Consider the following 288,358-nt stretch of genomic DNA (forward strand, 5'->3'; position numbering starts at 1 on the left):
CGTGATTCCCTGGATTCTAGCCACACTCCTGCTCATGGCTTTGCACACACACCAAGCATGTTCTCACCTTGGGTCCCCTGCACTGACTGCACCCTCTGCCTGAACGGTCCTCTCACTGCTCTTCAATGGTCAGCTCCTTGAGCGTCAGATCTCAGCTCAAATGACACCACCTCACTGAAGCCTTCCCTGACCACCCATCTAAAATAGGCCCTCCCCATCCCAACCACACCACTACTCTCCATCCTTGCATTTGGTTGTTCCCTTAAGAGTATTTTGTCCCTTTGATTCTCTCTCTTCCAATTCAAATATTAATTCCAGGAAGACAAAAATAATGTCTTTTTCACTCCTGTATCCCCAGGCTTAACTCACAGCCTGACATCCAGTGGCCATTCAATAAATATACAATAATTGAATTAATGATTTTTTTTTCTTTGCATGTGTTGGGTCTTTGTTGCTGCACATGGGCTTCTCATTGCGGTGGCTTCTCTTGTTGCGGAGCACGTGCTGTAGGCACGCAGGCTTCAGTAGTTGCAGCACACAAGCTCAGTAGTTTTGACTCACACGCTGTAGCTCGAAGGCTCAATAGGTGTGGTGCATGGGCTTAGTTGCTCCGCAGCATGTGGGATCTTCCCAGACCAGGGATCGAACCCATGTCCCCTGCATTGGCAGGCGGATTCTCAACCATTGCGCCACCAGGGGATTCCCTGCATGAATGACTGAAGCAAACTGCATAAACCTCAATTTACCCTAACGTTTGAAAAGTGTCTGGAGATGTTTCCTTTGGCTGCCCTTAAACCCCTTGCTCTGCAGATCCAAGTTCTGCTTTTCTGGCAGGCCGTCCCCAGTTTAATCAGAGGGCATCTGCTCTTGGCCAAGCTCCAACTTCACAACTGGAATCTTCCCTGTAACCACCTACCGGGGTGGGAAGGGCAGCCAGAGCAGCCCAGGCAGGTGTAGGGGTGCTGGATATGGCCTGAGCCGAGAAAGGACGTAACCTTGGAGCAGGGGCAAGGAGCTAGGAGCTGGAGACCTGCCATCCGATCAGACAGCACCTGAGGGGAGGAATGTCAGATTTATTTGGCTTCGGGAAGGACCGGGACCAAAATCAATACTGAGCCTTGGGGCTGTATTTCTGCTTGTCATTGGCTTACACACAACTACAATAACTCCTTGTTTTAACATAGTTCTTATTTCCAAAGAGCCCCACATGTTTTATTTTCAGTTTAATGGATCCTCAGACATGTGCTGTTGGTATTCTGAAGCAGACATAACCATCACCATTTTATACTGGGGACAGGGGCGCCCAGAAAGGTTAGAAGAATTGCTGAAAGAGAGAAAGATGGATCTCGCAGTGGAAACTTCTAGGTGTAGCCCCCACTTCATGACACTATGCTGGCTAGAATGAGAAGCACCCGTTGGACTCCATCTGATAAAAGAGGTGCCTATGATACGTACATTGTCATCAATCCAGATTTATTTTTAGCTGCAAACTCATATTGCTACATGGCATCTCCATTTGGCACCTGTCTCGCTGGCATTTTGAACTCATTGTGTCCAAAACTGAATGCTTAAGCTGCATCCTCCAGCCAAACCTGCTCCCCTTCCCACAACCCCGCCTCGGGAAAGCGACCACCACTAGCCCGAACGCTAGCGTCATTCTGACCTCCTTCTCAGCTACCCCCTTTAATGAATCACCCATCTGTCAAGTCTAGCTTTGCAGTATTTCCAGTTCCACCCACTCCTCTCCATTGCTGTACTTCTACAGTCCACTTTCCCACCACGTCTCACCGCCACTCCACAGGGCCCCTTACAAGGATCTCGGCCTCTCAGTTGGCCAGGTGTAATTCATTCTCCATACAGGCGCCAGAGTGGTCCTATCTCAGTATAAATGTGATCCCTTCTCTCTCTTCACTGACTTCCCTGTGCTCTCAGGGTGAAGATCAGGCACCCCACTGTAACTACCCATGCACCTGCTAAGCCTGGATGCTGCCAGCCCCCTCCATCCCACACGTCCCTCGCCCTCCCCTTCTGATCACCTGCACCCTGCCCCCTCCATCTGAGGGCCTTTTTGTTGGGGGCTTGCTACAGCCTGGATGCTCTCCTCCCTGCCTGCCTTTTCCTAGCCAGGATCCACTCACCCTTCAGGTCACAGCTTCACTCCAAGTCGTCAGGAAAGGCTCCCCTGACCCCAACAACCTCATGGCACTCATCACAGCTGTATAATGTCCATCTCCCACCAGACACTCAGGGCACAAGGGCAGGGTCCAGCTGTGCGTCTGTCTTATTTGCTGCTGAACCCATAGTGCTTAAAAAAGCATCTGGTACATGACAGGTACACAATAAATGTTGTGTGAATCAGTGAATGCTCACGGCTTAGTGAATTTACTTCCTTTTCTTCTTGGAAGCAAAGAAGCTCCCAAGTTTATGTTGATATCTTAACCCCCAAACACTCCGTGGATGGAAGGTGGTGACAGTGGGGGATGACTTGAGCTCTCCACTCACAGGCTGTTCTGCTGATTTGAGGGTGATGCTGGAAACTCTCCTGGCCCCAAGAAGAGAACAATGAAATAGATGCATTTCTTGACACCACTGAAAACAGCTCACCCAGCAGGGCCTGTAACTTTTATGAACATGTCGACTTCACCTATTGATTATATATATTCAGCAGAGCCAGGCTCACTCCATCTCCCCGCATCCCCCATCGCCATCGCCATCCCCCACATACACACATACCTTCTTGTTTTCTTCCCCCCATGCAGAGCCATGGCAGGTGGGCGACCTAGCTTGGGAGGAATTGATTTTAAGCAAATGAATACCTCACAAATAAATGAAAATAACTGGCAGAAAAGCCTAATGGCCAAGTAACTACCCAGGGACAGAGCAGAGGGGGTTGAAGTCCTGACCACAGAGAGAAAATCATGAGGGTGACAATACCAGTAACGTTTGCTAATGTGCAAGGAGCACTTATGATGTATCCGATACCGCAGTCCTGTGTGTTATCTAATGTAATCCTCACGACAACCCCCTAGGAAGCAGGCATCAAGATAAGCCCCATTTCACAGATGGAAACACTGAGTCCCAGAGTTATATTATTGCCCATTCAGTATCCCTTGGTGAAGAAATGGAAGAGCCAGGATTTAAACTGGCTGCTACCTGATGTCAAAAGTCCCACTATGACCCACCACAGCCCTCACCTCACAGCTGCCCTCTCCTTCACTGCATCCTGTTTCCTTCACCTCCCACGATAAATTTCACACCACTGAAAAGGTACCTTTTGATGCACATGTGCTGTTACTAGTTCATTTATACACAGTATATGTTGTCGTCATGAAGTTTAGTGTCTGTTCCCATGGAATGTAGGGTCCAGTCGGCAAGATTTAAACGGAAAATCATACTAATTATTTACGACTGTGATCGTATATGCTTCAAAAGGCACCGGCAACTGTGACTCATTGAATATGGTACCAAAAAACTTAATATGACACAGGGTCATATTAAGTGTAAAATAGTATTTGGCTGGCAGGGGCCACATGTCTGGTCCTCACCCAGGAATACGGAGGCGCTCTCTGCCTCTAATAGTGATGGCTGCTTACAAGATGCCTGGTGAAACAAGGTGAGGTGGTGTCTTGACCCACCTCTATGGTCCTCCAGGCAGAGTCTAATGAGGTGGCCAGGGATCATGGGAGAGAGACTTCCAGGGACTGATGCATTTGTGAAAAGTCTCTGGGGGTGGGAAGGGAGGGCCTGGGTTACTCTGGGGAAGGCAACCTCAGAGTCTTCATTTACTCATTCAACAATCAGCTGTGGAGAAGGCCCTTTATGCCAGGCTAGATGATGCTGGGGACACAACAGGGGGATAGGACAGATACAGCCCCTGCCCTCATGGAGCTCCCTCTAGCAGGGAGAGCCTCAGCAGCTGTTTGCAGCACTGGAAGCAAATGTGCCTGGCCCCGCTGGAAAGAGCTCTTCTTTGTTTGATTCCTCTGTGCTCCTGCAGGTTCCCAAAAAGCTAGGACATCCTTCTGCCTGGAACGGTCTCCCAATTCTCCAACAGTTAAAACGATCCTTGGAGTCAGCTGCATCCCATTTCAGAGAATTTAACAGAGCACACATCTTAGAATCAATAGAATAGTGGAATGCCTTACCTCAGCGGGGTATCAAGAAGATTAAAGTATTTCATATTTTTGATGTGCTTAGAACAGTTCCTTACACATAATAAATGCCATGTAAGTGCTTGTTTGTTAAATTAAAAGTTCCTCACCCAACCCTGTGAAACAAATGCCACAGTTCTCCCACTTTGTGGTTAAGGACTCTGAGGTCGGGAGAGGTTGAATGACTTGCTCAAGATTATGAGGGATCTGAACCCAGGCATTCTGGCTCCTGAGTCCATGTCTACACCTCGATGTGGGGCTGCCTCACCCTCTTCCCCGTACACTATGTTCTGTGACGGAAAATATGAAGATACCTGCTCTCTGTTGACTGAAGAACACACCCTCGGAGACTTGAAGACAATTTTCTTTTCCTCTCCCAGAAAAGCTATCCAAGCTCCTTTTCCTTTTCCCACTCTCATTTTTATGTTCATTTCAAGAAGAGAACTGCACCCCTGGGGTTGGCATCAGCCTCCACACTATACTACAAAGATTCAAAATAGGCCAGCACGGGCCTCCTTCCCTCTCAGGGTCAACGCCAGGTCTCTGCCTTTAGAAGGGCTGCCGTTTTGGGATGATGTAGGTTCACACCTTTGGGAGATGGAGGCTGGGGAATGCCGGGCCCATGGAGAGTTTGTGCCTCCAGAGAGCAAGGCTCCTGAAAGAGGCCCCAACTCAGCAATGATCCCAAGACTGAGAACAGAACGGGGTTCCTCGTGAAAGCAGCTCTCCAACTGGGATGGAAACAAGAGAGCAAACTTGGAGCTGGAGAAGCCACACAGAGCCAGGTGAGCCAGAGCCACAGAGCCACAATGAGCCAGCCTGGCTTGCCAGCCCCCAGAAATGCCCAGGCATTGACAGTCTTATTGAATGGAACATGAACTAACTCAAAAGGATTTCTAAAACCGCCCAGCAAACTAGCTTGAACCAAAAAGAACCCTGTAAATACTTCCTACCACAGCTTCCAAAATGGAATACAGATGGGTCACCAAGTCCTATACACTAAACTGAACCAGCTTAAACCCCCCAAGAATGAACAACTCTAAGAAGGCATCATCTAAAGGCAAGAGAGTCTCGGAGACCTGGGCAGCTCGATAAGAAGACCCAAATCTTCATCACTGTGCTACCTGCCTGGAGCAGAGGCTCTGGGGACCTTGGTTCAAACATCAGCTCAGCCTCTTACTAGCTATGGACTCTCAGACTAGTCAATTAACCCCTCTAGACCAATTTGCTTGCTTGTAAAACAGAGATAATAATGTTGTGCCTTCTTTACAGGGCTATGGGGAGGATTAAGAGGTATGTAAAACTCCCAGTGCCTAGTGTCTGCACAAGAGAAGCACTATAAATATGATGCAGGAGTGTCACTGCCATTCCCATAAGATGCTTAACAACTTACCCAGCAATGTCTTATTAAAGTTTCACATATGAGGCTCACATAAGCAGGTCAGTCACCCCTTTAAAAACTGAGAAACTTAAACTCAGGGAAGAAATTTTAATCACTTACACACTCCTCTCCACTAGCTGTTTCTTAAAGTCAAAGTGTTAGCAAGAATTTGCCTGACTACACACATATTCGTATATAATTTACAGATGCCTACAACTATGAAAGACATACTCGGGCAATTTGCAAGTTAAATCTGTATCATCTCATTCAAGGCATGAAGTGAAAAGGGAGCTATCAAGTCAGGGAGGACTATAGACAAGACAGGGGGGTCCCCAGTTCTCCCCAGATCTGCAGTGGGAGAACACTAAATTCAGGAAGTTAACATCTGCCCAACAAAGGAATATTATGCACGTCATTAAAATGATGGCTATAAAATCTGTGAAGCGATATGGAGAAAGAGTGGAAAAAGTCAAGTTACAGAATTGGATGTACAGAATGATTTCAGCAGGAAGGAGGGAAGAGTGAAAGAAAACACACCGGGACTGGCAGTGACTATGTTAGGGGTGAACTGTGCATAATGTCCTTTTCCTTCTTCCAAAGATATCTCAGCATGGAAGTGTAACATAAACAGTATAACCTTCGTGAAGAACATATACTCTGGAGTTAGAGAGACTGGGATTTGGATCTCAGCTCCATCACTTAATGCCTGTGTGATTTCCATAACTTTTTCACTCTCTGGGAGCTTCAGTTTCCTTATCTGTAAGAGGGGGGTAATGGGGCTTCCCTGGTGGCGCAGTGGTTAAGAATCTGCCTGCCAATGCAGGGGACACAGGTTCAATCCCTGGTCCGGGGAGATCCCACCTGCTGCGGAGCAACTAAGCCTGTGTGCCACACTACTGAGCCTGCACTCTAGAGCCCGCGAGCCACAACTACTGAAGCCTGCATGCCTAGAGCCCGTGCTCTGCAACAAGAGAAGCCATCGCGGTGAGAAGCCTGCACACAGCAACAAAGACCCAACGCAGCCATAAATAAATAAATGTATATATTTTTTTAAAAAGATGGGGGGTAATGATAGCACATACCCATCATGATTTTGAGATGATAATACCATATATATATATATTATATATACAGTGTTTGCACCACACCTGACATGTATTAAGTTCTCGATTACTATTAAATGAGCAGGCATAAGAAGTGGAGCCTCTTTCCTCCTTGTCAGTGGGGATTGGCCAATAGTGGCTGCTATTCTGTCAGTTCTTCTCAGTCCTCACTTCTGATGAAGGTGGTAGAGAGAATTAGGTTGGGAGTTGTGAGGCCCAATTCATGCCATATTTTCCTGGCTGTCCCTAGGGCTCCATTTCTCCTCTCTAAAATGAGGGGAGAGGGCCACAGCGCCTCTACCCCAGCGTTCCTCTTTGAGGAAGTGTGAGGTGCCCTTGACATTAACAATTGAAAGCTCCATATACTTTGAATCAATTAAAAGAGTCAAACAAATCAGTGAGGGAAAGAATACACATCAATGGCAAAACAGGCAAAGGCCTTGAGCAGGCAATTCACCAAGAAACACAATGTCAAACTATATACCAGTCAACTGCCTCATAACCAAAAAAGTACATTAAAATAATGTCACCTATCAAATTTGTACATTTTTAAAACTCATTATTCTCTAGTTGGCAGATATGGGGAAAAGTCACCTTCCTATACCGTTTGTGGGCTCATAAACTGGCACAATCCTCCTGGAGGCCAAGTTCATGATATTTACATTAAAAGCCATAAAATACTTGTGACCTTGGACTTCACAACTTCGCCCATAACAATTTAACCTAATAAGATAATTAAGAATGTTTACAAAGATTTATCAACAATATTATTCTCCTCAGCATTATTTATAATAGTGAAAACTTGGAAACAATATTAATGTCTAGAAACAGGACTAGTTAAATAAACTACACTTATATAATAGAACATTATGTGACCATTAAAAGTCATGTTTTTGGGGAATATCTAACAGCCTGGAACATATGACGTTATTGAATAAAAATAACCAATCAGTATTACCTGAGGGTGGTTCTCTAGAATCAGAGCCTGAGACAAGGATTCTTGAGAAAGTGATTTGTTGAGAGCATGCTGTGGGGAGAAGGGAGCAAAGGGAATGAGAGATTGCAGGGGAAGAGAGCCAGGCATGGGTGTGGTCCCTCAGGAGCTCTGGAACAGACTTGTACCCCCTTGTTGGTACCCCTTGTGAAGCTGGTCTTTTGCGTCCCCACAGCATTAGCTGCTAACCACAGGCAGCAGGGTGGTGATGAGGGTGTATAACTTCCCCAGATACCTCTGCCAAGGGCACATCTCCTGAGAAGGGGCACCACTCCTGTCCATTTGTTCTTCATGTGAAGATCACCCCATCCACCCAGAGTTTCTTCAAGATTCTGACAGGTTACACTCTCTGGGAAATCAAGTGGGGACAAGTATTTAGCTGCTGCTGCACATGATACTGAAGTCATGGCTGACCCTTGTCCTTTCCTTCCCCTTGGCGAGCACTTCTGCTAGCCTAGGTGACCTGCCTGGTGGAGCAACCCAGGTCCTTATCCCTGAGGAGTCCGAGCCCCTGATGACCATGCTCTTACCAGGCTATGGCTGCTGTACGTAACCACCTACAGTTACAATGGACTATGAAAGTACCAAGGGGCAACAGAGGATCATGTGATGTAAAACATTTCTTCTCACCACTGTCACAGAGCAGCAATCCTACCTCCTCATGAGGATGAGGACCAATCACTCCTTTCTGTGTTTGCTGGTCTTCTGGTGTGAGACCAGAAATCCAAAGTGACGAGGCAACAGCCATAGCTTAAGTTTAGTGGAACAGTTACTATGTACCTTGGTGGAAGCATCTCCCTTCTGAGACCCAGGATCTCTACATGGATAGACTGAAGTTGCAAACAGGAAGCACAAATTCTCTGGGTGGGTCAGAGAGAGAGAAGAAGAGCAGGGATGCTCCTTTTTACACCCCTTGATTCTCAGACCTATGTCATCTGTCTACTGGGGACATAGCACCATATAATGGCCATTGGTTTAAGATGTATACTCAGTCTAAAGGATGTTGCCCCAACCTTGCAGGTGTCACCTCTAAATTGATACCTCAGCAACATCTTTAAGAGGCCATTCCAATCCTCAGTCAGGCCAGCAGCTTCCAGATGGTGCAATATATCAAAGGATCAGTGGATCTCATGGTTATGTGCTCACTGCCATACCTCCTTTGCCATAAAATGGGTCCCTGGTCCAAGGCAATGTTGTATGGTATCCCGTGTCAGTACATTAACAATGATTTGATTCTTATATTTGTCGGTGGTGCTGGCTGAGACACTGCAGGCAGAAAAGTTAAACCTGAACTCAGAATGTGTCAGTCCCAGTCAGAATGAAATGTTGCCCACCCCAAGCTGGAAGAGGTCTGATATGTAAAGGATTCAGCCATGATTTCTGGTTTTCGCAGGTCAAACATTCAGCTATGGCAGTAGCTAAATCAACCTTAGGGAAAGAAAACCCATGTTGTTGAGATTATGAATAGCCTTCATCTTCGCCACCAATGCCACTCCATACATCAGCCCATTGTGCAAGTAACATCAATATATGTACATGGGGCTTCCCTGGCGGCGCAGTGGTTGAGAGTCCGCCTGCCGATGCAGGGGACACGGGTTCGTGCCCCGGTGTGGGAGGATCCCACATGTCGCGGAGCGGCTGGGCCCGTGAGCCATGGCCGCTGAGCCTGCGCGTCTGGAGCCTGTGCTCCGCAACGGGAGAGGCCACAGCTGTGAGAGGCCCGCGTACCCCCAAAAAAAAAATATATATATATATATATGTACATGTGTGGGTTAGTACTCATACATATATTTCCTAGTCCTGTCTACTGAGAGGGTTAGATCAATCACACCTCAGTAGCAATGAGCAGACCTAGTGCCAGGTCTTGGTTTCTAAACACTATTCTCGGGACCTCCCTGGTGGTCCAGTGGTTAAGACTCCTCGCTTCCACTGCAGGGGGCAAGGGTTTGATCCCTGATCGGGGGAACTAAGATCGCTGCATGCCCCATGCAGTGTGGCCAAAAATAAAATAAAATAAAATAAACGCTATTCTCTAATAAAAGAAACTAGGGCTCCTTATGAAGTGGTCGATAGTAGGGCTACTGCAGGGAAAATAAAAGATGAGCTTGGAACGTGTTGTAGTGCGAGAAAGTAAGAAAGTGCTCGAAAAGATGTGGGCTTGTCCAAAGAACAGAGTACAACCTGAAGGGGCTCTTAATGGCCAAAGCTGGGAAATTTGGGGAAAAAATTAACGACAGTACTCAATGTAACCCCTAGAATAAAATAAATATCCATGAGTCCATACTGATATGAGTGAATGAAGAAAGGAAAAAAATGGAGAGGGAGGGAGGGAGGGAGAAAGGACAGCTTTCTTGCAGTAGATTCCAATTAATAAAGGCAGAAAAAAGAGGGAAGGAGAAAATCATCATTACTCAAACACTACAGTAATAATTTTTGTAGACAATATCTACCAATTTGTGGTAAAAGTAGTGGGTGAAAGTTTGAAGAGAACTAGGATGTGAGTAGTTTCAAAGTATCTTCCTCTAGATACTAAGTAAAAAAGGAAGATAGTAACTTTACAGCGGAGAAACCTAGGGGAAACCACCTTAACCAAGCGATGAAAGTCAGCATCACCAGTAATAAGACATTTTGACATTATGAACCTCTTGATTTGGTGCACGAGAAGGACATAACTAATTTCTTTGGTATTCTTGCCCCCAAAAGGCATACATACCCTCATTCCAAACAGGAAAAAACAAACCAAATTGAGGGATATTCCATACAATAATGATCAGTACTTTTCAGAAATGTCAAGATCATGGAAAAAAAAAAATTTTAACTGAAGAATTGTCAAGACTAAAGATAAACAATAAATAAATGTGCGATTCTGGAACACAAAAAGGACATTGGTGGAAAACTGGTAAAATTCAAATAAAGTGTAAAGTTTGGTTGAGTATTGTACCAATGTTCCTTTCCTGGTTTTGTGTTATGGTTATACGTGCTGTTAACGTTAGGGTGAACTGGGTAAAGGACATAAGGGCACTTTCTATACTAATTTCACAGCAATCCTTTATGTCCCAAATTAATTCAAAATGAAAAAGTTAAAAAAAATAAAATAAAATACACTTCACATTTTATAAACCAAGGAAAAAGGAAAAGAAAGTGTAGGCCCAGGTAATGCAAATTCTTTTTAGTGTTACCAGAGCCCAAGTAAAACAAACAACTCAGGTAGAAAAAATAAAAATTATGTTTACTCCCTAACCAAACAGAAACTCTACTAAGAGTCTCCACATGCTGTGTTCTTCCATTAGCATGGATCATTGGAAACTGATTACCTTTAGAAATGATGCCCAGTTTCTCTCTCTAGGTACAACACAAGATAAATTCCCAGGGCAGTGGCCCCTGTTATTGAATCCAGCACTAATTAAGTTAATGTATCCTACCTTGTGTGTAGAGGTGTAATTCAGGTGGTACAAATCCTTTATTGAACTCAAATTCAATAGTCATGTACAAATCCCCTATTTGTGCTATGTACAAAGGTTGTAGGAAAATTATAAAAGGTGATACATTATCATTATATTCCTATGACAGTCGGGTGTTGTCATTGACACAAGCCATTCATGGGGTACCCTTTCATTTGCACAGAGGGAAATGTTCAGTTGAGTAAACATCAGCGCACAATCAATGGAGCAGAGGCCTGCAGCTTTTGCCAGCCCAGTATTTTTTTCTCTTTCTTCTGTTAAATTTACCCTGATTTACCTTTGAGGAACTACCTCCTCCCTTCTTGTAGCCCATATAATTCAGGAGGGCAGGTGTCACACCCCAGTTCCAGACATGGGCCCAGGACCCTAGCCTGGCCAACAAGGTTCCCTTCTAGAGCTTTTGTTGGAACTGTTAGGAAAGAGAAGGACTCCTCCTTTCCAGGTGGTACTAAGATGATAGGGGGTAAACCCAGAGTCAGGGGTGCCCATCATGCTGGTATCTTGGAAGAGATGCTGAATGAGGCCAACGGGGGGAAAGCAGAGCTAAGAGAGATGGTGACCAACCAGGTACATTTGTCATGTTTCTTTTCTTTCTTTCTTTCTCCCTTTCTCTTTCTTCCTTTCTTTCCTTGTTTTTTTCTTTCTGTAAGCCAGCTTTAGTTTGGTTTCTAATACTTACAGAGTAAATAATTAAAAAGAAAGATTTCCAGGCCAAAAAAATATTATTTATTTGAAACCTCAGCACCCAGATCTATCTCTGAATTCACTCACTCTGTTATATTATAGCATTATAAGCAATCCTATCTTTCTAATTCTTTTAATTATCCTCTCCTTCACTTTCCTGGTCTTCCCTCTCACCTCACACCTCAACAACACTTATGAATCTCACTTCACCTCAGAGCAATCAAGCATCCCGCCTGCCCATTTCCCCAAGGGTCACACGTTTGAAATCTCTGTAACTCAGACTTTGAATTTTCTCTCTCCTCAGAGCAATCAAGCATCTCGCCTGCCCATTTCTCCAAGGGTCACACATTTGAAATCTCTGTAACTCAGACTTTGAATTTTCTCTAAGCTCTAAAATAAATAGTAAAAAGGAGAGAGACAGAGAGAGGAAGGAAGGGAGTGAAGGGAGGGAGGGAGGGAGGGAGGAAGGAAGGAAGGAAGGAAGGAAGGGACGGAGGGAGGGAGATGGGGAAAAGAGTAAGACTTGCATGGTCATCCTGGGGTTAAACGTGGAAGTTTATTCTAACAGGAGAGGCAGCCAGACTGGAAGTTGCCACGGCCTGTGTTTTCATGGCAGCCACTAACCAGTTCAGAAGTCTTGGACAAGACACCTAAAGGCATAGGCTCCAGGTCTTAGGCCATGAAAGGAAGGGTTACACTAGATGGGAGAGGGCGCTTTTTCCACCAATATGCTTTTCATCAAGTCAGATCATCCTCCAGACGGGAAGTTGCAGGGAGGAAAATAATCTTCTAGCGTACCAAGAAACTAGACAAACTTTTACTTCCTGAGTCCCGATGTTCTTATTAAGCCTTAGCATTTTACCCACCTTCCCCCATTAGCCAGCCTCCAAAAGGGCAGAGACCATCTGCTCGCAAGCAAAGAATAGCAACATTGGTAGCAAACGCTTTCTGCATACCTACTATGTGCCAGGCACTACACTAGACACGCTTCTAACTGTATCTCCAATCCTCGCAGCATCCCTTTGAGATAGGCCATTTTAGTCTCCTTTTTTAAACAGGAAAACTGAAGTTCAAAGAGGTTAAATAACTTGACTGAGATCCCACAGCAAGGAAATGTCAGCACCATTGGTCAAATCAGGGTCCGTCTCACCACAGAGCCTCTCCCTTTCCTCTACATCTTGCTCTATATCAGCTTCCAGTCTGAGCAGAAGAGCCACAGGCAGGATGGTGTGTGTGAAGCTGGTGTCTTTGGAGGTGGGCTGGGAGAGCTGGGTCTGCCAAACGGAGAGAGGACCCGACAACCCCCTCCACACCTTCACCCGGCGCTTTAGATTAGCAACGATGAAGAAAAGGTGCAACTTTCCAATGCATATCAAGGGGCAAATCACAACACTATAATGAAGAAAAAAAATCTGGAACCATCACCTGGGAAATGGCTAAGCCAAGTGCCATAGATCACGAGGACAGAGACCCTGTAGCCCTAAAAAATGATATTTGCTATTGTGTACATGAAACAAGATCAAGGGAAAAGAAAAAGAAAAGCAGGAACCAAAAGAATAAAAACATCAGTTAAATAAAATAACTTTTTTTGGTCATATAGTATGTGCGGATATAGTGACTGGCACATTACTTGGATTATCTCACCAAATCCTCAACTGTAACGCTATGAAGTAGGTATTATTATTCCTCCCCACTTTTCAGATGAGGAAACTGAGGCTCAGGTTAAGTACAGTGCCCAAAGTAATTAAACTGGGACTCATTTTAGAAGCTAGGGAAACTTTACTCCAGAGCCTTCTCTTTTAAGTGTTTATCACTGCTATATGAAAACACAGATATGAACATGTATTCAAGAACAATGGATAGGAATGCCCACGTATGCCCAGCACTTTTAGTGTTCTGAGATACAGAATTAACAAAACAGAGAAGGTTGCAGATCTCCTGGAGCTGAGATTCTGGGGGAGGCAGAAGACAGACAAATGTGAGGATGGAGTCATGGACTCTGAAGAAATTGTAGAGCGAGTAGGAGGATGGGGAGTGATGGGGAGGGTGCTAGATTAAAGGTTTGAATAGGGTCATCCAGAAAGGCCTTTTTGAGAAGGTGACATTGGAGCAGAGAAAGAAAAGGAGGGACCAAGCCATGCAGCTGGAGTCGGGGTCAGTGGGGAAGGGGAGGGTGCTCCATGGGAAAGAAGCATTAAGTGTGAAGGCGCTGAGGAAGGATTTACACACGCACCCAAAGAACAGCAAGAATGTCAGTGTGGCTACAGGAAGAAGGGGTGATGGGAGGTGAGCTCAGAAGGAGGCCAAGATCCTGAAGGACTTCTCGGGCCATTGTAAGGCCTTTGAATTTTATGAAACAGGAACCACTTCAGGAGGGTTATGAGCAAGGAGTGACATGATCTGATTAGGTGGGCCTAAAAGGGGCACAGTGTAAGACTGAATTTCAATCTCAAAATATCTAAAGGCTGTGAGGTCTTTTAAGGGCATCTCATCCATCTATAAATGGGCAAACTGGTCCCAAAGGTGACTGACCTAAGGTCAAATCACAACATGTGTGAAAGGGCCGATTCCTTTGACGACCTGTACAACTTTGGGCAAAGGAAAAGGAATCTCAGTGTTTGAAATCAAAAGAAATAAGGGACTTAGGACCCCTCAGGCATAAGGTCACTGGGGGCCCCCGAATCTCAGTGTTCTTATGTGTAAAATGGGAATAACGGTTACCTCACAGAGTTTCTTTTAAGAAGATGAGACACGTACACTCATCTAGGTGTGGTTATAGATTACTGACTACACTGCACTGTGGTCACCCAACTGAGAAAGCTTAGCAGGTTCCCAGTTGTCTATAGAATAGAAGCTAAATGACTGTCATCCAGATTGCCTCCTAAATATCAGCACTTAGGTAACCCAACCCTTCCTTGCCTATTCCCTTGCAAGTTGTATCAACCCCTAGGTCTCTCTACCACATGTCCCTGTTTCATTTTCTTGATAGCACAAATCCCTGGTTTTCTTATTTATTCCCCTGTCCTGCTCACTGCTATATCCCAAGTACTGGAAACCATATTTGTTACACAGTGCTGTCCTCTACAGGTGTTGACTGAATTGGCTTGAGATTAAAGACCTTGGACAAGACCTTCTTGAGAATGAAGTGATTCCTAAAGGACATTGTGACATCCCCTTTCCTACCTGGAATGGCTTGAAGACTGTCTTGCCAGTGGACAGAGAGTTGGAGCAGGACACCTCTTCAGGCCCTTTCTACTTTTTAGAATTGTTTTGCCTCCCCCTATGTCTCTTTGCCCCTGGAAAGTCTGTCGTTTGTGAGAAGAGACAATGAGCCAGCAGCATCTTCTACTTCCCTGTGAAGTAGAAGATACATGTGAAACCCATGCAAAATTGTACAATCTGGTCACGCAGTTGAAACTCAACTCTTGGAAGAGAAGGAGGAAGAGAGCTTTTTATACTCAGGAGCTAAGACTAAAATATGTAAAGAAAAATAACAAAGCTGGCGGTAAGTATTGGCAGCTTCCCTGACAGCAAAATTCAAAATAAATCAGGCAATTCTTGAAACTAGAGCTAGACTTCAGGAAATTAGGGTTTGTGTTCAAGTGGGCACATTACAATTTCATAAAAATTGTCTTAGCTCTTTCTCTGATGTGGAATTGGGACGATAATGATGTGTTTAATGTTACTGATTATGTTGCTGGGCAAATCGGGGACCATGGAATAATTGGAGAAGCAGAGACTGAAAGGTATTTGGAAAGAAATAAACCAGAGGCTAAGACTTGTGTCTTCAGCTCACAGCTTGGGCCAGACCTTCACACCATCCCCCCACCACACTCCTACTTCTACTTTGGCTCCTTTAAGTCAAATTCAACCGAAAGGGACAGAAGATCCTAAGTCCATTCTTAACAGGGATTGTTCTGTTTTCAAATAGACGGTGTCAAAGGGGAAAAAAACCCTGCTGTGTGACAAACCTCATAATGGGTAAAAGCAGCAGGGAAGCCCTTTCTCTGCGAGCAAAGGGTCACTGTGCCTTCCAAACCAAGATTATTCCAAGTCAAAAAAAAAAAATAAAAATGTTTAACAAGAGAATTTACGATTCATCTCCTAGCAAGGAGACTCCATTAGTTTAGGTCCAAAAATGCCTTGCCTTAAAAATACCCAACATAAAGAAAATCGGGTCCTATGGATTGAAAATAAGCCCAAAGTCAACCCTCTCTCATTTCACACAAAAGGAAACAGAGGCTTCAAGACATTGAACACCATGCCCAAGGGGACTTTCCAGAGTCCAAACAAGATCTCAGTTCTCTTTACTCCCAAGTAGGGTAAGCAACCATCCTGGTTTGCCTAGAACTGTACTCATTTTAATATTGCAAGTCCCTCATCTGACTTCCAGTTTCTGGTTGGCACGTAAGGAGTTTGGAGTCTTCACTCCTATCCTAACAACAAGTAAAAAGCTGAACAAGCTGAAAAATCAACAACTTTTCTTAGATCCATCAGAGAAGAGAGGTCACAGGGCAAACCACTGCCCCCCAAATTGGGGAAACACACAAGCAGTTACAGAAAATTATAACTTACTAGAGGAGAAACCCACAAGCAGAAACCAGTACTAGGATAGGAAAACCTGAACTATAACTGATAAATTACTGAAGGTTCATCATGGACAAGTCTGAGAGTTAAAAATACTGGCAGGGCCCAGTCACAGGGAGGTCCTGACATTTGTGAGATTTCCCTCCAGGTAAGTCACAGTGAGGATAGAAGAGAAATTCCCTCATGCTTCAAGCAGGAGGAGGGGGAAGTAGCCATTTTGAAATACACCAGAGCATTGTGCTCTTTCGGACAAGGCCTACCCACAAGAGAAACTATTTTACTGGGGTTTTATCAGAGCCCAACTGACCTGGGGGAGGGAAACACCCAATTCCAACCTGCTCTAGCCTTCCACATGGAAGAGGGGAAATAACCATCCTGTCTCACACAAGGGGGAAAAAATTCCAAGAAACATTGTGACATTCACAGTTCAGGGACACACGTTCACTAAAAGATTGGGACCTAATCCTATGACCATAGAATACTTCTCTTCCCCTATACCTCACCACCATACCACTGAAGGACTATTTATCACAGTTCCTTTTACCCAGTACATCATGTCTGGCTATCAAGAAAAAATTGCAAGGCATACTAAAATGCAAATAAAACACAGTTTTAAGAGGTTGAACAAGCACTAGAACCAAAGTCAGATATGGCAGGAATGCTGAAATTATCAGGCCAAGAATTTTTTTAAACTATGATGTATATGCTAAGGACTCTACTGGAAAAAGTAAACAACATACAGGAACAGATGGATAATATAAACAGAAAGGTGGTAATTCCAAGAATCCAAAAGAAATGTTAGAGATCAAAAACACTGTAACAAAAACAGAGAATTCCTTTCATGGGTTACTAGTAGACTGGATAAGGCTTAGGAAAGAATCTTTGAGCTTGAGGATATGTCAATAGAAACTTCTAAAACTGAAAAAGTCAAAAGAATAAAAGACTGAAAAAAATGGAACAGAATATCCAAGAGCTGTAGGACAGCTACAAAAGGTATAGCAGACATGTAATGGGTAATACCAAAAGGAAAAGAAACAGAGAAATGAAGAGAAGTCATATATCAAGCAATATAGATTGGTAAGTTGCCTCAAATTAATGTCAGATGCCAAACCACAAATCCAGGAAACTCAGAGACAACCAAGCAGAATAAATGCCAAAAAAAACTACACCTAAGTATATCACATTCAAACTGAAAAAAAATCTTGAAAGAATCCAGAGGAAAAATCACCTTACCTATAGAGGAACAAGGATAAGAATTAAATGTGACTTCTCCTCAAAAACCGTTCAAACAAGAAGAGAATGGAGTGAAATATTTAGTGTTGAGAGGGGAAAAAAAACACCAACCTAGAATTCTGTATCCTACAAAATTATCCTTCAAAAGTAAAGGTAAAAGACTTTCTCAAATAAACAAAAATGGAGAGAATTCATTACTATTAGATCTGCCTTGCAGAAAATGTTAAAAAGAAATTCTTGAAAGAGAAGGAAAATGATACAGGCCAAAAATTCTTAACTACATGAAGAAAGGAAGAGTATTGGAGAAAGAATACAAAATTGTAAAATTCAAAACTTTTATTTTTCTCATGCTTTATTGATCTAACAGATAGCAGCTAGGATGAGTTCTGCTTGTGCCTTACTCAGAAATGGGGGCGAAGTGTCTCTGTAATGATCACAGAGGTTAATGGGGAAATATGTCTAAAAGTTATAGTTGAGGAGAAATCTTCTGAAATGGGTCTCCTACGTAAAGCAAGACATACCTATTAACAATGCCCATAAGTCAAATATTTGAAAGTGGATTTCTTAAATCACAGGTCAAAATGAATTACTTCAGTACTTCTGTTCTTAGGCTGTAAGCCAGCCTCTCAGAAGACAGCATCTAAAATAAGTCCTTTCACCTCCACACACAAGGATTTACGGATATTCTGGCATACACATCACTGAACTATTGGGGGCGGGAGGTAAACTTGCCTTCTAAAATACATATTTTAAGACTTTTAGAGAAATCACATTTTATCTGTTAAGAAACTTACTCCACTCCCCTGAGGGCCCGCAGACCTTAAGGGCTGTGCAGGTTGTAATTGTCATGTGGGGAGGTGGAGAAAGGGGACTGGAGGAAGAGAAGAATGGGCACAAGGACTCCTTGCCGGGAAAAGACTGGTATAAGGAGTGAAGGTCACTTCTCTCCCAGGTTTGTTCCACACACCTGCTTTCCTTTGAAGCTAATGCACCTTGCTGGGCCACAGGGTTGGGGGCCTTTTAGACGGCAGTGATGAAGGGGCCCAAATGTCACTAAAATGAGAGGTTGGCCCTTTCCTAAAGAACATTCCCTGATTCTTTGTTTCATTCCAGGAGGCATGCTGAGTGTTCCCAGAACCCCTAAAATGAGGTAATTCCACAGATAAGAGCAGCTTCTCAAACGTCAAAGTGCATTCAAATTACCTGGGAGCTTATAAAATGCAGGTTCTGATTCAGTGGGTCAGGGTGGGGTCTGAGAGTCTGCAGTCCTAACAAGCTCCCAGGTGTTGGCAATGCTGCTGGTCTGAGGAGTAACAAGGACTTAACGGTCTCATCCCATGGGCTCGAAATTCATCCTTCACAGACAAACTGGATCCCACACAATTTTCCATAGTTGGAGCCTTATTCCTTGAGATTTAGAAACTTCATCTCATGGTTTAGATACCTTCCATACACTGACAGTTCCCAAAATCATACCTCCAGTCTAGATGTCTCCCCTCAGTTCCAGATTTGTAAATACCACTGCCTAATATCTCCATATAAATGTCCAATAGACACTTCAGACTTACGTGTCAAAAACTAAACTCCGGATCTACCCCCACCAAAAAATATTAAAGCAGCTAATCAAACAAACAAAAAGCTTCTTCACCACCAGCCTTCCTTAGCCCAGAGGAAAACGATCCTGTCCTTTCAACTCTTCACATGAAGAACTTGAAGTCATCCTGACTCCTTATTCTCTCACACCCACACCCCATCTGTCAACAAATCTTTTTGGCTGTTTACCATTTCTCCTGGTAACCACTATGGCCTAAACCATTATCATCTCCTGCCTGGGTTGCTGCAGTAGCCATCTAACCAGTCTCCCTGCTTCTGCCCATGCCCCCTGTAGTGGGTTGAATGTCCCTCCCATCCCCCAAAAGATATGTCTGTGTCCCAATCCCCAGAACCTGGGAATGTGACCTTATGTGACAAAGGGGTCTTTGAAGATATAATTGCGTGAAGGTCTCTAGATGAGATCATGCTGGATTATCTAGGTATGCCCTAAATCCAAAGACAAATGTCCTTGTAAGAGTAATACAGAGGAAGATTTGAGAGACAGAGAAGAGACGGCCATGTGAAGACAGAGGCAGAGACTGGAATCATGCAACCAGAAGCCAAGGAAGACCTGGACCCACCAGAAGCCAGAAGAGGCAAAGAACAGATACTGCCCTGGAACCCTAGGGAAGTGCAGCCGGCCAACACCTTGATTTCAGATCTCCGGCCTGCAGAACTGTGAGAAAATATGTTCCTGTTGTTTTAAGGCACCAGATGTGTAGTAATTTGTTGTAGCAGACACAGGAAACTAATATATCCCCCTATAGTCTGATCTCAACGAGCAGCCAGAGGATCCATTTAAATCACAGATCAGATTTGATCACTCCTGTGCTCATGAGGGGAGTTCTACAGTGGCTTCCCATGTCCCTCATGATCTTCTGGATCCCCAGAGGCTCTGCTCCCCACCTCTCCCACCTCATTACTCCTCTGACACCCTCCCCTCTGCTCTCCCTCCTGCCCCTCCACTCCTCGCTCTACGTTGAATGCACCAGGGACACTCCCACAACAGCGCCCTCTGCAGAGATCTGGATGGCCATTCCTTCCCTTCCTTCTACACTTTGATTCAATTTCACACTCTCAATGAGGCCTACCTGACCATTGTTTTTAAGATTGTAAGCCCCAGCTCCCAAATACCCTTACTCTGCTCAGCTTTTTCTTTTTCTATAGCACTTGTCACCTCCTAACATATAATTTCTATATTTATCATGTTTACTATTTATTATCTGTCTCCTCCAAAAAACTATAAGCTCCAGGGTGGCAGCAATTTTTACGCCTTTGTTCATTGATATATCATAAGTGCCTTAAATAGTGCTTGGCCATAGTAGCTTCTGAAAAGAGAAAGGAAGAGAGGAAGGAAGGAAGAAGGAAGGAAAGAAGGAAGAAAGGAAGGAATGAGGGAGGGAGGGAGGGGAGAAAAAGAAAGAAGGAAAAGAAAATAAAGGAAAGAAAGAAAAAGAAAGGAGACGAAAGGAAAAGAAAAGAAAAGGAAGAGAAAGAAGGAAAGAAAGAGGGAGGGAGGAAGGGAAGAAAGAAAAACTTTCCTAATATCATAGTAGAGCTGATATTCAAACCCAAGGCTGCCTGGCTCTAAGGCCTTTATTTTTAATCCATGCCACCACCCTAGATTCTTGCTACAATACTACCCTTAAAGTACCTGCCTTTGGACATCCTTGTAGGTTAAACCTCCTAAGAAGAAGCTCTCTTGGAACTCCCATTATAAACACACGTGGAGAGAATCCAGGGCAGACTTAGCTTAGCCACAGCAGAAACTAAGGAGCAGAGTGAGATGTGGACCCTCTGCACAAGGAGAGGGGGCAGTGCAGGGAAGAGCAGAGGTGAGACATGTTTGAAATATGTCAGGAAATAAACCCAGAAGTAATATAAGTAATGCCACAAGGCAATAAGTCAGACACTTCTAAAACGGGAAAGGGATCAAGGGCCACCTGAGTCCAAACACCCACCGATGTTTAACTCGCCTCTACATCAATCCCACCAAGAAGGTGACTCAACTCTTCAATTAATACCTTAAATTTAACTTTTCTTCCTTTTATTGTATAAAAATAAGTGTCCACCATCAAATCCTCCAAATTAGACCTTCTTTCATAGACCAGAAGCCAGCACATATTTTTTTTGGAAAGGACCAGATAGTAAATAGACTTTGTGGACCATATGTTCTCTTTGGGAACTATTCAACTCTGCTATTGGAGCACAAAAGCAGCCACAGACAATACATAAAGGAATGGGTATAGCTGTTTCAAATAAAGCTTTATTTACAAAGGCAGCCAGCAGACCTTAAGTTTGTCAATCACAGCATTAGACCACCCAGAATAAGTCAAGTCTGTCTTTCACAGGTCAGTCCTACAGATATTCAATAACCCCTCTATTCTCTGGATCAAAAAAGTCCAATTTCTTCCTTTCTCGCTGGTATGGTCTCCAGCTGCTCCATTGGAACCCTCCTCTAACACCCATTTGTCTGTGTAGTTCTCAGTGGGGGTCCTACACTGAATAGGATGCCCCAGCAGGACCAGGCTGCACTAGAGAGGGCCCATCAGCTCCTTCACTCCAGCCATCATGCCTCTAATAACATTGCCACAGGTCACGTGCTTCCCCGCATCCCACATCCCACTGTTGATTCAGAACGCACTCACCATCGGCTAAAACCCCGAATTATACCCACTCGGGCCAAGTCCCTCCCCTGGCCATGTTTGTGCCCTTGGTATTTTAGGCCTGACCTTTGCCCCCTTAGCTGTTACCTCATCAGATTTCAGACTTTGGCTCCACCCAGTCAAGATCTGTCTGACTCCTACATCTGTCACTGAGTATATTGATCACCCTCCCATCTATGCCATCTACAAATTGATGAGCAGACCCTCTCTATCTTCACCCAAGCCCTTGATAAGAAATCTCTAGGAGGACATGGCCACTTGCCCCTACATTCTCTGGCACTCTCCTCACGTTCAAGAATGACCCATGACCCTCTCCTCACGTTCAAGAATTCACTAGAACAACTCACAGGACTCAGGAAAATGCTTAACTTACTATTAGCGGTTTGTTATAAAGGGTACAATTCAGGAACAGCCAAACGGAAGAGATACGTAGGGCAAGGGATGGGGAAAGGGCACAGAGCTTCCACGCCCTCTCCAGGCGTACCACTCTCCAGCACTGCAGTGTATTCACCAACCCAGAAGCTCTCTGAACATTGTTGTTCAGGAGTTTTTATGAAGGTTTATTAAGTAAGCAGAATTAAGTCATTGGCCATTAGTTATTGAAGTCAACCTCCAGCCACTCTTCCTGCTCAGGGGCTGACCGGAAAGTTCCAGCCCTTGAATCGCTGGTTCTTCTGGCTACCAGCCCCATCCTGAAGTCCACCAACTAGCTAGTCACCTCACTAGCATAAACTTAAGTATGGTTGACAGGGGCTCGTTATAAATAACAAAAGACACTCCTATCACTCAGGAAAATCCAAGGGTTTTAAGAGCTCTGTGATGGAACCAGGCACAAAGACCAGTTATATTGTTTATTTTATCACAAGTACACATCATTGACATCCATTTTTAAAATTTTAAACATCACATCTACTTGGGTCCCAAGGGAAAAGCAACTCAGAAGAAATGTTGGTCTCTCCCTTGTCAGTATCAATCTAGAATCATCTAGTGTTTCATGCTGTAACAGGGAATCAGACTTGCAAAATCAGAGGGAGCAGAAAGAGCCAGAAATACAAAATTCTTTATTGTAGCCCTAAGAAATGAGGCTGGAAATTCATCAGACCTGAGTCGAGACTGATGGTGGCTTTTTCTTCTATTTGAATAGAGACAGGCTTGGAGTATGTATGTGTGAGTATGTGTGCTTCCAGCCAGTTACCCAAATAGAATTTGGTATTCCTGAGTTTTATATTTGTCTGTTTAAGGATGCTCAGACATAAATGGATCTTTAATTACAGGGTCTAAATATAACCCCATTTCCTTGCACACAACCCCACCTTTCACCGGATACATTCATTTGCTCCTACTAACATTAGCTCTTTCTGAGCTTTCAGAGAAAAGCCTAGGGTGACTCAGGGAAGGAGCTTCTTATGTGCAAAGGAAAGACCCCTCCTCAACAAGGAAGCCCTCCCTCTCTTCTGTGAGTCTTCCCCTTTCTAGGAGAAGGGAGGGTGAGAGGAGCCAGCGCTGCCCAGTTGCAGCCTGACCTGTCCATCTGTTATTTGTGAATATCAGTGGTTTTTTTCAGGCTGAGAAGCTTTGCCTTAGTTGGAGGTTGTTACTAAGTGCAAAAAGGCTCCATTCCACAGCCCTGCATGGGAAGTGTTGAGACCCAGGCTGGAAGTCGGTGTCTCTGGGCAAAGTAGGACCACCCTGATCCCTGTCCCCAGGAAAATCTCTCAGCCACTGGCTTCCCAAAACCTGCTGGGTGCGCTGAAGCTTACTCTCTGCAGCATTGACATCCACCAGCTACTCTGATTCCCTGTCTGAATGTAGAGTTGATTCTGGGTTGGTGGGGAGGCAGTAAAGGCAGAGGAATTGTGGGGCAGGAGCTGTGTCTTAGGCAGAAGAACCTGGCTGTGTGTGTCTATTAGATTTGCCTCACCGAGCCTCTTCCTGGAAAGAGCCCAAGGCATCCCCTCCTCCCACCTGCACTCCCTGAGCACACAGCCACATCCAGCTCCCCACCACACACTTCTACAAGCTTTGAACCCTTCCTTGGCAACCCTGGGTTCTTCTTCTTCCTTTTCTTCTCCGGATGAGCTCAGATACCCCAAGGGAGTGAGGTGAGGCCAGATTCCAATGTATTTCTTTGTGCTCCAAACCTGAGACTTGTTCATTCCCTGGAACTGAGAGCTCTAATAGCCTGCACGCCACGGCAACCACTCCACACTGCAGCCGAGGCAATGTGCGTTTCAAAAGTAAGAGAGAGTACATTGCGGAGGAAATATTTTATGCAAATTAACCAAGCTTAACATGTTGATAAAGGCCTTTTTTTCAAAAAAATCAAGGAATCCAGTACTCCACTGCAAGTTTAACACAAAAGAAAATTTCAAAAGCCTGAATTTTTTAAGTAGGTGACAGCAAGAGACATTAACCACCCGTAAGATGGAACAGAAGGCAAAGTGCATGACTCTATTAGTTCAAAACAATATTTATGTGAGCTTATGGATTAAGGTGTTTCAATAATTTAAACAATTCTCTCCCTTCTTTTGAGTGGGCTCATCGCTAAGTCAAAACATATTTGCAGTGGGATCAATGCTACATTTGCACATGAGCTTGAAACCTGCTCTCAAACACAGAAGGAGGAGGAGAACTAAGATTCCTCCAGTGTGAACTGGGCCATTTGGAAGGTGGGCCAAGCCCTGTGCTAGGCACTTCACATGTGTTAGCCCCTTGCAACAAGCGTGCTCTGAATTCCCTCAGAGAGAATGACAAAGGGCCCAGGAAAAGCCACAAGCCGATCATTCTGGGTAAAGACACTTCCCTTTGGAAAGAAAATGGCTGAAAAGAATTCATGTCTTTCTCACTTGCTCCCTGGACACCTGCATAAGATAGTGCTTCAAAGCTGAAAAAGGTGGGTTGAAGACAAAATTTTTTAGAAGCCTACTAATACTGCCACTCATCCCAAATTCAGGCTTCCCAGAAGCCCCGAGCCCACGTCCTCACAATTCCCAGCTAAACAGTTTAGAGGAAGAGGCAGGCTTCAGCATCAGTCAACGTTCTGAGTCTCTTCACCTACTAAGAAGTGATTCCCAACAGAGGTTCCCAAACCTGGGGTCTTAAAATTATTACAGAGGGATCCACATGCACGCCAAATTTGTCTGTAGACAGAATGCATGCTTCACGCTTAGGTGCACTGTTTCTCAAATGTGTGTCACTGCTGTGGTGATTAATACAATGCAGATTCAGATTTCAAAGTATCTGAATGTGTAGGTTTTGGTCATTATATCGGGTTGGTCAAAAAGTTTGTTCAGGTTTTTCCATAACATCTTATGGAAAAACCAGAACGAACTTTTTGGCCAGCCCAATATATTCTCCATCAATAGACTCTAAAAGTATAATCACTATCCTGTAGGGGTCCACAGTGTTTTTTACCTTAAAAAGACTTCCTAAATGCAATAAACTTGGAAACTGGTGACCTCAAAATGGCTGGAACAGCTGTCACCAAACTCACATGCATTACTATGTAGGAAGAAAACCACAGGCCTGTGCTACAGCCTCAGTGACTCTTGTTTAGAAAGAAATCTTACGAAGCTTGATTACCTATTTTTCCAGAGATAAAATTTATGAATTAGTAATGTGGGAAAACATAAAGGACACTCAAAACACTCAATTGATCTGACTATAGAACTTTAAAAAATTCCTGTGAGTCAAAAATTCTCTATAAAAATTTAAATCACCAACTGGGAAAATAAATATAAGCAAAAGGTTTAATAACCTTAACATTTTATATATATATATATATATATATATATATACACACACACACACACACACACACACACTCACACACACACACATATATACGTCTTAATGTATAAGACACCAGAGAGCCCCAAAGTAATAAAGGACATGAATAAAATGCATAGAAGTACAAATGACCAATAAACACTTTTTAAAATTCAAACTCACCAGAAATCAAACATGTACAAAATTAAACAATTAGATATCTCTTCTCACCTATCCAACTGGTCAGACATACTTAAAAATAATACCTAATAATGTCAAGAACCTAATGAGAAAGACATTTACATACTTTTAGTTGCAATATAAACTGGTACTGTGTTCTAGAAAGAAATTTGGCCATGTGTAACAAGACCTTCTTTAAAAAATAGCTTCATCAAGGTATAATCAACATACAATAAACTACAAATGTTTGAAGTGTACTACTGATAAAATCTGGCATACATGTATGCCTGCGAAATCATCACCACAATCAAGATAGCAAACATATGCATCACCCACCAGAAGGTTCCTTGTGTCCCTTTGTAAACCCTCCTTACCACTTCTTCCTGCCCCCCATTCCCAGTCAACCATTGAAATGCTTTCTGTCTACACTAGATTCGTTTTTACTTTTTAGAATTTTATGTAAATGGAATCATATAGAATGTGCGCTTTTTTGGTTGGCTTCTTTTACTCAGCATAGTAATTTTAAGATGCATCCACCAGAAAAGGGAATCCTCCTACTCTGCTGGTGGGAATGTAAATTGGAGCAGCCACTGTGGAGAACAGCATGGAGATTCCTTAATAAACTAAAAATAGACTTACCATATGATCCAGCAGTCCCAGACCTGGGCATATATTCGGAAAAGATGAAAACGCTAACTCAAAAAAGATACATGTACCCCAATGTTCATAACACCACTATTTACAATAGCCAAGACATGGAAGCAACCTAAATGCCCATCGACAGATGAATGGATAATGAAGATGTGGTGTATATATATATATATATATATATATATATATATATACAATGGAATATTACTCAGCCACAAAAAAGAATGAAATAATGCTATTTGCAGCAACATGGATGGACCTAGAGATTACCATACTTAGTGAAGTAAGTCAGACAGAGAAAGACAAATATCATATGATATCACTTATATGTGGCATCTAAAAAAATGATACACATGAACTTATTTACAAAACAGAAAGAGACTCACAGACATAGAAAACAAATTTATGGTTACAAAAGGAGATATTGGGGGAAGGATAAATTGGGAATTTGGGATCAACAGATACATATTGCTATATATAAAATAGATAAACAACAAGGACCTACTGTATAGCACAAGGTGCTATATTCGATATCTTGTAATAGCCTATAATGGAAAAGAATCTGAAAAAGAATATATATATATACACACATACATGTATAACAGAATCACTTTGCTGTACACCCGAAACATTGTAAATCAACTATACTTCAATTAAAAAAAAGATTCATCCATGTTGTTGCAGGTAGAAATAGTTTATTTCTTTTTATTGCTAAGCAGTATTCCATTGTATGGATATTTCACAATTTGTTTATCTATTTTCCAATTGAAGGGATTTGCGATATTTCCAGATTTGGGCTACTGTAAATAAAGCTGCTATTGACATTCATAGACAAGTCTTTGTATGGACATATATTTCCTTTTTTCTTGAGTAAAAACCTAGGAGTGGAATGGCTGGGTCACATGGTGGGTGCATATTTAAATTTTTAAGAAACTGACAACCTATTTTCTAAACAGGTTGTACAATTTTATTTATTTTTTTGAATTTTATTTTATTTTTTATACAGCAGGTTCTTATTAGTTATCTATTTTATACATATTAGTGTATACATGTCAATCCCAATCTCCCAGTTCATCCCAGCACCACCACCCCCCAACCCTGCTTTCCTCCCTTGGTGTCCATATGTTTGTTCTCTACATCTGTGTCTCTATTTCTGCCTTGCAAACCGGTTCATCTGTACCATTTTTCTAGATTCCACATATATGCGTTAACATGTGATTTTTGTTTTTCTCTTTCTGACTTACTTCACTCTGTATGACAGTCTCTAGGTCCATCCATATCTCTACAAATGACCCAATTTCATTCCTTCTTATGGCTGAGTAATATTCCATTGTATATATGCACCACATGTTTAAAGAGGTTGTACAATTTTACATTCTCACAAGCAACATAAGAGTTCCAGTTCCTCCATCACCAACAACTGGTATTGTCCGTGAAAGACATGTGGCCATATGTATCAAGAGCTTTAAAACAACAACTCTACTATCTGATCTAGTAATCTCACAAGACCCGCAGGCTGTATGTCCAGCCCCCGATTTGTTGGGAGTTGCCCACAGTGTAAACAGAATCAGTGGATTTCAGAGCTGACGGTCCACTGCTGCCTAGTAGGTCTTTTGGAGCTCAAGTCTCACGTGGCTGGTTGGGATATGAATACACCTTCTCAGCAGAGGGCTTCCAGACATTTCTACCCACCGGGTCACATTCCAGGGGAACACACACACACACACACACACACACACACACACACCCCTGAGGAAGACTGTGAGGTGATAAAGCCCCAAGAGATAGGTCTGCATCCGTGGGCCAGAAAGACTGGGAGGCTCCCCAGCAATGAGCTTTTGCTGCCAGGACACAGCTCTGAAGTGCAGATTTTTGCTTAGAGAGAAAGCATTTCACAAAGGATTCACTGATACTAAGAAACAGGAATAAAGTTATCAGTTGAGTCCCCAAACTCTTGAATTGAGTTTCCTTGAATTCAACATTCAGAGTGCTCCTTTCACTATAAAAAAAAAAAATCCCCTGACCTCTCCAGCCTGCAGATGGAGATGAAGGCACATTGACCTCAAAAACTCAGATTCCCTACTCTTACCCCACACACTTACGAAAGCCCTTCAGTTCTTGGAGATCCTCCATCACCAAACAGTCCCCGAGAAGTGTCCCGTATAGGCTCATAGGCCCATCTATCACCTGCAGCCACTGTGCGGGACCCGTCACATCCCTCCTCTGCCTATCTATGTCCTCCCCATGAGCTGCAACAAAAGACAGCCTTACCCTTGTTGCTTCTGACGGCGCCCATCAGAACTCACCAATCGAGGCTTCCCTGGTGGTGCAGTGGTTAAGAATCCACCTGCCGATGCAGGGGACACGGGTTCGAGCCCTGGTCCAGGAAGATCCCACATGCCGTGGAGCAACTAAGCCCATGCGCCACAACTACTGAGCCTGCGCTCTAGAGCCCGCAAGCCACAACTACTGAGCCCACGTGCCACAACTACTGAAGCCTGAGCGCCTAGAGCCCGTGCTCCACAACAAGAGAAGCCACCACAATGAGAAGCCCATGCACCACAATGAACAGTAGCCCCCTCTCACCGCAACTAGAGAAAGCCAGCGTGCAGCAAATGAAGACCCAACACAGCCAAAAATAAATTTTAAAAAAAAGTTATTAAAAAAAACCTCACAGATCCATGCCAACATCCGTGCCAGATGTGCTCTCTCCTGACACCCCCAGAGCCTACAGAGCCACCCGCCTTCCATAACCATGTGGGAGAATACCCCCTCCCTGACCATGAGTCTCTGTATCCTGTGGGCACCAGAGCATCCTCCAGCACCGCCATGGCTTATGGGGTCCTTTGTGAAAACAGCAACTTCAGCTTCCAACCCTAAGCCCTCTTGCCATCAAATTTAGGGACTGGGCTGAGACCAGACCCCAGAGCATCCTCTCCACCACACTTGTCCTCTCCTCACTCTGCTCCAGGTGCTCTGGCCGCTAGAAGTCAGCTCTCATCCTTTAGGCAAAATCCAAAAAGATGCATAAATTGTAACTCCTTGAAATAAAGAACTAAAGGGGTCCAAGACCTATATTTCCTGCTGGGTATTTTCAGTCATATGGTCCATCTCTCCTCAGGTTCAGTATGGGTAAACTGAACCCTTCCTGCAAGCATAACCTCTTCCCTACCACTACCCCCTTTCTGTGTCTGTTAGCAAAATTTTCATTCTCCCCAGAGGGAACCAGACTCTCAGAGTTCTCTTGACTCCTGTCTCTCAACTCCACCCCCAGTCACCAAGTCCTAATGTGTCTTTCCTGCTTGCTTCTCTCTTTCTCCAGCCCCAGCTCTGCCAACCTCATGCCCAGACAATGAGACAGTCCCTCACTGGTTTCCAGCCTTCCTCTCTCTCTCTCCCTCTGGTCCACAGCTGGACCACAGCTCAGTGAGAGCAAAGCTGCTAAAGCACCTCTCTGGTCACAGCCCATTCCACATGCCCACTGCAATGCTGGGGTAGACAGTCACCCATGAACAGAGAAGAGTCATGCTCTATTACCCCATGAGCATCAGCAGTAGTGTCCATTTACTGTACACCTGAGCCAGGCACTTTGAATACTTTATTTTACCCATCTTCACACAACTCTGTAAGATAGGAGGTATTGCTCCATTTTACAGATAAGAAAAATGAGGTTCATACACTTAAATTACTTTTCCTCCAAAATAGAGGTTCTAAACCTATTTGAGGTCTCAAAAACCTGTGAGAATCTAACAAAAGCTATGGACCCCCTCGCCCAGAAAAATATATGTGCTTAAGAATTATACTAGAACTATATTGCATATGTATATGTATAATATACTATATATTATATATCATGCATATATGCATGCAATGCAAAGTCCTGCATACTGTTTCAAGGGATTAGCAGATACCATGAAGGAATCCATATGCCTCCTATTGGTGTATCCCAGGTGAAGAATCCCAACTTAACAATGTCTTTCACCATCCCCAGAAGTGGGCATGTAGAATTTTAAGCTAATGGTCTTGAATGGTTAGGTTTTTTTTTTATCTTTATTTTTTAGCACATTCTACTCCCCTGGAATGAGGCTAAGGCACCCAGCTCGTAACTCTAAGGAAAGACAAGAGGGTAAGCCATTACACCCCAATTCCCCTCGAAAAGCCAATTCCTAAATGTGTTTCCCTAAATGTGTGAGAGGCATTTCCCCTGGGCAGCCAGCGTGGCTTTGGAAGAGATGAGCAGAGCAGAGGTGTAACTGAATGGAAGGTAACCCACAGGGTTAAGAAACCAAGCACTTTCCTTCAAGAAGATCAGAATTTAATCTGATTGGTGTCAGAAATACTTCCTTGTGGCACCAAGATTTTAACTCATGACACCAAAAACACAGTGAATGTCCAGCTTTATAATCGCTAAAATGCCCTTGGCCAGCCCCAGGTTAATAGGCTGTCATTCCGAACACAGGTTTAGCCAGAAACAAACCACAGCAATGACAAAACAAAACCTCTTCCTCTCCTTCTCACTCTCCTCTCCATCCATCCAAAATTTATTAGTCACCTATTGGATGCTTGTGGATTCAGAAATGTCCCTGCTTTCAAAGAGCTCACAGCCTACAGCGAGAGACAGATGATTAAATGGATAATTATAGTGTCGTCTGAGTGTGGATAAACGTACATCACAAGGGACAGGTTAAATTAATCATGAAATAGCCATACACTAGAGTCCTATGTAGCCATTAAAAAGAATGATGCAGGGGCTTTCCTGGTGGTGCAGTGGTTAAGAATCCGCCTGCCAATGCAGGAGACACGGGCTCGAATCCTGGTCCAGGAAGATCCCACATGCCGTGGAGCAACTAAGCCCATGCGCCACAACTACTGAGCCTGCACTCTCAACTAGAGAAAGCCTGCACGCAGCAACGAAGACCCAACGCAGCCAAAAATAAATAAATTTATTAAAAAATAAAAAAAAGAATGATGCAGCACCATATTTATTGATAGGGAAAGATCTCAGTATATTAAATGGAGGAGAAAAAGCAGATTGCAAAACAGTATTTTGCTCTCTGTAAAATTATATTTTACACACACGCCAATATTGAAAGGATGTTCACCAAACTACCAGTTAGCTCTGGGTGGTATGTTTTCAAGTGATTTTTACTTTATCCTTCATGCTTTTCCGTTATATTTATACAATGTAAATTTTTCAAAAGGAAACATCTTTTATGGTAAAAATGAGAGGCACTCACGGCAGAAAATCCAACGTGCTAAATTCAGGAATGGAGATACTCCCACACACAGACACACACGCACCCGTACACACCCAACTCACTTGGAGTGCAAGATTCTCTGCACCTGTACACACCCAACTCACTTGGAGTGCAAGATTCTCTAAGGATATGTGAAAGGTGAATGACTGTGTCTAGAGTTTTCTTCCATTTTTCGTTAGCTAGCTAGCTATATGGACCAGAGTTTTCAAAGCTAAAGATTTTGAACTGGGAGATTGGGATTGACATATATAACTAATAAGAACCTGCTGTATAAAAAAAATTAAATTAATTTTTTTTAAAAAAAGCTAAAGATTTTGGAAAATAAGAAATGATACTAAATGGCCTGCAGCATTCACTACCAATAATGGCAACAATTTCCCCATTCCGCAAAAGTGAGCTTCCCTTGACTAACTGAGCAGCTTTCATTTGATTCTACAAGAGTAACAAACCCCACCTCCACTATTCTGGCCAGCCCCTCATGCACTCCAGCCCTCTGGAGTATGTTTACAAAGCACCCAGCAAATCCACTCAGCCCAGATCCTCTGCCTCGGATCCGCCTTTCCTGCTCTCACACCCAAGCAAGGTTGGGGGTTTAGGGTCATTGATTCACTTAACACATACTGAGCCTCCCCTGTGTGCTCGGCTTCCGTTAGGAACTGAGGTGTAGAGATGAACAAGACAGGTATTGTCTCCATCCTCATGGTCAGGACCTGGTGGGAGAGGGGGCTGAAACAAAGGTGACTCTGGAGTCAAACTCCCTGTGTTTAAGTCGTGGGATCCCACTGACCAGCTGGGTCACCTGGGGATGTGGCTTAACCTTTCTGGGCTTCAGCTTCCCTGTCTGTTAAAGGGGTGTAATAAACCCCATTGAGTTGCGAGGGGATTAAATGAGGTGAAATGCTTGGAGCCTGACATGAAGCAGCCCCAGGTGAAGGTTAATTACCATGGTCACAAGCGCTTGCACACGTAGTGGGCTGTGTAAATGAAGAGAACGCAGAGAACAGAGCTGAGGAGCTAGCAGCAGGGTCGCTGCCCACCTTTCCAGAGAAAAGTGGTTCGATAGGAAAAAGGGAAAATGTCATCAGATGTGGCACCATCACTCTCTTTCATTAAAATCGTTTCCATTGAGGATGCACAGCATTGCTGCAATTTCCAGACCACATAGTTCAACTTGGGCAATACTGAAAGGAAGGAGACGGCAGAATGTTAATATCTCTCATTCTGGGAAAATATATAGTAGGAGCCCCACCATGCCGACCTTTTCAACACAGAATATTTTGATTAACTGGCCATCCTGTTCCTCCCCTGCAGGTCTAAAAGGCTATCAGCAGAGAGCAGGTGACTGGTCAGTCAATCACATTTTTGGTTCGCTGAAAAGGTTAAGAGACTGCAATAAAGCACAGTGTCTGGAGGGGGAGAGGAAGCACATCTGTAGTCGTGAAAGGGGGATGTAAGAAGGTGGAGCTTCCCCACCTTGGCTCCTGGTCCTGAGCCAGGCTCAGCCCTTCTGCTGACCAGTTAATTCCAAGCACCAACATCTGCCCTGAATACTTCAAGATAATTAGCACCACATGTTATCAACAGGAAGCTGGTACCCACGGGCACTTGAGATAATTGTTTCCACACTGGCATATCCCTGCCTACCATGAAAGGTCACTGCAGCCGATATATTCCCACCACCCCCATCCCTCTCGTTCAATGAAAAAAGCTGTCCCTTGTCACTGCAGTTCTGTCAGTTCTTTGGTGCTGGGCTCAGAGCACCCATACAAAGGCTTCTCAGAGGGAAGCATGCTCCAGGAGTTTGCAATGATTACTTCCTGCGACCTCTGACATCGCAACTGTGGCAAACCCCTCATACAGGCAGTAGCTGAGAAACATAGCCTGGTTTGGTGTGTCTGGGACCTGATATGCTCAGAAGAAAAAATACAATTGCATTAGATGATTGTGACCAAGACTCTCAGGACCCCCAACAAAGTTCAGGGAAGCGTCTTCAGGAGACCAAGGAAAAGTAGAAATCTCAGTGCCCTGGCCAACCCTGCACACGAGCTCCAGCCACACAACTGAGCCATAGTCTCCTTGCTCTAGAACTACAACCGTTCTCCTGTTCTCTTCTCCCTGACCTCACCCCTGCTGGCACATCCACCTCCAGGTCTCCCTTTAGCCAACGCTGCCCGCCAAGCCTTCCCTGAAGCTGCTGGAAGAGGTCAGGTCCTCCCACAGCCCTCAGTCTCACCAGCCTTGTTTCACCCCAACCTACCCGCTTCCCCACCAAAGGAGAGCCCAGTGGAGCAGGGATCCCAACGGCCTTGCTCATCCCCTCTACCTCCCGTGTCCCGAACAACACTCAATAAATTTTTACTCAGTAAACTTTGAACACACAGAGGGCATTGCTATTTGCTAGCTGATGCTCTGCTGCTTTGCACTCCAAGTAACATGAAATTCAGGAGAATATTAGTCCCCAGGGAGGCACAATCAACAAAATTCTTGATTCCAGAGCAAACGGGAGCAAGAAGACCTTAACTGTGAAGTGAGTCACCAGTCGGAGGCCCCAGCACAAAGTTTCCCAGCAGGCAGCTGCATCCTTCCCAGGGAAACATTCTGACTGCATGGAAGGATGACTGCACCCACAGGTCAAGGCACCAGACACAGCAGCGAGAAACTCAGAACGGCCCCAGGCAGCCGTCGTGTATTTGTTATTCTGTGTGCCCAGCCCACAGAGGCCCCCTGCACCTGGGGCGGGATCCGGAGCTCGCCTTGTGCTGACACCCCCTTCCCGGCACAGCCGAGCAATAGCTGCACCAAGTCACGGGGTGAGAGAAGCTTTCGTACCTCCCCCCCAACCCCACCCCACTCCATCAGACCGTCACAAGCCCTCACCCCCAGAGCTCTGGCCACACTGGCTTCTCCCCACCTCTAGGAAGTGCCCACACCTGGCTCAGGGCCTATTGGCCTGGCTGGTGCCTCTGCAACCTTCACAGCTCCCGCAGCCACAAAGATGGGTAAAGCCCCGGAGGGCACCACAGTCCTCTCCTGCGCTCACTTTCTCCTGTTGTCATTTTACATCCAGCGTGTGCTTACTTGATTAATGCCGTTTTCCCTCACTAGACCGTCAACATCCTGAGGGCAGGGGCAAGCCTAGGTCTGCTTCCACTCGCCATTTTGTCCCCTGTGCCTGGCACTCGGGTGGCGCACAATGGAAGTCTGCAGAGTGAGGAAATGATCGGCTGACCTAGGTGTGCCTTACCTAAACTGAGTCGTAAGGAAATGATACCACGTGCTCAATAAACAACGGTTTGAGCAACAGAGTGCTCTCACCTCACAATACACGTCAGCATGTTATTTTTAAAACTCTGAGGGGTCCTGCAAGAAAGAAACTCATTCAACTTTAATCCAATGTTTCCCAATGTACCTGAGTGTGAAATCCTTTTCTCATTCCTTTCAATATCCTAGAGAGAACAGTGTGCCATAGAATACCAGTTTGGGAAACACTATCCTGGGTAACGTTTCTGTTTTTAAATATCCTATTTAAACAAACTGGGGAACCTGCAATTTTTCAAGAATGCTCTGAGCCATCACAGTGGGGTGTGAAGGATCTTCTGTTCCCAGGCTCTGACTCCTACCTGCCCCATCCCTGCCCTTCCGTCCATGGTCTGTGCCAGGTTCGAAAAAAAACATGCTGATAGATGTAGACAGAATGCCCCAGGCTCACTTCCCTTGGGTTTAAATCAGGACTAAGAACCAGGCTGGAACCTGCACAGACCTGGAACACTGTCCTTTTCAAGTTCATGATTCCTTCATATCACATGCTGGCCACACAAAATAAGAACCGCAGTTGGCATTTACACTTTTCAAATCACATTACTGATGTTGTCCTTTTTGTCTCACAAGAAACCCAGTAGGTAATTCAGATATAATTTTCCTTATTTGAAAGAATAGAGGCACTGAGACCCATGCGGTGTGAGTGACTTGCTCAAAGTCACTCAGCCCCAGCAGTTACAGAGCATGAACTAAAGGACAGATCCTATGCCTCTCTGGCCGAGGCTCTTCCCTCTACAAGACGAGGTCACTCTTTCAAACTAAGACTCTTCCAGAAGAGACAGCTTCTGGCCCAAACAGGTCTGCTAGCAGAGAGAATTCCCTTACACAAGGAGACAACCCCAGCTCACCATGGGCCGGGAGAGCCCAACACATCAACGGAAGAGGCTGCAAACAGGTAACCTCTGAGCTGAATCTAGTGGGTTTTGTTCAGTCTAAATAGTGGTGTTGTTTCTTAGCTGCCTGCATTCTAAAATCAACTCCGGAGGCCTGGCCACCTGGGGACTGCATTCCTGTGGCCAGCATCAGTGGCACAGTACTCTCTGTCGTTCTGGACAGGCACGACCCCTCCAGCTCATCCCAGGGCCCCCAGCCTGTATCACTCATTTATTTACCCTCTGGGCATTGTGGGCACTGAAGTTTGACCTCCTGCTTTGTAGATGATGGTCCTTCCCAAGACCACAAGACTCAGAGGTGGGGGCAGAATGGAGGGACACGGGGACAGCGAAAGAAAGAGGGAGAAAGCACCGAGAAGGACATCTTCTGAGGTCTGGAAGAACAACCTCTGCCAAAAACTAAAAGCAAGTTTCTGCAACAAAGAAAAAGCGGACATAAATTCCCTTCACCCAGCAGCCAAACGTTTTAATATTTGTGCCTAGACTTTCCTGGGTGATTTTAATTCACATGTGAGCTTTCCCTATAGAAAGTAGAAAGGAAGACAGAGGGTACAGAATGTGAAAAATACTCAAAGTGCCATCATTTAAATGTAATTGAATCCATTACAAAACACTGTGTCCAGCAAAGCCATTGCCTTGAGAGGTGTTTCGTCAGCTCTATGTACCACTCAAAAGCCATCGAAAGCTATGAAAAGCACCTGCTGTCTCAGTGAACTCCAGATTCATTTGCTCTGGGGTTGGATTCTAATGTGGCCCCTTTGCAGCAGGAGCAGAGCTGGGAGCGACAGCTGAGGAACTTCTCAGGCATGTGACAGGCGAACTTATCACATTACATTTCAAAGCCACACACTATATTAAACAGAAGCAATTCCATCCCGGGCAGCAGCATCTCAGTCCCAACTTTATCAGGTCTGGCTGGCACCGGGAGGAGAATACTGATGCAGAACTCGCCAATCACACTTTTGCAAGTCCTTCAGAGTTCAATAGTTCAAGTTGGCTCTTTCTTCCAGTAAATTCACCTCACTCCGGCTGTGGAGTTGGTCGGCTGGGCATTGCACGGGTATGGGAAATAATTTCTCCCCAAAGCGAACTCTCAAGTCAGCCTGCCTTCCAGGTTCAGGTTCACCATTGTCTCCTCCAGGGAGCCCTCCACCATCTCTTCAACCTTCCCCACTCTCACTTTCCTCCCAACTGCTGGAGTCTTTGGTCTTTTTAACACTTGGTCTGCTTCCTTGAATTATTAATTATCTTTTCTACATGTGGATCTTTGTGACTGGCAGCTAAACAGGCTGGTCCCTCACGGCAGAATAGGGCCTCCTACTTCTCTTTGTAAAAACCTGGATAGATGCCGGAATGGCCACTCTTATGCAGAAGGCATTCTGGACATGAGATTTAGGGGCTCCAAGGGTGGCAAATAAACAGCAGAAGCGCAGGCCTGGAGGACCATGTGGCTGGGAGGATGGGCATCTCAGTGGCCAAGGGCCAGGGCTTTCCCAACCCTTTGGCTGCCCAAGACCTGGCACCCTGGCACTCCCCAGAGGAGAGGCAGGACCCAGGAATGACCGAGGCTGAGTTTCTACCACCTGGTAGGATGAGGACTGAGATTTACAGAAATGAAACATGTTACACATCTGAGTTTGTGACCAGAGAGTCCCACTGGCCTCAAATCTAATTGAGCGAATGACAGAGACACGAGAAATGAAGTGTAGGTTTTCATCCTCAGTGCAGTGGAGGGAGGGATTGAGAACGTGTGGGAGGAAGTTGCAGCACAGGCTCTAGGAGCAGAGCATAGGGCACGAGTGTGCCCCAAGTCTGGGACCAGCGGAATAGGTTTGCTTATGGAACCACAGTGCCTATTTGTATATAATTTCTCTACTGGTCTCAACAGGTACCCAGAACCCTATTTTCTGTCCCCCGGGAGAAACCATTAAAGGCCACCTGGAGGTCCCCAAGGAAGTAGGGCACCTTCTGAGCAGAGAGTTCTGATCTCAGGGAAGACACCGGGGTGCAAAATCGTGCCATGTCACACTGCAAGTGGCTGTCCCGCCACAAAAGCTGCAGTTTCCCCAAACCCCCTTCACCAGCAAGAAGCATGCCTGGCACATGGTTGAATGAAGAATGAATGTCCACAGATAACAAATGCTGGAGACGGTGTGGAGAAAAGGAAACCCTCATACACTTTCAGTGGGAATGTAAATTGGTGCAGCCACTATGGAAAACAATATGGAGGTTCCTTTAAAAACTAAAAATAAAGCTATCATATGATCCAGCAATTCCACTCCTGGGCTTATATTCGGAAAAACCAAAAACACTAGTTGGAAAAGATACATGTAGCCCAATGTTCACAGCAGCACTATTTACAATAGCCAAGACATGGAAGCAACCTAGGTGTCCATCAACAGTTGAATGGATAAAGAAGAAAGGAAGCATAGCACAGGGAGATCAACTCGGTGCTTTGTGGCCATCTGGGGGGGATGATAGGGAGGGTGGGAGGGAGACGCAGTGGGAGGAGATATGGGGATATATGTATATGTATAGCTGATTCACTTTGTTATAAAGCAGAAACTAACACACCATTGTAAAGCAATTATACCCCAATAAAGATGTTAAAAAAAAAAAAGAATGCCATAAAGAGACTGATAAGTTAGCCAATGTATTCAAGGGGTAATTTTTAGATTTTTCATGTAATCAGCAATTCTGTGTGCTTCCCAGTTTGGATGTATTTTGACCTGTTAACTGAACTGAAAATATGTTTATATCTATACACTATAAGTAGTCTCAGATATATGTTTTGTGTTTATTCCATTAAGAAAATATGTTCAAAAATCTAGCACGTATACTCTTACCACTTGGAGAGAATAAAAATTTGCCTAAGTATTCTTTTCTGTATGATCAAAAATTGCTAGATGATTATAATAATAAGAATTATAAAAATAATAATTTCCACAATTTATTAAATACTACCTGTATTCCCAATACGATGCTAACTATTTTACCTAATTTATGTATTACTTAATAAATCATTTTGGTTTAATTATCAAAAACAAAAAGATGTGGTGTATATACATACACAATGGAATACTACTCAGCCATAAAAAAGAGTGAAGTTCTGTCATTTGCAGCAGTATGGATGAACTTGGAGGGTATTATGCTAAGTAAAATAAGTCAGACAAAGACAAATGCTCTATGATATCACGTATGTGGAATCTAAAAAATAAAACAAACAAATGAACATAAAATAGAAACAGACTCAGACATAGAAAACAAACTAGTGGTTACCAGTGGGGAGAGGGAAGCGGAGGGGGGCAAGATAGGGGTAGAGGATTAAAAGGTACAAATTACTATGTATACAATAAATAAGCTACAGGGAATATTGCCAATATTTTATAATTACTATAGATGAAATATAACCTTGAAAAATTATGAATCACACTATTGTACATATAAAACATATAATATTGTAAATCAACTATACCTCAATAAACATATGTATATAATTTCCCCATAACATGCAAATAAATAGGAAAATTCACAAAGAACAACAATAAAAAACAATGAATGAATGAGTCAATCCATCAGTGAGGCCTACCTGTTCCTCTCATCCACTGAAGAAGTATTCAATCTGCACCCGTTGCCACTTGCCACACACCCTGCAACTGCTCTGCCACAAGACATACAGCAGGATCCAGGGAGACATGGACAGACACAGCTCCCCCCTTCATGAGGTTTGCCCTCTAGATGGGGGAGAAGACCACCCAAAACTGACAAATGAACCATTTCAGGTAGGGATCCGGGCAAATAAAGAGAAGTAAAGCAAGAAAGAATTTTAAAATGTTGGAAGAGCAACCGTCTAGATGGTCACCTGCAGGAAGGGTGACATTTGAGCAGAGACTTTGTGAAGATCCGGGATGAGTGTTCCAAGCAGGGGCAAGAGCAGACACAAAAGGCCTAAGGCAGGAGTGAGTCCAGCAGGAAGAGAGGGAAGGCCAGTCGCGGAAGCAGGAGCGTGGGAGGAGGGGCTGCACCGCGGCCCTGTTTATCATGCACACCTGCTCTGGGAACAGAACCACCTGCTACTCATCTTTCTACCGGCAGTGCCAGCCCCGGAAGGAAATGTGAGGGCAAGGCTCCTACTCCTGCCCTGAGCCTCCAGCACCACTAAGACCCCACAAATCCTGTTCAGAGAGAAGACCTAGAGAGCACCCATCCTTCAACGAGATAAAATGGAGTACTTTCCGACCCAGAACTTTCTGAACATCCCCTTTGGGCCCAACATTTATGTTTGACGCCAGCTCAAAGGAAATTTTGTCTCAAAGCGTCAGTTACCTCTGTTCTGCTATTTCTACATCTGGGGAAACAGTGCCTCAGTTTAAAGAAGATTCCAGAGGCTTCTCTCTCCCCTATCCGGATCACTGAAGGGACGCTGAGCTCCCCAGATGGAAACATCAAGGGTGGACAGACGGTCCTTGATCGGCCCTATGACTGGGCCAAGCAGGGGCAGTTTGCACCTACGCTAGAGACCACGGACCTGCCCCAGAAGGAGCAAATAAGAGAAAAGGCCAGGGCAGAGGCCATCAGTGCGGCCCTGGGGTCCTCCCCCATCTCCTAGCCCCTCCACTCCTTCCCCAGCTGCTGACCACCTGTCACGTGGAGCATCACCACAGCGGCAGCCTCACCTCCCACGTCACACTGCCCAGACCGAAGGCCCAGCCGTGACCTTGCTGCTCTCTGTTTACAACCTTTCAGAGGTTGCCACTGCCCTAGGGATAGAGCCCAAGCACCTTTCACAGTCCATCCAGCCTCCCTCCCACCACCCAGTCCTACACTCAGCCCAGCTCAGCCAGCATTTCCCACAAACCTGGGACTGTGCTCACGGCAAGAAGTAGGTTTTGCGGGAGACCCAGCGCACATACCCACACAGGCTCGTGAGACACAGGTTTCAAGAAACACTGATCCTTACCATATACAAGCCCTGATGTTTTTGATTCCAGATCATTCTATTTGCTTTTGAAGCTGGTCATGACACACTAAATTGACCTCATGACCCACTAACAAGTCATGAACCACAGTTTGTAAAACAATATACAAAACCGATTTTGTAGTCGATTTGAGTCATCTCTCCCTCTTGTCCCTCTGAGATTTCATACACGCAGCTCTTTCTGGTGGAATTCCCTTTCTCTTCCCTATTCGCCCTTTCTTTTGCTAATTCAGTTGTTTCCAGTCTCGGGCTGCCCATTAGATTCACATAAGATGCCTTAAAAATATGCCAGTGCTTGGCCCCCAGTCCCCCAGATTCTGATGTAATTGGTCACGGTGGGGCCCTGACTCCCAGATGATTCTCACTCTTAGCCAGGGGTTGAAAAGCCCTGGACTCACTCCTGCTCAGTCTTCAAGTTCATCTGAAACAGCCTCTCCAGACGGACAGACACACACACACACACACACACACACACACACACACACGCACACACACATGTCTAGGTGACCCTCTCATGAGCTTCTAAAACTCCCTGGCCCAGTCTCTGTAGCACCCACCACGTGCTACTGTACTTGGCATTCTGTCTGTCTCCCTTTAGGTGGTGAGCGGTTTGAGGGCAGGGACGGTGTCACATGTCATCCCCATAAACCCATGGTTCTCAACACACAAAAAGTGCTCAGGAAATATTTGCTACATGAACCTGTGAGGAAGGTCCTATTATGATCCCATTTTACAGATAAGGAAACTGATGTTCAGAACGTTAAATAAATTAGCCAGTGTTGTACAGCTAGAAGTGGTAGAGGTGGGATGAGAACTCAGATCTGCCCATTTCCAAGGTCAGAGCCTGCTAACCAGCACAGAGCTCCCTGTCGTGGTCTGATAGATAAGAGTCACACTAAGTCCACAGGCCCAACTCACAGCTGTTGTTGGTCCATAAGGATGAAGATCCAAGGAAAGCCATTAGGTCACATAGCAGGGCTGTTTCCCACTGGCCCTTTTCCGGCCCTGGGTTCACAAAGCATCCCCCAGGGACTTGGTCCCCGGTCCTCTTATATTTCCACTCTGCCCTCTCACCAAGGATGCCCCAACCCAGACCCCATACTGGTAATGCCAGTTGGACACTTGCAAATGGACATTCTCAGATAATGACTCATCCCAAACTCATGTTCTCCCTCCTCTCACCCAGTCTCACTTCCTCCTCTCTCTCTTAATGCTTCCAATTAACTAAGTTCAAAATATCCTAACCCCAACATGGCTGACCGGCCCCTCCTCCCAGCCCCCCACACCATACCATCCTGCTAGGCACCCGGTCTCCTCTCTTGCCACTTCCCACACTCCACTTCTTAACCCCACCATTCCAGTGGCCCACAGCCAACCTGCTCCCAGTTCATCCCCACCTTCCCTTGGACTGCAGAAGTGGTCTCCATACATCTTTCTGCTTCCAGGTTCTCCCCACCTATTGACCCCCCACAAATAGGATACCTGACAAATCTTCCAAAGCCCAATTCTGGCCAGATCTCTTCTTCATTCAAAATCCTCCAGTGAGCCCATACTAGCCTATACTGGTAGATAAAACCCCAGTGTCAAAGTCCACTGCTGTGACCTGGTATTACGGGACCTTTCCAGCCACATATCACCATGGCTCTGCCACTGGTGTCTGCGCCACTAACTAACAGGTCTGCCAGGTATGTCATTTCTCAGATATGCCTTCTACTCCCACCCCATCTAGGCCCCAGTATCACCCAATTGCAGGAGAAGGGCTCAAGTGGAAATAATACCTCAGGAGGACCAGGCCAATAAACCAGATGATTCAGACGTTAACCCCCTGCTCTCCATGTTAGGCCCATGACATCGGGTCATAACTTGAGTTCATTCATAAGCTAAAAGTAGGGTCATGGGGTCATGGAATCTTGGTCATGTTAACTGTGAAAAAAAGAAGGTGGTGATCATAATGGTTTCTAGTGGGGCCATGGGGAAGGTGGCTGTGAGTAAGGTAGCACAAAATTATGGGAGTAGGAGGGCTGGCAGCCTGGAAATTGCACCAGGACACGGGGCCTCTGTGGGCAATAGGGGAAGGGGATATTGGCCCCTGGTATGCCCTCAAGTGAGTTACATTTTCATAAGGGGAGGAGGTTCTGCCAGGGTATCTGTCTGTTCTCAAGTAGATAAGACTCAGAAGTCTTCAGGGAAATATTATTCAGAAACGTCTTCCCCTTGGCAGAGGTTTCTTTCCTTCCAGAGACTGGGAAGGTTGAGATCATGCCTCTTCCATCCCACCACACGAGGGGAATCAATCCCGAGGTGTCCCATCCCAGAGGGTCCCCAAGTCAACCCCTTCCTACCCTGCACCCTGTCCCTGGCTCAGGCCTGATGCTCCCTTGCCTGGGTTAAGTTGATTGGGGTCCCTACTTTGGCATTCCAAATGCCTAATTGGGAATAATTACATCTCAGTTATACTTCAATCATTACATACCAACACCACAGCTGCTTTTAAGTTTTATTTTTCATTAAAGCAATGTTTTCAAGAGCCTGTTTTAAAGGAAGGAAAAAAACTACTGAATAATCATTTGTAATTTAAAAGTAAACAATAACAAATTATGTTCACGTTTGTGAAACAAAATGCTCTATCCAATCCAGTTAGTTATTAACCTAAAAATCTCCTTGAGTCACCTGGAGCTTCACATGCACTAGGCTCAGAGACTCTGAATCTAAGATCCTAGAGTTAGTTTCCGGTAACCATAGACCCAAAGATACTTTGGGTCCATAGACCCAAACACTACGGTTTTTCCAAGAAAGGATGGCTGTTTGAAAGCAGGACTCACCTACAGAAAAAAATAATTCCTTACACTGATAGAACGCTTTATATATATATATTTTTCAGATGTATTTGTGCATAGCTCCAAGCCTCATTTTCTCTGGTGGTTCTTAACCTTTTAAAGATAAAGCTATGAAAACTCGTCTCCAGAAAAAGGCACATATACCAAATATACCTAAGATTTTGCATCCAATCTTAAGAGGCTCACAAGTTCAATAAGGCCATCCATGAATTCCTTAAGACTTATGATTTGCAAGCTTCTCGATGTTCATTTGTTTGTTTCTAGTAAATGGCTAAAGCATAGACGTACTTGTAAGTTATTGGGTTGGCCAAAAATTTCATTCGGGTTTTCCATACAGGCACTATGAAATTTTTAGATATAATTATTTACAGTTCATTCTACAAACAATGACTAAGCACCTACTGTGTTTCAGGCACTGAGCTCCTTGCCAGAAGAGCGCTAGGCTGTGGTGATGAATCAGATAGGGTCCCTTAAGGAACTCACAGCTCAGTGGGAGAGGCAAGGGTAGGACACATGTTATAGTGAGAAGGAAGGGGGAGGAAGCACTGGAAGAATGCTGGTCCCTGTGATGCTGCCACGCTTGGCCTTGCTGCCATAACAAAGCTGCAGCTGGGGTGGGAGGGCAGGGAAATGCCTCAGCACAGACATGCAACAATGGCATTAATGCCAAAACCTGAATCCCATGCTAGGAATGTTGACCCCCTGCAGGCAAGCCCTTGAGTCTGACCCAGTGGCCAGAGAATGTGACCAGTTCATCCATGTACTGAGTATTCTCTAAGGACCCTAGAGTCCAGAAGAGACCTACAGGTCACAGAAGAGAATTTAGAAACTACCACATAAGGGTTTGAAAAATAAAACATGATCAAAGTATACAATTGACCCTTGAACAATGCAGGGTCAGGAGCACCAACCCTCCGCACAATGTAAAATCCAGGTAAAATGTATAGTCCACCCTCTGTACACACAGTGTCCCATATACCGGGTGCCTCCGCGTCTGCGGTTCTGCATCCGCAGATTCACCCGACCATGGATCACATAGTACCCTAGTATTTACTATCGAAAAAAATCTGTGTAAGGGACCCTGCACAGTTCAGACCCTTGCTGTTCAAGGGCTGATTGTATAAGAAGCAATTAGCCCTGCCCAGGACAGAAAAAGGAAGGTTTCCCAGTGGAGGAGCTACCCAGGCTGAGTGCTGAAGGATGAAAAGAGCTCCCGTCAGTGTGGTTGATAGAATCCTACAGACACACTGGAAGGGAAGGCAGTTGGTGAGAAGCACAGTGCCAACTTCATTTTTTCAAAACTCTTGTATCTACCAACAGCCCTTATTGTCCATGTCTGTGACTTTTGTACCTTAGATACTGTTATCGCTAGACTCTCCTTACACCCCGAAGCTGGACTTTCCTAATTAAAGGACAAACACTTCAAAATATTACTGGGTGGCCTTGCTCCCTAACAACAGTCCAGTTTTGTTAGCTTTACTACATTTGTGTGTAGTTCCTTATTTTTACAAATACTTTGATATTAGCTTATGGGAGAAAAAAACAAAGGCCTATAACTAGAGGGAAAAAAGCACATAAACTTTGTACAATTTAGAAAAAGAGGAGAACTATTTTGTGAGCCCAGAGTGGTACATCTTTAGTCCCAATAGTACTCAATGGGCTTAAGCCAATCCACTACGTATTCAATTTTGAAAAAGAACAAAAACATGAACATGTAAGACTTGCAGTTAAATATGACCAATTGACAACAAGCACTTATGTCTTCTCCTTCTGAAAAACTCATTAAAATCATAGCAAAGTAATTTTTTAAGTATAACTACCAAGAGAAAGGAGAATGAGAAAGAAGATAGCAGGGAATAAACATTTTCCACAGATTTTGGGAAGACAGAAAGTGGATGCAGGGTTGGTAAACCACACAGCTAGGCGAAAAAAACCACCACCAATGTGCCCACAAAATAGAGATATCTGTGATATACAAAGAAATCCCTTCTTCCCTCATCCACCCCAACACAGACCTCAGAAAAACTGAGGACTTAAGGTTCTAGGTGCCGTCAAAGGCAGTGGGTGAGGAGCGTGAGACACAAAGCTGAAAGAAGGAGGACTCGTGGAAAGTGAACACAGAATTATTTTGCCTCCACAGCCCCAAACAACCAGGTGACTAGCCCCACCGACCCTATTCCCAAAGGTTTATTCTCTGCAGAAATCCATTCCATCCAGACAGGCTCTGGACTCAAGAACATCAGGCATATTAGAGATATAACATAGGTTAACTTAAAGTCTGCAGTCTTAATTCCTCCTCTCTATTCCCAGAAAGCTGGAAACAGGCCATTCTCCTCCCAGGCTGGAGACTAGAGGATTCATATTCAGAGAAAAGATAGCCAGATTCCTACATATCACTGCAGTGAAGTATACTACTTGACCAATCACACACACACACACACACACACACACACACACACACACACACAGAGTAAACAGCTTTTTAGGACTCTATTGTGAAACATTAACAGACAACCAAAGATCATCTAACATCTGAGGAATTCTTCTGATACAAAAGATAGATCAAAACAAACAAAAAAGTAAAAACAGGTAAACTGAGGTAATCAAGAGAAATAATTGTCAAAATCTTAATTAAAAATGGATACTGCATCCAAGAAAAAAATAGGATTCTCTTTGTTAAGTGTACCGAGTTGAAAAAAAGAAATCTAAAATTAAAAATAAAATAGAAGAAATAAAAAATTCAATGGAAGGCCTGGTAAACAAAGATAAAGAATTTACCTCAAAAGTAGAGTTTTCACCTAGTTTCCTTTTTTCTAGAAAGAGAGACCAAACAAAGGGACAGAATTGAACCTGGGGTGCAGAACATAATGGAGCAACACTTTCAAATGAGTTTTTAACCTGAGATTTCATAACCAGCTAAACTATCATTCATGTGAGAGTAAATAAATTCATTTTCAGACTTGAAAAAACTCGAAACTTAAGCAGGGGTTCTGAAGCAGGAAAGCTGTAGTACCTCTGGGTGTCACTGCCACAGACCTAAAGAATAATCAGTCCAATTTAGAAGCAGGACGATGGAAGCTCCCAGGAAGGAGGACTCTAGGAGGAAAACAACATCACAGAATTGACAGAATATCTATGTGTGTGCTGAGAAAAAATTTTTGATAGGAGTGTGGAGGTTGCTGACAAAAAAGAAATAAAGTTTACGTAAAAAGAAAACTCTTGAAGTAAAAAGAGGGGGTGGGCGGAGATGTTAACTCTAGAAAAAATAAATAAATAAAAAGTCCTCAAAAATAACAGAAAACAACTATAGTACTGAACTTGGCTTGTCCATAAATTAAGCATAATCATGTAACCACTGACTTCAAATTCAAGCAAAATACGCTACATAATCATACTGGAATGGGGAAGCGGCAATGTGGTAAGGAGTGGAAGGTGAGAAGAGGGTTGTGTGTAAGCATTCTAAACCCACTCAAATTAGAATTCAATAATGTCCAAAGTGGATAAATTAAGAAATGGTAAAATAAATAAGCTACAGGACATATTGTACAACACAGGGAATATAGACAACATTTTATAATGACTATAAATGGAACACAACCTTTAAAAGTTGTGAATCACGATGTTGTACATCTGTAACATATAACATTGTCATCAGCTCGATCTCAGTAAATAAATAAACAGAAAGAAATGGCAGTATTAGCATATTATCTATAAATACAGAGTTAAGTTCCCAAAGAAATATTAAAGATGTGGAAAGCAGTCGACTCTGGGGGACAGAGAACTGAAAAGGGACAAGGTAAGGAGAGGGGGGACATTTGACTGCTACTTTCCATTGTAAGTATTTAATGACTGTGCATATATTACCCTCATAAAAGTAAATTTTATTTTTTAAAATAACACACATGAAACATGACCATACCATTTAAGAGTATGTTTAAATGGTAAGAGGCTTTAAGGATTTTGTTACATTTTCAGTTCTCTGAGAACAGACACACTCTTATAACACATGTCTATCGTTCAACATCCATCATTCAACATCCACCTAATCACGTCTGACTTTCACCTGTACGTTCAGGCACATGTTATGGACAAAAGCAGGGGTATGACTGCTAACATTTTCCTACCACTCAGCAGCTAAAGGCTCCCCAGGCCTCTGCAGCTCTGAGTCCAGGCTTGGACTCATAGTTTCATGGTTGGTCCAGCCTGTGTGGCTCACATGCTAATGACTTCATTCATTGTTCCCTATGATAACAACAGCTGAGCCATGATTTTCAACAGCCGGAGCCCTGAGCAGCCTGCCAGGACTGGCCAGTACTGCTGTCTGTTAAGGAATCTACCTGCCCCTCAGTAAGAGCCAGGAAGCTGCTCGTGCCAACTTGCTCCCCTGGCTCAAAACTGAGTACCAAGTCCTCTCCCAATACCTCCTCAGTAGGAAGATGATGAAAGTATCTTTTGCAAGGTAATAATCCCATAATTGTGACGACTAATAATCTCCCTATTGTGAATGTCACATCTTCCCAAGAAGTCAGCAGAAGTTAGGTCCCTACAATCTGTGAAGCTCCCTGGGGCTGGGGTCCTGAATAGTCACTGCATCTGGACCCTCCTTCCCAGAGGTACCAGAAGATCTCCTTCTGTCCCGATGTGAAAGCCAGTCTGTGTGATACAAGCCTGCTGTTGAGCAGACTATCAAGTGAGCCAGGCTTGACTTGGACAGTCTCAGCCCAAATCCAATCACATCCTAATCAGGCTTAAGTGAGATTAATAACCTCTCACAACGGACTCTTAAGTATTTCATCAACAGACATCCTGCTAAGGAAACAGCTCTGCCAGCCTCCAATCTGGCCAAACAATTTCTGCCCTCCTCCTTCCCCACCCTGGCTCCCAGCCCATCAGACCACCCAACCCTGCAGGAACAGAGGAAAACACCAAGGGCACTGTCAGGGCTCAAAGCAGATGGGAGAAGTCAAAGCAGAACTACTACTGAGTCAGAAATATCAGAAATGAGCGAGCCTCTTTGCCCCACTCTAATGGCCCCTATAGGGTAGACACAGGAAGGTTCTAGAAGCAGTGTGGCCATCGTTGTTTCTGAGATGGGCCAGACCTAGACCATCTGCACTGTGGCTTAATGCTTTCTAGCTCTGCCCACATTGGCTGCCACGCTAGACTAAAAGTCATTCATTTCCTCAAAAGATATTTGTTAAGCACCTACTATGTTCCAGGCACTGAGTTGCAAACTAGAATTTACTGGAGAATAAGATAGACAAGGTGCTTGCCCTCGGGAGTTTAGAGTCTAGGCAGACAGACTAAGTCAATAATCTCAACATGTAGACATGGACCAACAAATTTTAATGAGGGCTGTGAAGTGAGAGTGGGGGGTGGATGGTGGAGTGAAGAGAGGGAACCTAACTTAGATTAGGGGTCAGACAAGACCTCCATAGGGCCAACTGAAGGATGAGTAAGAATTAGCTGGACATGGAGGAAAGGAGCATCCCAGTCAGAGGAACAGTCTGTGCTGTGTCCCTGGGGCAGGACTATGACAGGTGGTTAGTACAGCTGACACAGAGCCAGCAAAGGGGACAGCAACGCAAGAAGAGGCCACAGAAGTCCACAGAGGCTGGATTATGGCACACTGGGTCGGCACAATGGGAAGTTACTTACTTCAGCAGGACAGCCCTTTCTGTGGTTTTGGCAAGATGTCTGGGCATAAACTTTATAGCACTGTCCCTACTTTTCCCGTTTGGAAAACACTTTACCAGAATAAAGTAAATTCATTCGTTCATTCATCCAGCAAGTATATACCAAGGTAATAAGACTGACTCTCCCACACCATGGGTGAAATCAGTGTCATATGGTCAGTGGAAAAGTCTGTCCTAAAGAAATTCTAGGTGCTTCACTGCCTGGGCACATGGAGGCCACAGCAGGAAACACAGGCTCCTGACCTCAAGGGGCTGGGGAGAAAAGGCAGGTCAGCCTGTGGTTCCCCAAACAAGAAAGGCCTTTTTAGACACCTGCTCTAATGGGGTTCTTTTTCCCATCGCGGAGCACAGGCTCCATGCGCAGGCTTAGCAGCCATGACTCACGGGCCCAGCCGCTCCGCGGCATGTGGGATCTTCCCGGACCGGGGCACGAACCCGCGTCCCCTGCATCGGCAGGCGGACTCTCAACCACTGCGCCACCAGGGAAGCCCTAATGGGGTTCTTTTAACTTAGGACTTCAGAAGGAAATAAAACAAGTTGAAAGGAACTAAACTTCACTTAGGAATGAGAATTCTGAAATGTACCAAGCAATACTGTCACATGGACACACACGTTCCAATCTCATTCTAAGGCATTCTCAGCTAAAGGGTGGTCCCGATAGTCAGTGCTGTAAGAGTTAAGAGGGGGAGGGATAGGTCTCTGCTTCTTCAGATGGAAAAGCAAGAAAATCCCCCATCTAGCTTACCTCATCCCCATTAACTCACACTCTGCACATGGGCTATTCAAAGAAGCACTTTATAGAGAATCATAGTTGAACACTTCAAAAAGCTTCAACACTGAAGATGCTTTTTGATGGGGCCTAGAAGGTAATAGCTTTATTCCCAAGAGTTTGCACTGGCATCAACAGCCTATACAGAGCTTTTAAGGTGACCCAATCCTTGGGAACAGCTTTTCAAAAAAAAAATTGGAAATGGGCCCCTACCTTATCCATTGAGGCATGAATACTGTGCCTATTACCCAAACTGCCAGCTATGAAAGCAGAGAACATGAGATGACTGTCACAGTGAAAGCTGCAATTACCGACAGCTCCAGCTCACCTCTGAGCTTCCCCATCTCCGCTGCTTTTCAATCAGGTGTTTTTTCCAAACCTACTGAAACTCAAGCGCTGGGCTGCGTTCCTGTGGGTTGTCAGAGCTCTCTTTCCTAAGCCCTCCGGGAAAGCCAGAGGCCTCAAATTCTTGTCCTATCTCACTCCTCTTGTCTCAGGACATTGAGTGGGGAGTCCCAAGCCTTGCCAAAGGCACCTTTGGAAAGTCGGGTCCAGGAGCCTCTCTCTGCAGAGCAAAGGGTTAGAGCAGGTAAAGGAGTATGAACAAGGTGTCTTTGGCTGAAAGGGAAGCAAGAGCTATAATGGGGCTGTGATTGCAGAGTTCTCAAAAGCTTAAAAACGTAAATACCAGCACACAAAGCAACCCATGATACGAACTCAAATCGTTCTCTCCTCTCCCTTCCCACTGGCTTTGCCTGAAGTCAGGGACTTGCCACCCATCTTCTGGACTATCGTAGCAGTCTCCCTGCCTCCAGCCTGGCCTCTCCAATCCAGCTCCCCCATAGTCACTTCTATCAGAGTGACTTTCCCCAGACTCGGTTGTGACTCTGTCACTCCCACACTGAACATTTCAACAACCATCCACTGCCTACTAGAAAAAGTCCAACCCATCTCCCTAGAGTAATGTATATGGCCTTTCGTGATCCATCTCCTGTGACCTTCACTGTCTCGTATTCCCCTCACTCTTCTCTTTCCCCAAAATGCACATCCTCTCCCCTCAACAGAAATGCACCACCAGAGACAACTCCTGGGTGTGCCGTAGGGTTTGCATGCCTGTGCCTTTGCGTATGCTTTTCTCTCTGCCTGGGGTGCTTTCTCTCTCTGCCTTATCTGTTCATAAACACTCAGTTAAATGTTACCTCCCTCTGAAGGCTTCTCTGTTCTTCTCTGATAACTGGTCTGCTCCTCTATTGTCTAATACAACCTGTAACACCAAATGGCAAGTGTTGATTTACAGGTTTGTCTACCACACCAGACTGAGTTCCTTAGAACATAGATTAAAAGTTCATCCTTCTCCAGTCCCTTACCCAGCACCTAGAATGAAAGGATCTTTTCATTGTCCATAATTAGATAGAATCATTCCCATTTTACAGTTGAAAAAAGTGAGGCCTAAAGAGGTGAGTCACAATGCCTATTGGCAATAGACTTGGATCTAGAAATCAATTTATCCAACTCTTAATCCAGAGGATTTTCCACCAGGGCTCCCTTCCCACATGGGGTTGGGCCTGCCCATCTCTGCAGAAGGTGAAATCTTCAACCTTAAGTCCCATTCAGCCAGAGTCACTTGATACAGAAGTCTCTGGGGTCTGGTGTCAAGACCAAAACACAGGGCCCCTCCTGGGCACTGCCATGTTACCTCACTGCCTTTTTCACCCATTTCCAGGGAGCTCACTAGACTCCCAGAAGCAGATTAGCGTCAGAGACCTAAACTCACTCAAGCTCCTAAAAGTCCATAGAAGGCCTTACGTAAAACACTGTTTACCAAAGAGTAGAAAAGTGGCCTAGTTGAGAGGCCTCGGACAGAGGGTCAAGGCCAAGATGCAGCACAGGGGCTCAGAACACCCATATTCTCCACATCGTCTTAACCTCCCAGAGTCGTAAGTACAGAGAAGGCCATCAGGAGAGAGCCTTTAATTACCTGCAACTGTCCCAATTAAGCAGCATTGCCTCCCCAATTAGCAGTCCCTTCCACTGGAAATCATTAGGCTTAATTCCATTTCCCAAGAAACACCTTAATCAAGCAAGCTCTGTCCCAACTCCTCAGGCAGCCAGACTCCTGCTGACGTCAGCCTGGCCCTGTCTGGCCTAGATGATGATGCTAAATGGGGCTCTGGGTCAATTTCGCAATTAAATACATCCCTTGAATTACACTGTTATCTAATGTTTAGCCAGACCAAGGGAGTATATTTCTTAAATTACTTACTAAAGAAAAGGTAAGAGCATGTTCAAAGAAGGCCCCTCCCTAAAGAAGGAGATAAATTTGTAAGCATATTCCAAAAAAAGCATCTCTGTTATAAAAAATAAATCTCAAATACCACAGGGTGAGAGCTACAAAGCACAGCCTGTTTACATGATGTAAGACAGGAAAACTACAGGCACTTTCACTGTCAAAACCAGAGGTGCCCTATTTCTCCCCCTTTTATTTTCCTCCGCTATTCCTCCAAATTATTGAGAAAGAATCTTAGGAGAGAAGAGACCTTTCCAGGTGCAGATGCCCATAGAACTTTTCAAATTCTCTGTGTCTGAATACAAAACATTTTAGTCAAAAGGTGAGGGAGAGGAACCAGAGAAAGAAGAGGATTTGGAGTTGTCCCCAGCCTGGATGACTATCAATGGAATTGCAGCCTATTACATGTCAGCACTAAAGCCAACTTCTGACCACCAGATTTACAATTTAGAGATACTCCTTTTTGGTTGTGTCCAACTTGCTTGTTCCAAAATCACAGAGCCCCATTCGCAGGCTGACAGAGGGTGCATTGCCAACCAAGGGGCTCACTTCCCCTGTTACACCAGCCTGAAATCCTTCACACTGCAGTGTTGCTAAAGCACCTTTCCTCCTCACTCTCAGCATGGCATCCTCCTCACACTCCACTGCTTTATTTTTTTCTCCCTCTTGCTTCATTACCAGCAGACTTAAACCTCCTGGAAAGAGGAAAGGGAGGGAGGAAAAGTACAAGATGAACTTGGTTCAATCACAATTTAGAGTCCCTGGAAACTTATCCACGAAAACCCTACAAATACATCTTAATTTTCACTCTGAAATAGACTATGTAGTTCAAATCGAATTCTGTTTCCTTCAACTTTTTTTTTATATCCATGTTAATCACATTCCTATGAAATTGAAGAGAAAGAAGTGCCCCTCTCCTTGATGCTAAATTTAATATGGAGATGATTAGAAGTGCATTTGCCATTGTTGCCTGGAGAGCTTCACTCATTAGCCCTCCATAAATTAGATCAACACCTAACCATTCCTGCTGCTCCCCAAGTCCTCACCGCAGTGCCAGCCTCTGCAGTTACAACCCTCTATTGATCTTTTTCCCAAATTATTTATTTTTTAAACTTCATGATCAGTTTACCTTAGTTGATTACTATTCAACATTTAGGAACAAACTCCCAAACCCCAGGGAACTCTGATCCTGTCCCCTAATAGGTGGGGAAAAATATATATATGTGTGTGTATGTGTGTATGTGTATATATTTGCTTGTGTGTGTATGTATGTATGTAAAACTTGTCTGAAGTCAATTGTTTTCTGTTGACTTTGACCATTTCTTCCTTCTCTTCCCCAAAGACAAAAGTATTTAGATCTGATAAAGCATCTGGCCTGTTAGATGAGCTTTCCTTTCTCCCTTATAGAAATCCTGATTGAAAATGTCTCTGCTCTGATAGTGGGATAGAGAGTTCCCAGGTGCAAGCCACAATTTGTCATTGGGTTCAGCTGCAAAGCTTTCTGGTTGGGGGAAATGGGACTCTTTAAATTTTCCTTAACAAGTCTCAAGTCAGCCCTGAGAATTCAGATGACATGTGCCCTGTGCCTTGCGACCCATGCCGCCCAGGCCTCGAGGGAGGCTTACTCGAGGCAGTAAGCCAGGTCAAAGCCTTGTGATGATAGTACAGGTGGTCATGATACTAAACTGTTACAAATAATAGTTAACAGTTGAGTCCTAACTATGTTCCAGAAACAATTAAAAAGGGCTCTCCCTGTATTATCTCACTTATATGGTAGGTATTACTATTACCCACATTTTGCAGAAGAGAAAGCTGAAGTTTAGTAAAGTCAAGTAATTTTTTCAAGAACATGCAGCTAGGAAGTGACTGTGCTCAGAATTCAAACCCAGTCTGTTCTATTGCCAAGTTGTCTGAAACTTCAGAATTGACAAGAGAGGAAATTAATACCGAGCTGGGGTTAACATCTACTATGTTAGATACTAAACCTCAATTCCTGCCCTGTTTACATGACTGTAAATTATAATAGATCTCACCCTGGAGTCAGGTTCAGACTTCAGGTGAATCACTTTCTCCTGAGTGTTAGTATTCTCATCTATGCAATGAGAATATTGGACTAAGTGATCTCATGGGAAACTTCAAGCTCTTGGTCTAGGATTCTAGGTGGCTGAGATATAGATAGTGCTATGGACAGACATTGAAAGTTGGAGATGATCTAACCTACGTATGTCAAATGCACAACATACAAGCTACCTCTTCCCTCTGCGGTGCCCACGGCAGATATCACTAATGGATCACAATCTCCTTCTGGCTGAGCCCAGTTGTAGCTTCAGCATCCTTTTCAATTCTATGCTGAGGAAGCAAGCGAGTGAGACAACAGCATATTGGATAAATCTATTTGCTTTCCAAATTTACAAATGAGGAAACTGAGACCCAGAGCAACTATGGAATTCAATAAACATATATTGGGCAATGAATACATGCCAGGTCTTGTGTTAGATCCTGAAGATAAGAAGATGAATGTGACATAGTCTTGTGCTCTAATGACTTTCAGTTTAGTGAGAGATGTAGACTGTAATTACAATACTGATGAGTCTTATTTGGCCACATGGGAAACCACCTAACCTAGACTAACAGATTCATGGAAGGCCTCCTACAGGAAATAGCACTTAAGCTGAGACTTGAAGGGAAACAGGAGTTTGTCAGATGAAGAAGGGGTAAGACAGCCACTCTAAAAAGAGGGAGGAATCCAACAGTGCGAGAGAGCTCAGACTACTCAAGGAGTTAGAAGTTGCTAAGGATGGCTGGATCCTTGGAGCATAAAATCCAATAAGTTAGGGAATGGTGAGCAGAGAGGAGGCCAGCAGCGGCCAGCCCATGAAGGGCCACGCACGCCATGACACCAAGGCCTTCCTCTAAAGACATGGCTGCACTCCTCCCTCTGAGAGGTACGGTCTTTGTCTGTCCTCCTTGAATCTTGGCAGGTTTGTAACTCCTTCAACCAATACAGTACTATGGAAATGATGGCATATGACTTATGAGGCTGAATCATGAAACACCACATAGCTTCAACCTTCTTCACCGGAACTCTCACTCTTGGACCATGAACCGCTGTGTAAGAAGACCGACTACCCTAAGACCACCACGCTGGAGGGGCCACATGTGGGTGATCCAGCTGACAGTCCCATCTAAGCCCAGCCTTTCGGTCCTCCCCACTAAAGTGCCATATATGTAAGTGGAGCCATCTTGGATTTAGACTAGCCCATTACCAGCTGAATATGACCAAATGACCTGTGTTGATGCCCCATGGAACAGAAGAATTGCCCGGCTGAACCCTGCCTGAATTCCTGACCCACAATTTATGAGATATAATAACATGACTGTTGTCTTAAGCTACTAAGTTTTGCAGTAGTATTTTTATGCAGCGATAAGTATCCAGAACAGCAAAGGAGTGATGAAGGTTTTTAGAAAGGAGAGTAACATGATTAGATTTGTTATAGCAGGAGCTATGTGGGGGAATGGTTTGCGGAGGAGGGAGAATGGAGCAGAACAATTCTTTGGGCTACTGCAGCTGTACAGGTAAGTGATGACCAAGAGACTGGCAGTGAGGTGAAGAGAAATGCTGAGCTGACTTGAGGTACATATAGAAGGTGGAGTCAACAGAATGCAGTGACTGATGGGAGAGAGGAGAGTCAAGAAAGATTCCTAGTATTCTGGCTTGGGTGACTGGGTGGATGGCAGTACCATTGCTGCGATGGGGAAGTTTGGAGAAGCATGTATGGGCATCATGGGGAGAGGAGTGAGTCCATCTTAGATGTGTGAGGTAAGATAATGCAGGATGGGGTGGGTAGCAGCTGGAGAACTCAGGAGATCCACCTGCACTGGAAACCCAGATGTGAGAGTCATGCGCCAAGGGATGGTGATGAAAGCCCTGAGGGGGTGGAAGGACCAGGGATCTCACTGCGAGGAATGAAAAGAGGAAAACTGGGCACAGAATCACAGGGAGTAGCAGAGCTGAGACGCAGCGGGAACAGAGCACAGCCTGGCCACCTAAAGCTACTCCTCCTGGCTGAGCCCCAAAAGTTTCTTACCACCTCCCTTCTCCTGTCTCCTATCCCCTAGGAACTTTGAGGCTTTGAACATGACAAACACTGAGGCTGAGGAAATGTGGGACTAGGCTCTCTTCCCCTGGTGCTCATCAGAAATGCATATGCCACCCCATACCAACTTCTTTAATATTTTAAACGCTCTGCTTTGTCCTCCTCTCTCCATTCCCTCCAGCCTGATTGTTTTCTTTTAAATGCTCCTCATTTCTTTACCATTTCATTTTCTTTCATCTGCAACCTGCTATTAAGGTTGTTTTCCCCACAGCTATTTTGACACCAAAGCAGCTTAATCTATTCTCCTAATTAGCTTGTGATACACAGAGCCCAACATACCCTGCACAATAGCATCTCCTACACAATGGGGCTTTCTTCCTTTCCACTTCCCTATTTCCTCCCACCTGTTCTCAGGGTGATGGCTCTCCCAGCCAGAGCTTCCTCTCTCTCTGGTCAGGTGACCATGGACCTGGACCACTGACCTGCCCAGTGACTGCAGTAGTCATCTTTGGAGTTCTTCCATGGAGTGAGACATTGTCTCCGTAAAGCCCCTGTTAGAATGCACCATAAGAATTAAGCAGTATTAATGATATGTCAGACAGCTTTCTTTGAAAGTTAAATTCCGATGGAGTAAGGAAACTCAATCGAGGGGGAACTCAATTAAGACATTGAATGGGGGAACCAAACTCAAGTCCAAATAAAGAAAAATGTAAAGATGCACCTGGAGAGTGGGCAGCCGGGTCTGGGGTGAAGGGTGGTGTAGGGGATGTTAAGTTGAGCAGATCAGAAGAGAGTTCCCCCTGGTGTGGGGTGCCTATGCCACGTGGAGGCAGTGCAACAGCCTCACAGAGTCTCACGGGCCTCGACTCCTCCCCACTGCCTTCTAAACACACATACATTCCCCCACAAAACAGGCTGCTGATAAAGCTAATGAGCCTAAGCTGGCCAGACTCACCTTGGAAATTGCGTGACTGGCTGGGCACAGCCCCAGCACAAGAGAGAAGAGGAAGAATCTGAAACAGAGGCCAAAATATCATGCTTTCTTCACAACCTCCCACTTTGTTGAAGTTGTTGGCAATTGACTTAATAGCCTACAAAAACTCATTTTAGCCTCCAGACAATCCTGAGTATTTTTCTCATCTTAAAGAGGCTTAGGACTTCCCTGGTGGTGCAGTGGTTAAGAATCCGCCTGCCAATGCAGGGGACATGGGTTCGAGCCCTGGGCCGGGAAGATCCCACATGCCGCGGAGCAACTAAGCCCGTGCACCACAACTACCGAGCCTTCGCTCTAGAGCCCACGTGCCACAACTACTGAGCCCACATGCCACAACTACTGAAGCCCGCGCACCTAGAACCTGTGCTCCGCAACAAGAGAAGCCACTGCAAAGAGAAGCCTGAGCACCGCAACGAAGACCCAACGCAGCCAAAAATAAATTAATTAATTAATTTTTAAAAAAGAGGCTTAGAGGCAACTCCCTGAAAGCTGGACAAAGTCATAGCTTTCTCAATATTCCCAGGGTTCCCCTCCAGCCTTGGCCAGGACTCTAAGTATCACCCCAGGAGGCAGATGTTATCAAAGGATAATACAGGTAGAGGGATTTGCACCAGGGCTCAGATATGTTAGGTCCCCCATGAGTGGTTCTTCTCTAACTTCAAATGCCACAACTCTTTCCACAATGCTTCACAGTGTGCTGAAAACCAAGGGGCCTCACAGCACTGCCCATGATGTAATCCAGGGGTGTCACAACACTGTCCCTTAACATAATCCAGAGATGTCACAACATTGCCCATGATATAACCAGAAACTGCAGCACTACTTCTTCTGAAAATACTGGGTTCCTTAATCCCAAGAACGTCTCCGTGGGGTGAGCCCCCCGCCGCCAGCTGCCTATGAAAAGAACCACCAAACTCCAAAAGGAAGAATCTTTTTATCATCTGAACTGCAAACAATGTCTATAAACCCTCTGAAAAACCTACAATCACTTGTGGTCTGCATTTCTTTTTCTCAAGCTCACACCCTCCCGTCTAGCCCCCTAATTCTCTGCAGGAGAATTACAGAAACTCACCATCACACTTCAATACACACCTCCTGCTCTTTCCCTAAGGGAACTTGGCCTATTCCAAACTCTCTCCCCAGTCTATATCAGGTTCCTTTCAATAAAGTTTATGGAGCCTGGACTCCCAAAATAATTATAGAAAACACATTTCCTAGACAAGAATATATTTACTCTAAGAAGCATTACCTTCTTAATCTGCCTTGCCCTTTGCACTCCTAATGACTTCCCTAATTGTGTTTTGACAATATTATATATTAAATCATAACTAATACAGTTAGGGCAGTGTCCTGGCCTCTACTGTCCTCTGCCCTTGTCCTATCAAAGCTGTTGGGTAAATACACACCTACAGCTTCTGGAACATCCCGAACCTCATTTCTGAAAGCAGAAAAGTACAGAAACTGGAGGGATGTGTTCTTGCCCTCAGAGGTCAAATATTTGTTGCAGGTGGCTGATTTGCAGAATACACAATATGGCCAAGAACATGGGTTTTAGACTCCATCAGACTGGAATTAAAATTTACTAGCTTAGCCACTTACCAGCCCCATGGCCCTAGGTAAGTTATGAATTTTTTCAGCACCTGTTTTTTAATCCGTAAAATGAAGATGACAACAGTACCTATCTCACAGGGTTATAAGAGAGAACATTATAAAACTCCCAGCACTGAGCAAGGCATAAGGGAAGCACTCAATAAACAACAGTTATTAATTATACATTATGTTGGGGATGTCTTTTATAAACTTTGAGCTTTGTGATGTGGTGCAGGGGCTGTTCTTGGGATGAGAGAACCAGGTGCCTTCCTAAATAGTGCTGGGTAGCATCCATAATTCAGCTGTGATCTCAGGAACCATCTTCACTACCTGGTAATAGGTTTTGGTGCCACCAAACTTCAGGCACCCCTACATCCTCAGATTGCTTAAAGCTGTCAGTGCCCTTCACACAGACTCTTGGTCCACTCTGAGCTGCAAAGTTGCCATTTTGGGGGGTTATTTCAGGGTTGATTGGATGAAAGTGGGCATCAGCAACCCTCTAGTCCAAAACCCAAACCCCACACATGGGGAAATTAAATCATTCAATTCAATAAACACCCAATCTACCTCCTATCCCAGCTCATTTCTTCTTACTAAGTCACTCCCACTCACCCTCTGGAATGGCAGTACATTAGCTGGGTCAGCAAATATTTAATGAGTACCTACTATGTGTCAGGAAGCACGCTAAGCAATGGGAGTAACAACAATGAACAAAATGGGCAAAAATATCTCTGACTTCATGGAACTTATATTCTACTTAGGGAATACAGACAATAAACAACTAAATGAGTGAGTGGTATAGAGAAAAATGAAGCACGTTCAGGTGAGAAGGCAGCAGGGAAGGAGTTCATCAGTTTCTGTAGAGTAGTTGTAGGACTTTCTCCCAAAGGCCTTGATCAGAGGCCTGCAGAGAGTGAGGAAATGATACCTGGGAAGAGCATTCTGGAAGAGGAGGCCACAAATACAAGGGTCCCAAGCTGGAGCAGAGTGAGTCTGATATGTTGGAAGACCAGCAGGAGATCAGAGTTCATGCAGTGGAGTTATCAAGAGCAAAAGAAGGAGAAGAGGTCAGAGAGAGAGTGAAAGGTCAGATCAGGCAGAACTTGGGAACCAAGATGGCAACTTGGTCTTTAATTCTGGAAAGATAGACAGTCAGTCTGAACTGTGAGTAGAAGAGAGACATAAGCTCACTTAAGCTTTAAAAGGATCACTCTGGGTAGTGTACTGAGAACGGACTGCATGGGTAGCAAGGTAGAAGCAGAGAGGTCACTTAGGAGGTTCCTACATTATTCTAGGAGAGAGTGGGCCAGAAATGCCACTGAAGGTGGTGAGAGGAGAGCTCACACCCCACTTATTATAGGAAGCCTCATTCTCTCCCCTTCTGTGGTGCTTGCACCATCATACCACTTTCACCCTGTATTTTAATTGGCTCTTTCCCTCCACTGACTCTGAGCTCCTAGAGCCAAGAACCCTATTTTATGCATTTCTATAATCTCAGCAACTAACCCAGTGCCTAGCACAGAATACACAGTCCTAATAAAATGAACAAACTTTCATGCCAGGTACTGTAGGGATGAACACCAGTGGTCCATGGCCTTAGAGAATGTAGCAATGAATGTTTATGCTATCAAGAGTGATCCTGAAGGTCCCTGGTTTGTTGTTTTGCTGAAGCACAAATTCAGATTACTTGCCTGAAGATTGGTGTACAAGAAAAAGACACTTATCTAGTGACTGGGCCCCACGACTACCCAGAATACAAGCTCTATCCAATTTGTTTTTCTCTTTTTCCTCAGTGGCATTTGGCAGAGGGATTCAGATATTTCAGGATCCACAAAGATCTCCCTCCTGAAAGTCAAGAATCTATTGTAGATGCAGTATCTACCTTCATCAGGCTCATATTCTATTGGGGAGACACAGACTATAATAAAATATAAGTGCTATAATAAGGTGGAAATATGGAAGAGAAATAAGGAGGATATTTAACATATGAAAATCAATTACTGTTCTATACCATATCAATAGAATTCAAAAAAAATGATTATCTCAATAGATGAAGAAAAAGCCCTTGGCAAAATCCAATACCCTTTCATGATAAAAAAAAAAAAAACACCTCAACAAACCAGGAACAGAAGGGAATCTCCTCAGCATGATAAAGTGTATCTAGAAAAAACATACAGTTAACATCATATTAATAGTACTAAAAGTGGATGCTTTCCTCCTAAGATAAGGAAAAACAGAAGTATGTACACTCTGCCACTTTTATTTAACATTTTACCAGATGTTCTGGCCTGGGCAAGAAAATGAAATAAATAAATGACATCCATATTGGAAAGGATGAAGTAAAATTATCTCTATTCACAGATGACATAATCTTGTATGTACAAAATCCTAAGAAGTCCACTAAAAAATTATTGGAATGGGGCTTCCCAGGTGGCGCAGTGGTTGAGAGTCTGCCTGCCGATGCAGGGGCCACTGGTTCGTGCCCTGGTCCGGGAAGATCCCACATGCCGCGGAGCAGCTGGGCCCGTGAGCCATGGCCGCTGAGCGTGCGCGTCTGGAGCCTGTGCTCCGCGACAGGAGAGGCCACAACAGTGAGAGGCCTACGTACCACAAAATATATATATATATATATATATATATATAGGAATGAATAAATGAGTGCAGCAAGTTTTCAGAATATAAGACTAATTTAAAAATTTATTGTATTTCTATACACTAGCAATAAACAATCTGAAAATGAAATTAAGAACACAGTTCAATTTACAACAGCATCATAAAGAGTAAAACAGTTTGAATAAGTTTAACAAAACTTACTACACATCTACAGTAATCAAGACCCTGTAGTACTGGCATAAAGATAGATATGTGCATCAAGGGATTGGAACTGAGAATTTGAAAATAAATCCATAATTCATGGTCAGTTGATTTTTCAACAAGGATCTAAGATCATTCAATGGGGCAAAGAATAGTATTGTCAACAAATTGTGCTGGGACAACTGGATAAGCCAATGCATAAGAATGAAGTTGTAGTTTTACCTAGCAACATATAAAAAAAATTAACTCAAAATGGATCAAAGGCCTAAATGTAAGAGCCAACACTATAAAACTCTTAGAGGAAAACATAGCAGGAAATCTTCATTACCTTGGATTAGGCAATGGATTCTTAGATATGACGCCAAAAGCCCAAGGAATAAAAGAAAAAATAGATAAATTGGACTTCATCAAAATTAAAAACTTTTTTGCTTCAAAGGACACTATCAAGAAAGTGAAAGACAGACCATAGAATAGTATGAAATATTTCCAAACCATGTCTGACAATGGAGTCGTGTCTAAAATCTAAAAAACACATTCATTAATAAAAACAGATAACAACTTTCAAATGGTAAAAAAAATCTGAATAGACATTTCCCCAAGGAAGATATACAAATGGCCAGTAAGCACATTTAAAAGATGCTCAACATCACTAGTATCAGGGAAATGGAAACTGAAACCAGAATGGGATATTACTTCAAACCCAGTAGAATGGATATAAACAAAAAGTCAGAAAAAACAAGTGCTGGTGAGGATGTGGAGAAATTGGAACTCTCACACATTGCTGGTAGGAATGTAAAATGGCACGGCCACTTTGGAAAACAAACTAGAAGTTCCTCAAAAAGTTATACATGGAGTTACTCAGCAATTCTAGTACTAGCTGTATGCCCAAGAGAACTGAAAACATGTGTCCATACAAAAACTTGTACATGAATGTTTATAGCAGCATTATTTATACTAGCCAAAAGGTGGAAACAACCCAAAAGTCCACCAATTGATAAAGAGATAAGCAAAATGTGGTATATCTATACAACTGAATATTATTCAGCCATAAAAAAGAATGAAATATGGATACAAGCTACAACATGGATTAACCTTGAAGACATTATGCTAAGTTAAAGAAGTTACTCACAAAAGACCACATATTATATAATGTTATTTATAAGAAATGTCAGAACAGACAAATATATAGAGACAGAAAGTAGATGAGTGGTTGCTTAAGATTAGACAGTTTCTTAGTTCAGGCTACTATAACAAAGTACCATAGACTATATGGCTTATAAATTGACATTTATTTCTCATAGTTCTAGAGGATGGAAGTCTGAGATCAGGGTGCCAGCACTGCTGGGGTCTAAGGACCCTCTTCTGGGTTACAGACTGCTGATTTCTTGTTTTATCCTCATATGGCTGAAAAAGAGGGAGTTAGCTCTCTGGTCTCTTATCATAATGGCACTAATCCCATTCATGAGGCTCTCCATCCTCATGACCTACTCACCTCTAAATACCATCACATTGAGAATTAGATTTGAACATACGAATTTTAGAGGAAAACAAAAATTCAGACCATAACTGTTGGAATGGTGGGTTGAGAGATGACAGCTAAAGGACATGTACTTTCCTTCTGGGGTGATTAAAAGTTCTAAAATTGATTTAGTGATGGCTTCACAATTTTGTGGATATACTAAGAAACCACTGAATTCTATACTTTAGTGAATTGAATGGTATGTGAACTATATCTCAATAAAGCTATTTCAAAAACAAAGACACAAGGGGGGTAGAAAAAATATATATAACATGTTTAATCAGAGTTCCAAAAGTAGGAGAAAAGAAAATATGTAAGAGAAAACAATCCATAATTTTTTTTTCCTTTTTTCCTTTTTCAATCTCATCAAGCGTCACATCCTCCCTCCCTACTCAAAACTAGAAACAATTAACTTTCTGCCACAAATTTTGGCTGTCAGGCTCCTAAACAAAAAATATTTTCTTTCCTAGAACAACAGAGGACCTAATAGTCCAGTTTCAGCACTGTAGCTTCTAAATGAATATATAAATTTTTTCTATAAGTTCAGTCGTGCCCTATGATGATACAGTTAAATGCATTTTTTAAGTATATTGTATTAACATTTTTAAAATTTAAGTATACTTGATTTACAATGTTATGTTAGTTTCAGGTGTACAGCAAAGTGATTCATTTATATATATACATATAAATACATATATATTCATTTATATATATATATTCTTTTTCAGATTCTTTTCCATTATAGGTTATTACAAGATATTGAATATAGCTCCCTGTGCTATACAGTACATCCTTGTTGTTTATCTATTTTATATATAGTAGTGTGTATCTGTTAATCCCAAACTCCTAATTTAACCCTCCCCCAAAACACATTTTGATTAAAAAGAATGACAAATCTTTTACATTCCATATATAAGTGATATCATATAGTATTTGTCTTTGTCTCATTTATTTCACTAAGCATAACATTCTCTAGGTCCATCCACGTTCCTGAAAATGGCAAAATTTCAACATTTGTTATTTGTAGGAAGCTAAAAAATAAAACAAACCAATGTATATAGCAAAAAAGATCCCTGACTTCAGATTATACTACAAAGCTACAGTAATCAAAATGGTATAATACTGGCACAAAAACAGACACATAGATCAATGCATCAGGATAGAAAGCCCATAAATAAACCCATGCACTTACAGTCAATTAACATACAACAGAGGAGGCAAGAATATACAATGCAGAAAAGGCAGTCTCTTCAATAAGTGAAGCTGGGAAAACTGGGCAGACACATGTAAAGGAATGAAATTAGAACATTCTCTAACACCATATACAAAAATAAACTGAAAATGGATTAAAGACCAGAATGTAGGACTGGATACTTTAAAATTCTTAGAGGAAAACATAAGCAGAATACCATTTTACATAAATCACAGCAGTAGTTTTTCTGGATCCACCTCCTAAAGTAAAGTAATGGAAATAAAAGCATAGCACTGACATATACACACTACCAAATATAAAATAGATAGCTAGTGGGAAGCAGCTGCATAGCACAGGGAGATCAGCTCAGTGCTTTGTGACCACCTAGAGGGGTGGGATAGGGAGGATGGGAGGGAGACACAAGAGGGAGGGGATATGGGGATATATGTATATGTATATGTATAGCTGATTCACTTTGTTATACAGCAGAAACTAACACAACATTGTAAAGCAATTATACTCCAATAAAGATGTTAAAATATATATATTATATATCTATATATAAATAAAAAATGTTTTAAATTTAAAAATGGGACCTAATTAAATTTAAAAGCTTTTATTTTTTAATCATCAAGTATACGTTGTATGACATACATGAGGACTGACTGAATTCAGATTAAGAAGGAAATTTGACATTAGACAGAGGGTAGGGGGTTTTTTATTTTATTATTTTTTTTAGACAGCAGGCTTTTATTAGTTATCTCTTTTATACATATTAGTGTACATATGTCAATTCCAATCTCCCAATTTATCCCACCATCACCACCCCCAGCTTTCCCCCCCTTGGTGTCCATACGTTTGTTCTCTACATCTATGTCTCTATTTCTTCCTTGCAAAATGCTTCATCTGTACCATTTTTCTAGATTCCACATATATGCGTTAATATACGATATTTGTTTTCCTCTTTCTGACTTACTTCACTCTGTATGACAGTCTCTAGGTCCATCCATATCTCTACAAATGACCCAATTTTGTTCCTTTTTATGGCTGAGAAATATGTCATTGTATATATGTGCCACATCTTCTTAATCCATTTGTCTGACGATGGGCATTTAGGTTGCTTCCATGATCTGGCTATTGCAAATAGTGCTGCAATGAACATTGGGGTGCATGTGTGTGTGTGTTGAATTATGGTTTTCTCTGGGTATATGCCCAGTAGTGGGATTGCTGGATCATATGGTAATTCTATTTTTAGTTTTTTAAGGAACCTCCATACTGTTCTCCATTGTGGCTGTATTAATTTACATTCCCACCAACAGTGCAAAAGGGTTCCCTTTTCTTCACACCCTCTTCAGCATTTGTTGTTCATAGGTTTTCTGATGATGCCCATTCTAACTAGTGTGAGGTTATACCTCATTGTAGTTTTGATTTGCATTTCTCTAATAATTAGTGATGTTGAGAAGCTTTTCATGTGCTTTTTGGCCATCTGTATGTCTTCTCTGGAGTAATGTCTATTTAGGTCTTCTGCCAATTTCTGGATTGGGTTGTTTGTTTTTTAATATTGAGCTGCATGAGCTGTTTATATATTTTGGAGATTAATCCTTTGTCCGTTGATTCATTGGCAAGTATTTTCTCCCACTCTGAGGGTTGTCTTTTCATCTTGTTTATACTCTCCTTTGCTGTGCAACAGCTTTTAAGTTTCATTAGGTCCCATTTGTTTATTTTTATTTCCATTACTCCAGGAGGTGGGTCAAAAAAGATCTTGCCATGATTTATGTCAAAGAGTTTTCTTCCTGTTTTCCTCTAAGAGTTTTATACTGGTCTGTCTTACATTTAGGTCTTTAATTCACTTGGAGTTTATTTTTGTGTATGGTGTTATGGAGTATTCTAATTTCATTTTTTACATGTAGCTGTCCAGTTTTCCTAGCACCACTTATTGAAGAGACTGTCTTTTCTCCATTGTATATCCTTGCCTCCTTTGTCCTAGATTAGTTGACCATAGGTGCATGGGTTTATCTCTGGGCTTCCTATCCTGTTCCATTGACCTATATTTCTGTTTTTGTGCCAGTACCGTATTGTCTTGATTACTGTACCTTTGAAGTATAGTCTGAAGTCAGGGAGTCTGATTCCTCCAGCTCAGTTTTTTTCCCTCAAGATTGCTTTGGCTATTCAGGGTCTTTTGTGTCTCCATACAAATTTTAAGATTTTAAAATTTGCTTGTTCTTCTGTAAAACATGCCATTGGTAATAATGATAGGGATTGCATTGAATCTGTAGATTGCTTTGGGTAGTATAGTCACTTTCACAATATTGATTATTCCAATCCAAGAACATGGTATATCTCTCCATCTGTTTGTGTCATCTTTTATTTCTTTCAACAGTGTCTTACAGTTTTCTGCATACAGGTCTTTTGTCTCCCTAGGTAGGTTTATTCCTAGGTATTTTATTCTTTTTGTTGCAATGGTAAATGGGAGTGTTTCCGTAATTTCTCTTTCAGATTTTTCATCATTAGTGTATAGGAATGCAAGAGATTTCTGTGCATTAATTTTGTATCCTGCAACTTGACCAAACTCATTGATGAGCTCTAGTAGTTTTCTGGTGGCATCTTTAGGATTCTTCCTGTATAGTATCAGGTCATCTGCAAACAGTGACAGTTTTACTTCTTTTCCAATTTGTATTCCTTTTATTTCTTTTTCTTCTCTGATTGCCATGGCTAGGACTTCCAAAACTATGTTGAATAACAGTGGCGAGAGTGGACATCCTCGTCTTTTCCTGATCTTAGAGGAAATGCTTTCAGCTTTTCACCATTGAGAATGGTATTTGCTGTGGGTTTGTCATATATGGTCTTTATGATGTTGAGGTAGTTTCCCTCTATGCCCACTTTCTGGAGAGTTTTTGTCATAAATCGCTGTTGAATTTTGTAAAAAGCTTTTTCTGCATCTATTTCGATGATCATATGGTTTTTATTCTTCAATTTGTTAATATGGTGTATCACATTGATTGATTTGCATATATTGAAGAATGCTTGTGTCCCTGGAATAAATCCCACTTGATCGTGGTGTATGATCCTTTTAATGTGTTGTTGGATTCTGTTTGCTAGTATTTTGTTGAGGACTTTGCATCTATATTCATCAGTGATATTGGTCTGTAATTTTCTTTTTTTGTAGTATATTTGTCTGGTTTTGGTATCAGGGTGACGGTGGCCTCATAGAATGAGTTTGGGAGTGTTCCTTCCTCTGCAATTTTTTGGAAGAGTTTGAGAAGGATGGGTGTTAGTTCTTCTCTAAATGTTTGATAGAATTCACCTGTGAAGCCATCTGCTCCTGGATTTTGTTTGTTGGAAGATTTTTAATCACAGTTTCAGTTTCATTACTTGTGATTGGTCTGTTCATATTTTCTAATTCTCCTGGCTCAGTCTTGGAAGGTTATACCTTTCTAAGAATTTGTCTGTTTCTTCCAGGTTGTCCATTTTATTGGCATAGAGTTGCTTGTAGTAGTCTCTTAGGATGCTTTGTATTTCTGCAGTGTCTGTTGTAACTTCTCCTTTTTCATTTCTAATTTTATTGATTTGAGTCCTCTCCCTCTTTTCCTTGATGAGTTTGACTAATAGTTTATCAATTTTATTTATCGTCTCAAAGACCCGGCTTTTAGTTTTATTGATCATTGCTATTGTTTTCTTTGTTTCTATTTCATTTATTTCTGCTCTGATCTTTATGATTTCTTTCCTTCTGCTAACTTTGGGTTTTGTTTGTTCTTCTTTCTCTAGTTCCTTTCGGTGTAAGGTTAGATTGTTTATTGAGATGTTTCTTGTTTCTTGAGGTAGGCTTGTATTGCTATAAACTTCCCTCTTAGAACTGCTTTTGCTGCATCCCATAGGTTTTGGATCGTCGTGTTTTCATTGTCATTTGTCTCTAGGTTTTTTTGATTTCCTCTTTGATTTCTTCAGTAATCTCTTGGTTATTTAGTAATGTATTGTTTAGCCTCCATGTGTTTGTGTTTTTTATGGTTTTTTCCCTGTACTTCATTTCTAATCTCATAGCGTTGTGGTCAGAAAAGATGCTTGATATGATTTCAATTTTCTTAAATTTACTGAGGCTTGATTTGTGACCCAAGGTGTGATCTATCCTGGAGAATGTTCCATGTGTACATGAGAAGAAAGTGTAATCTGCTGTTTTGGGATGGAATGTCCTATAAATATCAATTAAATCTAACTGGTTTGTGTTTCCTTATTTATTTTCTGTCTGGATGATCTGTCTGTTGGTGTTAAGTGAGGTGTTAAAGTCCCCCACATTTATTTTGCTACTGTCGATTTGCTCTTTTATAGCTGTTAACATTTGCCTTATGTATTGAGGTGCTCCTATGTTGCGTGCATATATATTTATAATTGTTATATCTTCTTCTTGGATTGATCCCTTGATCATTATGTAGTGTCCTTCCTTGTCTTTTGTAACATTCTTTATTTTAAAGTCTATTTTAGGGCTTCCCTGGTGGCGCAGTGGTTGAGAGTCCGCCTGCCGGTGCAGGGGACATGTGTTCATGCCCCAGTCCGGGAAGATCCCACATGCTGCGGAGCAGCTAGGCCCGTGAGCCATGGCCGCTGAGCCTGTGCGTCCAGAGCCTGTGCTCCACAATGGGAGAGGCCACAACAGTGAGAGGCCCACATACCGCAAAAAAACAAATAAATAAATAAAAATAAGAATAAAAAATAAAGTCTATTTTATCTGATAGGAGTATTGCTAATCCAGCTTTCTTTTGATTTCCATTTGCATGGAATATCTTTTTCTATCACCTCACTTTCAGTCTATATGTGTCCCTAGGTCTGAAGTGGGTCTCTTGTAGACAGCATATATATGGGTCTTGTTTTTGTATCCATTCAGCGAGCCTATGTCTTTTTGTTGGAACATTTAACCCTTTCACGTTTAAGGCAATTATCGATATGCACGTTCCTATTACCATTTTCTTAATTGTTTTGGGTTTGTTTTTGTAGGTCCTTTTCTTCTCTTGTGTTTCTCACTTAGAGAAGTTCCTTTAGCATTTGTTGTAGAGCTGGTCTGGTGGTGCTGAATTCTCTTAGCTTTTGATTCCTCCAACAAATCCGAATGAGATCCTTGCCAGGTAGTGTAATCTTGGTTGTAAGTTCTTCCCTTTCATCACTTAAATATATCGTGCCACTCTCTTCTGGATTGTAGAGTTTCTGCTGAGAAATCAGCTGTTAACCTTATGGGAGCTCCCTTGTATGTCATTTGTTTTCCCCTTGTTGCTTTCAATAATTTTTCTTTGCCTTTAATTTTTGTCAATTTGATTACTATGTGTCTCAGTGTGTTTCTTCTTGGGTTTATCCTGCCTGGGACTCTCTGCACTTCCTGGACTTGGGTGGCTATTTCCTTCTCATGTTAGGGAAATTTTCAACTATAATCTCTTCAAATATTTTCTCATGTCCTTTCTCTCTCTCTTCTCCTCTGGGACCCATATAATGTGAATGTTGGTGCATTTAATGTTGTCTCTTAGGCTGTCTTCTTTTTTTTTCATTCTTTTTTCTTTATTCATTCTGAGGCTGTGAATTCCACCATTCTGTCTTCCAGGTCACTTATCTGTTCTTCTGCCCCAGTTATTCTGCTGTTGATTCTTTCCAGTGTATTTTTCATTTCAGTTATTGTATTGGTCATCTCTGTTTGTTTGTTCTTTAAATCTTCTAGGTGTTTGTTCTTTAATTCTTCTAGGTCTTTGTTAAACATTTCTTGCATCTTCTTGATCTTTGCCTCCTTTCTTTTTCTGAGGTCTTGGATCATCTTCACTATCATTATTCTGAATTCTGTTTTTGGAAGGTTGCCTATCTCCACTTCATTTTGTTGTTTTTCTGGGGTTTTATCTTGTTACTTCATCTGGTACATAGTCCTCTGTCTTTTCGTTTTGTCTGTCTTTCTGTGAATGTGGTTTTCGTTCCACAGGCTGCAGGATTGTAGTTCTTCTTGTTTCTGCTGTCTGCCCTCTGATGGATGAGGCTATCTAAGGTTCTTGTGCAAGCTTCCTGATGGGAGGGACTGGTGGTGGTAAACTTAAAAGCTTTTGCACAGCAAGGGAAACCATAAACAAAACGAAAAGACAGGGCTTCCCTGGTGATGCAGTGATTGCAAGTCCGCCTGCTGATGCCGGGGACATGGGTTCATGCCCCAGTCCGGGAGGATCCCACATGCCGCAGAGTGGCTGGGCCCATGGGCCATGGCCACTGAGCCTGTGAGTCCGGAGCCTGTGCTCCGCAACAGAAGAGGCCACAGCAGCGAGAGGCCCACATACTGCAAAAAACAAACAAACAAAAACCGAAAAGACAACCTACGGAATGGAGAAAATATCTGCAAACAATGAAACCAACAAGGGATTCATTCCCAAAATATACAAACAGCTCATACAGGTCAATATATATAAAAAAAAAAAGCAACCTCATCAAAAAATGGGCAGAAGATCTAAATAGACATTCATCCAAAGATGACATACAGATGGCAAACAGGCAAATGGAAAATGTTCAACATTACTAAATATTACAGAAATTGCACATCAAAACCGCAATGAGGTACCACCACACATAGGTCAGAATGGTCATCATTAAAAGGTCTACAAATAATAAGTGCTGGAGAGGGTGTGGAGAAAAGGGAACATTCCTACACTATTGATGGGAACGTAAATTGGTGCAGCCATTGTGGAGAACAGTATGGAGGTTCCTTAAACAACTAAAAACAGAGTTACCATATGATCCAGCAATCCCACTCCTGGGCATATATCCAGAAAAGACAAAAACTCTAATTCAAACAGATACATACACCCCAGTGTTCATAGCAGCATGATTTACAATAGCCAAGACATGAAAGGAGTCTCGGTGACCACTGACAGAAGAATGGATAAAGAAGATGTGGTATATATACAATGGAATATTACTCACTGATAAAAAAGAATGAAATAATGCCATTTGCAGCAACATGGATGGCGATTACCATACTAAGTGAGGTAAGTCAGACAGAGAAATACAAATATCACGTGATATCACTTACATATGGAATCTAAAAAAAGATACAAATGAACTTATTTACAAAACAGAAATAGACTCACATCCATAGAAAATAAACTTATGGTTATCAAAGGAGAAAGGCAGGGGAGGGATAAATTAGGAATTTGGGATTAACAGATATACATTAATATATATAAAATAAACAATGAGGACCTACTGTATAGCACAGGGAACTATATTCAACATCTTGTAATAACCTATAATGGAAATTTTTCTGAAAAATAATCTCTCTCTCTTCATATATATATATATATACACATATACATACACATATATGTAACTGAATCACTTTGCTATACAGCTGAAACATTGTAAATGCACTATACTTCAAAAAGAAAAAAACAAAAACGAAACAGACTCACAGATATAGAAAACAAACTAGTGGTTACCAGTGAGGAGAGGGAAGTAGGGAGGGGCAAGATAGGGGTGTAGGATTAAGAGGTACAAACTATGTATAAAATACATAAGCAACAAGGTTATGTGGTATAGCACAGGGAATTACAGCCATTATCTTGTAATAACTTTTAATGAAGTATAATCTGTAAAAATACTGAATCACTATGCTGTACACCTGAAATCACTATGCTGTACACCTGAAACGAATATATTATAAATCAACCAAATGTCAGTAAAAATTTAAAGAATGATGAATCTGGGGAGATATATGTGCACGTGTGGTGCTGTCCATGGTTCTGATCCTGCCTGCTAAAGTGCCTTTTTTTCTCCTAATCTGGGACAATGTGATCATTGAGCAACCTCTTCCAAGAATTCTTTTAAAATATGAGGGAAAAGGCAGTGGTGAGAGACAAAGAAACGGAGAAAAATGGGGAGAAGGAGAAAGAGAAAGGAAAAAAGCAAAGACAATTGCAAATGTAGAGACCACTGAAAGATAAATAGCCAAGTGAAAAAGAAGAATACTTTTTGTTTTATTTTTCAAACAATTGTAGTTACCAAGAAGGCATGACTAATCATAACTGAACAATGAATAACAAAATTACTGAAGGAAAGTAGTAAATTTATCAAGAGTACCAAGTGATGCTAAGATTTAATGGTGTTGATACCAGTAAATAAGTTCTTGGGGCTGGATGAGAACAGCAGGTAGGTAGAGATGATATGATTGAGTTGTGTTGTACCAAAGTTTTTACAGGTTTTCTTTACTTTTATTTTATATCTTCATAGCTTCTTTCCATCACGTCTCCAACAGCTAAATTATTTTTCTCTTTGAGAGGTTAAGAGGCAGTCCCCTCCCTGCCCTCCTTCTCCCATACCCATACCTCTCTGAGACCAGCACTGACAGCATACACCACATAGAGTTTACTCAGCCACTGGAAGGTGACAAATGGCCAGTTCTTTCAGCAGATAACAATTCTTCATAGCCTGTTTTCAAAACATTTGAACTCTATAATGCATGCTCACTCTGCTACAAGGAATTACAGAAAATTGATGCGCTCCTCAATATCATAAAGCAGAATTATTGTTCTTTGTTTGTTTACATGTCATCTGGGCTTCAGGGCGTATGAGGAGAAACTGCAAAATTGAGGGCAGTATTCAAGGGGCTTGGAGTATGAGATGGCTGAGAACTGCTCAGAGCCTGGCAAGGACTTCTCTGCAAAGTAATCATGGGCACCAGCACAGAGGGATCACAGCTAGAAATCAAGGTCAGCTGGAGTGTTCCGCATGGGAGATAATTCTATTCAGTCCATTTTGGTGGCCGTTTTTATTCTCAGTATCATTTTTCAGTATTCCAGAATGTCAGAGATAGAAAAGGCTTAAATATACTCCACGTTTTCCAATGTTCTCATTTACAAGCAAACAACAATAAAACCTTGAAACCCCGAGAGGTTGGGTGACTTCTAAGGTCACAGAATTAGTGAGATAATCAAGGCTGGAATCCAAGGCTCTGATCCCAATCCAGTGCCTTCTTTATAACATTATGGTCACTCGGGCTCTACCGCTCACTATGAGTATGAGTAAGCTAATTACCTCCTCTGGGCCCTAGTTTTCTCATCTGTTGAATGGAGACATAATTAACCCCTCTCTCTCTTTGGGTTCATGTGAGGATAAAATGAGATCATTCATGTAAAATGCATAGCACAGTGTCTGGTACATAGTAAATATTCAACAAATGAGAACTCTCATTATTACTAATGTTATTATTAAAATTTCCACCTTACATGTGAAGAAACTAAGTATTAGAGCCTCGAGAAGATTGACAAGAGAAAAAGATTTCAAAATAATTGATTTTGAACTCTAAACCCTAACTTGTTATGGACCCTTGAGATGACTACTCTCAGGGATATGTTTTTTGGGACAAACATGTTTTGAAGCCAGCAAGATTGTACCTCGCATACCCCCAGTGACCACAAGGGCTGGGCTGAGAGCTCTAATATCCAGAAAGAAAACTAAACTCAAACTGCCCTTCACTTTCAGTTTCCTCGTCCTCAAAACCCAGGCTGGCAATAAAGCCATCAGCAGACTGAAATTCTATATCTGACCTGCCTGTAAATTTCATTGCTCAAAATCCCAATTTTTGTTAATCCTCTAACCTGCTTAATGAAGCACAATAAATGTTTGAGGATTAATGAACATGTTAATAAGAAAAAAAGAGATGAATTTACCAAGGATGACTGGAAGATAAAAGAATGAAAGCTGATAGAGGAAAAATATTAAAGGATGGGATTAACTACACATGAGAAAGATGCAGTTACCATTATTGTTTTCAAAAAAAAAAAAAAAACTCATCACATGCATCAGATTAAATTGCTCCTTTTTCCTGAAAATAAAATAGAGACTTGTCTCCTCTGTAATGGAATTCAACCCTCGGCTCTTATGAATGAGGACCAAATTGTAACATTCTTGTCCAATAAGTGTGGAATTATTTCCAGCCAATTCAGAAGCTGTTCACTTTCAGTTATTTAGATCATTAACAAAATTAAAATATAGGGAAGAAGACCCAGCTTTCACACAAATCAGGGGAGAGGGAAGACAAAAGGGGAGAAAACCTGCAGGTGGGAATCAGTTAGACTAGCTCACAGCCTTTGCATACTCTAAGACTCATTCAAAGGACCAGATCCAACTCCAACTCATACTCCCACTCATCACTCATTCCCTAAGACCTCATATTCCTCTCGCAGAAAAAGTCACTTTAGGGCAGGCAAGAGACAACATAGACTAAGAGGGAAGGATGGTGCCTGCCACTTGCCAGAGATTTTGTATATTTTGAAGCTCTTTAGTGTACATGATTCTGTTCAAGCTTTGTACCAGCCCTACAGATGAAGAAGCTGCATTCCCAAGAAGTTCTGTGACTTACCCAAGTTTGTGGGGTTTTTTCCATAATAATAATAGGGGAAGGATTCAAATTCAAGCTTTGTGGTTCCAGTACTAAAGCTCTTCATTACACACACACACACACACACACACACACACACACACACATATGATATTGGAAATACCCCCAGGAAATTCCCTGTCACCTGAATTCAGTAGGAGAAATCTAGCAGAAAGAAATTAAACTTGCTGAGCACCTGCTGCCAGCCAAGCACTATGCTGGGCCTGTTCCATGCACCACACTCACAACGGAGGCTCTGCAACGGAGATACTATTTTATGGGGAGATGGCCCCATTTTACAAATGAGGAAACTGGGTCACAGAAAAGCAAAATGACTTGCATGGGCTTCAGTTTCCTCATCTATGAAACTGTAGGATGGAACTTGAGGATCTATAAGGTCTTTTCCATCTCTAAGATCTGTGATTCCAAGACAAGTAAAGAAGCCACCTTCCCCAGGCAGTGGAAGGAACACCTGGGCCTCATCTTCCACGCTCACTGCCTCTCTCCCTGGTGCGCAGGGGCCAACCCCCATTGCCTGAAGCCCTCCTAGGCCAGAAGGGGAGAGGGCTCCTCTGAGAAGTGAGAAGCCCCGTGGAAATTTCTTTTGTCCCTCTCCAGGTGAAAGATCTCCATGATGCTCAGCACGCAGCCCGGACCCACAAGCCCACGGATTCCCATGGAAATGCGGCTCCCAGCTGGGCAGCCCCATATGCTGAGTGGGAGGCCCACATACACACAACCGAAACAAACTTCCTGAGAGCCCCATGGAGACACCCACTTTCTGTGCGCCTCCCCACAGCCCACTTGTCTCGGCCCTCCACTCCTCACAGCAAGAGCCACAGCCCCAGAGACCAAGCCACACCGAGGGGGCATTTATGGAAGTGTCTGGCCCAACCAAGGTTAACTTCCCTTTCCTGATACTAATAAGAGCAGCAGCTGCCGCCATCTGTGCTCTCTGACCTCGTGCCACCCATGGCCCCCAGTGCTTTGTCTTGCACAGCCCGCCCCAGTCAGTCCTTTCCATGACTCTGTACTGTGGGCACTGCTTGTTATCGCTGTTTTACAGGTTTGAAAACTGAGGCTCAGAGGTTAACTGGTTAAAGTCACAACACTAGGAAATAAAGGACTTGGGAGTTGCATCTAGGTTTTTCTGACCTGACAGCCTATACTCTTAGCGGCTGGCAGCGGGCCCGGTGCTCACCAAGCACCTGCTGGAAGGCGGGGGTGTCCATATGGTAGAAGGACAGGAGCCCTACAAGGGAAGAGTGCCTGGGCTTTGGGAGGAAACACATAGGGCTGCAAACAGGCTGCAAGCAAAGCAGTGCTCAAAACATGAGGGAGACCCTGTACACAACCCTGGGGAGACGAGCCACGCCCTCGCCAAAGACTGGAGGTGAATAGGGACATAGGGTGGGTGGGACCTGGTGTTTATGTTTAGAGGAGCTTCTTTTTCCTGAGTGTCCATTCACTGTACAGTCAAAATTTACCAATTTCAAAACATACAAGGGAATCAACTCCAGAGAAGGTCTTAAGAGGGAAAAGGGGTGGGATAAGCCAAGTGTAGAGAAAGGGAGGGTGGAGGTGGGATAAGCATTACAGGATAAGGGAACAGCATATGCAAAGCCCTGAAGTCTGAGGCACTGGAGGAAGGCCAGTGTGGAAGACTGTGATGAGGTGAGTCAGAAGGAACGGGCCTGGAGAGTCCCGCAGGACCTGATCATACCAAGTTCTGAAGGCTATGCTCAGCATGTTCTGTCACTTTGCAAGCACCATGGGAAGTTACTAAGCTGGCAAGAGACAAGAGCAGTTTCTCGTTTTGGAAAAGCCATGCTGGCTGTTGTGCAGAGGATGGATGGGGGCTTGGGGGAGCTGGAAGCAGGGAGGTGAGTTATGAGGCTAATGCTTCCATCCAGGTGAAAGTGAAAGGGTAGCAGATTACTGTGGTGAGACATGCAGTGAGTCAGGTGACATTTTTGGCAGGGACTGGGATGGGGGTAACAAATAAGACTGGAAAGAGCTGGAGCCACATACCTTCCCATCTCCACCTCGCAGAAGCTCCAGGCATGAGGAGATGGGGGTCTCAGCCTCTCCGACACTACTCCCTCACATGTGCAGAAAGCTAAGCATAGTCTGGGTAGCTGCTCCCCCAGCTTTCACTCTCATGTGGGACCCTTCCCACTGAGAGCTAAGTGGCAGTCCCCAACCAGGGCTCCCTGGAGCAGGGGGAGGGGGTCGCACTCCTGAGAGGAATACAGATAAAAAGCAGATGAGAGGACAAGAAGTTGCCAATATGCCTCACAAAACAGAGAAGCTTCAGATATCAAGAGGCAGGGAGGCCCAACCCAAACCCAGCCCAGCTCCAAATAAATGCTTTCTAATTGAAGAAAAATCCTGATACGATTACAAATATATACCCAGTCATTTCTAAATGCCATCCTTTATATCATCTCAACTTTTCTAGGGAGGATCAATAGACACATTTGCCCTTATCAAACTCTTGATTCCAGAAAGAGAAGCAGAGACGATGACTCCATCCAGGGAGGCTCCATGCCTGGCAGAGACCACGGTGAGGTCCCAGGTCACTCCCCACTTTCAGACCAGCCAGAGCCCTACACAGCCATCCCCACTAACAGTTCACAGAAGAGCTCCCTTTTCTTTTTTTCTTTTTTTTTGGGGGGGGGGGGTGTTGTCTTATTGGATTATTTTTATTTTTTATTTATTTTATTTTATTTTTTAACATCTTTATTGGAGTATAATTGCTTTACAATATTGTGTTGGTTTCTACTGTATAACAAAGTGAATCAGCTATATGTATACATACACATATACCCCCATATCTCCTCCCTCTTGCATCTCCTTCCCACCTTCCCTATCCCACCCCTCCAGGTAGACACAAAGCAGCGAGCGAACAGCTCCCTTTTCAATATCACCCCACACCCACCCCAGGGCTGGTGGTTCCATCGTAACCCTACTAATGAGAATAACAGCTACAATTTATGGAGCATCTATTGGGAGCCAGACCCACATTTCAGATTGTGTTATTGCAGTTATACAGACAAAGGATCTGAGGCTCAGAAAGGTTAAGCAACTAGTAAGTGATGTAACTAGGACTCAAACCCCAGGTCTGTCTGACTTCCGAGCCACCCTTAACCGCTTTGCTATATCTCCCACTGGGCGCCCTGGGCCACCCCTCCAGGTACTTTTGCATAAATCACCTGGGGCCTGAGAGTGGAGAAAGGGCTGGCAGTGTCCTCTTCTGGAATGAGAATGAGAATGATGGTCCTCACTCTGTCCTCTGCCAGACAGTCAGCCCCCTGTTGCCTGCTGGGCTGAAACAAGAAGAGACAACCTCAGAGCTGAAAGCCAAGGGCCTGGGCGCTGGGTACTCAGAGGCCATTGGATTGCACCTCCCAGAAAGGACGGCCCTGGAACCCCAAATCCAGAGCTGATGGCTCTCCCTGCCCCCTCTCCACTTGTCTCCAGGACAGACACTATTATCCCCCAGGGCCTTTGGCGGGGAGGTCTAACCGGACATTGTCCTACTGCCCTCAGATTCCTCCCAGGTACAGAGAGGCAGTGGAGTGTGGTGGTTAAGAGCAGGGCCCTGGAGTCAGACCACTGGGATTCTAATCTTGGGAACCTTGAGAAAATGACTTTCCCTTTCTGAGGTCACAGTTTCCCCATCTGCAAAATGGGAATAACAGTAATAGCCCTCACTGGGTGGGGGTTGCTGTGAGTGCTGGGTGGGACAATGCAGGTGAAGCCTGGCACATGGCAGGTTGTGTTAGCCGTCATTCCACCTTCCATTCCCGGAAAGGGCTCATGCATCCGGCGAGAATGACACTGATCATGTTAGCTCTGCCAAGAAGCCCTTCTGGCTGTGGGTGTGCACACATCCGTGTGCGGGAGAGCAGGGCGAAGCACCAGCCCTCCACCTGGCCAGCACGACCAGGAGCCCATTGGAGCCTCACCAGAGCCCTCTGAAATCACCCTTTCTATGCAACTTATGTGGAAATGGAGGCTCAGAGAGGCAAAGTGATTTACCCAGAGCTACACAGCCAGGGAGCGGTGCTCCAGGAAGAAGTGAACCCTGATCCAGCGCATGGTCCATCATTTCACACCATCGTTTGTTCTTCCTGTGTAAAGCATGCCGATGAGTATCTTACCATTCGTTTATGGAGAACACAGTCTGGGCCAGACACTGGGCTATGCTCTGCCCTCAAAGATGAACAACCGGTGTAAACGGATGACTGCAATTTATGGCGTGGGTGTCTGCACAAGGTCCCTTAGAGACACAGAGGAGGTGGCAATCAACCCTGCTGGGGAGAGGAAGATAGAAAGCAAAGGCTGCCATGAGGAGAGACACCACAGCCAGGAAGACAAGCAAGGCTGGGGAGGACAATCCAGACCCAGGCATTAGAGAGCTACTTCAAAGGTCTGAGCCTGGTGCAGTCACCTACACCTTGTGCTCCTGTCTCCCTGTGTCTGTGTGCTGCCCTGGTCCACTCTCCTAGAATTCCCCCTGGTTAATCCCCAGAAGCTGCTCCTTAGATCACCTAATACTCTCCCAACCAGTAGGCACGATATCCCACAAAGTGCTGCTCGCCGGGAGGCCACTGTGGTCCAGCCATTGCTCAGCCCTCGACAGTGGCAGGAGAAGCCACCAAGGTTCAGACAGCCTTGGTCTCAGGTCCACTCGAAACCCTTGCCTTGTTCCTCCCTCTAGGGCTGCTTCTGGGCCAGGAGCTGGGGACCACAGTGCCAGCTGAGCTGGCATGGCCAGGTTGAGTCACATCTTTCATTCCTGAGGGGTCTTCTCCCACTCCCAGCTCCAGGGTCCTCCCCCGGCCTCACTGAGTCAGCTCATCTAGCGGCTTTATTATTAGCAACAACAACTACTACTAATTTTTAATGCTTACTACATTCCAGGCCAAGAAAAACAATTTTTTTAGTTAAAATGAATATTCTGTCCAGGATCTGCAATTCATGGTTAACACATGCTACCCAAGAAAGATAGTTGAGTCTATCTCCTTCAGAACCTTCCTTGAGAGGAAATTTAACTTTTTATAGGCTAATCATATTTTCCTTTGGAGCGATAACCTACCTAAACGGTTCTACTCCAGAAAGTATGGATATTTCAAGATTATTTCAGGGACCAAATGCCTCAGTGGTAACAAGATCCTTTCTCCCCCCTCCAAATGTGGGCCTGTGAGAATAAAATGATAGACAGGCCTGCTATTCTCCAGCAATCTGTAAAGACAGCAGCAATATACCTCAAAGTATCCCCAGAGATAAAAGAGTAAGATTAAATAATTTGAAGATAATTTCTTCCATGAAAAGAATAATGTTGCCATCAAAATGAAAACCCTTGTAATAAAACCAAATTATGCTGAGACCTCGGGAGTACTCTGCCGCTCTCCCGCCATTTCGAGAGAGCACTTCTGCAAAAACGGTGCTGGAACTGTCAGCACAGGGCTTACACAGGAGGCGGAGGCTGGGGGGTTGCAAATGCCCACTCTACCCAGTCCCGCAGGATAACACGGGGACCAGGTCCAATATCAAGTGCTAAGTGAGTAAGCACACAACAGGAGAAGAGAGAAAGCCTGGCCAACACCAAGGAGTCAAAACCAAGCTGTGTCAGACCTGCAGGAAATCAGAACCAGCCACTCTCTTGTCCTCTCCAGTTGGGTCCAGTCCAGTGGGTTGAAGCGTTCCCATTCGGTTTGGGGTCTGTAAATGGAGTGGGCCCAGAGGCAAATCTGTGTATGATTGGAACCCAGTGGGCTGAGAGCAGAGAAAGGCAGCAGATGGGACTTGCAGGGGTGCCTGTAGAATCGAATCCTGCTGGAACCAGGGATTCGAGTACATCATGTGCAAGTCTCCTCCAAAGGCTAGAGTGGGAGAAACTGGGCAGAGAATGTATTTAAGCGTATACATAAGGACAATTCCATTTCTGTCTTAGCACAGTACACCAAAAAGGCTGGCGATATCTTTCCTTCTAATTAAGAGTGTGTTTGAGAAAGTTTGACTTAAAACACAGGGACATAGACTCGTCACTTTAAAAGCACCGAGGGGTAACTCCTCCTCCTCCAAAGCATCCATTGGCGCCCACAGGCCAGGCCCTCAGTGAAATAGTTACATTCATATTAAGACAATAGAGGCAGAGAAAACAACAGGAGTGTTCAGTGTGGGTCTTCAACTGAAAGCCTCAAACACAGACTGCCTGGCCCTCAGGATATGGTTTGTGATGGGGCAGTTTCTTACTGGGCAGCGAGTAGTACCAGGGATTTACTTATTTCATGGTGTTTAATGACTTACCTGAGCCTCAAAGGGGAGGTCAACTGGTCTTCACAACTAGCTGAGCAGAGAGCAGAGAGGAAAGATGCAGAGCATGGCCTGAAGTTTCAGTATGGCCTGGTACCAACAGGACCTGCCTCCAAGGAAAGGCTCTCTACTCCTGTGGCCTCTGCCTGCCTTCCTACCCTAAATGCACCTTTCCAGCGTGGCAGGCTTCCACGTGTACCTGTCCTTCTCTCTCTTCTGAATGCAACTGCCTAGAGCAGGGCTGCATCACCCTGATGTGCCCAGAGTCCTGCGCAGGGCTTAGCACACAATGGGTGCTCCACTGAGGGCTTGGGACTGGATAAACAATGACCAAGTCACTAGGTCTAAGGCCTGAAGCCTGTGAGGTTAACTGAAAGAGGCACTTTGCTATTCCTACCCCCTCCATTCCCATTCCTCCCCTACCCCACTGAGTTTCCTCCTACCTCTCTCAAATTCTGCTCCCCCAGAAGGACCTGAAGCCATCACTTACCTAGCTCTTAGCTGTTTCCTCTGCCCTGGGACTCCTGCATTTTAAGCTGTGTCCCTGGGATGAAAGGCATTGTCCCTATTTGAACAATGTCAAGCTTAACAGAGAAGGGAATGAGGGAGGCTGGAAGGAGGGAAGGAGAGAGGAAAGGAGGAAGAGAGAAAGGGGGAGAGAAAGAGATTGAAAAGTGTTTGACTTAGTTCAAGCAAAAGAAGCTGGAAGGCAAGAGGAAAGGCAGAGGGGGTCTGTATGCCACCAAACCCAGAGGACCACGCCCCCTAAAAGAGAGTCCAGGGAAAGTATTAGTTAAGACCTTGATGCCAGACAGACCTGGATTTGAATCCTAACTCTGCCCTTTCCTAGCTGTGCAATTTGGGACAAATTACTTGACGATCCTGAGACATCTCATCATCAGTAGAAGGGGGATGCTAACACTAGGCTCTCAGGACTGCTGGAGTAAATGAGCTGATGTAGATAAGTCATTCAGGGGAGTGCCTGGCACACAAAAGAAATTCAAGGGCCAGTAGCTGTTAAACAATTTGTATTTCTAAATCAAAGAGGGGCCTCTGGTGTGCAAGGAAGGTATTTTCTTAAGTTATAGGACAGAACTGGCTTTTAAAATCTTTGAGATTCTCTTCACACAAAAGGAAAAAGCTTCTAGGATCTCTCAAAGATATAATAAGGAATAAGGCTGGAAAACAGCTTTTAGGAAAAAAATGCTTTGGGGAAGTCACAGACAACCCGGTAAGCCTCCGCATAACATTGTTTATGGTAACTTTAAAAAATTCTCCCACTGTGAGAAACATTGCAAATTTTATACTATCTCAGGGGGTGGGGGGAAGGGGGAGAAGAGTCATGTCTTGTTTCACTTTTTTATATAGCCAATTTCATGCACTTTTGACAACTGTAGCATATCTCTAAGATATGATTCTCTTCCCCTGCTCCCATACATGGAATATCAAAACGATATATTAGGGTTGCCCCAGGCAAAAGAACACAAGGACAAGTACTCAAAACTGAGATGACAAATCAGGTTCATCACTGGTGCCAACTCTCATTGATTAGCAAGAGGCTGCCTGGTGCCTTGTCTTGCAGGGGTCAGTGAGAAGGTGTCATAATTGATTAGTGATGTCTGCCTTGGACGCAGAATAGGGTACCTAGGACTCTAGTGATATGTTTTTGACATCACTAGATTCTGTGCTAATTCTCCAGCTACTTAGGAAGATGAATAATAATGACCAGATTCTGCTCAACAGTTGCTAAAGCAGGCAGGGGAGTGCCCCAAGGAGAGGCACTACTCAGGAGGAGGATGGATCAATGCTTAGTGCTTGGTGAAAATGTACCACCTTTCAGAAGGAAGTGAAAGAACCAAACTTAGTCAATTGGGTCATGATGAGAGGCATCTGTGATGGTTAATTTTATGTTAACTTGACCAGATTAAGGGATGCCCAGATAGCTGGTAAAACATTATTTCTGGGTGAATCTGTGAGGGTGTCTCTGGAAGAGATTAGCAGTTGAATTGGTAGACTTGGTAAAGAAGATCGCCCTCACCAATGTGGTTGGGTGTCATACAATCCACTGAGGGCCTGAATAGAAAAGGTGAGGGAAGGGAAATTGGCTCTCTGCTTGAGCTGAGACATCCATCTTCTCTTGCCCTTGCACTTTGGTGCTCCTGGTTCTCGGACTTTGGGACTCAGACTGGGACTTAACACCATTGCCCACCCACCCACCCACCCTCAATTTTCAGGCCTTCAGACTGCGACTGAATTACACCAGCAGTTTTTCTGCTTCTCCACCTTGCGGATGGCAAATGGTGGGACTTCTCAGCCTCCATATCAACAGAAGCCAATTCCTATGATAAATTTCCATATATATATATATGTTGGATTTATTTGGCTCTGTTTCTCTGGAGAATCCTAATACAACATCTTAACAAATAGCTGTTTGATCACATTAGTCAACAGAAAATTTTGGGGGAAAAAAAGAGCAAATGAAGCAATGGGTTGTGCTCAAGAGCATAAAGAACTCTTAGCCGATGAATTTCCTGAATCTTTCCAAAATTGTGGAAAAATTAAAACCAAATGGGGATGAAGAAAAATGAAGATAGACTCCTGTCAGCCTCCTCCAAAACTGATGAGGACTTTGGTTTAGTTTCTACATATTTGGGGGGTTTTCCTCCAGATATACTATAGTTACTGATTTCCAACTTGATTCCACTGTGATCAGAGAATGTACTTTGTATGATTTCAGTACTTTTTTTTTGAATTTTTGAATTTTATTTTTTTATACAACAGGTTCTTATTAGTCATCAATTTTATACACATCAGTGTATACATGTCAATCCCAATCGCCCAATTCATCACACCACCACCCCCACTCCCCTGCCGCTTTCCCCCCTTGGTGTCCATACATTTGCTCTCTACATCTGTGTCTCAATTTCTGCCCTGCAAACTGGTTCATCTGTACCATTTTTCTAGGTTCCACATATATGAGTTAATATACGATATTTGTTTTTTTCTTTCTGACTGACTTCACTCTGTATGACAGTCTCTAGATCCATCCACATCTCTACAAATGAACCAATTTCGTTCCTTTTTATGGCTGAGTAATATTCCATTGTATATACATACCACAACTTCTTTATCCATTCATCTGTCGATGGGTATTTAGGTTGCTTCCCTGACCTGGCTACTGTAAATAGTGCTGCAATGAACATTGTGGTACACGTGTCATTTTGAATTATGGTTTTCTCTGGGTATATGCCCAGTAGTGGGATTGCTGGATCATATGGTAATTCTATTTTTACTTTTTTAAGGAACCTCCATACTGTTCTCCATAGTGGCTGTATCCATTTCCCACCAATGGAGCAAGAGTGTTCCCTTTTCTCCACATCCTCTCCAGCATTTGTTGTTTGTAGATTTTCTGATGACTCCCATTCTAACTGGTGTGAGGCGATACCTCATTGTAGTTTTCATTTGCATTTCTCTAATAATTAGTGATGTTGAGCAGCTTTTGATGTGTCTCTTGGCCATCTGTATGTCTTCTTTGGAGAAATGTCTATTTAGGTCTTCTGCCCATTTTTGGATTCGGTTGTTTGTTTCTTTAATATTGAGCTGCATGAGCTGTTTGTATATTTTGGAGATTAATCCTTTGTCCGTTGATTCGTTTGCAAATATTTTCTCCCATTCTGAGGGTTGTCTTTTCGTCTTGTTTATGGTTTCCTTTGCTGTGCAAAAGCTTTTAAGTTTCATTAGGTCCCATTTGTTTATTTTTGTTTTTATTTCCATTACTCTAGGAGGTGGATCAAAAAAGATCTTGCTGTGATTTATGTCAAAGAGTGTTCTTCCTATGTTTTCCTCTGAGAGTTTGATAGCGTCCAGTCTTACATTTAGGTCTCGAATCCATTTTGAGTTTATTTTTGTCTATGGTGTTAGGGAGTATTCTAATTTCATTCTTTTACATGTAGCTGTTGAGTTTTCCCAGCACCACTTATTGAAGAGACTGTCTTTTCTCCATTGTATATCCTTGTCTCCTTTGTCATAGATTAGTTGACCATAGGTGCGTGGGTTTATCTCTGGGCTTTCTATCTTGTTCCACTGATCTATGTTTCTGTTTTTGTGCCAGTACCATATTGTCTTGATTACTGTAGCTTTGTAGTATAGTCTGAAGTCAGGCAGTCTGATTCCTCCCGCTCTGTTTTTTTTCCCTCAAGACTGCTTTGGTTATTTGGGGTCTTTTGTGTCTCCATACAAATTTTAATTTGAGTCCTCACCCTCTTTTTCTTCATGAGTCTGGCTAATGGTTCATCAATTTTGTTTATCTTCTCAAAGAACCAGCTTTTAGTTTTATTGATCTTTCCTACTGTTTTCTTTGTTTCTATTTCATTTATTTCTGCTCTGATCTTTATGATTTCTTTCCTTCTGCTAACTTTGGGTTTTGTTTGTTCTTCTTTCGCTAGTTCCTTTAGGTGTAGTGTTAGATTCTTTATTTGAGATTTTTATTGTTTCTTGAGGTAGGCTTGTATAGCTATAAACTTCCATCTTAGAACTGCTTTTGCTGCACCCCATAGGTTTTGGATCATCGTGTTTTCATTGTCATTTGTCTCTAGGTATTTTTTTATTTCCTCTTTGATTTCTTCAGTGATCTCTTGGTTGTTTAGTAACGTATTGTTTAGCCTCCATGTGTTTGTGTTTTTTACATATTTTTCCCTGTAATTCATTTCTAATCTCATAACGTTGTGGTCAGAAAAGATGCTTGATATGATTCTAATTTTCTTAAATTTACTGAGGCTTGATTTGAAACCCAAGATGTGATCTATCCTGGAGAATGTTCCGTGTGCACTTGAGAAGAAAGTGTAGTCTGCTGTTTGGGGATGCAATGTCCTATAAATATCAATTAAATCTATCTGGTCTATTGTGTCATTTAAAGCTTCTGTTTCCTTATTTATTTTCTTTTTGGATGATCTGTCCATTGGTGTTAAGTGAGGTGTTAAAGTCTCTCACTATTATTGTGTTACTGTCGATTTCCTCTTTTAGCGCTGTTAGCAGTTGCCTTATGCATTGAGGTGCTCCTATGTTGGGTGCATATATATGTATAATTGTTATATCTTCTCAGATTGATCCCTTGATCATTATGTAGTGTCCTTCCTTGTCTCTTGTACCATTCTTTTTTTTAAGTCTATTTTATCTGATATGAGTATTGCTACTGCAGCTTTCTTTTGATTTCCGTTTGCAAGGAATATCTTTTTCCATCCCCTCACTTTCAGTCTGAATGTGTCCCTAGGTCTGAAGTGGGTCTCTTGTAGACAGCATATATATGGGTCTTGTTTTTGTATCCATTCAGCAAGCCTGTGTCTTTTGGTTGGAGCATTTAATCCATTCACGTTTAAGGTAATTATCGATATGCATGTTCCTATGACCATTTTCTTAATTGTTTTGGGTTTGTTTTTGTAGGCCTTTTTCTTCTCTTGTATTTCCCACTTAGAGAAGTTCCTTTAGCATTTGTTGTAGAGCTGGTTTGGTGGTGCTGAATTTGCTTAGCTTTTGCTTGTCTGTAAAGCTTTTGATTTCTCCATCTAATCTGAATGAGATCCTTGTCGGGTAGAGTAATCTTGGTTATAGGTTCTTCCCTTTCATCACTTTAAGTATATCATGCCACTTCCTCTGGCTTGTAGTTTCTGCTGAGAAATCAGCTGTTAACCTTATGGGAGTTCCCTTGTATGTTATATGTCTTTTTTCCCTTGCTTTCAATAATTTTTCTTTGTCTCTAATTTTTGCCAGTTTGATTACTATGTTTCTTGGCGTGTTTCTCCTTGGGTTTATCCTGTATGGGACTCTCTGTGCTTCCTGGACTTAGGTGGCTATTTCCTTTCCCATGTTAGGGAAGTTTTTGACTATAATCTCTTCAAATATTTTCTCAGGTCCTTTCTCTCTCTCTTCTCCTTCTGGGACCCCTATAATGTGAATGTTGTTGTGTTTAATATTGTCCCAGAGGTCTCTTAGGCTGTCTTCATTTCTTTTCATTTTTTTTTTCTTTATTCTGTTCCACAGCAGTGAATTCCACCATTCTGTCTTCCAGGTCACTCATTGTTCTTCTGCTTCAGTTATTCTGCTATTGATTCCTTCCAGTGTAGTTTTCATTTCAGTTATTGTATTGTTCATCTCTGTTTGTTTGTTCTTTAATTCTTCTAGGTCTTTGTTAAACATTTCTTGCATCTTCTCGATCTTTGCCTCCATTTTTTTTCTGAGATCCTAGATCATCTTCACTATCATTATTCTGAATTCTTTTTCTGGAAGGTTGCCTACCTCCACTTCATTTAGTTGTTTTTCTGGTGTTTTATCTTGTTCCTTCATCGGCTACATAGCCCTCTGCCTTTTCATCTTGTCTATCTGTCCGTGAATGTGGTTTTTGTTCTACAGGCTGCAGGATTGTAGTCTGATTTCAGTACTTTAAATGTACTGAGACTTGTTTTATGGTCTGCATGTGGTTGGCCTTGGTGTACAGATATACTGTGGTAAATAGCAAAAGCCATTTACCCAGCAATGGCCCAGGAAAAGGTGGAGTCTACTTTTTCCATTCTCTGAGTCAGGGTTGGCCATGAGACATCAGCAAATGTGAGAGAAGAATTTGCCACTTGGGGCTTGGACCTCTTTCTGTGCCTGAAGAGATCACCATGTGAACAAGCCTGAAGTAGCCCCATCCCAACAACCTGCCAACCACCAGATATTTGAGTGCAGCCATCCTAGATCCTCGAGCCACTGGCTGACCTGTCACTGACCCCAGGCACAGGAGCAATCCCAGCAGAGACCAGACAGTCTGCATCAGACCAGAAGAACAGGCTGACCAATCCATAGAATAGTGAGAAATTATAAATAGCAGTTATTCTAAGCCACTTAGTTTTGAAGTGTTTGTTATGCAGCAGAAACTGACACAAATGTATATATGCATGTTACATAACACACAGTACACACATACATATATACATACATAGAAGCACACACGCCCCAATTATCCCTTTTCTCTCCTTTTTTCTACTTTATAAAGGCGCTGGTATAGATTGTGGTTGCTAAGTGGATATTTAGGCTTCAGATTATATGCTATCAAGGCAGAATTATCACTGAACTAGAAAAGGAATAATATCACTTAGAGAGGCAGTGACTGATGAAATTTGCTTTCCCTTTGGGGAAACAGGGTAAGGACATTGCAATTTTTGCAGAGGATAGTTGCGTTAAGTTAGAAAAGAGCAAGTTGTTATTGCTGTGGTTGTTTAGACAGGTGGGAAGAAGGGTATGTATGGATATTGAGTAGCAGATGGAAGGAATGTGGCAGATCATGAGGACTGAAAGCTCAATAGGCCTTCTTGTCCCCTCCTACATTGCAGAGGCTGGAAAGCAAAAAAACGACATTTCCCACACAGGGGACTATATTCAATATCATGTGATAAATCATAATGGAAAAGAATATAAAAAAGAATGTGTGTATGCGTGTGTGTGTGTGTAACTGAATCACTTTGCTGTACAGCAGAAATTAACACAAAATTGTAAATCAACTGTACTTCAATAAAAAATTTTAAAAATAAACTACAGACTCACTTTACAACTAATGTTTCTAGATATGATTTAGGTTCTGCTAATGAGATGCACTAAAGCAAAACAGGGATTGGGATCTAAGGGAATGGGGAGAGAGGTGGGCACCCATGTTCCTGGTGTGGATGTGGCCGAGGTGGGAGGCATCCAGCCAGGAGCTGCGACAGCCGTCTCTGATTCTGCAGTTCCCCACCTGGGGCAGAGGCAGCTGGGCTCTGGCAGCCTAGCTGTGCAGCACAGCTCTGAGAGCCACAGCAGCCTCGAGCCTCTTTCTTTACCTCTCCCAACAATTCCATAAGCCATTAAATATCCTGCTACCTGTCGCTCTCTCTACAACTGAACCCTGACTAGACAAGGACCAATTCTCCACTGGCACGAGAATCCAACCCCTCACATTCTTAGATGCCATTCTGGGTAAAAGAAAAGGGGACCAGACAAATGTAAGAGGCTAAGAACTACCTAAAAAGGGACTGTTAAAATTTTTGAGTAAGACTAAATTTACCAGATTGGACTAAAAATTGAAGGGTTTTTCCCTCCCGCTAGCCAGAAAGTGGGTGACTTGTGAGGAAAATCAGAGCACTGTTAGAGAAACCAAGACTGCATTTTCTCTGTTCATATGACTGTCTTTCCACTAAATGAGATAATACATATATGTATTATCTCATTTAGTCCTCTGAGTTCAGGACTATTATTGCTCCCACTTCAAAGATGAAGTAACAAACTCAGAGAGATAGTTCCCAAGGTCACGCAGCCTATAAGCAGTAGGGCCAGGAATATAACCTAGACAGCATATCCCTGGAGCCCCACTCTTCACTGCTATGCTCTTCTGGCCCCAGTTTCCCCTCCCTGCCTGCTTGGCCTCCACTCAGGTCCCCAGTGCCCTCTGCTTCCCTCACCTTTCAAAATGTGCTTAGGTATTCACACTCAGAGAGGAACAACTGTTGAGATGTTAACTTTGACAGGCAGGGGCGTTATCACTTTAACAGCATCAAGATCCTCTGAGCTTGAAGGATAAAACTTCAGAGTAAAGTAAGCAGAGTGAGATGTGTGTGGGTTCTGGAAAACCACCCCACAGTCACCTAGTCTCTCCAAGCACTCATACTGTCTCCCAGCTAATCTCTCCATGCCTGCACACCTCCTCCCAATCTCCCCCGTAGGGAGAAGAATCTACCAAAGGCAACCGAGCTGCACCTACTGATACCTACCCACCACTAGCCAGGATGTATCCAAAAGGCAGCAACTTGGGGCCTCAGCAGCAGCAGGCCTGACAGCGGGCGTATGTGGCGTACATGTCAAGGATAATGTCCTTGATCCTCCGTCAGCCTCCAGGAAGCAGCTTCCTGGGGAAGCCTAGGGGAAAACAGCAGTCAAATTGCATCTTCGTCAGCCCTGACTTCAGTTTATTGAAATCCATAACTCTCCCCATGTCTTCAAGGGAATGTGTTTAGGTGTGGGAGCATCTGATAGGAAACTGAAATACTGATGAAGATAAGCCTATAATTTTTGATAAATAACATGCCTTCCGATACTAGATTTTAGTACTTTGATTTTGTCAAAGTATGAGCAAAAATTTGCACCCAAGGAAAAGGATTAACAATGAGGAAATTCTGTTCATGCCATTCCTTTTTTCCTGTAACTTGGAGAAAACTGCTCTCCCTGAACATCAGCTGTGGCATGGCATCTTTAAGTAGTTGGAAAGGGAACTGCTTACTTCAGTTTGACAAACATTTTTTAGCACCTTATTTATGCCCTGTACTGGGTGCTAAGGACACATTCAGACCTGGTCCCTGCCTTCAAACCAATTAATTTTTCAGGAGAAACAAAGCTGTGAATGAGTGAGTGCAAAATAGCATGGAATCATAGCAAAGAACATGGCCTTCAGACTCAGATAGATGTGACGTCACAATCCTGTGCAAATTTCCACTAGTTATGGAGACCCTGTGCAAGTGGTTTAACCTCTTTGAGTTTCAGTTCACTCAACTGAAAAGGGGGGAAAATGATGCCCACCTCTCATGGTTGTCATGAAGGTCACCCACGAAAGCAAAACTCTGTGCCACTTCCACTCTTAAAGCCTCCTACGGTGGACATACTGGTGCATAACCCAGCTCCCTGGAGGCACGCGTTCCCCCAGCCTCCTATAGTGTCATGTGCTAATGGCTCACAGCCGAGCCCCTCACCAGAAATCGCTGTCTGCCCAGGAGAGCTGCCTCACCCAAGGTTATATGACCTGCAGGGGTGGGAGGTGAGAGTATACATATAAAATGACCTTTTTCAATGAGTTATAATTCACACTCTCTAAAAACTTGCCCTTTTAAAGTTTAGTTCAGTAGCATTTAATATATTCACAAAATTGTATAACCATCATCACTATCTAATTCCAGAACACTCCATCTCCTCAAAAATACTCCAGATAACTTCATGCCCATTAGCAGTCACTCCCTGTTCCCCTCTCCTGCTGCCTCGTGCAACCACCAATCTAGTTTTTGTCTCTATGGAATTGCCTATTTTGGACATTTCATACAAATGAAACCATACAATATATGGTCTTTTATGTCTGGCTTCTTTCACTTAGCATAATGTTTTCAAGGTTCACACATGTTGTAACTTCATTCACTGCTTCATTCCTTTCTATGTTTATCCATTCATCAGCTAATGGACATTTAGCGTTCCACTTTTTGACTATTAGGAATAAAGCTGCTATGAACATTTGTGTACAAGTTTTTGTGTAGACATATGTTTTCAGTTCTCTTGGATGTATACCAGGTAGTGGAATTGCTGGGTCATATGTTTAACTTTCTGAGGAACTGCCAGACTATTTTGCAAAGAGGCTACACTATTTTACTTTCCCACCAGCAATGTATGAGTATTCCAATTTCTCCACATCCTGGCCAATACTTGTTATTGTCTTTTTTATAATAGTCACGCTAGTGAGTGTGAAGTGGTGTCTCACTGTGTTTTTGTTTTTGTTTTTGTTTTTGTTTGCGGTACGTGGGCCTCTCACTGTTGTGGCCTCTCCCATTGCGGAGCACAGGCTCCGGAAGCGCAAGCTCAGCGGCCATGGTTCACGGGCCCAGCCGCTCCGCGGCATGCGGGATCTTCCCGGACCGGGGCACGAACCTGTGTCCCCTGCATCGGCAGGCGGACTCTCAACCACTGCGCCACCAGGGAAGTTTTGATTTGCATTTTCCTGATGGCTAATGATGTTGAACATCCTTTCATGTGCTTATTGGCCATTTGTATATCTTTTTGAAGAACTGTCTATTCAAATTCTTTGCCCATTTTTTAATTGGTTTATCTTTCCATTGTTGAGTTGTAAGAATTCTTTATATATTCTGGATGCTAAATCCTTATCTGATATATAATTTGCAAATATGTTCTCCCATTCTGTGGGTTGTCTCTTCACTTTCTTGATGGTATCATTTGAAGGATAAAAGTTTTAAATTTTGATGAAGTCCAATTTGCCTTCTTTTTTTTTTTCAATGACTGATTTTTGCAAAGATTCAAAAAGTAGTCCCCTTGTGTCAACTCAGGACAGTACTGAAAGGCTATCCCAGCTCCAGAGTTCCCCAGGCGATGGACTGAGGCCTCTGCTGCAACTGCATTATAGTTCAACTCTCCCTCTACCTCTTCCTGCTTCCCTCTCTCCTTCACGGAGGTTATAGCTAAGAGCACTCGCCAAAAACATTCTGCATGAATATCTCAGCATCTAGGAGTATGTTTTGGGGATAATACTTCCAATGTTTTCCCACTGACCTCAAGAAAGAGAATTACCTCCTCCCCATGGTTTCAAGTCCTTTGGGACATGGCTCCTACCCACCTCTCCAGCCCCATTCTTGTGTGTTCCCCTTACGCGCTGTGATCCAGCCATGCTGAACTACTTATGCTTTCTCAGAAAGGCCACCTCTGTAGCCTCTGGGCCTCTACACTTGCTATTCCTTCTTCCTCCCTCCCCCACACCTCCATCTATCCTTTCACCTGGCTATCATCCATCATCCATTCAAAGTAGAACCTTAGCTGCCCATCACTTCCACCAGGACGATTTCCCTGACCCTTCTGTGTACATCCACAGGCCCCTTTACTCACCCCACCCTTATGCGTACCACACTGATTCTAATGCCTTCTTTATTACTTTGTCTGCATGACCAACATGAACCCCACAAGGGCAGGGACCCTCTCATTTACCCCCTGGTGTAGAGCCTAACATCCAAGAAGAGCTCAGTAGACATGCATTGAATGAATAAATACGTATTGAATACACACAAAGTACAGAAGCAGCCCAGAGAATGCAGTGAGTAACTAGGGACTGTCTCACGAAGGGACAGGGACGCTCCTGCACAGGGTTCAGAGGGCACAGGAGCCCCCAGGCCAACAGTGGGGGGGCTGCAGCGAAGCCACTCCAGAGTCTGCAGCCCACTGGGCATCCCTGTATTGTGTAGTCAGCACCACAGCAGACCCCAGTTCTCTTGCTCATCCCACCGTCTCTACCCGGGCCTCCTGAATCCACCCCGGGCAAACCCTCCTGCATTCACAGGATCCCGGTGCCTAGCATTTTCACAAGTCCACACAAAAAAATTCTACTAGAAGCTGCTAGAAATCAAACCACCCTTTCTGAGACATGCATAAAACCTCCTCTGGCTGCCTGGAGAGGGTTTTATGGGTTGCCTTATCAGGGCACTGCAGAAGTCATAGGCACCAGGACAGACCATTCTTTAGTTAATCATTCAATAAGAGGCTGGGGTACATTAAAATGACAGATCTGTGCCTGAGAAATACATTTGGAATGCTCTCTGTAGCCTCAGCCTTTCCCCGCCAGATCCCCTCCTCCCAGGTCCAGGCTGCAGCTTGAAGGTGAAGATGAGGCCCAGAACCAGAGGAAGGCCCTCAAGGGGACCATTAACTCCCAAGAGTGCAGGCTCCCTCCAGACTGGGGTGCAATGCCTGTCTGTCCTTGACCTCAGAGGGCCTGCGGCTGGGCCTGGTTTTATTACCAGGGTCCCCCTGCTAGCAATTGGTGGGCATGGGTTTAAACCCACACTGTCCAGCTCAGAGCCTTAGCTCTTAACCACTATGCTACATTGTCAAACTCTACTTTGCGACTAGATCATCCAGTTCTTCCATGGCCCTCTCCATGCTGCCACACAACCTCCTCACAGGTTCAGGGAAGGCCCAGGCCTCTCCAGCTCAGATAGGACCCCTCCCGCTCCATGGCCAGGGCTGAAGCAGCAGCCTCACTTGGCAAGAACAGCCCCAGGACAGCCCCTTGGCAGCCAGACCGTGCACATCATTTTCTTGACCTCCTTTAACTTAGCACAGCTCAGCCACCACTCGATGGGCCACCATTAGATGTGAGGATGTCCTGGAGTACAGGATGACAAGGGAGTTGGGGAAATGCCTCCAAAAAGCCAACACCAAATCTCACCCACCTCCACCTCCCAGTTTGCGGCTCAGAAAGACTTATGGTGCTGCACACGTGGGTCATTCTTGCGATAAACGTCACAGATCTTGCAGCTGACAGGCCTCCTCAATCAGAGCTTCAGGAAAGCATCCACGACGGTTAAAGGAGCTGTCCCTAAAGCCTCAGTGACAGGCTCCTAAAGGTCTCCATTGTTTAGATAATGTCTCATTCATCCTGCAAGAGGGACATCCGCTCTTGATGCCAACACAGCAAGGAAGATGGCTGAGTGAGGCTGGAGAGGAAGACTTCCCCACCCAGCCCTGTCCCAGAGCCCCAACTCTGTACCTCCTCAGCAGATGCCAACACAGGGAGCATCATTATCCCTCACTGCAAGGGGCCCTGCATATGGTCAGTATCCAGCCAAACTAACTGCAGGGACAGATGCTAGACTATGGACCAAAATGACGTGTACTTTGGATCCAAGAAGGCTGACCCCTGGAGAGGGAGCCACATGGCACTTGGAGTCAGGAGGCTAATAGGAGCCTTGACTGGGGCCAACATTGCTAATTGCCCACCCGACGTCCTTTCTCCCCTTCTTTCTCCCAGGCAGAACTCTGAGTTTGTTTGGAGCAGCAATGTGCTCAGTTAAAAGCATTCACCTCCTCTGACTCTCTTGCAGCTGGTGGCACCGCAAGGAATTCTGTTAGGAGTTTCTGGAAAGGTTTTACTCTCCTATTACAGGTAGTGCTCCTTCTGCCTCCCCCTCCCTTCTTTTTCATGCCTTTTGCGGATGTGAAAACAGCTGTGAAGTCTCCACCTTGCAACATGCTAAGGATGGAAGAGCAGAAAGACAGAAGGACCTAGGATCCCAATGACACCATGGAACTGCCTGTGCCAGCTCTGGAATGCCTACCTGTAGACTTGTGGTTATCTGGGTAAAAAACCCACTCTTTGGTTAAAGCCACTATTGTCATTTTGCTGTCACACGGAGCCAAACACAATCTTGGTGATAAAGTCCAAGCTCTTACTGACTAGGAATTTGAGTGAGTTGCTTCACCTGTTTCTAGCCTCAGTTTCCCCATCTGTATGAAGGGAACAATGAGAGTGATAATTGCTACCACTAATAAACCACCCACTATGTGCAGGCACCATGTAGTGTTTCAAATGCCCCACCCACTGCATTGAGAAAGTGACCATCGTATATAATAGGTAGACACGCTGCACAAAATAATACCTGCCTTGGCTACCTCACTGAGCTTTTCTGAGAATCAAATGAGACCACGTTTGAAATTCCTTAGCAATAAAGAGTTATACAAGTGCCTACTAAATCCCACATTCTCTGCAGTCGATGGGATCAAATCCAGGGAGATGCTCTACTCCTGGAACAGGAAGTAAACTCATGAAACAAGCCCCCATCACCACCCAGAGGAAAGGAGAAAACAAAAGGGATTGAAACACAGTTGTGTCAAATAGAAAGAAGCCACGTGGCTGCCGGGTGAAAGCAGGCCCCAAGTGCATTGCTTCCCTTAGTGACCTCCTTCAGAAATTAAGCCCTGGGTGAATCCCCAGCCCAGACAAGACCCTGGGCAGAGAGCTTGCCTCCTTTCTCATGTCTGTCTTCCCTCTGCTCATATGCCTGCTGTGGTGACCGCATGCAATCAGGATGTTCTCTGTGCTGTCACTGCAGAGATTAGGTTCTCATTCCAGAGGTTGTTCTGCTGGGTCCAGCCTCCCCGGGGCCTTGAGTGGCTGCCTTCTACGTTTTAGGGTCTTCTCATGCAGTCTTCTGCATAAGTTCACAAAATTGAGGGCACTGTTGCTGAGAGGCAAAGAGACTGGCTCAAAACCATAAGACCGCCTGACTGAGGTTACATTTGAACCCGCATCTCCGGACTCGGAAGCTTCTGATCTGAAGCTCTAGGCTGACCTGTCTCCTGCCACTTGAAGAAATAACACTGGCTCTGTCTGGCTTGCTCTAGGTCTCTGCCTATGTATTTCTATATGAGTGGCACCCTGTCTGCTACGGGTGCGTGTGTGTGTGTGTGTGTGTGTGTGTGTGTGTGTGTGTGTGTCTTGCTCATTGTGTTTCTGTCTCCCTCTGATTCTGTCTCTGCGTGTCTCAGTCTCTCTCTCTTGGTCTCCGTCTCTCTTGCTTTGTGTGCATCTCACACCCTTTCCCCAGGTCTCTGTGAGCTTGTCCCTCTCTCTCTGGGTGCGTGTGTTTCTCTATCCTCCCCACACCCACCCCCCACTAGCACATCATACAGTGCCTGCTGTTTTCCAACTGTGTCCCTCATGGAACTCCAACCTCCAGGTCCACAGGGACCATCTACCTCGTTGGCAGTTGCATTTCAAGTACCCACCACAATGTGCAGCATAGATGCCGAATGTATTTCTGTTGAATGAATAACTGTTTGTTGAACATACTGTGAAGGGAGAATAAAAGATTCCCAACACTGGCAAGATGGAGGGAGGGTCTCTCAGAGGCAGCTGGGAACTGAGAATAGGAAGGGAAGGAAAACAAAGGGAAGGAAAGATGTCTAAAGCCAACTTTTCCAGTCCTTACAAAACTCACAGTTAGAGGACTCATCAAACCATCTTGATCATGCGTGATTACTGGCAGGGCCCAGTGGCCTAAGAGCTTAAAAACATGTGGGGCATAGTCGTCCAAAACTACTTCCACGGAAGATGTGGGTTCGGAACCTAGCTCCCCACTGTCACTGGGCCTCCTGAACCTCATTTCCTCCCCGGTCAGGTGGGGGCAAGAACAAGACCCTGCAAGTAGAGTAAATGCTCCCACGGATACAAGAGCCCTGTTTACAGATGAGGAACAGAGCTCCAGAAAGGGGGAGGGGTTCCCTGCAGGCCACACAGCTGTGAACAAGGCCTCCTCCCACCTGAGGCCGGGGGAGGACTCAGACACCTGAGGAGGAGTTGGGCCCTCCATCCACCTGGGAGTTTGGAGCAGCCCTCGAAGCTGGAGTGACCACAGGACAGGAGTCTCAGAAAGACCAGGCCCACCGCAACAGGACCACCTCTCCTCTGTCCACCCCAGAAAGGGTGGTGGCTCTCAAGCTTGCGGTCACTCCCTTTCCTCAGCCCCAGCACAACCTCAGGTTCAGGCAGGCAGACACGGGCCCTGGAGCCTCCGCTGGCCTCCTGGGGGACCCGGCTCTGCCGCAGGTGCCCTGGCCTGTCTGCAGCTCCAAGCCCCAGTCCCCAATTCTGCAAACACAGGCGCTGGAGTGGACGATGTCGAGGGTCCCAGCCAGGTGCCCCACCCCCTGGGCCCTGATATAGAGCATTACAGGGAAAGCCACCTGGGCAGAAAGGAATGACCAGTGGGGGACGCAGACTGCTCATAGAAAACCTCACGAGGCAGGCAGAGCAACAGATTTCATATCAAAATAGACTAGCTAGGTAGGGTCGAAAGACCCTATTTGTAAACTGTAGAAGGATAAGTTGATAGAAAAACCACCAAATATGATTTCACTCTGAACTTCTGGTTAAGGTAAGGAGAAACCAGGCCAAAGGGTCAAGGGGAGGGAAAGGTGTGTGTGCTCAGACAAGCACTCCTTTGCTCATCTGTCCCTCCCCGGGGCCCTCTCAGCGGGGGTGACAAGGGCCCAAGTGGGTGGGCCCACGGCAGGGTGGCGGCGGAGCAGGTCGCCGACCTGGCGCTGGGCTCTGCCTCACTGCCTGCCCTGGAGGGCCAGACACTGGCAACCTCCTCACTCTAGAATGTGCCCACAAGGTACAGCCCCTCTGGGATCCTGCGTGCCACAGTTCAACAATCAGCCTCGGCAGAAGGATGGGGACTGCATCGTTTCTCAAGGTTATGTATGACGTTGAGCCAGTTAATTAGGCCTTGCGATCCTGCGAATTGGGCACCATCTGCCTCTATGAGGTGTTGTGGGCATTAAAGCACAGGGTCTGGCGCATGGTAAATGCACAATAAACGCTAGCCAGTGTGATGATGGAAACAAGCGCGTCCTAAGCCCTCTTCTCAGGCTGATTCTCAAACTCAGTCGTGAGCCAAAAGAGCTAGGAGTTTCCATCTGGGTCTGCTCCGCTGCTCACTTATAACACACCCTCAGACAAACGGATTCACCTCTCTGGGCCTCCTCTGTCCCAGTACGGATGCAATGAATAGTGGTTACTGCTACTATCACCACGGTAACAAATGTGATTATTTGCCAATAGTGTAAGATTGGGACATCGTTGGTCCAACTGGCCTGAAAACTTGGGCTTCAGTATTCTTCTTGAGCCAAGTTTGCACTTCCCAGCAACCCTTAGGGCCTCCCTCTCCTTGGTGCTTCTCAGCATGCCCTGCTCCCGTCATCACCGCCTCACTGCTGGAGTGAGGAGGCTAAGGACACAGACTCTGGAGTGCAACCAATATCCTGCAGCACTGCTACCATAGGCAAGTTGCTTAACCCCTGTGCATCTCGTATCTTCATCTGTAAAACAAAGATAATAATAGTAACTCAGAAGACCATGATAAGGATTAAATGTATTGATATAAGTAAAGCACTTAGAAGAGTGTTGGCACATAGTAAACACTCAATAAATGTTAGCTATTATTATTTCATATGTGTTGATATTTTAGCAGTCAGCATATTTAATAGTTGTATATATTTAATAAATGTAATTAATATTTGCATTTTTAATGGTTCAAACATAACAACATATCTATAAAAATCTCTAGGTATTGTAACAAACATTTAAAAATCAATGTTTATTTACAGCCAAATCTCTACCTCCTCCTCCCATGCTGGTACCATCTCACCCACCTCACGGTGATCACCAGGCAGTTGTCCACACAACCGAACACCCACTGGAGAGACTGGCCTCTCTGGGCCTCACTGAAGATCTTTGTGAGTCTGGCACTGTGTCAGATAATAGAGACCAAAGGAACCCAGACTCTGTCCAGCAGATCCTGAAGAGAAAATCTTTTGAATCTGAAGACATGCAGGAGTTAAGTCTGCCCTTTTCATGTCTGAGACCGAGTAAAGAGACTGGACTACAGAAATGAAATACTGAGAAAGGTTCTCACAGTTCAGCTTTTATTAAAGTTAAAGGAACATAAAGTATGGGAACCTAGAACACAATTCCTGTTAAAAGAATACATGTGAGGAACTGTTTCTTCAGCTAGCACTGTAACTGATGGAGCATGTGACAAGTCTTCTTTTACAAACTCTGTGCTCCCTACCGTCCAAGCAGAGACCACCAGATCAAGGACCCGACCTACGCAGTGTGGTGTACAGGGTGTCAGGGATCAAGTCTGCCTGCCTACGGACAACCACATGGACATGGCACCCACACAGACACACAAATTCAGTGTCTTGAATCTTCTTTCAAAGAAAGTATTTTACACATCACATACGAATTAAACAAGAAATTCAACAAGGGTCCTTATTGCCACTAAAAAGGGGGGAAAATAATTTGAAATCTCATAACCAAAGGCAAGAACACCGCACCAGAGCACTTTGTTGCTCCAAATGCCACTGACCCATGCATTACTGCCTTGGCAGATGCTGTAGCTACAAGTCACTGAGCCCCACGATGGAGGCTGCACAGGGGCTCTGAGGTTGTGATTATCCACTACAGAAGAGGCCTCAGGCACTCCCAAACGTCAGAAGTGCTGCCGGCTCTCCTGCTTGGTCAGTAGATAAACAGCACAGCTGAATATGAGGGGCTTAGGACTCTAAATAGTGCAAACACTTAAAAAAAAAAAAAAAACACATTCCAACCTCCTCGCTTCTCCAGGCAAACAGAGAACCTCCAGCTAACTGGATTATGAATTTGCTCAACTTCCCAATTTGATCTGTCAAGGTGCAAATGGGGAGCAAGCGTGGAGGCAATTCAAATGGCACCTGTCCCAATAATAATAAAAATAAAGATTTTTTAAAATGAGACTAATTGGCAGATAAATACACAAAACAGAACCTGAAGTGTAGACACAGCTCAAGAAACAAGTAAGCTGTAAGTGTAGCATGAACATCTGCAAAGCACATGCTGATCACATTCTTAGTGGGGAGCATGAGGAATGAGCCCTCTTTTAAAGTTCATCGACAAGATGCTTCCAGAAGGGACATCATCCAGCAGCAAAAGCCTTAAGCCTGAAGCTCCGAAGAATAAGGAGACAGAAAAGAACGAAGACTAGTCAGCTCGATCTAGGAAAACTCCCGGGACTATGCGCTGAAGGGCAGGCCTTTCCCTGGGCTTCTCCATGCCACAGCATACCAGGCTCCGTGCCAGGCCGTGAGAGATGCCAGGAGATGGGCCAACCAGAGTCCCCCCTGCCTCACCCTGCCAAAAACAGACTCCAAGAAAAGCAGATCGGCAACATAGATGTGGAAGGGCTGAGTCAGGCTTAATGTTAGTCCCTAAACAATTCAGTAAACACCAGTGATTGTGTTTTTTCAGCAATCTCCCTTGAATGTGGTGTAAGAAAGAAGCTTCCAAGTCAACCTGGAGCTACTGAAGTTTGGGGAGGGTGAGAAACAAAGGGAAGATAGCTACAGGCATGAACGATGTTTGAGAGTGAATGATGCATAGAACATAACATTTCATTATCATGGACAATAAAAAGCAATTCAAATATCGTGAAAAATTACTTTATAAAAATATCTACATTAAAATTTTAGCCTGAAAGCTGTAGCTTCAGTTTTATAAAAAGGCAATCTTTGAAAGGATCTGGCTCAGGAATATACAAACATTATACAACAGATATCAAAGTAAGACAGCTCAAAAAGCATCTTAGGGGATATTGCAACTGGTCTGTCATGAAATAGAATTAAGTATTCTTATTGCATAGCAGAAAATGAGGTCACTTTCATTTGCATAATACTGCAACTTATTAGATGGAGAGATGCCATTGGGTACTTATGAGAAAGAACTTTGGAATTCAGAGTCTGACTTCTCTGTTGTCCAAATCAGAATCCAAGTGGTGTCTAAGCTGCTTCTAACCTTGGGCTGCAATTCCATTTCATCGCTGTGATCAGACTTCAGATATCCCACAGGCAAAGCTGCATTCACAAGCAGGTGTGGCCACCAGAAGAGGGGATGCAGGGGGGTTCACCTACCACATGACCAGCACAGACGTGAAAATAAGTCTGTTGTGCCCACTGTGGAGACAGAATTGTACCTGGTGATAAAGGGACAGCAGGTTTTGGATGGCATCTGTGGGCAGCTAGAGGAGATTGGCTATTTGGTGATGACGTACCAGTGTTCTAGTCCCCGTGAGAAAGGACACATGAGGATAAAACGAACATGGCCTCAGCAGCACTACCAGCAGGGGCAGTGCTTCCTGGGAAAGGGGACGTGAGGTGGGGTCAATAGCAAAAATCCAAAAGCAGGAAACACAGCTGGCTAGCTCTCAGGGAGGGGATCCTTTCTGGGAAGATGACACACAAACAATAGCCTCCCCCCACATAAGCATGATAAGCCTGGAAGTTTAGCTTCCAGGTGTTGGGGGGGAACTTCACCTTTCGTCTGAAATCAGGAGCTGTGTGATGGCACACATCAGACCCCAACCTCATCCCCCACCCCACCCCCCCCCACACACACCCTGAAACAAAGTCCCAAACCTTCCTCGGAGAGGGAGGAAGAACATTTGGAACAGAAAGCGCATTCCATCAGCTTCCGATCCAGAGGCAGGCAGAGCTTTGAGACCACAGTCACCTCCATGCCAGGTAAGAGCAGAACAAACCAGCTAACAGCATGTCTTGATCCCTTTGGAGCTGTTCTTCCAGGTCCACCAAAGCTGGATATTTCAGCCTCTGCCCAAGGTTACTAAAAATTCTGGGTACCTTGGTATTCTCCAAATGTCTCACTGAAATAACATCTGCTCAACATCAGAAGATGTTTCCCCCTCGGGGGAGTTGAGTGGTTCACGCACAATAAATATACAGTAAATACACAAAGTGTCCAACTCACTGGGGAAAGTCCTGGGTTTATAACTTCAGGGTGAAGTGGGGAGAATGACAGTCTCCTATGAAACCTGCTTGGAAGTTGCCCAGTTGTATGAGAAGTCCACCACCAGAGTTCATAAAGCCCCTTGGCTCCCTAAAGGTGGACCTTGACATCAGGAAGGGTCAATTCCAGCCCCCAAGTTGTGAGACTCTTCTCCAGACACAAGACTTCCCTTCCTTATGCTGGAAATTCCAATATAAGCAACTTGCTAGTTCAGGAACAGTACAGCTTTACGGTTCTTTTTTTTTTTTTTTTTAATGCAAATGACTCCCTGAGCCCTCAAATACCCTCCTCCGGATGCCTGAAGGTCTGTCATTAATCATTTTTACCTGTGAATTAGCAAAGCTTTCTTCAAGCTCCTCTCTCAAAATGCAAGTACTCCTGAGAGAGATCACACATTCAGGGCCCACCACCATGTCCTCCCTCGCGGGGGAAGCTAGGAGGGGGAAGTTCTGAGGATTGGCGAGAGGGTACAGGCCTGGAATGGGGGAAGAGCACAAGGAAAGGAAGACAAGGATGTGAGACAGACTGGACCGACTGCCGAGGGCCAGGCCCAGGGTGCCAAGTATACACCCCTTTGAATTCATCCACGTCCATGTAAATCACATGTGACCCCATCCAGTGCAGGGACAAACCTATCTTTGGGTTTGGAGGTATGGTGATCTTTTACTTAGCCTCCAAACCAGAACACTTTTGAGAGTAAAACGGGATGCTCTGAAAAATTAAACCTGGATAATAAGTATAAACAGGGACTGTCCTATCCCAGGAAAACCCAGAACTAGGATCCTCTCTGGGACCACTATGGACAAGGACTGAAGCCTTACCACTTTGTTTTCTTGTGTTTTTGTTTTTCATGTATTTTTTTCCTCCAGTGTGTTACTCAGTGCTTCTCTGAAGAGCTAGTTTTCCCAGCTGAAGAGACACGAAATCTCCCAAACCTGGAATCCTTGACCTCAAAGACCAGTAGCCCAGAGACTGGGCAGTTCCGATAAGAAGTTCCAGGAGAAGAGCCCAAGGAAGAGCACCCAGCTGAGGGGCTAGAGAACCTGTGGTCCTAGTTCTAGCACACAGAGGACACGGGGCAGCTTCGAGAACACCCCACTCTTCTGCAGACAATGCGAGTAGTCTAGGCCAGTACATGGGCCTGGTCATTTCTGGACATTCCCGGTATGTCCAACGGCACTTCCAGTAGACAACAGCTCTAGTAGTCTCAAGGTCCCCATGGGGCAAATCCGTAAGAGAGGTTTCTGTGATTTGATTTTTAGCATAGCGGAAGGATCAGTAGTATAGAAATGGAGCAGACCATCACCACCCCCCAATTTAGTGAATCACCACGTTCTGCGCACACACACACACACACAGACACACACACACAGGTTCCAGGTTCTCTGATGTCCCTGTAGAAACACACAAAAGAACATTCAAAGGTGCAGCCGGAGCTATCAGGAGCCCACTGCTCAGGGCAGAGGACGAAACACCTTGCGGGAGCAGGAGGTGGGTCACTGTCTTCCCACCCTGACGACACTGCCAAGTTGGAGGAGGGCGGTCCCCGCTCCTCTGCAGACTCCGGCAGCGAGTGGCACCCAGCCAGCGTGGTCCCACTGTGCCAAGTCACAGGCAGCACCCCTCCCTTCCTCCACCTCCTGGCAGCGGGAGTTGGGGTCACAAGGGCTTGTGAATCACAGCAACACCTAAGATGAAAGGGGGAGAAAGTTACCATCTTAGCTTCTCCAAACTTATTCAGAGTCACAAGGAGTTCGTGACCCACAACACCCCAAGCCACAGCCAAGGGAAATGGGCACGATTTGTACCCAAACACTGAAGGGTCCGTGGACTCAGGCTGCCAGCAGCCGGCTGCTTCCCGCTCTAACAGCCACGTCTCCACACGACGGTTAAACACAGAGCACAGTCCCTCAACACCACAGGGGAGTGATCTCACCCCGCATCGTCACACCGACTCACATCATATCGTAGTGACTCCCCTTCCCAACCCCAGCACTCACTGTAATGACACTCGGCACCCGCACTGGAAACCTCACAGCTCTAGATCTGTATCACTTTAAGAGAAGTGATGAGTGATACATGTCTCCTTTTAGAAGACACTGAAATGAAGTAGAAAGAACAATAGACTGACTTCATGGTAGCAAGAACAACTGAATTCCCATCCTAGCTCTGCCACCAGTCAAACTGCATTGTGGCTTCAGGCAAGTCCATGTACCTCTTCAGGCTCCATTCCCATATATTCAATATTTTCTAACTGAAAGACCCCTCCAATGCTAAATTCTATACTTGGATAAACAGTCTAGACATGTCTGTATGTGCTACTGTTTGAACTCAATAGCTAACTTATGAGCCTAAAATCTTGCTTGTAAGGGGTTACAGTCATGCAGCAGATACTATAGGCTGATTCATCCAACATCCCTTCTACTTGCTGTCCTCTGCTATAGAGACCAGCAAGTTATGAGGTCAGCTTCCCAGACTACCTTGCAGCTGGAGGTGCTATGTGACCCAATCCTGGCCCACGAGATTGTAACTACAAGTCTGCCAGTGCTGCAACTTTGGTTTTCTTCCTCGTCCTGCCTGGAAGAAGCTCACGCAAGGTGCAAGGGGCAGCAGCAGCAGCTATTCATAAAGCTGGCAGAACAGAAAACACAAGAGAAACCTGATTCTTCGATGATACTCTGAGGCACCAGGCCAGCCCTGGACTCCTTTCTGCCTGTGACAAATACATACATACAAAAAAAGATACTTCCTTATCTAAGCAAGTATCTGTCAGTTTTTCTGGTACCTGCAGCTGAACCAAATTCTAACTTATAGTTAAGGTGTAACTAGGAGCCTTATTTTAACATATTACCACCACTATCAAATCTTCTGGTTGAAAATGAGATTGAGAGAACGTTGCTAAAAGAAAGCCCAGGACACCCCAGTGGTGACATTCTGCTAAGACATGCATTTCATGTTAATTCCTGGATAAAGCCACAGACATAAAAGATTAGAAGTGAGGAGAACCCAAGTCCTCAGACCCAGATGTGTGCTGCCTGACCTTGAGAACATCTTGCCTGCACCTGAGGCTCCTCTTTCTCAAGGGAGCATGTCTTTAAAAAGCAGGCTCCTGTATTGCTTCTTATATAAACTTTCTCTTCTGATTCTAAAAATAAAATATTCTCATTATGGAAATTTTGGAAAATACAGAAGAACACCAAGAAAAAGAACTTTAATCCTTACATACAAAAGGAGAGTCACCGTTAGCTCTTTTGGAATATTTCCTGGATTTACTAATAATAACCACAATCATTGACTGAGTGGTTTCTACCTGCCAGGCAGGCACTGTGCTAAGTGCTTTCCACGTATTATCACGTTTCATTCTCTCTACAGCCCTAAGAGACTTGATATGATTTTATTCTCATTTTACAAATGAGAAAACAGAGGTTCGGTCAGACTGACTACCTTGCCCAGCGTTCCAGGGCTAGTGGCAGACCTGGGACTCAAATTCAGGTGTGACTCCAGTATCCATTTCTGTAAGCAGGAGCTACTCTAACCCCCATGACCCAGGACTGCTCGACTGAGCTCACGTGGTACATACATTTTGCATCATCCTTTTCTCAACCAGTCTGTCACAAACATCTTCTCATATTAAAAACACGTCCACTGTATAAATATTCCACAACTTATTTAGCTATTTCCCTCATGTCAGACATTAAGTAATTCTCAGTTTTTTGCTCCAATAAATAACTTTGTCCATAAATCTTTGCATTTTAGGCCATATCCATAGATTCTAAGAAAAGAGATTCACTCAGTCAATGGGTTTGAACACAAATCGCACCTCTGCTCATCTCCTTCCCACCTACTTATGGGGTGGGCAAACAGTAAAGAAATGGACATGAAATATTCAGCACTGACACAAAATTCTAACTACTCACACCTGCACCTTCCCCTCTCATGAAGGCTCACGTGGAGGCAAGGTGGGATCCCTCACTGGCCTCGCTGCCTCATACAGGAAAATGCCCTGTACTTCCCACTTCAGCTTTGGAGAGAAAATGACAGTGCTAGTTTTTAATAATTAACCATGAGAACAGAATCACTCTAGGACCAAAATGCCTCTAAAATCTTTTCTATTTAATTGAGAAAAATCCTAAATGAGAAAAAAAATTTAAATAAGTTCATTAATTGAAGCCTTGCACAGACAGAATGCGATACAAACCCCTTTGAGCCTGCATGGCATAATCTTCCTTTGCACTGAAATCCAAACAAGATGGAAAACGGAATAAGAGTACCATTGGAGTTATGACGGAGATTATACATGGTAATGGTCATAAATACTTAGGATGATGCCTGGTACATTGTCCATGCTCAATAAATAAACGTTAGCTCTAATTCTTCCAGTTTCTGGAGAACCAAATACAAGGAGCTGAGTTCTTGGGTTGGCCAAAGAGTTCCTTCAGTTTCTAAGTATAAATAAAAGACACATTTTTCATTTTTACCAAGAACTTTATCGAGCAACGTATTCACCATTTTGTTCCACTACCTTCTGACATTTTTCAGGCAACCGCATAATTCCACCTTCCCAAAACCTTGTATCTTTTGAGCAAAGAACTGCTCCAGGTGCCTTTTACAGTCTTCCAGGGAATTGAATTTTTTTCCATTAAGAGAATTTTGTAAAGACCTAAATAAATGGAAATCCGAAGGTGCAATGTCTGGCGAATATAGCGGATGAATCGGAATTTCCCAGCCAAGCTGTAACAGTTTTTACTTGGTCACCAAAGAAACATGCGGTCTTGCGTTATCCTGATGGAAGATTATGCATTTTGTGTTGACTGATTCCGGACGCTTTTCATCTAGTGCTGCTTTCAGTTGGTCTAATTGGGAGCAGTACTTGTTAGACTTAATTGTTTGGTTTTCCAGAAAGAGCTCATAATAGAGGACTCCCTTCCAATCCCACCATATACACAACATCACCTTCTTTGGATGAAGACCAGCCTTTGGTGTGGTTGGTGGTATTCATTTCGCTTGCCCCATGATCTCTTCCGTTCCACATTATTGTAAGTATCCACTTTTCATCGCCCATCACTATTCGTTTTAAAAACAGAATGTTTTCGTTATGTTTAAGTAGAGAATCGCACGCGGAAATATGGTCAAGAAGGATTCCCCCCCACCCCCGCCCCCGCTTAATTTATGTGGAACCCAAACATCAAAGCGATTTACATAACCAAGCTGGTGCAAATGATTTTCAGCGCTTGATTTGGGTATTTTGAGTATGTCAGCTATCTCCCACGTGGTATAACATTGCTTGTTCTCAGTTAATGTCTCGATTTGATTGCTATCAGCTTCCACTCGTCTATCCGGCCGTGGAGCATTGTCCAGCGAGAAATCTCCAGCACAAAACTTCGCAAACCACTTTTGACACATTCGATGAGTCACAGCACCTTCTCCATACACTGCACACATCTTTTTTTGCGTTTCAGTTGTGTTTTTTCCTTTCTTGAAATAATAAAGCATAACATGCCAAAAATGTTGCTTTTTTTCTTCCATTAATATTATAAAATGGCTACACAAAAATTCCCCAGTTTTGATGTTTTTTTAAAACTACACGCTGATATGACAGCTGTCACAATACAATCTAACAAAATTGTTTCAAATGATATTAAAGACAACTAACTGCTACTAGAGCCATCTTATGGGAAAAAACGAACAAACTTTTTGGCCAAACCAATACCTCATAGATATCTATGTTTGCTTGTCTCCCTATAGACCCTCAACCTCAGCCCCACTGACTCTGATCCTGTCCCCCACACCTCATCAAAACCATCACACACCCCACCAGGAATAAGTCTCTATAGCCACCTCATTCCTCCTTCTTCCCTCCAGCCTCTTGCTTAGAATGCTTTTTCCCCCAACCCTGAGCTAGAATAGCACAAAAGGCATGGGCTTGGGACTCAGACCTGGGTTTCAATTCTGACCCTGACATTTTTTTAGCCACATGGTCTTGGGCAGATTACTTAAACATTCCAAACCTCCGTTTCATCATCTATAAAATGGAATGGAGTCTCATTCAACCACAGGGTTGTTGAAAAGATAAGAGTGTATGTATACACTGTACCTAACAGACTGCTTTGTGGCCCAGGGAGTGGGCAGCTGGCAAAGGGCAGCTACCTCTATGACTGTGACCCACCCTCAAAGTTTAATCAGGCTCCACCTCTTCCAGGAAGTGTTCCCTGACATGTCATGTCCTAAAGCCTGTGCAGTACATTTCATTTAGAACTTACACTTACATCATCTTGTATTTCCTATTTTTGTAGGTAGGTCTTATCTTTCCAATTTAATTTCTGGAAAGCAAGAACTGTATCTTATTCCACCTAGGGGCCCGGCACAAAACAAATCAGGAAGGGCAATGAAATTCTAAAACCTCTTATGACAATTCAGATCAGTCGGACGTGGCTCCCTGGAACACTGTGTCAAGAAGAATTCTATGGCTACATTCAGCTTCGCTGGGGAAACGAGTGCTAATTATGGGTATCTGCCGTGGGCGCAGAATGAAGGAGTGGTGACATGTGACAATCATCTGCCATGCCTGAAGGAGGCACTCAGCCCCAAGTTAAGCAAGCTAACCTAGCCCCCACCTGCCCCACCCCACCTGGGCCCCAGGATGGGGGTGGAGCACACTGACCTGCGTAGCTCCGCCCTGTGCTCATGTTGCTTGGCAGCAGCGTCCACTTGTCAGCGACAGGATTGTAGTACTCCACCGAAGCCAGGTTACAGGATCCATCATCCCCTCCAACCACATACAGGAGCCCATTCACTGCACAGACCCCTGGGAATCAAACAGAGGCCAGAGAAGGCATGACAGCAGGAGCAGCAAGGGGATGGACCAGAGACAAGTCTGGATGGCCCTGGAGGCGCTCTTCCTCCCCTTCCTGCTAGAATAACAGACAATTGGCTCCTAGGGTTTAAGTTTGCTCAACGGAGGAACACACAACAGCCACTGGGATCTGAGGATCCCCCTTCCTAACAAGGTCATGTCTCTGACGAGGGAGCTTTCACGACAACATAGCCCCACAGGTGTTCCCTGCCCTTGACCCTAAGAATAGGCAGAGCACTGTAGGTACAGACCCCATTCTACTGCAGCACTGCCCACTGGTGCATGCAGGCCTCCCACGCCCAGTCTGAGCTACGTGTGGAAGGAGACAACTCAGGGGATTTCATGTACACTACTACTCTGCTTGTTAGCTGTTCCTGATAAACCATTTTATCCACACTGTGGGGCACTAATGGTTGTGTCTGTGATCCCTTTACACAATTGGTTTCTGAATCCACATACAGTTCCCAGGGAAAAGGCTTCCTACCCACCCTGATCTCAGAGTGAGCTGGTTTGGAGGCACAGTCTCATGTAGCAGGGACTCAAGAGTAGGAAAATGTAAGTACTGCTCATCAAGATTTAAAAGGCTGTAGTCCAATATACTGTGTATTTTTTCAAAATTAGACTCAGGGATTAACGATGCGCAAAAAGTAGTAATTATCAGTGTTGGTGAACATACTCTCAAATACTGGTGAGTATAAAATGCATCACCTTCCTGGGTGGTGTCAAAAGTACATATACTCCCTCTGATTCAAAAGTTTCACTTCTGGCCTTTTATTCTAAAGAAATAATTTTAAATGTGTGCATTAATTAGCTATAAAGGCTATTTATAATAACCAAAGCATTACTTAGAGAAAAGATGGAAATGACCTAAAAGTCCAATAGTAGCTTGGTTATTTAAATTATGTTATAGCCATTTAGAATAATATTATGTAAATATGTTTAGTGTTATAATAAGATATTCATAAAAGATTGTAAAGTAGATTAAAAAGGCAGGTTATAAACCAGTATTACAGTATGATTCCATTTTTGTTATAAAAAATAGAAATATCTATATGTGAATGTGTGTCTACACATGCATTTACATCTAAACCTACTTCTTGAATTAGCTGCTTGAAGGTTCTGTAATTCCTCACTCGTGTGTCTCAAGGCCAAATGCCAGGTTATATCACAGCAGGCTTAGACAATGAGCAAATTAATAAACTCCCCTCTTTTTCTTGTTTATGCTTTCAACAAGTCAGCTGCAAATGGGTTTAGCAAGCAGGTAATTTGAGTATAAAGGAAATAAGTCTGCCTGAAAGTCACCTGCTTGTATTTCCAGCCTGGGAAATTGGGCTAAGCCAACACTATGATAGAGTAAGAAGGCATAAAGCAAGATATACCAACATAGGACACAACACATAGGGCAAAGTTCTAAAAGGAAATGGTTTAATAGGGGTGTCAGGCTCCAGGCATAAAAAACCTAAACACTCTAAGGAAAATCATTCCTACAGGAAGGAAAAGGGGAAGGGAAGGGAAGGGAAGGAGAGACAGAAAATACAAAGAAGGGAATAAGGAAAGTGGTCCTATCGGAGAATGGATCACGAATCCTTTCATGGATACCCTTGAAAGGAGGGAAATTGGTTTCTGGTGGGAGGTGAGAGGTTCTCATAGCCAGACACTGGCAAAGAAAAGACAGAACCAAGTATGATTGTCTGACACTGTCCACACAGCCCTATGCTTAGCTACCCAACAAAGCCACTGGGCTGGGGGCACAGATGGCAACCAGAGGCTCTTCTGGGTCTGTGTCCATCTATGTGCAGTGAAAGTCATCATCCTTCACTGGGAGGGAAGGAACCCTCTGCATCTAAGAGGGGACCCTGTGAGGCGCCCCGTGGCTAGCTTTGTGGGTTCCAAGCTCTCCCCTGCCCAGCAAATGGACACTCCCTACTCAGGGTACAAGCTCAGCCCCAGGCCATGGGAGCCTCTCCCCTCTGCCTCTCTTTTAGAGCTAGTGTTTGCAGGAAGAAAAAAACACCCACAACCTCCCCCGGAAGGAGAGGAGGGAGCAGTCATATTACCTGCATTGCGCCGGCACATGTTCATGTCTGCCACCTGCTTCCAGGTGTTTGTTCCAGGATCGTAAACCTCGACACTCTTCCTCACCAAGGGCCCATCATGCCCACCTGTGGCATACAGCTGCCCGCTGAGGACCCCAACGCCTGAAAGGCAGAGCACAGAGTCCCAGCCTCAGGCTGGCTGCAGCGACCAGAAACCAGGAGGCCTGGAGTCCAGTCTTGGGCAGCCATCGCCGGCAGGGTGACAGGGGGAGTGCTGTTCTGTCTCCCTGGAACTCAGGGTCCTCGTCTATAAAACAAATATAATGACACCTACCTGCCTTATAAAATCAACTTGAAAACCGCCAAATATAAAGCAAACATAACCTCATTTCTATTCAGACACATAAAAATAAATATTATATATATAATATATATAGGTGTGTGTTTGTGTGTGTGTGTAGTAAAAAGAGTTGAAACGGAAACTACACAGCAGGTGTGCTGAGATCATTATTGCTGAGGCCTCCCTGCTTGTCTTGAAGCAGAAGCTGTTCTTTCTGCCCCCGTGCTCTCCTCCTTAGATGGCAGAGGGGCACTGAATCACTCACGATGGTGGTAAGCCTGAGCTGAGGGCCAGGACTGCATCATTTACAGGTTTTTACCATAACCTTTTAACATCCTCTAAAACAAGTCAAGGAAATAAAATCCAGAAAGCCCGAGTGCCTAAAAAGAGCAGCTGATGTGGTGGCCAGGACACCTGGGTTCTGGACCTGTGTCTCTAACCTGCCCGCCAGGTGGTGCTTCCCTTTCGGGGCCTCAGTATTCCAACTGCATAGTGAGGGAGCTGGACTAGATCGGTAGTTCCAGTGGGCCACAGACTACTCCACTGCATGGACAGCTCAATTAGCTGGGGAATTTTTGAAAACACAGAGTCCACAACCTCACTCCCAGAGACACTGGTCAGGAGTCAGAAAAGGTACCTCAGGTGACTGGAATGTGCAGCCAGGTTTCAGACCCAAGGACTAGATTTCCAGAATATAAACTTCATATGGACAAGAACCATGTTTGTCTTATCATGACTGTTTCCCTGTGCGTGACGGTACGTAGTAGGTTCTCAACAAATACCGTCTGAATGACAAGATGTGTAAAATCCCACCAGCAATTATGCAGGTGTGCAAATGGCTCCTCGCAGTTGCCCTAAACTAACAGCAGATGGTGGTGGTGTATCGACAGTGGCTATCTTACGGACCTGAGTTAAATGAAATTCAGTGTGTTCCCAAGCTGCCTCACCTTCCTCACCTCCATGTGCAGGAGGAACTAGCACATGCTGGGACCCAGAAATGGCCTCTTTTCCTCACAGCCATCTGCTAGCACTGCCCACACCCTGCTGAGGAAGCAAGCAGCCTTCCAGGCATTCAGGGGCACCAGTGCCCTTCCGCAGCCTCCTCTGCCAATGCCCACACAGAGCTTTCCTGGACCTAGAGCCACAGGAGCCCCTGCTGCCAGGGTCTCTGGGTCTTTAGCCACCAAAGAACACCTACCAGGACGAGTATGTGGGTTCCCAACTCCAGATGTGAGGCTTCTCCAAATCTTAGGGATGTGAAGCACTAAAGAAAGGCTGCCCTGGGAGCCTGAGGCCAGAGCACTGACAGTGACCTGAGGAAAGAAGCCACCTCCGGGAGAGATACCGCCCCTTAAATCAAGGTCACTGTGCCTCGTGAGAGGCTTGAGCGGCCCCAGTGATCTCCGCTCAGCAATAACCCCTGGGCAGCCTGACAGAGACAGAGCAGCAAGGCCTCCAAAGGCAGCTCCGTCCACAAGATGAGCCTGAGCTTTCTAAGGTGGGTCTGTGCTGTGGCTCTGTCCGGAGCTGGCCCTCCACACTTTCTGCTTGAGGCACTCCTAGAAACAGCCACGGACCTCAGTGTGCTGCTCCACTCCTGCTGAGCTGTCCCTGCCTCCTTGGGCTTTGAACACTTTCTTGCACACCTCAAGTCACACACAGGATTTCCAGGAAATACAAAGAAGATTCTACCAGTACCGTAAACCAAAACTACTAAAAAGAGCCCTATGATGGCAGGAGAACCAGAGGATCTGTGAATTGAACTGGGCCCTAGGGAACACCTATTGCAACCCATTCATTTCACATCTGAGGAATCAGAGGCCAAGACCACAGGGACATTCGAGCAGACCCAGAACCAAGATCCAGCCCTCCTGACTTCCATGCATTTGCTGCACGTTCAGGAAGGGCCAATCTGTTCGGATCAGCAGAGACGAGCTCCCTAAAAATAGCCTTCCAAACACAAATGTTTCTTAAATGGAATCATACAGCATTTTCTTTTCTAACCAGTGGGCATACAGTGGTTCTTGAAAAATATTAAAATAGCATAATTTTTAAGGAATACTAAGGAAGTGGTCATGTGTTTGGTTGTATAAAATGAGATCACAACTCAATCTTCAAAAATACAAAAAGAAAGATAAAGTAATAACATGGTGGGGAAAAGCTCCCAGTTGTGGCTTCCCTTCCCAGAAGTCACATGGCCTTCCTGCCAGCCAGGTTGGTCATCAGTCACCACTCCCACAGGAACCGGGAGCAGAGAGCCAATGCCCGGCCTCCAGCGCCTCCCTCTGCCCTCCCAGACCCTTTCCTCTGGGCCCCTAGATGATGGGGCAGACAAAGCAGGGAAGAAGGGGCTGTTGCTCCACTTCCCGGAAAATCCCAAAGGACCACACAGCTCCTGGCCTTCCCACAGGAGGCGGAAGTGGGCCCCATGTGGGGATTTCTTCTCCTCCCATGCGGGGGAGGGGGCTGAAGTGAAGAAAAGTTGGGGGGAGACATAAGTTTATCTCCAGATATTAACACTAATAGCTTGGCTTTCAGCCCCCAAGACAGAGACAGGCAAGTTTAGCTTTTCCAAGGAAGACTGGGACAGCCATGCTTGTCACACTACTTCATGAGAATGAGACTCTGATAATCTGGGGTCCAAAAAATCTAACTTCAAAATGCAACAAACCTGAGTAGGAATCCCAACTTTGCCAGTGACTAATGATATGACCTTGGGCTAATTACTCAACCCCTGGTTGACTTACTTTCTAAATCTGTTAAGTGGAGTTATGTCGTGTCTACCTTGCAGGGCTGTGAAGAGGATTAAATAAAATGAGGCATAGGAAGTGCTTATTAGGACAGCACCTGGCACATAGCAAGCTTCACTTTTCAAGAGATGCAGACACCTCCAAAGAAATGGAAGAGATGACGATGAAGGGAATATGATCTCATCTGTTCTCTACCAAAGGGATCCCCCTGAGAAGGGTTAACTCCTAAGTGCTTGTGTCAGCTGCAAAGGTGCAAGTGGGATTATATACACTGAAAGGAGAGAAGAGGGAGGGAAAATAAGGTAGAATGTTAAGCTCTTGGCCTCCAGACCCACCTGTGAGATCAGACACAGCCTGACCCCTGACCTTGCCCCCCCCCCACTGTACCTGCGCCGCTGCGACGAGTGCTCATGTCTGCCACGTATGTCCATTCATTGGTCGCTGGGTTGTACTGCTCCACGGTGCTCAGGCACTGGCGGGAAGCCCCATCATAACCCCCAACGGCATACAGCTTCCCTGGAACAGACAAAGTGGCTGAGGGTGGTGCTTCAGACTCGCATAGAACTGGAGCGTGGCGGAAACTCCACTTGTAACCCACTGGGGCACCCTCACCTCCATCAGGGTTCAGGACTCCCTCCCCCAGGAAGACCACGACTCCCTCCCCAACCAGGGTAAGCATGCTTCACGACTCTGTCTCCTACTTCCTCTTAAGCCCTGAGTTCCTCCTCAAAGCAGTACTGACTGAACCTCTTTCTCAAAAAGCACACCCCAAACAGCCAGTGCAAAGCGATGGCCTGCTGTCACTGGGGCTCAACATATTCTTCCTAGTGAACTCATTAGATCTTCTCCAGAACAAGGCACCGGAGAGATGGAAAGCTTGAGGGCCCCAGGTGCAGCCAGGCAGGCAGACTTTCTGGGTAAAGGCTCACAATAGCAGACAGAACAAATAAGGAAAAATATTCTCCAACAAGAACCCAAACATTGTCTCCTCCATGTTTTGTACTCTGTCCACAACCCGGGCAGGTGCAACGTGTGAATGGAGTGCTCTGTGTGCACTGTGGGATGGGTTGGCTGGAATTTATCTGCAGACTCCCGTGCAATCTCTGAGCCATGCACAAGACCCCTGAAGCACCATCACCTATTTTAAAAATAAAATACCATAAACGGCTATCAAAGAGCAACAGTTTGTTCTGAGGATGGTGGTGAGGTTGGGCAAGGGGGAAGGAAATTGGTATTTGAATGATCTCAGAGAGAGATTCAAACATTTGGGTTTAACATGTAGTCTTAGAATACAGTGGGAAGGTCTCGTGTGTGTGTGTGTGTGTGTGTGTGTGTGGTGTGTGTGTGTGTGTGTGTGTGTGTGTGTGTGTGTGTGTGTGTGTGTTGGGTGTGGGTGTCCTACCTCACCTGGGGTCTCAGTCCTATGGGGACCCTGGAATTATAATAAGGATCTTAAACACTAGCTACAGACTAAATAAACACCACCAGATGCAAATCTACTTAACAGGGTTACTCAATCAAAAGATTTTTTTGGTCACTATGTGCTTTCTTAATGGAGAGGTACCAAGAGTACAACCAAGTATGTGAAAAATCTACAATCATTTTAAGTTAGAAAGAGATTCTCAGGCTCAGAACTATGTTGTACCATCAGGACGTTTGCTGCATCAGATGTAAAATTATTCCTTCTTCTATCATTGAGCCTGGGTTTGTGTTCTGCCCCCACAGCCCTCTCAACCAGCCCTTCTAGAAGAAAAGGACACCTCCTCCTGACTCTGCCCTCGCCTAAGCCAGAGGGCAAAATCCTGACTCAGAGCTCCCCCAGGACCCAGGCTACTCTCGTGGTGTGTGCTGGCTCAGAGGTAACCACCTGCCCAGCCAGCTGTCCATCACTAGGGAGGAGACAGGCCTGGGGCGTGGAGGAGAAGAGAAGCTCCTGAGGGCAACCCCAGGCTCTGTAACACACAACCTCCGCTCTGCAGGGAGCTTCTGCCTAATCTCCCAGCCTCACTGTCCCTCTTCCTATGTAGAGATTCTTCAAGGCAGCCAGTAGCAGATGATCCTGATTTTCTTTCTTTTTTCCCCAGTGTTATTTAGGCTATGTAGCCATGGTAAGGAGACGATGAGAGGGAGGCGGGTTCTGTGCAGACAGCGTGAGGAGCTGTATCTTCAGGGCCACGGGGAAGGAGCCTCCACTTAAGACCCTCCCTGGACATTCGCACCAAAGCTGTCCATTGGACTCTGCTGCCCCAGGGTGACTCCCAGCCGAAACAGCTTCAGATTCAGGTTGGACAAGATCAATAAATCCCCAGTCTGTCCTCCGGGTCAACAGGGCGTGCTACCACACAGCACTTCTGCCACACAGAACATGCTCGCAGAAGGCTCTGTCAAGGGGAGTATTTCAAATGAGTACCAGGAAGGTATCTCCCCTAACCCCCATCAACCATTCCAACTCTGCGTCAGCTGAAAAAATACCCACTCAGTGTTTCTCCTTTCAGGGATACGCTATTTTTAACCCCAACTCTATTGTTTGATATTCCTGGCTAAGGAAAAACGGGGGAAATGGGAAGGTGGCTAGACAAAGCACTTGCATTTGGCAGACAAATCAACTTCTGTTCCAACGGGAGGATGAGATTGCAAGAAACAATTTTATCTCAGTAGGAGGACAAAAATCCTTGCACTCACTAAGATGACTCATTCAGTATGTTAGAACAATATACTTTTAAATTAAAATTTAAACTACATAATACTGGTATGGACCAAGAAATGCAGCGAGAGAAAAGAATCCTTATATTAATGTCTAACTCACCGCACATTACACTCTCCCCGAAGCATGTGTATGTGTTGTGTGTGCACGTGACATAGAAAATGCCTGTATACATGTGTGAATGCACAGATTTCCAGCTAAATTCCCACTTCAGGACAGGTTAATGAATCAGTGTTGTCCTGCAAAGTATAGCATTTTAGTCCAAATAATACTCTATGCTTTAATACGTTGAATTCATGCATATTTCTAAAATGTCTCTCTATTAGCATTTGCTAATGGTCTGAGTTGGGAGTTAGAAGACCTGGGTTCAAGGAGTGGCTGTGCTATTTACTAGCACAGGGCACATTGATTACCCCTCTGGGACCAGTTTCCCTTTCTGGAGAACAGAGAAAATCTAAGTCCTGCCCATCTCCTTCAGGAGAGTTTTAGGAACAAAATGAGAAATTGGAGATGAAAACCGTTTAAAAACTACAGTGCACTGTCTAAACAGCCCCCAGACCTCACCATTCGCTCCTGTCTCACCGCACACACCTTTCCTGACTAGAGCAGGACCCACCAACCTGTCTTGTAGTGACTAATCAGAACCGGGGAAAGGTGCCCACCTCACTCGGGGCTCTGTTAATAATGCTTAACATGTGAACATGAGGACAAAATTAAACAAACAATTGACTCTCACCCCCTCCACATTATACTCCTGGGTTATATCTTGACTCTGGATTCTCCAACTCGTAATAGAGACAAGTGGCCAAAGCAACAGGCCAGCATCTCCCCTCTAGGCTCCTCCCACGCCCCCCAACACAGCTCACCCACTTTCTAGCCTTGGGCCAGTAGCTTCACCTTTCTGAGTCTCAATTCTTCTCATCCGCTCATCAGGATACTAGTACCAGACTCAGCAGTAACGGGAGGAATAGAGTCAGGACACCAGGAGAAGGCCCAGGGGCCAGGGCAGGAACAGGCCACCACCCACTGCCGCTCCTTACCCTCTACGACACCCACACCCACACTGCTCCGCCGTGTGTTCATTGGGGCCACGAAGAACCACTCGTTGGTCTTGTAGCTATAGGCTTCCACTGACGCCAGGCCTGGGAGACAAGAGACTCATGAGGTTTCTATGGTGCCAAGCCTCACGCTGCTGTGCGAACAGTGAGGATGGGGGACAGTGCAGACCTGGGGGCTGGAAACCTGGGTGTATGACTCAGCACTACCTCTGCCTCACTGTGCAGCCCATGGCACCTCCCTAAACACATCTGCACTGTGTCTGCCTGAGGGGACCACTAAGACCTGACCTAGAGGGTGGGCTGTGAGAGGCCCAGGGGTATAACGTAAACCATAAAACCGACAGAAAGGAATAAATACCTGAGGTTGCCTCGCTGAACACCTATTCTATCCCTCTTTTCCCTTGTCTTCCTCTATTTTAGAGGCTGGAAGTCTGAAAACTTACCTTTCCAGAATCCCTTGGAGCTGTGGGTGACCAAGTCAATGCAATCTAAGCAGGATCTCTGAAACAGCCTTTGCTTTTCTGATAAGCCCCCACCCCCCTTCCTGCTTCTTGCTACCTGGAACACAAATGTGTTGGCTGGATGTAACAGCCACCTTGTGACCATGAGGATAAGTCCAAAAGACTCTTCAGGAACTTGGCCCCAGTATCCTTGAGCAACTGGATGAAGGTGGCAACTGCCAACCTCTGAATTTCTTGTTTCATGAACAAAGCAAAAGCTCTCATTTGTTTAAGCCACAGTTTAATCAGGTTTTCTACTGGCAGCCAAAAGCAATGCCTAAAAGAAACAATGCCCCACTATCCTTTGTTCTCTTTATTCCCAGTTCCCACTCACTAGAAGCAGCCTCTGGAGGGGCTACAGATCTTGGCATTAATGAAACAGGCAAAGAGAAGGCTGAAAAAGGTTACCAATTGGTGAAGACACAAATGAAATTTCAGGGAGGTAAAATATATTGTTTTTCCTGTCACTGGGGGCCAAAAGGTATCACTTTAGTTTAACAGAGTTGCTGTCAACAGAGACATCCACCTGGAGATAATCTCTCCAAGTCCATGTCCACTAGTAGTTTCTAATGCTTATTTTGGAGCTAGATGAAAGCCAGGAGCAAGGGGACGCTTCTGCAGTGGCACAACCTTGCACAGCTTTGGTAGGGCAGTAGAAAGGGCAATGGGCAAAGACTGTGTGACCTAAGCCACGTCTCTTCCCATAGCTGAACCTTAGCTCCCTCATCTGTTCAGAGGAGGGTTCAGACCACAGTTCTGAGACACCATCCAGCTGAGCTTGCTCTAAGCCTCATCTCCAGAATAAATGGGTTAACAGACACTGGAAAGGAGAAAAGGGCCTCTTCTGAGTGTGGGGTCCTTCCTAGAGCCCTAGAAATGACAGCACGTGGGCAGTTACATATTCTGTGTGTAGGAAGGTGCGCCTCTGACATGCAAGCTGGGAGAGGAGGAAGGATGGGTATGTTCTCGGGGCAGTAGCTACAGAGGGACCAGCGGTTGGCCCAAGAAATGGCTGACCAAACCAGGGTTGCATGGAAGGTGTGTCCTAGGCTGGATGGGGACTGAGTCCGGGACCTACCAGTACTGCCATCAAAGCCCCCGACGGCGTAGAGCAGGTCGTTGAGCACAGCTGCTCCCAGCGTGCTCCGGCGCTCCTGCATGCTGGCGATGGACGTCCACTGGTCCTTCACCCCGTCATACACGTCCACTGTCCGCACACGCAGTGAACCATTGAACCCGCCCACAGCGTACACGTGGCCAGCCATGAACACCACACCTGAGGCACAGGAAACCAAGGCATCAAGGTCATCTCAGACGGCTGATGACTCACGTTAATGAGTGACAATGGGGGAACGAGGCAGGCATGTAAATAATTCACCACAGAAGGTGATCTCCAACTTTAGATATTTGGGACTCACTGGATTTCTTCTCACATTTGCATTTCTAGTTTTGTTTGATTCAAGCAAGTACCTGGATTAGTCTGAAGTCCCTAAGCACATGAGAACTGACCCCTGAAGGTGCAGCTAGAAACTGTGCAGGTGGGGAAGGGAAAGGAAGGGAGTGTGGAATGCACAGATGCTTTTGGAAACAAGGAGCAGGACTGTGGCACCCAGTAGAGACCTGCGGTGGCGGCAGGGGTGGGGCGGAGTGGAAAGGCAGCCTGCACACCGGGAGGCAGTGCGGCTCACCTGCTCTGCATCTCCTGGAGGGGAGCTCAGCAATCTGATCCCACCGGTCCTCCTCAAAATCATAGCACTCCACACTGCGGATGGCCTTGGGTGCCTGGCCGCCAACCACGATCATGACCTCCAGAAAGACAAGTGGACATTAGCTGGGTCTCCCCAACATCCAGATTCATGGGTCATCAATCCCTGTTACGTCCACATGCTCACTGCCCAGGGTCCGTGGATGATCTGAGATGCCAGTTTACAGAGCTACGTACGTGAAGGTGCTGCCCCTAATCACCAACAGGTCTGAACGTTCAAGAAAAGTCTAACGAGCATCTTCCCACAGAAACACAACCGTAAAGTCTACGCTTCCCAAGTGCCCCTGCTCAGGGCTGTGTTGGGGGTATAGCCACTTGGGGCATCTTCTGCAATCTGAGTGTCCTTAAGCATTGGGGGCAAGGGGACTAAACTTTAAATCAAAATAAAATATTCCCATATATATATCAAAATATGCATATATTTTGGAATAGAGTACAGAATTTGGATGCATTTTAAGATAAAATTTATTCAAAAATATTTCTGAATGCATAGATTATAGGGAGCACTTATTCACTGCAGTATGGGAAAAAATTTGTAAAACACCGCTTTGTGGTGGTCACCACAAAAATGCATGTAACTGATGATGTTCTGAAAACACAGTGCTATAGTGTTATTTCCACAAGTAAGGTAGTGGCTACCACTGCCAGTCATCTTGGGAAGTATGTTGTCATTTGTCTGTCACCACAACTCTGCAAGGTAGATATTATCGTCCACATTGACAGGTCAGGAAAGTAAAGCTCAGAGAACATAGGTAAATTGCCCAAGGTCACACAGCTAAGCGCAGCAGAAGAGAGACTGAGAGCCAAGTGCACCTAACACAGGAGTGAGTGCAGCCCCACCTCTCTCCTGCTCCAGAGACAGGGTCTATGCCAGGACAGCTCACTACACCGTGTTTTTCAAACTGCAGGTCACATTTCATTGGTGGGTCACTAGATCAATTTAACGGGTTTCAACCAGCATACTTTTTAATAGAACAGCACAGAAAATATAGTAAGGATGTTATTTCATGAAATATTTGTTCTGGTTATACACACATGTATGTATCTCCTAGAGAGCAATTTAAACATATTTCTTAGCGTAGGATGTAGTATTTTAAAAAACAATGAAAGCCACTGTTCTGCCTGCAGCAACAGAACTTCAGCAGTTCACTGTGGTATCCCCATTGCTGTGACTTTTGTCATGTGTTATTAATAAATAAAAATTAAAGCACCAAAGTTAACAATAGTTTACATATGTCAGTAAGTCTACAAATTCATGGCTGTCGCCACAATGACTTCACTCTCACTCACTCATTCCAAATTGCCTTCTTAAGTGGAGAGAGAGGGATAAAGTCACAGGCAGACAATCAACATAAGTCACAGGATCTTCTCATTATCTGTGGCTTGTCTTATTTACCACAATGGTTCTCAAACTTCAATGTGCATCAGAATCCCCTTGAAGGCTTGCTGAGACACAAATTGCTGGGCCCTACGCCACAGAGTTTCTGACTCAGTAGGTCTGAAGCGGGACTGAAAATATGCATTTCTAACAAGTTCCCAGTTGATGCTGATGCTGCATTTCCAAGAGTCATACTTTGACAATTCCTGTTTTAACCCACAAACATAGAGATTTCCTGATGATGTACCATCAACCATTTCTGCCGTTATAATTATCACAGTGATCCCTGCTTCCCTGCAAAGCATTTCTGGGGAGAAAAGTGATCATCAAACTCTGTGAGTGCAGCTAAACATTACCCACCATATAGGGAGACAGGTATAGGGCTGACAGTCATTGCTCAAGATCAATTATTTATGACCCAAGATTCTAGATTCAGGCTCACCTACTGCCCATGTGGGTGGTCACTGGTCATCAGAGTTAGTCTATAGCGCTTCTGTGACCGAATGTAAGTGACCAATGTTCAAAAACTCAGAATTCCGTTCTGACTTCTGGAACATGCCAAAGGAACCCAGCACACATAGTCCAGACTTAGAGCTGTTGGTGCCTCCATAAATAAATGTTCTGCATTTGACTTTCCTCTGCTCAGAAGGTCCACTGCCCTGTGTCAAGAGCAGCCCTTTTCAGAGAGATGCAGAATTCTACATTCCTTCCCATCTGTAATTCTTTGCTTAGATAGGCATCCATGAACAGTTCAAGAGGGATGTTAATGAACACAGCCTCTTGGCAAACTTCAGACAATGCCCAACTTATTCCTCCAGGGCTGAATGACCCGCATTCAAAAACATACCTAGAACTTGTACTGTCTTTCTGGTTTTGAGTTGGTAAAGTTGAAATGAAGTCAAACCATTACAAGGATTTTCTCTGAAATCTGATTTTGGGGCTAACTGGGAATAAAACTAGTTTTTAGTTTTCTTTCTGCAGTGACATCAAGTACCCAACACCCTCTCCTTGAGACACTCTTCCCCCATCTGATCCCCCCCAACAACTGCTTATCTTTCAGGTCTCAGTTTACACGTCACTTCCTCCAAGAGGACCTCTCTGACCTCCAAAGCTGAGTTACAGGTCCTTCTCTGAGAACACATATGCCCTGGGTTCTCCCACTAAAAGTGCCCCACGTTGTGCTGTAACTGTCCAGTAACCTTGTCTCCCTTCTAGACAGTGAGCCCTGGCAGCGCAGAAAAATGTACCTGCCTCAATCACCAAGATAACCCTAGGGCCCTAGGGTACCAGGTAAAAGTGATGACTCAAATATTTATTTGGAATAAAGAATAAATGAATAGTAAAGACCACATGCAAAGAGTTAAATGAAAAAATACATAGTTACAGGGCTTCCCTGGTGACACAGTGGTTAAAAATCTGCCTGCCAACGCAGGGGACTCGGGTTCAAGCCCTGGTCCAGGAAGATCCCACATGCCGTGAAGCAACTAAGCCCATGCACCACAATCACTGAGCCTGCACTCTAGAGCCCATGAGCCACAACTACTGAACCCACGTGCCACAACTACTGAAGCCCACGTGCCTAGAGCCCGTGCTCCGCAACAAGAGAAGCCACCGCAATGAGAAGCCTGCACACCTCAACGAAGAGTGGCCCCCACTCGCTGCAACTAGAGAAAGCCCGCACGCAGCAACAAAGACCCAACACAGCCAAAAATAAATAAATTAAATAATTTTTTTAATTAAAAAAAAATACACAGTTAAATAAAAAAAAAACACACACACACAAGCTAGAATGTCTCTTTCTTGGGTTAAAACATGTTAGACACCAGATTACAATTCTGGGGACAGAATTTGAGGAAAACAAACAAAAAGAGAAAGAGAGCTTTTCCCATCTTTTGACTCAACCACCAGAAGGCTGTTTACTCTTTGCATAAGCTATCAAGACCTCTTCTATAAACAAAAAAGGCAAAGCTTCAGGGGACTTAACCATGTCCCAGAAACCATCTTCCGCCAGGGTAGGGAGGTACATTCATACTGGAGAAAATCCAGCACTCATCTCTGAGAATTTTCATAGTAACACAGAAGCGATATTATAGAAATGCAAAAAATTTAATGTTAAAGTAAAACCTGCATAGAAAGACAAAAAAGATACAGAACAAGGTTTTCAAAATAAACTTGCCTTTGAGCTTATAAAACCACTGGTGAGAGACGACTTTTAAAATTCCAAACTTGTACAATAATCTGGGAAGAGCAATTATGAGGTTTCATGGGGGTAGGACCATTGGTTTCTGAAAATGTAGAGGTAGCTCAAGGCAGAGGGAGGAGTAGGTATACTTTCTCCTTCTCTCGTAGACATGAGAAGTCCAATTTCCATGGCAGGTCTTACAAAAAGCCATCATACAAGGAGCACTACGGTCATCACTGTGTAATTGTACAGCATAAAAAGAATACATTTCCTATCTTGACTACTAACAGATGGTTGTTTCCATAGATACCTGATTTTAGCAACCAATTAGACAAAAACGAGTATTCCCCAAAGTCTACATGTATTACATCTCTGAAACTGTAAGCCTCCAGATACTCAAGTCTCTTCTTGTCAGGGCAAGAAGAGACTTGAACCATTCTTTCTTGCAAGCCCACATTTGACATTTCCAGAAAAACTCAGGCCCAAAGACTTCAATAGGCATATTTCTTTCTTCCCCTGACACCCCTAAGTCCCACTTTACTAAAGATGTGTAATGTCTTTAATAGAAATTACTGAGTCAAATCAGCTTATTAAATGATCACTATGTTTAACATTTATCCTTCAAGGTAACTCTGAGTAAGAACTACCGGTGGTCATATGGGAATCATAAAATACTAAAGAACTAGTTCCAGGCTAACAATTATGCTAGACCAAACATAACCTCATCACACTCAAGGACAGCAATGTACTTGGGAGCCCTGCAGGGCACCCAGGGTCCTGACCCCAAGTCTCAGTCATCACTGTGTTAAAGGCTGCAGACCTCTTGGTGAGTGGAGAGTTCTGGGTGACACAACACTGGTGAGCCAGACTCGACTGTGCAGGACATGGCTACTGGACCACTCCCAAGGAAAACACTCTCATTTTAGAAAGTCAAATGGCCATTTACTTTAGGGACATTAGTGAGACCATGTAAAGACTACCTGAGTCCTTGGGAAGGAAATTTCACTCCCAGCATAACAAGATGATTTTTTAAAAAAACATTTAACACTGTTTCTTTCACTTGGATGAGTCTGAACTCCACCAGCGTGACTGTGTCAGTGCAGGCATGTTGGTCCCTCCTCACAACATGACAACTGCTCTGTGTCTGAGAGCCATCAGGTAGCAGAGACTAGCCAGGGGGAGGGCAGGAAGTGAACAGCGCAGAGCTTTCCAGCCCATTTGTGCATCAGGACCCTAACCCTAAGTCATTAGACTCTGCACTCAGGGGAGTGGAATGACCCAGGCTCTGCACACCTTGTTCATCAGGCAAGAGTAGAGTGTGTGTCCAAACTCTCTTCCATGACCGGTGAACTGGGCAGAAGGCAGGCCCAGCCAGTCGGTCCCTCGGGCCAGGGCAGGAAGCAAGAGTCTCTCTTACCCTGGTGCGTGGGGCCGCAGGGCTAACACCAAAAATTCATCCGAAGGAGCATGTCGAGGTCGAGGCAGAAGACTTGTCCCAGCAGGTTCTGAGCAACAGGTGCTCCAGGCAAGGACTGACAGCCAAGGTGCACGGACCACGAGAGGTGAAGAAGCAGCAGCGCGGGAGCAAGACCCACGGAGGAGAGCAGGAGTGGGAAACGGACTTTGGAGTCAGACACACCTGCGCTCAAATACCAGCCCCGTCACTAACTAGCTGTGTGAACCTGGGCAGGCACTTAACCTTGCCAAGCTCGCTTCCATCACCTAAAATATCAGGATAATAGGATGTTTCTCCCATGGGTGTCAGGAGGCTTAAATGATATAAAGCATTTAGCACAGCGTTCGGTAAACAGCACACACTAAATGTTAACTTCTATTATTAGATCAACACCAGCATCATTACTACCATTTAAAGCAGCTGCTAAAACAGATTCCCAACAAATGGTAGAAAAGGACGCTTATGATCTGTGAACGGGAAAGTGAGCGCCAGTAATTCCAGGGATAATGATGGGGGGTTTTCAGGACCCCAGGGTGTTTCCCAGGGTCTTTCCTGGGTCCATTTAAAGGACCGAGATGCGGGAGGAGCAGTGTCCATCCGTGGGCCTGGCCCAGGTGAGAAGTCATCCTACCCACCCTGCCAACAGCCTTGTTTCCAACACTGTCTTCTGAAGGCAGGACAGACCAACTCAGGAGGAAGCCACCCACTTCCAGCCCAAATGGCTTAATGGCTTTTTGGTGTCATTTTAAAGAGTTGAATAAAGATGTCAACTGCACTGAAATGACAGTGAAAAGTGCCAGATTCAGTACATCTCCAAAGGGTTTATTTGCATCTTCCTGGAACCTCATTTCTCTGCTGCCATCTGCAGCACAAGGTAATGCAGGAGTATCGTGAGTGGCTGGGAGTCAGCCCCTGGTTGTCCATGGCAACCCAGCCTCAGGGAAAGTGCTGGGTGGTGAACGTGTGGGAGCCCAGATGATGCTATTAGCTGTTCTGGCTTGAATATGTCAGTATGATCAATGCATATATGGCACAAGAAAAAAACACCCTTCTTAGCCTCTGCAGCTATCTCAAGGCAGAATCTTGTTTCTTTCAGGGAGGAGGTTTGGCTGGCAAACAGGTTCTCTGCTGAGAATTGCTGAGAACAATGTGCAAATCTCTCTCCACCCCTTTGTTTCTCAAAGTCAGCTCTGTCAGAAAGCCAACTTGGACTGAATTCATGAAAGCACAAGCCAGCTGGCCCTTGGAATTCCTGTGGCCACTCCTCCAAGTAGCCCCATTGTCTCTCAACGTCTCTTCTTCCTCCTTTTATTTGGCCACTTGTATATTTCTACCTTACTTTCTCAGAGGGACTTCTTAAAAGTCCTCAGAGGGTAGGAATCAGGTTTCTTTCTACCCAGTACTCAGCTAAAATGCTTTTGTGAAATGTGGAGGCAAGGTCTGAAGTCAGTCACCCTGGACTTAAATCTCAGCTTAGCTATTTACTAGCTGTGCTTCCAGATACATCGCAAATTCTTTGATATTCCTCCACTCAAGCCATGGAACTTAATCACCACCCCCTCCCTTGAGTGTGGGGTAGACTTGCTGACTCGCACCCAGGAAATAAAATACAGCAGATGTGATGGGACATCACTTTGAGAGAAGGTTATTTAAAGACTACAGCTTCTGTCATGGGCGTGCTCTCTCATTCTTTTGCTGTAGAATCACTCACTCTGGGGAAGCCAGCTGCCATGTCATGAGGACACCCGAGCAGCTTATGGAGAGGCCTGTGGGGTGGGGAACTGATAACTACAAGCAACCACAAGCGTAAGCTTAGAATCAGATCCTCCCCAAACAAGCCTGGGGATGACTGCAGTCCCAACCAGCAGCTCAACTACAACCCCACGAGAGGCCCTGGGCCAGGATGACCCAGCTAAGCCTTTCCAGGATCCCTGCCCACAGAAACTAAGATAACAAACGTTTGCTGTGTCAAGCCACCAAGGTTAGGGTAATCTGAAATGCAGCGAGTAGGTGACATAACCTGAGATCCAACTTCCCCATGTGTAAAAGGGGGATAACGACAATTTTGAAAATCTTATTAGATAATAAATGTAAATCACTCAGCTCAGCGCTTGGCACGTGCTCAGCAATTAGACCTGCTACTATCATCTTTGTGGGGTTAGTATCATGTGATGGTCAAAAGCAAAGACTTTGAGTTGGCCAGACCTATAAAGAACTCTTACAACTCAATAAGTAGAAAATAATTTTTTAAATGGGGAAAGATTTGAACAAAGACTTCACCAAAGAAGACAAACAAATGGCAAATAAGCACATGAAAAGATGCTCAACATCATTAATCATTAGAGAAATGCACATTAAAACCACAGTGAGATACGACCACATACCTACTAGAATGGCCAAATTTTTTTTTAAATAGATAATACAAGGAGTGGTGAGACAGTTGAGTAACAAGAACTCTCGTACGTTGCTGATGGGAAAGCACAATGGCACAGTCATCTTGAAAGACAGTTTAGCAATCTCTTAAAAAGTTAAACTTACAGTTACCATTCGGCCCAACAATCCTACTCCCAAGAGAATTTAAAGTATTTACCCAAGAGAAATTAAAATACTTGTCCACACAAAAATCTGTGAGTGAATGTTCAAAGCAGCTTTATTTGTAATAGCCAAAAACTGAACACCCAAATGTCCATCAGCCAGTAAATGGATAAACAAATTACAGTCCATCCATACAATGGAATATTCCTTAGCAATATAAAGGAATTAACTCTTAATACATGCAACAACATGGATGAATCTCAAAAACATGATGCAAAGAGAAATAAGGCAAGATCAAAAGGCTACATATGGTATAATTACAATACATTTATGACATTCTAGAAAAGAGAAGACTGTAAGGACAGAAATCAGATCAGTAGCTGTCAGGAGCTGGGGGTAGGAGAAGTCGCTTGACTACAAAGCAGCACAAGGGAAATTTTTGGAGTGATTAAAATATTCTATATTTTGATGAGGATGGTGGATATATGACTGCGTGCATTTGTCAAAATTCATCAAACTGCATCCCTCTTTAAAAAGAGCAAATTTTACTGTGAATAAATTATTGTACCTCAATAAATAGGAATTTTAAAAAATATGGGATGTTGATAATGAGGAAAGCTACGCATGTGTGGGGGCAGAAGGTATATGGAGAATCTCTGTACCTTCCCCTCAATTTTTAAAAAAATATTTATTGGGGCTTCCCTGGTGGCGTAGTGGTTGAGAGTCCACCTGCCGACGCAGGGGACACAGGTTCGTGCCCCGGTCCGGGAAGATCCCACATGCCGCGGAGCGGCTAGGCCCGTGAGCCATGGCCGCTGAGCCTGCGCGTCCGGAGCCTGTGCTCCACAACGGGAGAGGCCACAACAGTGAGAGGCCTGTGTACCAGAAAAAAAAAAAAAAAAAATTTATTTATTTGGCTGCGCCACATCTTAGTTGCAGCCCACAGGATCTTTGTTGCTGCATGCAGGATATTCATTGTGGCACAGGAGATCTTTAGTTGCAGCATGCAGGATCTTAGTCCCTGACCAGGGATTGAACCCAGGCCCCCTGCACTGGGAGCATAGAGTCTTAACCACTGGACCACCAGGGAAGTCCCCCCCTCAATTTTGCTATGAATCTAAAACTGCTCTAAAAATATAAAGTACTAACTTAAAAAAAAAGAAGTAAATGTATTAGAAATGCATCTCAATGAGATGAATGAGATATTATATAGCTTTAATTAAAGAATATTTTGATGCGAAAGAAAAAAAAGAAAGATGAAGAGAAGGAAGGAAGGGAGGGAGGGAGGGAGGAAGGAAGGAAAAACAGGGAGAGGGAAGTGAAAAGAAAGAAAAGAGAAAAGAAAAGGAAGAGAAAGAAAAGAATCTTTTTTTATCTGCCACCAAAACGTGAAAACCTGTCCCTGAAGGCAGTTTGGTACAAGACTTCGGAGTGGAACAGACCTTGTTCAAACCCCAGCTCTGCACTTACTAGCTGCATTACTGGGCAAGTTACTTTACCTCTCTGATTAAACTCTGTAAAGTAGGGATATGACTAGCACTGACCTATTATTATCATGATTTAATGAGATAAGGCACAGTCCATAATCCTCAAAGTGACAGCTCCCCTCAGCACACCCCACTCCTCAAACCCACAGTGGAGATCTTGTTAATTCAAGTGCCCACACAATGGTGACAGGAGTAGAGGCTGAGAAGCAGCATGGACAATATAACCTTAAATCATTTAAGGATTAAAGCTGGGGGAACAATGAGGCAAAGAGCAGCAACGCCTTTTTTTAAATTCCTTCAACAGATTCAAAGGAAGTCATGGTGCCAGTCGCCTGCAGAAGGCCATGTGCTCAGAAACCTAAACATTTTCATTTGGAAAATAAATGGTTCCTAAGGAGTAGAGGCGACAGGGGGACAACTTTGGCCTCCTGAAACAGGGGGTGGACTCTTCTCAATTATAGAATCAATATCTGGGAAGGGACACAAGGTATGTTGCAGAGGCGGGGAGCGGGGGGTGGGGGGAGGGTTGTCTCAAGCATGCTTAGTCCAGGCTCAGATACAAACTTGGCTTTGATTTTCAAAACTGTCTTTTCATGGGTGTGTGCTGTAAAAGCCAGACATGGAGCCTAGAAAAGGAGAGGCCACTGGGTAGGGTCACCACACAAAGAAAATGGGCCAGCTCTGCACCATTTCCTTAGCTCCAGAATACACTCCCCAGGAAAAGACGTCATTAACCTGATATTAGATAGGATGAGAACCTCAGTTTTCAAAGAGAAAAGTCACAGACAAGCAATAAGGCCAGCTGGAAACCCGGGATATAAAAAAACCGCCTGCACACAAAACAACAGCGCACCTTAGAATCAATATTCTCCAGACACAAAGCTGGTAGAAATTTAGATCATAATGAGGGTGATATTCAAGTCCATGGGAGAGAGAGATTATTTAATAAGATAACTTTGAGGCAACAGCCTCATGATCTGCAATACAAATAAACCTGAATTCCTACCCTCACTCTTTACACCAAAACAAATTCTAAGTGCATCAAAGATTCCAACATAAAACAGAAATCATAAAAGTATTTGAAGAAAACACAGAGTATTTTTTTTTAAATCTCAGAGCAGGGAAAACATTTCTAAGCAAAACCTAAGCTATAAAGCAGAAGATAGATTAATTTGACTACTTATTATTTTTCGGGATTCAAAATGTTACAAACAAGTTTAGAGACAAACTAAGAAAAAAATATGTAAAACACATACAAGGGCCTAAACTCTTTAAAAAGAGCATGTAAAAACCATTAATTAAAAAAATACAGTCTAACAGAAAAATGGGCAAAGGACATGAACAGGGAATTTCCACACCTCCCAAATATACAAATGCCAATAATCCTTTGAAACCAAGATTAATCTTACTCACAATTAAAGAAATGCAAACCAAAACAAGATGCCATCTTTTAAAGGATATTTGACACATATATGTTTAGATATTTTAAAAAATGGAAATTATTGCAAGGCCCATCAATAGATGACAGTTACATAAATAATAGCACATAAATATAATTAAATGCCATGCACCTATTACAATTTAAATGCTGTTTTTACCCATAGTGATAACACTGAATGCAGTCTGTAGCATCTGGTTGAGTAAGAGAAAAAGATTTCAATCTGTGTAGCAAGAGTCCATTTATCTAAAAGTGTACAGTTTGACCTATTTGTGAATAAGTGCACAGAGATACGTCTGGAAGAAAATTCATCAAAATGATAGCAGTGACTGTCCCTGGGTGGAAGGATTTCAGGTGATTTTTACTTTATTTTGAAATCCTTTTAATAATCTACAATGAGCATACATTTCTATAATCAAAGAAAGCTAAGTTATTTTCATTTTGAAAAAGATGAAGAAGTTTTGATGCAATGTTCCAACAAAACAAAACGCATCAACATGCAATAAGGCAAATGGTCCCAAGGCTGAGACCCATGCCCTGTGGCTGCCCCTCCTAGCTGGCACTGTGCAACAGGAGGCAGACAGGTAGGTAAAAATCAGGTTTACAAAGGTGGAGCAGGTACAGGATGGTAAGGGTTCAAGAACAGGTTTGGAGCGGGAGAAAGACTCAATTCAAAACCTGATTCCAGGCGGCTTCCCTGGTAGCACAGCGGGTAAGAATCTGTCTGCCAATGTAGGGGACAGGGGTTCGAGCCCTGGTCTGGTAAGATCCCACATGCCGCGGAGCAACTAAGCCCATGCACCACAACTACTGAGCCCGCGTGCCACAACTACTGAAGCACGTGCACCTAGAGCCCGTGCTCTGCAACCAGAGAAGCCACCGCAATGAGAAGCTCACACACCACAACAGAGTAGCCCCCGCTCACCGCAACTAGAGAAAGCCCACGCGCAGCAATGAAGACACAACACAGCCAAAAATAAATAAATAAATTTATTAAAACAAAACCAAAAAGAAACCTGGTTCCACCACATTAGCTGTGTTTACTTTGGGCAAGTCAGTTAATCTCTCTGATCCTCAGTTTCCTCCTTCCTGAACTAGGATAACTGCCTCTACTTTCTATACGATATCTTCAGCTCACTGCTTGGCACACAGTAAGTACTCAATAAATGTCAGCTGCTTATATTATTATCTGGGACATTTGTAACCTTTGTTCACATTGCAACCACTATGTTCTCCATGATCTGGGGTCACAAGAGCAGAGCGGAGAGAAGCAAACCTCGGAAAATCCAAATATCTGGTCTTGGACAACATGCTTCTCTAGCCCCGTGAAACCCTTCCTGGAAGCAGCAGGTGAGGAGTAAGGCAGCCAACCGCAAAGAGGAAGAGAAGGACAAGGCAAGGAATCCCTGGGTGCTGCCTAATTGTAGTGGATGAGCCAACACGACTCATTCCTCTCCTCTACCCTTCCTCCTGGGTTGGCTGGGACCTCCCCCTAGACTTCATGTTAGGATCCTGGAAAGACGACTCGAATGCCAAGGTAGAAAGGCCTTGAGAGACCATCTAGTGCAGCATCCTTCATTCTACATGTGAGGAACCTGAGGACCACGGAGGGGAGGGGACTTGCAGGGAACCAGAGAGCCAGTACCCAGCACAGACCTTCCATCATGGTGTCCCCTCCTACGCTCATCCTTCCCTCCCCCTGCCTGCCCCCTCACACGCTCTCATTTCCCCCATCTTCCCCCACTTCCTTACCTGTAGGACTCCTTAAGGGCCCCTTTCTCCTCTGGCAGCCCTAATTGTCCTTTATGGCTCTGTGATGAGGGGAGAAACCAGACTAGGACTGTTCTGACTCAAAGAATGGCCTAGAAAGAGGACTGCTGTGGCCACCACTACATCAAGACCCACCCAGCTACTCCTCTGCTTCCAAAAGAAACAGAGCCCAAACCATGGTGTAAAACAGGAAGGGAAGAAGAAAGAGACCTGAGTTATTCACAATCCTTCCTGGTGACAGTGAAGGTTACCTTGAAACCCTTAGGAAAGGAAGACCCCGGAAGAGAGAGGTACCAGCAGATTCACGAGGAACCAGCAGACTCCATCTCCTAGGTGGTAAATACAACCGAGAGGCAGGGCAGCCATGGGTGAGGAGAGACTTGGAGACAGGAGTACAAGGCCATTTTCCCAGATCACAGTTCCAACTCTTGGCAGTGACTGGGCTGGGGCTTACCTTGGGCAGGCTAACTGGAGTCCTGGGCTTCGTCCTTGGGTTTTTAATCAAGAGCCTCTGATCCAGAGGGAGAAGATGATATTTCATGGCCTCGATGAGGAAGTCCTTACAGGTGTTGTTATTCTTTATCAAAGCTTCTTCTTCAACTGTCTAGAGGTAATAACCCATAGGTGATCCTGGTGCAGAACTCGGCCCCATTTCCCAAGCCATCTCCCTGGGCTGAGTCATTCCTGTACTCTCACACTCATTCGTTCCCATACCACACCATCTCAGACCCTAAGACAAAGGTCCACAGAGTTACAGCTTAGTGCCCACCTCCTGCATCTCAAGAGAACAATGGAGTAGGTGATTAAGCTCTGGCATCAAGCAGGCAGGGATACAAATCCCAGCTCTACCACTTAACTCCTCAGTTTCCTCATCTGTAAGATGTAAGATGGGCATATTAAAGTCCCCCAGAAACTCATAAGTTGTGTTTGTTTGTTCGTTTATAGGCTTAACGAGATTATGCAAAACAAAGACAACTGATTGTCCCTAAAGCTTCTTTCCACATGCCTTCTGGTTAGAATGTATTATAATGTTTAAGGCAAATGGCCAGATATTTGAGAGAAGGAGAGGGAGGGAAAGAGGAAAACGGTGGGATGCATCGGCCAACCTTTGGAGGCACTGGGTATAGTAAGGTGATATTCAAGAAGAAGAATTCATATTCATTATCTTACAGTGCAAGCCTCAGGGAGAAGTGTCCAGTGAGGCACTCTCCAACAAAGCAGTGGTATCAGAGCAGAAAGAATGTCCTGCACAAAAGTCCCACCAACTGACCTCCACTTGGACTGCATCTAAGCTGGGGCTGTGGCTTCTTCATGCCTTATTCTAGAGCCAAGGACTCAAGCAGGTGCTCAGCAAGTGTGGGCCTAAATATTTCACAAGCAAAGCTAAGGATGAACCATGCTGGTACTCTGACTCTCAAATCTCCACCCTTGGGCACAGGTCAGATTGCTACGTGGCATATCTGTAAGGGGTAGTGTGGTCTTCAGAGGCTACTTCATGTCTTCTTTGCTGGAGTGTTTGGGAGCTGTTGGCAAGGTCAATTCCATTCAGCAGCTAACAGTGATTGAATGTCTCCTGGTTGGGCAGCTCAGTGCTGGACCCCGGGGAGAAAATGATGCACAAGACAAGGGTTCTGACCCAGAGGCCCTCAGGTCCAGTCAGAGAATGAGAAGGGCCTCCCCACCTCAATTATCTCAGTCCTCGAGCTGTCATGCACAGGCCTGGCTGAGCCGCTCCTGGGTCCCCCACCTGTAACTAGGAATGGGAATGCGGCCAGGGCCATCACCTGCTGGGTAGCGTTGGAGATGGCAGGAAAAGAAGGATCAGTGAGGGCGCCTCTGTTATCTCTGGACACCTCCTTCCCCACAGACTATCCCCAGGGACACTCCGTTTTCTTGGAAGGTTTTTTTCCCTCCTACTGAGGGATTGAGGCAGGTAGGGACAAATCATAAACGTTTGGGGTCAGTTAAAAATGAAAAAGGGTGGGAGAGGATCTCTTTAAAAGCTTGGGAAGAAGGAAAAATGCATGAAAAATGCTACTTCTCCCAAAGAACTCATTCGGCTTGAATGAAAAGCTCCCTGGGAGAGTTAGTACTTCATGGGTACAGAGTTTCAATCCGGGATGATGAAAACGTTTTAGAAATGGGTATGGTGATGGTTGTACAGCACAGTGAATGCAATTAATGCCACTGAACTGTACACTTAAAATGGTTACCATGATGAAGTTTATATTGTACATATTTTATCACAAGGACAAATTTTTAAATAAGATATGGCATGTTATACACTTGGCACAATATTTGTAAATATTTAATAAAAGCCTAATAAAGGTTAGCTATTAAAAGAAAACAACAACAACAAAACAACTCCCCCAGAAGTCAGTGTTGGTACAGGTCTTCCCAGAGCTTTCCTTCCTCTCAGCCTCCTCCTCTACCATCAGCCATCCCCAGTGGTTAGACTAGTTTGACGTTTCAAGGTCAACTGAATGGTTTTTTGGGGGGAGGGGTTTGTTGTTGTTTTTTAACATCTTTATTGGAGAAAATGAGTGTTAATGAAACATCTCCTTCCAGAGGTGTTCTGAAAAAAAAAAAAAAAAGTCCCACACAACAGTTCTCATGCACATTGTCTCTGAGCTCCTCCTTCTCCAGATCTAAACCTGACCTTGCCCTAATAACCCAGGAACTATTTCCTAAAGTCTTCATTAAATTTCCATTGTGGGTACCAGACGGAGGTTGTGCGCAGGGGTATCTAAAGCCCCTTTAGCTTTCTCCGGAACCCAAGTCCACAAGCCGTCCTTCCTCCTTGTGAAAGTGAGACTGTGCTGGAGGCCAGGTGTCCGCCTTCACCAGTGGTCAGGCCCCACTCAGGATAGTGGGAGGTTTGGCTCTGACACGGGGAGCTCAGGTGGGTTCGGTGCCTCTGCTGAGGGGGCCTCTCCTACACGAAGGATGTGCGGCCACCAGGTGGCAGTGGTACCATCCAAAGTGTAAAACGCAGGGCATGTATGAAGGCTTGAGAATATACGCCCCGGCCCCTGAGAAGAGGGCTGAGGTTCAGAGATTCAGAGACCATTCCACTGACTCCTGAGGGCTGTGATCAACAGCACCACAAGATGAAGACTTTATAAGTGCTGGTAAGGATACTCTCTCCCGCTACTACCAACGGTCGTGAAGGCCATAGAGATATCACTGAACACAGGGTTGTAGGCTTTACATGGTTTATCTCATTCTATCCCCAAACGACCCTATAAGGGCAGGGGCTATTTTCACCAGATGAGAAGACAGAGGCTTAGCAAGGCTGAGGATTCGCCCAGTGTCTTACGGTCAAGAAGTGACGGAGCTCAGCTGCTGGGCTGCTGAACCTACTCTTATCCCGGCTTCACATCTGCCATTCCTCCCAGGGACTTCTTGAGGACGGCTGAGGGCTGGCCTACTGCCTTGGCACTTGTTATTTGTCTATTTAAGTTTTATCCTCTGCCTGCCTGGAAAACATCTAATGCCACTGACACTACAAAGTTAAGTCATGTAAAATATACAAACAGAAGAGAAAGTATTAAAGGTGGCGCCTGCTTAGGGAAGGTGGGTGGTCTAGAGCCAGACAGACTTGGATTTGAATCCTAACCCTGCCACTTACTAGCTGGTGACTCCAGATAAATCCCAACCTCCGTAAGCCTCAAAGCCCACATTTGTAAAAAGGGGATTTTAACCTCTGCTCACAGGGTTGTTACAAGGATTAAATGAGAAAATATGTGGCACCATGTTTTAGAGGAAGCAGACGCAGTATGTATTCCAGGCACTTGCGAAGAGCTGGTTTTTACAGTCCTGAATTGGGCCCCAAGTTGCCTAACACGAAGGCAAGAAGGGAACATAGAAACATGATGGAAATGACCCTTCTTGCTTCAGTTCTGTACAACAAAAACAGCTAATAACTTCTGTTGAACATGTGTCATCCCCAGCTCCATGCTAACACCTGAACCGCATCCTTACAGCTCCTTTGGTCCTCACAACAACACTGCTGGGCTCTAGTATAATTTCCCTTCTAGAGAAAAAGAAACTGAGGCTTAAAGCTAAGATGTAGAAGAGGAGGAACTAAACCTTAGTGTCTCATTCTCAAACCTATGCTCTTAAACCTTACACTACCATGCCTCACACTGAACCCAGGGGGTTGGTGCCCTCACTCCACAGAAAGGACCCAGGAAACTCAGCACTCCATACAACCGGGGTTGCCCACTGCTACTCCTAGGAGGCCTGGGCGAGCAGGGAAGCGCTTGGTTCTTCACATAGCACTCACCTGGACAAGGTAATCCCTCGGTAAGAGAGGGAGACGGACGTGTTCCATCAGCTTTGCCATGTGCTCTAAACGGGTTTCTTTCTCGTAATTGATCCATGAAATCACAGCTTCAAATACCTGTAAGGAAAATCAACATAGGTAACTTTTGCAAAGAGGCATTAACTTTAAACAGCTTTCAAACAACTTCCTCAACCTGAAGAAAGAAAGAAAAGTTACAAGTCATCCACAAAGGTGTTTAGGCTAATGTAAACACCTTTAAATTTAATACTTAAAACAAAAACACAAAGTCTCTACTATCTGACGTCAGAGAGTGCTCTCTCTCTCACGCACACACACACAGGTACGCTAAGAAAAACCTGCTACCCCAAACACAGAATTATCAAGGTTCATCGCAAAACAAAAATCAATTCCAATAGTTACCTCAGGGTAGAAATACAGAGCAGTAACTGAACCAAATTTTACAAAGACTGTCCAAGAGGACCAGAAGCCCTGGGGGCAATATCATCATCCCCATCACACACCCCCATCTCTTCATCTATCTCCCATGTTCATTTAATGCAGAATAAAAACAATAAAGATATCCTCTGCAAAAGCTGGCTGTAATGGTGAATGTGACACTGAATGACAGAAAATGGCAAAAATTTCTCCTTGGGTCAAACCTCTCCTTTGAGGAGAGATTTCATTTCTATACAAATCAAAATGGGGCTTCGAAGCAAAAAGGGGAATCTATGGTTTGGATGTTTGCCTTACTCAAGGTTAAGTTCAAATTCAAACTCTGCACCACCATATACACAGAGACACATAAACTTCAGTGTTGGTAAGACAGCGAGGAAACCACGACTGTTAATGGAAGCTTAACTAACGCGGCTTAAGAAGGGAAGGAAGAATTTGGCAATATCAATCAAAAATTCAAATGTGCATATCTTTGACCTAGAAATATCACTTCTAGAGCGCTAGTCAACAAAAACATTCACAAAAGTGGTGCAAGAATATGTGTTCCAAGATGTTTGCTGCAGCGTTTTTGTAACAGGATAAAAAAGGAAACAATCCAAAATCCACTAGTGGAGAAATTATTAAACTAGTATCGATACCATGGGATATTTTCAGCTCTTAAAAAACAATAATAACAATAACAAGTGGTAATAAGACAAAACACTTTCTTGCGCCAGAAAGCAAGAAAGTGCTCAAAGATTAAGGGGGACACGACGAACAGACACAGAGCGAGCTAGATGGCGCTTTTTCATTGCCAACGTCTGGGACAATTTAAACATCAAAAAGAAGAATGAAGAAATCAGTTCTGCGCTGACTGGGAAGGGGCCAAAGGAAACTTCTTCTGGTAATGGATATGTTCTTTATCTTGATAGGGCAGGAGCTATGTAAGCATAGGCATTTGTCAAAATGAATCTAATTTTACACTTAATATCTATACATTTCACTGTGTGTAAATCGTACCTCAATTTAAAATACTTTTAGTTAAAAGAAAAGGATAGTAATGAATCATAACCCAAAGCACAAAAAAAGAGTCCACGAGTCCGTAAGGACACTTTAAAAAGTGTGGGAAGGGCTGCTCTTCCCAGAAAAGTGTCTTCTAATAAGGTAAAAGGGATGACAGAATAAGAAAAACATTGTTTTGCAACCACCAATGTAATAACTGATTCAGCAAAGACCGTCCATAGATGCTGAAATCATTGGGTGAAAAGTTGTTGGGAAAAAAGATATTCACGGTTCTCAAAGTGTCACCTGACAGATTACTTATTCATTACATGGGGAGAGTGGGGGTGCTTCAAACGGGTATATCTGACAGATACCACCTTTAACAAGTGATCAAAGTCAGCACCACTAATAAATAGGACAAATTTATATTATTGTGTTAGCCAAAAAGTGCCTTCGGTTTTTAAGTAAAAATAAAAGACACATTTTTCATTTTCACCAATAACTTTATTGAACAACATATTCACCGTTTTGTTCCACTACCTTCTGACATTTTTCAGGCAACTTCATAATTGCATCTTCCCAAAACTTTGTATCTTTTTGAGCAAAGAACTGTCCCAGGTGCCTTTCACAGTCTTCCAGGAAATTGAATTTTTTTCCATTAAGAGAATTTTGTAAAGACCGAAATATATGGAAATCCGAAGGCGCACTGTCTGGTGAATATGTCTGATGAATCAGAACTTGCCAGCCAAGCTGTAACAGTTTCTGCCTTGTCATCAAAGAAACATGTGGTCTTGCATTATCCTGATGGAAGATTATGCATTTTCTGTTGACTGATTCTGGAGGCTTTTCGTTGAATGCTGCTTTCAGTTGGTCTAATTGGGAGCAGTACTTGTGAGAATTAATTGTTTGGTTTTCCAGAAGGAGCTCATAATAGAGGACTCCCTTCCAATCCCACCATATACACAACATCACCTTCTTTGGATGAAGACCGGCCTTTGGTGTGGTTGGTGGTGGTTCATTTCGCTTGCCCCACGATCATTTCCATTCCACGTTATTGTACAGTATCCACTTTTTATTGCCAATCACAATTTGCTTTAAAAACAGAACGTTTTCATTACATTGGAGTGGAGAATCACATGCAGAAATGTGGTCAAGAAGGTTTTTTCCACTTAATTTATGTGGAACCCAAACATCAAAGCGATGAACACAACCAAGCTCACGCAAATGATTTTCAACACTTGATTTGGGTATTTGAATAAGTCAGCTCTCTCCCACGTAATACAACGTTGATTGTTCTCAATTAATGTCTCAATTTGATCGCTATCAACTTCAACTGGTCTACCCAACCGTGGAGCATCATCCAGTGAGAAATCTCCAGCACAAAACTTCACAAACCACTTTTGACATGTTCCATCAGTCATAGCACCTTCTCCATACGCTGCACAAACCTTTTTTTTGCGTTTCAGTTGGTTTTTACCTTCCTTGAAATAAGAAAGCATAATATGCTGAAAATGTTGCTTTTCTCCTTCCATCTTCAATATTAAAATGGCTACACAAAAATTCACCAATTTTGATGTCTTCTCTTTTTTAATGCATGCAAATATGACAGCTGTCACAATACAATCTAACAAAATTGTTTCAAATGAAGTTAAAGACAACTAAGTGGGACTTCCCTGGTGGTCCAGTGGTAAAGAATCCGCCTTCCAATGCAGGGAATGTGGGTTCGATCCCTGGTCAGGGAACTAAGATTCCACATGCTGCAGGGCAACTAAGCCTGCATGTCACAACTACTGAGTTTGTGCGCCTCAACTGGAGAGCCTGCGTGCCGCAAACTACAGAGCCCACATGCTCTGGAGCCCGAACGCTACAACTACAGAGCCCACGCACCTTGGAGCCCATGTGCCACAACTAAAGAGAGAGAAAAAAACCCACATGCCACAACCAGAGAGAAGCCCACGTGCCGCAGCAAAGAGCCCACATGCTGCAATGAAAGATCCCGCATGCCTCAACAAACATGCCATGTGCCACAACCAAGACCCGATGCAGCCAAAAATAAATTTTAAAAATAAATAAATAATAAATCTTAAGAAAAACAAAAAACTAAGTGCTACTAGAGCCATCTTATGGAAAAAACCGAACGAACCTTTTGGCCAACCCAATACATTCCTGAATGTGATTTAATGAGAGGGAAACAGCATCCCCTAGGTAGTGTTCTTTCTAAAATGTTTAACCTGAATCTTATAGTGAGGAAACAATCAGACAGCTCCATGTGTGGGACACTCTACAACACAGGTGTCCTGGATTCTTCGAAACTGTTAGCATTATGAAAACCACTTAAAAAAAAAAGGCAGGGAGATAGTTCTAGATTAAGGGGATTTAGAGACATGAGAACTAAACGGGAGGCATGATCCTTGTTTGAATCATGGATTAAAAAGAAACAACCATGAAAGACTTTTTCTGAGACTGTTAGGAAATTTGAATGCTGACTAGATATTTCTTTGGTATGATAATGGTTTATGGCTAGAAAAGGGAATTTCCTTGTTCTTAGGAGGTGCAAGCTAAAATACTTAGGGGTAAAGTGTCATGATGTCTGCAATTTACTGTCAAATGGTTCAGCAAAATAAAAGATTAAATAGAGAGAGAGAGAAAGAGAAAGCAAGTGAAGCACAACGTTAACAAATGGTGAATCTAGGTAAAGAGTATATGAATGTTCATTCTTTCCAACTTTAGTACAGGTTTGGAATTTTTCAAAATAAAAAGTGGAAGGGAGAAGAAAAGGACACAACCAAACTGGTTGAAATGATTTTCAGTGCTTGATTTGGATATTTTGAGCTATGTCAGCTATCTCCCGTGTGTTATAACGTTGATTGTTCTCAATTAATTTCTCGATTTGATCTCAATCCTACAACAAAATTTACAATTTCAAAATTCAAAGTTGAAAGCTATATCTCCCGGGGTGGGTAAAAAACCTCCAATTTTTCTTACCCTAACTATATTTTTGTGTGTATTGATATGTTAATAATGCTTTGGCCCTATTTCCTAAACATATACTTAAGTCAGGCTAAGCATACTCAGATTGAACAAGATATCAGGAAGGAATCCGTCAGAAAGGGAAGGGAAGGGAAGAGAGATGAGCGGAATGGAACAGAAGGGAAGGAGCAGTATGTATGTATAGTTTGCTACCATTTCTATATAAAATAACCTATATGTGTACAAACATAGACACACACACACACACACCATGGAAATTCTCCTTGTCTAGTTCATTTTTTTTTAATTGTTAACTGTCACAGAGCTATGTGTCTCACCCTTATCACATTATTTTGTAAACAGTTGTGTGTTTCTTCAAGTAGCCCTTAAGATCCCTGAAACAGGGACCTTGTCTTACTTGCTGGCGCATAACACACACTCAAATATGTTTTAATGAATGAATGGACAAATGAGTTCAGAATAAGCATGTAAGCAGGCTGGAACAGACAGCAGGACTGGGGAAGCAGAGGCTGGTATCTTGGTGGGGAGGGCAGAGCCAGGCCACAGACCAAAGGATGCTGGAGACTCCTTGCTTTTGCTGCGTTAGGAGGTGAGCAGCCATGGTTCTGTTCTGCCCTGCACTGTGGTTACCCACACTTCCTTCCACTTCCCTTTACTGGACTGTAACTCTTAGAGGGTGAGAAGTATACCAGCTCTGTCTCTGCACTTCCTGCCACTGAGCACAATGCCAGGTGACTGGTTGAGAAAGCTTTCATGAAGAATGAACTGCAAGGCCTTGAGTAGGTAGGACTTACTGATCACGCCCTTCCCTGTCAACCAGCTTAGTCTTTGCTATAAAAGCTGCAAAGCAGGCTGAGTCTAATGACGTTGATATTTAACCTTATCTTTATTTTTGGCTTGACTTGTCTAACTGGTTCCACTCAGTTGCACTGTTTACCTACTCAGCTGTGAAAGCCACAGCACTCGGCAGCAACGGTGACCTTCTCAGCAGCTAGAGAAGGCCGCATATTTTTTTCATTTAGACGTCATGCTTGGAAAATAAGCAAATAAACTTCCAACTAGCCTATGTGCCTAAAATCGCTCCCAACGGCCCCTGCCATCAAAGGACTGGCCAAGGCAAAGGGGCAACAGGTAGCAGCAGCAGCAGTTCACGTCCATGCTGTGTCAGGCCCTGAGCCACACTCCCCAGAGACACTGTAACCATGGACTCTCCTGACGGCCGCTGAGTAGACACTCCTGCCCCTCATTGACTGACTCATCCAAGTCCAGAGGCAGAAAGCAGCAGGGCTGGGCCCACACAAGCCCATCTCCAGGGCTCAGGCTCTTACCCGTTATTCTCAGCAGGTACCCAGCTGGCAAACCTCAGCCAACAGGCCACATGCACCTGTTTTTGTAAATAAAATTTCCCTGGAACACAGCCACACTCACTCATGACAAATCATCTATGGCTGCTTTCACACTTCAACAGCAGAGCTGAACTGAGACTCTGTGGCCCACAAAAGCCTAAAATATTTACTGTCTGGCCCTTTAAAGGAAAACTGTGTCAACCCCTGGTCTGTAAAATCTAAGCAGAGACCCTGTGGCCTCAATCATGAGACAGGGTGATCTCTACTCAGATGAAAATACTTTTCATGGGCCCCACGATGAAATAATTGGCTGCCTACACGGCACGCTTAGGGTTTCACTTTTAGACAAAGAAATAGCATCATTTCCTCACCGCTTCATGTTCCAGAACCAATTTCTTGAGTGCTACGAGGTTGCTATGTGGAAAGGAGATGGAGGAAATTGGATTTCATCGTCCTCGGGTCACACCTCCAACATAAGCACAAGCTTTGGCCAGAAAATACCAGATGAACCTGATCCTTCTACCCCACCCCCTAAGTCACTGAGACAGCCAAGCCAGATGTTCCCGCACACTGAGTAAAGGGGGGAGCCCTTCACTGGCAAGGGGAAAGGTCCAACAGCTCACGGGATCCCAACCAGGGATTCAACCCGGGCCACGGCAGTGAAAGCCCAGAGTCCTAACCACTAGGCCACCAGGGAACTCCCAACAAGCTCTTGAACAGTAATGAGTAAGGGTCTCCCCATCGGGGTGGGGGTTCATTAATAAAGACCAGGGGCCTGGGTGGCAGACACAGCTTCAAATCACAGAGCTGTCTATTGTCAATAAGCCTTAGTCTCCTCCTCTCCAAATGGCCTTGAGAGCCGTTGTATGCATTAGAAATGATATGCAAAACAGTATGCTGGGTAAAAGAAGTCAGGCACAAAAGCATGCACACACCAGGATTCCATTTATACAGAGTTCAAAAACTGGCAAAACTGATCTACTGAGAAGTCAGAATAGTAGCTTGGCGTCTCGGGATGGGGGGCAGTGACTGGGAGGAAGGCCGGGAGCTCTGTTCCTTGATCTGGATGCTGGCTTTGTGGGTGTTGCACTTTGTACAAAGTTGAACCGTGCACTTTGCATTTGCTCATGTCTCTGAGCTTACTCCAAGCTCACTTACTCCGAGCTTTTTTTCAACGATGTGTGAAATAGTCACAGTGAGCAGCCAAGATAGATTGTTGGTCCTAGCATGGTGGTACTCCCGTCATAGGCACTTACTGAACTGTGCTCTCCAAAGGAGAGCAGTAAGAAGGGTAACACTGACTCAGGGGCCCAGGCCACATCATTGTCTGCAGGCTGAGGATTTGGCAACTCGAATGCTGACCTCAGAGTGTGGCAGGGCTGCCAACAGCTCGGCCTAAGCACGGGATGTACTTCTTTGGGCGCTGGATGATGCCTCAGCAGCAAGCACTGAAGCCCAGCCTACCGGCTGAGGAGCTCCTGCCCACGCCCCAGACCGACCACCGGTGCTGGCGGGAGAGGCTAGGCATTCAGACAGGAGAGCCTGCAACACTAATGATCCCAGGAGACAAGGTCCAATCCCTTCCAGGAGATAAAATATCAGAATTTGTCCCCTGATGAGAGTTTTAGGAGATAAAAGTACATAAAAATGTGATCATGCAGAGAGAAACTAACCTGTTCTTCTCATTATGACACATACTTGGCACTAATTTAATTTTTTGAAGAAACTCAACCAATTCCTTCCTGACCTGTATCTAACATGTGGCCATTTCCCCGTTAGTTCTTACTCTGAGAAGCCTCAATAGTGTTTCATAAGAAGGCATGGAATTCTTGAGAAGTAGAAAGATATTTACCAGCTAGGAAAGCAAAGATTCCGAAAAGTCCAATAACCAGCAACTCGGTGGCAAAACTGCAGTGGAACGCAGGAGTCATATCTCTTCTCCTGGCAGTGTGTTTGTCCTGGAAGGTTGCTTATCCTGCCCCTGGGTCAATGAGGCTGCCCATGGTGACAGCTGAACTTCGTGTCTCAAACCGTATGCAAAAAACAGGCTTTCTGCTCACAGGGTTAGCTCTAACCCTGCGACACCTCCCATAGGAAAGAATCAGGTGCCTGGGAGGGGCTTGCTTCTCTGTGTTTTCCCTCTCACTGGGCAGGGGTAAGCAGGGGAGAGGGGAGGAAAGTCCTAACCAAAGAACTAGTGATTTTGTGATTCCTACCACATCCACTTGTCCTCTCTCAAATAACAGGAATTTTAAAACAAAAACCACACGGAGGAAAAACAGGAGAGAAAATGGCAAAGATCCACGCCTCCCTCCGACCTCTAGTTCCCACATGTCTCCTTATTCTCTGGAAAAATATTAAAATTATCCCCATAATATCAGCTGGCTCAGGGCAGAGCCCAGCCCCAGTCTGCCTCTTCACTCCCTCGGGGAACGTCTGCTGAGCACCTCCTAGTGCCTCCCAGGTCTCTGTGTCAGGACCGTGCGTGACACAGAGATGGCTAAGTTACCCTCACAGCCCTCAAGGAGCTTGAGCGTAGTGAAGGGGATGAGTCGTGGGCAAAAGCAAGTGCTCTTGGAGGAAGAACAGCACCTGAGCCCTCAGAGAGGCCCAGATGGTGCTGGGGGTGCTGGCGACCCAGAGACAGTTACCACCTCAGCTCCTGCCTGGCACAGAGCCGCAGGTCACGCCAACCACCCAGACCAATATGGGACCCGGGAAGAGCTTCCCCTTGAGAAAGGCCCCAGTCAATGGTTACATGTATCACCTCATTTCATCCTCAGAAGAGCTCTATAAGATAGATACTACACTATCATTACCCGCCTTCACAGATGAGAAAACTGAGACTTAGGTTCTTTTATTCATTCCTTCAACAAATATTTTTTGGTATCTACCATGGACCTGACACCACTCTAGAAGCAACCATAAGATAGTCAAAATTCCTGACTATACATGGTGTATACATTCTGGTAGGAGATGAATAACTGGCCCAAGATCACTCAGCTTGTTAAAGTAGTGGAGCCAGGACTGAATTCAGTTATGCTGGCCGCAGAACCCATACTTTCAAACTTCCAACAAGCAAGCTGCCTGGGCCCAGCCACAGACGCTTAAAGTCATCATTAATAGTAAGATACTACATTTCCTCTATTTTAAGATGCATAGTTTTAAGATGCATCTGAAACCTGGCTGCATTTTATAATATACATTGAAAGAAACCTGTGGGCTGCTGGTAGAGAAGTCAGTCATAATATAACTGATACTGTGTTTCAAGTGTAAATTTTCCTGAACACAGGTCATTTGACTGCCGACGCAACTGAATTTTCTGCAAATGTTAACATTAAATCAGTTGGATTTTAACTTAAATGAAGATCCCTGATACTACTTCAAATACACTCAAAAATTTTCACTATATCGCAAGAAAAAGCTATTATGCATGCAAGCGATTATGCCTATCACACACAATGTAATTAAAGGGAGTAGAAATCACCAAACCTCTTGGAACAGATCACAGAATTTTCAAAGCCTTAAGGGCTAGCGTTCAAATGACAAACATCTAATTGTCAAAAGCTTCCAGCTATTTAACTTCCAGCAATATGTGAGCAATTAAGGGGAAAAAAAATATATGGGTTTTGCCAAAGAGAAAATGCAGGCCAAACCCTACTATTCATTAATAAGACTCAAAATTACATAGCTAAACTTAAACATACCAAAGGGTTCAAGATCATGAGTAATACACTTTCTGAAAAGCATCACATAACTCTGAAGTTACACATAACTTCTGAGAACAAAATATGATACACAACATCAATAATGTGAAAAATACCTACACTCCAAACTGATTCTACAGAAAGAGGAACCCATAGGTAAGCATATGAATAAATGAAAGTCACTATAGACAAGTTTTAAGAGTGTACATCTATTGTCATGTTTCTTTGTTTCTGGAAAGATGCAATTAACACCATGCTTTGTTTCACCATTACCAATGGCAAATCAATACAATTACCATTATCACTGGTACCTCCAAAGAGAGAACTGTGATCATTACAATGATAGTTGCCATTTATTGAGCACCTATCAAACACCGTATTTGATTTTTTTTCACCCAGTATCTCTAATCCTCGTGACAACTCTGTAAGGGAGGCACTCTTAGTATTTCAGTTTTACATGTAAGTAAATTATGGTTCAAAGAAACCAGTGACTTCTCAAGGTCATATGGTCAGTAAGTTGAGTGTGGAACCAGTCCTGCCCAAGTCCAAAACCCAAGTGGTTTCCAGGGCACTATACTGCCCCTCCCTACTAACAACCCACCTCCACCCCTGTCCTGGCATAGCACGCATAGACAAGCCCTCACCTAAAACTTACTATGATCTCAGAGAAGGATGGGCCAGGATGAATTTAAGATCGAAGGGTCTCCCTCTCAATCCAACACCCTAAGTTGATTCAAATCCTGCTACTTATGTGCCTGCTTCCATTTTCTCAAACTACACTTGAGGACATGATCAAGCAGACCCTAAACTGGCCAACAGCCCAACATTCACAGAGCCAAATGACTGGTTCATTCCGTCAAATTGTGCCAATTTGGTAGCACAGTCCAGAGAAGAAAGTACACAAGCTTAGCAAGAAGCGAGGAAAGCCTGTCCATTTCTGAGGCTAGGGCAGGAAGGGGCCTGTGGCCTGGCCAGAAGCATCCTTTCCCCTGGACGTGCTGTTTCACATCAGCTAATGGAAGCAGAGACCTCCCTAAGCCTACAGGAGAGTCCAGCTTGTGCCAGTCACCTTCTGGGGATCCCCCTGAAGTCTCAGGACAGCCCATAGTTCCAACTGACAACTGCTTTTCTTCTTGATCAGACTTTTGCAGGACAACAGGCAGGGGCTTGTGAATTTCACACCCATTCTCTGGACATGTACCTTTGGATGCAGTTCTCATCTCCAACATAAAATCCTTCTCAAGGGCTTTTCCTTGAATATTCCCTCAGGAAAGGGCCTCAAGCTTGGATGCTGAGATTGGACTAGGACAATTCAAGAAACATTTATTGAGTATCTCTGAGGCTGCAGAGGTGAGTAAGGTGTGGTCCCTACCATCAGGGAACTCACAAGTGAGTGGAGGAGGTAAGACCAGCTCAGAACGAACTACAATATAAAGCAGAACAAGGTTAAGTGTTATCCCAGAGGAAAAAGGGATTAATTCCAGATGCACAGTCAATAATCAATTCAGCTAACACTGACTAGGCACCCACTAGGCAGCAGGTACTATACTAGGCATTTTATATACCTTATCCCATTCAATCCCCACAACCACCCTGTGGAACATGTTCTATTACTACCCACACTTCACAAAATGAGGAAGTAGATGGAGAAGCAAAATATCTTGCCCAAGGTCACATAACTGATTTGTAAATACTAGAGATGAGATTTGGACCCCAGTGGCCAACATGGAAGCGTATGTTATTTCCAGTATAGTAGACTGAATCTCCTGGAGTAAAGAAATTCTTCCTGGTAGAAGAAAAATCTGAACTGTTTGGGAATTCAGCCAGGTGAAGAGGGAAGTAGAGAATATTCCTAGCATATGGTCAGAGATGAGGAAGGCTGGGAAGTAGGATAGATCAACAGTCACAGATCAGCTACAGCAGGGGCAGAAGTCAAGCTTCTAGCGCAGAGGAAGAGGTGTGTGGTCAGTGAGTCAGGGGACTGGGGTCAGGAGACCTGGGTTCTAGTCCTGGCTTGGCCACCGAAAAACTGTGTGTGACCTTCAGCAGTTTCTATCCCCTCTCTGGGGCTCGGTTTCCTCATCAGTAAAAATTCCAATTCCCTATCGGAGTAGATGTTCCCCAAAGGTATGCTCTGGCTTAAATGCTCAGTGATACTCACAAGAGGCTGTGTGGGACTATGGTTAAGACCAGGTGACATGCAAACCAGCTGAGTGACCTTGAACAAGCTAATTAAATCCTCTGAGTCTGTTTCCTCATCTGTAATGTGAGGACAACAGCGATGCCTGCTTCACCTCACAGGCTGAGGTGAAGGCTGAGTGAACTGAAGAACATCAAGCACTTAGCACAGGGCTTGGCAAACTATAAACGCTTAAGAAAGGGAGGCAAAAAAAAAAAAAAAAGGGAGGCAGCTTTCCCGCCATCATCATCATCATCACCATTACTCCTTCTTTAAAGGGTCCATAAAGTGAATGTAGCAGTCGTGGGCCAGAAAGCCTTTTTTTTTAAAAAAAAAAAAAAAAGGACAAAAAAAAATAAGATCTTTTTTTTAATTTGAAAAAGAGAAAAGGTCTCATTGAACCACAAGTCCTTCCCATGACCACCTCACGAGAGAGGCTCCTGTTTCAAAGAAGGGCCATGTCATACCTTCTCTTCTGAAGAAACGGTCAGCTTGTCACTGGATATCAAGCTGCACACCTGGTCCAGACTTAGGCTAAGAAATTCTTCCCCCAGCATCACCTCTGGAAAGTGCTGCTCTGTTCCAAAAAAAGCAGAAGTTCAGAAAACAAAGTTATAACACACTCCTGCCCTTCCATGAACCAAGGCCATGACAATCTGTGGGATTCAGAGCAGAGTCCTGGGAGCTCTGGGGGAGGCAGGAGGCATAGAGAAAGGCAGACATCCTGGCTGGAGGGAAACCAGCCTCTTAATTCAGCAGCAAAGGCATCCCCCTGTGTGACCCTCTGTCCTGAACATCATCACAGAGGAAAATGGGGCAGAGAGATGCGAGGTTATATTTTTTCCATGCTCCATGAGATTAATAATGGTCTTGCAGAGAAGCCTCACAGGGGCCTGCCTACTTAATCGAGCTCATTTCCCCTCAAGGCACAGGCTGGCAGAGTTGCAGACGGTGCCACCTGCAGCTCAGCCAAACAAAAGTGGGTCAGAACTGCTGTGTGGCTCAAAGTCTCTGGGGGTTCTGGTAGGAAGTCAACATTAGAAGGCTGGCAGAAGGGTTCATCCCATCTTGCCCAAGTCAAGCCTGCTATAGTGAGAATCTGGTTCACAAGGAGGCTCAACTAAGCTTTTGTCCAGGTGTGGCACCAACACGGCTGGCACCACCACCACTGGGAACAGTCCACAGCGGCTGAGCCTATAGAGGCCATAAGATGGAGGGGAGTTCGGGGACAACTAGAACAAGATAAAACTCACAGGCCCGAGGACCACACAAGGGAAATGCCAAGGACAATTCCTACCCTGACATTCGCCCAGGCCGCCATCCTGCTATTACAGAGGCATTTGCCAGTGAAAGAGCATGCACTTCAGAAAGAAGGACCTAGATTCAAGTCCCGGCTTTGTCATTTATGAGTTGTGTCTTTGAGCCAATGGCATCTCTTCCCTGGGTCTCATTATCCCCATCTGTACAATGGAGGTAAAAACCACGTCTCACTCCCTCCCATGCTCTGATGAGAGAGGAATTGAGAACGTGTTTTGCAAGTTCCTTCCAAGTGAACCAGCCCAAGGGCTGACAGTTCCTGGTGTAGCAGACTCTGGAGGTCACAGCGTCCTTTGTCATTTGCCCCATACCTTCCTCGGTTCTCACAACCCTGCACCATCGCCCCAGGAGCATCTGTGCTCCTTGCCCTCCAGGCCTCTCCCCTTCCTTCTGTGGTGGCCCCGCTCTGCCCTGAGAGCTTCTTGGATAATTCCAGAAGCTCCCCACCCCCCACTTGGCCTGGCTGGCTCCTGGAGTGAGATTCTGAGTCCCTCCATGCCTGGGAGGCTGCTGAAACATCAACTCTGCTGCAGCTGCACAATGAAAAGGAAAATCAGAGCATGCTAATCACACTCATCAACTTCTTAAAAACCAAACAAATGAAGAACTTAAGGTTTAAATAATTTTCTTGCAAAAATCATTTTTAACTTTTTATGTTGTAAGAATTTCAGATCCAAAGAATTCCCATATGCCTTTCATCCAGATTCCCTAAATGTTAATACTTTACTCTCAATGACTGAGTTATAAATAATCTTTCCCATCTTTCACTGGACAAAGAGGGCTCCCACTTTCTCCCCACCAGCCTAATGATATAACTGAAGCCACTATTAAAGCTCACCTGTCCTGAGGCTCAGGGATGCTTGTACAAGACAAGACAAATTTAAAAGTCAGATCTTTTACAAACGGAAGCAGCTGTCAAAACGTAAGAAGCTGGTCTTACTTCTCTATATGTCAACAGAAAAAAGCCTTTAGTTAAAGCATAGATTTTAAGTATGACATTCAAAACACCTCCCTAACTATGGGAATATTTAAGACTAGATAGTTATTTTTAAAGTGTCCATTCCTAAAGATTTTTAAATAAAAGCAAGTAAACAATTTTCTTTGGACAATGGGAATTCATTCTTGGCCTGGAGGCTTGGAAAGTAACAGGATTCTCCCTATACACTCTTTCTAGCCCAAGAAGTCTTTGGACCAGAGTCTCCCAATGTGTTGGCAACACCCAAGAAACAGCAGAGAGAAAACTGACAAAGTATAGGGCAGGGAGGCTCTGTGGACCAGCCTCGGCTGAGCTCAGCAGGTGAGTCAGGCAAACCAGTGCCTACATCCCTGTGGCCCAGAGCCATACCTGGTCTTGCCACCTTTATCTTTGGTTGACTGAAAAACCTAACATTTGGAGGAGTGAAAAGAACAGGAGGAGGTGAGAAAGTAAAATTCTGAGCTGTAAGGAATTCTTCCTCAGAGCTCAGAAAGCCAAAAGTAGATGAGCTTGGGTTTTGAAAAGGAGGAAAATAGAAGTGCAGTGATGTGTACCCTAGGTGACTTGGTGAACAAACCAGAAGTCCTCAAAGATAAACCAAGGCAGGAAGTAGTCAGCCCCCCACACCTCCCCATCTCTCACACTCTGGGGCATTGCAGGATGTGAATCTGGGTCCCTTCTCTCTGAAGTCAGCTGCTTATTTGCCCATCAGGAACCTCCCACTGAAAACCTTCAGAAATCCTCCCAGGAAGGAGCATCTGGTGGGGAGGAGGCAACAAGGGAGGTATTGGGCAGGAGCTTCTCACCCAGGGCTGGCACCCCGAGATCCAGGAGATTTGCGAGGCATGAACAGGGGGACACAAAGAAGGGGCCCAGACAAAAACTCCTTCCCTTCCCCCTTTGGTCTGAGGACACAGAGCCCAGAGTCTGGGGACCAGAGCCCCCTTTCTGTTAGCAACACTCAAGACACAACAGGACAGAAAAAACAGGAACAGGATGCTCTGGCTAACTCAGTTTCCTGGGAGACAGGAGCTCCCCAGAAGACTTTGTACTCAAGTCAGCGCTCTTCCCAGCCTCTTCCTGGAAAGAACCCACTATGCTACCAGAAGACACCGCCCTGAGAATCAGCTTCTACCTTTAACACTTGTTTGTTTGTTTGGAGCTTTTTTTAAATTTGTTTTGCTTTGCTGTGAACGTATTAAGGGAGAATGTAGTGACAAACTGTGGCTAACAATCAGAAGACCTGGGTTCAAGTCCCAGCTCCACCTCTTACAGTCACTTCTTTCCAGGCTTTGGCTTCCTGAATCATAAAATGGGGTGGTAATGCCTGACCTCAGTCTCCAGGTTGTTTTGAAGTTCAAAAATGATACTATGTATTAGCCCATTTTGAGATCTATAAGAAACTCTTTAGAAATGAAGGAGGAATATTATGCGCCCATGTTCCTGAGTCACGAAGTCCAGTTCTGTGGGCAGGACTGCTCTCCAACAGAGAAGCGTTTCCGCAGCATCAGAGTCATCCTTTGAGACTGCAGGTCCTGCAGGCAAGGCTGTGGACCTCAAAGGTCTTAAGAGACCCACTTTATTCCACTGAGTTCCACAAACTTTCTAGTGATATAAGTTACTCAATTTCTTCAGATGAGAATACTGAAGGCTTCAGTATTCTCATCTATTAAATAGAGAGAATAATAGCACCTATCTCATAGAGGTGTTATGGGCATTAGATAAGCAAATATATGTAACTCACATTTCCTGAGACCATTGTAAGTGCTCAATAACTGTTCATACATGATGTGCCAAATACAGTGTTTCTTCAAAAATGAAGAAAGCAGAGCCGATGCCTACAAGGAGGCCACTGGCTTACAAAAGGGTAAAACAAGGCACCAGCAACTTCAACCCAAAGTCCACAGGGCCATGACTGGGAGAGGCACTCCAAGTTAAATAAAAGCAGGCAAATTCAGAGCATGACTAGAGAACAAGCAATAGCTCAGTCTAGCTAGAGGGTAGGCTGTGTCTTCATTCATCTAACAAATATGTATAGAGCATCCTGTGCCAGGCTCCCAGAGATGCAGGAGAGACCGGCAAGGCTCAATCTTGGGGGATGGGTGAAATATGCAGGGGTGTAGTATCTTTCAACCATGGGCTAGCCCCTTGAAGGGGGACTCTCCAAAATAAACTCTAACTTTTCTTGTCTTTTTGCTTTTTTTTCCTTTAGGGAGGAGTGTAAACAGGAAAAAAAAAAGTCAATTAATTAACCATTCTGACTGAGAGTCCCAATTAACCAGGCTTCACTATAAGTAGCAAACACTGTTTAGGATCCAAGTTTTGGAATGGAAATAGTGAGTTGTTTAAGTTATTAGGTATTTAATTTTTCTCTTCATTTGACTAAGTTTTTGCTTATGGAATATAAAGGGAAAACATATTTAAGAGATTATAATAATAACAAAAAATCATAACATTAAGAGAAAATGCAGAATACAAATTTATAGATACTGTTTGTTCACAAATATGTAAGTCTAGAATTTCAGGATTAAAAGATAGCTCTTTATTTCCCCTCTGTACTCAAATAAAAAGTATTATTATAAATATTTTAAAAATCCAAGTTTTGGAAACACTGCTTTGGGAAAGATCTCCAGGGTTCTCCCTACTTGCTGCAAATAATAATAAAGCCTTCCTTCTCCAAAAAAAAAAAAAAAAAAAAATCCAAGTTTTGATTAATGAAACATTAATGGATCTGTTCCTGTCCATTTGGATGAGAAATTTTGGAGAAGGGGAGGGGCACCAGACAACTGCAAATCCTTTCCCTGGCAAGCAACACACGCATATCTTCCCAATGTTGAAAGGATGAGGAAATTGGGTGGCACATTCCTAGGAAAGGGGGCATATTTGGGTCTTTTCAAGGAAGCAGGCCTGGAGAAAGTTAATGGCTTTTCCTTAAAACAGCTAACACTGTACTAGGTATTTTACATATATTATGTCACTTATATCTTCCAAAAGCCCAGCTGAAGTGAATATCAATATCTCCATTTTACAGATGGAGAAATGGAGGCTTGGAAAGCCTAAGTTATGAGCTTAGTATCATACGGCACAGTAAAGTGGTAGAGCCAGGTTTTGAAATTAAGGCTATCTGAATATAATAACAAACATTCTGATAAGTATTATAGTCCTCAAGATAATAAAAACTTGTCCTGAGCAGGCCATTTTGGTAAAATTCAATATAGACATCAGAGCACTCTAAGAATCCCTCTTAGGGATACTGCAGAGAGAGAAAGAAACAGGAATCTAAAGATATTTCTTTAAAAAAAAATCTTAGAGTAGTAGTGTTCTAAACATTTTGGCATCAGACCTGGATTCAAATCTCAGACCCAACCCTTGGATTGAAATCTTTCTCTAATCCACCTGTCTTCCAGGCTAGATGCCGTGATATTCTTCTGTGTTCCCAAAGCCACCCAAATAGGAAATTAAAATGTTCATACTGCTAGTCAACCTGTCTTACCACCTGAGGTCTTCCTCTCATACTGGAACTATGAGTCCCATGAGGGCAGGGTCTGTCTCATTTGAGTCTGTCTGTGTGAATGTGAATCCTCAGTGTCCAGGACAATGTCTGCAGATATTGAGCTCTGCAATTACTGCGCTTCCTTGTCCATTCTTCAGGACTGCCTAGGGCTCAGGCAACCTCTCAAGCAAGTCCCAAGTCCATTTCTCCCTCTTGATGGGATGAAATAAACCTAAGCCTTTGATCAGGTTCAACTAAGCTACAAGCCCAGACAATAACCCATCTATGACTTCTTTGACCTGCAGAGACGAAATGAACCCAGTTATTCCAGGGCCAGGGGCCCCAGCATAAAAGGTATGAGTGCCTCTGAATGGAACCACTGATCATGCCCCCAGGAATGAATGGCTGACACAGGTGGACACACAAACAGAATCAAAACATTTTAACAGGGTAAAAAAAGAAAACAGCTGATTTAAATTTCTCTCTCCATTATCCTATTTTGGGAGGGCAGAGGTAAGCTTTCTTGAATCAATATTTGGCTTTCAAGGCCCACAGTTTCCTTGCTCCAGGGAGAAGGCTCAGCTCCCACAGAGAAGTAACACAGATCTACCTTGACCTCTTCCCACAAGGGGTCACGACCACCAGCCCTTAGACTCTAAATTTCACTGACTCCACTCTGCCAGGGATGGTGGGATACAAGCTCCCTTTCCACGTCGACCTAATTCCAGAAGTATATATGTTGTACCTCCCTTTTCTCTCTATCACACACACACAGAGCAAAGGGCTATATCAAAACTACCCAGTTATCAGTGCTACTGATTCAACAACAACAAAGTTCCCTGTTCTCCAGAGTATGGAAGGAACAGGGAAGTTTCCTAAAATCCCAACAAGGAGAACACCTAACAACAAAAAATACCTGCATCTGCACTAATACTTCACTTGCCACCTTCAAGGTAGAAGCAGAGGTAGGAGTGAGGCAACTGCCATGGACAGAGAGGCTGAACTGGCCTGGGAAGATGTGAAAATAAACAGTGGGCTCAGAGCACAGGCCCTGGAGACAGCCTCATCATGAATCTTGGCATTGCCACTCACAAACTATGTGATCTGGAGCAAGTTACTAAACTTCTCTGGGGTTTCCATTTCTTCATCTATAAGTTGGGAAAGTAATAACTACTTCTGATAGTTATGTGGCCTCTTATAGTTATGAAGTGTGTAGCACCATGCCTGGCACCTTGCAAGTGTTCAGAAATGGTAGAAACTCCCACCATGATCATCACCACCATTATTACTTTATGATGCCAAGTTGGAGGCAGCAATTTCACAAGATGACCCTCAGTGAGTCAGAGGTTCGTGTGTTTTAAAATGCTTTGTCAAAGTTTTTTGCTGCCCTTAGTTTAATTACTTCATTCCATGGTCTCAAATGACTCCATCAATCGAAAAAAAAGGCCATTTCTCTCCACAAACACGTGAAATTCGATGGCTTTTCCATCCCATGGCTGGAGGGTTTCAGCTCAGCTTTGGCAGACTGATGTAAACAAAATGTCCAAAGAATTTTAATTGCCACTTCATTAACAGGGTCCCATTAATATCCCTCCCAACCAGCTCTGCTGATGGTCCAGTGCATGGCCATCCAATTACCAAACAACAAAGTCCCCATAAACCTGGGCCCAAGCCTCTGAAGTTAAATATTAAGCAGTCCCTGGAAACAATAACAGTGAGATATAAGAAGTCGCAGGATACAAAATTAATACACAGAAATCTCCTGCATTCTTATACACTAACAACAAAAGATCAGAAAGACAAATTAAGGAAACAATCCCATCTACCACTGCAACAAAAAGACTAAAATGCCTAGGAATAAACCTACCTAGGGAGACAAAAGACCTGTATGCAGAAAACTATAAGATACTGATGAAAGAAATCAAAGATGACACAAACAGATGGCGAGATATGCCATGTTCTTGGATTGGAAGAATCAATACTGTGAAAATGACTACACCACCCAAAGCAATTTACAGATTCAAATGCAATCCCTATCAAATTACCAATGGCATTTTTCACAGAATTAGAACAAAAAATTTTACAATTTGTATGGAAACACAGAAGACTCCGAATAGCCAAAGAAATCTTAACAAAGGAAAACAGAGCTGGAAGAATCAGGCTCCCTGACTTCAGACTATACTACAAAGCTACAGTAATCAAGACAATATGGTACTGGCACAAAAACAAAAATATAGATCAATGGAACAGGATAGAAAGTCCAGAGATAAACCCACACACATATGGTCACCTAATTTATGACAAAGGAGGCCAGAATATACAATGGAGCAAAGACAGCCTCTTCAATAAGTGGTGCTGGGAAAACTGAATAGCTACATGTAAAAGAATGAAATTAGAACACTCCCTAACACCACACACAAAAATAAACTCAAAATGGATTAAAGACCTAAATGGAAGGCCAGACACTATAAAACTCTTAGAGGAAAACACAGGCAGAACACTCTTTGACATAAATTGCAGCAAGATCTTTTTTGACCCACCTCCTAGACTAATGAGAATAAAAACAAACAAATGGGAGCTAATTAAACTTAAAAGCTTTTGCACAGCAAAGGAAACCATAAACAAGATAAAAAGACAACCTTCAGAATGGGAGAAAATATTTGCAAACGAAGCAAGTGACAAAGGATTAATCTCCAAAAATATACAAACAGCTTATGCAGTTCAATATCAAAAAAACAAGCAACCCAATCAAAAAATGGGCATAAGATCCAAATAGACATTTCTCCAAAGAAGACATACAGATGGCCAAGAGGCACATGAGAAGATGCTCAACATCACTAATTATTAGAGAAATGCAAATCAAAACTATAATGAGGGGCTTCCCTGATGGCGCAGTGGTTGAGAGTCCCCCGCCGATGCAGGGGACATGGGTTCGTGCCCCGGTCTGGGAGGATCCCACATGCCGGGGAGCGGCTGGGCCCGTGAGCCATGGCCGCTGAGCCTGCGCGTCTGGAGCCTGTGCTCCACAACGGGAGAGGCCACAACAGTGAGAGGCCCGCGTACCGCAAAAAAAAAAAAGCTACAATGAGATATCACCTCACACTGGTCAGAATGGCCATCATCACAAAATCTACAAACAATAAATGCTAGAGAGGGTGTGGAGAAAAAGGAACCTTCTTTCACTGTTGGTGGGAATGTAAACTGATACAGCCATTGTGGCAAACAGTATGGAGCTTCCTTAAAAAGCTAAAAATAGAATTACCATACGACCCAGCAATCCCACAACTGGGCATATACCCAGAGAAAACCATAATTCAAAAAGACACATGGGGCTTCCCTGGTGGCGCAGTGGTTGAGAGTCCGCCTGCCAATGCAGGGGACACGGGTTCGTGCCCCGGTCCGGGAGGATCCCACGTGCCGCGGAGCAGCTGGGCCCGTGAGCCGTGGCCGCTGGGCCTGCACGTCCGGAGCCTGTGCTCCGCAACGGGAGAGGCCACAACAGTGAGAGGCCCGTGTGACGCAAAAAAAAAAAAAAAAAAAAAAAAAGACACATGCACCCCAGTGTTCATTGCAGTACTATTTGTAATAGCCAGGACATGGAAACAACCTAAATGTCCATCGACGGATGTGGTACATATATATACAATGGAATATCACACAGCCATAAAAAGGAACGAAATTGGGTCATTTGTAGAGACGTGGATGGACCTAGAGACTGTCATACAGAGTGAAGTCAGTCAGAAAGAGAAAAACAAATATCGTATATTAATGCATACTTGGAATCTGAAAAAATTGGTATAGATAATCTTATTTACAAAGCAGAAACAGAGACACAGATGTAGAGAACAAACATATGGATACCAAGGGGGAGGGGGTGGGATGAATTGGGAGATTGGAATTAACATATATACACTATTGATACTATGTATAAAATAGATAACTAATGAGAACCTGCTGTATAGCACAGGGACCTCTACTCAATGCTCTGTGGTGACCTAAGTGGGAAGGAAGTCCAAAAAAGAGGGGATATATGTATACATATAGCTGATTCACTTTGCTGTACAGTAGAAACTAACACAATATTGTAAAGCAACTATACTCCCATAAAAATTTTTTTAAAAAGAAAAAGAAACAGGCTGTGCAAAACACTAGGGTCCTTTTCCCAGTTACCCAGGAGAACTATGATACCATCAGCTGGGGGCAAGGGTCTGAGCAGTCAGCTTCTAACTATGGGACTCACCCTCCCCCAGCCCAGAATAATATATATCACAGCAAAAATCTGGGGGCATAACCCTGAAGGGGAAACTGAACCCAGAGGAAGCAGAAGAGACTGCCACAGCAGGAAGAAAAAGGCCCATTCTAAACAGGAAATCAAATAGGGTGGAAAGAGGTCGTGCTCCAGCCCAGCAGAGGCATGCTGTGTCCACCTTCGCCAGGGGTATGAAGACTTATCAGAAGGCCATCGTCGACCTTAAAAGTAGTTCCTCTTTTAGACAGCAATTTGGCAGTATCTTTTTTTAATGCTCACTCTCTTTCAGCTACTTTATGCTGCTAAGATGGTACCCTACAGGTACAAGCTCACTATTACTTACAAAGCAGCAAGTTTCCTCCAAAATATTACATAAAGTAATTCTTGCTAAAGCATTTTATATAAAAGAAAAAAACTGGTAACATTAATGTTCATCAAGAGAGGACTACTTAAATAAATTGTAGTTCATTACAGTTCATCCCTATGATGCAGTAGACAAAAAGAGTAAGATGTAGCCATACACAAGGGTCTGCCAAGAACTCCAAGATATTGTACTAAGTAAAAAAAAAAATTTTTTTAAGTATAATGAGTACAGAAGGCTTCTATTTGTGTAAGTTAAAAAGCGTAATATATACATATTTTGTAGGGATACCCAAGAGAGTGCCCTGCTCCCTTAAGAGGGCCTGGGAGAAGATCAGCTGAGCATTTTATACCTTGTGTCCTGTTTGAAACTTTTATCATGGGTACAAGTTGCTTTTATTGAATACATTCTCTAAAGTTTTAAAATAATGGTATAGAAATATGTCTGCTGACACGGAAAGTTGTTCAGAATATACTGCTAAGATTTTTTTAGGCTGGAAAACATACACGTGGAATGAAAAAGACTGGGAAAGCTATATACCAGGGCGCTGCCCGTGACTCCCACTGGGTAGGATTGTGGCGCTTTTCCTGCTCTTTCTGCCTGTCGGCTGCTTCTGTAATAATCACAGGTGGTTTTGTATTAAGATAGCAATAACAATAGCAATAATAACAAAAAGAAAGCTCATCTTAGAGAAGGAAGAGGAACAGAATTGAGGCACAGCTTGGGGCTATGGACAGGTGAAGGCAGAGGCCAGCTGGCCAGAGACTAGGGAAGAGGGGGAGGCAGGACATACCCAGCTGTGTATCTGCATACAGAGAAACCACAATCAGAAGCTCTGGAAATGGTCCTCCTCCCCCAAAGTGCAAGCAGTCTGCAGCAGGGGCAGTGGTGGTGACCCGAGGAGTCCCATCTCTCCACCAGGTCCCAGCTCTGAGGCTCTCTTACTACAGATGGCGTGAGTGGCAGGGAGGCTCCAGAGCACGGCCCTGGGTGGCACCTACTTCTGCAGGGGGCTCACCTCCCTGTCCCCCTGACCCCGAAACCATCCTGGAAACAAGGCAGGATGAACTACCCCCATCAGAGAGAGAAGAAAACAGGCCTAGGGCCACTTAGCTCCAAAGTGTTGGCTGGTGTGACCCCTGGTTCTGAGCTGGAGGGTCTCCTCGTAGTCTGTGGGCTAAAATACCTCCTAACTCGAGGCATCGGGCCAGGGAAGCCTGTGACCGCAGGGGCTGACACTGCCCCTTGTGTGCGACTCTGGCCGGTATCCACACCCCCACAGTTAAAAGGGGACGAGGTGGCTGCTCTGTCTCAGCAGGCAGCAATGGCAGAGCCGCCAGGTTCCATCTCAAGTCAATCGGTGCAAGATCAAAGACACAAAGCAGGCCCACAGCAGTGGGTGGGTGCAAGGGAGTGAGCACAGATAATCATTTTTTATTTCCTTCTCTAAGCACTTCACCGTGTGAAGTCTTACCTTCACACTGCTTCTTCTGTCTCCTCATCACGGTCTCATCAACCTCTGCGTTACCACACTACCTTAAAAATATGATTTTTATTTTCCCTGCTGCGCACAGCTGACAGCTGCAAAGAAAACTATCCAGGAGCTGGTCCCAGGCTCCACAGAAGGCCTGAACGACAGGCAGAAGGCTCTCAGCCCTAAGTCACGCTGACCGAGACAGGGAAAGGAGGAGGACTCATGCGTGCAGTGAGGGGGCTGCCTCCACGTGCTCCTGGGAGGCAGCCTCCCAAGGGGGAAGAGAAGATATCCACGTCTCACTTCTCCACCCCAAGATGACTAAACACCCCACATCTAGCAGAGACAGCTGGCCGTCTGTCTACACTACTTGGTTGTTGGGATTTGGTAATTGCATGGCACAGACTTCAAGGCTCACACTTCCGATGGAAAATGCCAGCTCTAGCCACCAACACTCCACAGCTACTGATTCACAGAGCCACCCTACATCCAAACTGGGCCTGGAAGCCACAGAATGTAGCAGTTAAAAACATGGCTCTGGAGTAAACACTGTCTGGGTTTGAATCCTGTCTGTCTCTTCCAAATGACCTCAACAAATTACTTCACCCCTCTGTGCCTTAGTTTCCTCAGCTGTTGTATGCATTAAATGCACATAAAATGCTTAGCCTAGGATGTGACCCAAAGTAGAGCTTAGTAAATGCTAGCTAAAAGTAATTCACCAGGACACTGCCTACACACACCCACAATGCTGCAGAACCCAATCACCACGCCCAGATCAGGACCTAAGAGCACCAAGACCACGATATGTTCCCAACTGCATCCTCCCCACTCTCACACAGGTGAGTCTCACCATCAGACAGTGAAAAGGGCAAAGGGAGAAAACACAGATTTTGAAAGTAGGGGAGAGCCAAGCCAGAAGAACCTGGGAGCCTTTGTTAAAGGGGGGGTTCGGTACACGGCCCAAACCTCAGACGACCTTGTAAGCCAACTACAAAAGGATGTGATACCTGCTGTGTGCATGCAAGCACGTGCACTCTATAGAAGGAGAGGGCTGGGGAGGGGAGACCAGGAAGAGAGACAGAGACCTTCTGGCGTCTAAGCACTGTCCCTTTGCCACTGCACCAGCAGATGTCCACAAGCTGACCTGGGCCTTGGCCAAGCTCTCAGCTCCTGCTGAAGCAAAGTCTGAACACATCCCTCAAGAAAGTGGCTGGACTAGAGAGGGCTGGACTAGCAACGGCTCCCTGAGAACAGAAAGGAAGTGGGGTACAACACTGGGAAAGGCAGACACAGGAGGGACAGCAGAGAAACAGGAGAGTCAAGGATTAGGGCCAGGAAGAGTCAGAAGAATTCAGAATTGAGGTGACTGGGGAACGTCCTTCACAAAAATCATCATCACTGACATCATCCTAACAACTGGTCCCATTTGTGTCCTCAGAAACAAACCTCAGGAAGAAATGAGAGTCTGTGTAGGCTCCTGGGGTCTGGGGCTTGATGAGAGCAAAAAAGGATGCTGAAAAACAGAAGAAATGCTTGTTGACTTGTGGATCAAGGGGCTAACACAGCACAGGGAGCTGGCAGGTGGGCAGCCAGCAGGCCCTCAGTTAACTTCCCGACATTAGCTGGACACGACACACAGAACAGACAGCAGCTATGCTGGCATTTGTTTGGGCAGGGGGAAGAATGAGAGGCTTTACTGCAAGGGAAGGAGGTGGCCGTGACTGAATCTATTGATTCATGTGACCAGATCTGTTTCCTAGGTCACTCATGACCTTCGTCCTCAAGTTGAAATAAATACCAATGAAGACTTCTTTCCAGCTAAACATGGTGGGCTGAACATTCATGTTCATCACTACTCCCTCTGAAAACCCCATTAAAATAGCAAGATGACAAGCTCTAGCAGGGAGAATGTCTCCAAGGAAAATAAAATGGACTCAACAGATTATCTGATATACTGAGAAGACTGTTCAGTGTATCTGTCTTACAAGAGTTAGCAGTTGTAGCAGTCACTGTGTAAAAGAAAAAGCATTTTATTAACTGCCTTACTGAATAAAAAGTTTTCTGATAAAAAACTAATTATAACTTATCTCAGCGGTAGAAATGATGTTAGAAGAATAAAGAGAGGGGGAACAGTGTATGTATATGAGGGGGACGTCTATGAAAGCACAATTATTCTCCTGTGAGAAGTCAACAGATAACATCTAAAACTATTAAGTCCAAAAATAGTGGTACAAACGTTTTATTTAGGTAAAGAGAGGTAAATATCAGACAAAGCAGCTTTTAGCTAAATCAGCACATGTATTTTAATTCTTTTAGAATTGCAAGTGAGTGGTTCTAGACAGCAAGACTTCATGTGGAAAAGCAGAGCAGGAGACTCTTATCATTATAAGCCTTGCAATAGTATTTGACTTTTCCAAATCGTGGTCATAGAACACATTGGTCAAAATAGAAATTTTCCTAAATGACAAAGATTTATTTCAAGACCTAGGCCAAATTACTCTTCCCCCACGAAGTCTTCTCAGATCTCCTTCCTCTTCTCTCGTGAAAATCACCGTCTGCACCATTCACCCGACAATTAATCACATTCCACTTGGCAATGAGCTGAACTCTTCTATTGTTAATTATCTTTCCACCTGTGTCTTGTCTCCCTGACTAAATTATAACTTGTTCATAGCAGAGCGCACTTCTCATCATCTTTGAGGAGTCCACCACAGACCAGGTTATTAAATCCACAAGTTCAGAGAGGTACAGCCACCCCACTCCCCATTACCTGCATAAGCGTTGGCCTGCTGCAGGAGGTCGGTACAGGTGTGCACGTCTGCAAACGCGCGGATACCCAGGCAATTGGTGGGATGCAACTGAGACTGCAGGAAGTCACAGCAGTTCTGGCGAACATCCATGAGCTGCAGCAAGCTGGCTGCTGGGAGCAGCACCTGGAAGAGAAGGTGACATTCTGACTTGCAGGATCCCACCACCAGGGTCTCATCTCTCCAAAGCAGTGTTCTAATCAGACCACACCCAAGCTCAAGGTCTTTGCACGGCTCTCCACTACCTGCCCAAGTAAGTCCAAACTTCTCGGCCTGGACTTTGAGGCAAGCCCAGCCTTAGTCCCCACTACTCTCCACTTCATGGACCCTAAGCCCAACAGATTCTCTGTCTCCCTACAGACCAGCAGTGCCTCCCAGTGGCTAATGTGTATATGAATTCCCCTTGGGATCTTATTAACATGCAGATTCTGACTCAGTAGGTTTAGGGTGGGGCCCAAGAGCCTCCATTTTGAATGAGTACCCAGGCTATGCTTGCAGCTGCTGGTCCATGAACCACACTTTGAGTAACAAGACCCTTATAGGCTGAGTGTTTGTGTGCCCCGCAAAAGTTTATACGTTGAAGCCCTAACCCCAAATTTGGGCGGTATTTGGAGATAGGTTAAAGGAGGTCAGAAGGGTGGGGCCCTAATCCATCAGGGCTGGTGCCCTTATAAGAAGAGAAACAGATACCAGAGTTCTCTCTCTCTCTCTCTCTGTCTACCATGCAAGGACACAAGGAGAAGGTGGCCTTCTGCAAGCTAGTAAGAAAGCCCTCACCAGAAACTCAATCAGCTGGAACCTTGATCTTGTACTTCTAACTTCTAACACTGTGAGAAAATTAGTTTCTGTTGTGTAAGCCATCCACTCTGTGGTATTTTGTTACAGCAGCCCAAGCTAAGACAAACTGGTCCTCCTACCTGGAGAATCACCTGGAGAATTTTTAAAATACTGATGCCTGGGTCTCACCCCCAAAGATTCAACTTAATAGGAATGGGGTGTAGCCTGGACAGTGAGATATTGCTAAAGTTCCCCAGGTGCTTCTAATATATAGCCAAGTTTAGAACCACTGCCCTACAGCCTTTAGCTACTGTCTTCACTCAAAGGTCTTTATTGACTTGTTCACAAGCTCATTCACCATTTAATTACTGAGCACCTGTGGGCCTGCCTTTGTGATTCAGTGGTAGGTAAGCAAGAGAAATCAGACCCCTGATCTTATAGAGTTTATCATCTACTGGAACAAGAGCATCATCCCCAAATCCACTGGGACTCAAACAGATACACTCTACTCTCCCATCCAACAGATAAATAATAAAGAACATTTCTGAGTACATTCTCAGCAAAAGGAGAGCTAAGTTTCCTTTTAAAAGGCCATGAGACACATGAGTATTTATACTGTATCCTGGAAGACAGAAATAGTTCCTGCTCAGGTGTGTGTGCATGTGTTTTTCCTAAAAGCCAGGGAAGACTAGCTTGAACAGGCCAGATGGGCGCTCAGACTGTCAACCCTGGTCAAGCTCCCTAGGGCTTTGCCACAGCTACCAAAGCCTGCCCTCGGATCAAAAACCATGATCATTGTCAGAGTCCTTCTTGACACCAGCTCTGCTACCCCTCCCTCCCGACCCTGTGGGAGGGGTAGATGTTCTGAGAGTGACTTAACAAAAAGAAATTCAGAAAAAAAAAAAATCAGAGCAGAACAGTTTGGCTTGAGACTGCATCACTCAGGGACCCCCAGCATCCATTTCACCCCAAAACAACCCCTGTGTCCTGGGCCTTTGCTCTCAGCTGCCCCCCTGACTCTCAGGGAGAGTGTCTAGGCCAGCCAGACTCCAGGTATTCCCAACCACACGGGCTTGCCCAGGAAGACAAGGGCTGCAGATGCATTTGATTTCTTGACTCAGGGCAGTACAAACTTTTTTTTTTCTTTTTTGAGTGATTTAAATTCTGGAGGCTGACGGTCTCCCAAAACAGCTCTGAGCCTCATCTCTAGCCCTCCTCACCTCCATGGGCTAAGGCCAAAATCTCTGCCCCACTTCCCATTCTTGGGCCTTGTCCCACCACTAGGGTAACCAGCCATCCAGGTTTGCCCCGGACTGAAGAGTTTCCCAGGACACAGGACTTTCAGTGCAAAAACTGGGGCAGTTAGCCACCCTTCCTCATTCCTGCCCGCACACAGATGCCACCAAGAGCCTCCACTAACAGTGGTCCTGCTCCCAAGCTTAAAAGCCTGCTCTCAAAGGGAAGCTCTTCCTACCTGCAGGCTTAAACCTCTCCCTCACGATAGCCAAAGTCTAGAAAACATCTCCTCTCTCCTTCCTCTGCCCTCTCTCTTCCACTACCCTATGTCCCCAGCAATACAACAGTAAATTACCATCCTGTCCTTGGTATTTTCTGAACCACTGATTCATTCCAGAGAAGGAAAAAGATAAGATCACCCGTTCTGGAGACTTTGAGACCGTAAGTGAACATAGCCAGGCTCCAAATCTGACCACCTGAGCTCCATCCCCACTAGACAGCCACGTCCCCACGGAGCAGCCATAAACTGGGAAACTCAATTAACCTGTGAGCTTGCTCAGCCTAGCCAAACAGATTCCAGGACCAGATTAGTCTCTCCCTGAGAGTTAAGTGGAGAACCATTAACCATTCTTGCTGAATACATACCAGGAATGGAAAGTCGTGTTCCAAACCCCCAAATGACCTCCATGACACCCGCCCTGACCAGCACCAGCTATAAACCCTAGAGTTAGGGCCATTGGTTGACCAACCATCCTGGTTTGCTCAAACTTTGCCAGTTTTAGCACTCAAAGTCCTGTGTCCCAGGAGAGCCCTCAATCCTGGGCAAACTGGGCTGGTTGTTCACCCCAGAGACCAGAAACTCGTATCCAGTTACACTAAGAAACCCTGGTGGAGAGGAGTAATCCAATGCTGTCCAGCATACACCCTACTTCGGGCGTGGCAAGCCCCCAAGGGTCAGGTGTGATTAGAGGCTGCAATGGACAGCAGCCCTTTAGGTCCGCAGAGGAGGAATTTCTGAGAGTCCAATCCGCCCCCAGATTGCATACCCGCCAAGCCAAGATGCGATCACGCCAGGGACACACGCCTCCTCCGCCTCCCTGTCCTCTTCTCCCCCACAAAGACAGCCGCAGTTTGGGGCTTAATTTTTCAAGCTCGTGACAACCATCCAAAGAAATGAAATAATAAATACTTTCTGAACACATTCCTTAGATTATACTTTCAGTTTTTAGAACCTCCCTGGATAGAGCTACCCACACAGCTTTCAACTTTCCTACTGTTCACAAAACCCACTTCGCAGACAAAAATGATCAGGCTTTCCACCTCTCCATACACCCTCCTCCCATCCTCTTTGGGTCCACTTCTGCCCGAAAGCATTCCCAAGGTGACTTCCCAAAATGAGCGGGGCTGGTGGTTTCTCTAATTGCCCCTTCCCTCCTTTGTCTTTGATCTTATGCTGCGATCCACTTGCTTCATACAGGAAGGCATGAAGAAAAGCAAAGGGATTCAGAATGCTGAGGAGGGTTTAGAGGCTGGAGGATGTATCACTGCTCAAATGCTGAGTCTCAGGGATAAACAGGGGTCTGGTCCAGTAGGGCTCTAGGGGCTGCACACAAGGCGAGTCAACACAAATCCCCACAGGCTACAAAAGAAAAGAGAGTGAAAAACGTCCAGGAGGTGGTCTTTGCTTCCCTCTCCCACAACAAGGGCTAAAAGAGGATTTCCTCTTCTCTTATCTTGCCTGCAACTCGACTCCCTCAAGCGGCAGCAGTAACAAGATTAGGAACAAGAGGCCAAACTCAGGTCCTCAGCTTGGAAGCAAGACTGTCCTGGTGGAATCACTAGGGCCGTGCTGCTTGGCCCCTGGAAGAAGATTGAGACCTGAGAAGGAGCAGTTGGCTGGAATCGCTGCAGGAAGAGAAGACGACCCTGGGTTAAAAGCTTTCAGCTTGGCTCTCGCCGTCTCAGCATTTTGGTGCTGGGAAAACAGGCCCTGGAATGACCCTCAGCAGAGAGTTTACAGGTTCCCCTCCAGCTTGCAAATGGCTTCCCTCCATTTTTCACATGCAGGCACTGTTTTGTTTTTTTTCCTCTCCCTCGGATAACATGAAAACACAGCAGAGGATATCCCGTCACAGAGTTTAGTTTCCTTTAACAAAAACAAAAGGAAATGCCCTGCCTCAGAATGTACCTACTCCTGGAATTTCAGAGAGGCAGGGCCATGCACAGAGGGAGGGTACCAGCCAGAGGGCCAGGTGGCAAGGCTGCCCAGGGCCTCTGCCCACACCACACAGCAGGGGGTCTGCCTCTGCCAGCACCAGGCATGAGGCCTGGCACAGAAATAGTGCTAAATAAAAATCTACTGAGAGAAAGAAGGGAGAGAGAGAGAGAGAGAGAGAGAGAGAGAGGTGTACAGATAGATGAACAGGAGAGCTAGCAAAAAGTACTGTGATTAAATGTGTCACTTAGAATAATTTTTTAATTTTTTTATTGAAGTATAGTGTCACTTAGAATATTGACTTCTCCACTTACCAGCCATGTGACTAAAGGCAAATAACCTCTCTTACCTCTGACTCCTCAACAGTAAAATGAAAATAATAGTACTGCCTTAAAGGCTTGTTGTTGGGCTCAAATGAGATAATACATTTAAAGCAGCTAACCCTGTGTTTGGTGCATAGGAATTCGTCAGTTAAACTGGTTTTTATTATTATTAATTATTACGAGCTGAAGTCAAGATTCTGATCATTCATTTAACGAGAAACTCGAGTTGACCACATCAACAGGGCATAGTGAGCTGGAGAGAGCTGGATTCAAACCCCAACTCCACCCCTTACTACCTGTGTGACCGTGGGTACTACCCACTTAACCCCTTGGAGCATCAGTTCCTTCAACTGTAAGAGAAGAATCATAGTAGAACCTTCTAGTGATGGTTACGATAATTAAATGAAATAATGCATGTGAAATAATCAACACATGCTTGTCTTACAATGAGTATCAATAAGTAACAGTTACGACTTGTTACCTCCACCATAGAAGGGCAGCTCAGACTCTCCAAGGTATGTGTGGCTGGGAAGAGATTTAGGGCATCATCTCCCAGTCACTTAACCAAGCCCCAAGTCTCTGACCCTTGTTTCCCCAGGTGCCTCCATGCTCACCGCCTCAGTGCACCAAATCCTCAACACACACTGTCCTCACAGCTTGTGAGCAACTCTCAGCAGGTACATCAGAGCAGTAAGAAGCAACCACATTTTGATCTAAACTTTCTCTTCTCAACTTTTTTTGTTTTGTTTTCCCCCAAGGTCACCCCTGACCAAACCATAGTTTAAAGTGAGGGATAAAAAGGAAAATAGTTCATATATCTGACTGATTCCAAACAATGCAGTTTCCTGAAGGTTCCACATTGTACTTCTCAGGAGAGCCCCTGAACATGCAGCCCCCTCCCTACTCCCACATACAAATGAATGCAACAGGCCCCTCCAGGGGCTCACACGCCAGCAGGGACACAGACAGGTGGAAGAGGAGGCAGGCCTGACCTCCCAGACCTTCCTTCAAGACCCAGCACACAAAACACTTCCTCAGTGAGGCCTGCCCTGACCATCCTCATCAAGGGGGTGATGACCATTGCCTGCTTCCTGGGTACCTCCACCCTGGCCCCTACCACACTGGAGGGCATGCATTTGCCTGGCCACCTGTCTCCACCTTCAGACTATGTGCTCCTTGATGAAAAAGCTTCTGTGTTCACAGTGCTCTCTGTGCCCATACTGCCTGTTGGCACAGGGTGGCACTCCTCTAAGTGCTTTACCTATAGTAATTCATTTAACCTTCATGCCAACCCTATGAGGTTAAGTACGATTATTATGCCCATAATACAGACAAGAATACTGAGGCACAGAGAGGTTAAGGACCTTCTTGGGGGTCACACAGCTAGAAAATGGTGGAGTCAAGGTTTGAAGGCAGACAGTCTAACTCATGACCACCCAACAGAATGGGTACTATTATGATTCCTGTTTTACAGATGAGAAAACTGATCCTTGAGGCAGCATGTCAGGGAGGGTATCAGAGAAGCTCTAGTAGAAAGGAAGCAGAACAAACCAGAGGCTGGCAGAGTAAGTGTCTTCTCTGATCAGAGGTCACTGAGTCCCATGCCCTCACTTTACAGTCAGGAGACTGACCCCCTGCAGTGGGAAAAGGCAAGAATAAGAGTACTGTGTGAATGAACGTCAAAGCTGAGGCCTGGACCCAGGTCTCCATTCAGACTTGATTCCTGCCTCATCTTTAGTTCTGCATGCCCTCTGAACCTGCACGTCTTCACGCTGGCTCCCTCCCCACGACGCTACAAAGTAGTTTTTAAAAGTAATGGTGACGCCATTTTCCCCAGAGTCCTCGGATTACGCTATCTGTTGCTACCTGCCTTAAGGTAGCTGGTGCTGTAGAGACCACCACTGGGTTAGACCAAAGTTGCAAAGATAAATACCCAGCCAGGCAAAAAGGATCCAGAATGGAACATCTTCTAACTACCTAAGCTTTTAAACACTTTGTACTTTACAGGGAAAAAAAGCTTATTAAATAAACACATGTAGAAAAGGGAGAAAAAAGCTGGTTCCAATTATACAAGTCTACAATCTCCCCTAAACAGTGTTTTAAGTTTGTTTGGTTTTGTTTTGTTTTAGTGACCTAAAACAACAAACAAATTTATTTTCTTACATCTGGAAGTCGGAAGTCCCAAATGGGTTTCACCAGGCTAAAATCAAGGTGTCAGCAGAGGTGAGCTCCTTCTGGAGGTTCTGAGGGAGAATACGTTTCCTTGCCCTTCAGGCTTCTAAAGGCACCCACATTCCTTGGCTCATGGCCTCCCTATCTTCAAGGCCAGAAACATCAAACTGAATCCTTGCCAGGTCACATCGCTCTAGTTCTCTCATTCCACCTCCCTCTTCGATTTAAACACCCCTAGCTATTACCCTGAGCCCACCTGGATAATCCAAGCTAATCTCCCATCACATGTTCAGCTGATTAGCAACATTAATTCCATCTGCAATATTAATTCCTCTGACATTCACCCTAACATATTCACAAAATTCCAGGGGTTAGAACACGAACATCTTTGGGGGCTACTATTCTGCCTACCACACTGTATGATTAATAAGTTACTGATATACCCTAATGCGAGATTTTTAAAAATTATTTATACCCCTGCATATTTTTAGGTTGACATCTAGCATTATTCATTAGAGTTGAAAGGATGTAATTTCTGGCATTTTGTGAATCTTAATATTTATATCAGTCTCAAAAGTACCTAAATGAATTTAAATGTCATGGTGATTTGAAATCACTATCACCCATTAAAAAAATTTTTTTCCATACATGCCCTATACATATTTTATACTAAGTTACTTTGCACTTACTGTTACTGCCCAAAAGTCATTCAGCTGTTTAAATTCCGCTGCTAGACCTAGTATGTAACCATGACCTCGCCCACTCTACTCTGGATGGGAAAGACCAAAAATAATGGAATGGCTATGCATTTTACTGTGTATAAAATAAACCTCAATTTTAAAAGGGCAGGGGAGGATTATACCAGATCACTGTAGAAACTGTGCCACCCAAAAGTCTGTCTAGGGGCCAGAGACAAAAGCAGTCTGTACCTTGAGGCAGGCTCTGCAGGCCCAAATGCAGGGTGCGTCAGACCCTCAGTCTGCCTGTGCCCTGACACCCCCAGCAGAGTACCCTTCACCACGCCAAGCTAACTTCCATTCATCCTGCAGTCCTCAGCTCAAATCTTGTCTCCTGAAAGAGCCCTTCCTAGATTCCCTCCTTCATCCAAATTGTTCCTTTCCTTCAAAGGACTTATCACAATTTGTGCATAAACATTACTTGTGTGCTTATTTGGTGAGTGTCCATCTTCACCCCTAGACCACAAATTCCATGAAAGCAGGCAATGGAATGACCTCTGCTCACTGGTACAAACACAGCGCCCAATAAAGTGTCTGGCATGTAAGAGGCACTCAAACATCTGAGCCAAATGGAATCAATACACGATTATCAATTCGGCCTCCCAAATACCTCAATCCTAGAAGAGGGGATGGTGTTCTGGATAAGGGAAATAGGCATTTTGGTCACCAGAGAGGTATCGGCCTATTCACCTAAATAAGGTGAAATTTTGCTTTAAAAAAAAAAAGAAGGAAGAAAAAACCTCCATATCCCACACAATTTCCATTACTTTAATTAAACAGTAAAATCCTTAATGACAAGAAATAGTGTATCCTGCGTCTGTGTTTGGCCTGGTGACTCATAGCGTTCCAGCGTGGGCCACACCCTCAACCATCTTCCCTTCTGAAGCATGACGCTGATGTCTCACGTCCCCACAGTAAAGATCCACACCTTTAGGTGAAGCAGTGTCTTCACTGGCTCCTATTTCAAGGCTCCAGATGGCTTGGGATGAGGGCAGGGTGGCGAAAGGAGGAAAAGGCACAGACAACATGTCTCAGAGCAACATGCCCCTACTGACACTCAAGCCTGGTGCTTGGCACCTCCACAGGCTCAGAGGCATTTCGCTGACGAACAGTTAGACAAGAAAGACTTTTAACAGCCTCACAAGCCAATACTCAAAATCCCTGAGATGAGATAATGACTGAGGAGAAAAGGGGTCACCCAGGCTTCTAATTCTTCCTTTACCAACACTTTAAACCAGCATGAGTTAAAGACTTTCTGCTCTGGAGCCCAAGCTCATTCAGAGGGATTTTGGCCTAGTGGTTAAGAACGTGGGTCCCATGGTCAGGCAGGCAGGAGTCTGACGGTCGTTCACCCTGGCCATGTGACCCAGGGCAAGTCACCTACTCTCTCTGGAGCTTCAGTTTCCTCTCCAGTTACCAACTGAGTTGTTGTGAGGGTTAAATGAAATGATGATGTAAAACAGTGGGCCCCGAACATACAATACACTGAGCTATTAGTTGGAGCTGAATTTACCTGGACGTTCTCTTCAGTCACCTCAATCTCGGCCGTATAGATGTAGTCAATCAGCTTACTCAGGGTCTGCCCATCCACATCCTTGATTTCTATCTTCTTGGCTTTACTCTCAGACATGTCACCTACAGTTCAAAACAAAAACAAAATGGAAATGAACTTGGTGCCTAGGGTGTGCTTAACTTTCACATGGCCTCCTGTCCTGTCTTGGCAACATAAAAGCACTGTCTGTGCTCCCGGAGGCAGCAGAAGGGCTCAGGCCCAGAGGAAGATAGACCAGCTGACATCAAGGTCACAACAACTCTGGGTCTGTGATCATCCACAAACCCAATTTCAAGCATTCCCCATTCTATCTGTTGCCCATTTCCACTCTGAAGGCAAATCTATATGGGATAAAGCATTCAACCAAGTTACTGCAAACTTGTACACAGGGGCCAGGGAAAGTGAACGAGATATGCACCTGTCCTCAAGAAGGAGCACCTGTTCTAGTAGGGCAGATATATAAAAATATATGAGATGATAAGAGCTTAATAGAGGTATATGCAAAGTACCAGTAGAACAACAATTTCTTAAAAAAACAATTATTGAGTGCAAACTATGGCCAAGCACTGTGCTAAGCACTTTAAACTGTTGCCTATTTTAATCAACAACCTATGAGTGTTATTAATATCATCCCCATATTACAGATGAAGAAACTGAGGCACAGGAGTGTAGGTAATTCATTTTGCCTACAGTCATACATCTAGGAAGGGGCCAGGCTGGGATTGAAAGCAGGGAGTCTGACTCTAGAGCCCCACACTTGTAATCACTATGGTGTATTGAATCCCAAGAATGCAGACGATAGAGCAACAAACCCTGTCTGGGGAATCCAGGAAGGCATCCTAATAGGAGGTCACATTTGAGCTGGGTATTCCACATGCAGCAGAGGTGAGGAAGGACGAGCTGGATGCAGGAATCATCAGTGCAAAGATAGGGAAGTGCCAAAAGTATAAATGTGGGGAACAGTGAGAGGGCAGCACGGCTGGTACGTGGGGTGACAGTGAGAGGAAGGAGGCTGGAGAGGTAGATAGGGGCCAGGACTTGCAGAGCCCAGCAAACCATGCAAATGAGTTTGCACTTTATCCTAAGAGTAGCACCACTGAAAGGTTTTAAACAAGGGAATGACATCAACAGATGGGTGTCTTTGAATGAAATTTTGGATGTACTGGTGGAAGCTGGATCAGAGGCAGGGAGAACAGATGGGAGGCCCTGACAATAATCCAAAAAAGAGAAGACAGAGGCCTGTGAACTAGGGCAGCAGTGGCACCACATGTGCAGTCCCGAGGCCCCTGACTTCAGCCTGCCCTCTCTATACAGCGCACAGCTCTATCTAGAGCCAGCCTCCTTCAACAAGGGCTGCTGATTTCAGAAGGAAAAAACAGGCAAGACATGTGTCTTTGTAGACTGAAATGAAGGGCAACATGACTACTAGAAACAGGGATTCAGAAGTCCTTATGTGAGTGTGAAAACTGAGCCTGGGCGGTTGTTTTCTCTCTGTGGAATCTGTGCACTGGAGCCAAGAAAATAAAGTACAGTACAGCATGTGGGCTGCAGACGCCCACCTCCAAGCTGCATGGACTGCACATGATTCTTCCACCAATCCCCAGTTCCCACCCTGACACAGTTCTAGATATGAATGACTCTGAACAGGAGGGAAGGTGGGGGCGGGGGACCTATTCCAGACGTTGCCGGCTCCCACTGCTGCCAGATCAGGTAGCCCAGAGACCCCCAGTTGGTTCTCTCTGACTGTAGTAGAAGCCAGTGAAAAGTCTTCAGCACAAAGATCCCTGAGACAGGATGAAGAGGCAAAGAGGAAACAGGAAAAGACAGTGGGTTTCTCCTCTGCCTATAAAACAGGCTCTCACAATCTCTTTCTTGAATTTACTCTAAGACAAACAAGAACATACACGCGGGTTTCCCTGGTGGCGCAGTGGTTGAGAGTCCACCTGCCGATGCAGGGACACGGGTTCGTACCCCGGTCCAGGAATATCCCACATGGGGTGGAGCGGCTAGGCCCGTGAGCCATGTCCGCTGAGCCTGCACGTCCGGAGTCTGTGCTCCTCTCACAACAGTGAGAGGCCCGTGTACCGCAAAAAAGAAGAAAAAAAAAAAGAACATACACGCAAGGAAATCAGAAGTTAAATTCATCTCTCCAAACAGCTACTAAGACATTCACAAATAAAGGTCCAGTTGGTAATTATATTGCAAAAGATCATCAAAGATAGCCAATTCTTAGTTTAAGAACTTGGACCTTAGAGGGACTTCCCTGGTGGTACAGTGGTTAAGAATCTGCCTGCCAACACAGGGGACGCAGGCTCGAGCCCTGATCCGGGAAGATGCCCCATGCCGCGGGGCAACTAAGCCCGTGCACCTCAGCTACTGAGCCTGCGCTCTAGAGCCTGTGCTCCTTTATAAGAGAAGTCACTGCAATGAAAAGCCCGCGCATGGCAACCAAGAGTAGCCCCTGCTCACCGCAACTAGAGAAAGCCCACGCGCAGCAACGAAGACCCAACACCCAAAAAATAAATATATAAATAAATTTTATAATAAAAAAAAACTTGGACCTTAGAAAAACGAGCAACCAGCAACCTGACTGCAAGAACCAAGAGACTCAGAAGCCCTTAGTGAGTGTGAAATCAGAGCCTGGCCTGATTGCTTTCTCTCTATGGAATTAGAGCTTGGGAGTCAGCTTAGGGTTCTGTAACTTGGGGGTAAACAAATGGAAACTCCTGAAATTGCATGAAAACATTTGTATATGTGGGCAAAAGTTTGATTTTCTGAGGGGATGAACAAATCATTTTCATCAGTCTCAAATGTCCAAAAAACATTAAAACACAGTTTTCTAGATGGTGGGACTTTGGGAGATTTTTTTTCTTGCTTCTTTATGTGAATCAAAAGTTTCTAATTTCTACATTAAGTACTTAAAACTCCAACAAGCAAGGAAAAAATGGAAAAAAAGAAAACCTAGGGCCTCAGAGACATGTATTTTCTGAGAAATTTACCTTATAGGAAATTGGAGACCTATATAAATCATAAGGACTCATAAAATGCAATTTAATATCTCTATGAACCAGTAGAAATCACTGCACCAAACTAAGACATCAGTTTAAACAAACCCTGAAAGTGGCAGTAATAATAGTTGCTACTACATGCAGGCCCTCAGGGTTTACACACATTATTTCATTTAGCCCTTGCAATGACCCCAGGAGGTACTAGATATTACTTCCATTTTACAAATTATAGAACTGGCATATCAAGAGGCACTTGCACACAGCTAGTAAGATGCAGGGCTTGGATCTGAACCGTGGCCTAACTCTAGACCTCATGTCATTTCTAATAAATCCCTCTATAATTTAAACCTGACCCTAACTAATGGCTTTGATAAAAGTATTCCCAAACAAAGCCTATGTCCAAATTCTGAGCCAACTTATACTTATTACCCAGTAAGCAAGAACGAAGAGAGATGGGATCTTGTCCTCAACACCTAACAGAGTGCGTGACATATAACAAGCACTGAAAAAATATTTGTTGGTACAAGGAAAGAAAGAAAGAAGAGAGGCTTTCTTTTGACACCTCATAAATCCACAGACTCTGATAATTCTAAAGAGGGAGAAATCATCAAAGGCTTGGTCATTCTTACTCCTTCACTCACCTCTGTTACTTTGACAAATATTTCTAGAGAACAGAACATAAGCCCAATAAGTCCTTCTCTATTGAAGGTCAACCCAAGAGAACTGTTCTGCTGGTTTTTCTCAAGAGGCCCAGCCCAGCCACTTCAGACTCTGAACTTTCAGAAAAGAGGAAATGCAGATGGCCAACACCCACATGAAAAGATGTTCAACATCACTATTCATCAGTGAAATGCAAATCAAAACCACAATGAGGTATCATCTCACACCTGTCAGGATGGCTATCATCAAAAAGAACACAAATAACAAATGCTGGTGAGAATGTGGAGAAAAGGGAACCCTCCTACCACTGTTGGTGGGAATGTAAATTGGTGCAGCCACTGTGGAAAACAGTATGGAGGTTTCTCAAAAAACTAAAAATAGAACTACCTTATGACCCAGGAATTCCATTCCTTGGTATACATAAAAAAAAAATTAAAAAAAAAACCCAAAACACTAATTTGAAAAGATACATGCATCCCAATGTTCACAGCAACATTATTTACAATTGCCAAGATATGGAAGCAACCAAAGTGTCGATCAACAGATGAGTGGATAAAGAAGATGTAGTTTATATACACAATGGAATACTACTCAGCCATTAAAAAGAATGAAATTTGCAGCAACATGGATGGACTTGGAGGGTATTATACTACGCAAAATAAGTCAGACAAAGACAAATTCTGTTTGACATCACTTATATGTGAAATCTAAAACATACAACAAATTAGTGAATACAACAAAAAAGAAGCAGACTCACAGATACAGAGAACAAACTACTGGGGAGAAGGTTACTACTGGGGAGAAGGAAGTGGGAAGGGGCAATATAGGGTAGGAGATGAAGAGGTACAAACTATTAGGTATAAAATAAGCTACAAGGATATATTGTACAACACAGAGAATACAGTCAATATTTTATTTATGTATTTATTTATTTTGGCTGCATTGGATCTTTGTTGCTGCGCGTGGGCTTTCTCTAGTTGCAACAAGCAGGGGCTACTTTCGGTGTGGTGTGCGGGCTTCTCATTGCAGTGGCTTCTCTTGTTGCAGAGCACGGGCTCTAGGCACGTGGGCTTCAGTAGTTGTAGCACGCGGGCTCTAGGGCACAGGCTCAGTGGTTGTGGCGCACGGGCTTAGTTGCTCCATAGCATATGGGATCTTCCCAAACCAGGGCTCAAACCCATGTCCCCTGCACTGGCAGGTGTATGCTTAACCACTGCGCCACCAGGGAAGCCCAGTCAATATTTTATAATAACTATAAATGGAGTATAACCTTTAAAAATTGTGAATCACTATATTGTACACCTGTAACTTATATAATATTGTACAGCAACTATACTTGAATTAAAGAAAGAAAAAAAAAGAAAATGTCTGTTTGTTGCACATCTTTTGTCCTCTGTTAACAACATATCCTGTTCTTCCAGATAGATCATGATCTACTCAAGGGCAGATATCTGTTCATTCATTCACTCAACAAACATGTATCAAACAGTCCCCATGGGCAAGGCCCAGAGGACACAGTGGTGAACAAGTCATGTTCCCTGCCCTCATGGAGCTCAGTCTAGTAGAAAGAGGGATAAGTAAACCAACAATTACAAAGTATGTTAAATGCTAGAAAAGGAGGTTCAGCTTAAAGGGTTCTTAAGCAGGGAAGCCTATACCCTGAATTGTATGCAAAATGATGAGTACACAGGAGCACACATTTACTATTTTTTGTGGAAAGAATCCATTGTTTTCATCAGACTGATTCGTAATGGTTAAGAACCACTGATCTAACATGAGATCTGGAGGAGTCATGGTTGTTCAGAAGAGCAGTGAGTATGAGAGAAGAATATTCCAGGCAGATAGAATAGTGTATGTAAAGGTCCAGAGGTAAGAAAGAACATGACCTATTCTGGGACCATAAGAAGCTGAGTCTGGCAGAAGCACAGCATGAAAAGGGAGGAAGGGGGAGAGGAGCTGGAGATACAAGCAGGGTCTGGACCACTTGAAGGCCTTGTGGGCCATGCTGAGAAGTTTATACTTCATTCTAAGGGCAATGGGGAGACCTTGACAGACTTTAAGCAAGTAAGGGATACATTCGATTTTTTCTTTTGGAAAGATCACTAAAGCTACAGCATAGAAAATGGGTTTGGGGTGAGGGAACAAAATAGGAGGCAGGTTGACCAATTAGAAGGCTGCTGCAGTAAATCAGGTGAAAGATGATGGCAGCCTGGATTAAGGGTCTGTGTCTTGAACTTCTTTAAATCCTCAGGCTCTACTTTAGGACCTTGCACGTAGAAGTCTCCAAGAACCATAAAGAGCCCAGGAAAGCAAGTCATGGTTCTCGACATAGCAAGCACACCACATGCACAACAGAGCTCTTTTTAGGTGGAAGATTGCCCAAGGGGGAACAGGAGGGAGGAGGTGCATCTTGAGGAGCCAGGAGGGACAACCTTTCACCATCACAGAAGACTTAGGAAGGCTATGAAATCACTGGCTCATCCTCTAGATCACAGTATAAACCCAACCCTATTATTCAGCCAAAGAAGCCTCAAGAGTGAGAAAGGAATGGTAGAGTGGCTGCGAAGTCTTTCTGAAGGACCAGACATAGACCACCAACCACCCCTACAAAGCTGTATGGCAAAGGGAAGAAAAAGTGCATTCAGGAAGCCTTGTGTCATGGAACTCTTCCTCACTCCTCAGCTGAATCCTTACTGTTTTAATTTAATTTCATGATCTGGGTAAAAAGAAAACAGAAGGTCCTTATCCTTTGCACAGTGATCCTGCATGGGTGTTAAGGTGGTTATTAAACTCTCTTACCACGAACCTTCATCTGTCTAAGTCCTAATATCTGGGTTGCCAACTCATTTGGCTAAAGCTGAGACCTATGTCACATGTTAACATCACATGAGAAAAAGAAATACCCTGTCATGTCCCTGAATCCCAGCTAAACCTCCTGCAGGTGAGCAGCCTATGCCATTTAACTGCAAAAGGCTGACCTCTGTCTCCCGTAAAGTAAGGACATTCCCGGCCCTGCCTTTAAGCCAAGGCTATGTGAGAGTCAAAGGAGATAATGAGAGTCTGAGAACTGTGGCAGCAGGATTCAGCAGAGCTGCAATGATGGATATCACCCCAGCACCCAACCTCCCTGGAATCTCGTCCTTCCTCCACTTGGAAAGGTCTTTCTGCTCAGCTAGGGGCACATGGAGCACCAAGTCAGGAAGGAAATGCCTTCCTGATATGAAACAGAGATGTTTCATATCAACCCTAACCACCATCAGGGCAGCTGGTATCAGAGCCACCCCACACATCCACATGAGCTCTGTAAACTATGATGTGCTCTACACATAATAAGAGTAAACTTTATTAAGTACCTATTCTGTATTGGGTGCCTTATTTCCCTTACCTGTATCTGTTCCCTGGTTATTGTTATTATTGTTTTATTGTTGTTATTCCAGTCTCATAAACAAGCAAACAGGATCATAGAGGTTAAGTGAATTCCCTACAAACCGATCAGGTGCTGGAGTCAGGTCACGATGGCTCCAAAGCCCTTTCCAAGACACCACACCATCTCCCAATGCAAGGTGGCATTACCACCCCTGTGTTTAATCCTCAGCAAAGAGGCCTCTGCATCAATAACTCCAAACCTCCTCTATGAACATTCATAAAACATTTCTTACCAGTGATCCTCCCCAGTGATGATCTAAATTTCAAGGCTGAGCTACTCCAAGTCCAGACAAGTCTACCGCAGATCATCTTGGTCAAATCAGTTGCACCTTAATGGGTGCTGGTGGGTGTCTGAATAGTGGTCTCTTTTCCTAGACACTACAAAGGCGTATGTTGAACTACATCCAAATCAATTCCTGAAAAACTCACCATTTCCTTAGAGGCAAAACCCTCAGAAACCAGACCCTATCTACTCCGACTAATCTCTCAAGGCCCTCTTTATACAAAGAAAGGATTCTACTCCCTAGTGCTCCCTTCCTCCCTGCCCCACTGCCTTGGATTAAGTCTTGCTAAACTGCATGTTACGCAAAGATCTTCAAAAACATCAATACATCATACAAACACTCAGAACACAGACATAGGCCAGGGCCTGGCAGAGTCAGGCATAAAGAAAGGGTGAAACAATGGTTCTATGGGATGAGTGCATGCCTGGAGGTAAGAGGGCCAGGCCCTAATTTTTCTGCTTGAGGCTAGTTGGTGCTCACATTCCAAGCCCCTTGCCTCTTACCTCCAGCACATTCCTGACTCTCCTCCCTATTTCTGTTCACCATATATTCGAAGACACCAGTTGAATATCAGCCTACATCTAATAAAAACCGGACAGTAACTTTTCTTTAAAAAAACAAAGCCGGGGCTTCCCTGGTAGTCCAGTGGGTAAGACTCTGCACTCCCAATGCAAGGGGCCCGGGTTCAATCCCTAGTCGGGGAACTAGATGCCGCATGCGTGCCACAACTAAGAGTTCACATGCCGCAGCTAAGAGTCCGCATGCTGCAACTAAGAAGTTCCCATGTCACAACTAAAAGTCTGCATGCCACAACTAAAAGATCCATATGCCACAACGAAGACCCAGTGGAGCCTAAATAAATAGAAAAATAAAAACAAATAAAAAATTAAAAAGCCAATTTAATCAGCCACTGCATGTAGCACAACAGAGCCAGAAGATGGGACAGCTCACTCCCAGGGCTTCTTTTGGGATGGAGTTCAAATGTCTTTTAGCCATGGTGATGAGCCTAAGACACTTAGTCCACATATTCTTTAGAACTTCGTTCTTTTAACACCATAAAATGGGATTGTTTTCAAAGTTTTGGATGACATGAAGGGATCCATATGGAGTACAAACACTATAGTACACAGAACACATAGAAAAGGGCATGATAAAAAGAGGGAAAAAAAACTGACTGGGCTATTTTGGGGAAATTATCTTCCCCTGGGATGGAGGTGCTAGATGGGGGGATGGGATCAGAGGGAATTTTAAGTATTCCATATTCACAGAGAAAAGGAGGACAAGACCAGCCCTTCTGGCCTCTCCAATCACACTATGCTGAAGGAGTGGAGAGCAACTCAGGTGACTGCCCATCCCAGACCTTCTCACAGGTTGGCTGCCTTTGGACACTCTTCTGTGGGCACTCAGACCTCAGTTTCACACTTATTACAAGTTATTCTGGGAAGGATATGGTCAAGGAGTGGAGCTGGTATTTGGAACCATCACAGGACATTTGGGCAATATGAACTCAGAGGACAAAAAAATAAAAACACTTTAAGCCTCAGTAAAAGATCTTAATCATACCACTCAAGTCAGAAGAAAGTCACATGTATTTCCTTTTCTTTGGGGCCTTAAACATGCTGATAGAAATGGACTCAACGAGAGTCAGCTGGGCCTTTTCATTACTAATTTTATGCATTTTGAAGCTGAACCTGATAATTAGAACAAAATTTTGCAATGTTACTTTTTTTTTTGTACCTGTTTACCAAGGTTTAAGCAAAACCAAGGGGCCTCAGAAAATACACGAATCTGATGTACTGCCGATGGAAGCGTAAGCTGGTACAACTGTTCTAAGTGTTGTGGAACTGAGGCACGTGTCTCACAAGAATTCAAAATGTGCACACACTTTAACCAAGTATTTTTTATTCTAGGGATCTAAGGAAATAATCAGGAATGTAAGTAAAGACTAAGTTGCAAGGATGCCCATTTTAGCATTATTTACAATAGCAAAATATTAGAAAGAACTATAATTTCCAACCAATAAGGAAATGGATTTTCAATTCGGATACATATGATGGAATCTTATGAGGCCATTAAAATAATGATGTAGATGTGATTTCATTGCCATGAAAATATATTGACAATATAGCGCTAAGTTCAATTAAGCAAATTTTCATTGAGCACCTACCGTACGTAAGATCACGCTAGGCAGCAGGGACATAGCAGTGAATTTAAAAGGTACAGTTTTTACCCTCATAAAGTTTATGACTGACCAGGCAAATCAGACAGTGAGGAAGTAATGAGATAAGTAGTAATAGTAAAGAGAAGCATAAGCTATCACAAGATACATGTATTACATGTATTTTTTTTGCTTGCCCACATTTTCTAATTTTTATTCTGCAATGAACATATGTGAATAGTGTTTGGATGAGGAGATGGATAGGTAGGTGGGTGGGTGGATGGATGCACAGACAGACAGATGATGGATGAATGGATGGACGGATGGATGGAAGGAAGAATGGAAGAATGGATGGTAATCAGATTCAATGGAAAGTTTGGGCTAGGCAACATATTAGACTGCTTTCTTCTCTTGATTCCCTCTTCCCTTCAATTACTAGAATCCAAGACCTGATCCAGAAGCACCTTTTCTCTCCCTTTTTAAAATCACCTTGTTTTGCTAGGCACTTCCACTACCCCCAGAGGCAAGTTCATGAGCAAAAAGTGGAGCCAACAGTACAATTTATTGTAATTCCAAATAGACTCCTCTCTCAACACTGGACTTTCCAAACCACACAAACAGAGAAGAATGACTGGCAGAACTATTTACTGAAGTTGCAGCTAAATAACTATTGTAGACAAGATAAATTATTTTAAAAGAAAGAGACGGATGAAGGACAAGGACAAAAAAAGAAATAAAAACCTTACTACTAGAGTTTGAGGCTACTCCAAAGAGAATGTGGCTCAAAATTTCCAGGTAGTGAAATTAGCTGGTTTTCCAGGCTGCACTGTGGAATTCCTGGCCCAAGGCTCAAAGTGAGGTAAGTGTGGCTTGGTCCACTTAGCAAAAGCACTGCTCCAAGTTGAGGCCAGGTCCTTCACATGATGAGCCAAGGGGGACATACATGTGAGGAATTCTCCAAATGCCAAGTGCTAAGTACTCCCCGCCCCACCAAGAAGCACTCCTGCCCAGCACAGGCTTTGTACTATATTAGGAAAAGGGCAAGAGCCTATTCAGCAAAGATGTGCCTGCACTCACCCATCCTTAGCAACACCACATTCATTCATTTAACCTTCACTTATTCAGTCTCCTAAACATCAGGCCCCAGGGTGGGTGCTAAGGATTCAACAGTGACAAGACATAAGACATAATCCGCAAGCACCCAAAGCTCACAATCAAGGGTAGGAGACATTTTGTTCATTAAAATAATATTTTAGTCCTATTATGTACCAGGTACTCAGGGTACAGAAACAAACAAATCTAACAAGATCCCTGTCTTCATGGAACTGATACTCCAGTAAGGAGACACAGGTAAAAAATATATAAACAACCAACCAATGTGATTTTCAGATAGGGATAAATGTTATGAAAAAAATAGAATCAAGTTATGGAATAGAAAGAGACCTAGTGGGGAACTACGGCTCAGGTGGTCAGAGAGGAGGCAACATTTGATACAGGGTGAGAAGCAGCAGGTACACGAGACCCCAGAGCATGACCACCAGGAAACATGAGCATTTAGAGTGATAGTGACCACACTCAGAGGAAGCACAGGGTACAGATGAGTGTGTGGAAGAGACACCTGACCTCATCCAGCTGGCTTTCAGTCAGCAGTGATGGATACAGCACTGCCTGCACCTGGCTCAGGGGAGGTGCTGTGAGGTACTGCAGACAAGAAGCTCAGCCCATGCGTTTCAGGGAATTCAGTCTTAGAAATAATACACGTGCAATAGTTGGACAAGGCTATTTGGCATGTTCAGGAAACAGGGACTCCCTGGAAAGTTGGCAAAGGTACTGAAACTGAATGCAGATGGTGAATATACCTCTGTCTTACTCTCCCCACCCCAAGCCCCACCATCACTTCTGCCAACTCTACCGCATTCCTATAAAGGTTAGAGGAGACTCAACGTCCCTGCCTGGAAAGAACAGCTAAGGAATAATAAGACGTGGGCCAGCTAGGCCAGCCAGCCCTGGGCCAGACATCCAGAAGCCAAGTTCCACTCATTCACCGTGTGACCTCAGGCAAGTCCCTTCCTTTCTCTCAGCCTCAGGATCCCCCATCTGCAAAATGACAGCTCAGAAGCCTGGGGATGAAGCCAAGAGTCTACATGTCTAACCAGCTCCCTGACATGATTATGATGCATGACAAAGTCTGAGAATTCATAGACTATATGATGCTCCAGAGTTAACTGCAATAGGGGCTGCATGCTTGACTCGCCTGGCTGAGGGCCTATCACGGTGCTCTGCATCTCCATGGTGCAGAGCAAAGAATCTGGCACACAGGAGCTCCTCAGGGTGGGCGTCACAGCCTTCTTTCCTCCCCCCTCTCATGCCACCACCCTCAATATTCTCCCAGTGGGGCTGCAGCCCCACAACCATGGGTTATTGTTTGCCCCTCACCATACCTGTGAACATCGCACAGAAGTAGGGGCTGCAGGCTGCCAGGACCACACGGTGGGCTTCTATCTCAACATCTTCTGCCACAATTACCACGTCACACAATAGCTGTTTGCTGCAAGACACCAGTGGGAGAAAGGATGGGTCACAGCACCAATTCCCACCCCCAGCCACACAAGGGTATTTTTTCTCCCCCACCCTCCACATTCCATACTATCACCACGGTTGTCATACAGACCTACCATATCTTAAGTTAGGCAGGGAGATGGACTCATCAACTTTTCCAAGTCCCTAATAAGCCCCACATTCAGGCTTTCCTAAGGCACTCGACTCTGTAGAGATCTAACTACTGTGTAGCTGCAAATTCAGGGCTCCTTCATTTGTCTTCACATCTCTGCTCCGCAACTCCACAGGCTATGACTGAGAAAGGGGGACAGCAGTTCAAGGAGCAGTGGGAAAAGCTTTGGGCTGTTAGCTGAGTAACTGAATGAATGCCAAGGAGCATGAGCATGCCACTGAGGTGTGCCACCAGCTAGAACAGGTATTAACTCTTCCCCAAGGAGTCCACTGCCTGTGAAACACTGGTAAGAGGCCAGCCAGATCTGGAGGACTCAAGTATGTTTCTTCCCACCCAGGTTTAACACTAACATCAAAAAGACTCCGCCGGGGCTTCCCTGGTGGCGCAGTCTGCCTGCCAATGCAGGGGACATGGGTTCGTGCCCCGGTCCGGGAGGATCCCACGTGCCACGGAGCGGCTAGGCCCGTGAGCCATGGCAGCTGAGCCTGCGCGTCCGGAGTCTGTGCTCCGCGACAGAAGAGGCCACAACAGTGAGAGGCCCGCTTACCACAAAAAAAAAAAAAAAAGACTCCGCCGGTACACACAGTGCTCCCTAAAGACCCTGGGCAAACTCCAATTACTGCAATTATTAAGAAAACTGTAACTACATTTTTACTTGTTTGTCACCCCCATACACTATGAACTTTAAAAAGGACTTGTTTACTGTTATATCCTAGACACCCGGTTGCATGCATAGCACACAGTAGGCCCCAAACTTTCACTAAATAAATTAATAAAGGAATGAAATTTTAAATAGGATCAATCCACACTCAGAAACAGAATGAATATTTGACTACTTTGAAGACTGAAAGGGTACGACAAGCCCTATCAATCCAAGAATTTTTCCTCTACCAGCCTTTCAAGTTCTTATCCTGGCTATTATCAATACAATAGTCAACATTTTATGAGTTACATGTGCCAGGCACTGTTCTAAGCACTTCTTTTTAATACATATTATTGCATTTAACCCTCTCTACAACCCTATGAAGTATGACTACTGTTATGCCCCATATTACTAAAAAAGGAAACTGAGGCCCAGAGAAGTAACTTTCCCAAGGTCATACAGAAAGGGAGCAGTGGATTCAGGATTTGAATATAAGCAGCTGAACCCAAGAACCCATGCTCTTAACTTCTATAGTATCGTGGTCACCACTAGTCCTTGCTTTAGATTGAAGCACTAGAAGAGGGAGGGAAGACAGGGAGGATAAACACATTTCAACTGTGATCCACTGGTAGTGGTTACTTAGCACACTATACTGGATTGAGAAGTCTGAGGTCATGACTGGGTTCCACGTGACAGTGATGAGATAAATATAATGAGTATGTCATGGTTAATAGATGGAAGAGAAGCTACATATTTGCTCTCCCTGGTATAGCATATTAAACCATTGCCAACTATTCAGACATTAGTCCAGGTTCACTTTTCAGAGAAATAGAGTCATACAGCCTGGGAAGGCTAGAACCACAAATGCCCTTAGAGATCACCCTATGTATGAAGCTCAGAGAGGTGGCCCAAAGCCACAGAAGCCTTAGTCTTGAATCTAGTTCTGACTCCAGGTACAGTACCATAATGCCTCATGATTGGTTGACACTTAGAATGGGAAAAAACAGTAGCTAGGTTATCTCCAATGGGGAAAGGTGACCAGGAAAGGTTCAGCATATAGAATAAGGTACCAGTGAGGGGGCTTCTGGGAAGGGTGAGACCCCTGAGCACCAAAAGGCAAAACCTGGGGGTGGGACCTCATGCTGCAGTGAACAGCACACCTTACACACGAACTTTATCAGAATAAATCAGCTCAACTGGGAACAGAACTGGCTCTGCCCCAACAGGCTACAAGAACATGGACAAATTGACCCCATCAGTTTTCTCATCTTTCTTAGCTGCCTTGGGACATATACCGTGGGGACCAAATGAGATTGCAGATGCCACTTGAGAATAGGCTTGTTTAAATATGATTAAAATATATTGTAAAAATGTATTCCCAACAGTATAGACTCCGCTTGGACATTTTCATTTCTATTAAAGATTCTGGGGAGAAAACAGAGTTATCACTGCTATTTAAAAGTACAAGTAATTTTTTTTGGTAACCAGTATTTTAATAAGGAAAGTGTTGACACAGATGGGTCAGAAATGCTGAGTAAATTTTCAGTGCCAGGTGATGGGCAAGCAAATGTCAAAGTAGGATATCTTACACAAACCCAGAAGAGCTGATAATTCTTGAACAAATGGGAAAGAGACCAGAAGGAATGAGGAGTAAAGATGGAGAATCCAGTCAAGCAAATAAATGAGAGCAGCTCTGATAGGTGGGAAGTGTATCTCAAGGCCAGAGAAACTCTAACCTGGGAGAGTGACCAAGAAAAACTTGCCACAAAGTCAGGGTAGGCTTTCCCAGGTGGTGGGAAAGCCTGTCTACACACTGGAGACATCTCAGTCTCCACTATGCAGGGAAAAGGGAAGAGGCAGCTCTACAAGCACTGCATGGCTCACAAGCACTTCTAATTCCAATTACCAGAGATCCTGTGAGATCCTTTTTTCTGAAGTATCAGACACTACTCCAAAGGACAGTCTTGAGGAGAGAAAAGTAGGGCTATACACACTGTGATTTGTAGGAAATAGAGTAGAGCTGTTAGGAAGGAGCTCAGGCCCTGGAATCAAACTGACCAGGGTTCATGTCCCTTGAGTATCATAGAACTGACATGTGTTGTAAACAAGATAATGAATAGCACTAATAGTAAACATTCAGTAAATATTTATCTCTTTTCTTCCTTTTTTCCACAAAATACTTCAATCAAGATTAGAGTAAGTTTTGGACATGGTAAATTTGAGCTGCCTTTTGGACATCTAAGTGGGGCTGTCAAGTAGGCAAGTGGATACCAGGGTCTGGAGTTCAGAGGTGGGAAATAGTTAAGAAGTTGGGGGAAAGGGGAAGAACCAACAAAAGAGATGAGAAAACAGCCAGTGGGATAGGAGGAAAACCAAAAGGGTGTGATGTCCAAGAAGCCAAGTAAAGACAGGGCTACAAAAAGGAAGGAATGATCAATTGTACCAAATACTGCTGATAAGTAAGATAACATTAGGGTGGCTAGCCAGGGCAATTAGGCAAGGAAATGAAATAAAGGGCATCCAAATTGGAAAGAAAGAAATAAAACTATCTCTATTCACAAATGACATGATCTTGCACATATAAAATCCCAAGGAATCCACTAAAAAACTACTAAAATAAATAAATGAGTATAAGGAGGTTGCAGAATACAAGATCAATATACAAAAAATCAACTGTGTTTCTGTACACTTGCGGTGAACAATCCAAAAATGATATTTTTAAAATCCCATTTATAATAGCATCAAAAAGAATAAAGTACTTTAGGAATAAATTTAACAAAAAAATTCAAAACCTACACCCTAAAACTATAAAACACAGTTGAAGTAAATTAAAGACTTAAATAAGTGGAAAGACCTCCAGTGTTCATGAATTGGAAGATTAATACTGTTAAGATGGCAATTCTCCCCCAAAATGTTCTACAGATTCAATACAATTTCTATCAAACTCCCAGCTGGCTTCTTTGCAGAAAGTGACAAGCTGAGCCTAAAATTCAAATGTAAATGCAAGGGACCTAGAATGGCCAAAACAATCTTGAAAAAGAACAGAGTTGAAGAACTCAGGTTTCCCAATTTCAAAACACTACAAAGCTAAAGACAGTGTAGTAACAGCACAAGGATAGATACATAGATCAACAGAATAGAATTGAGAGTTTAAAATAAACCCTCACATTCACAGTTAATTGATTTCTGAAAAGGATGCTAAGACCATTCAACAGGGAGAGAATAATCTTTTCAACAAATGCTGCTAGGATAACTGGATATCCACATGCAAAAGAATGAAGTTGGACCCCTACCTCACACCATACACAAAAATTAACTCAAAATGGATCAAAGACCTAAATGTAAGAGCTAAAACTATAAAACTCTTAGAAGAGACATTGGGGTAAATCTTCATGACTTTGGATTAGGCAGTGGTTTGTTAGATAGGACACCAAAAGCACAAACAAAAAAAAAAGATACATTAGACATCAAAGTTTACAACTTTTGTGCTTCAGGACATCAGGAAAATGAGAAGAAAACCTACATAATGAAAGAAGAACTTTGTAAATCATATGTCTGATAAGAAGCTTGTATCTAGAATACATAAAAACTTTACAACTCAATAATAAGTAGACATATAACCCAATTTAAAATAGGCAAAGTATCTTAATAGACATTCTCCAAATAAGATACAGAAATGGCCAATGATCACATGAAAAGGTGCTCAACATCATTAGTCATCAGAGAAACGTAAATCAAAACCACAATGAGATAACTCCTCACACATACTAGGATGGTTATAATCAAAAACACAGAAAATAACAAGTGTTGATGAGGATATGGAGAAATTGGGAGCTTCATACACTGCTGATAGAAATGTAAAGTGGTACAGCTGCTGTGGAAAACAGTCTGACGGTTCCTCAAAAGGTTAAACACAGAGTTATTATTTGACCCAGGAATCCCACTCCCAAGAGGAATAAAACATACATCCACACAAAAACTTGTACCTGAATGTTCACAGCAGCATTATTCATAATAGCCAAATGGCCTCAAATCTGTATATCCATCAATGAAATATTATTCAGGAATAAAAAGGAATGAAATACTGAGACATGCTACAGCATGAATGAACCTTGAAAACATTATGCTAAGTAAAAACTGTTAGTCACAAAAGACACATTATATGATTCCAAAATAGGCAAATCATAAAGACAGAAAGATTAGAGGTTGTCTAGTACTGGGAGGTGAGTGAATAGGGATAACAGGGGGATTACTGCTAAAGTATACAGGGGATGAAAATATTCTAAAATTGATTGATGGTTGCCCAATTCTGTGAATATAATAAAAGCCATTAAATTGTACACTTTAAATGGGTGAATTGTATGGTATATGAATTATATCTTGATGAAGCTGTTACCAAAAAAAGAAAAACAGCATATACATCTGCAAAAAATGAAAATTCTAAATCGAAAAGATATATGCACCCCAATGTTAATAGCAGCAGTATTCACAATAGCCAAGACATGGAAGCAACCCAAGTGTCCAGATGATTGGCTTAAGAAGATGTGATACACACACACACACACACACACACACACACACACACACACAATGGAATACTGCCCAGCAATAAAAAAGAATGAAAAATCTCCATTTGCAGCAACACGGATGGACCTAGAGAATACTATGCTTAGTGAAATAAGTCAGACAGAGAGAGACAAATACTATATCACTTACATATGAAATCTAAAAAATAATACAAATGAATGTATATACAAAACAGAAACAGACTCACAGACATAGAAAACAAATTTATGGTTACCAAAGGGGAGGGGCAAATCAGGAGTATGGTATTAAAAGATATAAACTACTATACATAAAAGAGATAAGCAACAAAGATTTACTGTACAGCACAGGAAATTATACTCAATATCCTGTAGTAACCTATAATGGAATATAATCTGAAAAAAAAATGAATCAGTATGCTGTACACTTGAAGCTAACACAATATTGTAAATCAACTATGCTTCAATTTTAAAAAGTTATACTAAAAGCAAGAAGGAATAAAAATTTTAAAGGCTAAAAAAAAATGATACACTTCAAAAGAAAAGAAAAACAAAAAGCAGTGTGCTAAAATGGCTCGTTACTAGTAATAAAGCCATACTGGAAAACAATCTAAAAAAAAGATGAAGCAGAGAACTTTTTGCAATGGAGAAATGAGAGATTCAAACTGTAAAGATAAGATAGAAGATTGTCGCTCCTTTTCAGGCCTGGTGAGGGGGTGCTATTCCAACAAGGACCACGTGCCCACTTGCTGGTTGGCTGGTAAGTCAGGAGACAAAGAGCCATTAGGGCTCTGCTGCCCAGAAGCAGCTGTTGGTCTGACCAGAGCAGAGCGAGGAAGTGCAAAAGGAGGAGGAAAGCTGGTTGGTTACCATGTCAGCAGCCCATTTTCTACAATGCAAGTATAAAGAACAGGAAACATGTGAATTGTGTGATTCATAAATTGCAAAGAACATGTGTGCTTGAACTAAAATAGCTTAAAATTGAGGGAGGGGAATGTGAAAATAATGCAAGAAATAACCCTAGGTCCCTGGAATATCAGGTAACATTTCATTAGCCTGACCCCTGAATGGCAAGGTGCTTCACCCCGGCCTTCATCAAAACAAAGTATGCCTCTCTCCAGTTCCCATTAAACTCACCCAAATCAATAAAGTGTCTATTCAGGCCCCCTTTCTCTCCCTGCCTCCCCCATTCCACGCTAGTTTTTTAAGTTAGCCATTTAAATACCTTAGAATTTGATATAGTCTTTGAACACCACTAGAATGCAAGCAAGATTGAGGGCAAGACTTTGTCTCACCTACTGCCATAGGCCTGAAGCAAAAAATTGCCATCAGGGGACTTCCCTGGTGGTCCAGTGGTAAAGAATCCGCCTTGCTATGCAGGGGACACAGGGTCGATCCCCGGTCGGGGAACTAGGATCCCACATGCCGCAGGGCAACTAGGCCTGCGTGTCAGAACTACTGAGCTCGCGCGCCTCAATTAGAGCCACCGTTCCACAGACTACAGAGCCCAGGCATCCTGGAGCCTGCGTGCCACAACTAGAGAAGAGAAAACCTGCACACCACAACTAGAGGGAAGCCCACACACCACAACCGCAACAAAAGATCCCGCGTGCCGCAACTAAGATCTGACGCAGCCAAAAATAAATTAAATAAATAAATAAAGATATCTTTTTTAAAAAATCGCCATCATAATAACAGCTGACACAGAATGTTCACTATGTTGCAAGGACTCATAAAATATCTAAGGAATAGCTATTATTATTATTATGCAACATGCTGTTTAAATTAGCAATTCTACTTCTAGGAATTAATTCTATAGAAATAATTGTAAATATGCACAAGTACTTAACAACAGTAATATATGTGCTGTCACTGTTCTAAGCACTTAACTTATTAATCCTCTTAACAAGCCAGCAAGACTGGAACTATTATTAGCCCCATTTTATGGTTGACAAAAGTGAGGTTGGGGATATTAAAGAACTTGCCCAGGTTCACAGCTAGTCAGCACTGGAGCCAAGATTTGAAACCAGGCTGCCTGGCTCCAGAGTCTGTGCTTGTGACCACTGTGCTATCCTGCTCCACACATAACCACTGCAGGTATTATTTATTTGAGGGATTGGAAAACCTAGACACCCAACAACAGGGAAGTGTTTTAAAAAAAACAAAAATAGAATATCATGCATCCACTTAAAATGAAGTTGTAGAACAGTAACACAAAAAATTTGTTCAACATAATGTTAAGAATAAAAATCTGGTTGAACACATATACTACTATATATAAGACAGATAAACAAGGACCTACTGTATAGCACAGGGCACTCTACCTAATATTCTGTGATAACCTATATGAGAAAAGAATCTAAAAAGAATGAATATATGTATATGTATAACTGAATCACTTCGCTGTACACATGAAACTAACACAACATTGTCAATCAACTGCACTCCAATAAAATTAAAATATTTTTTAAATAAATAAAATAAAAATCACCCATAGGAAAAAAAATCTGGTTGAGACATACATATTAAAGAAAAAAAAGATCTCCTAAGGGTTAACAATGGTTAGCACTGTGACTTTTTGCTCACCTGTATTTTCTAAATGTTCTATAATATATTCTTTTTACAAAAAATTTACAAAATTTACAAATTTTTAAAGAAAAATTTAAAGGTTTTAATTTAAAAATGAAAGGGAAATCCATGTCTAAACCTGAACTAAAATTTTCCCAACCAAAACATAAACAGATTGTGGTCCATTTGAAAAAATCAAAATCAATTTGAAAAAATCAAAAGGAAGAACAAGACTGTGATGGTTAATATTATATGTCAACTTAACCAGGCTAAGTGATGCCCAGATAGCTGATAAAATATTATTTGTGGGTGTGTCTGCAAAGGTTTCTCTAGAGGAGATTAGCCTTTGAACTGGTAGACTGAGAAAAGAAGATCTCTTGCACCAATGTAGGTGGGCATCATCCAATCCACAGAGGGCTTGAAAAAGGTGGAGGAAGGGTGAATTCTCTCTTTCTCTTCTTGAGCTATACTGGCCATCTTCTCCTGCCCTCAGACATCGAAGCTCTTGGTTCTTGGGCCTTTGGACTGCAAGACATACTCCACTGGCTCTTGTTTCTCAGGCCTTCAGATTTGGACTGAATTATACCACTGGCTCTCCTGGTTCTCCAGCTTGTAGACAGCAGATTGTGGCAATTCTCGTCCTCCACAATCATGTGAGTTAAACTCCTATAATAAATCTCCTCTTACATATCTGTGTCTATATATCTGGTTTTCCAGAGAAACAGAAGCAATAATATATATAAATAATATAATAATAATAGATATATAAATAGATATATTATTGGTTCTGTTTCTCTGAAAAACCCTGACTCATACAAAGATGATTCACTTAAATTTCAGCAAAGGACCAGTGTTTTCCAAAATAAGTTTCACAGAACACTCGGTCTATCCATAACAACAACAACCAAAGAGAATTCAAAACCATGTGGGAAACCCTCAGTTAGACAAGTTTATTGTACGACTTCTTAGAGATTTTAATATGCGTATATATATTATGAATCTCAGGGGGTGGGTATAGCAGTTTTATATAACATTTTTGAAACTCATTTTGTTACAGATCTCTTTTTTCCCCACAGAGCATCTTGAGGAAATGTTCCTCAGAACAGCCTTGGCAAACGCTGACTTATACAAAAGAGAAGCAGCAGGACTGTTGGAGGAGGTTAAATCCAAGTTGATGCTTTTGAGGAAAGATGCAAAAATGTGGTAACTTGCAAAAGAAGGAACAGACATAACAGGATTTTTTTTAGGTATTTAAGAAAAAGAAAAAATGCTAATAATATAAAGTGAGGGTTCGGGGAATTCTGTGTGCATGTCTATTTCCTGAGCTCTACCTTTAAGCAGTTACTACAGTTGGCTAAAGCAGGCAGTCTTTTCCCCCCAGTTTTATTGAGCTATAATTGACATATAACATTGTGTAAGTTTAAAGCGTATAATGTGATGATTTGACATATATTGTGAAATAATTACCACAGTAAGGTAATACATCTATCATCTCACATAGTTACCATTTATTTTTTGTGGTGAGAACATTTAAGATCTACTCTCTTAGCAACTTTCAAGTATGCAATACAGTACTGCTAACTATAGTCACCACATCGTACATTAGATCCCCAGAACTTATTCCTCTTAAAACTGGAGGTTTGTACCCTCTGACCAACATCTCCCATTTCCCACAACCCCCAGTCCCTGACAACCACTAACCTATTCTCTTTCTGTGAGTTCGGCTTTTTTAGATTTCACATATAAATGGGATCATACAGTCTTTGTCTTTCTCTGTCTGACTTACTTCACTGAATACAATGCCCTCGAGGTTCATCCATGTTGTTGCAAATGACAGGATTTCCTCTTTTTATGGCTGAATAATATTCCAGTGTGTATATATACCACATCTTCTTTAGCCATTCATCCACTGACCAACAGTTAGGTTGTGTTCATGTCTTGGCTACTGTGAATAATGCTGCAATGAACATGGGAGTGCAAATATCTCTTCGAGATGGTGATTTCATTTCCTTCAGATATATGCCCAGACGTGTGACTGCTACATTGTATAGCAGATCAATTTTTTTTAATTCGTTTATTTAATTTTTGGCTGCATTGTATCTTCACTGCTGCATGCGGATTTTCTCTAGTTGCTGAGAGCGGGGGCTACTCTTTGTTGTGGGGTGCAGGCTTCTCACTGAGGTGGCTTCTCTTGTTGCAGAGCATGGGCTCTAGGCGCACGGGCTTCAGTAGTTGTGGCGCACAGGCTTCAGTAGTTGTGGCTCACAGGCTCTAGAGCACAGGCTCAGTAGTTGTGGTACATGGGCTCAGTTGCTCCGCGGCATGTGGGATCTTCCCAGACCAGGGCTCGAACCCATGTCCCCTGCAGTAGCAGGCAGATTCTTAACCACTGTGCCACCAGGGAAGCCCACAGATCAATTTTTAATTTTTTGAGGAATCTCCATATTGTTTTCCATAGTGGCTGTACCAATTTACATTCCTACCAATAGCACACAAGTGTTCCCTTTTCTCCACAGCCTCACAAGCACTTGTTATCTCTTGTGTGTTTGTTTTGTTTTGTTTTGTTTTGCGGTACGTGGGCCTCTCACTGTTGTGGGCTCTCCTGTTGCGGAGCACAGGCTCCGGACGTGCAGGCTCAGCGGCCATGGCTCACGGGCCTAGCCCCTCTGTGGCATGTGGGATCTTCCTGGACCGGGGCACGAACCCACGTCCCCTGCATTGGCAGGCAGACTCTCAACCACTGCGCCACCAGGGAAGCCCTCTTGTGTGTTTTTTATTTGTCTGTTTTTGTTTGTTTGTTTGATAATAGCCATTCTAACAGGTGTGAGGTGATACCTTATTGTGATTTTGATCTGAATTTCCCTGAGGATTAGTGATGTTGATCCCCTTTCCATGCACCTGTTGGCCATTTGGGTATCTTCTTTGCAAAAATGTTTATTGAGGTCCTTTGCCCATTTTTAATCATTTTTTTCTACTGAGTTCTAAGCATTCCTTGTATCTTTTGGATATTAACCCTTCATAAGATTTATGGTTTGCCAGTATTTTCTCCCTTTCATAGGTTGCCTTTTCATTTTGTTGATGATTTCCTTTGCTGTGAAGGAGCTTTTCAGTTTGATGAAGTCCCACTTGTTTATTTTTTTCCCCTGTTTTCTTCCAGGAGTTTTATGGTTTCAGGTCTTAACATTTAGGTCTTTAATCCATTTTGAGTTAATTTTTGTGAGTGGTGTAAGACAGGAGTCCAATGTCATTCTTTCACATGTGGATGTCCAGTAAACCTAACACCATTGGATGAAAGACTATCCTTTCCCCATTAAGTATTCTTGGCTCCTCTGTCAAATAGTAGTTGACCATATACATGTGGGTTTATTTCTGGGCTCTCAATTCTGTTCCACTGGTCTACATGTCTATACCATACTGTTCTGATTACCATAGTTTTGTCATATACAGTTGACCCTTGAACAACATGGGGGTTAGGGGAGCAAACTCCTCCTTCCCCATGCAGTCGAAAATCCACATATAACTTTTCCATATCCACAATTCCACATCCAGGATTCAACCAACCACAGATAGTGTAGTACAATAGCAGTTAATGAAAAAAATCCAGGTAAGGGGACCCTTGCAGTTCAAACCCATGTTGTTCAAGGGCCGATTGTAGTTTGAAATCAGAGAGTGTGATGTCTCCAAACTTTGCTCTTCTTTTACAAGATTGCTTTGGCTGTTTAGGTTCTTTTGTGGTTCCATACAAATTTTAGGATTGTTTCTTCTATTTCTGTGAAAACTGCCATTGGAATTTTGATAGGGATTGCACTGAATCTACAGATGGCTTTGGGGAGTATGGACATTTTAAAAATATTAATTCTCTCAATCCATGAGTATGGGATATCTTTCCATTTATCTGTGTCTCTTCTTCAATCTCTTTCATCTATATCTTATGGTTTTCAGTGTACAGATCTTTCACCTTCTTGGTTAAATTTATTCCTAATATTTTATTGCTTTGACACTATTGTAAATGAGATTGCTTTATTTCTTTTTCAGATAGTTTGTTACTGTATAGAAATGAAACTGACTTTTGTATATTGATTTTGTATCCTGCAACTTTACCAAATTTGTTTTTAAGTTCTAACAGCTTTTTGGTGGAGTGTTTTAGGGTTTTTTATACATAGGATCATGTTATCTGCAAACAGAGATGATTTTGCTTCTTCTTTTCTAATTTGGATGCCTTTTATTTCTTTTTCTTGCCTAACTGCTCTGGCGAGAACTTCCAGTACTATGTTCAAAAAGAAGTGAAAGTGGGCACCCTTGTCTTTTTCCTGACCTCAGAGAAAAAGCTTTCAAACTTTCACCGTTATGATGTTAGCTGTGGGTTTGTCATACAGGGCTTTTAACATGTTGAGGTATGATCCTTCTATACCCAATTTGTTGGGAGTCTTTTATTATGAAAGGATGTTGAATTTTGTCAAACAGCTTTTCTGCATCTATTGAAAGGATCTTATGATTTTTATCCTTCATTCTATGAATGTGGTGTATCACATTTATTGATTTCATTATCTTGAACCACCCTTGCATCCCAGAGATAAATCTCACTTGATCATGGTATATGATTCTTTTATCAGATCATATTTTACCAGATCATACATATACTGTTTGCTAGAATTTTGTTGAGAATTTTTGCATCAATATTTATCAGGGATATTGGCCTACAGTTTTCTTTTCTTATAGTGTCCTTAGCTGGCTTTGGTATCAGGGTAATGCTGGTAATGAGTCTGGGATTATTCCCTCCTCCTCAAGTTTTGGGAAGAGTATGAGAAGGACTAGTGTTAATTATTCTTTGAAAGTTTGGTAGAATTCACCAGTGAAACCATCTGTTCATGCTTTTCTTTGTTGAAAGATTTTTGATTATCAATTCAATCTCCTTAATCATTACTGGTTTGTTCAGATTTTCTACTTCTTGATCCAGTCTTCATAGTTTATACGTTTCAAGGAATTTATCCATTTCTTCTAGGTTATCCAATTTGTTGGTATATAATTCTTCATAGTGGCCTCTTGTAATGATTTGTCTTTCTGTGATAACAGTTGTAACGTCTCCTTTTTCATTTATAATTGTGAGTCCTCTCTCTTTTTATCTTGGTTAGTTTAGCTAAAGATTTGTCAATTTTGTTTATCTTTTCAAAGAAACAGCTCTTAGTTTCATTGATTTTTTTCCTATTGTCTTTCTAGTCTCTATTTCATTTTATCTAATCTTTATTATTTCTTTCCTTCTGCTAAATTTGAGCTTAGATTGAACTTCTTTTTCTAATTCCTCGAGGTGTAAAGTTAGGTTGTTTATTTGGAGACCTGAAGTCTTAAATCAGACAAAGGACACAAGCCATACTCAAGGGAACTAAATGAGGAACGAACTTCAACAGTGTCTAGGGAACACAACACAAATTCTTTAGTGACAAAAGAGAATTAGGATTGAACGTTAGCACTGCCCACTGCCTAAAACAACTATGGATGGAGCTTCTAGGAAATCTGGCAGGAAGCCTAATAAAAATTGATCAGTAAGGCTTCCCTGGTTGCACAGTGGTTAAGAATCTGCCTGCCAATGCAGGGGACATGGGTTCGAGCCCTGGTCCGGGAAGATCCCACATGCCACACAGCAACTAAGCTCATGCACCACAACTACTGAGCCTGTGCTCTAGAGCCTGTGCTCCACAACAAGAGAAGCCACCGCAAGGAGAAGCCCGTGCACCACAACGAAGAGCAACTTGCCGCAACTAGAGAAAGCCTGTGCACAGCAAAGAAGACCCAACGCAGCCAAAAATAAAATAAATTAATTAAAAATTTTTTGATCAGTAGGGCATAAGACAAATCTAATTTAACTTGGTTTTTAATGCCAAAGACTAGGCCTTGCAGAAAGGAGAAATGAGTAAATGAATATAGAATTTTTGTTTACAAGTAGTTTAAGCCCCTACCCAAAACACACACCTTCAGCTATATGTGCTTTTGCTCATGCCATTTTCTCTGGCTGGAAGACTTCCCCCTAACCTTACCACTTTTCATTTCTCTAACTCTTACTTGTTCTTCAGAATTTAGCTCAAGCACCTTCCCCTTTAGGAAGTGTCCTCCAAAGTTGTGGTTTGACATGCTTGCTTTCACGACATCCTTAAAGAAACTAACAATTATTGCATACCTACCACCTGGCAGGCACCTGATGCAGTTTTCCTTCATAACACCTATTTGCACTGTAGAAAGACCATTTTTATCGACTTACTATCATTTTTTACCTTGTACCCTCACCCACGCATCCCAGAGCCTAGCCAGTATGTCTGGGCATCTTTGGTGGATAACTCAAAGCTCCTATGAAGTACAAGGTGCTAGAGATTAAAATGATTCAGAAGTTGCCCCTGCCCTCAGGGAGCGCATGAACTACAAAGAGGATATAAACAGTTACAACTCACAATAGGATGAAATATGCAGTAAATAATGGCATGGGCACAACAGAAACATGAAAAGATGCTCAACATCACTAATTATTAGAGAACTGCAAATCAAAACCACAATGAGGCATCACCTCACACCAGTCAGAACGGCCATGATCAAAAAATCTACAAACAATAAATGCTGGAGAGGGTGTGGAGAAAAGGGAACCCTCTTGCACTGTTGGTGGGAATGTAAATTGGTGCAACCACTATGGAGAACAGTATGAAATTTCCTTAAAAAAATAAAAATAGAGCTACCATATGATCCAGCAATCCCATTCCTGGGCATATATCTGGAAAAGATGAAAACTCTAATTCAAAAAGATACACGCACCCCAATGTTCATTGCAGCACTATTTACAATAGCCAAGATATGGAAGCAACCTAAATGTCCATTGACAGATGAAGGGATAAAGAAGATATGGTATATATATACCATATATATATGATGTAGATATATATATACACCATCATTTTTTACATATATATATATAAATATATATATAACGGAATACTACTCAACCATAAAAAAGAATGAAATAATGCCATTTACAGCAACATAGATGGACCTAAAGATTATCATACTAAGTGAAGTAAGTCAGACAGAGAAAGATAAATATCACATGATATCACTTATATGTGGACTCTAAACTAATGATCCACATGAACTTATTTACAAAAGAGAAATAGACTCACAGACATAGAAAACAAACTTATGTCTACCAAAGGGCAAAGGGTGGGGGAGAGACAAATTAGGAGTTTGGGATTAACAGATACATACTACTATATATAAAATAGATAAACAAGATTTACTGTACAGCACATGGAACTATATTCAATATCTTGTAATAATCTATAATGGAAAAGAATCTGAAAAAGAATATATATATATAACTGAATCACTTTGCTGTACACCTGAAACTATCACAACATTGTAAATCAATAATTTATTGTATTTCAATAAAAAAGATAACAAATAATGCCATGGGCAAAGGAAGCTTCTGAGCTCTCTGATAAAGAAGAGATTGTATGCACAGCCTTCGTACAGAAAAACATGTTCAGTGCCCTGAGCCTGTCTTGCAAAAATGCTCAGCAAACATGCACATTGGTCTTACAAATAGCCTGCATACCGCTCACTGTTTAGCTCAGTGAGGATGAGTGCTTCTGCATTTCATTTCTCTCTTTATAGAGTTAAACTGCATTTTAGAAGCTAGGTATTCTTCCATTCATGTGGTTGTCTTGACAAAGACAAAAGTTCAGACCAAAGCATGAGAGAGGGAGGCCCAAATAAAATGCCTGGCATCCACAATCTTTAATCTGCAATTGTGTGTAGGTGTTGCAATCATTCTATTACTGGCCTTCATGCAGCTGGTTCAGTTGGAAATCAAGTTTATGAACAGAACTGCTGTAACCAAAATGGATTTTTTTCCCCAGTGATTAAGCACTGAAACAATAGGTGTTAAATAAATACAAAGGAAAGAGAGAAATTTGAGGAAGCCATTCTGTCTCTATCAGAGTTTGAAAGGGAAAGCCAAGTGACAAGTGTGGGTGAGGAAGAGTCAGACTTCACTAGCTGGTGGTGTTCTGACCTCTGTTCTCAGTCCCTGATGACGCGCACCCAGCAAGTTCCTTCCAAAAGGGCACGAGCAAAATAGGAAAAGTACCTCCGCAGTTCATTCATAACCTTGAACGCCTTCCCCATGTGGGCAGGGTTGACAGTAATCGTCCTCTGGTTCTTTTCGTCATCCCCAGCCTGTATTGGGGGCTGGGAGCTCAGCTTGATGCTGTGAACAGGAAGGGAGTGGGAAGCAAAAGAGAGGATCACATGTTGGTAAACTCGTTCATCCAACTGCCACAAACCCATGCATTTGCCCACCCACCAGGGGCATCTCTGTCAGCCTGTTCTCTTCACCACAGACCCAGCAGGGAAGGAAATCACTGGGTCAGGAATTTCTTCAGGATCTTCCAGTGCAAAATGCACCCCTCAGAAAATGTACCCCTCAGATCCGAGCTCAGCTTCTTCCATCAAGCACAGGTGTAACTTTGTGGGAGGTCCTTATCCTCCATCTCTCCATCCCTAAAAGGGTAGGGGGTGAGGAGAGATTAAGCACTATACCACTCACTTCACAGGGATGTTGGTTCATTCAACGAACATTTAAAGGAGTTTACTATGTGCCAAGCACTGTATTTAAATTCAAGAGAAACACAACAATAAGGAAATCACAGACCTTGCTTTCACAAAGCTTAGAGTTCAGTGACAGAGAAAGCCAGGAAAACATTTCTCAGAAGCACAAAGGATAGGCAACTATCCCAGTGCTGGCAGGTTAAGGAAAAACTTACTAGAAGCTGAGGAAAAACAGAAGTCTTAAGGAAGAGCAGAAATTAGCCAGGTAAAAAGGACGATGGGAAACAGCAGAGGAAACAATATGAACAAAGACCCAGAGAAAAGGAGTCAAGTATGTTCAAAGCACTGGAAGTTCAGTAAAACTAAAGAAGAGTATCAAGAGAAAAGCCTAGAAGACTGATCAGTCTTTTAAGTGTCATAAACAAAGCTAAGGAGTTTGGATTTCATTCTAAAACAATGAGAAGCCATCAGAGTTTTAAGCAAAGAAGTGGAGCAGGAAGTAGGTGAACACATTTGTGCTTTAGAAAGATCACATTGGCTACAGTGTGGAGAACAGTGGCACAAGAGTGAAAGCTTCGGCGAAACCATAATCCCATAGAAAGACAAGGGATTGTAATTGTTATATAAAGACTAGCTATGTGGCCTAAATGAGCAGGTGGTGACTAGCAAGAGCCACCCATAATCTCAAAGCCCTCTATACCAAAGACAAAACACTCAAATTCCTATGGGATGCCAGCCAGATGCCCAATCACTCCTGAGCAACAAGTCTCAACTTGATGGTGGGGTGGGAAAGAAGAATCCAAAAAATGAGCAAGGAAAGGACCTTCTCCCCAAACTGGTAAAACTATTCAGCTCCAAGTCAAGTCCAGGACATTGCAGTTAGGTCTCTTTGGACCAGGTTAAGCTCTGCTTTGCTAGTAGAAAAACAGAACCTTCTCCACTTGTGTAGATTTGGGGACCCACAGTTCACTCCAACTCTAAGACACTGAGAGTAGCTTCCTTTGCCTTCCCCTAGTGGGCCTCCATTGATGCTACCACCTAGTCTTGCAAACTGGCTCAAGATAGGCGTTGCTATGGTTAAGAAAAAGTTCCGGAGACCTGAGAGTCTCTCTCAATTTCACACTGGGATTGGTAACCACTGGAACATTCCAATATAACCAGCATGCCAGACCCACAGCTTGTCTGACCAGGACAGATGCCTCTTCTGGCTTCCTTCCCACTTTCACTTCAGCATGAAAATGTAAGCTACAGACCTCTGAACTTGGGGACTGCCTGCATTCAGGGTGCAAAGAAGTTAGCTAAGCACAGTATGATAAATATCAAGACAGATGATTAGAATCATGTGTTTAAAAAGGTGAAGAAAATCTCAAAACAGAGAATGTTATCAAGGAAGGGGAGAACCCAGTAAAGATAAAAAACTTCATATTAAAAATCCCACAAGTTGGGCTTCCCTGGTGGCGCAGTGGTTGAGAGTCCACCTGCCGATGCGGGGGACACGTGTTCATGCCCCGGTCCGGGAAGATCCCGCATGCCGCGGTGCGGCTGGGCCCGTGAGCCGTGGCCGCTGGGCCTGCGCGTCCAGAGCCTGTGCTCCGCAACGAGAGAGGCCACAACAGTGAGAGGCCCGCGTACCACAAAAAAAAAAAAAAAACCCACAAGTATAATTTCTTTTGTAGTTAGTGTCCTTCCCTACTCCATGCCAGACAGATATAAATTTCTATTTTATACCAAAGGTTTAACATTTTTGCTTTTGATATTTAAGCCCTTATTTTATCTGATGTTGATTTTTATGTCACTATATTAAATAATGGATCTAATTTTTTCCTGTAAGTTCCATTTATTGAATACTTCTTTTTCCCACTCACCTGTTATGCCACCTTTAGTCATATATCACAGAATGTTGAACATAAAGTGTGCTAATGAATATTCCTGTCATCTTCCTGCTTTTAAAAAAGATGTTTGTAGTGTTTCCTCACTGTGTGTTAATTTTAGGATTTCTGCAGATGGCCTTTATCAAATTAAGAAAACTCCCTTGTGTTTTATTTTTTAATCATAAAGTTAAACTGAATTTTATCAAATGTTTTTGTGAATCTAATGAGATGATCATACGTATTTTTCCCCTTAATCTTTCAATGTCGTATATGACATGTATTTTCTAATACTACACTATACTTGCATTCCTGGAGTAAATTTAGAAACTGTAAAACACTGCACAAATATTCATTACAAATGTTGTCTTCAAACTGTAGAGAGACTTAAAAGACAGGAAGAGAAAACATAATCTGGTACTGATCAGGAACAACTGAAGGTTTCTGACAGAGAACTAATAAGATTAGAGCTCATAAAAGCCCAGGGGACAGAAATTATTAGTTCTATTTTACATATATGGAAGAGATGTAGACGAAACAGAGCCATTTTGGAAGCACTGACAACCACCTCCACTGTGACTAGTAACTGGGAAGCTTGCTCTCCCTTGTTGTGCTGGACTTTGCACTTTCCAGACTTCCAGAATGGTCCAGGGAGTTAAGTTTTGCCTCCTCTATGAAGCCCTTTGAATACTTCAGTCCTAAGTGATCTCTGCCTTCCCTAAACCACTGCAGTATTTCTGGCCTGTAACTCAGTTGGCACATAGGACACTGACCTGTGTTTGAGTACCTTTTCATAGCACATATTTAGCCACCCAGCCCCCTCATGCTAGATTCGACATTCCTGGTGAGCAAGGACTGTGTGTCCAAGGACTCTCATACGGCCTAGCCTTCCCAGCGTAGGGCCATGCCCACAGCAAGTCTTCATTACATCATTCTCATCAATGAACTCTGATCTGAAGAACTCTCACTGTCCCCACAGTGGTAGAGAGCACAGCAGGAAGGGATGGTCTGCCCCAACCACTGCCCCCAACCCAACAATTTAAAAAAATGAAAGTAGAGCTGGTCTTCAGAGTTAAACTACAAATCAATACACACAAACTATTAATTATAGAAGTTATACATAAACTCTAAACATCAGGCCCTCTTCATGGCACACCACCTCCCACAGCCTTTTCTCCCACCCTCCCCTCTCCTCTAAAGTCCAGAGCCATATATCCAGTGTCTGAATCAACTCCGCTACTTAGATATTCACAGTAACTTATACTCAACTTATGCTCCCCACCCTCCCTCAAGCCTACTCTTCTATCTATATTCTCGATCCCAGAGGTATAACCAACTACCCACTCACCTATCCAAGAAACTGGGATATCATCCTCGATATCTTCTTCCCTCCCTCTCTCTCTCTCACTTCACAAATAACCACAAGTCCCATCGGTCCTAGGTCCTTTACTATCTCTCCACCCCATTCCCTTCTCACGGTCACTGCTACCACGACTTCAGTCCAGGCCATCAAGATCTCTCACCTGGGCTACTACAGTAACTTCCTCACAGACTCCAGAATGATCTTTACAGAATGTCATTGTGCTCATGGCACGTTCTATGTGAAACATCTCACTGGTTCCTCACTGCATCCAGAATAAGCCTCAGAGACCCATCCTGGCCCTGCATAATCTCATCATTGTCCTGAAGACTTCTTGTTACTGAGGTACTAAAATACTCACAATTGCCTTAATAAACCAGGCTCTTTTGCCCTATCCCCACCCACTGTCCCCTATGTCTAGCTCATTCCCACCAGTGCTTCAGACTTCTTGCTGAAGGCCTTCTCTATCATCCTCCACTACCCTGGACTAACTTCCCCTCTTCCGTGTTCCCGCAGTACTCTGTACTTCCCTCTGTATTATACTGTAGTGACCTCTTACTTCTCTGTCTCCTCTTACTTCTTCTCTCCCCCACAGAATGTGTGCTGGTAAATGTGTAAGAGCTGGTTACAAAGAAGGGAGCCCTGATTTGTAACATTTGCCAATTTCCTTGGTGTAAATACCTCCACCATGGCAGATTTCAAGCCACCAATGGGATCTCACTGAACACATGGAGTTGGGAAGAGATGTGCATTATACCACCATATAGTACTTCCACTACACAAGTATAATAGACATAATCTAAAGGGCATAGACATTAGCAAAATAATTAGAAACTGATGAGTCTGTACTACACTTGTTTTTAATATAATTTATTAGTAAGTTACATAATTTAATTTTTAATAAGGGCTGTATTTAATAACTGACTCACAAAATTCTTAAATTTTAACAAACAGCTCCGGCAAGTGGGTGAGTGCTGGCTCTTGCACACCACTGCCCACCCTAGATTTTGAGCTCCATGAGAACCAGGATGGTGCCTTATTTCCCTCTATAGTCTTAACCTCTGGCACATGACATGTGCTCAATAAATGATTACTGAGTAACTGAATGGATGGATAAGTAAATGAGGTGTAACGGTCAATTATTCCATCTTTCCTCACATCCCCTCATTAAAGTAATTATAGCTTTATCCCTCTCAACTTCCCCCACCCTCCTCCCCATAGGAGGTACTGGGGGGAGGGGAGGGGCATCCTTAGCCAGTCTAGTCCCCTGCATTGGTGATACAGTATCAGGAGGATGTGGAGGCGGGTGGAGAAGAGAAAGCCAGACTCAACTAGAGTAGAAGGAAGAAAGCAAGAAGGGTTGCCGCTTACTGTGTCAGTTCTCAGGCTCTTTCCATCACTAAGGAAAATCCAGGCAATAAATGGAAAGGAAAGGACAGTAGAAGGCATGTCAGCAAAGCAGGAGACATAAAAACCGCTGAGCATCCAATTGTGCAGAAGTGTTTGGGGGATGTGCCAAACGAGGAGCTCCAGAGCGTCCAGGGTGTGAGAGAATGGGGAGGAGAGGAAATGGGAGTCTAAGAAACGCTGCTGAGGGTTAAAGACTGCATCCCCACTACAAGTCTTCAAGAGATGCAAATAAAGTTCAGGCAGCGTGGGCCACACACACAGAGCCCAAGCACGTTATGGTCAGGCTATAGATGAGACAGAATAAAGAGAGTCAAAGTCACCTAAAGAGGGCAGCACAACTCTGAGTCAGAGTTAAGACTATGCCGAATGCATTAAAATCCCTCAACAAAAATGTCCTTTAGAAAGGGAAATTGAAAAAAAAGAATCACACTGAGAAAGCCCTTGGTCCAGCTCATCCAACACTATCTATGAAAGATACGATTTAATCATCAGACAATCATTTGGTTCAGCCTCAGGTCAGATCCCTGTTGTGGAACCTGAAACCTATAAACACTCAAATGCCCTAACTCAGTCCCCAGCTCGCAATGGAGGAGCCTCTTGATCAAGTTGGCCTCCCCCATGGTTCCCCTTCAGGAAGCAAGAAAGTGGTAGCAGGCTCTCAGGAACGTTGTGCCAGTAATACTGTTCATCACAAATTAATAAAGTGACACTCTGACTGCTGTACCTCAGTCATGATGAGTTCATCAGCATGACTCCACTACTCCAAGTCTGGGCAGCAAAGGAAACTGACAAGAGAGGATTTCAGAACCTACCAGGCTCTGGGCAAACTGCAGATCTAGCTTATTTCTCAATCCTAAAGTTCAAGGCCAAAATGACCAAATTTAGATGTCTGCATCTGGATGAATGAAGGACCTGGCACTTGAAGACACCCAGGCTGCAGGATTCAGGGTGTGATGGTGCAGTCCTGTCATCAAGAAACACCCCCTACACACAGGCTGCTATAGAGCTCCATATTCTCCTGCACTTTCACAGTGCCACCTCAGTTCACAGCATCAGCTGATTCCCTGCAACGGGACACATGGACACAGAGAAGATAGGTATCAGTAAGCTACAGCTCCTGGGTAACAGTAACAGTTAACATTTACTGAAAGCTTACTTTACCTCTACTATCTCATTTTATCTTCAGAACAACCCTATGAGGTATTATCTCCCGAGGCACTGAGATAAAACTTGTCCAAAAGTCCCACATAACTACTAAGTAGAGAACTGACACCCAAACCCAGGTCTGACTCCAGGGTCTATGCTCTTAATAGCAATGTCCACTGACTTGGGATAATGTCCACAGCCCATCGGCCAATGGGAGCTCAATCCTTATGATCCACTCTCTGAGGTTCTTCATGGTATGGCCAAACCAGGCTAAATGAAAAAGACTGAATCTCCTAGGACCTGTGACATAGCACTGTTTCACTCCACTGATTGTGGGGAACTGCATTACGTACGGGAGTTGATATCATTAATTATACGGAACTTAGAATTTCCACACAAGCCCGTCATGATGCATCAAAGCTGGCCAGCAGCTGCTGCCATTCTTACAATGTGCTCCTTCATAAACAAGCTCAAGAACAGGTATGTTACTAATCACATTCCTAAGAGTCCAATTCACAGATAGCTTCCTTCAAAATCAAGGGGGAAATCTCTTAAGCGGGCTGCATAAAAAATGTAAAACATAAGAGAAACACTTGAGTTCGGACAGATAGAATGAGACAAGGAGAGAGAAAGGCTAAAAGAAAACGCAGTCTCATTATGTGGCATTTTTGGAAGCTAAGCTTCTATTTGGTTTGACTAGGAGAGCTGAGCTCTTCCATGTGTGTGGTTTTGATAGAGGCTACAATAGACTTTCACAAGTTAAAAAGAAAAGTCCAGGAAAGTTGGGCCGAGAGTCTGAAAATCCTTTTAAATTATAAAAAGTTACAGATTTCTAACTTGACAACCATTGAACTTATTTGATAGGGAAAAAAATATCTAAGAACAAAACATGTTCAAGTTATTTTTTACATAGTACATTAATGCTTTTTTAAGTCTAACCTAGTTTTAGGGTTTATCCAGAATTTGAAAAAATTTAGGTCATTCTACAATGGCAAATTTCATCAAATAAAACACTTGCTTTAGAAAACTTACCCCAAAATGTTCTTGTCAGGATGTGTCTTAACAATCTAAAATGTAGTAAGAAGGAGAAGCCTAAAAACCCAAATCTGGGTGTGGGGAAATCAAGAGGTTTCTTTCAACTGACTTTGTTTTCTTGCAGTTGAAAACCTTGCTTCACCAAAAGGTATTTCCAAAATGGAAAATTTGGTTCCATTTATCATGGTTGAAATGCACATATGCTTCAGGCAGCAGTGATGCCGAATAATTTCTACGTAAGTTTCCACCCATGCCTTCTAGGGGTGGGAGAGGGCTGACAGGAAAAGAGAAAGGCTAGGACACTGAACATTTGCTCTTCCCTAGGTCTTGCCAGTGTTACACCTGGCACTGCAAAACTCAGCGTTTGGAGAGTATTGGCTGTGTATGTCATGTTCTTTCAAAAAATATGCTCTATCTATTCCTGATCAAGAATGGAAAGATAAATTCTTGGAGTTCCAGGAGCAGGCTCTCCTCCATAAGGACGAGCCATTCTCCCTCTGAGGACTGCTCACACAAGTTCACAGCACACTGCTGGGCGCACCATGCCCCTCACAATCACGGGCATCCCGATGCTTCTGATGAAGAAAACCATCACAATTTTAAGAAAAATGGACAACCAACTTCCCCTTTTTCTGATGTTTCTTCCAAAAGTTGTGGTTCTCTGCAATTCTTGTGGATATGCCAGAGACTTTGCCTGTAAATTTTTGTAACTGTGGTAAAATATATGTAACTTGAAATTTACCATTTTAACCATTTTTAAGAGTGTAATTCAGAGGCTTTAAGTACATTTATGTTCTTGTGCAACCATGCATTTCCAGAACTTTTTCTATTTCCCCAAGTTGAAACTCCATGCCTATTAAGCAATAACTCCCCATTTTTCTCTCTCCCCAGCCCCTGGCAACCACCATTCTACTTTCTGCCTCTATGAATTTGACCATTCTAGGTACCTCATATAAGTTGGGAATTTATTGTAATCCATCCACAAGGCTGATTTCCAGAACTTAAGTCCCAGTAGCCAGAGCTACTGTCATTTTCAATGTCTATCTGCTCTATACACACACACACACAATTTATCACTGTAGTGGCTGAGAGCTGGAGACCCTTTTCCTATGCAAAACAGAAGACAAAGTCATCTTCCTCTGACTGATCAAGGCAAAATGATTCTTCACAGAGGGAGATGGGAAACTTGGCATCAGAAGGTCCTGTAGAGAGCTAGAGCGCTTAGGGGATACTGCAAAGGTGAGTGTAAATTCACAGTTTCTTCTTAAGATTTTGGCCTGGACAAAGGAGTATCCAGTTCATGGTTTCAAACCACTAAAGCATCCAGATGCCTCAGGGTGTCTATAAAAAGGAGGACAAAGGTAGGTGCTGGTGAATCCTACAAGAGCAAGTGCCACGCCCTGTGTGGTATCTTACTGTGAGGAGACAAGTTTAGGTGGATGGGAGATGATGACCTGATAAGATCTCTCTAATTTTCTCATGGGAACGGTCCCACAAAATCTTCTTTGGATTATAAATATAGGAAGGCCCTAAAATAAGCCCTGGGTACTATGCAAGCACAAACCATGGAGTACAACAGGGCAATAGACGAACACCAACAATAACAGCAACTACCATTTACTGAGTGCTCACGCTGTGCCTGAAAAACTTACTAAATTGCCTCCTTTGATCTTCACAACAACTCTATGAGATATGGAAACGGTCCCTCTACACTGAAAAGAAAAATTAATTCTGAAAAATGTGACACACTCAAGGTCATACAGTTTATGAAATAGATTTACTGCAAGCTCTGTGTTACCCCAAAGCCCATGATTTTCGTACCCTTATGACAAAGAAAGAAAATTGTTCATCAGAAATCTCTAGGCTGAACATTTTTAATGCTTAAAAACAGCCCCAATTAAGCTTCAGCGGGTTCAGTGTGGAAGAACCAGACTCAGGATCCCTCCAGTCCCCAGAGGTCTGACATGTGATCCTAGGCCAGTCACTCAGCTTCTCTGGCCCTGAGTTTCCCAGGGAACTTGTGAAACAAGGCTACTTCCCCCTCTTCTGCCCCCACCTCAAAGCATTCCATGGGGTCAATTACCCGTGCTGAGATAATAAGGCTGATATCCAAGGATGAACCTATTGGCCAAAGGTTTCAATCACCTCTCTCCTGAGCTTCCTTTTTAGTTATCAGAGCTTCCCACAAAAGTTATCAGCTAATCAGCAAATAATTATCTAACGCCTACTATGTGTGCAGCCACACAGTAGTTAATGTGGAGTATTCAGAGCTATAGGCAGCATCCTTGCCCTTGAGGACCTATCTCCCAGTTTGGGGACTTATAGGAAACAAAAGCACAGAAACATCTTGTGGGTGGGCCTATTATTCAGTACCCAACTATGGAATTGGAATTAGGAGGAACATCTGCCAGAACCAGAGAAGCTTAGGTTTCCAAGACAAAGTGGAATTTTAAAACAGCCTTGATAGATGAATAACTTTTGGAAAAGTAGAAGCAAAAGGCATTCCAGGCAAAAACAAACTCTGGAAGCTAAGGATCTGAGACTGGATGGAGTACTGTACAGGATGGGTGATCACAAAAGAGACCCACAGATCTCTTGGTAGCAGTATGGGTGAGCACTGGGAATGGAGACTGGAGCCAGATTTCACAAGACTTGAATGCCTGGCAGGGTAAGCTGGTCTTGGAGTGGGAACAAAAGGTAGTGAGCTTGGTGACCTGGTGAACACTGGAAGCTGCAAGGTTTAGATTTCTCTGCCTTTGATAGGAAAAACTAAAAGAACATGTGTGAAAACTAGGTGTTGTAATGCCAAAGACATCAGCTATCCCAGTTGAGAGGCACCAGAGTGTTGAAGAACAAGAGAGCTCCTGGGGGCGAGGACTCATTACATTTCTGAACACAAAACTGAGAACACAATAAGTACCCCAAAATGCTTGGGAAGCAGTACTTTGATCTGCTGCTGCTAGTTTGAAATGGACCTTTCAGCCCCAATATGTAAGCAAATCAAGAATCTCTAAACCTCCATTCACATCACTGCTGCCCTCTGTTGGCTACCAGACCAATAAGAGAAGGTGGGGACACCGTGCACCTCTGTCCCAAGGAAGCAGGCTTTCAGATGCTCTGTCGGCCAGTGGCCACACAGAGTCCAACACTAAGCTCCTGTTGCAAAGGGCACTCAAGGAGAGGCTGTACCAGCACCACACTCAGTCTAAAATGTCCCAATCTCTTCCTGGGAGTCACATCAAGAAACACAATCCCTGGGGGCCTCTTCAGACAAGAGGACACCAAACAATCATGCCAGTTCTAATGGGGTCTAGAGATGTTTAATGACATCATTCTGCCCCATGAGATGGGGCAAGATTTGGGACAATCCATGCAAAAGAAAGTGTACTGAGGTGCTCTCCAGTGTTGACTTAGTGGAACCTGTTATCATTTAACCAGCTGGTTACCATCTGAATCAAACTGGCAACTCAGAGCAGCAGCCCTCCCTCCTCGGCTGTCCACTGCCGTGGCCTGACCGCTCTTGCAGTCTTCTCACCTCAAGGAAAATGGCAAGCCTTGTTCTCTACCAGCCGCAGACCCACAGAATGAAGAGGGGACGTTTTAGCACACAGAGGAATGACCCGCCCCTGCACCACACTGAGCAACTTCACGATGAAAGAATCAGATCCTCAGATAACAGCTTAAAATTTATTAAAATGCATGTGCCTGCCAGGAAACAATCCCTCTCTAGTTAGATCCAGCTCAACAGAAATACTTAAATTTCCATCTGTTAACTTCTATTTCATAAAGAAACCCCTGATGGAAGGAGCAAGAGTTTCTCTAAAGAATATAACTTCCAGTATAATTTGTAAACTTTTCAATGCAAATGAAAGTCAGTTCAGAGCAAGTGTCACCTGAATGGATTTCTCTCCTTCTCACTTGAACTTGTGTGTGTATACAGGTACACACACACACACACACACACACACACACACACACAGTAAGGAAAGACATCAGCTTGGCATGCGTGTTGACAACTTGAGCACTTCAGAGTGAAAATGCAAGCACTCTATGTCAGGCCATACCTGCTATGATACCAAAAACCCCCCACCCAAGAAAAACCACCCCGGGAAAGCAGCCAGGAAAGGGAAACGCCTCCTTGAAACAGCCTGATTCAGCCCATGCTGAAACTATTCCCGAACACCAGCCAGGAAGTCCCGTCTTTCAGGGTGCTCCGCTGCCCAGCAAACCCAGACCCGCCTCTGTGGAAGCCAGATCTCTGGGGAAAGGGGCTTTCCTGCTCTGACTCTGCTGCCCGCTGGGATCCATCAGTGACCAGGTCTTCCAACCCTGTCTAACCAATGCCAGCGCAAAGCTGGTGGCTGCACCGCGAGCGCACACAAACACACACACACACACACACACACACACACACACACACACACACACACACGTACACACTCAGGCGCGCGCACGCGCGCGCGTGCGTGCACGCACACACTTATACATAACATACCTTTCACCGTCCATTGTGTGAGGCCCAGCCAGGGTGGCAGCCGCTGAGCTGTGCATGCACTGGAGGATCCTAGCCCTGTTCTCGTTTCTCCCAGCCAACCAGCGGGAGATCTGATCAGCAACAGTGATTCAGCATGGCTGCAAATGAAGCCTCCTCCCCTCTTGATCCTCCTTCCTCTGACTTACTCGCGGCAGCTTCTACCGCAGAAGCAGCAGCAGCAGAAAATGTCTTACCCAGAGCTCCCTGCAGCCCTTTCAGCTGCTAAAAGCAGCAACCCACTTGCTCCCCCTCCCCCACAGGCTTGCTGCTCCTCCGTCTCCTAGGAACAGCGCAGCGCCAGCAACCCAAGTACAGTGCCACCTTTCCAGCCGCTTCCACATCTGCCCAGGCATCCCCAGCCCAGGCGACTAGCCCACCCCAGTGCCTCCTGCCTCCTCTGCCTAGACTGAAAAGACTCAGACAGTTCCTCACTAGCCCAAGAAATACGGGCCCCCACCTCCTCCCCTGCCCCCACAGACTACGAGTTCGTCAGCCTGGTCAGATTGCTGGAATGAGGAGGCCCCGCTGTGGCTTACAGTGGACTTTATCCACCTGGGGAAATTGACTTGTAGGTCACATCTCATTTTCCAATTCCTCCTCCCAAAATCTACAGCAGCTCTGAGAGTCTGACAGATGGAGAGAAGTTAGGGCAAAAGAGCCTGACAGAACTGAGAAGAACGCAGAGAGAAATTAGAAAAAGGGAACTGAAACAAATACTATTTTACTACAAGAGGCTAAACTGCAGTAAAACCACCACAATGGTACCACGTACATTTATTTCCCCAGGCCATACCAAAAGACCACAAGTTCTACAGCACAGCCCTAAACTACCTTCTTAAAGTCTGTCGTGTTGAAATTTAACTTAAGCTGTGGCTCCAACCAGTAAGTCTCCCACTGAATCCCTATCTGCACCCACAGATCTCTCGCACCCTGTAATCTCTAGTTGCTGAGCCTCAATTTTGACCCACCTAATGCAAACACATAATCCTGGGGCACGCTGGAGGCCAGTCTGTACCTCATAGCCACAGTCAAGGGACATAGAGGAAATGGGAATGGCAATCAGCCACTGGTGTTTGGTTAGCCACAAAAATGGGTTAAGAAGCTTCCTTGATGCCTCAGAAAAATCATACATGAGCATCTATATTCTGGGAATTCTCTGGGTCACATCTGTGCTTTTCAGGACCCGTACTGCCACTAGCTGGTTGAGCGACTTTCAGTAAATCTTTTCTCCACTCTGGACCTCAGCCCCTCATCCATAACATAGGGTCAGACTCTAGAGTCCCTTTTGGCTCTAAAATCACATGATGCTAAAAATGTCTTGAATGTTCCATTTTTCTCCTCATTAGAGTAATCTGTAAGATTGTTTAAGAAGAAATTTTTACTGGACTCCAATGTTTTGAGAGGGCTTCAGGGAGGATAACGTGATGTATGTGAAAGTATGTGGGATGCTTAGTAAACCTATTATAGTTATAATTTTGACCTGATAAATGTCTTCACTGCCAGAAAGCCCTGAAACCAGGGAGGGAGGCTGGACACTGAGGTAACAGAAACTAAGAGTAACTTAAACTTTATACAGCCTCCTGAACTCAAAGTGGCTAATGTGTTACTCTTAAAAATAACCCCCCGCCCTTGACACCGCAATGTTCTCTTAGATGAGGCCATTAGGCCACTACCCAAACTCATTCTTTCTCAAGTGAGAAGAGGCTCGGGTGATTTTATTTACAACCTACAGCCCTGTATCACAACTTCTTCCTTTCACAACAATACCCCTCCTATCTTTCTCCCTCTGCCCTTTCCTCTTCTAATCAGCTTTGTGGCGCTGCTCCAGATATTTCCTCTTGAGGTGAATCACAGGGACCAGAAGCTGAACATCACAAATAAGGAAACTGAATCCCAGAATCCGTGCCAGAGTGCAGACATCCACCAGGAAGACGAGTGGGTGATTCATAAAAGGGACATGAGAATGAGTCTCTCACAACTTCATACCCTCTTTCACAACTTCACCATATAGGAAAGGACGGGGGGAGACTCCCCTGGTGTCCAGTGGTAAAGAATCCGCCTTCCAATGCAGGGGATGCGGGTTCAATCCCTAGTCAGGGAACTAAGATCCCACGTGCTGCAGGGCAACTAAGCCCACATGCCACAACTACTGAGCTTGCACGCCTCAACGAGAGAGCCCACGTGCCCTGGAGCCTGCGCGCCACAGCTAGAGAGAGAAAACCCTCACACCACAACTAGAGAGAAGACTGTGCACCACAACTAGAGAGACAACCAAGCAGACCATGGGCTATAAGGAAAAAAGATCCCACATGCCTCAATAAAGACCCCATGTGCGACAACTAAGACCCGACGCAGCCAATAAATAAATAAATAAAACAAATTTTTTTAAATAAATAAGTAAATAATCCTGTTTATTAAAAAAAAAGGGGGGGGGGAGAACTGTCACATCTAACAAACCAGAGAGAAAATTTTTAAAGATCAGAAAATACTGAAAGGCTGAGCATATTCAGGTTTTAACATACAACTATTGAGAGCCAGTATAAAATTTTTACACAATTTCCTTTGCAACCTACTTTTGCCAAGCTAACCAACATCACTACAACGTATGTGTTGAAACCATAGTGCTACCACCTGCTCACTTTATTCCCCATTCTATCCATGAGAAGTAAGCTGAACAGAGACTACCTAGAGAAGGACATTGAGAAAAGAAAGGCAAAACCAGGGTCAGAGCTGAACCAAGAATCAAAGCCTCCAGACTCCTGGCACAAAGTTGCCACCTAAATCTTCTCTACTATCAGAACTACACTTTACACTTTCTACATTATTATCCAAGTGTTCTCTGGGCCACAGCCTGAACCTGCTTGCTCTAGGCTAACTTTCCTAACTGGACTTCAGATTAAGGAGAGTCACTATTGGATTCTTGCAGTAGAGGAAAGTCAGAGGAACCAAAGTAATCTCTGCCTGGAGGAAGAGGTCCCATCCTTGAATTCCCAGATGTAGTGTCTCACCTCCTTGCTAGCCCTCCTCCCCATACCCAAAGCTTCTCCCATAGCTTACCAATAGTACCCACCTCTCCATCCCAGAGCAATTTACCCAGCCATGTACACCAACTTTGTTCAGCATCCTCCAGCTCTATGTGGCTGAGGAAGAAGCCATGTGAGGAGAAAAAACTTTTATGTGGGTTTGGTGTAGAGAGTTCTCTTCTCCACACCCCATCTCTCTACAAGGAGCCTGTACAGCACAGCTTATCTGGAGGTAGCAAGGCCCATCATTCTTCCTTCTAAGTGTCTTTTTCTTCTTTTCTTGCTTTTATCCTGCTTCTCCAGAGCCTCAGTTCCTCACATGTGCAGGCACCATAACACATACAGTAGCCCCACACCTGCATCAGAACCATCTGCCCAGTGGGTTAAAATTGTAGGCATCAAAGGATCAAAAGATGCAAGGAAACTTTTCAGGGTTATGGAAGTGTTCCATATCTTGACTGTGATGATACTTACACAATTGTATACAACTACTACATTTTATCAAACTAGACACTTAAGTGGGTGAATTTTATTTTATGCAAATTATACCTCAATAAATCTGGGAGAAAGAAAATACTACAGTACCAGGCTCTACCACACACCTACAGAATTGGGGCCCAAGGCACAGGAATTTTAGTGAACTTCATAGGTGACTCTAATACACAGGTAAATGGAAAGACCACAAAGAAAAGAGCTCAGACCAATAGAATCAGACAGACCAGGGTCTGAATATACTTACCAGAAACATGACCCTTAGCAATGTACTTTACAAGTCTCAATTTCCTCATCTGTAAAAAGAAGATAATAATAGTACCTACCTCGCAGTGTTGTTAGGTTTCAAGACTATAAAGCACTTAGCAGAGAGCCTGGCCTGTAATAGGCACTGAGTAACCATTAGCAGCTATTATTTGCATTGCCTATGCCAATGCTACCAAACTATAGCTCTGTGAGTCCTTAGTTTTGAGGTCAAGAAGAAAGTCAACCAGGGTAACTTGTGCCAGGAAGCCCAGCCCTGGGCCTCTCCTAGAGCCATTCAGTGGTCACTATTACCAACAGGCCACCAAGAGCCAGGCAAGACCAAAGCTAAATCAAGACCCACCCACACCTGTATCACCAAAAGTTTCCCTCAGATTCTGGACCACTTGATGAGAGTAGACTCCCCCTGTAGCTGCTTAGCATGCCCCCAGCACAGGAAGCCAGGCAGAAAATGAAAAGGAATTTGAGGTCCAAAAAAGTCAAAAGGTAAAGAGAACAGCATATTATCCAGAAAGATGCTTGGCTTCCCTCAGGACTCCTCCCGTGAAGTAGAAGAACCCATGCCCTGAACATATTCAAGACAATAATTACCCGTGGCACCTGTGTTGCACTTTAAAGCTCACAAAGTTCTTCATGTCCCTCATCTCCTTGGACTTAAGATAACATCCCCTGAATAGTAATAACAGCTCCCATCCCTTAACATTTTACTCTGGGCCAGACTCTGTACTCAAGACTATACATATACCCCTCTCATTTAATCCTCACAACAACCCTGTGAGAAGGGACTATTATCCCTGTTTTAAATGTGAGGTGTACAGAAATGAAACAGATTTTTGTATATTGACTTTTTATCTTGCAACTTCACCGAATTTTATTAGTTGTGACAATTTTTTGAGAGAGTCTTTAGGGTTTTCTATATATAATATCATGTCATCTGCAAATAATGATAGTTTTAATTCTTCCTTTCCAATTTGGATGCTTTTTACTTTTTTCTTGCCTAATTGCTTTGGCTAGGACTTCCAATACTATGTTGAATAAAAGTGGTGAGAGTGGGCATCCTTGTCTCATTCCTGATCTTAGAGGAAAAACTTCCAGCTTTTCACCTTTGAATATGAAAATATATGGCCTTTATTATATTGAGGTACATTCTCTCTATACCCACTCTGTTAAAAGTTATTATCATAAATGGATGCTGAATTTTGTCAAATGCTTTTTCTGCTTCTATTGAAATGATCATATGATTTTTATCCTTCGTGTTGTTAATGTGGTGTTCCACAATGATTGATTTGAAGATGTTGAACCATCCTTGCAATCCTGGAATAAATCCCACTTGATTATGGTGCATGATCCTTTAAATATATTGCTGCATTCAATGTGTTATTATTTTGTTGAAAATTTTTACATCTATGTTCATTAGGAATATTGGCCCATAATATTTTTCTTGTGGTGTCCTTGTCTGGTTTTGGTAATAGGTTAATGCTGGCCTCCTAAAATGAGTTTAGTAGAGTTCTCTCCTCTGTTAGAATTAATAAATTCAGTAAAGTTGCAGGATACAAAATCAGTACACAAAACTCTATTGCATTTCTATATACTAATAACGAAGTATCAGAAAGAGAAATATGGAAAAATACCACATTTACAGTTGCATCCAAAAAACCCAAAGTATCTAGGAATGAATTTAACCAAGGAGGTGAAAAACCTGTATATTGAAAACTACAAGACATTAATGAAAGAAATTGGAGAAGACACAAATGAATGGAAAGATATTCCATGCTCGTAGATTGGAAGAATCAATATTGTTAAAATGTTCATACTACCCAAAGAAATCCACAGATTTTATGCACTCTCTATCAAAATTTCAATGGCATTTTTTACAGAAATAGAACAAATTATCCTAATATTTGAAATAGAACAAATTATCCTAAAATTTGTATGGAACTACAAAAAATCCCCAAATATCCAAAGCTATCTTGAGAAGAAAGAACAAAGCCAAGCCATCACATTCCTTGATTTCAAACTATATTACAAAGCTATACTAATTAAAACAGTATGGGGCTTCCCTGGTGGCACAGTGGTTGAGAGTCCACCTGCCGATGCAGGGGACACGGGGATCGTGCCCCAGTCTGGGAAGATCCCACATGCCACGGAGCGGCTGGGCCCGTGAGCCATGGCCACTGACCCTGAGCATCCGGAGCCTGTGCTCCGCAACGGGAGAGGCCACAACAGTGACAGGCCCGCGTACCGAAAAAAATAAAAAAAGATGGGCAGAACATATGAATAGATGTTTTTCAAAAGAAAACATACAGATGACCAACAGGCACATGAAAAGATGCCCAACATCATGGAAATCATGCATCATCATGAAAACGCAAATCAAAGCCACAATGAGATACCACCTCACACCAATCAGAAAGGCTATATCAAAAAGATAAGAATGGTACTGATGAACCTAGTTGCAGGGCAGGAATAAAGAGGTAGACATAGAAAATGGACTTGAGGACATGGGGTGGGAGGGCGAAGGGTGAAGTGAGAGTAGCATCGACATATATACACTACCGAGTGTAAAATAGTTGGCTGGTGGGAAGCAGCAGCATAGCACAGGAAGATCGGCTCAGTGCTTTGCGATGACCTAGAGGGGTGGGATAGGGAGGGTGGGAGGGAGGCTCAACAGGGAGGGGATATGGGGACATGTGTATGCATATGGCTGATTTGCTTTGTTGTGTAACATCAACTAATACAGTATTGTGAAGCAATTATATAATAAAGATCTATTAAAAATTTTTTTTAAAAGATAAGAAGCAAGTGTTGGTGAGGAGATGGAAAAAAGGGAACACTTGTACACTGATGGTGGGAATTTAAACTGGTGCAGCCAATAGGGAAAACAGTATGGAGGTTTATCAAAAAATTAAAAATGGAACTACCACATGATCCAGTAATTCCACTTCTGGGTATATATCTGAAGAAAACGAGGGATTTCCCTGGTGGTGCAGTGGTTAAGAATCCGCCTGCCAATGCAGGGACACGGGTTCGAACCCTGGTCTGGGAAGATCCCACATGCCGCAGAGCAACTAAGCCCATGTGCCACAACTACTGAGACTGCGCTCTACACCCCACGAGCCACAACTACTGAGCCCACGTGTCACAACCACTGAAGCCCGCACGCCTAGAGCCCATGCTCCACAACAAGAGAAGCCACCGCATGAGAAGCATACACACCTCAACGAAGAGTAGCCCTTGCTCGCTGCAACCAGAGAAAGCCCGCGCAGCAACGAAGACCCAGCGCAACCAAAAATAAATTGATTCTTTAAAAAAAAAAAAAAACGAAAACACTAACTCAAAAAGATGTATGTACCCCCATGATCATTGCAGCATTATTTACAACAGCCCAGATATGGAAACAACTTAAGTGTCCATCTATGGATGAATGGACAAAGATGATACACACACACACACACACACACACACACACACACATATATATACACACCCAGAGCGATATTATATAGCCATAAAGAACATTAAAATGCTGCCATTTGTGACAACATGGATGGACATCGAGGGCATTATGCTAAGTGTAATAAGTTAGAGAAAGACAAATACTGTATGATCACTCATATGTGGAATCTAGAAAATTTTTTTAATTAAAAAAAAATCTCACAGATACAGAAAAGAGATTGGGGGCTTCCCTGGTGGTGCAGTGGTTGAGAGTCCGCCTGCCGATGCAGGGGACACGGGTTCATGCCCCGGTCCGGAAGATCCCACATGCCGCGGAGCGGCTGGGCCCGTGAGCCATGGCCACTGAGCCTGAGCGTCCGGAGCCTGTGCTCCACAACGGGAGAGGCCACAATAGTGAGAGGCCCGCGTACCGCAAAAAAAAAAAAAAAAAAAAAAAGAGATTGGTGGTTGCTAGAGGCAGGGGGTTGGGGGAGGGAGAAATGGGTGAAGGGGGTCAAAAGGTAAAAAGAAAAATGTTTTTCTTTTCAAAAGTAATGCAGTAAATATAAGCTCGACTGGAACATAAATAAACAAATAAATGTGAGGAAACTGAGGTTCTGAGACTTACAAGGACTTGACCACAGCCCTACAGGTTTGAGCCCAGGTCTCCCTGACCTCAGAGACCATTACTAACTACTGTGCTTGGCAGGCACTACCCCTATCTTACTACCTTCATTCTAGAGAAAAGCCAGCTGAGGCTGAGAGAGAGAAAGCAACTGGCTCAAGATCACTCAGTGAGTTGGTGGCCAAGTGGGGCGTAGGACCAAATCCTCAGATGCCTGGCCTAATGCCCTCTCCACCTCACCTGAAGATGGGGAACAACAGCATTTGAACCCCTAAAGATATTAACACAAGCTGGCATCCAAGGCTCCCAACACCTACTATTATAAAGTCCTTAACGCTGGATTCCTCTGGTCCCTTAGCTTACCAAGCAGGCCTAACCAAAGATTGCTCTTGAGGAAAGCTGGAGGCACATCACTGGACCCCGGGTGAGTCAAAGAAAAGCCAGACCAACTATAGCAGCAAGCAGGGTGCTTCACACAGGCCAGCACATCGCAAACACTTGTCTTTCCGGGTCCCCCTAAGAATTCCATCCTCTCTCTAATCTTCAACCTGCAACTGGTGCCCTCTGCTGGTAAATATGTGCATATCTTTATGAGAAAAGCAAAACCTAATGACTACATCAATGGCTTAGGCAAGGTTCAAAAATCTGCTTCCTTCAAGAATAAGTATTAATTCCTACTTACAACTTTTTCATAGGTACTTGCAACTTTAAATTGACTGCATCGGTCCTCTATCTGCTGCCCCTGTCTCATCTCTCTAGTCCTTTCCATTCTGGTTACAAAGAAAGCTGAGCTCTTTTTTACATGAAGAGGTAAAATACAGATGAGACATAGCCCCAAAGTCAAGAATACAGGGATGCGTATATGGGTGAGGTCAGGTCTGCCCATCTAGCAGGTACAGAGAACTGAGGCAGGCACATGGTTAAAGTAATGTAAAACCCATGAGAAAGTATGCTCAGACATTCTGGTCACTCTCTGCCTTCATACGACTGCATGCTTATAATTCAGTCTCCCTGAATATCTTACTCTGTCTATGTGATGGGTTGTACCAGGAAGCTGCCACATAAATTCTACAAGAATAGAATGCCAGAGAGCTTACAAACTGATTGGGGAAACTGCACATGGACACATATAAATAATGGTAGAAAACAAGAGACTCAAGAGAAATGAAGAAAAGGTACTACGGGAACTCAGTGGAGTAAGAGACAGCTTCCAGTTTGAGGAAGGAGGGAGTAGGACACAGGAGTAGATATAAAGTTGTGAATTTAGTAAATAATTCCATGGGGCTTTAAAAAGAGTATTCGTAAGTGTAAATAGTTTCAACTGGATAATTTCAATTTCTCATGATTTCACTTAAAATTTTTAAAAATAATTTAAAAGGGTTAATTGTTTAATCTCACTACTTTAATACACTGACATACTATATTACACTAAATACATATTATTATTGCATATTTTATTATAATTTTTTTTGTGGTAGAATATACATAAAATTTACCATGTCAACCTTTTTTTTTTTGCCAACAAGATTATTTTTTTTTGCAGGCATTTTTTATTTTTTTAATTAATTTTTATTGGAGTATAGTTGCTTACATCAACATTTTTAAGGGCACAATTCAGTGGCATTAAGTACAATCGCAATGTTATGCAACCATTACCACTATCCATCTCCAGAACTTCATCATCCCCAAAGAAACTCTGTACCCAGTGAACAGTAACTTTCCATTCCCTCCTTCCCCAAGCCCCAGGTAACCTCTATTTTACTGTCTCTATGAATTTGCCTATTCTAGATCCCTCAGATAAGTGCAGTCATACTTGTCCTTTTGTGTCTGGCTTATTTCACTTAGCATAATGTTTTCAAGGTTCATCCATGTTGTAGCATGTATCAGAATTTCATTCCTTTTTATGGCCGAATAATATTTCACTGTATGTAGATAAGACATTTTGTTTATCCATTCACCTGTTGATGGCCAATGGATTTTTAATATCCCACATTTTCACAGAGCACAATTTAGTAAACATTTCCCTAATGTTTGACACACATCAGTTTCCAATCTCTTGCTATAGATGTTATAATGACCATTTTTGTGCAATGACTTTTTCTTTCACTGAATTGTTTTCTTAGGTTAAATTCCTAGTATTGGAGGGCTAGAGAAAAGATATGGATACTTTAGTGGTTCCTACCAAATAAATCCATATTTACCCTCCTCACTCATCATCTTTTCCAGCCTGATGGAGAAGTTACTGTCTGCAATTTCAGTTACAAAAGTACAAAACTGTGATTAAACTCAACTGAAGACAAGCAAACAAACAGTTCCACCAAATGAAAATAAAAGCTTTCAAGCTCATGAACATATGGATCCAGAGATTTGAAGGGAACTGGTTGTGACTCTGAAGTCAGCAATAAATAGAAATTCAGAAGAGCTATGTCAAATGGGCATTTTTGCCACAATCTCCCTTCTGTGACCCACGTTTCATATTCTCCATACCAAAATCTTACTTCATGATGAAAACAGAATAACTTCCTTCCAAGGGGAGTAATACAAAGCAGTTAAATCAGACCATCTCGTTACACATTTCATTGCAGTGTATACAGGCAAAGTGTGATCCTTCTAACACACTGACATACCTACACCTGTTGTCAGATGCTGTTGCTTCTAGTAGCTGTACTTCCTACCTCCCTAAGGAATTATTTATGGTGCCTATGTCAACAACTGCCTTCACTAAGATTACTTTAAAGATCTTTACAAGGCAGTCCTTTTTATAAACTTGCTTACAAAGGATTTACATGGTGGCGGTGAGTCTCCACATGCTCAAAACTGCTAGAAGCTGCAATAATGAAAAGACCTAGAGCTTTTGGAAAAAATGAAAGGAATTAACAAAGCAGAAAGTGCTCAAAAGAGCTCTCCACTAGACACAGAGCTGACTGACCTACGTGATAGGTTTTCCAAAACTGCAACTTCTACCCGCAACCTGATGTTTTCCACTTAACTTGGTTACACACACACACACACCAAAAAAAAAAAAAAAAAAGTTAGCTGTTTCAGGGGTTCCCAAGTACAACACCAGGTTCAGAGACGAACTAAAAAGAACTCACAGAACTCAGTACTGCTAAGTCTTACACTCACAGATAAAGTTTACTACAGACACACAGTGAAGATACACAGTAGGATCATTTGGAGAAAAGACACAGACAGTCTGGAGGAACCCAAGTGCAGGCCTCTTTATGGTCTCTCTGACCATGAGGGGTCACACAGAATACACTTGTGTGTCATGTTTCTGTCCAAGGACTAAGTCCTCCCAAGTTTTATAGGTACCCGCTGCCTAGCACCTATCAAAGCTCTAGAGTCCCAGAAGGAAGGCGGTATTTAGCATAAATCATACTGCTTGCACAGTCTAGACACTGTGAACCACCTTCATCAGTTAGGGAACAGTGGGAACACTCCCTAAATCCAAGTGCCCAGGCAAGGGCCAATCTTGCAAGTAGTTCCTTCTAAAGACAGCACATCACAATTAAAGCTTCATTTCAGCCAAAAAGAATAACCTCTCTCTCAAAAAAGCAGATGCCTATAATAGAATTAAAGAGACTGTGGGTCTTTTTACACCTTAATCCAAATTGTTCTGATTGCTTTTCTCATAAACCCTCATCGAAACCAACCATAACAACTAAAGGAATAGAAATTTTGTTCTAAGAAAATCAGAGAGAATCTTTTAAAATTCAAGGCAGATCATGATCCTCCTCTGCTCAAAACCGTGAAATGGTTCACCAATCATGTGGTAAAAGCCAAAATCCTTACAACAGTTTACAAAGCCCTTTCTTTTGTGATCAGCTACTCCTTTGCTTCTCTTCCCTCAACTCCAGCCACCCTGACCAACTTGCTCTTCCTCAAAAAGTCCAGGCACAATCCTGCCTCAGGGCTTTTGCTCTTCCTAAGCCTCTCCCTGGAATGCTGTTCCCCTAAATATCTACACTGCTCACTCCCACATTTCCTTCAAGTCTCTGTTCAAATGCCACTTTCTCAGAGAGAACTACCCATACCACCCCATTTTAAATTGCACTACCTTCACAAACATCCTGCCCTGCAGCACTCCCAGCTCCTTAGCCTAATTTTTCTATACCACACATCATTTTCTAAATGCCATATAATTTATTATGCTTCATTATCTGTCTCCCCCCCACACTAAAATATAAGCTCTACTGAGGGCAAGGATTTTTGTCTCTTGTTCACTGCTGCATTTCCAGCTGAATCACGAAGGAGAGAAGTCATACATTTAACCTGACATAGTAGGAGACAGGGAGACACTGAATTTCAAACAATGTGGGAAAACTCATGACCGGTGGGGAGAGTAACTTAGTGCAAATAGCTAGATCTTCAAGTTTGGTGGTGCCTGAGAGATCAAGTCACTAGAAAACGTGGAAGGGATTAAATTTTTTTTCACTGAAAGGATGACAACAGATGGCACATTCAAACAGGGTTATTAAAGAGTTTTAATAAAAGGAACTATTTACAAGGATGTGGGCACAGTTAAGGAAAACCAACAAGGTTTGGTGAACCGTCTTGGGGCTAGAAAAAGGGAGCCTGAAGTAGCAATAGGATGGAGTGGTTACCAGAAGCCAGAAAAGACCCAGAGCTGTAAGGGAGGGCCACTGGAGCAGACCTGTAGCCCCCGTTAACCTGTTTGCTGAGTATGTGTACTTGGGAGACGGGGAACAAATATCTTGACCTCGCCTTTCTGTCACTCTCCAGAGCTCCTGTTGGTTTCTCCCACTGTCCAAACTCAACATGAAGCCAAAGAAGAGACTATACAGTTCTTTAAGAATCAACCTTCCAAGAACACAAAGCGAGAAATAGAAAGGTATGGAGTGAATCAGGAAGGGCAAAAAGAGAATATGCAGCAGAGATAACCATTTTGTAAAGCTATCTGCAAAACACACAATGCTTCAATGTGTTTACCAGCATCTTCAACTTGCTATGTTCAAACCTTCCTTCTAAATCTCCTCTTCCCATTTTCGGTGACATCACCATCCTCCTACTCACACAGTAATTCTGATTCAACTACTCCCTCTTCCTTATTCCCCCCCATATCCGATCATTTGCCAATTATACTTTCACAACTTCCCTCAAATTCCCTTTCACTCTATTGCCAGTACTACTTCTTTGTTCATGCTCTCATTTTCTTACCTGGTTAACATCAGCTGTCTTAAAGTCCTTACCACCTGAAACATCACTCAAATGCCATCTATTATACTCAGTGTCATTGATTAATCTTTCTAAATTACAGTTCTACTACCACTATTGTTTCTCAAAAACCTTTAGTGACTTCCACCGACCGCCAGATAGACTACTCAAAGACCTCAGTAATATGGTCCCAACTTTTCCCAATTTATTTCCCACAACTCTCCTTTACCCTTAATACAAATTAGCCACTTGTATTTGGAAGCTTCAATTGTAAAGGAAGTTTTGTGCAGACTATGGCCATTGGAATCAGACTTGGATTCAACTCCCAGCTCAATCATTTCACCAGCTGGGGGGCCTTGGGAAAGTTTCTTAACCTTTCTGAGATGAGCTTCAGCTACCTTACCTGTGAAGCAGAAGGTTACTGAATGGATCCAGTGAGAACATTTGCAAATGTACTTAGTACAATGTTTAGCACAGAGTAGGCATGCCAGTATCTCTGCCTATTTGTCCCTCTACCTGAAATTACCTCTTTCTCCCCTCACCTTCTCTATGTGGCCAATTTTTTAAGTGAAATACCCCATCTTCCTCAATGCTTTTCTTGATCTTTCTTCCTACCTGGAAGTCACTCTCAACACATTATTTATATCTTTCTTATAATAACAAATAAACACACACAGCTAACACGGTTCATACCTCTCCTACTAGAGGTGAAGCAGCAGAGGTATAGAGGGTTCCCACATCCAAGCTCACCCAGCAAATCAAGAGAAAGGCCTAGGTTAAAAACAAACCTCAGATACTGAGTGCTCTACGGACTACATACACATGTCACTACTTTTTTTAAGACAGTTATTCATTCACCTCGTTAACTGTGCAAATACCTTGTGGTTGAGGTGGGGGTGAAAAAAGGTACACCTTCTGCCTGTCACATCCCTTATCAGAAGTATAATATTAAAATTACTATATACCAGAGATGACATTATGCCCTTTACATGTATTCTTTCACTGAATTCCTTCAACAACTCTGAGACAGGTATTAATAGTAGTCTCTCCTTTTTAAAGACAAGGAAACTGAGGTTCAGGCCAATTAGCTCAAGATCATGGAACAAGGTGACCGGGTCAAGAAAAGAACCTGTTCTACCTGATACCAAAATGTATGTCCTTAAGGACTATGAAATACTAAATGAGACGCCTACTGAGGCAAATTACATTTGCAACATAAGCATCAGAGAAAAAAATATACCTTTCATATTGTATCCAAATAACAAGTAACCAATAAACGAGTGAGACAATTTTAATCAGAGGATATATACTAAATGACAATGGGACTAACTCCAATTTGTTTGTATGGTGTGAACAATCTGAGATGATGCCACGATGCTGAAAAAGATGCAAGATTTCAAAAGAAACAGAATTCCCAACAGAATGCAAGTTACATGAAGACAGGAACCGTGTTAGTCTTACAGCTGTCTATCTCCAGATCCTAGATGTGTTTTGCACAAAGAAGGTAATCAATACCTAATGAAACTGACAGTAAACACTGGGAAATAAGCATACTGTCCAAATGGTACAAGTTCACATCAGATAATTTTAGAACAGGAGACCATGACACAAACCCATTACAGGTAGAATTTTTATTTTTTTAAGCAAACCTTACAAAGTGGTAAAAGAATCAAAGGGGCCAAAGAAAATCTGCCTGAGTAGAGAATGGAGCACAGAACTGGGGAAAAAAAAAAAAAAAAAGGAATCTTCTTGAATCCTTTTTTCCTCTCTGAAGATTCAAATCATTCAGCTCCAGGTGCACGTTTAAAAAGTATATGGAATAGGTCAGTACATAAGAGACTCAACTGCCCTTTTTAGCCTTCCTATTATGGGATTCCTTTCTCAAAAGCAGCTTTCTGATATCTTTTTTATGATAAATGTTTTATCTGGTAGCATTTAACTTCTCATTTAGGAAGAATCTGAAGCTCACCCACAAGTAGGCTCCAAATGTCAAAGACTAATTTTCCCAAACCAGTTGCGTGCCTCTCTTGAAAATGAGCAATAAGTCATATTTCCCAACGAGATACTTCCACAAATTATATTTAGGAAGAGGCTATATTTAAGCACCAAGAACATTCAGGATGTGCTAAGCTCAAATTCAATTTGAAGCTAATAATTCATGCCCACTTATTATTCTTCAGACTAACCTTGCCTCCCCACAAATTATAAAACTGTTAATTTTTAAAACAAAATTTACAGTACATATTAAGCTTTCAATTATAGCAAATTAAGTTTTATCAGAACTGTTTACTGCAAAAGTTACTAACAAAACTGTATTTTAAAATCAATAAGTCAAAATATAGGGAAGACATATTAAAGGAAGAAAATGGAGAAAGAATAGTGAGAATACTGTTAACTATGGCTTAATAAAGGGGGTCTCCAAACTATGAATTACACTCCTTACGGAAATATTCATTAATATATAGTGATCATCACTTCCCATTTAAGATCTCAACTGATTTGTGTTTCTATCACTGAATATGTCCCATCTTCCTTAAGCTGATTCTATTAATGCTTAGCAAAAATCGTGAGTCATAAAATAATGCAAAATAAAAATGGACGATGTGCTTCTAAAGTCTTCGTGGTCCAGCAATCTAAGAAAAAACTGTAAGGAGCCCAATACATCGTGCTCTGTGTTTTGGCATAAGTTGTGGAACACCCTTTGCCAACTCATCTACCTAGTCCTAATGTCAAGACTAGTCCAAATGTTAACATTTTTCTTGACCCACAAAAAGTCATCACTACTGCTCATACCTATCTCTGAGTAAAATGTTCATACTCTATCATGATTATTTAAATTCCCCCTACTCAAACAAAACCTATGGGTACCTTGTGAGCATGGGCTGATCCTCTTTGGTACATTGCAAATTGCAACACAAGCCCTGCAAAAGTAGTTTTAAATTATAATCAGAGGAAATATGGAAACATGCTAATCAATAAATTATAGTGCCTCTCTACTATAGAATACCAGTTATATGAGACAGAGCTATATGTACAGATATGGGTGTCTTTGAAGTTAATATATATATGTATGTATACACAAAATGACTCAATTCTTGTTCTTAAAAAAAGATAAATGTACCTCCCTGCAAATAAAAAGAACTAGAAGTAGACAAACTGTTAACATAGGTTATCTACAGGTACTGGGAGAAAACAGGAAGGAACAATACAATGGTCTTCATAGGCCATTAACTGTTTTATCATGTATAATATAGCTTTGAAGTTTTTCAGTAAAATCTTTTAGTTGAATATACCCTAAGGCTTTAACAATGCTGCCAATGAGCATGTATCCTTCCCTGAATATACATGAGAACTAAAAAATACATACCAGAGAACTGCTGCATTCTCATTATCTAGCGCATTTAACTCTAAGGTAGCCATCTCATCAACTAAGTGTATATGTGATGAGCAAGAACATGATGTGAAACAAGAACAATCACTGCATTATGTGTAACAGCAAGAGAAGGAAGAAGCCTCACGTCCATCAACAGCTATGGTACAGCCATGCTATGGAACATTATACAGGCATTAAAAAGGATGAGGAAGGTCTATCTGCCCTGATATAATGTCAATGATATACATACAAACTGCAAAACTATACAATCCTACTTTTAAAAACTAATGTATTTGTTTTCGTTTTTTTGCGATACGCAGGCCTCTCACTGTTGTGGCCTCTCCCGTTGCGGAGCACAGGCTCCGGACGTGCAGGCTCAGCAGCCATGGCTCAGGGGCCCAGCCGCTCCAAGGAATGTGGAATCTTCCCGGACCCAGGCACGAACCCGTGTCCCCTGCATCGGCAGGCAGACTCTCAACCACTGCACCACCAGGGAATGGCCATCATAAAAAAATCTAGAAACAATAAATGCTGGAGAGGGTGTGGAGAAAACACTCTTGCACTGCTGGTGGGAATGTGAATTGGTATAGCCACTATGGAGAACAGTATGGAGGTTCCTTAAAAAACTACAAATAGAACTACCATATGACCCAGCAATCCCACTACTGGGTATATACCCTGAAAAAACCGTAATTCAAAAAGAGTCATGTACCAAAATGTTCGTTGCAGCTCTATTTACAATAGCCCGGAGATGGAAACAACCTAAGTGTCCATCATCATATGAATGGATAAAGAAGATGTGGCACACATATACAATGGAATATTACTCAGCCATAAAAAGAAACGAAATTGAGCTATTTGTAATGAGGTGGATAGACCGAGAGTCTGTCATACAGAGTGAAGTTAAGTCAGAAAGAGAAAGACAAATACCGTATGCTAACACATATATATGGAATTTTAGAAAAAAGTCATGCATGAAGAACCTAGGGGTAAGATAGGAATAAAGACACAGACCTACTAGAGAATGGACTTGAGGATATGGGGAGGGGGAAGGGTAAGCTGTGACAAAGCGAGAGAGAGAGAGAGGCATGGACATATATACACTACCAAACGTAAGGTAGATAAAGGTAGATAGTGGGAAGCAGCCGCATAGCACAGGGAGATCAGCTCAGTGCTTTGTGACCGCCTGGAGGGGTGGGAAAGGGAGGGTGGGAGGGAGATGCAAGAGGGAAGAAATATGGGGACATATGTATAAATGATTCACTTTGTTATAAAGCAGAAACTAACACACCATTGTAAAGCAATTATACTCCAATAAAGATGTATTAAAAAAAAACTAATGTTTTTTTTTAAAAAAGATCTAGCTGAACATATGCCTATTAACAAGGATTATCCTTCAGAAGAGTTTGCTCATATTGGCAGGGTTTTTACTCATTCTTAGTTTGGTTTACAAGCAGTTATTTAAGTATTTAATTCTAATTTTTGAAAATACACCAGCCTCAAGAAGATTCAGTTACATTTGTTTCTTCTATTTCCTAGTAATACTGGTATTTTCTGTGACTTGAAGTACAATCCAAATATGCAGTATTATACTTTTTAAAATAACACAGAAGGGACTTTTTATTGGAAAAAAATTTACAATTTATGTTCACTTTTAATAGAAAGCATTAGACAAAGGCACAGCAATGTAATCTGCAATAAGACACTAAGGAAAAGGCATTGTCTTACACTGGTTTAGAGGCAATCTTTGTTGCCCTGCTTCAGAAAAAAATAAAGCCTTCTAAAACAGGGAAAAGAAATAATTTTTCCCAGTGACCAAAATCTTAACACTGACTCAGTAAGTTGGTTAAAATGGAAGAAAGAGACTTACCTCTTCTAAGTGCAAATACTGTCTTTTGGGGAATAATCCTTACATTACCCAGATGCAATTTTGCTTAAATCAATTCAACATCCAAATGCCCACTTTCAATCAGCAGAGATAAGTTTAAAATGCAAATTCTTGAATTTGAGAAAATTAAGCACACTTGGAAGATACATAAGCCTACAAATCAAATAACTGACACTGCCATTTCTGGTCTTGAGGGAAATAATCATAAATAGCAAATTCTTAAGTATCCTCAATCCTTTAACCTTGCTTAAAAACAAAAATTCATTGTGAAGGTTTAAATATGAAATCTGTGTTCTAAATCACTGTTACAGGAGGAAACAATCAGTATATCATCCTGTTTCGTTATCACTATGAACGTTAACCATTTGCAAGCTTTTTAATATCTGAAATTACTATCAATCTTTTAAACGACTTCCAACTAATGACTACCATTGACTTTATACTGAAAACACTGTAAATGCAAAGTTCTTCACGATAGGGAGACAAAAAAAGGTTCATTTTTATTTTTCTAATCTTTCAAATTAAATTCAAGCATAGCACAAAAATTATATTCAATACTGATTAGGTTCTGTGCCACCTCCTCCCATGAAGTCTTAATTAAATTTGAAGTAGTAATGGTCAGACAGTTCTTACAGGTGAAAGAAATCAAAACATAAGAATAAATAAGTCCCACATGCCAAAAATGCTTGCATAAAATTGACAAGAGGAATTCTGGGAAGACGAAATACCACTACTTTTACCTTCACTAAATACCAATCCAGAGTATAAATTTGTAAAGGTATATACATGACAATGAAATGGTAATATACCATGAACAGAATGCTGTCATTTTTCTAATTAAGAGAAAATCCTTTAACATAATTTTTTTTACAAGTCACTATGTTGGAAATACAAAATGACAGTAACCTTATTACACTATGAAAACCCTCCAAGAGGTGGACTATTCCAATTGAACCAGAAGAAACAGATCTTCCCCTTAAAACTGAGTAAAATACAGGCAGAGTAATAATTATGATAAAAAATTTACACATATCATTTTCTATATCTTAGAGGACCCCCCCAAAAAAGCTGAACCAAATCACCACATGAAGAAAGGCAGTATGATGCATTTTACTGAGAGTAAAAAACAGAAATTTAAGCAAATTGTAAAACCATGTGAGTGCAAAATTTGACTATGTTGCTTATTTATTCAATAGGCAAAAACATCTACCCCATTTGTTGCAGAGGTACTTAAGTATTTGTACCAAGTATCAGCTACCCTTTGTCAAAGTGACTAAGCAGCCTTAAGCAGCCTAGCAATCTTGACCGTTCTTCCTGTCTCCTGAAAGCAGAACCCTAGCAATTAGAAAAAAAAAAAACTTTTGGCAAGAATTAAATCTTAATATACAGCAAGAAGAATTAAGAGGAAAAGGGTCAATATATTTTTTTACTTTAAAGCCCAGTAATCTCCCTTCAGAAAGCTTAATACAGCTAGCTTTGGGCTTTCAACCACAAAACTCCAATCAAATATTTTACCATAACATTAAATCAAAATGTAGGTACTGGATTAATAGGTACTCTGAACCCACCCACCAGGTTATACATACTCTCACTCAATCATGTAAAGGATTGAATTCTTTATTTGTGATATCCATAAACGTTGCTATTCTATATGTCTATCCAGGAAGGCAATTTTCTCTGGTATCACTGTTCTGTTTTGCTTTTTATAAACAACAACTTGAATTCTATTGCATGAAAGGGCTACAAATATACATTTGTTAACCAAGCAGAAAACACAGATATTTTGCTTTACAACTTGCACCTAAGATACCAGTACATGAAGCTGGTTCATTAGTCGCCATAGCAATATGGGGCCACTGCCCAAGCTATGCATAGCAGTTTACATTTTCAAATCTCATGTAGAAAGGGCAATTGTGATATTGACTGTTAACTACATTCCTGTAAATCCCATCTTAGTTACAAGTAAATGTATAACCAAAGTCTGCACAGATTTTTGATGGCAAAACTTCTAAATCTGACGCAACTGTCCTAACAAGTTTTTAAACGAATTGTTTTGCAGATATACTGCCATTCTGCCAGTAGATGGTGCCACAAAGGTTGGGGGAAGGATTTCCATAAGGACAACAGTTCAGCTAGAGGGGGAAAAGAAAAACGTCTAAACCTGCTCTGAAAATACAAAAACGCTTTTAGTTTGAGGATAAAATATAACCCTTATTTGTAACCATTCATTACAGACAAACCAGTAAGAGGGATGAAACTAGTCCATCTGAAATTTTTTTAAACAATTCATATGAATGAAAACACATGCTTAATACAAACTATTTTCTTTAGAACTACACGGTACATACTTTGAGGTAAATTCTCATAGAAAGAAGTGACCATGTCAAGATGATAAGCAAATTACTTCGTACAAGAGATGGATGCAAAGAAACTAAAGATTTTAAAAAGCCACATCCACCACTTCAAAAGTTTTACCTGTAAGGGATAAAATTCAACACATCACTACCAGGGCAACAGCCAAGAAGAAGAAAAAAAAAAAAACCCACAGGACCTTTTAAAAGTTTCTCGAAGTACACATCAAGAATTAACAAGAAAATTTTTCAACTAACATCCCTTAAAACGGTACGGAATGGATCCTAGAAAAAAATGTTAGACATGTACGGTCAAACACAATGATTTATTAAAAATAAAACGTAAAAATGATTTTTGTACATATGCTTCCAAATTTCGGGCATGGGATCCAAGGAGATTTCATAGAAAACGCTGTAGCCAGATATCAAGTCCTTACAACAAAGTAAACTAACCCGCCCAACCCCCGCCCAGGTTTTGCTACAGAATCAGCAAGTTCACTCCCTCCCCCCAAAAAAAACACAAATTAAAACAAGACATCTTGCTAGTATAAAAACGACCAAGGTCCAAGTAATAATAAAAAAATAGAGTCCATCAATGACTGTAACACAAAAATGTGTATGTGGGGCCAAGTCCATCTTCAGAGGGAGACAAGGGAGGTGGCAGGCAAACAGGGCAACACCCCCAAGGGTGAACAGCCTAAGAAGTGGCTTCCCCAAGGGCAAAACGGGGAAGGCGGTGGGAGGGGAAAGGACTTAGGAGTCGACCCTAGTTGGGTGGTTGAAAACAGCTACCCCTATAGCCACTCCCAGGCATTAAAAAAATTTTAGAAGGAGCTGCCTCCATACCCACCCCCACCGCCATAGCCACCTCTGTAAGGTCCACTGTTACTGCGACCTCCCCAGCTGCTGCCTCCTCCACCGCCGCCGCCACCGCTCTTCATGGGCCCATAGGACGACTGGTGCTGGCTGTAGCTACCGAAGCCGCCGAAGCCGTTACCGTAGTCGCTTCCACCGTAGGACGAACCGCCTCCGCCGCCTCCGTAGGCGTTGTAGCCACCGCCGCCGCCGTAACCACCGTAGCTGTTGTAGCCGCCGCCGCCCTTAGACAGGCCGTTCTGGTCACGACCACCGCCCCGACCCCGACCGCCCCGGCCGCCCCGGGAGGAGCGGGAGCCGCCTCCGCCCCCACCGGAGTGGATATCCTCCTTGGGGACAGCCTTCTTCACCTCCACGCGATGGCCCTGGATCGGATGGAACTTGACCACCGCGGCCTTGTCTGCCGCGTCGTGATTCTGAAAATACACGAAGCCGAAACCACGCTTCTTGCCAGACTGCTTGTCGGCAATAATCTCGGCCTTTTCCACGGTGCCAAACTGCGAGAAGTGCTCTATCAGGTCGCCCTCGGCCACGTCTCCCTTAAGGCCCCCGACAAAGAGCTTCTTCACCTTGGCGTGGGCACCGGGCCGCGCCGAATCCTCCCGGGACACCGCCCGCTTCAGCTCCACCGTGTTGCCGTCCACGGCATGGGGCGAGGCGGCCATGGCGGCATCGGCCTCCTCCACATTGGAGTAGGTCACGAAGCCGAAGCAACGGGAGCGCTTGGTCTGGGGGTTCACCACCACCACGCAGTCCGTCAGGGTCCCAAAGGCCTCAAAGTGGCCGCGCAGGCCCGACTCACTCGTCTGCACGTTGAGGCCGCCGATGAACAGCTTACACAGCTGGGAATTCTCCATCTCCACGGCCCGGGCCTTCCCCCCGCCCTGCGAACTCCGAGGTTTCGCCGTCGCCGTTATCGTTAGCTAAGGCTTCTTCACAGCTTGGGCCCAGCCGTCGCTGGAGCCGCCCCCGCCGGTCACCGACGGGGAAGGGAAGAAGGGAAGGGAAGGGAAAGAGGAAGAGAGGAAGGGGAAGGGAAGGGGAAAGGTGCCGGCTAGAGGGCGATCCGAGGAGAGTTGAAGGCAAGCGAGGACGCCGCTACCGCCACCTCCGCTCCCTTATCTGGGCACCACACAAAGAGGCCGCTGAACGCGCGCGCACCCTCGCCGAGGCGTGCGTCACCGCGGACGTACGACAGCCCAGGGCTGCCCGCCAATCCCCGCCTCGCTCTCATTAGTCCCGCCTACCGCGCTGCCGCGCCGCTCTAGGTCACGGACTCCCCGCCCTCCGCGGTCTATTCAAGCCCTCGGCCTGCGCTGCTCCCACCACCGCCTCTACCGCCCCGTTTTCAACCCCAGGACCCTCAGTTCACCCTGACTAGGGACTCTCCCTGCCCTTAGCGAACCTTTGCGATTCATTTGCCCCCAGCCCCGCGGCTGTTCCCGGTGATTTTCCCCCTCCCCTAGCCGTGTCCCCTCGCCAAACTCCGCAGTGGCGTTCGCGCCAGCCCCTTGAGAGACGTGTCAGCTCAGCCAATCACGGCGATCCGCTCGCACCCACTTCCGTTTGCGGCAGCTGCTGGACGGGCGCGCTCCCCGGTGCGCGCTGGCCCCGGCGCCCCTAGCGTGCAGAGCTCGCTTGCCACCCTCACGCCTCCTCCCGCCCTGGGCTGGCCGCGGGGTGGGAAATGGGGGAGGGGTCGAACAGGGGACGCGCTGGGGGACGTTCCCAACGGCTGCGGCCTGGGGCGCCACGCGCGGGCTTTTTGAAAACTTGACTGTTGGGGTTGGGGGTCCGGATTTATTTGCCGTGTTTCGGCCGGGCCGCTACACCTGGCGTCCTCGCCCCTCCCGTCCGCACAAAGATGGAGGGAAGAGGCCTAGTCGGGGAAGGCAGTTATTAACCGTTTATAGTGGGCCAGAGCGGCGATTAGACTAAAACGCGGGCACGTGGCCCTGCGCAAAAGAGAGCCCGAGGCCATGTGAAGGACAGCAGCGCGCCTCCACACTTTCCGACCAAGGCGTGGCGCGAAACCCCCGCCACCCCTAGGCCGTCCGTGAAGCCCTCCGGCGACACTCCTCTCAGCCTCCCTTCACGCATTCAGACAGAGGACATTTTCATATTACCCCAGTGTACACATATATTTTTCTTTTTTCTTTTTCGTTGTACGCAGGCCTCTCACTGTTGCGGCCCCTCCCGCTGCGGAGCACAGGCTCCGGACGCGCAGGCTCAGCGGCCATGGCTCACGGGCCCAGCCGCTCCGCGGCATGTGGGATCTTCCCGGACCGGGGCACGAACCCGTGTCCCCCGCATCGGCAGGCGGACTCTCAACCACTGCACCACCAAGGAAGCCCTGTACACATATTTTTATATGTTTACGTTATCTGTGCGAGCTTCCTTCCCAACTAAAACGTTAGGTTTTGGGTTTTTTTTTTTGCGGTACGCGGGTCTCTCACTGTTGTGGCCTCTCCCGTTGCGGAGCACAGGCTCCAGACGCGCAGGCTCAGCGGCCATGGCTCACGGGCCCAGCCGCTCCGCGGCATGTGGGATCTTCCCGGATCGGGGCAAGAACCCGTGTCCCCTGCATCGGCAGGCAGACTCTCAACCACTGCGCCACCAGGGAAGCCCAAACGTTAGGTTTTTAAAGGAGTTTACAATCGGACTGGGATCCGAGGGAGTTAAACACATGAACACTGTATGTTAAGTATTACGCACCCCTGAGAACTGCCTTACGGACCCAGATGGGAATGCAAGAAAGTTACAGTGGCTTCCATTTATTGAACCTTTTGTGTGCCAAGCAAGATACAAGGAGTGCGACACGGTGTAAGACATGTGACCAAAAGCCCAAAAACCGTGTGGTAAATTAGAAGAGGAATTCCTCACTGTATCCTGGAATGGAATGTATTCAGAAATGATTAAAGAGGTAGAAGTTGCACTGAATCGCAGAGTCAAAGGCTAGATAAGATTTCTATAGGGAGTTTATCTGAACAAAATCTGGAGGAAATTTATAAGCTCCCAGGGACAAAGAGTAGACCAGTTTGACTGGATCAGGAGGTTTTTGACATTAAAAAGTAAAATAAGGGTCTTGGTATTATGGAATGTTTTGAAATTTAGATTAAGGAGTATGAATATTATTTCAGAGGCATACAGATAGGCTTCAAAATTTGGGGACAATCTATAGTCTGGCTCTAACACCTACTAACCATGTGACCATCAAGTTGTGTGACTTCAGACAGGTCACCTAACCTTTTTAAAATTAAATTATAAGTTTTATTATCTGAAAATCAGAACATAAAACACCTACCCACTGTGGTAAAAATTAAATGAGATTCTGCATGTAAACGCAGAGCACAGTGCCTGGCACATAGTAAGTGCTCAATTTATCCAATAAATACTATACCGAATGCTGGGAACAGGGCAGTAAACAATAGACAAAAATCTCTGCCCTCATGGAACTTATATTCTTGTGGGGAGAAGCAGACAATAAATAAGAATGGTATACAGCATGTTTGATAGTGATAAGTGCCATTGAAAAAATTAAAAGAGAAGGACAATAGGAAACTACTACCTTGTCATTACAAAATACAATTCAGGTATGTCAGGATTTGCTAACCAACTGATAAAGAATGAGGACAATAAAAGCATTCCAGTGTTTGAAATCTGGAAGCCAAAAACTGCAGTGTAAGGCCAACTGGCCCGAGGCAGGGGAACACAATCAGATTCACAGGTTGCATCAGACCGAAACTCTCCGGACCACCCAGTTCCAGGAACTGACCTGGGGACTTTGCACCCGGCCCAGCCTTCCCGCCTTTCGAGGGGCGAGACTAACGGTCCCCCAGGATACCCGTAAAGACCACCAAATAAGGAATACCCTGCGCCCTCCCAGATTCATCACACCCCTTTCCCTTCTTCCCCTATAAAATCTTGCCCAACCCTCGCCCGGGAGCGCTCCCCAAAAAAGCTCACTTGAAGCTTTCCTCTGTTCCGCGGTGCCGTTTGTTAAGATCCGACCTTACAAATAGAACTAGAAAAATCTAACAAAAGAAACTATTTTGGAGGAAGTGGGGGAGATGATGAACATTGTTGTTAATGTTTAAGGTGATACTGGGATATTCATGGGGCACTGTTTTCTGGGATGCCCAAGACTATAGCTCAGATGAGAGATTAGACCTGAAGGAATTCAGAGTCATCCAAATAAATGTAAAATAGTAAAAGGTGAATTTCTGAAAGAGAATAAAACCATAACTTATTTTTCCATCTAAACTGTAAATTCTAAAGTAACAGTTTTTTCCTACATTGTTTTGAAATAATCCTCCATACCACCTTATTGAGGACCCATTGTTGGTTTAATTTCTATTGACTAGGAAAGCTTCAAAGAAATGTATGTCTAGTATAAGCCTTACCTATAGAAGGAGGGTAGGGATGGTGGGAGACAACACAAGCATGTTTGAGAGACATTTAGAAAACCAGGATAAATGCAAGGTAATTGGGATGTTAGATTATTTTCAGAGATTAGATTGGTAAAGGTAGGGACAGTGAATAAGCAGTGTTATATAAACACTTAAATGATGCTGTCGCTTTCCTACCCCTCAGATCATTCAGGAGAAAAACATTTTTTTTTCTACTTTACCTTTTAGATCATTTCCTGAGTATGGTTCTTGGCTTTACCTTGCTTACAGGTATGTCAGCCTTCCAAAACAAAAAAGTTTAAAAATATAACTGAAATTTAGACAACCTTTGTTTTCCATCCCTCCTACAAATATGATTACAAAAACCTAACTGAATATGGTGTTTAAACAACTCATAGAAATGCACAATAAAAAGGGCATATTTGGGCTTCCCTGGTGGCGCAGTGGTTGAGAGTCCGCCTGCCGATGCAGGGGACATGGGTTCGTGCCCTGGTCCGGGAAGATCCCACATGCCGCGGAGCGGCTGGGCCCCTGAGCCATGGCCGCTGAGCCTGCGCGTCCGGAGCCTGTTGCTCCGCAACGGGAGAAGCCACAACAGTGAGAGGCCCGCGTACCGCAAAAAAAAAAAAAAAAAAAAAAGGCATATTTTACTGTACCTAAATATACCCAGAAAAAGAACAAGAGAACTAGAGAAAAGGAAAAAGAATGAGCTGAAGAAGAGGGGGGAAACTATGGCCAGCTATATTTTCAGAAAGCAGCAACTCTGCTTTTTTTTTTTTAAGTCAACTTTTTATTATATCCAAGAGTTTCTTTTTGCAGTTAAAAGTTCTGTTGTGGCCTGAACTGTGTCCCCACCCTCCCCTCTATATTCATATTTTGAAGCCCTAGCCCCCAGTACTTCTGAGTGTAACTATAATTGAAGATAAGGTATTTAAAGAGGTGATTAATTTAAAATGAGGCTCTTAGGATGGAGCCCTAATCCATATGGTTAGTGTCCTTATAAGAAAAAGAAGAGACACCAGGGGCATATGTGCACAGAGCAATGACCATGTGAAGAGGCAGCGAGAGGGTGGTCATCTGCAAGCCAGGGAGAAAGATCTCAGAAGAACTCAACCCTGCTGGCACCTTGATCTTGGACCTCCAGCCTCCAAAAGTTGGAGAAAAAATTTCTGTTGTTTAAACCACATATTCTTTGGTATTTTGTTATGGCAGCCCTAGCAAACCAATACATGTTCCATTTTTATTTACTCAAGGTACTTTCCAAAAGGGCAGTCTGCCATTTGTGATGAGGTACAGTCTTTCTAATGGACTCTTTAGCAACTCACATCAACAGCCTTAAAATCTGACCCATTCTTCTGAACCAGTAATGATACTTCTGGAAATTTATCCTAAGGAAATAATTGAGGATCTGTGTAAGAGTTCAGCTACAACATCTCAATACTGTTTAAACTAGAAAAAAAAAAAAAGGAAACTATCTAAATGCCTCCAAATAGCTAACTAATTAAACAAATAAGGAAATAATTAAGTAAATAGTTCAGGTAAGAATATTATGAAGCAGTTAAATTGATACTATATAGGAAAAAAAATGACTGGTACTTGGGTATGAATCTTACACCATTATGATGATGTGTGAAAGGTCACATTACTTATTTTACCAAATCAAATTAAGTCTAACTTTAAACCACATACTTGACAGAATGGCAATAATGTCAACATGTCATTATTGGGGCTCCTCTCATCTTTTTCCACTCAAAGGCACTTGCCTCTCTCCCCGTCCCCTCTTGGGCAATCTAAGAGCAATACCCTTGATAAAATGCTTTTTGTTTAAAAAAAAGAAAGGTGTGGGGGACAATGAGGACTGAACTTGAAAGACTCTCCTAAGGCAAAAACATACACAGACATATTCAATCTGTGTATATATTAACTGTATCTTGTTCCAGTGCCTATGTATTTTCTTGCCTCAGGTGCAAAATCTAGGCTTTTAGAAGGAATTTGTATTTGTTTCCTCCACATGGGAGGGGATGTCAAAGGAGGAGGGCTTGGAAAAAGACAGTTTCCCAAGTCTAGGACAAATGACCACACAAAAGGTACAAACTTCCAATTATAAGTCCTGGGGATATCATGTACAGCACAGTGACTATAGTTAACAGTACTACATTGTATATTTGAAAGTTGCTAAGAGAGTAGATCTGAAAAGTTCTTATCTCAAGAAAAAAACTATATGAAGTGAAGGATGTTAACTACACTTATTGTGGTGATCATTTTTGCAGTATATACATATTGCAAATCATTAAGATGTACAGCTAAAACTAATACAATATTTTCTATCAATTATACCTCAGTTTTTAACATTAATTTTGAAACAAAAGACATGACCAGAAGCTTCTGGGTTTTTGTCCATGGGAGGAAACAGTGGCCCAGCCAGTGTACAGCCCATCATTCTACTTTACCCTCCCCTGCTACACACACACACACACACACACACACACACACACACACACACACACAGAGAGAGAGAGAGAGAGAGAGAGAGAGAGAGAGAGAGAGAGAGAGAGATAACAGTGCAGGCTGAACACTATCTTGAAAGCAAGGGATATCACCTTAGTCTTGGGACCAGATCCACATCTGTAGCCCCAAATCAACCTGGAATTCTTACATGTAAAACTCCAATAATAATGGATATTTAATTGCCAACCACTTGGGTGGGAGGTTGGGGAAGATTACCAGAATTAAAGGATGTTATGGACTGAGTGTGTCCCCCCCAAATTCATATGTTGAGGCCTAATCCCCAATGTGCTGGTATTTGGAGGTAGGGACTTTGGGAGGTAAGTCCTGAGAGTGGAGCCCTCATGAATGGGATTAGTGCCCTTATAAAGAGAACCAAAGAGCTTTCTAGCTCTCCTTCCATCATGTGAGGACACAGCAAGAAGACAGCCACTTATGAACTGGGAAGCAGGCCCTCACCAGATACTCAATCTGCCAGCACCTTGATCTTAGATTTCCCAGCCTCCAGAAATATGAGAAATAAATTTTGGTTGTTTATAAGTCACCAAGTCTATGGTATTTTTGTTATCTCAGCCCAAACAGACTAAAACAGAGGACTTAACAAATTGACATTTCTCAGGCTACCTCTTCCCTAAAAAACACACACCTAAGTACAAACATATCCACAGACTCACACACAGAATATGAGCCTTCTAAATTAAAAGTATTTAGAACATTCTATTTTCATTTATTCATCATTCCACTTCATTCATTCATAGGCTAAATGCTGTGAATAAAAGTCCCCTCCAGGAGCTCAACAGTCTTGGAAAAGAGGGAAAATCAACAACAGTAATACGTTGAGAAGACAGACAGATGTTGCAAATATAGTGTGTTGAGATAGAAATGGGCAGAAACCCAAAGTTCAGTAAATTCTTCTAATAGAAGGTAACTTCAGAAGTAGGTTTAAGAGTTAGTTAGGCCTACAAGAAGGTAATGGCGTTTCAAGTACAGGAAACAGTGTGTGTACATGCTGTGTTTGGAGTCACACAGTAGATGATCAAGGGTATGACGCTGTATGGTATATTGGCTTGTTGCTGCTGTAACAAATTACCACAAACTCAGTGCCTTAAAAAACACAAATTTATTATCCTGTAGTAAGGAAATCAAACAGACGTCTCACTAGGCTAAAATCAAGGTGCTGGCAGGGCTATGTTCCTTTCTGCAAGCTCTAGGAGTGAGAAAGCAGCAGTCTGCAAACCGGAATGAGAGGTTTCACAAGAAACCAATCCTGACGGCACCTTGATCTTGGACTTCTAGCCTCCAGAATTGTGAGAAAATAAAATTCTGTTGTTGAAGCCACCCAGTCTGTGGTACTCTGTGATGGCAGTCCTAGCAAACTACTACACCCACCTAGAAAAGAAGTGCTCTCAACGTCCATTATTCAGGGAGTCAGACCTCACTCATTTGTTCATGCAAAGCTTCCTGTACACATCTTGCCTAGATAAGATTACACCAGGGCTTCCCTGGTGGCGCAGTGGTTGAGAGTCCGCCTGCCGATGCAGGAGACATGGGTTTGTGCCCCGGTCCGAGAAGATCCCACATGCCGCGGAGCGGCTGGGCCTGTGAACCATGGCCGCTGAGCCTGCGCGTCCGGAGCCTGTGCTCCGCAACGGGAGAGGCCGCAACAGTGAGAGGCCCGCGTACCGCGGAAAAAAAAAAAAAAGATTACACCAGATTTAGTGTTCTACCTATGAATTCCATAACAAGGTCACAAAATTACATCCTTAAAAATTACATAAATTATTCATCCTTTGGTTTTGAATTTTACGACTTTCATTTATATTTCTCTTAAAGTTTAATGGTACACGGGCCTGTCACTGTTGTGGCCTCTCCCGTTGCGGAGCACAGGCTCCAGACGCGCAGGCTCAGCAGCCATGACTCATGGGCCTAGCCGCTCCGCGGCATGTGGGATCTTCCCAGACCGGGGCACGAACCCGTATCCCCTGCATCGGCAGGCAGACTCTCAACCACTGCGCCACCAGGAAAGCCCAAAGTTTATTTTTTTAGTGCACTGTTTTACTTAGTCCAGTAAGAACTTCAATTTTTTTAATTTTTATTTTCTTCAGCAAATTTTATACAGAATATTTTCCTCTCCAGGAGACATGTATCGGATCCATGTGAAAATGAAGTTTTTTAATCTTACCTGTTAAATCCATTTCAACTTCTAGTTTTAGCCTATAGTATAGTTCAAAATGTGTATAACAGCTTAATAAAGCTTCTTTTCCTCACACAGAAAAGGGAAATAATGTGCACTGATTGAGATCAAATTTCCATCAACCTAAAGAGTGGCAAATCAGAGTAAGATTTAATTTGTGAAGTATTCTATACTCAAACCTGTGAATAAAGTAATATTCATACTACCATATACATTTTGAGTCGTCAGGAATCTGGTCCTTCCTAATTTCTAAATATACACTGAACAGTGCAAAGAACAGGTTAGTCTACTCAGTAATAAGCTGTAAGAGTGGTATTTAGTTGTATTTAGTGGTATTTAGTGTACTTAGTGGTATTTAGTGTATTTAGTGGTATTTAGTTCAGTGAGTTCAGATTATGTACAGAGCCCTTCTGGATCATTCGGGATCTAAACATTTTTAGTCAAATGATATTTATTATCATAATTTCAGCACATTAATACGAGAAAGGAAATTACACGCTTCTTTTTTTTCAAATAAAACTAGGAAAACAGTGGAAAAAAATAAAAATAATTAGCCAAGATTTATACAAGCAACAACAGTATACTAATGATTAGCAGCTATGAAATCAAGAATCAAATGCTTCCTGAGGAACCTATTCCATATGATAATCACTGACTGAGATCTCTCAATGTATTTAGCAGTGATTTGTTTGTTTGGGATTGACTATCTGTACAGCATAATTTACCTAAAATCTGTTTTACTTTGCTGCCCAGGATTCTAAATATGGTCAATTTTCCAGCTTCTGAAATAACATATAAAGCACTTTTCATTCATAGGAATCAAATAAAGCGATTTCTTTCAAGGATTAAAAGTGCATATAATTCAGTTCAAATTCTAATAATATGTTAATTCCCATCATTGGTTTTGAGGAGTTTATGTTTCACCAAGCTCTGATATGATTATCTACTGCGTACAGCCAAAATATATAGTAATACAATTTCTAAGTTTCATCACAAGGTTTTGATCATGGTTTTGTAAAAACACTGATCTGATCTTACTGGCACATTCAAAAGTTCTACCAAAAGTAGTAAGTCCCATTATATCTAAGCATGTAATGTCAGTAAGGCTCCTTTATTACCCTGTATTTCTATTTTAAAAGAATCTTCTTACTCTACATTCTAGAATCACAAGAAGAATAGAGCATGAAGAGACCTTTTATTGGTCATCCAGTCCAAAACTTTCATGTGCACATGTGGCCCAGAGAGTTAAAATGACACGCCCAGGGCCACACAGACAGGTAGCGGCAGAGTCACAACTTCTAATCTGCAGTCAACTGGCTTTTTCACACATGGCTAAGCCTATGACAGTCTTCCTCGTATAGTTTCTGTATCGGCTTCCTTATTTGGAAAATAAAAACATCATTAAAGAAGGAGTTGGGTTGTCATTCTATCCTTCTAGCCATCATTTATCTGAAGTCTACTGAAGTAGCCTCAATTCAGAGCTCAATTTCTCCTGGCTCAAATTAAGATTAAAAGAAATACGAGGTTTGGGTATTTGAATGACAACTTGTACCTGGAAGATAAAGCTGTAAGAAAACTGGAATTAAACCAGTATTCACCCCATACCTGCTCCCAGCCCCAAGTCAGCTGCAGGAGCACTGGGAAAGCGAAGAGAACATCTGAGTCTACCAAATGTTGAGCTGGCTTGTTCCTTCCTTCCCACCACTTCAGCTTTTGGGTTAGAAAAAATAATACAAAACCAAGCTTGTTGAGGTATATTGAGTCCATCTGGCATTAATTTCTGGAGGCACATATCAAACTGAAATATCTCAGCTGTTTCACAGAAAAGGTACAATTAGACTTATGCCGAATTTTTCTGGGGAAAAAAGTCTTTTCATGTGTAAGTAATTTCCCCCAGATCTTGCGAGCTATAAATGTGTATGTTGAGTATGAAAGTTACTTCACAGTCTAGGCGAAGGAAGCATCATACTCTTTTTCTATTATCAAATCTCATCTTAAGCCACCACTCCTCAAGTTGATAGAAATTTAACCTCAATCACTACTAGGGTCAAGTCCCACCCCTAGGATAAAGACTTCAGGTTGTACACAGTCCAGAATACTTAGGGAGAGCCCCCTGATCTTTGGTCCAGATTGGTCCCTCCTGATAAGACTACAGGGCCCCTTGCAGGAAAGTGACTCTGCTGTTTCCTGAAACTTGCCACCCAGCTCAAGCTGGGACTCCTTTTTACCAAGGCTAGGAACCCCAACACCAAAGGTTCAGCTTCCCACTGTACCACAAAGCCATTCCACACTGAGGACAGGCCGCATCCCCAAGGGGATTATAAAAGAGCAGCTCAGAGGAACTGGATGCTGGTCGCTGACACTCATGGAGCCCTCCCTCCCCGAAAAAATCGCTCTTTGAGGTCTCCATGGTAGACTCTCCCTCTTAGGCTCTTGCCCCTCACTCCTCTCCTCTGGGAACACCTGGCATAAGCCCTTCAATGAGTTTAGGTTTTCTTTTTTTAAATTTTCCTCTCTTTATTCCAGCAAATGAAAAATAAAAATAGATGAAATCATAGTATCACTAAGTCTGAGAATAAACATCAAAACTTGACTGTTTTCTTTCCTTTATGGCAGAACTAGAGGATGAGATTTTTTTTTAACTTTTCATTTTATATTGGCGTACAGTTGATTAACAATATTCTGCTAGTCTCAGGTGTACAGCAAAGTGATTCAGCCATACACATACATGCATCCATTCTTTTTCAAATTCCGCTCCCATCTAGGTTGCCACGTAATATTGAGCAGAGTTCCTTGTGCTACACAGTAGGTCCCTGCAGGCTTTAAAAAACAAAAGGCAATTGTAATTCTGCATCGGTCCAGTTGAACAAAAGCTCAAAGAAAGTAGAAAAGTATTCTTGAAGTAGGGCAGGAAAACAGAATAAAAAGCAAATTAATATTTCAATAAATTATCTTACCGCATGTGTCTATTGTAAGCTGTCCTTTTTGCTAAATTATTTGAAAGCGGGTATGATATGACAGAGGCTACATTCTCCATCCCTATTCATGTTTCTGAGGAGTGCCTCCTGCAGGCACAAGTTTAGGGCAATTTGTGATTGAATTCTCAGTTCAAGAAGCATCGTATGCAGTGTAAGGTCGGATCTTAACAAACGGCACCGCGAAACAGAGGAAAGCTTCAAGTGAGCTTTATTAGGGAGCGCTCCCGGGCGAGGTTCACTGGTCCTAGAGAAACGGGCCAGAGAAGTCGCACCCGGGAGAGGGTTGGGCAAGATTTTATAGGGGAAGAAGGGAAAGGGGTATGGTGAATCTGGGAGGGCGCAGGGTATTCCTTATTTGGTGGTCTTTTCGGGTATTCTGGGGGACCGTTGTATTCTGGGGGACCGTTGGTCCCGCCCCTCGAAAGGCGGGAAGGCTGGGCTGGGTTCAAAGTCCCCAGGTCAGTTCCTGGAACTGGGTGGTCCAGAATGTCTCCAGGGCAGTTTCTGGAACTGGGTGGTCCGGAATGTCTCCAGGGCAGTTTCTGGAACTGGGTGGTCCGGGAGAATTTCGGTCTGATGCAACCTGTGAATCTGATTGTGTTCCCCTGCCTCGGGCCAGTTGGCCTTACATGCAGTTTTTAGACAAATAATTATCTGTACCAGTTGGGGAGCATCTTCTTTGACATTATGCTCTTGGTTGTCAGTTTTAGGGTCATAGAAGTGAATATATCCCCTATGTCAGTGAATGGTACCACCGTCCAGCTGAGGTTGTTAGAGGTCTTTTCCTTTGACAGCTGCCCCACGACCAATTTCACACTTTCCAGATGTGCAGAACTAATTGTAATTCTCATAAAAGTCATGTTCTCTGAGCTCCAGGCCTTTGCATATGTGACTCCCTCTGCCTAAAATAATGTTTCACAGCCTTTTACATAATTTGTTGCAAACAAAAAGGATAATATTTATACTACACACAGAGATAAACTGGAAGGAATGTGGAATTATCTATATGGGCCTTGTTGGAAGAAAATTCAACAGAGAAAATATTTAATAAGATATCAAAACATTTTAACGAGAAACTTTAGTTTCCTCATTTAAACATAACTTTATTCTTTTCATGTTAAAATAATTCCGAACTTACAAAAGAGTTTCAATGATAACACTATAAATAACTTTTTTCCCCTTGAGAGTAAATTATCAACATGGATACCCCAGTGCCCATGCTACCCAGATGCCCCCTTCACTTCAATCAAGCTCCAACATCTTGTGCCAGACTTGCCGCTGTCACCACTATCCTGTGCAGACAACCTCCTCACCTCTCTCAAGCTCCCAACAACCACACAAGCTGCTACCACCCTCCTCCTCATAAGCACCCTCCTCACCTCACTCAGACTCTGATACACCATGCCAGGCAGCCAACAGCCCACCACACTCCAATGCAGATGCCTACCTTGCCAACCCTACCTAATGGTTTTTTAATTGGATTACTTAGGAAGGATGAAAAGAAGGTAGGAAAACCATAAGGTAGAAAAAACAGGGAAGGGGACGGGAGGGGAGGGGAGGGGAGAAAACTGGTTTTATAATTGAAATGGCCAGGTGTAATTCCTGATCATTTATTTAATGATAATCTCTCCAATTTTTGACAATCACCATCCACAAGAAACTTTATTCATGGGTAGGTAGATGAAAATATAAAACAGTTTTTATAACCATTCTAAAATGGACCACAACTGAAATTATACTTTAAAAAATCTAGTACTTCTTCATTTCCCCTCACTGGCAAATGAAAGCATTCCAGGCAGAGGGAACAACTAGCGTAAAGATCCCAAGGAAGAAAGAAGTCGAGTGGGCTGGAGATTATTGACAGAGCAGGAGAGTGATAGGGGAGATTTCTTGTGCAAATGCAAAAGGATTTCAAATTCAATCAAACTTTTATCAAGGCTTTTAAAGTAATGAAGAAGCTCTTATTTGCAGTCTATACTATAAACAATAGAATAGTTACCTTGTAGTTACCCTCAGATCCCACCAAAAGTATATCCCAAGTGTAGAGACAAAAGTATCTCATTTATATATAAACACAATAATTGAGAGCCACCATCCCAAGCTGTGCCCACCAGGATCCTCTGCTCAGCCCCTCTGCTTCATATTCCAGACCAGCTATACACTATACTCATTGGACTCTTGGATCACTATGTGTTCCATTGACTCCATTGTCTCTTGTCCTTAACAGGCAGCAGCTGGCTCCTAAATAGATGTCCAACTGGTAGATGACATCCTTGGGCTGCACTCAGTACCTTGCATTGTGACAGCAAATGTCAGATATCCTTAAAAATATTTGCTAGTTGCAGGGATGATGGGTCTTATGGTCAAATACTGCTCCATCATAAATGCCCTCTAAGGAGTTCAGCACAGGGATGCTCTTGACACTGTTCCCAGGTTATACCTGAGTATATCAAAGACTGAGGGGATTAACATCTACTGCATGCCTATAATCCATCCTATCACTCTCCTGCTCTGTTAGTAATCTCCAGCCCACTGGACTTCTTTCTGATTGGATATTTCTGGCTCCTTCTTCTTCCCTTCTGTGCCTAGATAAGTCTTATTCTGATTCAGAACTCAGTTTAGAAGTTCAAAATCATTCATTCATTCAATTAACAAATATTTAGAAAGAGAAATGAAGAAAACAATCCTATTTTTAATTGCATCAAAAAGAATAAAATACCTAGGAATAAATATAACCAAGGAGGTAAAAGACCTGTACACTGAAAACTATAAGCTATTGATGAAAGAAATTGAAGACACAAATAAATGGAAATATATTCTGTGCTCATGGATTAGAAGAATTGATATTGTTAAAACGTCTACACTCCCCAAAGCAATCTACATATTCAATGCAATCCCTATCAAAATTCCAATGGCATTTTTCACAGAAATAGAATACATAATCCTAAAATTTCAATGAAACCACAAAAGGTCCTGAATAACCAAAGCAATCTGGAGAAAGAAGAACAAAGCTGGAGGTATCACAATTCATGGTTTCAAACTATATTACAAAGCTATAGTAATCAAAAAGGTAAGGTGGTGGCATAAAAACAGACACACAGATGAATGGAGCAGAATAGAGTTCAGAAATAAACCCATGCATATATGGTTAGTTGACTTACAATAAAGGAGCCAAGAATATAGAATGAAGAAAGTACAGTCTCTTCAATAAATGGTACTGGGAAAACTGGGTAGCCATATGCGAAAGAATGAAACTAGACCACTATCTAACGTCATACACAAAAATCAACTCAAAATGGATTAAAGACTTGAAAATAAGACCTGAAACTATAAAAAGAAAGCACATGGAGTAAGCTCCTTGACATCAGTCTTGGTAATAATTTTTTGGATTTGACACCAAAAAGCAAAAGTAAATAAGTGGAACTATATCAAACTAAAAAGCTTCTGCACAGCAAAGAAAACCATCAACAAAATGAAGAGGCAATCTACAGTATGGGAGAAAATATTTGCAAAATCATATATCTGATAAGGGGTTAAGGTCTGAAATATATAAAGAATTTATACAACTCAATAAATAAACCAAACTATTCAATTTTTAAAAGGGCATAGGATCTGAATAGACATTTTTCCATAGAAGACACACAAATAGCCAACAGGTACATTAAAAGATGCTCAACATCACTAATCATCAGGGAACTGCAAATCAAGACCACAATGAGCTATCATCTCATACCTGTTAGAATGGCTGTTATCACAAAGAAAAGAAATAAGTGTTGACAAGTAGGTACAGAAAAAGGAACTCTTGTGCACTGTTGGTAGGAATGTAAATTGGTGCAACCAATACAGAAAACAGTATTCCTTAAAAAATTAAAAATAGAACTACCATATGATCCAGCAATTCCACTTCTGCAAGAAACAAAATCACTGTCTCAGAAAGATATGTGCACTCCCGCTTTGTGACCACCTAGAGGGGTGGGATAGGGAGGGTGGAAGGGAGGCCCAAGAGGAAGGGGATATGGGGATATATGGATACATATAGCTGATTCACTTTGTTATACAGCAGAAACTAACAGAACATTATAAAGCAATTATACTCCAATAAAGATGTTTAAAAAAAAAGGAAAGAAAGATATGTGTACTCCCATATTCACTGCAGCATTATTCACAATAGCCAAGACATGGAAACAACTAAGTGTCAGTAAATAGATGAATGGATAAAAAAAAAGTGATATATATATATATATATATATATATATATATATATATATACACAGTGGAATATTTTTTAGCCATAAAAAAGAATTACATTGTGTCATTTGAGACAACACAGATGGATCTTGAGGGAATATATGCTAAGTGAAATAAATCAGAGAAAAACAAATATTGTATGATCTCATCTATATATGGAATTTAACAGAAAAAAACAAACTTATAGATACAAAGAACAGATTAGTGGTTGCCGGAAGCAGGGGGTAGGGGCTTCCCTGGTGGCACAGTGGTTAAGAATCTGCCTGCCAATGCAGAGGACATGGGTTCGAGCCCTGGTCTGGGAAGATCCCACATGCCATGGAGGAACTAAGTCCGTGGGCCACAACTACTGAGCCCACGTGCCACAACTACTGAAGCCCACGCGCCACAACTACTGAAGCCCATGCGCCTAGAGACCATGCTCCACAACAAGAGAAGACACTGCAATGAGAAGCCTGCACGCTGCAACGAAGAGTAGCCCCCGCTCACTAAAGAAAGCCCACACGCAGCAACAAAGATCCAATGCAGCCAAAAATAAATAAATAAATTAATTTTTTTAAAAGAAAAGAGAAAAAAGAAGCAGGGCATAGGGGGAGAGTGGAATAGGTAAAAGTGGTCAAAAGGTACAAGCTTCCAGTTATAAGATAAATAGGTGCTGGGGGTATAAAGTATAGCATGGTGACTACAGTTAACAATACTGTATTGTATATTTGAAAATTATAAGAGAGTAGATCTTAAAAGTTCTCATCACAAGAAAAAAAGTTGTAACTATGGGTGGTGATGGATATTAACTAAACTTAATGTAGTAATCATTTCACAATATATAAATACATATCGTACACCTAAAACTAATATAATGTTTTATGTCAATTATATCTCAAAAATTTTTTTAAAAAAGATATTTTAAAAGTGTCTACCAGGCACCCTGTTAAATTCTGGGAATGCAGCCCTGAACAAGATAGACAAAGCCCTGATTGCAAGGATTTTACAGCTGGTAAAGCAGGTGTTGGGAGAGCAGACAGACAATAAATAAACACACACAAAAAATTAGAATCGATAGGTGCTGAAACACAAATGACAAGAAGAAGCCAGTCATGTGAAGAACAAGGGAAGAACCTTCCAGACAGAGGAAACAGCTAGTGTAAAGGTCCCAAGGAAGAAACAAGGCCAGTGGGCTGGATATTACTGACAGAAGAGTGGTAGGAAATGTGGATAGAGATCTAGCAAGGGCTAGATCATGCAGGGTCTTAAGTCAGGCAAACAAGTTTAGATTTTAAGAGCAACAGAAACCACTGAAGGATTTTAAACAAGGAAGTTACATGATGTGATGTCTTAAAATGTAAAAGATGACTGGTGGCTATATGAATTATGAACTGTAGAATAGAAGTAGGGAAACTAGTAGGGGTCTACTATAGTAATCCAAGGAAGAGACAACAATGTCTAGGACTAGGCTAGTCTGGGACTAGGCTAGGAGACAGAAAAAGAAAGAGTTGAATTCAAATATACTATGATAACAGAGTCAAAAGAAACGTGCTGATGGACTTGATATAGGGTATAAGAGAATAAGAGTCATCAAGAATGGCTCATAGGGGCTTCCCTGGTGGCGCAGTGGTTAAGAATCCACCTGCCAATGCAGGGGACACGGGTTGGAGCCCTGGTCCGGGAAGATCCCACATGCCACGGAGCAACTAAGTCAGTGCGCCACAACTACTGAGCCTGCACTCCAGAGCCTGCGAGCCACAACTACTGAAGCCCGTGTGCCTAGAGCCCATGCTCCACAACAAGAGAAGCCACCACAATGAGAAGCCCACGCGCTGTAATGAAGGGTAGCCCCCACTCACCGCAGCTAGAGGAAGCCCGCGCACAGCAACAGAGACCCAACACAGCAAAAAATAAATAAATATAATAAATTAATTTTTTTAAAAAAGAATGGCTCATAGGCTTCTGGCTTGAGCAAGCAGGTGGACAGAATCCCACCTACTGAAATTTGGAAGAATGGGAGAGGATGCAGGTCTGTGAATGAAATCACGAGTTCTGTTTTGGACACGTTATCTGAAATTCCTATTAGACATCTAAGAAGAGTTGTTAAGTAAGCAAATGGATATAGGGCTCTGGAGATGAGGGAAGGGTCAGGGCTAAAGATGAAGCAATCTGCACACAGCATTTAAAGACATGAGACAAGATGACACAGCAAGAGTGTGTAGACAGAGAAGATATTTCAAAACACTGACCTAGGGTACCCGAACATTTAGAAGGTTAGCGGAAGTAAAGGAGAATAAAGAGGAAGAAGAAGAGGTAAACACACAAATGCGTATGAGAAAGAGCAGCAGGTGAGATAGGAGAAAACCCAGGATAGTATAATCTTGGAAGCCAAAAGAAGAAAGTGTTTCAAGAATAAGGTCTGCTGTAACAGAACACCCCAGACTGGGTGGCTTAAATAACAGAAATTTATTTCTCACAGTTCTGGAGGCTGGAAGTCCGAGATCAGAGTGCCAGCATGGTTAGAGCACTCTGGTATAGTCTTTAACTGTTTCCTCACATGGCTGAATGAGAGAGCGAAAGAGAAGACAGACAGACAGACAGAGACAGAGACAGCATGTATTCTGATCTCTTCAACCCCTTACAAGGGCACCAATCACATCATGGGGTCTCCACCCTCATGACCTATATAACCCTAACTATCTCCCAAAGGCCCTACTTCTAAATACCATCACACTGGGAATTAGGGTTTCCACGTACGAATTTGGGGGAGGACACAAACATTCAGTCTATACAAGATTGCTATAATCTAAAAGATAGACAATAACGAGTATTGGTGAAGATGTAGAAAAATTGGAATCTTCATGCATTGCTGATGGAAATGTAAAATAAAATGGTACAACCACTGTGGAAAAGTCTGGTGGTTCTTTAAAAGGTTAAACGTACAGTTACCATATGACCCAGAAACCCCACTCCTAGGTATAAATCCAAGAGAAATGAAAACATATGTCCACATGAAAACTTGAACTTGAAAACTTGAATTGTTCAGAGCAGCATTATTCATAAGAACCCCAAAATGAAAGCAATCTAAATATCTACCAACTGATGAACAGATTATCAATCTGTGGCATATTCTTACAAATGAATATTATTTGGCAATAAAAAAAGAATGAAGTAGTACTTATACATGGTACAACATGGATGAACCTTGAAAACATTTTGCTAAGTGAAAGAAGTCAGACACAAGGCCACATATTATATGATTCCATTTATATGACATATTCAGAATAAGCAAGTCTACAGAAACAGAGAGTAGATTAATGGCTGCCTATGGCTGGAACAGGGAAGGAGGGGGAAATAAGGAGTGAATGCTAATGGGTACAGGGTTTCTTTTAGAGGAGACAAAAATGTTCTAACATTAGAGTGGGTGATGGTTGCACAACCCTGTGAATATACTACAAACATTGAGCTGTACAATTTAAATAGGTGAATAGCATGGTATGTAAATTAGGGAAAGGTCACCTAAAGCAAATACTGCTGAGAGATCAGTTAAGATTCGAATAGAGACCACTCTATCGGTTACTATCAAAGTCATGTGTAACCTTGACAAACAAATGTTTAGTGGAGTGATGGAGACAGAAGGCAAATAGGGTGGACTGAGAGGGAATAAGTGAGGAAGTAGAGTCAAAGAAGTTTTGCTGTTAAGGGTTGCAGAGAAACAGGGTAATGAAACAGAGGGATATGGAATAAAGGGAGGGTTTGTTTTCATAAGATGTTTCATAAGATGGGAGATAATACAGCATGTTTGTTGATGAGAATGAATTGATGTGGAGGCAGAACTTGACAGTGAAAGAAAGAAAATGTTTGCTATTGAATCAAAGTCCTTGAAAAAGGGATGATTAAAAAGCAAAAATGAAAAGGCTGGCATGCCTTCACTTCAACAGGGAGAAGGCAGAGAGCCGAGGCATACATGTCAGTAGACTGTAGATAGTGTTAGGAAATCGAGAGAGGTGCTGCTATTTTCTACATGAGGCCTGAAGCAAGGTGACCAACTTAGGGTAAGGATGTAAAAGTGTATTGATTATATTGCTGTATAACAAAATTACTCCCCCAAACTTAGCAGCTCATGAGGTCATGTTTTTTCTCCACAGTTTCCTAGATTTGATCTTTGCCTAGAAGCCAATTCTTAACCTTAGAATCATTGCTTTTTGGAGATGCTAGAAACAATTTTAAGACCAGTAAGTAAGTCCTGGCTTCTTCGTGTTTAACCAGCTTTTCTTTAGCATCTCTCTTAACATTTCACTATAAGCAGCAAGAAGAAACCAGGAAATATCTTCAACAGTCTGCCTGGAAATTTCCTTAGCTAAATCAACAAGTTCTTTATGTATATTTGCTACCTTCCACATTAACACAGGTGACAGTGTTGCTAAACTTTCTGCCTCTACATATATGTGATCCCCTTTCCTTCAGTTTCCACTAATATTTTCCTCACTTCACCCATAGTCTCCTGAAAGGCCATAATGCATCTCCTAACAAACTATTTAAGCCACTTAAACTTTTCTCTAACATTCTCTTCAAAGTCTGTTCGGCTTCTGCCTACTGCTTAGTTCCTAAACTACTCCCATATTTTTAGGTTTTTGTTATAGAGGAATTCTACTTCCAAGTGCCAAGTCTGTATTAGCTCCCTATGACAAATTACCCAAACTCCACAGCTTAAAATGACAAATATTTATTATCTCACAGTTTCTTTGAGTCAGGAATTTGTGAGGTACTGAGCTGGGTGATTCTGGTTCAGGGTCTCACGAGAGGTTGTCATCAAGATGTCAGCCAGGACTGGAGGATCTGCTTCCAGGAGAGCTCACTCACATAGCTTTTGGCAGCTGGCCTCAGTTCCTTGCCATGTGCCCCTCTCCATAGAGATGCTTTGACATGGCGGTTGGCTTCCCCTGGAGTGAGTAATTCGAGAGACAGGGAGAGCAACGGAAGCCACATGCTTTTTATGACCTAGTCTCAGAAGTCATATATAGTCACTTTCTTTATTTTCAGCTTCACTGGGGTATAACTGACAAATAAAATTGTAATATAAAGTGTGCAATGTGCTGTTTTGATATGCGTACATATACCCAGTCACTTCTGCCATATTAGTTTGTTTGAAATGAGTCCCTAGGTCTAGCCCATACTCAAGGGGAGGGGAATGAAGCTCCATGACTTGAAAAGAAGATAACCAAAGAATTTGTGGACATATGTTAAACTACCTAAAGGAGGAATGGAGAAAGCGTGCAAAGAGAGAAGGTGAGAAATACCTGTTTCTGAGAGTAAGAAAATGAATATAAGATTACTGGAAAATTGAATAGATTTCCAGAAAATTTTGAGTGTCCATTTAAGATCTGTGATAATGAATTTAAATAACTAGTCAGGGGACTTCCCTGGTGGTCCAGTGGTTAAGACTCCGAGCTTCCACTTCAGGGGGCACGGATTCGATCCCTGGTCAGAGAATTCCCGCATGCCGTGCAGTGCGGCCAAATAAATAGTCAGCCCCCTGAATTCATTGGCTGGGTTAGGTGTCTCTTCCACATGCTCCTCCACCATCCTATGCTTACCTGTATTATATCTTTTATCAGGAAGATCTGCAGTGTCTGTTTACTTATCTGTTTCCCCCAACTAAATGATTAATCTTTCAAGGTCAAGGACTGTGAAATAGTCCTCACATGATAGGTATGCAATGACTATTGGTAATATAATTTAATCTGTTCCAAACACTTGCCTTTAGGCAAGAATAGAGGAGAAGGATGAAAAAGGAAGCTACAACATAACCTCGAAGAGAAGGGTGAAAATAATAGGGTAATGAGCACTTGAAGGGTCATAACATAACCTGGAAAGAGAGGAACAACATTTAATTTGCCAAAGAAACTAGTTTATTTCCACCTTACCTCCAGTTCTTTAGGTTTGCCACTAGCCCAAATTCAAGCTAGCTCTACACTCCTCCCAATCTGAGCTTCCAGACCCAATTCTAATCAAAACATGGGGTGGAGGCTTATATTAGTTTTCTATTCTTGCCGTAACAAATTACCTCAAATCTAGTGGTTTAAAATAACACAACTTATTATCTTACTGTCCTGTATGTCAGAAGTCTGATGACACTGGGCTAAAATTAAAAGTGTTAGCAGGGCTGCATTCCCTTCTGGAGGCTCAAGAGGAGAAACTGTTTCCTTTGTTCACATTCCTTGGCTCATGCTCCCCATCCCCCTCCAGCTTCAAAGCCAGCATCAGTGAGTCTATTTGCTTTCACACTTCAAATTTTTCTTGCTCCTTCTTTCATTGTCCTATCTATCTATCTATCTATCTCTTTCTCTCTCTCCCTCTGGCTCTCTGACTACAACCAGCAAAGGGGCTCACATGATTAGACTGTACCCACCCAGATAACACAAAACAATCTCCCTATCTCAAGGTCCTTAATCTTATCACATCTATAAAGTACTTTTTGCCATGTAAGGTAACACATTTGTAGGTCTGGGGATTAGGATGTGGACACCTGTGAAGGGTCGTTATCCTGCCTACCACAGGGTTACAGACACAGAAGAGGAGAAGAAGCACAGGGAGGAGTAAAGGAGGCCATGCATTTGTACAGCTCATAAAGCCAACACTGATTTAATTAAGAGAAGCGCTGAAGGAAAATTTTAACTTTGATTACTCAGTTTACTTAGCACCACATATGAGGTTGAAAATGCCAGATGCTGAAGCAGCGCAAGGAAGGTAAGAAAAAAGTAGGTAGAGAAGCCATAAAATACCACAGGCAGACAAATCTCCATGCCCTCAAACTATTGCTGTGATTTGGTGGTTTCAATATTTGGAATCACAAACACACAAAACCATTTATTGCTTCTCTTCAGTATACTATATTACAATTCTCAGTATAATATATATGTATATATATTTTTAGTATAATATATTATATATGTTTTCAGTATAATATAATACATATTCAGTATATATTTCAAAATAGTTGAAATTCCTTATTTTCCCTCCAAATGCAATGTTCCATTCACATACCACCAGATGGCAGAGAAGAGCAAAGAATAAATTCCAAAATACCAAAGAGACAAACCCAAAACACAAAACAAAAAACAAAAAACCATTTTCTTATACTTGAAGAAGCCCAGCCCTCTGGTTAGGTGGCAAACCCAAACATCTTAGAATAGAAAAACACCTTATTTTTTTTTAACTTTTTTATTATTTCAAACATACACAAAAGTGGAAGGAGTAGTGTAATAAATCCCCATGAATCCATACATTAGCTTCAAGAATTATCAACACATGGCCAATCTCATCTCATCTATATCATTCTCTTGTCCTCTCTCCATTTTTCTTATACAGTAGGTCCTTGTTGGTTATTTATTTTAATATAGCAGTGTGTACATGTCAATCCCAAACTCCCTAACTATCCCTCCCCTCCAGGGAGTCTGTGAGTCTGTTTGTTTTGTAAATAAGTTCATTTGTATAATTTTTGTTAGATTCTGCATATAAGCCATATCATACAATATTTCTCTTTCTCTGTCTGACTTACTTCACTCAATATGACAATCTCTAGGTCCATCCATGTTGCTGCAAATGGCATTATTTCATTCTTTTTAATGGCTGAGTAATATTCCACTGTATATATGCACCACAACTTCTTTATCCATTCCTCTGTCAATGGACATTTAGGTTGCTTTCATGTCTTGGCTACTGTAAACAGTGCTGCAATGAACATTGGGGTGCACGTATCCTTTCGGACCATGTTTATTCTCTGGATGTATGCCAGAGTGGGATTGCAGGATCATATAGCAGCTCTGTATTTAGTTTTTTAAGGAACACCCATACTGTTCTCCACGGTGGCTGTACCAATTTACATTCCCACCAACAGTGCAGGAGGGTTCCCTTCTCTCCACACGCTCTCCAGCATTTATTGTTTGTAGATTTTTTGATGATGGCCATTTTGAATGGTGTGAAGTGATATCTCATTGTAGTTTTGATTTGCATTTCTCTGATAATTAGTGATGTTGAACATCTTTTCATGTGCTTGTTGGCCATCTGGATGTCTTCTTTGGAGAAATGTCTATTTAGGTCTTCTGCCCATTTTTTGATTGGGTTGTTTGTTTTGATGATATTAAGCTGCATGAGCTGTTTGTAATTTTTGGAGACTAATCCCTTGTTGGTCACATCATTTGCAAATATTTTCTCCCATTCTGTGGGCTGTCTTTTCATTTTGTTTATGGTTTCTTCTGCTGGAAAAGCACCTTATTTTTAAAGGCTTGAAGAGACATGAATTTCACAATTTTCCTCTAATTGATATTTGGACAACCTGTTAAAAATGTGTATCAAGACAATATAGCCAAGATGACCTCAGACTAGTAGGCAAGTTCTAAGTTCAGAAAAAACTAAGAATCACAGTAGCTTAAAAAGAACCTACCAAAACCAAAAATTTTTCAAAAAACCAAAATCCACTGCCTTGGCCCTGACCTCCTTGAGGAAACTTAATGGTTGCCTCCTGATCAATCCCATGTGGCTGACCCTCAAATTCAACTTGTCCTACACTGAACTCACCCTCTTCCTTCCATACTCTCTCTTCCTCCTAGTCCCTGTTTCAGTTAAGAATACTATCATCCACGTGGTTGCCAAAGCCAGAAATCCTCAGGTCATCCTTGTTACTTCCATAACCCTCACACTGTAAAGAATGAATATTTTATTATTCCTTTTTCTTCATCTACTGGTTTGGAAATAATATACTGCTTTTATTTTTTTTAGTAGTTATCTCAGAAATTACTGCATGCATACTTAACTTATCAAAACTAAAATTAATGAATCTCTTTATCCTATGCTTAGGTGATATGAGTATCATTTAAAATGCATTACCCCCCTCCTGGATGACATTATTGTTGTTACTGTTGTATATTTTAATTTTTTAACCCTACTGGGACATTATTATTACTGTTTTATATAATTAGTGTTTGTTACATTTACCCCTATGTTTGCTACCTTCTTTCTTTCTTCTTCTTCCCTTCTTCATCTCAGACCTTCCCTTGGCATCACTTTCCTTCTCTCTGAAGGGCACCTTTTGCAATTTTCTATAGTGAGCATCTGCTACAGATGAACTCTCTTACCTTTTGTTTGTCTGCAAAAATGTCTTTCCTTTGCACTCTTTATTGAAAGATATTTTTGTCTAGTATAAGTTCTAGATTGGCAGATATTTTGTCAGCCCTTTAAAGATAATCATTCCATGGATAAAGAAGATGTGATACACATACACATGCAGAAACACACACACAAAATGGTATACTACTCAGCCATAAAAAAAAAGGTAAAACTTACCATCTGCAACAACATGGATGGACCTTGAGGGTTTATGCTAATTGAAAGTCAGATGGAGAAAGACAAATACCATATGATTTCACTCATATACAGAATATAAAACACACACACACACACACACAAAATAAATGAACAAACCAAACCAAACAAAAATAAACATGTAGATACAGAGAACAGAACAATGGTTAACAGGGGACAAGAAGAGGGGTGGGGAGAGGGCAAAATGGGTAAAGGGAATCAACTGTTTGGTGACAGATGAAAACTAGATTTTTGGTGGTGAGCACGTTATAGGGTATACAGAAGTAGAAATATATTGCTGTACACATGAAACATATAACATTATAAACCAATGTTACCTCAATAAAAAATAAATTTAAAAAATAGATAAATAAAATAAAGATGCCATTCCACTATCACCTGGTTTCCACTGTTGCAGTTAAGAAGCCAACTGTTAATCCAACTGTTGCTCCTTTGAAAATGATCTACTATTTTCCTCTGGTGCTGCTAATACTGTTTGCCTATTGTTTGCTGTAATTTCTATGATGTGTCTTGGGTGGATTTCTTTTTATTTATCCTACTTGAGATTGTAGAGCTTCTTTAATTCATTCCAAAATACTTTCAGTCCTTACATCTTCAAATATTGCCTCTGTCTCATTCTTTCTCTCCTTTCCTTATAAAACCCCAACTAAATGATTGATAAACCCTCTTACTCTATCCACAACACATCTTAATTTCTCTTCCACATTTTCGGTCTTTTTGTCTCTCTTCAAAGCATTGATAATATCTTCTGATGTATCCTCTAGTTCATTAATTCTCTCTTTGGCTTTGCTCAATCTTCTGTCAGACCCTTCAAATGAGTTTTTATTGGATGATTTATTCATCATTTCTGGAAGCTCTATTTGGTTCTTTTTCAAATATTTTCTTTTCCTTTTATAAATTTTCTATTCCCTGCAGACAGTTTAGGCTTGTATTTTATCTCTTTTAACATTGTAAACATACTTGTATTAGTCACAGAAGGCTAAGTTATGTGACAGTAATAAGTGGTTCTAAAATCACAATGGCTTACGACCACAATCACGTATTTTTTTGCTTTCTCCCTATGTTCAGTGTAGGTCAGCTGCAGTATTGACCCACATCTTCTCTGCTGTGGGACCAAGACTGACAGATAAGCCATTATCTGAAATATTAATGCTTGTCATGGAAGAAGTGAAAGAGATTATGGCCAAGCACACGCTGACTCTTAAATCTTCTGCTAGAAAGTGACACATGTCACTTCTGCTCACATTTCAAGTACAATCCTCTTGTAAGGAAGGGCACCAAATCTCATGAGTAATAAAAAGTCTATCACAGCACACCTTATCATTAAATATTCATTTCCCACCATCTGTCACATACTAATAAACTTATCTCCTCCCCAAGGGAGAAAACCCTAAAATTCCACACAGTCACTACTTTGAGCCTAAAGTGCAAGATCTCTGAGTGATATGTGTTCATTGCTATATAAGGTCTAGATGAGGTTCATTTGAATTAATAATACACATTATCTGTTCCACCCCACCCCGATATATATACAATAGTGGAACAGGGTCAGGATAATTGCAATAAATACTTCCACTTGGAAAGAAGAAAGATAAAACAAACAATTCTAAAATCCCACTGGGCAGACGATTATAAGGGGTCCTACTCTGAGGCGGGGGCGGGGTGGTGGTGGAGGATATTTCTTGAATAGGTCCTGATTTCCATAATCCATTGTTCCACTCCCTAATCCACTGTTCACATGGCCCTTGGTTCTGCCCTTTGGCAGAACATCCTTTTCAGTTATTCTTAGTCACTGTGAAGAGGGCATTGGAAAATATGCCCTCCTTGGGGACTTAGCAGCTTTCTTTGCATGTTTCCTTCCTATAGAACATTGGGGCAAACAGTAGCAGACTCTTTTAATCCAGTCTGGTGGTATTTTTGATGTACAATTCTTTCTCAAAAATATGTTTGATTTTTATTTATTTTATTTTAATCAGCTCCCTATACTAATAGCCACACCCACAGTTCTTTTTAAGACAATCCCCCCTCATTAGAATCCATTCAGATACTTGAGCCTATCAAGCTTCTGTTGGGATAGACACACCTCTAGTCCCTTTTCCTTGATCATTCTGTCAAACTAAATAGAACTTAATAAACATCACTTTGATCCACTCATACTTTTTTTTTTTAGTTGCGCGGCACTTGGGATCTTCATTGAGGCATGCAGGATGCGGGATCTTTAGTTGAAGCGTGTGGGATCTAGCTCCCCGACCAGGGATCGAATCCGGGGCCCCTGCATTGGGAGCGCAGAGTCTTATCCACTGCACCACTAGGGAAGTCCCCATTCATAGGTTTAACAATGAGTGTATGTTCACACCCTTGACGTGATCCTTGCTTTAGAGGATAAGCTTTTTTTTTTTTTTTTTTTTGCGGTACGTGGGCCTCTCACTGCTGTGGCCTCTCCTGTTGCGGAGCACAGGCTCCAGACGCGCAGGCTCAGCAGCCATGGCTCACGGGCCCAGCCGCTCCGCGGCATGTGGGATCTTCTGGGACCGGGGCACGAACCCGTGTCCCCTGCATCGGCAGGCGGGCTCTCAACCACTGCGCCACCAGGAAAGCCCGAGGCTAAGCATTTTTAATCAAACTTTATCATTCAAAGGTCTTAGTTTTATCTTTTACTAGATGGAAATGAGAAATGGAATCACTTACATCTTCCAAACCTGCAAGTTCTGAACTTCTATGCTCTCTTAATTTCCTCTCAAATTAAGGAATTAAATTCTTTTTTGACTTGCAAATCAGCCAATTCTTTTTCAAGCCCATCTCTTTCCTGTCATAGCTTATCAAATGCAACCAATATTAACTAACTCACACTACAAACATTCTATTTTTCCCAAAAATCTTCCCATAAAGAAAACTATAGGCCCAGATGACTTCACCATTAGTGCCTATAAATATTCAAGGGAGAAATAAGTCTAATAACATCCAAATTCTTTTAGACACTTTAAAAAAAGAGTGTATTTTTCCAATTTATTTTATGAAGCTAACGTAACTCTGATACTCTAACATAACTCCACTAAGAACAGTAAGAAAAAGGAGAATTTACAGGTAAGCTCACTGAAGAACATAAATGCAAACTTCCTAAACAAAATATTACACAGAAAACTGCAATGTATAAAGAGGATAAGGCATCATGATTAATTTGTGTTTACAGAAATTATACAAAGTCGATTAAGCAATAAAATATCAATCTTAATAACCAAACAACAGAATAGAGGAGAAACTATGATTATCTTAATAATGACAGAAAATGTATTTGATAAAAGTTAGTACCTAGTCAAGATTTTTAAAAAATAAATCTTAGTGTACTGAGAAAAGAATTTTCGTATCCTGAAAGCAGCATTTACAAAAAACTTACAATAAACAACACACTTAATGGTGAAATGTTCAAAGTTTTGCCTTTAAAGGATGCCTGTTGAAACCACTTTTTATTCAACACTGTACTGAAGAGCCAGTCCAGTAAAGCAAGTATATGAAATTTTAAAGCTGGGCTTGGAGAGAGAGAAACAAAACTATCATTATTTGTAGATGATAGGATCACAAATATGGAAAATTTAAGACTATCTAAAGACAAATTATTAAGACATTTTAGTAAGATGACTGAATATAAAATGAATTTGCAAAATCCACTTTATTCCTATATATCAGCAACAATTTAAAAAATGAAAAAAAATTTAAATACCAACTACGCTAGCATAACATATATGAAATACCTACAAATAAATCTTTAAAGATATGCCAACCTCTATATGGAAATTATAAACTTTATTGAGAGAATTTACAGACCTGAATACATAGAAAGATACACCACATCTATGGAATTTGGAAGACTCAACACTGGAAACATTTCAACTCTTCCAAAATGAAGTACAGATTCAATGCAATCCCTATAAAAGTCACTAGCAGTTTCTTCGTAGGATTTAAAAGCTGATGCTAAAATTTATAAGGAAACACAGAGGATCCAAAATAGCCATGATGGCCCTAGAGTCTGTCATACAGAGTGAAGTTAGTCAGAAAGAGAAAAACAAATACTGTATGCTAACACATATATATGGAATCTAAGAAAGAAAAAAAAAAAAAGGTCATGAAGAACCTAGGGGCAAGAGGGGAATAAAGACACAGACCTACTAGAGAATGGACTTGAGGATATGGGGAGGGGGAAGGGTAAGCTGTGACAAAGTGAGAGAGTGGCATGGACATATATATACTACCAAACGTAAAACAGATAGCTAGTGGGAAGCAGCCACATAGCACAGGGAGATCAGCTGGGTGCTTTGTGCCCACCTAGAGGGGTAGGATAGGGAGGGTGGGAGGGAGGGAGACGCAAGAGGGAAGAGATAAGAGAACATATGTATATGTATAACTGATTCACTTTGTTATAAACCAGAAACTAACACAGCACTGTAAAGCAATTATACTCCAATAATGATGTTTAAAAAAAAAAAAGATGTGATTAATGAGAATACTGAAATTGAAATATAATTTTTCAGATTCTTAAAAAATAAATAAATAAAAATAAATAAAATAGTCATGATGCTTTTGAAAAGCAAAACAAGCTGGGAGGACTTATTCTATGATATCAAGTCTAATAAAATACAGTAATTAATATAGTGTTATATTGACATGAGTGGTTAAAAAGACAAACAGAACAAAATAGCCAAAAATAGACCTATACCTATTTGTCCCTTGACAAATGACAGAGATGGCACTGTAAAGTACTAGGGGGAAATACCTCCTTTTCAATAAATGGCTCTGGAACAATCAAGTATCTATGAGAACAAAATTAAACTGTACTTCTACTTTATACCATCAAAGATCAGTTCCAAGTAGATTATAAACCTAAATGTGAAACTCAAACTGAAAAGCTTTTAAAAGATTATATAAGAGAGTATCTTCATGACCTCAAGATAGGGAAGAATTTCTTAAATAAGATGCAGAAAACACTGAAGATTTATAAATTCAACTCCATTAATCTTTGTTGGACTCTGGGGTGAGAAAGAAGATAATAAACTGGATCAGAAAATGATAGCAAAGTAAAAGGTTAGAGGGGTACACCCAAATTGACTGAAATTCCACAAAGTTGGAAAAGAAGTCATTTAAAATGGCAATGGGGAGCTAGAAATAAACAAATAGAGAGATAAATCAATAAAGCTGATTCTTATTATATGTTGTACTTATGGTCTATAAAGTTGCCATGAATGCTAAGTTAGTGAATACTAAAACATTGTTCCTAGGGGAAATACGGGGTTAGGTTTCTGTGAGCCTCTAGTCACGTCTTCATCAACTGATCAACACATAACCTTGTTTTGAATGTTTCTGTTTAAAGATACTTTATTTAATATACTCATGGCAACAGCCATATAACTCATGTTTGAACAAAGCTCATCTAACACATACGTTTTCTCTGTAAGGCCCATCATAGCCTTCTTGCACTTAAGGACAGTAGATAGCACTTCAGCACTACACTTGGGGGACCATTTTAAACAATGAAATCACTATCAAAAAGCATAAAAGTGTGAAAAATATGGCACTAAATAAACTAAAAAAAGGACATCTGTTTACAGTATGAGAGCTAAAACAAGAAGGGAGAACAGCTGCCTTATTCAAACTCAATGTGCTCGTTGTATGATGCAAACTTTCACCACTCTGCACATGTCTACAAATGACCTTGAAAGCACTGTATTGATTTGGGGGTTATGAATAAATTTTAGTGAGTAGGTGAATTTGTAAATATGTAATCCTTGACTGAGGATCAACTGAATATATATATTCTCTGAGAAGCACCATGTGAAGCTCTGAATTAAATGGGCAAGAGGGTGCAGGAGGGGCACACTGCCTGGAGGGGCTTATATTTTGAGAATACCTAAGGATGATAGAGATGAAAGAAATATTTGGAATTAACAGACCCCAAAATTTCAAATGAAACTCTAATAAAAAGTTCTTTGGGAAGTTTTTATTATGCTTTGACATATCTGTCTGCCACAGCACCACAGGACACTGATTAGGCCTGGATATATGGATATATTCAACATGTTCAAATATCACTGTATCCCAGACTGTTACTTCCTTGGGATAATCTCTAAAAATGAATGTGGGCTAATATTTAGCCACAAATAAAGTTGCTGTTTATAATTTGGAGTTGTTTGTAATGGGGGGACCATCAATAGGAAACTTGTTAAATTATGGTCTACCCATAAAATGGATTATTACTGTTAAAAGGGTATTATCAGGAGTATGTCCTGATTTATATTACCAATTCCCACCCTTACCTCTACTCTCCCCCTCCAAACCTGATCAACCATCATCAAAGAGAGATAGGAGGGTTTCCCTGGTGGCGCAGTGGTTGAGAGTCCGCCTGCCGATGCAGGGGACACGGGTTCGTGCCCCAGTCCGGGAAGATCCCACATGCCACGCAGCGGCTAGGCCCGTGAGCCATGACCGCTGAGCCTGCGCGTCCGGAGCCTGTGCTCCGTAACGGGAGAGGCCACAACCGTGAGAGGCCTGCATACCACAAAAAAAAAAAAAAAAAAAAGAGATAGGAGAAGGTGGGATTCTATAACAAGATAGGTATAAAAGTAGGCATTGCCAAAAAAATAAAAATAAAGGATTATTTTAGCTGCCATTCAACAATCAAGCTACCCACCAGCTCACAGAGTTCTTCCTATAGAGTGAGGAAGATACCGTGTCCCCCATTAAAACTTCTTAAAATTGGAGTTGGGAAGGACTTGATGGATTGTGGGGAAGGAGAGAGTTATGAGATAAAGTTGAAGAGGTAGACAGGAACTACCTCATATAAGACTTTGTCAGGAATAGTAAAGAATTTGGATTTTCTTACAATAGCAATTAAACACTGATGAAAGGCTTTAGGTAAAGAAGTGGCATGACCTAATTTATATTTTATCAAAATTCACTCTGATACATTGTGGAGAAAGGATTGGAGGAAGTAAAAGAAAATGTTGAGCAACAAGTAATTATACTATTGCTTTAGTCTTGGTGAGAAATGATGATGGCTTGGATAGGATGAGCACAATAGTAATGAAGAGAAGAGGATGGATTTAAGACACATTTTGGAGAAAATAATCCTCTAAAATGCTAAAATTGATTGCACTACAGTGGCGATATTAAGATTATTTTCCCCCTCAAGTTATTTCCCAAGTTTTTAAAAATAATGTTCTTACATTTAAAATAAAAAACACATGGGCTTCCCTGGTGGCGCAGTGGTTGAGAATCTGCCTGCCAATGCAGGGGACATGGGCTCGAGCCCTGGTCTGGGAAGGTCCCACGTGCCGCGGAGCAACTAGGCCCGTGAGCCACACTACTGAGCCTGCGCGTCCGAGCTTGTGCTCCGCAACAAGAGAGGCCGCGACTGAGAGGCCCACACACCGTGATGAAGAGTGGCCCCCACTCGCCACAACTAGAGAAAGCCCTCGCACAGAAACGAAGACCCAACACAGCCAAAAATTAATTAATTAATTAATTAAATTTTTTAAAAAATAAATTAAATAAAATAAAATACATTTACTCTAAAATAATTAAACCTTGAAATAAACAAATAAAATAAGATACATCTAAACAGACTCATGCCTAATACTTGCAGGGTCCAGGGCAAGATTATAAATGAAACTCATACCATATCTCTAAAAATTCAAAGGTTATAAAACAATCTATTAAATAAAATGTTTAACCTACTTAACTTGATAAGATTAAAAATGTGTAAATCAATAATTTTTATATAACTTAAAGTTGACAAAATATCAAAGACAATTGAATTTAAGTATTATTGCACATGTCCGGATACAATGATGAGCTGGCAATGTACGAATGAATTAATAAAGACATATTTAATTCATAAATTGTAATATATTCCATAAAATTTATTTTTCTTACTTTAATATCAACAAAATCACTAGTTATGTTGTTATAAACAAGATTTTCTCATAATCTGTGTCATATTGCCAATAAGGATGCACAGGATTAAAAATAAAATGCGGTTTAGAATCATCGACAGGAAGACACTGGAACTCACCAAAAAAGATACCCCACATCCAAAGACAAAGGAGAAGCCACAATGAGACGGAAGGAGGGGCACAATCACAACAAAATCAAATCCCATAACTGATGGGTGGGTAACTCACAAACTGGAGAACACTTATACCACAGAAGTCTACCCACTGGAGTGAAGGTTCTGAGCCCCACGTCAGGCTTCCCAACCTGGGGGTCTAGCAATGGGAGGAAGAATTCCTAGAGAATCAGACTTTGAAGGCTAGTGGAATTTGATTACAGGACTGGGGGAAACAGAGACTCTACTCTTGGAGGGCACACACAAAGTACTGTGCACAATGGGACCCAGGGTAAGGAGCAGTGACCCCATAGGAGACTGAACTAGACCTACCTGCTAGTGTTGGAGGGTCTCCTGCAGAGGCAGGAGCGGGGGGCTGTGTCTCACATGAGGACAAGGACACTGGCAGCAGAAGTTCTGGGAAGTATTCCTTGGTGTGAGCCCTCCCAGAGTCTGCCATTAGCCCCACCAAAGAGCTTGGGTAGGCTCCAGTGTTGGGTCGCCTCAGACCAAACAACCAACAGGGAGGGAACCTAGCCCCACCCATCAGGAGACAAGCGGATTAAAGTGTTACTGAGCTCTGCCCATCAGAGTAACAGCCAGCTCTACCCAACACCACTCCCTCCCATCAGGAAACTTGCACAAGCCTCTTAGATAGCCTAATCCTCCAGAGGGCAGACAGCAGAAGCGAAAAGAACTACAATCCTTCAGCCTGTGAAACAAAAACCACATTCACAGAAAGACAGACAAGACGAAAAGGCAGAGGGCTATGTACCAGATGAAGGAACAAGATAAAACCCCAGAAAAACAACTAAATGAAGCGGAGATAGGCAACCTTCCAGAAAAATAATTCAGAATAATGATAGTGAACATGATCCAGGACCTCGGAAAAAGAATGGAGGCAAAGATCGAGAAGATGCAAGAAATGTTTAACAAAGACCTAGAAGAATTAAAGAACAAACAAACAGAGATGAACAATACAATAACTGAAATGAGAAATACACTAGAAGGAATCAAAAACAGAATAACTGAGGCAGAAGAACAGATAAGTGACCTGGAAGACAGAATGGTGGAATTCACTGCTGTGGAACAGAATAAAGAAAAAAGAATGAAAAGAAATGAAGACAGCCTAAGAGACCTCTGGGACAACATAAAACGCAACAACATTCACATTATAGGGGTCCCAGAAGGAGAAGAGAGAGAGAAAGGACCCGAGAAAATATTTGAAGAGATTATAATCAAAGACTTCCCTAACATGGGAAAGGAAATAGCCACCCAAGTCCAGGAAGCACAGAGAGTCCCATACAGGATAAACCCAAGGAGAAACATGCCAAGAAACATAGTAATCAAACTGGCAAAAATTAAAGACAAAGAGAAATTATTGAAAGCAGCAAGGGAAAAACGACAAATAACATACAAGGGAACTCCCATAAGGTTAACAACTGATTTCTCAGCAGAAACTCTACAAGCCAGAAGGGAGTGGCATGACATACTTAAAGTGAAAGGCAAGAACCTACAACCAAGATTACTCTACCCGGCAAGGATCTCATTCAGATTCGATGGAGAAATCAAAAGCTTTACAGACAAGCAAAAGCTAAGAGAATTCAGCACCACCAAACCAGCTTACAACAAATGCTAAAGGAACTTCTCTAAGTGGGAAACACAGAGAAGAAAAGGACCTACAAAAACAAACCCAAAACAATTAAGAAAATGGTCATAGGAACATACATATTGATAATTACCTTAAATGTGAATGGATTAAATGCTCCAACCAAAACACACAGGCTCGCTGAATGGATCCAAAAACAAGACCCAGACCCATATATATGCTGTCAACAAGAGAGCCACTTCAGAACTAGGGACACATATAGGCTGAAAGTGATGGGATACAAAAAGATATTCCATGCAAATGGAAATCAAAAGAAAGCTGAAGTAGCAATTCTCATATCAGACAAAATAGACTTTAAAATAAAGACTATTAGGGCTTCCCTGGTGGTGCAGTGGTTGAGAGTCCGCCTGCCGATGCAGGGGACACGGGTTTGTGCCCCGGTCCAGGAAGATCCCACATGCCGCGGAGCGGCTGGGCCCATGAGCCATGGCCGCTAAGCCTGTGCGTCTGGAGCCTGTGCTCCACAACGGGAGAGGCCACAACAGTGAGAGGCCCACATACCGTAAAAAAAATAAATAAATAAAATAAAGACTATTCCAAGAGACAAAGAAGGACACTACATAATGATCAACAGATCAATCCAAGAAGAAGATATAACAATTGTAAATCTTTATGCATCCAATATAGGAGCACCTCAATACATAAGGCAAATGCTAACAACCATAAAAAGGGAAATCGACAGTAATACAATAATAGTAGGGGATTTTAACACCTGACTTACACCAATGGACAGATCATCGAAACAGAAAATTAATAAGGAAACACAAGCTTTAAATGACACAATAAAGCAGATAGATTTAATTGATATTTATAGGACATTCCAACCAAAAACAGCAGATCACACTTTCTTCTCAAGTGCACATGGAACATTCTCCAGGATAGATCACATCTTGGGTCACAAATCAAGCCTCAGTAAATTTAAGAAAATTGAAATCATATCAAGCATCTTTTCTGACCACAACGCTATGAGATTAGAAATCAATTACAGGGAAAAAAACGTAAAAAACACAAACACATGGAGGCTAAAAAATACATTACTAAATAACCAAGAGATCACTGAAGAAATCAAAGAGGAAATAAAAAAATACCTAGAGACAAATGACAATGAAAACATGACGATCCAAAACCTATGGGATGCAGCAAAAGCAGTTCTAAGAGGGAAGTTTATAGCAATACAAGCCTACCTCAAGAAACAAGAAAAATCTCAAATACACAACCTAACCTTACACCTAAAGGAACTAGAGAAAGAAGAACAAACAAAACCCAAAGTTAGCAGAAGGAAAGAAATCATAAAGATCAGAGCAGAAATAAATGAAATAGAAAGAAAGAAAACAAGAGCAAACATCAATAAAACTAAAAGCTGGTTCTTTGAGAAGATAAACAAAATTGATAAACCATTAGCCAAACTCATCAAGAAAGAGAGGGAGAGGACTCAAATCAATACAATTAGAAATGAAAAAGAAGTTACAACAGACACTGCAGAAATACAAAGCAACCTAAGAGACTACTACAAGCAACTCTATGCCAATAAAATGGACAACCTGGAAGAAATGGACAAATTCTTAGAAAAGCACAACCTTCCAAGACTGAACCAGGAGAAAAAGAAAATATGAACAGACTAATCACAAGTAATGAAACTGAAATTGTGATTAAAAATCTTCCAACAAACAAAAGTCCAGGTCCAGATGGCTTCAAAGGTAAATTCTATCAAACATTTAGAAAAGAGCTAACACTCATCCTTCTCAAACTCTTCCAAAAAATTGCAGAGGAAGGAACACTCCCAAACTTATTCTATGAGGCCACCATCACCCTGACACCAAAACCAGACAAAGTTACTACAAAAAACGAAAATTACAGACCAATATCACTGATGAATATAGATGCAAAAATCCTCAACAAAATACTAGCAAACAGAGTCAAACAACACATTAAAAGGATCATACACCATGATCAAGTGGGATTTATCCCAGGGATGCAAGGATTCTTCAATATACGCAAATCAATCAATGTGATACACCATATTAACAAATTGAAGAATAAAAACCATATTATCTTGTCAATAAATGCAGAAAAAGCTTTTGACAAAATCCAACACCCATTTATGATAAACCTTCTCCAGAAAATGGGCATAGAGGGAACATACCTCAACATAATAAAGGCCATATACGACAAACCCACGACAAACCCACAGCAAACCTCATTCTCTATGGTGAAAAACTGAAAGCATTTCCTCTAAGATCAGGAACAAGACAAGGATGTCCAATCTCACCACTATTATTCAACATAGTTTGGAAGTCCTAGCCATGGCAAGCAGAGAGGAAAAAGAAATAAAAGGAATAAAAATTGTAAAAGAAGAAGTAAAACTGTCACTGTTTGCAGATGACATGATACTATACATAGAGAATCCTAAAGATGTCACCAGAAAATTACTATGAGTTTGGTCAAGTTGCAGGACACAAAATTAATGCACAGAAATCTCTTGCATTCCTATACACTAATGATGAAAAATCTGAAAGAGAAATTAAGGAAATACTCTCATTTACCATTGCAACAAAAAGTATAAAATGCCTAGGAAGAAACCTACCTAGGGAGACAAAAGACCTGTATGCAGAAAACTATAAGACACTGATGAAAAAAATTAAAGAGAATACAAACAGATGGAGAGTATACCATGTTCTTGGATTGGAAGAATCAATATTGTGAAAATGACGATACTACGCAAAGCAATCTACAGATTCAATGCAATCCCTATCAAATTACCAATGGCATTTTTTACAGAACTAGAACAAAAAATCTTAAAATTTGTATGGAGACACAAAAGACCCCGAATAGCCAAAACAGTCATAAGGGAAAAAAACGGAGCTGGAGGAATCATACGCCCTGACTTCAGGCTATACTACAAAGCTACAGTAATCAAGACAATATGGTACTGGCACAATAACAGAAATATACATCAACAGAACAGGATAGAAAGCCTGGAGATAAATCCATGCACCTATGGTCAACTAATCTATGACAAAGGAGGCAAGGATATACTATGGAGAAAAGACAGCCTCTTCAATAAGTGGTGCTGGGAAAACTGGACAGTGACATGTAAAAGAATGAAATTAGAACACTCCCTAACACCATACAGAAAAATAAACTCAAAATGGATTAGAGACCTAAATGTAAGACCAGACACTATACAACTCTTATATGAAAATATAGGAAGAACACTCTTTGACATAAACTGCAGCAAGATCTTTTTTGATCCACCTCCTAGAGTAATGGAAATAAAAACAAAAATAAACAAATGGGACCTAATGAAACTTACCTTTGCAAAGCAAAGGAAACTACAAACAAGATGAAAAAACAACCCTCAGAATGGGAGAAAATATTTGCAAACGAATCAATGGACAAAGGATTAATCTCCAAAATATATAAACAGCTTGTGCAGCTCAACATTAAAAAAACAAACAACCCAATCCAAAAATGGGCAGAAGACCTAAATAGACATTTCTCCAAAGAAGACATACAGATGGCCAAGAAGCACATGAAAAGCTGCTCAACATCACTAGTTATTAGAGAAATGCAAATCAAAACCACAATGAGGTATCACCTCACACCAGTTATAACAGGCATCATCAGAAAATCTACAAACAACAAATGCTGGAGAGGGTGTGGAGAAAAGGGAACCCTCTTGCACTGTTGGTGGGAATGTGAATTGGTACAGCCACTATGGAGAAGAGTAGGGAGGTTCCTTAAAAAACTAAAAATAGAATTACCATATGACCCAGCCATCCCACTACTGGACATATACCCAGAGAAAACCATAATTCAAAATGACACATGCACCTCAATGTTCATTGCAGCACAATTTACAATAGCCAGGTCATGGAAGCAACCTAAATGCCCATCGACAGACAAATGGATAAAGAACATGTGGTACATATATACAATGGAATATTACTCAGCCATAAAAAGGAACGAAATTGGGTCATTTGTTGAGATGTGGATGAATCTACAGACTGGCATACAGAGTGAAGTAAGTCAGAAAGAGAAAAACAAATATCGTATACTAACGCATATATGTAGAACCTAGAAAAATGGTACAGATGAACCTGCTTGCAGGGCAGAAATAGAGACACAGATGTAGAGAACAAACGTATGGACACCAAGGGGGGAAAGCGGCGGGGGGTGGGGGGGGTTGGGGGGATGGGGGGTGCGATGAATTGAGAGATTGGGATTGACATATATATACTAATATGTATAAAATGGATAACTAATAAGAACCTGCTGTATAAAAAAATTAAATAAATAAAGCACTTGGAGGGGGAAAAATGTGGTTTATTCAAAATGTATAAAATTTGAAGATACTGTCATAAAAAATATATACTAAATGTGAAAAATTAAAATTATTTTCACATTTGTTTTCAAATATTATCTTTTTTCCAAACTGCTCAAAATTATCTATAAAATTAGAAAGCAGTATACAAATTGTAATTAACAAATACCAAATTTTAAGTAAGATTATTATAATAAATGGAAACTCATGTAATTTTTTAAAAAACTAATTAAATCCTATTATATATTTTTAAAAAAACAGAACTACTCTCAATTCTAGGATTCGAGGCTCATCCATTGTCACTGTCAACAACTGGCATCACATATATTATGCTTGGACTTTCATGTACAACATTTAAGAGTAATATGAATTGCTTATTATTATAAAATATTCCTCAGCTGCCATGGACCACTGTTACAAATATCACCTTAATTTGTGAGTAGAACCACAAATTGGAATACAATGAAAAATGAGAAAATGGATAGTTAGTAGTACTGGAAAACAGTAATTCATTACACAAGAATCTATTTCATTTATGCTAAGTTAATTAGTCTTTCCTCTCACCTAAGAACTTCTGTCACTCAAGGCATCCCCATACTACAAAGCAGTGTCCATAACATCAATATCCTATAACCTTCATGATATTTGGACATAATCACCTTTATTTTTTGAGGGCATGGGGCATGTGATGGAGAGAAGTGTACCTTGGGCCTGAACAGTCTTAGTCTTTTAAATGTTTAGAATTACAAGTTGTGCTCTGCCAGTGCTGAGTGCTGGAACCAAGATGACACTTTTTTTTTTTTAAAGAAGGATATTTATTTATGCTGTGTTGGGTCTTCGTTTCTGTGCGAGGGCTTTCTCTAGTTGTGGCAAGCGGGGGCCACTCTTCATCGCGGTGCGCGGGCCTCTCATTATCGCAGCCTCTCTTGTTGTGGAGCACAGGCTCCAGACACGCAGGCTGAGCCAGACGCGCAGGCTCAGTAGTTGTGGCTCATGGGCCTAGTTGCTCCGCGGCATGTGGGATCCTCCCAGACCAGGGCTCGAACCCATGTCCCCTGCATTAGCAGGCAGATTCTCAACCACTACGCCACCAGGGAAGCCCCATTTTTTTTTTTTTTAACATGTGGGTCCTCTAAGTACAAGACCCAGGGCAGGTTGTCCTCTGCCCCAAGTCTTAAGGTAGTACTCTAAAGCTTTAGTAAGTAAATAGGTCCTCTAGGATCTACTGAAATCTAAGGAAAAAACAATCAATTCAAGCAGGTTAATCCTAACAGCTTTTCTTTTTAAAAACGCTTATAATGAGACGGCTCTTAACAAAGACAGAGGTAAAAACAACTTCAGCAGGGTGAGAAAAAAAAAACAGAAAGCCTTTCTTTACCAAGCTTTTAGTATAATCAATTATAACACAGATGACTGAGACTTTGAGTTTAGACACTACTTATATTTTTCAAGATGCTCCTCAATCTTGACTTTCTCTAATATGTAAAAGTATGGGCTCAGAGAATCACCTGATGGTTTAGTTTACACTTATCAAGGCACAGCAGATTAAAGACAATAAAATGTGTTTTATAACTAAATATAAAGCTTATAATATAATGAGAGAGAAAGTAACAAAACGGCAAGAGCTTCAGAAAGATGGGAGAAATAATCAGCGGCTTAAGTTCTTTCTTTGGATACTTTGCTTGTTGTCCAAGGCTGTTAGCCTAAAAACTACCTTTTGCAATTAAAACAGTGAATTTTAACTGAGGCAAACAAAACTCAAATGCTTGCTAAATTTTATCACCAATAAAGACAGCAAAGGATTATATCAAACATCCCCTTAAAAATTTAAAAACAACTGTTTTCACCATTTCCCAATATCTCATGCTCACTCTAGGCTTTCTTTGGGAAGGGATGCAAAACACAAAACAATTAACTTTGCTCTTAACATGGATTATATACTTCTACTAAGGCAAACTCTAAAACACAACAATGAGTGCCACTTACTGAATATCTACTATGTGCTACCATTTACCTTCAAAATAATCCTGCCAGACAGATGGCAATATTCACCTTACGGAAAAGAAATCAAAAGCTCACAGAGAAGCTCAAGGTGACCCAGGTTAGGTAACATGGGACAATCTGGGTTCAAAGCCAGCTCTGTCTCACTCAAGCTGCCTCTCAAAATCTTCACCAACATCACAGACAACTAAGATGATTTCTTAGTATGCTAATACTAAGTTATCAGTATGCTAATACCTCACTGCTAGTTATTGCCACTGTTCTATGTACAGAAAAGATATTTGTTGTTTAATAAGCCCTCCAAAGTTTGCTACTCTCTGTATTTCAAGTACAAACAGATAAATAAGTAGTGGGGATACCAGTAAAAGATGACTGGGGGAAGACGAGGTATGGGCCCTGAACTACTCTGACTCTCCAAGTTTCCACAGAGGAGGAGATTGGCTTCCACTCCTGTAGCGCACATCCCAACCCCCTGCCACATACTCCACTGGGCCAGTGACCTGGCAGGGTTCTATAAAACACAGATACATAATTTCAGTGTTGTTGACTGCCTGGTAATTTTGAGTTTTTAATTAGTTTGGTGTATTGGGTAGGGAAATAGAACTGATTTGCATGGCTTAGTTCTAAAATTTGGGCTCCATCAATGAATCCTTGAGTTAGGAAATATTTCAAAATGTTGCTAGTCTATCCACTAGGCTATGTCAGAAAGATCTTCAACCACACTTGATATTCCATAGCCCTGCTTCTCAAAGTCTTTGAACACACTCACTATAAGGAAATACTTCTTATATTTCATTGAAATCTCACTTTTCAGTCTTTTGTAACAGTGAGGAACAGCCCCCTCTTGTAATAATCTTTCAAATATAGAAGAGGGATTTTCAGTCCCCACTTTTATTTAAGAAGCTTAGTTGTTGTCAGTTTCAAAGTGCTTGATGAAAATCTTATTTAATAATACACAACTTTCCTGGGGAACTTAGGTTAACTTTAATTTTAAAAGCATTTTTATTAGTCTCATAAATTATAACAAAATCAGGAATAAAACCCATCTCTTAACTGACAGTAAATTCTCTAAGAACAACCACTAATGCTTATGAATAATTTTCCAGGAATATTTAAATTAAATGTATGATTTTGGCAAAGCTGTTTTTTTAAGTACAAAACATATGTATGCATGCCATAAATGCCACAGATTTTCACATGCACTCTTATTATCATCTCTATAAGATGACTGAAAGTAACATTTTGAACACATCTTGTAAATAGTTCCATCTAACATCACCGCTGCTGTGACTCCTGACTCCTCCCTCTGGCTCTTCAGTGGCCTTCAGATCCTAATGGATTCCTGAGCTTGATCTTCTGTGCAATGATTTCAACTCTGGAAGCAGCTTCTGAAGTTATAGATTGTTTAGTGGATAAATAAGCCAAAAAGGGAGAGGGGCGTATTATGGCTTGGACAGGTGGCTGACATGTCATCTTTTGACATAAAAATAAACTTAGAATAATAATCATGGAAATGAAGAAAGAAAACATGTAGAAGATGAAAAGAATAGCAACAGAGCCAGAAATTTCCAACAGGTAAGAAACTGGGAAACAAAGCTCTAAAATGCTAAATAAAAATCTTGCAAGTATGTTTTTCAAATATTCTTTTCATGTTAAAATAATCCTGTTTTTAGGGCTTCCCTGGTGGCACAGTGGTTGAGAGTCCGCCTGCCGATGCAGGGGACGCGGGTTCGTGCCCCGGTCCGGGAGGATCCCACATGCCGCGGAGCAGCTGGGCCCGTGAGCCATGGCCGCTGGGCCTGCGCGTCCGGAGCTTGTGTTCCGCGGCGGGAGAGGCCGCGACGGTGAGAGGGCCGCGTACCACACACACACAAAAAAAATCCTGTTTTTAAATATGTGAAGATCATTAAAAATTAGAACTGCTGTAAAACTGTTGTATGTTCAGGCCTAATTATACCAGATGTCTTTTGCTTATGTGACCTGAAAAATAACCCCACAGCTTTAAAATGCACCATTGTAAAGAAATTATCAAAACAAATCACCAAATGCTAGTATTGGCAAAATGGAGTTTTCATTACTTTTTGTTTACCTGTTTGTAAATAAACTTAAAAACCTGGTATACTTATATTCATTGGCAGAGTTTAGCTCTCCTTTCTTGATACATTTAATGTGTTGTTATTTTAAGAATTAAAAGCCTCAACATTCCCAATAATGAAAAGTTCAGTCATTAACCTCCACGGAAAATTAAAGATTCAAACAATCTGCATTCGCTTGATTTTAAAAGTAACTGTTAGGATCTGAAAAATGAAATGTGTACATTTTCTACTGACATTTTATATGGACTCAGGCAACTGTCAAATTCAAGGAAAAACAGATAAACCATCTCCAGCAGAGAAAATCAAAGTACATGTAATAAAACTCTAATGTTACCCCCAAATCTTAAAAGCATACATTTCTCCAATAGATAGATGTAAAATCTGATTTGGGGGGAATGGGTGAATAGTTGAGTAGGATAAGGAGTTTGCACAGTATAGAATAACCAGGCCAATTACACTTTTATAAGGCTGTGAAAGAGTAAGCATTTGTTTCTTGATGCTTCTTATGGTTACTTAACATAGTAGTTTGTTCTTAGGGAAAACTAAAAGATGTGACTTTACAGAGATTCAAGTTCTACTTGTTTTCATGGAACACAAATGATTAATTTGACTGATTCTAAGAAATGACCCAAATAAACTAGAAATATTACTTTGTGTATGGTTTAGAAAGTAGAAGTCCCATTCCTGGCTTTGCTATTAACTATGCAACCATGAGCAAGTCACTGAGTCTTAGTTGCCATGTTTGTAAATCAGAATTAAAGGAGAGTACAGGACTGCTGTTGCGATCAAATAAGAGAACGCACTTTGTCAGTACTTAAATTCGTTTTCAAAAATTGTAACTGAAGTAGAGTTGATTTACAATATTGTGTTAGTTTCAGCTGTACAGCAAAGTGATATCTTGTCATATATACATTTTTTTCAGATTCTTTTCCATTATAGGTTATTACAAGATATTGAATAGAGTTCCCTGTGCTATACAGTAAATCCTTGTTGCTTACCTATTTTATGTATAGTAGTTTATATTATACTCCTATACTAGTTAGTAGTTTATATTATACTCCTATACTAGTTAATTTGTTAATTCTACAGTCCTCTCCCTTTCCCTTTGTTAACCCTAAGTTTGTTTTCTACGTCTGTGAGTCTGTTTCTGTTTTGTATATAGATTCATTTGTATTATTTTTTAGATTTCACATGTAAGTGATATCATATAATATTTATCTTTCTCTGACTTGCTACACTTCGTATGATATTCTCTAGGTTCATCCATGTTGCTGCAGATGACACTATTTCATGCTTTCTTATGGCTGAGTAATATTCCATTGTGTATATATATATATATAGATATAGATATACCACATCTTCTTAAACGAATCGTCTGTTGATGGGCACTTGGCTTGTTTCCATTCCTTGGCTACCGTTAATAGTGCTGCTATGAACACTTGGGTGCATGTGTCTTTTCAAATAGAGTTTTCATCTTTTCTGGATATATGCTCAGGAATGGGATTACTGGATAATATGGTAGCTCTATTGTTGGTTTTTTAAGGAACCTCCATACTGTTTTCCATAGTGGCTGTATCAATTTACATTCCCACCAACAGTGCAGGAGGGTTTCCTTTTCTCCACACCCTCTCCTGCATTTATCATTTGTAGATATTTTGATGGCCATTCTGACCAGTGTGAGGTGATACCTCACTGTGGTTTTGATTTGCATTTCTCTAATAATTAGTGATGTTGAGCATCTTTTCATAGCACTTAAATTCTTGAGTGAATAAATAAATGGGGTAGTACTTTAGACAAATTAAGCTCTAAACAAGTGTGAGATGTTATTTGCACCAACACAGCCATAGAATCTATATTCCTAGAGGCTTAAGGAAAAGGAGAGAGAGTTCTTGCAGTGTGATCCTGCACTATTTTGGGACCCTCACATACATACTTGGAGGGTGGGGATGCAAAACTTCACTTTGCCCAAGGCCACAGGCTCTTTGAAATTACATAAGGAAATTTTTTAATATAAAAGAAAATGTTCTGCTCACCTGCTTTTAAAATTAAGAACAACAAATACAGAAGTTTCTTCAAGAAATATAAAACAGGAGGTAGCAGAAAATAGTGGAAAGAGCATGGAACTCTCCAAGAAGCAGGAGACTAAGGCTCTGGTCCCTGTTCTGCCAGTGATTAACTGCAAAGCCACAGCATCTGTCAAATAGGAGGGGTATATTAAAATACCTATAGAGTTTCTCCCAGGTCAAAACACCATAGCACCAAATGAAATATAAGAGATAATCTGAAATATGCTTTAGTTTTTCTGTGTTATGGATAATTAAGGGAAAGGAGGAAACAGAGAACAAGGCAGATAGGCAGAAAGGGAGGAAGACAATGAGAGGTAAGGAGAAAACACACATAGACCAAGGAGCAGACACACAAACTCTATCCCCAACACCTCCCCCCAACCCAAAAAAGAATTGTATGAATAGAGACAGAAAGAAAGACACACACACAAAAAAAGACATTCAGATACAGAAATAAATATGCATATGCAGACTTTGGCAGAGTAAAGCTTTGATTTTATTCATCTTGAAACTTTTAAATACAAAACTACCAAAAAATGTGTAATGTAATGCTGTACTTTTGCATTAAAAGGTATAAACAGAGCCAGTTCAAGGCATGTGCCTCATGAGCATATCTAGATACAATCAAGTTGAAAGACTGAAGACTACCTACCTCTGCCATATGCTACTCATATTTTGGGGCAAAATATCACTTGGTAATTTGAAATCTCACATCTTTGGGGGTCATTTGCAACCAAACAAGCCAAAGATGAACTTTCCTAAAATAGAAATGTATCCCAAGAATTTTTTTATGAATCAAGGCTTAGCATTACTTTGCTTCCAGATAGGCAAGATTTAAATATTTTAACTTAATAGTTACCAATTATGTAAAGTGTAAATCCCACACTGCCATTGAAAGTCCATATTGGGGATTTACTTGTTAATCTTCTCTGAATTGTAAAGAGGGCACTGGATAATGTAACTCCAGCACTCCCCTTTGATTCCCTCCCAGATGAGGCCCATCTGACCTTCTGAGCTTCAAGCCTCCGTAGGAATTTATAGACTGGGGAACTAATTTGTATTTTGCTACTAATCATTATAGAAGAGAGTAGAGGGGTTTCTACTAAGTTTTAGACCTGCTGTTGCAGGGTGGTGAGTGATACTCATTCACTCGGCCCAGACAACCCAGATCAACAAGAATGGGCAACACAAGGGTTTCCAATGTTTATTCCCATCTCTATTACCAAACTGCTAGGAAATGTGCAAAACTGTATGAATTTCTAAATCTGTAAACAGAAAACTGTTACTCAGACCTAATTTTGCAGGGTTCACAGGAAGCTTTTCTTTATTGTAGACAGTAAGAGCTGGGAAGCACAAGACTTTGCTGGTTTTGTAAAATAGGCCATTTTTAAAATTTCATTTGACAGATAAAAAAATTGAGGCCTAGAGAAAGGGAATGATTTGCCCAAGATCAAAAAGCTAGCTAGGGCTTCCCTGGTGGCACAGTGGTTAAGAATCTGCCTGTCAAGGCAGGGGACACGGGTTTGAGCCCTGGTCTGGGAAGATCCCACATGCCTCGGAGCAACTAAGCCCTTGCACCACAACTACTGAGCCTGAGTGCCACAACTACTGAATCCCGCACGCCTAGAGCCCGTGCTCCGCAACAAGAGAAGCCACCACAATGAGAAGCCGCACACCGCAACAAAGAGTAGCCCCCCACTCGCCACAACTAGAGAAAGCCCGCGTGCAGCAACGAAGACCCAACGCAGCCAAAACTAAATAAAATAAATTTTTTTAAAAAAAGCTAGTTAGCAGCAGGACATGTCTCCTAACAGGAAGTATAGTGCTCATGCTAGCATACCCATATGTATCTGTACATCTGTACACTGCCTATTTCCTTTTCATCCCTTTTCTCCTCCAAGTAAAGCTTGTTTGGTGGCAAGTAAACAATTTTCTAATTCTCATTTATAGTTCTAGTCCACTGACTGTCATAAAGGGCTTAAATCTATCTTGACATTTCCCTTCAGCCAATATCTGTGAACTCTAATTTTGTTGAACCCCTGAATCATCCAAGCCCTAAACTGCATCTCAAATACCTGTTTACAAATTTTGCTATTTCTACTCATCACCACAGCACATATGAACCATAGATCAGTTCCTTGTGTCCTTCTTTATCTTTTATCAATGCCATGTATGTTGTTTTCTTCAAATTCCTAAATAATAAACCAAGATAAGGGGTATTTTTTTCCTGTGCTCTCTTTCAACATGTCCTCTTTGGGCCAGAAATGTCACCACCTGGAATGGCAGGGCATTCACCATGTCTGCTGTGCATCCTGGTACGAATAACTCCACTGAATTTGACCACCCTAAGCCATGCTGAGCCATAGGATCAAGGACCCCCTTTCCTCTAGAAGTCAGAAAAAGAAGAGACCCAAAGGAAAAGAAAACTGAGGGAATGCTTTCCAAATAAAGTTAATTCTGAGTAATAGCTCACTAGGCACTAGCTATCTTTGCTTGATCTCTAGAATCTGAGCAGTGTACCCAGAAGCTGCTTGTGCCAAGTCTGGCTTCAACCCCAGAGAATGGAAGAAAGAAAAAGAGGGGAAGCCATATGCTGTTCCACAGCGGGCATGATCTGGGAGTCTAGCCCCCAGACTTAAGGCTATAGACTAGCTCTGGGGAGTGGAACTGACAAATTTTATTCAGCACACATATACTGAATACATACTATATACTCTACATTGGGCGTGAGCAACAAATTCAGTTGCATGATCTCATTTAGTCCTCACAACAATGCAGAAAGACATTGTTTATCCCCATTTTACAGCTTTAAAAAACTGAGCCATAAGGGTAATTAACTTATGTCGAAGTCATACAGACACCAAACAGTAATGCTCCAAGTGGAGCCCAACTCCAAATATAGTTACTCTGGCCTCCACAGCACACATATACAAAAAAGACAGAAGGTGATAGGGATGGAAAGATACCTCTGAGCTACCTTATATAGTTAACAGAACACTGTGGCATTCCCTTTCTCATTATCTCTAAAGATTATACTGTTGGGACAAATAAAACACCCTGAGATGAAAGGAAGGCAAGGATACAGAGACTCTCTGGATATCTCTCTTATGTACTCTCAGGGACATTGTTCCACCTATAGAATTGTCCAGGTTGTTAAGAACTTGCATTAATTTTCTAGGTTCTGTTTAATTTTTAGGATCTCAAGAGCTTATTCAAGTCATTCATGTATTTCCATCAAGCAGACAAAGAGGAAGACTAAACCCCACTAATCACTCATTGGAAGACTCAGAGCAAAGTTCTTTCCAAGAACTGATGGCCAAAATATCCAGCCATAATACAAGTAAGCTTAGAAAAGCTCTTCTTAAACCCTGACATGATGGAATTTTTCTTAAACCATCCAGCATCTAATAAAACCAGTATAAAGAGCAACAACTCTGCACTTTTCTACTTTGAGTCCTGTAGACCCCATTTCCCTAGGCTTGCTCCTATTACTCATAGTCTATACTGTGATCTTAATCATGGACTTTTCTGGAAACCTCTCTCTCATTATTATCATCTTTAAGAAGCAGAGAGAAGCTCAGAATGTCACCAACATACTGTACGCCTATCTCTTCCTCCCTGACATCTTGGTACGTGTCATGTACATCCCTTTTACTATCATCTACACTCTGATGGATCACTGGATATTTGGGGATATCATGTGCAAACGCACCTTCTATGTGCATAGTGTCTCCATCTCTGTGTCCATATTCTCACTTGTGTTAACTGCTGTTGAAAGATATCAGCTGATTGTGAACCCTCGGGGCTGGAAACACAGTGTAGCTCACGCCTACTGGGGTATCACATTGATTTGGCTAGTTTCCCTTCTGTTGTCTATTCCCTTCTGCCTGTCCTACCACCTCACCCATGAGCCCTTCCAAAACCTCTCTCTTCCCACTGACCTCTACACCCAGCAGGTGGCCTGTGTAGAGAACTGGCCGTCCAAAATGAACTGGCTCCTCTTTACCACCTCCCTGTTTATGCTGCAATATTGTGTCCCTCTGAGCTCACCCTCATCTGCTACCTGAAGATTGTTATCTGCCTTGGCAGGAGAAATGGGAAAGTAGACAAGAAGAGGGAAAGTGAGAGCTGGGTCAGGGAGAACAAGAGGATCAACGCGATGTTGATTTCTACTGTCGTAACCTTTGGGGTCTGCTGGCTTCCCTTGAACATCTTCAAGGTCATCTTTGACTGGTATCATGAGGTCCTGAGGAGCTGCCACCATGAACTGGTATTTGTATTTTGCCACTTGATTGCTATGGTTTCTACATGCATACATCCTCTGTTTTATGGCTTTCTCAACAAAAATTTCCAGAAGGACCTGGTATTGCTTATTCACCACTGCTGGTGCTTTGCACCTCGGGAAAGATACCAAAATACTGCCATCTCAAGTATGCACACAGATGAATCCAAGGGATCATTAAGATTAGCTCATACATCAAGAAGTATATAAAGGGCTTCCCTGGTGGCGCAGTGGTTGAGAGTCCACCTGCTGATGCAGGGGACACGGGTTCGTGCCCCGGTCCCGGAAGATCCCACATGCCGCAGAGCGGCTGGGCCCGTGAGCCAGCCTGCGCGTCCGGAGCCTGTGCTCTGCAACGGGAGAGGCCACAACAGTGAGAGGCCCACGTACCGCAAAAAAAAAAAAAAAAAAAAAAAGAGAGAAGTATATAAAAACTGGTAACACTTAGTGCTAAAGCCCTTCTTATGTGAGAGATGGAAAGGTAATGGCTGGGGATAAGGCAAGATGCAAAAGAAGCCAGAACTAAAAAAATTTTTTAAAAAGCAACTTTATGCTAAACAGTTTTGCTTTAGGCCAGACCTATCTGTCTCATATATCCACCCAATACAAACACACACACACACACACACACACACACACACACACGTGTGCGTGCACATCACCCTTTTCTCTTAGAAGAATAATAACTCACACACCTAGCTGTCATCAATTGTGGCAAAGAATGACAGTGAGAAAGCAATAGAGGCAAGGAACATTGATGGCTGGGGAACAAAATTCCCAGATATTGTTATTCAATGGAATATCCACAAGAGTTATTACTAATGACGTGCCCACTAAAAACAATGCTATATATATCTCCTTAGTGCTGAAGCAATTCCACTTTCTGATACGGAAATTGTAACTTTCAACCATGTAACTATTCAACTAATTAGCAATGTCAGAAAGACCCCTATTATAATTTACTAATTAGCTAACTGAGTTTGGATTGGAAGTTGAAGGAATGGTTTTAAGTTAACATTTAAACTAAGTATTGTAATTATAATTAATTCACATGCCTGAGTCAGATTCTCTAGTTTATGACAACAGTACATTTTCTTCACTAACAATGCTATTAGTGCCACTAGAACTGGTCACAAACTCTTTAGCACCCCAATTATGCTCAAATCACATAAACTAACTTATTAATGGCCAATGTAGATAGAGCTTTCATTACAAAATGACTTTTTATCTCTAATTCTTTATGTATATTGAGTAGGGGTTATTATGACTCTATCATTTGGTCTGATGAACTTCATTAGTAACACTTATAGTTAGCTCCAGATTTTTTAAAACCTCTTGCATATCTTATGACTTAAACATTTTAAAAATATCCCTCATCCCTACAGAGTCACTTAAATAGAGAATCAGCTAGATTGTCTTCAAAAAGAATACTAAGCTACTGTTCAAATTAGCTCAATGACTTTTACTAAATGATGACCGGCTTTATCTCTTCCTCAGATACGTCTCCCTATTAAACTGGGGCTGCAGCTTATTTTTATGTTAAAAATAAATCATATTTTCTTCTTTCTTTTGAATAAAGGGTAATGTTTCTCTGAATACCTGTGATTTTTCAATTGTGTGTGTAGTTTTTTTTCCACATTAATCTCCATATTTTCCCCTCCTGAAAAATCTTTTCTCTCTCTCTCTCCCCTTCCCCCCTCTGTCTCTGTTTCTCCCTCCTCTCTCCTTCCCTCCATCTAGCTTTTCCTTCTCTTCAGGACTTCTATTCTCTCTGATATATCATTTTGGGGAAAATGAACAAAAAAAGCACTGCAGGATACCCAACAGAAATAAAACGTAACAGTATCACAGTATTAGCTGCAAATAAAAGCTCTTATCTAAAAACCAGCTTCAAATGGTGTCAGTTTAGACTCCTAAAGGTACAGCTGCATCCCCTTAGCCCAGAAAACAGCTCTCCCTAGATATTTCTATCTCTTCTGACAGACAGTGGTTAATATATACTATAATTAAGATCCAATGTGCGATTTTACTTACTTGGTAAAGATATAATGATTCTAGTTTCCATTACTAAACAGATTTAGACCAAGCCACTGAAAGCAGGAAACGGCTTTCATCAAACTCTGATACCACCCTCTCCCCTCACCGAAACACAGACACCTGGGCTCCGCTAACCCTGGCACCCCACCCCGAGCGTTCACAAGAGATCTCCAACCTGTTCCTAAATATTATAGTGCTCTTTCTGGCTCCATGATAAGAACTATTTCCTTCTCCAATAAAACTGTTCTGTCTTTTCTTCTGAACTTTTCTTGAGCTTTAATGAAATAAAAGTCACTAATGACATAACTATCAATTATAGTCTGTTGTATTGCCATTTGCAGCAACATGGATGGACCTGGAGATTATCATACTAAGTGAAGTAAGTCAGAAAGAGAAAGACAAATATCATATGCTATCACTTACATGCAGGATCTTAAAAAAATGATACAAATGAACCTATTCACAAAACAGAAACACTCACAGGCTTAGACAACGAATTTATGATTACTGGGGGAAATGGGGGGGAGGGATAAATTGGGAGTGTGGGATTGACATGTACATACTACTATATTTAAAATAGATAGCCAACAAGGGCCTACTGTATAGCACAGGGAACTTGGCATAATATTCTGTAATAACCTAAGTGGGAGAAGAATTTGAAAAAGAATGGATACTTGTTTGGGTATAACTGAATCACTTTGCTATACACCTGTAACTAACACATCATTGTTAATCAACTATACTCCAATACGAAATTTTTTTTCAATTAAAAAAAAATAGTAGTCTTTCTTGGGTTTATTTTTTCCTCAAAAATGTAGTGAATTAACTGTAGTTTTAATGCATGCTTTTACCTGTAAGGGATTTTCATTCTGACAGATGGGAGAGCACAGGTCTATAAGTAGCTACTTAGGAAGGTATAATGAGAATATAAACCAAGTGTCGTGCGGACCCAGTGGAGGTAAAATGCATTTTTGAGAGTAAACAAGGAAAGATTTCAGGAAAGTCTACCATACTGTTTCTGCAACATTTGTGGATGGTGCACACCAATTGGTCTACTGTTGAACCACTTGGTGAATGAAATAAGGCCACATTTTCTCACTTGCCTCTCCCCCAGTTGCCAGGTGGGCCTGTATTCTCCCTGCTAGGGATCTATCTGAGACTGGAACTTGACGATGTTTGCCTGATAGCCATGCAAACACAGTTCCCGCTAGCCACTGCTCCAAATATCTGTTCCTCTGTCTCCTGACCTCAAATCATTTTGGATTGAGAGTAATTTCTCTTATCTTTAAAAGTTTCCAGAAAAGACAAGTATTAGTGGGATGTACATGTCTGCCTACTGAACCAGAGCTGAATGAGAAAATGCTAATACATCCTGCAATGAGTTCCCTAAGTTTTCTCTCTGACCGTTTCTAAAGATCCCCCAGATAATTTCTAACAGAGAATCAACAACATAAATGATCCAACATAACAAATGCCCAAATGTGGTTTAAATACGTATAGTGCATATTTTTCTACAATGGAAATGTAATATCCTGAAAAAGGTGTAAATAACTTGACAGAGCAATAAGCATGAGGCTTCATTTTTCTGTGTGTGTGAATATTTTCTCCCATTCTGTAGGTTGCCTTTTCATTTTGTTGCTTTTAGTCTTTCTTTTTTAAAAAATTGTCATTACTTGAATTGGGAAATTGGAATTGACATATATACACTATTGATACTATGTATAAAACAGATAACTAATGAGAACCTACCTATAGCACAGAGAACTCTACTCAATGCTTTTTTGGTGACCTAAATAGGAAGAAAATGCCATCCCAGAAAAGGGGAGATATATGTATACATACAGCTGATTCACTTTACTGTACAGTAGAAACCAACACAACATTGTAAAGCAACTATACGCCAATAAAAATTTTTTTAAAAAGCAACAATAAAACCCATTTGAGCTTCAAAATAATAAATAAACAGTCATTACTTTATTTATTTATTTTTAATTTTTGGCCGCACCACAGGGCACGTGGGATCTCAGTTCCCCGACCAGGGATCGAACCCATGCCCCCTGCATTGGAAGGCAGAGTCTTAACCAGTGGACCACCAGGGAAGTCCCTTATTTTATTTTTTTAATTTAACTTTTATTTTATATTGGAGTATAGCTGATTTACAGAGGCTTCAATTGAAAGAAACTGTTCCTCACTCTGTGCTATGGAGGAAGAGTATATAATTCGTCAGCCCAGTAAAAAAGTCAACCTCTCTTCCTGTAAACTTTGTTTTTTGTAGAATAATAAATCAAGATAAATATATTAAGTTCTCACTATGTCTTTAGCAGTGTATTAGGTACAGAATAAGTATGACACAGCTTTAAGAGTTTACAGTCTAGCTGAGGCTT

General features: G+C 42.8%; 3 protein-coding genes across 9 annotated transcripts; 1 reads left to right on the forward strand and 2 right to left on the reverse strand.

Annotated features, from left to right (window-relative positions):
* Positions 1–101,947: 101,947 nt before the first annotated feature.
* On the reverse strand, positions 101,948–212,532 carry KLHL3 (kelch like family member 3). Of its 7 annotated transcripts, XM_079916661.1 has the most exons (15): positions 212,161–212,532; positions 200,386–200,505; positions 184,216–184,322; positions 172,200–172,321; positions 163,190–163,352; positions 149,017–149,126; positions 136,893–137,009; positions 133,059–133,208; positions 120,282–120,399; positions 119,672–119,869; positions 118,076–118,177; positions 114,719–114,847; positions 111,263–111,403; positions 109,014–109,157; positions 101,948–104,040 (listed from the first exon to the last, which is right to left on the reverse strand). In XM_079916661.1, exons 1-15 carry the CDS (start codon positions 212,214–212,216, stop codon positions 104,012–104,014), a joined length of 1,806 nt encoding a protein of 601 aa, XP_079772787.1. In that variant the 5' UTR covers positions 212,217–212,532; the 3' UTR covers positions 101,948–104,011. The 7 variants fall into 7 exon arrangements, with proteins under 7 accessions (XP_079772787.1, XP_079772786.1, XP_079772790.1 ...); XM_079916660.1 differs by lacking the exon at positions 101,948–104,040 and having other exon boundaries at positions 108,594–109,157; XM_079916664.1 differs by lacking the exons at positions 101,948–104,040; positions 184,216–184,322 and having other exon boundaries at positions 108,594–109,157.
* A 17,460-nt stretch (positions 212,533–229,992) lies between these two features.
* On the reverse strand, positions 229,993–234,942 carry HNRNPA0 (heterogeneous nuclear ribonucleoprotein A0). The gene has a single exon (XM_079917535.1). It carries the CDS (start codon positions 234,559–234,561, stop codon positions 233,653–233,655), a length of 909 nt encoding a protein of 302 aa, XP_079773661.1. The 5' UTR covers positions 234,562–234,942; the 3' UTR covers positions 229,993–233,652.
* Positions 234,943–282,244: 47,302 nt separating this feature from the next.
* LOC307184016 (neuropeptide Y receptor type 6-like) lies at positions 282,245–284,147 on the forward strand (the record flags this gene model as incomplete). Its single annotated transcript, XM_079917259.1, is given in 3 exon segments — positions 282,245–283,127; positions 283,129–283,696; positions 283,699–284,147. Coding segments are annotated over 3 exon segments (1,116 nt in total). The 5' UTR covers positions 282,245–283,028.
* Between the last annotated feature and the right edge of the window lie 4,211 nt (positions 284,148–288,358).

Source organism: Stenella coeruleoalba, assembly GCF_951394435.1.
Source record: "Stenella coeruleoalba genome assembly, chromosome: 3".
Classification (NCBI taxonomy): domain Eukaryota; kingdom Metazoa; phylum Chordata; class Mammalia; order Artiodactyla; family Delphinidae; genus Stenella; species Stenella coeruleoalba.

Excerpts from the sequence above, each read along its gene's own strand:
- KLHL3 (XM_079916660.1), bottom strand. The coding sequence starts at position 212,216 with ATGCACAGCTCAGCGGCTGCCACCCTGGCTGGGCCTCACACAATGGAC. Across the intron at positions 120,400-133,058 it reads CTCCAGTTAGCCTGCCCAAG|GTCATGATCGTGGTTGGCGG; the intron begins GTAAGCCCCAGC and ends GTCTTTCTGGAG. Across the intron at positions 109,158-111,262 it reads CATGTGCCGGCGCAATGCAG|GGGTCTGTGCAGTGAATGGG; the intron begins GTAATATGACTG and ends TTTGATTCCCAG.
- HNRNPA0 (XM_079917535.1), bottom strand. The coding sequence starts at position 234,561 with ATGGAGAATTCCCAGCTGTGTAAGCTGTTCATCGGCGGCCTCAACGTG.